General features: G+C 40.0%; 1 protein-coding gene across 1 annotated transcript; it reads left to right on the top strand.

Moving 5' to 3' along the window:
- Positions 1-69,107: 69,107 nt before the first annotated feature.
- SMLR1 (small leucine rich protein 1) lies at positions 69,108-243,581 on the top strand. The gene is given in 6 exon segments (XM_070376450.1): positions 69,108-69,187; positions 69,306-69,406; positions 234,298-234,410; positions 235,184-235,303; positions 235,305-235,455; positions 242,754-243,581. Coding segments are annotated over 6 exon segments (651 nt in total). The 3' UTR covers positions 242,840-243,581.
- Positions 243,582-243,793: the final 212 nt, after the last annotated feature.

A 243,793-nucleotide genomic window follows, 5' to 3' on the forward strand; every position in this document is an offset into this window, starting at 1 on the left:
TCTATTATGTAGTTAGAATTGAAGAAGATACTCTAAAAATCATCACTTCATTAATAAATTCTTTAATCCCATATTCTTTGTCAATCTCTTTTAACAGTGATTTCCCTTTAATATCTATTCACATTGTTTCTCTCTTTTGAGTGTCAAAGATGAGCGCTTGCATGGGGACTTTGACAGGCACAACATCAATTATTTCTTACACTGATTTGGTAGCTAAACAATAAAAGTGAAATGTACCCTTTAGATGAAAATTTGCCCTGAATTTTTTGTGGACAGTTCGGTATTACATCCTTATTTTTTTCTATGAAAAAAGTAAACAGATATTTTTATGCCATAGACTATACAGATCTTGGTCCTATAAAACTTTTGCTCTAAATAACTAAAACCCAGAATTGAATAAAAGGATTTTACATGTTGTATATCACTGTATTATTAAAACATATCTGAAGAAAGCCAAGATTGTATCTGTATGAGATGAAACTAAATAAACCTACAAAGTTACTGTATATTTATACATAAACCTGCCCTAAGGATATTTATAAATCCACAAAGTAGTAACACAGATATGTTACCTTTATTGACTTCTTCATGTTAGTTTTAAAACAAGGCAGTTAAATCTTTTTTGATACTTGAATATTCCAAGGAAGTTTTACTCTTTTTTTCATTCAAAGATTTTTTTCAGTTCTTTAGATTTGAAGAATGAGTCTAGCCATCCCAAAGATTACCTAATTAATTTCTTTTAGTTATGTGAAGTGCAGTCATTGCTCCAAAAACAATCTATAAAGCCTCACAGCTTTTATTCTTCAAGTAATTTTCCTCTTGTTACCTCTTTTACTAATAACAGAATTCCTTCTAGACTATGTCACTTCTTCCCCAGGGCTATCATTATCTCATTTGTCAAAAACTCATAATGTTGAATGGAATAATTTGATAAAGGAAAACCACATGACATCAAAGCAAAAGTCAATCCGTCATCTTCCTAGAACAAGAATAGATCTGTTCTTGAGTGATAACTCACGATCCAGGACAATAAGCAATTTCAAATAATTACATTTAAAGGGTAGTGCTATCTACTGGACATTTTCCAGAGGAGTAACAACTAGTACTTGTACATATGAACTAACAATAAATGTTTATACAGTTTTGAATGACTTTACGTAGATCTTACACAAATAAAAAATTTAGAAAAAATAAATCCCTGTTTGGGAAAAGTGTGCAACCACTTTGAATCATCAAAAAGAAGGTGGAAAAGGTAAGGAGCATTTGAGGATATAATCTTATGTGATAAAACACCATAGCTTTAATTTATCCCCTTCCATTTAAGTCCCTCTTCATAACTTTAAAAAGGATTAATTTTATTTTTGTTCAAAAAGACATGTCAAAACATTTTTAATTTTCAGAAATATCTTAATCATCCCTAGTGTTTCCTACAAAGAATTAATTTTAAAATTCAGTCTGTATAAACCTTCCATTATATTTATGGGTTACCATTACTAAATATAGAGATACCAACTCTTCATAAACTCTTCATAATACATGGTAGAAGTTGTTAAAAGCAGTTTTTAAATGTGTCCCAATTTAAATTTGGTCTAGTTTCAATTTTCATTTTTGGCAGTTTTTAACAAAGTTTCATACTAAGCAAGAAGTAAGATTCTTACAAATATATGAATTGCTTAGGAACATTTCTTTTCAGCTTCATTGTCTAGGAACAGATTTGCATGCAAATATGCTTAGCTAAACTTGAACTATAGAATGGAGAGAATATAATTTGGGAAGGAAAAAAAGTATGTGAGATGCCTCCAGATATGCAAAAGTAATCCTATTTAGTCAGAAATACTTGTATTGTAGCATCAATTGTAGCACAAACTAATTCCTTCCTTTTTTTAAAATGAGAAGGAACAGATATTTCAGTAGATAAAATAGCACACATACTAAAGGGGACCTAAATTTATGTAGCAACCTAAATTTATTCCTTAGCATTCTATCTTGAAGACACAGAGTTTTTTTAATAACTCTAAAACAGGGAGGGAAAGTAACAAAAGTAAACAATGTATGTGTCTATATACACATATGTTTACACATATATTTTTATATATTTTAATATCATAAAATTATATGTCAATATATACATACACACACACACACACACACACATATATATATATACATATACACTTTTATAGTCAGGGTAGGGCAGGGAATATAAGAGATAGAGCATTTTTGTTTTCCAGGAGGAAAACAAAAAAGATATTATGGTTGTATTTTTAAGTTATATCAGGATAATACATGTGTAGCCAGCGGCAGGTTGGTAAACAGGTATGGAATTCTCAGGAATGCTACATTGTAGAGATAGAGGAGGAGGAAGCCTCAAGGTGACAGAGGAGTAGCCAAAGAAATAGGAGAACAAACACACAAGCATAGGCTGCAGAAACCTAGAGGCAACAGTATTTAAAGAAGATGGGAGTGGCCCAGGAGGTAAATGTTCCAGAAAATGTTATCATGACTCAGAATTTTCAAGTGCATTTAACAATAAGGAAGTGACTGGTGACCTTAACAAGACACACTGCAGACAAAACCTCGGAGAGGAAAGCTGGATTTTAGCAGATTGAGATGTGGTGGGTGGAGGGGTAAAATGGTGGGAGTAGTAGTAAATGTGGTCAGTTCTTGTGATTTATTAATAGGCGTGAAGGGAAGGAAGCAGAAAATGAGACATCTGAAAATTTGCTTTCTTTTCAGATGAAAGATGTTTCAGATGTTGATGATTAGAAACACCTTTATTTTTTTAACCTGTATACATGATATTCATGTAGATTTTAGAATAATTTAATCTTAAATGTAAATCTTAAATGTAAATTGAAATCTTGCCCAATATGAGCATCCTTTCTATAAAGGTCACTTTAGAAGATCATCCAGACTCTGCTTGGACACGTCCTGTGATAGGGAATGCACTACTTCGTAAAGGCTCCGGTTGCATCACTACACATCTCTGCCACTTCAAAAGTACCTTGTTAAGGATTCTTCATATCCGCAAATCAATCAATGTAATACACCACATTAACAAATTGAAAAATAAAAACCATATGATTATCTCAATAGATGCAGAGAAAGCCTTTGACAAAATTCAACATCCATTTATGATAAAAACTCTCCAGAAAGCAGGAATAGAAGGAACATACTTCAACATAATAAAAGCTATATATGACAAACCCACAGCAAACAATACCCTCAATGGTGAAAAATTGAAAGCATTTCCTCTAAAGTCAGGAACAAGACAAGGGTGCCCACTTTCACCATTACTATTCAACATAGTTTTGGAAGTTTTGGCCACAGCAATCAGAGCAGAAAAAGAAACAAAAGGAATCCAAATTGGAAAAGAAGAAGTAAAACTCTCACTATTTGCAGATGACATGATCCTCTACATAGAAAACCCTAAAGACTCCACCAGAAAATTACTAGAACTAATCAATGACTATAGTAAAGTTGCAGGATATAAAATCAACACACAGAAATCCCTTGCATTCCTATACACTAATAATGAGAAAACAGAAAGAGAAATTAAGGAAACAATTCCATTCACCATTGCAATGGAAAGAATAAAATACTTAGGAATATATCTACCTAAAGAAACTAAAGACCTAAATATAGAAAACTATAAAACACTGGTGAAAGAAATCAAAGAGGACACTAATAGATGGAGAAATATACCATGTTCATGGATTGGAAGAATCAGTATAGTGAAAATGAGTATACTACCCAAAGCAATGTATAGATTCAATGCAATCCCTATCAAGCTACCAACAGTATTCTTCACAGAGCTAGAACAAATAATTTCACAATTTGTATGGAAATACAAAAAACCTCGATTAGCCAAAGCTATCTTGAGAAAGAAGAATGGAACTGGAGGAATCAACCTACCTGACTTCAGGCTCTACTACAAAGCCACAGTTATCAAGACAGTATGGTACTGGCACAAAGACAGAAATATAGATCAATGGAACAAAATAGAAAGCCCAGAGATAAGTCCACGCACATATGGACACCTTATCTTTGACAAAGGAGGCAAGAATATACAATGGATTAAAGACAATCTCTTTAACAAGTGGTGCTGGGAAATCTGGTCAACCACTTGTAAAAGAATGAAACTAGAACACTTTCTAACACCATACACAAAAATAAACTCAAAATGGATTAAAGATCTAAACATAAGACCAGAAACTACAAAACTCCTAGAGGAGAACATAGGCAAAACACTCTCTGACATACATCACAGCAGGATCCTCTATGACCCACCTCCCAGAATATTGGAAATAAAAGCAAAAATAAACAAATGGGACCTAATTAACCTTAAAAGCTTCTGCACATCAAAGAAAACTATTAGCAAGGTGAAAAGACAGCCTTCAGAATGGGAGAAAATAATAGCAAATGAAGCAACTGACAAACAACTAATCTCAAAAATATACAAGCAACTCCTACAGCTCAACTCCAGAAAAATAAATGACCCAATCAAAAAATGGGCCAAAGAACTAAATAGACATTTCTCCAAAGAAGACATACAGATGGCTAACAAACACATGAAAAGATGCTCAACATCACTCATTATCAGAGAAATGCAAATCAAAACCACTATGAGGTACCATTTCACACCAGTCAAAATGGCTGCAATCCAAAAGTCTACAAGCAATAAATGCTGGAGAGGGTGTGGAGAAAAGGGAACCCTCTTACACTGTTGGTGGGAATGCAAACTAGTACAGCCACAATGGAGAACAGTGTGGAGATTCCTTAAAAAACTGGAAATAGAACTGCCTTATGATCCAGCAGTCCCACTGCTGGGCATACACACTGAGGAAACCAGAATTGAAAGAGACACATGTACCCCAATGTTCATCGCAGCACTGTTTATAATAGCCAGGACATGGAAGCAACCTAGATGTCCATCAGCAGATGAATGGATAAGAAAGCTGTGGTACATATACACAATGGAGTATTACTCAGCCATTAAAAAGCATACATTTGAATCAGTTCTAATGAGGTGGATGAAACTGGAGCCTATTATACAGAGTGAAGTAAGCCAGAAGGAAAAACACCAACACAGTATACTAACACATATATATGGAATTTAGAAAGATGGTAACAAGAACCCTGTGTACAAGACAGCAAAAGAGACACTGATGTATAGAACAGTCTTATGGACTCTGTTGGAGAGGGAGAGGGTGGGAAGATTTGGGAGAATGGCATTGAAACATGTATAATATCATGTATGAAACGAGTTGCCAGTCCAGGTTCGATGCACGATAATGGATGCTTGGGGCTGGTGCACTGGGATGACCCAGAGGGATGGTATGGGGGAGGGAGGGGGAGGAGGGTTCAGGATGGGGAGCACATGTATACCTGTGGCAGATTCATTTTGATATTTGGCAAAACTAATACAATTTTGTAAAGTTTAAAAATAAAATAAAATTTAAAATAAAAAAAATTTTAAAAACAAAACAAAAACAAAAGTACCTTGTTAAAATGGCCCCACTGATACAATGGACACGAACCTGAGCAAACTCCGGGAGATGGTGAGGGACAGGGAAGCCTGGCACGTGGTGGTCCATGAGGTGGCAAAGAGTTGAACACGACGTGGAAACTGAACAAGTAAAACGACACAAACGTGCTCTGCTCTGAAATGGAGAAGGCTCAGCCTTTTGGCACCACGTGTAAATATACTATTGCGTGTCTTTAGTTTTTCCAGTCTGTCAACCCTTCCCATCATCCAGGTTGTTCTCCTGTGGGTGAATTCTAGTTTATGAATTTCCACTTAAAAGAGTAGTGCAGCCAATTAAATCATTAAAAGCAACTTTTCAACTGTCCCCTTGTCGATGCTGAATATAGCAAGACTGTTACCGTCTACGATCTGAGTTTCTGTTAACACAGCTGTACTCTTTGCCCTTTGTCCTGTCAAGCATGACACTGCATTCACTGATTCTCCTGCAAAAGAACATTCAGATGATCTTCTTGAGAGAGCTGATTGTCATCTGTACAACGACCTAGTTATCATCCTTTCCAAAATGCCACAGCCAAGCTGGCTTTTAATAGCATTTTCATCATGACACTAAGTGGTCAGCTAGTCCATCAAAATCTTGCTTCCTAAGGGCTAAAGCCTAATCGTGTCCTTTTCATTGGTACCCTGTACTGTCACTTAACCTGTCATTAAAATACAGTGCACAGGCATTAAATATTTTTTTCAATGTGCTTCTCATTAAATACTTTATGACCTTTTGTAAAAATATAGCTTAGAATTTAAATGTTAATGCCTTTTGAGTTGAGCACCATTTTTCCAGGAAAGCATCATGATGTTTAATGGGAAGTGCTATAGTAAATTCTGTGAAAGCCTGCATGTTTCTCTAGGAGCCCATATCTCAGATCATTTTCATTCCTGTATTCATTCAGCAAATATGCAATGAGTGCCTGCATGCACTGGGGAGGCATATGCTGGGCCCTAGGGAGAGAGCAAGCAACAAAACCCACAAGATTTCTGCCCCCACAGGGTGTACACTCCATGGAGAGATGGACATTATTACCCAAGTTAACACACAAACAGTGCTGTTTTACAGACTAGGATGGATGCTGAGCAAGGCATTGTGAACCATGAAACTGGAGCAGGGTGATGCCTAATTTAGTTTGATAAGTCAGAAAAGTGACATTAGGCTCACCTATAAGGATGATTCGGAGAAGGCAATGGCACCCCACTCCAGTACTCTTGCCTGCAAAATCCATGGACGGAGGAGCCTGGTAGGCTGCAGTCCATGGGGTCACTAAGAGTCAGACATGACTGAGCGACTTCACTTTCACTTTTCTCTTTCATGCTTTGGAGCAGGAAATGGCAACCCACTCCAGTATTCTTGCCTGGAGAATCCCAGGGACGGTGGAGCCTGGTGGGCTGCCGTCTATGGGGTCGCACAGAGTCGGACACGACTGAAGCGACTTAACATAGCATAGCATAGCATAAGGATGATTATGCATTTGGTTTGGCTTTCTTTCCCTTGTTTGTTTGTTTATTTCCAGAGAAAGTGGGGGAGAGCATCTCAGGCAGAAAGAACATATACATTCTATGTGAAGTTCTAGGAACTGTTTTTTGTTGTTGTTCTTTGTTTTCCTTCCAGTTTTACTGAGATATAATTAACATATAACACTGATGTACAGAATAATGATCTGAATTCTATATACCATGAAATGATTACCACCATAAGTTTAGTGAATATCTGTTATCTCATGTGATACAGTATTTAAAAGTTAGATTTTTTTCTTTTGATGAGAACACTTGGGATTTATTCCTTTAACTTTCATATATAACAGACAACAATGTTAATTATGTTTATCATATTGTACATTACATCTCTAGTACTTATTTACCTTGTAACTGGAAGTTTGTACCTTTTGACCACCTTCGTCCTATTCCCTCCCACCCCTCCCCACTCTGGTAACCATAAATCTGATCTCTTTTCCTATGAGTTTGTTTAAAGTTCCTGGAACTGATTTAAGCCCTGATTTTTCCCTGTGCATAAAGACATATGAGACATCATGGTTTGATCTGTGCAAATGTAAGACATAGCTATAAATAAGTGAATAAAATTTGCAGGTGTTAAAAAATGGATTCTTTGGCATGCACATAAACACAGCCTCCTCAGTCGTATGTATAAAAGGAAGAAAATTTCTGAAGATGCCAGTTCATTCAAGGATGATGAGAACCCTATATCAATGTTTTTTCATTTGCTAGAAACTGGCACATTTTTTTTTTCATTCAAGATAACTTCTTCAAAGAGAATGAAATGCTCTGAGTCAAGGGTCCCCTCCAGGTTAGAGTGCACGCGCGCATGCATGCCAAGTCGCTTCAGTCGTGTCTGACTCTGCAACACTGTGGGCTGTAGCCCCCCAGGCTCTTTTGTCCATGGGGGTTTCTCCAGGCAAGAATACTGGAGGGGGTTGCCATGCCCTCCTCCAGGGGATCTTCCCAAACCAGGGATCAAACCCATGTCTCTTATGCCTCCTGCAATGGCAGGTGGGTTCTTTAGATTAAAAAAAAAAAAAAAAAACCAGCATTATTGAGGTATATTAGACAAATAAAACTGTAAAATATTTGAAACATGCATTGTGGTGGTTTGATACACAACTACATTGTGAAAGAAGTCCCTTTATCTAGTTAATTAATAGATTCATCACCTAACATTTTTATACATACACACAAAACATACAGATGAGAACATTTAAGTTCTACTCTTTTTGAAAGTTTTGATTATACTACACAGTTGTCAACTATATTCACCATGTTTTACATTAGATCCTCAGACCTTATCATCAAAAAGACACGAGATAAGTGTTGGTGCGAATGTGGAGAAAGAGGAATATTTTTTTGTGTGTGGGAATGTAAATTCCCACTGTGAAAGGCAATATGGAGGTCCCTCAAAAAATTAGAAATATGGGAATTCCCTGGAAGTCCAGTGGTTAGAACTCGGCAATTTTACTGTGTGGACCTGAGTTCAATCCCTGGCCAGGCAACTAAGATCCCATAAACCACATGATGTAGCAAAAAAAAAGAGGAAAAAGTTACAAATAGAACTACCATAAGATCTAGGAATTCCACTTCTGGGTATATACCCAAAAAATTTTGAAAGCAGAATATCAGAGAGATATACGTGCTTTCCTGTTCATTGCACCATTATTCATAATTGCCGAGGTATGGAAACAACATAAGCACCCATAAGTGGATGAATGGATAAAGATGTGGTATATGTTTACAATGTCATATTTGCCCATGGAAAGAAAGAAACCTTTGCCCGTAAGAAAGAAACCTTGTCATTTGTGACAACCTAGATGGACCTCTAATACTGTGGCCACCTGATGCAAACAGCCGACTCGTTGGAAAAGACCCTGCTGCCGGGAAAGATTGAGGGCAGGAGGAGAAGGGGACGACAGAGGATTAGATGGTTGTATGGCATCACCGACTCAAAGGACATGGGTTTGGGTGAACTCCGGGAGTTGATGATGGACAGGGAGGCCTGGCGTGCTGTGGTTCATGCAGTCGCAAAGAGTTGGACACGACTGAGTGACTGAACTGAACTGAACTGAAGATGGACCTTAATGCCATTATGCTAAATGAAATAAGCCAGGGAGACAAAGATAAATAGTACATGATATCATTTATATATGAAATCTATTTTAAAAAACAAACAAATATGAAACTGACAGAAACAGAGTAAAGAATAGTTTTCAGGGGCTAGAGCATGGGGAAACAGAAAAGTTTAGTAAAATGGTACTAACTTTCAGGGTACCCTTCCAAGGTGGGAGATCCCTAAAGATGCCTTAGAATTTGTGAGCAATCAAAACAGAATAACATTTGCAGTTTTTCTAAGGAAATATGTCCATTATATTTTCAATTCTTCCTTCATTGGTGGTTAAGGTTATGCTGAGCTATATACATTCCATTCGGAGAAGGCAATGGCACCCCACTCCAGTACTCTTGCCTGGAAGCTCCCATGGATGGAAGAGCCTGGTAGGCTGCAGTCCACGGGGTTGCAAAGAGTTGGACACAACTGAGCGACTTCACTTTCACTTTTCACTTTCATGCATTGGAGAAGGAAATGGCAACCCACTCCAGTGTTCTCGCCTGGAGAATCCCAGGGACGGGGGAGCCTGGTGGGCTGCCATCTATGGGGTCACACAGAGTCGGACACGACTGAAGTGACTTAGCAGCAGCAGCAGCATACATTCCATTCTGTCAACATGAAAAAAAGAGATTTTTGAGGAAGGCAATAAAAATAGAAAGCTAATTTCATAAAAAACTGAGAGTTTTTCGTCTGTATTTTCATGGTTAATTTCATCTAAAAACACCACTCTATTTCAAATAATACCTAATAGCCTACCTTTCAGAGAGCATCTCAGGAAAGATTTGCTAAATAGATATTCTCTGACAAAAGTCTGAATATTTTCAGATCTGTCTTTAAGACCCACCAATGTGAACTGGTGTCAGAGTGTTAGGGTGACTAGTTGTCTGTTTGCCCAAGACACGTCTGGTTTTAGCAAAAGGAACCCTACATGCCAGGAAACACCCCCAGTCCTGGACAACCTCGCTCAGTCAGTCACTCAGGTTTTGTTCAGATATGCCAAAATAGACAAAATGAAAAAAAAATACAAAATACTATTTATCACAGACACAGAAAATAATTAACTAAAGACATGCTGACTATTTGCAGGAGCAGGGGAAGTAGGCTTATTAAAAGGAAAGTTTCTAAGGGAAGAGAGTTATAAGAGAAGCTCAAGGATATATCATACAACACAGAGAACAGAGCCCATGTTTTGTAATAACTGTAAATAGAAATGTATAAAAATTTTACATTTTTTTTAAAGACAAGAGATTTACATAAAACTGGCATTCATAGGTCATCAAGACCCAGTACTGTGTGACCATTTGGGAAGTAGAGCTCATGCACTCACATGCGCACACACATCCTTACCTCCACCCCATCATATGGGCACTTATGCTACCTGTGACCAAAATCCTGCAGGACTGCTATCAGCAATAGTGTAAATAAGTGGGAAACTCTTTCAACATGCAAATTTTTCATAAGCCTTTAGCCAAATTTGGGAGATAAAACTCACCTTTTCACCTCTTTGCATAGCACACTTGAATAAAACAAACCTATGTTTCGTACATTGGTTTTCAGTTCAGTTCAGTCAGTTTGGTCACTCAGTCGTGTCCGACTCTTTGCGACCCCATGAACTGCAGTATGCCAGGCCTCCCTGTCCATCACCAACTCCCGGAGTTTACCCAAACTCACGTCCATCGAGTCGGTGATGCCATCCAGCCATCTCATCCTCTGTCATCCCCTTATCCTCCCGCCCCCAATCCCTCTCAGCGTCAGAGTCTTTTCCAATGAGTCAACTCTTCTCATGAAGTGGCCAAAGTATTGGAGTTTCACCTTCAGCATCAGTCCTTCCAATGAACACCCAGGACTGATCTCTTTTAGGATGGACTGGTTGGATCTCCTTGCAGTCCAAGGGACTCTCAAGAGTCTTCTCCAACACCACAGTTTAAAAGCATCCATTCTTCGGTGCTCAGCTTTCTTCATAGTCCGACATCAGTTTTATCTGGTAACATTTCATCCTTATTGTATCAAAAAGCCACATAGCCTCTTAATATAGGATCAGAATCTGAGTATTGTTAGGCTCTGCTTCCTTCCAGTCCTGGGTTTCCAAGAACTTTCGGGGGATGCATTTATTTATTATTCTAATGAGTGGCTGTGAAACAGCTACCTTCCTTGTCCTGCCTTTGGGAGTTGATTATACTCTAATTTCTATGCCAAGAATGCTCTGGATATCCTGATACAGCATTTTGCCAAGGCAGTTATTCCCCCTGTCAGCTTACATGAATACAAACCTTCTGATTGAGAGTTTGACCAGCTTTTATGTATGGAGAAGTGGTTGAGAACAGGTAAAAGTGATTAGTGGAAAATGTCTGCTAAAACAAGATATTTTAATTGGGTCACTGAGCTTGGATGATAACCAGAAGTTTGTCCTTTTCTTTATAGACAAATGAATATGACAGAACAAATATGGTGATGCCAGGATGGTTTCAGGTTTCAGCTCTCAGGGTGAATCAACAGCATCATTCCAAGAGGGCAGTTGTTCTTGATCCTCTGTAATCTACACACACCCCCACTTTGTTCTTTTTTCTGTCTTCCCCAGGACATACTGTGGCTTATCTAGTGATGAAGTGAACAAGACTGGAGAAGGCTGGAGCTAGAAGTCTAATGAGACACAAATGATCAAGCAAAGGGTAGTTGGTAATTCAGAGGATAGGTTGATAGATACCTGAATGTGTAGATAAGCCCCAAACTAAAAGGTCCATCTATAGGAAATGTTCAGGAGGTAAGGGAGATACTACACATGGCCAAGATGTGTAATCTATTGGTTCTTAAGGTGGAGGCAATACATGAAGGTGTTGCAAGGCAGGTGGTTGGCATTGGAATCCCAGCATGAAAAATCCAGCACTTGTTGGCAGAAAATCCAGACAAACACAGTCACTAGGCAACCAGGTTGGAATTCTATCTCAAAGTAACAACAAAAGAGATCAGTTACTAGGAAACCAGTGTACCTAAGTCAGAGAGGGATCAACTGTCTCCGATGGAACAACAGAGATTATATTCTCTACTCTCATTTCTATGTTGTATGGCCAAGGAAGAAGATGTGTAAACCAAAATCCTTGACACGAAAAAGAAACCCATAAGGGTCTCCATAAAAGAAAATTCATTAAGAAAACAAAAATCCATTTATTAGCTCTTCTTGTTTAGCTAATTACATGAGTCAAATGTTTAACTGGTACATATTGTAAACTTGCAAAATAGTTAAGAAATGCAACCCTTTATCTCTGAGTAGCAACTATTCATTATGAAAATGGCCTCACTTCTAATTGGTTGCCATGCATTATCTGCTGATGTGCAGAGCTCAACACCATGCAATTTTGATCTCAGGTCTATGTAATCAGTCTTCCTGGTTGTCAAAGCAAAATCTCCAGAGATTTATTCCAGCAATCTAAGAAGAGATGTGAATCCTATATGACACAGTTGAATATTTTATAGAAAATTCTCTCTGGATTTTTTTCACATGTGTCTAGTTTCATATGAAACCATTTACAGGTTATAAATACAAAACTAAGAGCAAAAATCAATAGTAGAATAAAGAAAAAGAAATTTATTATAAATCTATAGTAGAGGCGTTGAGTATATATGTACCTTACAGAGCAGGGAAATGGTCTATGGTGCATATATAGTACTAGAGAGAGGAATATTGGTTATAGCAAATGCTATCACTTTGGGTTTTCTTCTCAATTTCACTCTTTGCCATTGGTTCTTGAACTTGGGCTCTGGACCAGAAACATCAGCATTACCTGGGAATTTCTTAGAAATACAAATTTGGGAGGCGGCACCTAGTGGTAAAGAATCTGCCTCCCAATCCAGAAGACCTAAGAGATGTGAGTTCGATCCCTGGGTCAGGAAGATCCCCTGGAGGAGGGCATGGCAACCCACTCCGGTATGCTTGCCTAGAGAATCCCATGGACAGAGGAGCCTGGCAGGCTATAGTCTATGAGTCACAAAGAGTTGGACACGACTGAAGCAACTTAATGTTCATGCACCCAGATCTACAACCAAAAACTCTGGAAGCAGGGCTAAGTAATCTGTTTACCAGGACCTCCAGGTGATTTGATGGAAATTTAAGCTTGAGAATTACCATTCTATACCAGGTTACAAATCTACATCTGTTTCCAAATACCAGATGAGAGGATACTTAGATAGCACAACCAAAACATGTTGAAAATCAAGTCGTTCATCTCTTTGGCATACTGGTTCCCCTTTTCTGCATTTTCTACCCTAGCTAATCAGACCTGTCCCGTAACTCAGTTTATTTGTCATCTATTGCTGAGTAACAGATTCCCCAACTTTAGCAGCTTGAGATAATAAATAATTATTATTCAACACCACTTCTGAGGGTCAGGATTCTGAGAATGGATTAACTTCATGGTTCAGGCTCAGGATCTCTCATAAGGTTGTGGTCAAGCTGGGACCATAGTCATATGATGGCTAATTTGGGTTGGAGAATTGACTTCTGAGCTCATTCACACAGCCCTTGTCAAAAGGCTTCAGTTTCTCAGAATGTGGGCTTATACATAGGACTAGTCATTAGAAGTCAGCTGCTTTCTCAGAGCAAATACCTGAGAGTGAGCAATGGAGACAGAAGCCACAGTTACTTTATAACCTGATACTAAAAGTCACACACCATCACTTTTTGCATATTGTATTGGCCAAAAAGACCAACCCTGGTGCAATCTGAGATGGGACTACAAGAGGGAGTAATTCCAGGAGGTGTGGACCATAGGAAGTCATCTTGAAGACTGGCTGCCACACCTGCAAGAAATATCAGAATATTTTCAACTCTCTTACTCTCACTGCCATATACAGCTATAGTCGACTCATCACTTATACATTTAATATCTTCCACGCTGTCTCCTTCTTTGTAGTCCAGCTACCCCTGCCCTATTTACCTTTTTTTTGCCATTTTGCATATCATCCCTAAGTTTCTAATCCTGAAAGAGCTCATTTGCTGTTCCTTCTACTCCAAAACTCAAACCAAATGCTATCTTTTCTGGTATCTTCATCAAAATGAATTGTGCTCATCACATACTACTTCTATTGTACTGACAACACAGAATTAGTTGCAATTCTATTTAGTTTTTTTCAGAGTCTTGATCTCAAAAATAGATTTTAATCTCCCCAGGGTTAAGGGTTTTATTTTAGTCATCTTTGTATTATCAATAAAATGTACCATCAGGGTCTGTTGAATCATAGCATACAATTTCAACAGGCCCTCACATACAGGAATTGATTCACTCTATTTTTAACAATCCAAAGGGGAGATATTATGTATGAATTTGAAATAATCATGACTATTCTGCTCAAGAGTAATCATTCCTACCAGATTCCAACTGGAAAAACTGCTTGTCATGTCTAGGCTATTTTGACATTTGAAAGAGTTTTCCTAAGGATAAATGGAAGAGTGTCCTTCTAAGCAACACAGAACCCAGAATCGTGTGTGGAGACAGCAGTGGTGAATGGCTTATGAACAAGCTAAATATGGTGATGGGTGTTGTTTAGTTGTTGAGCCGTATCCAACGCTTTGCAACCCCATGGATTGTAGCCTGCTATGTTCCTCTGTCCATGGAATTTCCCAGGCAAGAATATTGGAGTGGGTTGCCATTTCCTTCTCCAGGGCATCTTCCCAACCCAGGGATCAAACCCAAGTCTCTTGCTTGGCAGATGGATTCTTTACCACTGAGCCACCAGGAAAGATCCCGAATAGGGTGATAGAACCTCCTAAAGGGTTTTATCAAGGGGAGTACCTGATCGTATTTGTATTTTGGGAAATAAACTCGGAGATAGTTAATTGCAGACTATTCACCTGAACTGGAGGGGTGTGGGAGACTAGAGAATGAGTTATAAGGGAGATATGGGAGTCAAGCAAGGGGGTGATGGTGGTAGACTTGTCAATGGTAATGGCAGAGAGATGGAGAGAAGAGAGTCATTTAGGGATAGAACTTGCCAGACTTGCTGATTGACTAAATGATTGATTGTGAAGAAAGAGAGAAAGAGGCCTAGAATGACATCCAGGCGGGGTTTTAAATCTGTGAATCTGGCCTTATGTAGCATCACTCAGTGGAAAAAACACCTCAGAACATCACCTTTACACAACATGGCACCAGCATCATTGTTATATTTGGAAGACAACTCCTTCTGGGGGAGGCCACAGGAGTTATCAGGAAATTACACTGACTTTTTCCACAAATGAATAGGCTCAAAATTAGATTCTTATAGCAACTGACTAAAAGGAAAGCTATTAAATTGTCAGGCAAGAGCTCACCATGGTTTTTATGGATTACCATGATTCATCTTTCCAGGGGAAGGATCCTAGCAAGAATCATCTCTGCTGCTTCTCAGGAGTTCCTGCAGGATCCATCATATACTAGAGCATTAGAACATAAAGAATGATTCATAATAATAGCATCAAGATTTGATTGGACATCTACACATAAAAGGTGCATTCTTGATATAGCATTATCAAGTCTGTGATGTGGTTTTACTAAATCAACTTGATTTCTGTTTGTGTTATTAATGTCCTTTTCATGTAGGTTTAGGGATTACAGAGATACAGAATATAGCTATGTGTGAAACAAAATCCTTCTAACTAAACATGGTCAACTGACACCAATTACAACAGTCTCACACAGTAACATGCTTATGTGTTATTAAGGAAATGGTGTTCTTATATGACATATTATATTTGAGAGCTACTTAATAATGGGGAAGTAGTCAGTAGAATATAACATGTCTTACATAGTATTTTTTAAACATTTGAAGTTGAATACATTTAGATGGAGCAAGAATATTTCAGCCCACAGTCACAAATGTTTCTCATTTTTTCATCACCCAACTCACTTTTTTCTTTTCTATTCCTACCTGGCTTCAGAGTCAGGAATGTTGAAAGAGAACAACCAGGAGGGCTGGAATGGATGTCCTTGAGTGTAGTTAATATAGATCACTGAGCCAGTTTGAAAGGAGGCAGAAACATTTGGAACAGCTACACTGCAATTCATGGGGATCACCTTGTCTAGGAGCTGCAAGCTGTGTTGATCCCTCGTCATTCTGATTCCCTTCGGTGGTTCTTAAGATAAAGTCTGGGAACTTGCCTCATGGTCCAGTGGTTAAGACTGCACCTTTAAATGCAGGGGGTGCAGGTTCAATCCCTGGTCATGGATCTAATATGCCACATGCCTCTTGGCCAAAAAAACAAAACATAAAACAGAAGCAAAATTGTAACAAATTCAATAAAGACTTTAAAAAATGATGTTCCTCACACACACACACACATGTGTGTGTGTATATATGTATATGTGTATATAGTCTGAAATCCCTAAGGCAGCTTCCAAGGCCCTCTGTAGTCTGGTCCCTGCCCACACTGTCAACCTCTGTGCTGGCCCTCACTCTCCCTCCAGCCGCAGACTCTCATAGGCCCAGCAGCAGTGGCGGCCTGGAATCCCACCTGGCTTTTCCTCCAGGCCCTAGACACTTATTTTCCAGCTCCCAGGAGTGTGGCTTGCTAACATCCATGCCTCAGTCCCACCCTGGGTGTTGCCCTCTGCAAACTTGCCTAAGGACCCATCCTCCACTTTGTAGACAGAAGTCCACAACGGGTACAGGGGTGTAATGTGAGGCAGCTCTGAAGGGTAACCCCAACTCCAGAGCCTGTCTCACCTCTTTATAAGTGTGGTTCCAATAAACAGCTGATCGTAGATCTCCATCTCAGAGTCTTTTCCCAGGGAACCCAATTCAAGACACAGGTGCCATGCATGCCTTCCCAGAAGACTGTCACTGCTCTGTCCTCTGTCTGGAATGTTCTTTAGCCATATCCCCCCTTTCTAACTCTGAGTGTCTCACCTACAACTGTTTCTTAGCTATGGGATCATTTCCTCAAGAATGCCTTTCCTGAACACCTATCTAATTCAAGTCCTGCTGTTACATACTTGCATGGAAACTATTTCTCTTCTATCAGAGGACTTCTTTAAGTCAGAAAGAGAAAGATAAATACCATGAAATTGGTATCTATGATTGGTATTTATGATACATGGAATTTAAAATATGACACAAATGAATTTATCTATGAAACAGAAACAGACATAAGAGGACAGACTTTTGGTTGCCGTGGAGGCAGACGGGGTAAGGATGGATTGAGAGTTTGGGATTAGCAGATGCAAACTATTATATATAGGATGGATAAACAACAACGCCCTACTGTATAGCACAGGGAACTATATTCAATGTCCTAGGATAAACCATAATGGAAAAGAATACGAAAAAGAATATATATGCATATATATAATTAAATCTCTTTGCTGTACAGCAGAAATTAACACATTAAAAATTAATTATACTTCAATAAAATAATTTAAAAAAAATAAGAGGACTTCTGTCTACAATTATATGGGCTGTACTTTGCATGTTTGATTCATGTCTCACCTACCTAACAGAAAATTCATGTGAGTAGGGGCGCTTCTTGTTCTTGCTCACCATTGCTGTTCCGGGACAGAGCACTGAATTTGGCTCAGATTTGGAATTCATCAAACATACATTAATTAATTAATTACTGATTTGGTGAATGAATGTCTGCTGCCATCAGAGTTTTTTATCTGAAGGACAACCATATGATAAACTGTGATCATTGTTTCTCTCAAGGTTACCTTGGGCTTTTTCTTGTTGTTCTTATGCTGGGTCTTTGTTGCCGCATGTGGGCTTCTCTCTAGTTGCAGAGAGCAGGGGTTCTCTAGCTGCGGTCCTCAGGCTTCTCATTGCAGTGACTTCTCTTGTACAGCACAGGCTCTAGGCGTGTGGGCTTCAGTAACTGCTGTGCTCAGTAGTTGCGGCTCCCAGGCTCCAGAGCACAGGCTGGTGCACAGGCTTAGTTGTGGTGCACAGGCTTAGTTGCTCCACAGCATGCAAGATCTTCCCAGACCAGGGATTGAACCTGTGTACCCTGCATTGGCAGGCAGATTCTTAACCACTGGACCTACCAGGGGAGCCCTGCAGATTGTTTTCTTAATTCATTATGTCTAAAGCTAATCTTAGAAAAAAGCTGAAATTGAAAACAAGAGGGAAGTGTTTCCTCTACCCCACCTCCAGCACCATGCTTCACAGTAGGAATTTCAAATAGTTAATGGACAATAATAACCCAAGAGTTCAGGATTTGAATCAGAGTCAGTATTTTATCATGATCTTTTGAAGAGTTTATAGTGAAATATTGAGTGGAAAATGATTTCCAAATTAAAGAGGACAAAAGCTCTCTTTGCTTCTATATTCAGAGGCTTTTGTTCTAGAAATTATTTTTAGTGTTGGTAAATTATGCTAATTAAGACAACTAGGCTAAAAAGCAGTATATTTGGAACCAAGAGAACATATTTTACTAATTTTTTTTATTTCCCAAGTAGATTTAAAATTAGATTAAAAAAAAAAAGATTATCTGATTATTTAGCTGAAAGCCATGCTAGGGTCAAGGTGGTTGGAGAGAAAGGAGAAATCCATCCCAGCCAACTGAGCACATTCATAAGCAAGTTACCCAAGGCCACAGTTGTGGGGGTCAGGGTACACTGAGTGTTTCTAAACTTTGGTTACCAGCTCTGAGCAAAAGCAAAGCAGACCCTGGCAGTCAGAGGCAGGCCTGGCATTGCCATTTAGGCCTTAGTGCTGCTAGACACTCGCCTGGCACTCAGGGCCAAGGGGCAAGGTTCTCCTGCTGGACTTAAATAGTTTAATGAAAGCCTCATCAGTCACTACACTGTGACTTTGATGGATCATGACACAGTCACGACTACCTCCAAACGATATCTGAACGCTAACATAAACAAGAACGTTGTCCAAACACTGTCACCAAAATCACGAACATTCCCTATCCTGGCTGACAGGAGAGCTGCTGCTTTACTAATTATAGCTTAAGCTTGGCTTCATTCCCCCTGTTACTTAGATGAGATTTCATAAAGATAATAACGTTAGGCCTGTTTTAAATCCCTTGTACTGAGTGGCCACACAGCTCCCTGTGGTATGTGTCTGCCCTTGTTGCAATGAGTCAATAAACTCCACTTTGTTTAACTAAAGACATATTCCTGGGGGTCTTTGGAAGCCAGTGAAAGCTCCCAATGATGTAGAAGTAATAGGTAGAGAGCTATATAAGAATAGTCAAACAGCCTGTATTAAATATTTAACTTGCAATACACATATTTATTTCCATGTCTTCACTCTTAGAGTTAACCCAATAATTCATAACGGAGTAAGCTTTTGGGGCACAACTGTAACGAATCAAGTCTTCTCTGACCAGTGGATTTATATCTCTCAGAAGAAAAATGATAAATGACAGAAAGTCAAGAAATATGATGAATAGGGCACTGTAAACAGCAATTTTCAAGACCACACAGAAGACCTGGTGACGAACAGTCGCCTTGTTTAGTGCAGTCCCCTAAAACCCCCACCCCAAGATGTTGAGGTGTTCGATGGGCAGGAACTAAGCTGCCTGGGGAGGAACATAGACCATGCCCCTGCTGGGCGGCTGCTCCCTCTTTCTGTCTTGTGAGGGGACTTCCTACCTGGGAGCTTGTTCTCCGGGGATGCTTGGCCCAAAATGGCCACAATAAAGTGCTTCCATCCCACTGGCTTGGTTACAAGATCCTCATATAGGGGTGGAGAGCCATAACCCCACTTCCCTTCCCAACATCTGGATTTGTTACTATTTTGCACTTGTAACACCTGCCAGTAAACATTGTCTACATGAAGTGGGAAGAAAAGGAGCAGAAGCAGACTGGTGTACAAGGTGAGACAACCCTTGTACAAGGGTACAAGGTGAGACCTGAGAATTGGGGCAGAGGTGCTGGGAAAGAAGTAACTATACAGGTGATGTAATTTGCAAAGCTTTGAACAACATCCTGCTTCACAGTGTGTGCCTTTACATGAACAGCATATGTTTTCTTCTCTATTGCAGAATGTGTTATTCACTTGTTTAACTTTCATCTGATTTAGTTTAATGGTACATGGACTTTTTTAAGTCTTTTCATCTCTTTAAGGCACTATCACCCAAGTCTAAGGTTTAAGTCTTAATTTGTCCCCCCACCCTCCAAATTTCAGAATTACCTATGTTGAATATTCCTATGTGAAGTATCTTAAATCATCAGAAAATCCAATCTATGATGTTCTATTTAATCTGAGACTATCAGAGCACTGCAGCAAAGGTATCCCATGCTTCAGAGAAACTCAGAATCTGAGAGGTACCAAGTCTAATCAAATAGATATAGTGAAGATTATACTACTCTAGTTTGTAAACTCCAAATGGCAGTCAGTTGTTTATTATTTTTACTTTTCACAAAGGCAGAATAAAATGCTAAATAAAAACATAAATTAAGAGGCAGTTACTTTGGAAGTTAAGAGCACCAACTAAATTCAGACAGACTTGGGTTTGAAACTTGGTTCTATTGCTTTTCTCTGGGTGACCTTAAGGAAATTACCTGACCTCTCAAAAAAATTTTTTTCTCAGTAAAATGAGAAAGAATAATAGTATCCACACAATAGAATTCTTATTGAGTTAAATGTCCTGATGCCTATAAAATATTCAGGTCGGTGCCTGGTACATAGTAAGTGTTATGATTACTACCTTGTTTTTAATAACCTGTAGTCAACCAAGTACAGAAATCCTCGTGCTGGAATAAAGTATGAAGTCTCATATTGTTTTAGCTTTGTAGAGAAACAGATATTTTAAAATATATTTAAATATATTTTAATATTAGGTCTGAACTCTGATTAGAGAGTTTAATGAATCCAACACTTACCCAATAAATATCATGCCCTTGTTTGGTGTTGGGCACAGTATCTGGGCATGTGAAGGGGTAGAAGAGAGAAAGCCAAATAGATATGATTCAGACACAGATGTGTTCAAAATCAGCAATTAAACATGGCTGACTTTGATAAGTGTTATAATCAATTTCCAATAATATTATCCTAGTAAAAGGGCAATTTATTGATGAATCAGACAGTCTGGGAAGCATCGTGGAGTGATTTTGAAACAAGCAAGGGATTTCCTCAAGCAGAGACTGGGATTGCGAGTCTAGAAGATAAAGCTGGGTGGACAGAAGAATATAAACAAAGAATCAGAGGTGGGAAGTGGCAGAGGATGTGGAAGGAATTGGGTATAGAATGGTGTATGTGCTGGGTAGGTGGCGACTGACTGAGGAACTCATGAAGCCTCCAACATGGAGGCCCCTTGTTTGCCCTGTTAAAGAGTTCTTGTCTTATTCAGCTCAGACCACCACAACAAAATAACACAGACCTAATGAACTAAACAACAGGAATTTATTTCCCACAGGATGATGGGAATTCCAAGATCAAGTGCTGATCAACTCAATTCCCTGGTGAGGGCCTTATTGCTGGCCTCAGTTCAGTTCAGTTCAGTTGCCCAGTTGTGTCTGACTCTTTACGACCCCATGGACCACAGCATGCCAGGCCCCTCTGTCCACCACCAACTCCTGGAGTCTGCCCAAACTCATGCCCATTGAGTCAGTGATGCCATGCAGATGGCCAACTTCTTGCTTTGTCCTTATATGGCAGAGAGAGAGAGAATATTTTGATATTTCTTCCTCTTTTTAAAAGGGCACTAATCCCATGACAAAGACCCCAACCTCACCATTTCATCTAAATCATTTTATTTCCCAAAGTCCCCACCTCCAAATACCATCACATTAGGGGTTGGGAATTCAACATGTAAACTTTGAGGGAGGGGGATGCAAACATTCAGTACATAACAGATCTTAACTTGTACTCAGAGAGAACTGACATTTTCTGAAAAGCAAACTCAATCAATAGATTGATGCTTTAGAAGTTAAATCTTCTGTGCATAGGTAAATAAATTGGAAAGCAATATTGAAACAAATTAAAATATTGCTGCAATAGTCCAATCTAGAGGTGCAATATTTCATTTCATCTCACCCACAACAATATCGTTGTTAGATATATCATTTTTATGTGCCTCTAAGGAAAAGACAAAACTGCCTTTGAACTATGATGCAATATTTTCTTGTGTAGAATTTTCACTTTATATTTCTTGAAAGAACTACTTAACAGATTTTCAGGTATCATTTTTTGTGTCACTTTGCATATACATAGAAGGAAAATATGAGAAAAATACATTAGCTAAGATTTTTTAAAACTAATTCACATTCACAGTCCATTTCTTCCGAATCACTGTTTCATTCAGATGTTATGGTATGTAGTATTTCAAAGTTTATCAATGCATATACAAATATGGTGATGATTTTGTTTAAGTAATCACATTTTATAGTCTCTCTTGTCACTTTTTTCTTTCATTTAGCATACTATGGACATTTTTCCAGGTAATTAACTATAGTTCTATGCCATCCTCTTAACTCATTCAAAAACTGTACTGAGCATCTAGACCTTCTACTAGGAACTAGAGAACTGCTGGTGAGCAGAAGCACATGGAGTGTAACTCTCTCAGAGACCATGATCAGTTTAAACAATTCCCTAGTGACAAACATTTTGCTTATTTTCATATTTGCTCTCTTTTTTCTATCATAATCAATACAATAATAAATATCCTTGTGAGATTATCTATAAGTTCCTAGAAGCGTAATGTCTGGGTCAAGGAGCTTATGCAAATTTAAGGTTTTGATACATATTGTCACTGTATCCTTCAGAAAGTAACACCAGTTTATATTCCTATCAACAGTCTCATTATGTGCCTATTTCCCCACAACTCTTCCACCACTGGGTTTTATCACTTTTTCAGTTTGACTAATCAAGAAAGTAAAAAGTGAAACTGAAAGTATTAGTCATGTCCATCTCTGTGACCTCATGGACTGTAGCCCCCCCAGGTTCCTCTGTCCTTGGGATTTCCCAGGCAAGAATACTGGAGTGAGTTGCCATTTCCTTCTCCAGGGGACCTTCCCAATCCAGGGATTGAATCTGGGTCTCCTGCATTGCAGGCGGATTCTTTAGCACCTGAGCCACCAGGGAACCAAGGAGGTAAATATTGATATTTTATTGTTTTAAGTTGCATATCTTAATTACTGGCATGGTTGAATATATTTTGATGTTTATTAACCATGTATATGTAATATTTATTATTTATAGATATATATATACTTTATGTTTATAGCTATATGTGTATATAGTGTGTGTGTATGTGTGTGTATGTATACCCACACTTACACATAATGGTTTTTATCCTTGGCCCACTTTTCTATTGATATATTGTATTCAAATGATTTTAAAATAATTGTTTCCCTCTCAGAACTACAGAGCTACTATCTTAGAAATGTACAGAAATTCAAAAACACAATCCCTACTTGTAATTGGCACTTAATAGCAGCATGCTGCTACTGCTGCTGCTAAGTCGCTTCAGTCGTGTCCGACTCTGTGCGACCCCATAGACGTCTGGCAGCCCACCAGGCTCCCCCGTCCCTGGGATTCTCCAGGCAAGAGCACTGGAGTGGGTTGCCATTTCCTATAGTCCTCCATAATAAAGTTTGATTTATTAACTCATCTGTGAAAATGTCTATGTGATATTATATTCAGAGCAGAATGCTACTATTATTTTTAACTATTCGAATAAACTTTAATAAATCTAAAGACATCTTATGCAAACAGCAAAACAGGATGTTCAGTTTCCATAGAAACAGAAGCTAATATTATTAAAAAGGAAGAAGCCAGGCTTGGAACCTTTCCCCTCGGGGATCCTCATTTGCAACCAATTTCTTGAATAAATCATACATGTGAATTATACCACCTGAAACTAGTTAACATTACTGATGCTTAATAAAGACTTCACTAGGCATCTGATCATTGTGAGAGGAAGGTTGATATAAATTGCATTGCCTAATAACTAATTCAGATTTTTATTTTAAGTTGTAATGTAAAAGTAAAACCCATTTCATTTGATTTCCTAAGGAGAGCTGTTCATTTCCATGCTGAAACTGAAATAAGAACAATAGTGTAGGTGTAGGATTTCTTTTTCAACTTTGAAAATTCTAATTATAAAACAAACTTTCTCTTGAATCAATTTGCCTATTGGCTTGGTATCTCAATGGAAAAGATTCCTTAAGAAAATCGCCTTAAAGAAAACAAATGTTTGATGCAAAAGTGCAAAAACACTTTTTGGAAGAATATGAAATAATTATATGACTCAGACCATCAAAGTTTATAATTACCATTTGGAAATAAAATCATCCATCCGAAAGAGACTCCCTTTAAGTTTAAATCACCCAGAATGATGTGTCATATATGTTATCAAGCTTTACAGTCTGCAATTCAGTTTTTCATCTGAAAGTTCCTTTGAAAGCTGTCACCTATTCCGTATATTCTATGTCATATTTGCCTATGAAAATCTCCACTTACTACTGGCAGTAACTCGGTGTAAATTTATGTTCTGCTTTCATAAGGTAGAATGCAAATTTATTCATGCTGCTAAGTCGCTTCAGTCGTGTCCGACTCTGTGCGACTCCATGGACTGCAGCCTACCAGGATTCTCCGTCCATGGGATTCTCCAGGCAAGAACACTGGAGTGGGTTGCCATTTCCTTCTCCAATGCATGAAAGTGAAAAGTGAAAGTGAAGTCGCTCAGTCGTGTCTGACGCTTAGGGACCCCATGGACTGCAGCCTACCAGGCTCCTCCATCCATGGGATTTTCCGGGCAACAGTACTAGAGTGGGGTGCCATTGCCTTCTCCAATTTATTCATAAGAGGAGGTAATTTACTGTCCAAGAAATGATAGGCTATCACAAAAAGATTACGAACTTGAAATAATTTTTGTGCTAGTGATAATCACACCATCACTTGAAAAAAAAAACATAAATATATGGCCTTCACAACTACATTACTGACAATAGTAGTATCACTGTATAGATAAGGAAATCAGGCTTGCCCAAGCCTGACAGCTAAAAAATGTAAGAGCTGGAACTCAAATTCATATCCTGAGTCTCTAAATCACAGTAAGTTTCCATGGAATCACACTCCCATCTATGAGTAGAAAGTCCTTTTAGCAATTACCTTTTTACAGAAATGGAGTTAGCAACGATGTCCTTCATATGCAGATTGAGAACTCACCGTGGATGCAGCATATTCTGTAGGCTGCTGCCGCTGTTTCGTCATCCTTGCTTCTTCTCACTTGGTTGGTGGTAGAGGTGGAGATGGCCATGGTGCCGTGAAGATCAGATCTTCAAAACCCTGCTTGATCAGACCTCTAACCTCACTGCACTCCACTCTCCCCTGTGTTCACTACACTCTAGAATGATTGGTTTCTTTCCCTTTGGATATTTTTCTATACCAGACACAAGGGAATTAATATAAAGAGATATCTGAACGTGTTCCTTCTTTCAAGATTACAATGGAGTTAACAGATTGGTCTTTGACATGAGATTGCTTGGGTTAAAATCTTGAATTTGCCATTAACCAGTTCTGCGACTTCAGGTCAAATTAAATGAATTTAACCACTAACCTCTCTGTGCCTGTTTCCTTATCTGTAAACTGCTAGGGCCTACCATGTGGGCTTATTGTAAGGATTACACAAGATAGTTCATGCAAAGCTGTATCTGGCAATAAGAAGGACTGTCTAAATGATCACTTAAAAATACATTATTTTTTAACAGTCAAAACACCTAATATAACTAGTCAGTATAAAATTAACCAATATGGGGAGAAATCAGAGTGTCTGTTCAGGGAAGGACTTGAGTTAGTCTCTGCCAGAGGGGTTGGACTTGGCAAAGAGGAAGGAAAGGGCAAGTTCAAGAAAGGGGGGCAGTCTGAGAAGGGATAAAAAGGTGAGGGTAGCAGTAGGAATGCACACAGGGTGATGGGGAGGATGAACTGGGCTGATGAATGCCACAGACTCTGGCAAACAGATTGTATGGAATAAGGCTACAGGAGAAGACAGGACCAGGCCAAAGAAGATTTTGAATTCCAAGGTAAGAATTTGAGAATTAATTCAGTAGTTTTACTAGGGAAGACACATAAATTCAGGAAATTGGCCTAATAGAGAAATAAGCTTGTGCTGTGCTGTGCTTTGTCGTTCAGTCATGTCCAACTCTCTGCAACCTCATGGACGATAGCCCACCAGGCTCCTCTGTCCTTGGGGATTCTCCAGGCAAGAATACTGAAGTGAGTTTCCACGCCCTTCTCCAGGGGATCTTCCCAACCCAGGGATCGAACCCAGGTTTCCCGCATTGCAGGCCGATTCTTTACCATCCAAGCCACTCTTCCTGAATGCCTTCAAGAAAAACTGTTCAGAGCACTCTTGGAAGAGTTCCTATTTAGTGGCTGTCAATGTACCTGGAGTTGTCTATACACTGCCTTGTTTCATTTCAGCAGCAACTCTGCAGGATACATATAGTTTCCACATTTTCTGCAGAAGACTGGGGAAGGTTAAGAAAACGTCTGAGACAACAGGGCTGTAGCAGAACCAGGACCTAAATTTAGTTCTTTGTGTGTGTAGATCCCATTCCTTCTACTATTCTATTCTGGTTAAATGGATCTTTTTAAAATTTTGGTCTCCTTTACTTTGTTTTATTTTTTGGCTTTTGTTTTTTTAATGAATGGCCAATGAGAAAAGCAACAGAAGCTAAGAGAAATAAGCAAGGTCATAAAAGGAACATTCTCCACATCACTTAATGGATGAACAGAAGCCTTTATGGGAACAGTTAGAAAGTAACATTTCTCTGGCTATTAAATAGCCATTTGATAGTTATTAACATAATAGAAATGTTATGAGATTGTTAGATAGGAAGTTTAGTCACAAACAACAAAATTTTTCCTGGCTAGTTTAAGCAGGAAATAATTAAATTGTATTAAGTCACTCACTATTTCTGCTTTATTGACTATGCCAAAGCCTTTGACTGTATGGGTCACAATAAACTGTGGAAAATTCTGAAAGAGATAGAAATACCAGATCACCTGACCTGCCTCTTGAGAAACCTATATGCAGGTCAGGAAGCAACAGTTAGAACTGGACATGGAACAACAGACTGGTTCCAAATAGGAAAAGGAGTCCGTCAAGGCTGTATATTGTCACCCTGCTTATTTAACTTCTATGCAGAATACATCATGAGAAACGCTGTGCTGGAAGAAGCACAAGTTGGAATCAAGATTGCTGGGAGAAATATCAATAACCTCAGATATGCAGATGACACCACCCTTATGGCAGAAAGTAAAGAGGAACTAAAAAGCCTCTTGATGAAAGTGAAAGAGGAGAGTGAAAAAGTTGGCTTAAAGCTCAACATTCAGAAAACGAAGATCATGGCATCTGGTCCCATCACCTCATGGGAAATAGATGGGGAAACAGTGGAAACAATGTCAGACTTTATTTTGGGGGGTTCCAAAATCACCGCAGATGGTGACTGCAGCCATGAAATTAGAAGACGCTTACTTCTTGGAAGGAAAGTTATGACCAACCTAGATAGCATATTGAAAAACAGAGACATTACTTTGCCAACAAAGGTCTGTCTAGTCAAGGCTATGGTTTTTCCAGTGGTCATGTATGGATGTGAGATTTGGAAGGTGAAGAAAGCTGAGCACTGAAGAATTGATGGTTGTGAACTGTGGTGTTGGAGAAGACTCTTGAGAGTCCCTTGGACTGCAAGGAGATCCAACCAGTCCATCCTAAAAAAGATCAGTCCTAGGGGTTCATTGGAAGGACTGATGCTAAAGCTGAAACTCCAGTAATTTGGCCACCTCATGCGAACAGTTGACTCACTGGAAAAGACTGATGCTGGGAGGGATTGGGGGCAGGAAGAGAAGGGGACGACAGAGGATGAGATGGCTGGATCCATCACCAACTCGATGGACATGAGTTTGAATGAACTCTGGGAGTTGGTGATGGACAGGGAGGCCCGGAGTGCTGTGATTCATGGGGTCTCAAAGAGTCGGACAGGACTGAGAGACTGAACTGAACTGAACTGAACTGAAGTCACTCACAGAAACCCCAGGTGGGCTAAAGTGCCAAGCATCTGGATACCCAACCACGCGTGCAGAAGCAAACATGAACTAGCTCCCTCCTTATGCACAGACAGTGCTTGGGACTGGGTACCAGGTGAACCCCATGCCTTCCACAGCACACTAACCAGACATGTTTCCTGCATGGGAAAGTCTTTTCACACTGCTGACTTCCAAATCCCAGCCTTGATGAGTGTGGTCTGATTAGTGGAGCTTAACTCCCATGCCTGTACCAAGCTGCAAAGGAATCTAGGTTTGGGAGTTTTTTTTTTTTTTTTTTTAATCTTTAGCAGCCAAAACTCATAAAGTGAGAAATTACCAAAGTATAGGTTTGGGGGCAGTCACAAATAATAAATGTCCATTCTTATTAGGCAAAGGTGTTTTGGAAAGTTAAGAATCCATCTGTATGTGTCTAGCACTCTTCAGGGAAAAGTTGTGCTGATGGACATGAGTATTTAATTCTGCTTGACAGATTCAATGTTTTATTCAAGAAAGAGAAGGGTGACTCATCAAATGTAATGAAAATATCCATGAAGGCTATTGAGCTCCCTTGGGTATGATTCATACCCACCAAGAAATCATTGATGACCATTAAATTTCCCAAGTAAATTTATCTACTGGAAAAAGGTTGAGCTTACTAACTACAAAGAAGAATATTCTGGTCTCTTCCACAGTTATGTTTTATTGTGGGTGTTAAATTCAGTTGTTGGCAAAGTCCAGGCATTGCACTTGGCACTGGAAATCCAATGGTATTTTAATCCCATCTTTGCCCTTGAGGAGCTCACAAGCTGGTGAAGAAAACAAGTATGTGAACGAATAGTTATGGAATGATGTGATAAATGCAAACCAGGTAAAATGATAGGAGCAGTTGAACGGGACACTGACACCCAGCCTCTCCCACATAAAGGGAAAAGTCATGAGGAACACAGCCCAAGTAAAGGCTTTCCAAGGAATAGTCAACCAGATGAAGAGGGGCAGGGAGAGGGACATGCCAGGCTGAGGAAAGGCACAAAGGGAAGGAGCACAAACTAATTCATCCATGCAACAAATATTTACTGAGTGACCGCAATGTGTGCCAAGCGCAGAGACAGAGTGTAGGAGACGGGATGGGGGAGGGGCATGGAGAGGGCAGGACAGGAAATAGCAACGAGGCTGAGAGGGTGGATGGAATTCACCAAACACCGGTGTGAACACCAAGTTAAGAAGCTTAGTATGGATGGATGGATTCAGCTTCTAAAGTGTCTTCTTCATAAGCCTAAACAGATGACTTCCCACCTCACACTGTGACTTAAGTCATTGTGCTCACTGTAGCAGACAGCTCACTTAACCTGTGTGACTTGGGTGGGTATTGCTATCTGTGTTTTCTTTCTGTCTTTTGGCATCAGGTTTGGTCTCTATGAGAGTGTGAGAATGAAGAAGGCAAAGCCCCACCTGCTAGTGCACTTAATAATAGTAGATATCAAAGATAGGCATTTGAAAAAGGTTTCTTGGAGAAGAAAAGTCTCCTGGGACCATCCTGAGACACACCTGAGAAACTGTGATTTGACTTCTGAAAACAGTAGCATGTACAATAATTAAGCATGGGTATTTGTATAAATATAATGGGAGAGTAAGAGGACAGAAGCAAATTTGATATAAACCTATGCATTCTTAAGAGAGGGAGAGGGAGAAAAGCACACAGGTACAACCTTTAAAAAAGGAAGGAAGTCACATATTTGTGTATTTTAAACACTTTGTCTAGATACAACCTGCCATCATAAAACACATCACCTGCCAGCTGCACTCAACAGGGAACACGGTCCCATTACACAATGCCTGAGATTTTATATGCTCTGGCCTGTCATGCAGAGCTCAGAAAAGACTCTTCTTGCTGGATCTATATTTCCATATTAAAACCTTATGGCTTTGGAAAAAGTAAGAGACAGAGAAGAAAGAGAAGATATATATCAGGAATGTTAAGTGAAGAATAGATCCACTGTGTAGTCACAACAAGGTAGATTATCTCTGTAGTTTCTAAGGGCAGGGCCAAAAGCAGGGTCTCGTATATAAAATCCTTTACACTTGAATGGCTTGTGAAGAGTTGCTCTAAACTCAGTGGGAAATAAAAGAATGATGTCAGTGCTTACGGGCACAGACTACTAGAAGCTGAGAGAGGGAAAGAATTGAGGGGTAGGGCTTCCTGGTGACTCAAAGAATCCACAATCTGCCGGCCAAGTCAGGAGATGCAGTTTCAATCCCTGGTCTGAGAAGATCCCACATGCCACGGAGCAACTAAGGCTGAGCGCCACAACTATTGATGGCCACAATTACTGAGGCCTGAGTGCCTAGAGCCTGCCATAAGAGAAGCCACGACAGTGAGAACCTGTGAACTGCAACAAAGAGAAACTTCGTTTGCCCCAACTAGAGAAGAAGCCCATCCAGTAACAGAGATCCAGCATAGCCAAAAATAAATAAATAAATAAGAATCATGAGGCAAGCTGGCAAGCACTCAGTGTCACCTGTGGTCACCTGGAGTCTGACTCGCGGCATTTCCTGTCCTGATGCTCCATTGTCACTTTGGCTCAGGAGTGCCTGAGTTCTCACCAGAAGGATTCACAGGAGGCTGGTTTATAAGTCAGGTTTCTCATGTGTCACTTGACCATGAGGCTCATCTTATTAAATGATGACAGCCTTGTCCTCTGCACTTCACAATTTCCCAGAGAGGTAATTTTAGCCATGAATCGAAATCAGTTATTATTGGGGCCTTAAAGATGATGAGGTCAGGAAAAAAGCAACTCTAAGATCTTCTAGCATCAGTTCTCAAAATTTTAATGCCATAACACATATCATGTCTGACAGTATTATGCACAAAGAAATCTTCTGAATGCAGCCAGACATCAACACAAAATAGGTCCTCAACAAGATGATGTGTTTATAAAGCAGAAATTTCTAGGTGTCCATGAGCTATTCTCTACAATCATTGACAGTAAAGGAAGTCTATTCAGATATGGCTAAACTACATTTCCTTGCAGAGAGTGTGACCATGTGGCTGAATTCCCACCAGTGGAATGTAGGGAGATGATCTGGGCCTCTTCAGGGACAGAGAGTGAGCATGCACCCTAAAGCCCCTAAAGCACCTTCTTCCAACTGCCTAGGGTCCAGTGATCCAATTCTGACAACTAACAATGTGCTGATGTCTCCCAGGAAGGGTAGAGCCTTAATATGAAAGGAACAGGAGTTTCTATATCCCCTGAGGGATAGAACTGCCGGCACTCTGGAATGCTGGCTTGAGATGATGCCTGAGGGAGAAATAAACCTCTCTCCTTAAGGCCTGAATCTTGGAGTCTATTAGAAAAGCTTTTTTGGGGGGGTGTTAGTTCTAAAAGGTCTTGTAGATCTTCATAGAACCGTTCAACTTCAGCTTCTTCAGCATTACTGGTTGGGGCATAGACTTGGATTACTGTGATATTGAATGGTTTGCCTTGGAAACGAACAGAGATCATTCTGTGGTTTTTGAGATTGCATCCAAGTACTGCATTTTGGACTCTTTTGTTGACCATGATGGCTACTTCATTTCTTCTGAGAGATTCCTGCCCGCAGTAGTAGATATAATGGTCATCTAATTAAATTCACCCATTCCAGTCCATTTTAGTTCGCTGATTCCTAGAATGTCGACATTCACTCTTGCCATCTCCTGTTTGACCACTTCCAATTTGCCTTGATTCGTGGACCTGACATTCCGGGTTCCTATGCAATATTGCTCTTTACAGCATCAGACCTTGCTTCTATCACCAGTCACATCCACAGATGGGTATTGTTTTTGCTTTGGCTCCATCCCTTCATTCTTTCTGGAGTTATTTCTCCACTAATCTCCAGTAGCATATTGGGCACCTACTGACCAGGGGAGTTCCTCTTTCAGTATCCTATCATTTGGCCTTTTCATACTGTTCATGGGATTCTCAAGGCAAGAATACTGAAGTGGTTTACCATTCCCTTCTCCAGTGGATCACATTCTGTCAGACCTCTCCACCATGACCCGCCCGTCTTGGGTGGCCCCACGGGCATGGCTTAGTTTCATTGAGTTAGACAAGGCTGTGGTCCTAGTGTGATTAGATTGACTAGTTTTCTGTGATTATGGTTTCAGTATGTCTGCCCTCCTTTTCATTATAGGGGACTGGAATGCAAAAGTAGAAAGTCAAGAAACACCTGGAGCAACAGGGAAATTTGGCCTTGGAATACAGAATGAAGCAGGGCAAAGACAGAGTTTTGCCAAGAAAATGCACTGGTCATAGCAAACACCCCCTTTCAATAACACAAGAGAAGACTCTACACATGGACATCACCAGGTGGTCAACACCGAAATCAGATTGATCATATTCTTTGCAGCTAAAGATGAAGAAGCTCTATACCGTCAACAAAAACAAGACTAGGAGCTGACTGTGGCTCAGATCATGAACTCCTTATTGCCAAATTCAGATGTAAATTGAAGAAAGTAGGGAAAACCACTAGACCATTCAGGTATGACCTAAATCAAATCCTTTATGATTATACAGTGGAAGTGAGAAATAGATTTAAGGGACTAGATCTGATAGATAGAGTGTCTGATGAACTATGGACAGAGGTTCATGACATTGTACAGGAGACAGGTATCAAGACCATCCTCATGGAAAAGAAATGCAAAAAAGCAAAATGGCTGTCTGGGGAGGCCTTAAAAATAGTTGTGAAAAGAAGAGAAGTGAAAAGCAAAGGAGAAAAGGAAAGATATAAGCATCTGAATGCAGAGTTCCAAAGACTAGCAAGACGAGATAAGAAAGCCTTCCTCAGCAATCAATGCAAAGAAATAGAGGAAAACAACAGAATGGGAATGACTAGAGATCTCTTCAAGAACATTAGAGATACCAAGGGAATATTTCATGCAAAGATGGGCTCAATAAAGGACAGAAATGGCTATGGACCTAACAGAAGCAGTAGATATTAAGAAGAGGTGGCAAGAATACACAGAAGAACTATACAAAAAAGATCTTCACGAACAAGATAATCATGATGGTGTGATCACTGACCTAGAGCCAGACATCCTGGAATGTGAAGTCAAGTGGGCCTTAGAAAGCATCACTACAAACAAAGCTAGTGGAGGTGATTGAATTCCAGTGGAGGTGATGGAATTCCAGTTGAGCTATTTCAAATCCTGAAAGATAATGCTGTGAAGGTGCTGCACTCAATATGTCAGCAAATTTGGAAAACTCAGCAGTGGCCACAGGCCTGGAAAAGGTCAGTTTTCATTCCAATCCCAAAGAAAGGCAATGCCAAAGAATGCTCAAACTATCGCATAATTGCACTCATCTCACATGCTAGTAAAGTAATGCTCAAAATTCTCCAAGCCAGGCTTCAGCAGTACATGAACCGTGAACTTCCAGATGTTCAAGCTGGTTTTAGAAAAGGCAGAGGAACCAGAGATCAAATTGCCAACATCCGCTGGATCATGGAAAAAGCAAGAGAGTTCCAGAAAAACATAAATTTCTGCTTTATTGACTGTGCCAAAGTCTTTGACTGTGTGGATCACAATCACCTGTGGAAAATTCTGAAAGAGATGGGAATACCAGACCATCTTACCTGCCTTTAGAAACCTATATGCAGGGCAGGAAGCAACAGTTAGAACTGGACATGGAACAACAGACTGATTCCAAATAGGAAAAGGAGTCCGTCAAGGCTGCATATTGTCACCCTGCTTATTTAACTTCTATGCAGACTACATCATGAGAAACGCTGGGCTGGATGAAGTATGAGCTGGAATCAAGATTACCGGAAGAAATATCAATAACCTCAGATATGCAGATGACACCACCCTTATGGCAGAAAGTGAAAAAGAACTAAAGAGCCTCTTGATGAAAGTGAAAGAGGAGAGTGAAAAAGTTGGCTTAAAGCTCAACATTCAGAAAACGATGATCATGGCATCTGGTCCCATCACTTCATGGGAAATAGATGGGGAAACAGTGGAAACAGTGTCAGACTTTATTTTTCTGGGCTCAAAATCACTGCAGATGGTGATTGCAGCCATGAAATTAAAAGACACTTACTCCTTGGAAGAAAAGTTATGACCAACCTAGATAGCATATTGAAAAGCAGAGACATTACTTTGCCCACAAAGGTCCGCCTAGTCAAGGCTATGGTTTTTCCTGTGGTCATGTATGGATGTTAGAGTTGGACTGTGAAGAAAGCTGAGCACCAAAGAATTGACACTTTTGAACTGTGGTGTTTGAGAACGCTCTTGAGAGTCCCTTGGACTGCAAGGAGATCCAACCAGTCCATTCTGAAGGAGATCAGCCCTGGGATTTCTTTGGAAGGAATGATGCTAAAGCTGAAACTCCAGTACTTTGGCCACCTCATGCGAAGAGTTGACTCATTGGAAAAGACTCTGATGCTGGGAGGGATTGGGGGCGGGAGGCAAAGGGGACAACAGAGGATGAGATGGCTGGATGGCATCACTGACTCGATGGACGTGAGTCTGAGTGAACTCTGGGAGATGGTGATGGACATGGAGGCCTATTGTGCTGCAATTCTTGGGGTCGCAAAGAGTTGGACACGACTGAGTGACTGAACTGAACTGAAAAAAGCTTTTCCTCTAACTGCTAATATGATCAATAAAACCAAGCTTTCAAAAAGTCTTGTTTTTGAGAAATAACTAAACTCTTAAGGCTAAATGGTACTGTTATTCATAAAGTTCACATGCCTTGCTCTGGCACTGCCTCTCTGCCCATCACCATTCCTCAGCTTTCCTGGGTTTTTGGCCCCAAGTCATTGGAGCCACCCTGGACACCATGCTTCTCTTCCTCCCAACAGGTACAACTCTCACCTCAGACTAGTACTTCACCACAGAGTCCTGGAACCAAGGCACCATAATGCTTGGTTTCCTAAGCTGTCTCCCTGCTCCCACTTCTATCCTGCTTGTGCAGTCTGTCCTCCACACAGAAGCCAGAGAAGCCCTTTCAGAACACAAATAGGATGGCGTCCTTCCTTTCTCAGCTGAGAAGTCCTAAGTCTGAAACTCTTGGGAAAATCATTAGGGAATTAATCAGTGATAGATTGCTAGGTATGTAAGCACTTAAAGTGCGAGTTAGATTTTAACTGAAGAAAAAAAAATTTAATGGACTGATATGCGATTATAACACATTTTCTCTTATATTACAAGTCCATTCTGATGGCTGCCAAATAATTTTTTTTCCCCAAAATGCTCCCCACATACTTTAGGATAATGTCCAAACTGTTTAGCCAAAAGTTCTGATATGGCCTTAATCTTCCTTTTCTTTCTTGAAGCTGACTACTCCCTTACACAAGACTTTTGCTGCATGTTGCTGTAAGCAGGAGAAAGAAAGGAAGGAAAGAAAGAAGAAAGGAAGGGAAGGATGGTGGGAGGGAAGAAGAGAGCAGATGAAAGAAAGAATCAGTAAAGAGAGAAATAGATCTATTTAATCTGGCATGAAAATATATTCAAGACGTATTCTTAAATTTAAAAATCTTGTGGAATGATATATTTAGTATGATTCAAAGATATGAAAATCTTATCTTAGACTATGTGTACATATATGAATGCTATTGCATAGAGAAAAATAGTAAATGCAATTTCACAAAACTGTTACATTTGGGGAGAGGACTGGGATTGATAGGGGCTGGGAAAAAAGGAGGGCTACTCTTCAGATTCCAGACTCATTCAACATGTATTAAGAAGCTCTTTCTGTTTTAGGCTCTGGACTTAAATCCATATTACAAGCAGTTAATCAAATCTGCATGGAAAAGCTGCTATTAAAAATAAACACTTTCCTCAATAAAGTGAAGAAAATATTTTTTAAATGACCAAGTTTCTGTAAAATTTGAAGTTCAATACAATACGTGTTGATTTTAGATCCCTTCTTAAACAGATGTTTTTATTCCCACAAAATGTAATTTAAATTTGTTTAGCAATTAGTGTATAGCTGTCATATTAGGATTAATGTTTTCTCTCTCATTTCCTCTGCCCTGAAAACAAGTGCTTTTAAAAGTCTGGTGCCTGTTGATGAACAGCAATGGGCCTTAATTACATCACCTACAAAATGAGACTAGTAACACAGGAGTGCTATTGTAAGGATTACGTGAGGGAAATTGTAGAAGTTGTTTGACAGCTGGAACGGAGCGGGGAGTCGAGAAATGATGGGTGCTACCACTCTCCACTGACCTAGTGTCTGAACTGGACAAGGATATTCTTTCCTCCAGGTGCACGGATTTATAAAATCTAGAGGGAATCATTTGGCTATTTTCAAAGAATACTTTAAAGTTTTGGAGAAAGCTATTACTGTCAGAGTATTCAGAAAGAGAAATGCAGAAAGAATTTTATATTGGAAAATATCTAAATAAGTCAGGAGCTAAGTATAAAACACCACTTTTGTTTTGCTTCTTTGTGTTACTGAATCTCCAAGACCTACCTGGAAGCTTGGAACAAACTTCCAAGAGAAAGAGAAATCAAATTTAATCTTCGTATCTATAACAGACTACAGTTAAATACTATATATATATGCACAAGATTTGTTTTAGAACTGGCAGCAATTCTGCTCTGCACAATAGCACCGCACTTTTAAAAATACTTTGATCGTGGATGATTATTGAGGCTTCCTTGTCTTAAGATGAAGCAACCTAGAAGGAAAATCTTTATTATCATATGCTCAAAGTAAATTCAAATCAGGACTACCATGTTTTATGGAAGGTTATAAGAAGAAAGTTCCACAAAAAATGTTGTGAAGTTGAGATTTGGTTTCAAATTTTGAATCATTAGGGGATATGTCTATAAAAAGAAGAAGTCCTAATGCAATGCACTTTACCAAGATGCCTGCCTGCCTGCCAAGTTTCTTCAGTCGTGTCCGACTCTTTTCGACTCTATGAGCTGTAGTCCGCCAAGCTCTTCTGTCCATGGAGATTCTCCAGGCAAGAATACTGGAGTGGATTGCCGTGGCCTCCTCCAGGGGATCTTTCCAGCCTAGGGAGCGAATCTGCATCTCTTATGTCTCCCGCATTGACTGGCAGGCTCTTCACCACTAGCACCACCTGGAAAGCACTGACTGAGATGAAGATCAGGTTTAATATTTTTCAAAATATTAAATACAGACCACATGCCCAACACTGTGCTAGGGTCACTGAAATTCAAAGGAAGCATATAATTCCCTGCTCTTTGAAAGACTATAATCTAATCAGGAAGACAAGTCACACTCACATGACATAAAGAATTATACAATGTAAAATTCAGTGCAAAAACCATGATGCATGCACTTAATCCTACAGAGAGCTGGAAAGAGGACAAGATCGGAACTATGAATATCTGCATTAAATGACTTTATTCTTCATATTAAGATAGGATTAACTCCTTTAAAATAAATCCATTGTAACATCTATTTTTGAATGATTGCCAGCTTTTCTGGCAAGCAGTTTGAGTACCACATTCTGAACTCCTGGTGTACTGAGTCACTCTGTTCCTTTAAGATGCTTTCCCTCCCCATTCCAAATGGTACAGCTTGAACATCTTTTATTTGTTTAAATATCTATGTCAGAGATATTTATATATGGTTTGAGATGTTTCTGTTTAATACTGCTGCTGCTGCTGCTAAGGCACTTCAGTCGTGTCCGACTCTGTGCGACCCCAGAGACAGCAGCCCACCAGGCTCCCCAGTCCCTAGGATTCTCCAGGCAAGAACACTGGAGTGGGTTGCCATTTCCTTCTCCAATGCATGCAAGTGAAAAGTGAAAGTGAAGTCCCTCAGTCGTGTCCGACTCTTAGCAACCCCATGGACTGCAGCCTACCAGGCTCCTCCGTCCATGGGATCTTCCAGGCAAGAGTACTGGAGTAGGGTGCCATTGCCTTCTCCGTTTAATACTAATAAATATTAATAATAATTTATCAGATTTTCAACAAGTCAGCAAAATATGTCGTCTGATAACCAATATCTGATGCAGGTGGGTTTCCAGGTCTTATTTCACAGCTGATATAGAAAATATGCCTTCTTTTACTAACTGAGAGTCATTGTGTTGGAGAAAGAGTATAGGCTTTTAAACTATGAAAAAACTTATGTTTGAATCTTTCTGATGTATCTGACCTTGAGCAAATCACTTATTTTCTCTGACATTTTCCTTTTCTTTAATAAATGATGCTTGGGACAACTAGTTACTTACATGCAAAAGAATACATTTAGACTCTATTCCACACCATTAAAAAAAATAGCTTAAAATGGGTCACAGACCTAAATGCATAAGCAAAAGCTATCAATTTCTTAGAATGAAACACAGGAGTAAATCCTTGTGACCTTGGGTTAGGTAATGGCTCTTAGATATGACACCAAAAACATAAATGGCAAAAAAAAAAAAATAGACAAATTGTACCTTATCAAAATGTAAAACTTTTGTGCATTAAAGGATACCATCAAGAAAGTGAAAAGGCAACCCACAGAATGGGAGAAAATATTTACAAATCATATATATATATATATATATATATATATATATATATATATATCTGACAAAGGACTTGTGTCCAAAATATGTAAAGAAATCTTAAATCTCCACAATGGGAAGACAAATAACCCATTCTTTTTGGAGTGAAGGGTTTGAACAGACATTTTTACTAAGACATGCAAATGGCCAACATACACATGAAAAGATCCTCAACATCATTAGTCATCTGGAAAATGTAAATCAAAACCATAATGACATACCACTTCACATTTAGCAGGATGACTAAAATTTAAAAGCATAATAACAAGCATTGGCGAGGATATAGAGGAACAAGAACCTTCAAACATCACTTTGGAAAAACAGGTTGGCAGTTCTTCAAAATGCTAAACCCAGAGTTACCGTATGGCCCAGTAGCTTCACTTCTATGTACAGTACACATCCAAGAGAAATGAAAACACCTCCACACAAAAACTTGTTACATGAATGTTCACAGCAGCATTATTCACAATAGTGGAAAAGTGAATGAAATCAGACTAAATGGCCACCAACTGATGAATGGATAAACAAGTGCTGAGTCACTTCAGTCATGTCCAACTCTTCATGACCCCATGGACTGTAACCTGCCAGGCACCTCTGTCCACGGGATTCTCCAGGCAAGAATACTGGAGCGGATTGCTGGGCCCTGTTCCAGGGGATCTTCCTGACCGAGGGATGGAATCCTCATCTCATATGTCTCCTGCGTTGGCAGGCAGGTTCTTTACAACTAGCACTACCCGGGAGGGAATTGGATAAACAAAATGTGGTATAATCTTCACAATGGAATATTTTTTGGCAATTTAAAATAGAAGTACATGCATGCATCATGAATGAACCTTGAAAACACTATGCTGTATGAAAAAAAAAAAGCCAGTTTAAAGGATCACATATCGTGTGAACACATGGTGTGAAATGTCCAGCACAGGCAAATCCATACAGACAGGCAGTAGATCGGTAGTTGTTAGAAGCTAGGGGGAAGAAGGAACTGAGAGTGACCACCAATGCATATGAAGTTACTTTTTGAAGCAATAAAAATACTCTAAACTTAGATTGTGAGCATGGTTGCAAAACTCTATGGATATACTAAAACTTATTGAACTATACACGTTAAAAGGGGGATTTTATGATATGTGAAATATATTTCAGTAAAGCTGTAAAAAATCAAGTAAATAAAAGAAACAAAGTTGTACATAGATGATTGTTACAAAACAATGTAACAATGTATGTGGTAGTCACTGTGTATTTGCCAAGTATTTCCTATTCATTGTCTTCTGTAGTATTCAGTTCAGTTCAGTCGCTCAGTCCTGTCCGACTCTTTGCAACCCCATGAATCGCAGCACGCCAGGCCTCCCTGTCCATCACCAACTCCCGGAGTTCACCCAGACTCACGTCCATCGAGTCAGTGATGCCATCCAGCCATCTCATCCTCTGTCATCCCCTTCTCCTCCTGCCCCCAATCCCTCCCAGCATCAGGGTCTTTTCCAATGAGTCAACTCTTCACATGAGGTGGCCAAAGTATTGGAGTTTCAGCTTTAGCATCATTCCTTCCAAAGAAATCCCAGGGCTGATCTCCTTTAGAATGGACTGGTTGGATCTCCTTGCAGTCCAAGGGACTCTCAAGAGTCTTCTCCAACATCACAGTTCAAAAGTATCAATTCTTCAGCACTCAGCTTTCGTCACAGTCCAACTCTCGCATCCATACATGACCACTGGAAAAACCATAGCCTTGACTAGACGGATCTTTGTTGGCAAAGTCACCCTGAATTGCTAGTTGGGTATGGTCATGTGACTAGTTCTGGCTAATGAGTTGTGAACTATAAAAAACTGTAAAATGTCCAAGCATTTAATTGTCAGCAAGAGAAATAAGCTCATTTCCTTTGCCTTGATATCTAGCAATATTTGAAATGGCAGCTGCTCAGTCAGACCAGCTGAGTAAGTGTGAAGCCTACAGCTAATCTGTGAAGGACAGGTAGAGTCAGGAAGGAATAACTTTTGTTGCTTTAAGTCATTAAGATTCTGATGTTGCTGGTTGTGCATGCTAGGTCGCTTCAGTCATGTCTGACTCCGTGAGACCCTATGGACTTGTAGCCCACCAAGCTCCTCTGTCCATAGGATTCTCCAGGCAAGAGTACTGAGTGGATTGCCATGCCCTCCACCATGTTGCTTGTTACCACAGATTAATTCTGCTTTTCCTGGTCGAGATGTAGGTTCTTAGAAGCAAGTTCTTAATCTAATAAGCAGCATAAAATATTTTGCATTGGCTTAGGAGATAGTTAGCAGAAGGTAAGAAAAGTTATACTGGATATGCAGTGGTGAGACATTAAGTAAAATTTTCCCTTGACAACTTGGAAATCATATTATGTGTACCTAATGATCTTGCATCCCAAGGGGAAGACTGCCCTAGTGTTGCTTTGGGCTGCATTTGAAAAAGTATTATAAGAGAGAGAAGAGCTCAGAACAGAACTGGTCAGTTTAGAAGCATAAATAAAAGAAAATAAAATTCAGTAAATATAGGGATTTGTTTAAAACTCAACATTAAAAAAACAAAGATCATGGCATCCGGTCCTATCACTTCATGGCAAATAGATGGGGAAACAATGGAAACAGTGACAGACTTTATTTTCTTGGGCTCCAAAATCACTGCAGATGGTGACTGCAGCCAAGAAATTAAAAGATGCTTGTTCCTTGGAAGAAAAGCTATGACCAACCTAGACAGCATATTAAAAAGCAGAGACATTACTTTGCCAACAAAGGTCTGTCTAGTCAAAGCTATGGTTTTTCCAGTAGTCATGTGTCAGGAAGCATTTAACCAGAGGCTTCCTGTGTGCTGTTTTGGATCTGCCAGGAATTAAGGAATTAATTATTTGAATAAATATTCAAATAATTTGAATATTCAGGAATTAAGAGGAGAGGCAAGCCTCTCCTGGGGGCTGAGGAATCCAGGTGTTTTCTTGGTTAGTTTTTCTATACGGTGATAAGTACCCTCTTCCTTTTTATGAACCATATGGTAAAAGTGATTATTTACAACCCTCTCTCTTTCATATGGATGACCTCATGTTTCCTTGATAACTTGTAAGTTTTGATTTTATCTCTGCTGAAAATAGCTGCCTTGTAAGACCGTATAAATACTCACATAATGTTGAATAAAACACCTTTGCTCCATCAGAGCTGTGGTCCCTGTGTCTTGCTTTCTGTGTCTCTCTCTGTCTGTCTCTCTCTCTTTCAGGCTGATCCCCTGGAGTCCAAAGGCTCTCTGAGTTCACTTTCCTGCTCAGGCTTCTAAGACCCTCTTGAGAAGGTGCTCTGTGCCTTCACCCCATCAAGAGGGTGCCTGAGGCCTCCGTGAACAGAGTAAGCCCTGTGTCAGGGACTTTATTGGCTTTCTGTGTAAACCAAGGAATATCAGCCTCTTTCTCTCTCCTTTACTTTCTTATTGCTCGACTCCAGACCACCAGGTTCCGGTCCATTAAAGGACCTCAGCAGTCATGTATGGATGTGAGAGTTGGACTATAAAGAAAGCTGAGCACTGAAGAATTGATGCTTTTCAACTGTGGTGTTGGAAAAGACTTGAGAGTTCCATTGACTGCATGGTGATCAAACCAGTCAATTCCAAGGGAAATCAGTCCTGAATATTCATTGGAAGGACTGATATTGAAGCTGAAACTCCAATACTTTGGCCACCTGATGTGAAGAACTGACTCATTGGAAAAAACCCTGATGCTGGGAAAGACTGTAGGCAGGAGGAAAAGAGGATGACAAGGGATAGATGGTTGGATGGCATCACTGACTCAATGGACATGATTTTGAGCAAGCTCCAGGAGTTGGTGACGGACAGAGAAGCCTGCCATGCTGTAGTCCATGGGGTTGCAAAGAGTCAGATTTGACTGAGTTACTGAACTAAACTGAATGGAGGGATTTGTAGGATTGGAAGAACTGAATATGTCTTAGCCTCAAGCAGTAAAAAATGAAATTGGGAAATGCTTTGAGCTGAAAGGTCAGTTTAGATCCAATTTTGTGTCAAGAATAAAATAAAATCAAAAATAAAATCAAAGTTCAAAATCTCTGAATAGATTGAGTTGTTGTTCAGATTAAGATGAGACTCACTTAATCTTTCGAAATGAACAAAATGGCTTAAGAGAGGCTTCGTAGAGGGCTCCATGGTAAAGAATCTGCCTGCCAATGCAGGCAACATGAGTTCGATCCTTGAGTCAGGAAGATCTCCTGGAGAAGGAAATGGTAACCCACTCCAGTATTCTTGCCTGGGAAACCCTGTGGATAGAGGAGCCTGGCAGGCTACAGTCCGTGAGGTCACAAACAGTTGGCTGAGCACTGAGCACTCAGCACAAATGGCTTAATAAAAAAAACTTGAAGATGTGGTGCTTCCTTGTGTATGACAGGTTCAAGTTACCTGTATTTAAGGAGAGAGAGAGTGACAGTGAGTAAGGAGACATGTTTAAAAGCAGGAAAACAACAACAACAACAAAAAGGAAATCTAATATATATGTCTAGAGAAGAATTGTGTGTTTTCATGGAACTGATTGGAATAAAATATAAATATATTTTTTGAAAGAAAGTCACTGCCAAAGAAGTCACCAGTCTGTGATCATTTAAAAGTTAAAGCAACGTTCAGTTCCTAACCTTCACAGAAAAACAAACTACAAAATCTACACTACCCCTCCTTTCAAAAGAAGAGGTATTCATTATGGTCACTTGAAATGTGGCCAAAGAGAACTTTTTTTCAAGGAAGAATTTCCAAGACTGTAGAGAAACATGGAAAAGGAGCCCATCCTAGTACTAAATGGGACCTAAGCCTAATCAGAAACATTTGCCATCATGGTAGAGGGTTCATCTACATCTGTACAGAGATTGTTCACAATTGCAGTGAAATGACCGGGAGTCTCCCCATCTTCCCCCTCCTAAGAGGATGTGTATGCAGCTGTTAATCTCTTCTACCTTGGCTTCATGAAGGGCGGATAACTTTTGTTTTAGTACTTAGGACTCCAAGTCAGAAGGAAGCACTTCTTAACTTGATGCTGACCACTACAAATCACCCAGAGATGTTTACATTACCAACAGATATGACTACTAGCTGTAGAAAATCTATAAATTGCTGCCTTTTCAAATTCTTCTTCCAGGTGACCTTTGAAAAAGATAAATAGCATTTTTGTGTGAATCCGAAGGAAGGATCAATTTCACTTCCTAAGACAACTAAAATTCAGTCCTGAGCCTGAAAAAATTAAAATATTAAGATGCTCAACTCCCATATTCTTCTCAACTTAAAAAAAAATGTTCTTATTTTCAGCTTTTACATTACAGAATGTAATCACATAATCAGAGTTCTCTAGTTTATTGTTATTGTTTTAAGGTAATAAATATACCCAAAGCAAGTGACTACTTTCATCCAATAATTTTTCATGCCCAACAAGTTGCTGAGGCGAAACTGATGAGTCAGTTACTAGAATAAGAAGAAAAACTACTTTTCTGCTGGTGGAACAAGCTGAAAGTAAAACTAAAAGAAATAAACTAGAACTCAGGGAGCAGATCCCTGCCTGTGAGAAGAATAATGGAAACTTCTTTGGAAGGTCCTTAAGAGATTTAACATCTCTGCATGGTACACAACAGTAAGAGGAAAAAAAATCAGTTTGAAAACGCATGCATACACAGTACATCTTTAGGTGAGTTCTAGATCCTGAAGCTTCATCAGTTTGCAACTGCTACCATTCAAATTCTTTGTTTAGAACAATTCAGAGTGAGTTTTCCCACTACTCATAAAGAGATTTCAAAGTAATTGAAATTTAAATAGAAAATTTGCTAGTTATTTTGACACTTTAGCTGGAGTTGTTGTTTTAGAAACTGGACTTTTTAAGAAATTTTTAAGATTTTAAGCCAGAAACAATGGAGTGAATGATGAGGAGCACTGAAGGTTATAAAAAGAACTCATTATTTGACGTTCTCAGTAGTTTGGAATTTTCATGATATGTACATATAAATATATAGATAGGTAGACAGATATGAAACTGTCAAGCAACAGCAGCATTAATAAAAATATTAATATTTTCCATGTTCAGATAATAGCCATGTGAACCAGATTGACTCAAACATTTTGTCTGCATGATATCTCACATCCAACTATTTAAATGTGGCTGGATAATTAATACATATTTCCCTTTTTCCCCAAATACTTGGAATCTTTCCATGCCTGAGGTTTGCTTTGTTCATTAGTATGTTATGATTACTGTCAACACCTGAGGAGAAAAGTGTGACAGAAAGTTTACCATGAAATGGTGCTGCTGTTACCTGCCTAGGATGATTCCCACTCTAGTCCCACCTGTATGGCTGTCATTCCGTAATCTTGGCTTTGCCAGAACTGAGGTGGAGACTTAGTCTTACCAACAAAAGAAACACTTCTTGGTCTGAGTCATGGAGTCATAAATATCATCACATAAAAACATTGTCTTTAGTAATGTTCATCGAAAATATGCCTAGATCTGTAAAATTCCTGTTAATCTGATTTCACCTTCAGGGGAAAAAGACTCAGAATGTAAATTAGCTAATGTCCTTCCTACAGAAGTCAAGATAATTTTCAGAATTTCACTACATGTACACTCAAGAACACAACAGAAAAAGAGACACATTTTTTCCTAGTCCTTACAACAGTGAGACACGAATTATTCATTTGTGGAAAGCCAGAAGTTCCTTTTAAATAACAGTGAATCGGTTTTGAACTTGAAACAGATATTGGCACCCTGGATGATTCATTATTCTTAACCCCTGTTGTAGCACCAGCCCACTGGGTCTCAGATTAAATTTCAGAAAACAGGAAGCAGCTCTAACTTCTGAGGAGAAAATGTCACTGGAATGCCATTTCATATCACTGATAGTGGCTTCTTTAGAAAATTAAGCTTCATTCCATGTCAGCAAACACGATGACCATTGACCAACCTCTGAGTTGCTTCAGCCCGCCCAATAATAAGCAGAGTGCCTCACTCTAAATCAAGTATAAGAACTGAAAAACAAGATAAGGAAAAGGACTCAAGTAGATCACTTTATAAATATTCTCACAATTATTATTCTTCAAAGATCACGGCATCTCCAAAAATCTGTTATGCATATGGACATGAGTTTACCCTTTAAGTTTAAAATAGGAAATATCAACCTTGCTAATTTGAATGTTTGGTTAGAATTATCAAGCACTATCAGAAATTTAGCTTTACAGAAGCTAAATCAGAGTAGGAAGACCTTGGGCTCACCTCCTCCCACGAATACACCAGAGCTACAACTAAATATAGAACAACTCTTTCTGAGAACAACCTAAACACCAGTCAAGGATATAAAGAAAAAATACACCAAGACTGTTAGCAGGAGTAGAGAAGTATTCTGCTAAGGAGCCACCCCCTAGCAGATGACCCACACCCCCAGAAACTGACCCACACTTCAAGCAGCTGACCCAGAGGAGGAGGGGAATATAACAAGCTCAGAGATTTTTCATAAGAAGTAGGGACCTCAAGCCCACATTGTATTTCCCAGTCCTGGGCCCCAATCTTAGGAAGATGAATCCCCTTGGCTGGTATTGAAAACCAGTGTGGCTTATCAGAGGGCTGTAGCAAACAGAGACTCCACACTTAAAAGGTGTGCACACAGACTGTGTCACTCCCAGTTCCAGCACAGAGGAAGCAAAGTACCTAGTTCTCTCACTAGTCGGCAAGACAGCCCAGTGCACCCTTAGCCCACACAAGGCTGCAGCTCCAGACCGTGGGGCTAAGGAAGTGATTTCCCTAAAGCCATCTGCTGATTTTTTCAGCAGAAACTTGCAGGCCGGAAGGGAGAGAGTCGTGATATATATTTAAAGTACTGAAAGCAAGAAACCCACGACCAAGAATACTTTATCCAGCAAGTTTATCATTGAGAATTGAAGGAAAGATAAAAGTTCTCCCAGACAAGCACAAACTCACCACTTAACCAGCCTTATAAGAAATGTCAAAAAGCCTTCTTTGAGCAAAAAAGAAAAGGCCATAAAAAGATATGAGAAAAATATATTAAGGAAAAAAATCTCACTAGTAAAGGCAAATATACAGTAAAGTTAGTGGATCAACCATTTAAATCATTATGCATAAAATAAATAAGATACAAGTATGTATTATACAGCACAGGAAATATTTTATAATAACTTTAGGTGAAGAAAAATCTACAAAAATGTTAAATTAGTGTATTGTACAACTGAAACTAATATAATATTGTAGATCAGCTATATACTTTAATTAAAAGACTACATCTCAGATTAAGTTCAGTTCAGTTCAGTCACTCAGTCATGTCCGACTCTGCGACCCCATGAATCACAGCACGCCAGGCCTCCCTGTCCATCACTAACTCCCGGAGTTCACTCAGACTCATGTCCATTGAGTCAGTGATGCCATTCAGACATCTCATTCTCTGTCGTCCCCTTCTCCTCCTGCCCCCAATCCCTCCCAGCATCAGGGTCTTTTCCAATGAGTGAACTCTTCACATGAGGTGCCCAAAGTACTGGAGTTTCAGCTTTAGCATCATTTCTTCCAAAGAAATCCCAGGGCTGATCTCCTTCTGAATGGACTGGTTGGATCTCCTTGCAATCCAAGGGACTCTCAAGAGTCTTCTCCAACACCACAGTTCAAAAGTGTCAATTCTTTGGTGCTCAGCTTTCTTCACAGTCCAACTCTCACATTCATACATGACCACTGGAAAAACCATAGCCTTGACTAGACGGACCTTTGTGGGCAAAGTAAAGTCTCTGCTTTTCAATATGCTCTCTAGGTTGGTCATAACTCTTCTTCCAAGGAGTAAGCATCTTTTAATTTCATGGCTGCAATCACCATCTGCAGTGATTTTGGAGCCCCAAAAAATAAAGTCTGACACTGTTTCCACTGTTTCCCCATCTATTTGCCATGAAGTAATGGGACTTCATGAAAATGAAGATGTCATGATCTTCGTTTTCTGAATGTTGAGTTTTAAGCCTACTTTTTCACTCTCCTCTTTCACTTTCATCAAGAGGCTTTTGAGTTCCTCTTCACTTTCTGCCATAAGGGTGGTGTCATCTGCATATCTGAGGTTATTGATATTTCTTCCAGCAATCTTGATTCCAGCTTGTGCTTCTTCCAGCCCAGTGTTTCTCATGATGTACTCTGCATAGAAGTTAAATAAGCAGGGTGATGGTATACAGCCTTGACGTACTCCTTTTCCTATTTGGAACCAGTCTATTGTTCCATGTCCAGTTCTAACTGTTGCTTCCTGACCTGCATATATTTATGACATGCTGCTGCTGCTGCTGCTAAGTCGCTTCAGTCGTGTCCGACTCTGTGCGACCCCATAGACGGCAGCCCACCAGGCTCCCCCATCCCTGGGATTCTCCAGGCAAGGACACTGGAGTGGGTTGCCATTTCCTTCTCCAATATTTGTGACATAGTCTCCACTAAAAATATATAAAAGTTTATATAATATAAAATCTCAAGTATGTAAAAATGTATGCATAGAAATATACTGAAAATATATCTACCACAAGTTATGGTTATTACTCAGGGCATTATGGGAGACTTTTCCCTGTCTTTGTACATCCTTATATTTTTCAAGTTAATATGCATGCATTACTTTAAACCTTATTTTAATATGTACATCTTAAATGCTCACTTTAATTTGAAAAATCACTATTACACCTGTGACATTTGCAAAAGGAATGGCAGAAAATAAATATATTTCTTAAAAAACTATAGTTGAATTTAAGAACATTTGGAGAAGTATATGTTTATTGTGCCTGAATTAACCACAGTAGAAGGTGACAACATCTGGAAATATGGATCTATTATCACATCATGTATCATAATGTCAATACCTTACTTACTGTGTATCCCTCTGTTTTCAGACTTGGTGGCCACTCTGTAGTTGGTAATCATTAAAAGGTGTATGTGACAGATAAAAAATAAAAAGAACTGACCCTACTTTCCTTGGTAACTCCATCACTTGCTCTGGTTTCAAGATTCCACTAAGGCCTCCTGTGAGGTGGGAGGAAGATGTTGAGAATATCCATGAAGTTTACTTCCTGGAAACCATGACTGGAGGGAGCAATTGAAAACTCTACTGACACATTCCAGTTGATCAATAAGTATATGACTTCTGTGATTTTGCTTCAAGTTCAATCTTATAATAAACCATCTCAAAATTATCAAAGTATAAGGTCAGACATACACACATTTTAATTACTCTTACTTGGACTGCAGTCAAAAGATATTACTGAGAAAATATTTTCAAAAGAAAATATAATGTACACTGCTTTAAATTAGCAAAACTTCTATGAAAGGGTTTCATTGCTGTTCTTCAGTAGCTAAGTCATGTCCAACTCTTTGTGACCCCATGGACGGCAGCACACCAGGTCTCCCTGTCAATCACTAACTCCTGGAACTTGCTCAGACTCATGTCCATTGAGTCGGTAAAGGCATCCAGCCATCTCAGCCTCTGCTGCCCTCTTCTCCTCCTGCCTTCAGTCTTTCCCAGCACAGGGTCTTTTCCAATGAGTCAACTCTTTGCATCAGGTAGCCAAAGTATTGAAGGGGTTTGAAGGCAAACATCTCTGAAAAACTTTTCCCAAGTTTTTTTGTGGTGGGCTGGCCTACCTGTGAGTCAGCACCCAGCACATGCACGCCTACTCCCCACTCCAGCAACCCTGACCTGCTAGGCTTATATTCACAATCTTGTGTCTCCTGCCTGTTCAGATACTAGGTGACTCAGAAATAAATAAAATAACATATTAACATAAGGCAGATTGTAATAGTGCCTGGAAGGAAAGCAGCCTGTTCTAAGACTAATAGGGTTGAAGGGACTGATTTTGATGGAGAAGAACATGAAATGTGAATCCAGCTCTAAGGGATAATAGCCCATAATGATCAAGGTTTAACTGCAATGCTTTATTTGACTGTTGTCTTTGATTTGATAGTAGTAGTATTATTAATAATTTGTTCTAGCTTATGTCCTCAACCATCTTCTGTGTGAAAATTCTTAGTCCATCTGAATAAAAGGAGTCTCTTAGAAATGGTTTAAAGAACACTCTTCTGTTACCTTTTTAATATACTTTAATCAAAGGAAATCTTCCCATCATGTGGAAATTTCCCTGATCACACACTGTAGTTAACCTAAGATTTCATCACATCCATAGGACAGAGGAGCCTGGCAGGCTGCAGTCCATGGGGCTGCAAAAGAGTCAGACATGACTTAGTGACTAAACAACAACAAATACTTAAGGGCAAGAAGAATTGACTAGCATCTTAAACAAGAGTGGTCTTCTGGGAAATTTCCTTTTGTTTGTGTTTTCTGAGAAACTGAAATTGCTAGAAACCCCTCAGCTGAATTACCATAATCTGGGACTTGGAAGACTTGGTTTTGAAACCTCTTTTACTCAAGTTGTGAGTGGACTAAAGTCTTGTTCATACATCCTGATCTGTGAGACTGAGATATTAAGTGATAGATGCATGAATAATCTTTCCTTGGAATCAAATGATGCTGGAAATATTATTGTATAAGAATTTTCCCCTTCTCTTAAGAAATAAAGAAAGGAAGAAAAAGAAAAGCAAAGAAGGAAATGAAACCATGGTCAAACAATCCCCAAATAAAGCTGAAGTCTTAAGCTGAAATGGATGGTTTTGAGTCTGACACTCTTAGGCATTTGTTCCCCCTGATGTCTCAGCAAATTGTACAAATTTATAAACATTTGAATTTACTCCAGTGAGTCAAATTGGTATTTTGTAAATTATACTTGATTTACAAATGTGTGTGTCTATTTATTAATATTGCAATTTTAAATATATTCCTTTGGCCCCAGTCAACTCACTATAAAAATCCTTGTTATCCAAGAAGTTACTTTTTACAGAAATGTCTTAAATACATTGTTATTTTAATTAACATTATGAATTAAAATTCTAAAAAGTATTGGGTACTAGATCCCTTAGTACTGTAATTATTGCTTTAACATATAATTTAGCCATGCTTTCTTAGTATAGATAATTAAGGCTTCTACTCTAACATATAGTAAAATCTCTATCTTTAAAGTGTAATTATGTTCATAAATGATAGTAATAAATTCTTAATATAACCAAACACTGATAACCAAACAAAAGCTGATTTTGAATAGCTTAACATGCTAAAAATTGTGGAATAGCACTTTTAACTTAATATTGTCTTGGTTAAATCATACACATATTTCTTGTTTTGTACGCATGAAACCAAGAAGGACTATGTGGGGCCTTCCTGGTAACAGAAACCACCCCCCGCCCGCCACCAATGTCCCTCACCTCAAAAAGCCTTAGCCTCTTAGAACGTCCTCAAGTTCCCAAGAACAAATTTAATCAGAGAAGTGATAAAATAAAGAAAAACAGTCAAACAAGACAAAATAATAAAAATAGATTAGTTATAAAGCAAAGTCAAGGACCTTCAGTTCCTCCTCAGGGGCTAAAGCCATATCCCTGAGCTGCTTTTCACACATTAAAGCTCCCACCAGGTGGAAGATGCTAACTGCATGCTGATCACCAACACACAGACCCCAGACTGATTGGAGGCAGAAAATTGATCACTGATATTCCCAAATACCACCCTATTATCTCATCATGGACTGATCAGAAAGTCTATGAGCTGATCAGTCACCCTGCCACTTTTTCCCTCACTATCTTTAAAATTCTTTCCCAAAATCTATTGAGGGGTTTGGGGCATATGAGCATTAGCTGGCCATTCTCCTTACTTGGCCCTGCAATAAATGCCTTAATTTCATCCACCACAACTTGGTGTCAGTAGATTAGCTGTGTTGAATGTAGAATTCAAGCAGACCCAAATTTGGTCTGGTACTATGAGCAAGAGATTTTAAATGCATAAGGAATACATTTTCCTTCATGCACTGTTTGACCCAGTGTTCTTTCTGTTACAGAAGTTTCATGTCTTCTATCAGCATGGCTCTTATATCTGATGTCTTTGCTTAATACTCTAAAAGAACGTATTGTTGTACTGAGACAAAAAATAAAAGTAGATTTAGCCTAATAAGGCAGACATGAAACTTTGTTACATTAAAAAAATCCATGTGTCCAAAAAAGAAGTCTTTTTAATTACTTGCACAGTGATTATTTTATTTATTCACATTTATTTATCCACTCTTTACTGCAGTTGTCTGTTGGATAGGGCTATCTGGCTCAATACCACTCACAAGCAACATCAGAAGTAGAGTCTTTAATTAGGACTTTAAAAAGCAACACAAGACAACAATTTGAAAAACACAGAACTCACATTATAATATGACCAATGTTAGTAAATACAACACACAAAAGTATGTATACAAATGACAGGTAACGAAGTGAGGATGGTGGTGTGGTTTTTATTAACTAGCAATTCTGTCTTTCTGCTGCTGCTGCTGCTGCTAAGTTGCTTCAGTCGTGTCCGACTCTGTGTGACCCCATAGATGGCAGCCCACCAGGCTCCCCCGTCCCTGGGATTCTCCAGGCAAGAATACTGGAGTGGGTTGCCATTTCCTTCTCCAATGCATGAAGGTGAAAAGTGAAAGTGAAGTGGCTCAGTCGTATCCAACTCTTCGAGACCCCATGGACTGCAGCCTACCAGGCTCCTCTGTCCATGGGATTTTTCCAGGCAAGAGTACTGGAGTGGGGTGCCATTGCCTTCTCCTCTGTCTTTCTAGAACCTTCTAAAATACATCCTCATCTCTTTCCTTTTTTTGCCATTCTCCTCCTACTGCATCCCTGATCTTCCTCTCCAGTCCACACACATTAGTTAGTATTCATACTGGATTGATTATTTCCCAAGTTGTCATTTATCATACTATTAAATGCAAAGTGTTCTCAGTCTGCTTCAAAATGGTCAAACTGTGGTCTTCATCAGACATACTCAACAGTGGTAGGTGTTTGCTGAGCAGTGTCCACACAAGTGCTCAAAACAAGGCACCCTTCCAATTCTGCAAATATATTTTTTCTAAGAACACCAGACATACTTCAACTGGCACTCTGCATTTCTTTAAGAATATTATGAGCATCTCTGTCTTTAAGGAGGAAAAATAGGAAGAATCACCTTATGGCAGAATTCTTAATTTTATCTCTGATTCCTATGCCTCATTATCAAATATACCCACTCTATCCTCCCCCTCAAGCCTATCTTGTGAGTAACTGCTCTCATCCAGTCATTGCCCCCTTCAGTTCAATTCAGTTCAATTCAGTCTCTCTGTAATGTCCAACTCTTTGCAACCCATGGACTGCAGCACGCCAGGCCTCCCTGTCCATCACCAATTCCCAGGGCTTGCTCAAACTGATGTCCATCAAGTCCATGATGCCATCCAACTATCTCATCCTCTATTGTCCCCTTCTCCTCCTGCCTTCAATCTTTCCCAGCATCAGGGTCTTTTCAAATTGTCAGTTCTTCGCATCAAGTAGCCAAAGTATTGGATCTTCAGCTTTAGCATCAGTCCTTCCAATGAACATTCAGGACTGATTTCCTTTAGGATGGACTGGTCTGATCTCCTTACAGTCCAAGGGACTCTCAAGAGTCTTCTCCAACACCACAGTTCAAAAGCATCAATTCTTCAGCATTCAGCTTTCTTTATAGTCCAACTCTCACATCCATACATGACTACTGGAAAAACCATAGCTTTGACAAAGTATGTTGCAAAGTAATGTCTCTGCTTTTTAATATGCTGTCTAGGTTGGTCATAGCTTTTCTTCCAAAGAACAAGCATCTTTTAATTTCATAATTGCAGTCACCATCTGCAGTGATTTTGGAGCCCCCAAAAATAAAGTCTCTTACTGTTTCCCCATCTATTTGCCATGAAGTGATGGGACCAGGTGCCATGATCTTAGTTTTTTGAATGTTGAATTTTAAGCCAGCTTATTTCTGAAGCTGGGCACCAGTTAGAAAGATTAGTCAGTTTGTTAAATTCATCAAGCTATATACTTGATTGGTGTAGGTTTTAAGCTTATTCTTCAATGAAAAGTTGAAAAAAAAAAAAAAAAAACCCTAGTGTTCTGTCAGGATTTTCCTGGTTACCAGCTTCACAGATATCACAGAAGATGGTTTCCAGGTCATTAGTAGGTTACTTTCACCAGACATTTGGTGAGACAGGTGAGACACATAATTCGTTTTAAAAGAATACATAGTATATGGGCTTTCCTGGTGGCTCAGATGGTAAAGAATCTGCTTGCAATGCAGGAGACTCAGGTTCAATCCCTGAGTCGGAAAGATCCCCTGGAGAAGGAAACAGCAACCCAATCTAGTATTCTTGCCTGGAGAATCCCATGGACAGAGGACCCTGTTGGGCTTCAGTCCATGGAATCACAAAGAGTCAGACACGACTGAGCAACTAACACACGCAGTATGTGCAGTTGACCCTTGAATAATTTCAGGGGTTAGCACCCCAATCACATATAACTACAGTAGGCCTGTATCCCTGTTGTGCATCTGGGATTCAACCAACCACAGATCACACAATACTTCATTTTTAAAAAAAATTTGCTGTAAGTTGACCTGTATACTTCAAACTCATTTTATTCAAGGATCAACTGTATATATGTGTGTGTGCATGTGTATACTTTTCCATATTTATATTTACTTTGATTAAATTAATTTGTGGCAGATTAAAGGGAAATTTTGTATAATCTGCCATAAATTAATTTAATCAAAGTAAACAAACAATGTTACCAATATATTTGCATAAAGCTTTGGAAAATGCAAGTGCTCTTATCCAGACATGGCTTTCACTTGATTCTGGCTTTCTTGGCTGACAGCATTCATTTTAGTTGGTCTCTGTAATAGAGAGCAGGCCTTGACGTGTTATATAACAACTTAACTAACAGCCACCATGCCCAATGGAGCAAACCAGCCTGTTGCCTAGTGACTATTATCCAAGACAATCAGGATAAACAGCAAATAGCACAGATATTTTTGAACAAGCGTTTGTTGACCCAGATACAATATTTATATGACTTACTAGTTTCTCAGACAGAATTGGTCCCTATCATACCCTGTAGGACAGAAATTTGTTATTCCTTAATTATTCATTGCTTATTCCTAGAAACTTTTTTTTAATGAAGAAACCTTTGAAAAGGAGTAATAATAAGTTCCCAAGAGGAAGCTGAAATGTCCCTCAAGCTTTATTTTTTAATTCACATCTAATGAATATCTTTGCTGCAAAAGAGTTTGTAAACTCTCTAGATTTTATAACATGCTTCCTATCTTCTGGAGTGTTTACTTGTGACATTTATTCAATGGTTAGAAGTATCATAAGTCAGGGCGAAAGCAGAGTATAAATTTTGTGGTCTGCTCAGGTCATTTTGCTGGGGATTCTGTACATTGGAAATGTCACCCTACACATTGCCAAGGCTCAGTGAAGGCTCACTGCCTTAGGGGCCCTTCACAGAACAAAGTTTTCCAGGGTCTCTCCACAGGGACCTTGTGAGCTGATTTGTGAATGACTGCACAACTCTGTTGTAATTTGTTAACATGTTGTGTTGTCATTGCTGGTTTATACCTTAGTTTCCCCAAAGATTATGAGCTACTTGTCAGAGGGATATGGCCCATTCATTTTTGGAGCATCTTGACTGGAATACAATGTATATTATATGGAATTTGAAGGACTAAAATAAGGCCTTTATTGTGCTTGAAGATAGTCTGATAAGGAAACTGTTACGGTCTGAATGTGTTTGCATGCTAAGTCCCTTCATTCATTTCTAACTCTTTGTAATCCTCTTGACCAGAGCATGCCAGGCTCCTCTCTATGGGATTCTCCAGGCAAGAATACTGGAATGAATTGCCATTCTCTTCTCTAGAGGATCTCCCGGACCCAGGGGTCAAACCCCAGTCTCTTACATCTCCTGCGTTGGCAGGCAGGTTCTTTACCACTACAGCCACCTGGGAAGCCCAATGTTTGTGTTCCCCCACAATTCACATGTTGAAGTTCTAACCCTCTGTGTGATATGATAGCATTTGGAGATGGGGCCTTAAGGAGGCAATTAGGTTTAGATGAGGTTCTGAGGATGGTGCCCCATGATGAGATTGTCTTTATAAGAGAAAGAAACTGGAGCTTTTCTTTCTCTCTCTACCATTCAAGGCCATAGCAAGATGGTGGCAGTCAGTAGGCCAGGAAAAGAGACCTCTCTAGCACCCCACCATGCTGGCACTCTGGTCTCACGCGTCCAACCTCAAGAACCAAGAAAAACACATTTTGGCTGTCTAGGCTACAGAGTCTATGGTGTTTTGTGATGACAACCTGGGAAAATTAAGAAAAAACTTGTTTTTAAAAGTTCAGGTCAAATTATTTGTTTAAACACTTTGATACTGTGTCATTTACTATAGCTACCTCTGATCAATGGGATTTCAGAGCAAGAGTATGAAATTTTATATTTTCCTTTATATACTTGGGTACCACTTAGCTTTCTAAAAAGCCATAAACTTGTCTTTACTTCTATAGTTTAAAATATAATTGAAAGTATAGGAGTTCTGCCTCCTTAGTGCACTAAGCAATGCATCAGTCTCATTCTCCGAAAGTCCTAGTTTGAACAAGGGGGCAGTTCCTTGGGCTTCCCAGATGGCTCAGTGGGTAAAGAATCCTCCTGCAAAGCAGGAGACGTAAGAGATGCAGGTTCGATCGATGGGTGGAGAAGATCTCCTGGATGATTCACTCCATTATTCTTGCCTAGAGAATCCCATGGACAGAGGAACCTGGTGGGCTATACAGTCCATGGAGTGACAAAGAGTTGGATATGACTGAAGCGACTTAGCATCAGTTCAGTTCAGTTCAGTCGCTCAGTCATGTCTGACTCTTTGTGACCCCATAATCGCAGCACCAGGCCTCCCTGTCCATCACCAACTCCTGGAGTTCACTCAAACTCACCTCCATCGAGTCAGTGATGCCATCCAGCCATATCATCCTCTGTTGTCCCCTCTTCCTCCTGCCCCCAATCCCTCCCAGCATCAGAGTCTTTTTCAACGAGTCAACTCATCCCATGAGGTGGCCAAAGTATTGGAGTTTCAGCTTTAGCATCATTCCATCCAAAGAAATCCCAGGGCTGATCTCCTTTAGAAAGAACTGGTTGGATCTCCTGGCAGTCCAAGGGACTCTCAAGAGTCTTCTCCAACACCACAGTTCAAAAGCATCAATTCTTCGGCGCTCAGCTTTCTTCACAGTCCAACTCTCACATCCATACATGACCACTGGAAAAACCATAGCCTTGACTAAACGGACCTTTGTTGGCAAAGTAATGTCTCTGCTTTTCAATATGCTATCTAGGTTGGTCATAATTTTCCTTCCAAAGAGTAAACGTCTTTTAATTTCATGGCTGAAATCACCATGTGCGGTGATTTTGGAGCCCCCCAAAATAAAGTCTGACACTGTTTCCACTGTTTCTCTATCTATTTCCCATGAAGTGATGGGACCGGATGCCATGATCTTCGTTTTCTGAATGTTGAGCTTTAAGCCAACTTTTTCACTCTCCTCTTTCACTTTCATCAAGAGGCTTTTTAGTTCCTCTTCACCTTCTGCCATAATGGTGGTGTCAGCTGCATATCTGAGGTTATTGATATTTCTCCTGGCAATCTTGATTCCAGCTTGTGCTTCTTCCAGCCCAGTGTTTCTCATGATGTACTCTGCATAGAAGTTAAATAAGCAGGGTGACAATATACAGCCTTGCTGCTGCTGCTGCTGCTGCTGCTAAGTTGCTTCAGTCGTGTCCAACTCTGTGTGACCCCATAGACGGCAGCCCACCAGGCTCCCCAGTCCCTGGGATTCTCCAGGCAAGAACACTGGAGTGGGTTGCCATTTCCTTCTCTAATGCATAGAAGTGAAAAGTGAAAGTGAAGTCGCTCAGTCGTGTCTGACTCCTAACGACCCCATGGACTACAGCCTACCAGGCTCCTCTGTCCATGGGATTTTTCCAGGCAAGAGTACTGGAGTGGGGTGCCATTGCCTTTTCCAATACAGCCTTGACGTACCTCTTTTCCTATTTGGAACCAGTCTATTGTTCCATGTCCAGTTCTAACTGTTGCTTCCTGACCTGCATATAGGTTTCTCAAGAGGCAGGTCAGGTGGTCTAGTATTCCCATCTCTTTCAGAATTTCCCACAGTTTATTGTGATCCACACAGTCAAAGGCTTTGGCACAGTCAATAAAGCAGAAATAGATGTTTTTCTGGAACTCTCTTGCTTTTTCCATGATCCAGTGGATGTTGGCAATTTGGTCTCTGGTTCCTCTGCCTTTTCTAAAACCAGCTTGAACATTGGAAGTTCACGGTTCATGTATTGCTGAAGCCTGGCTTGGAGAATTTTGAGCATTACTTTACTAGCGTGTGAGATGAGTGCAATTGTGCTGTAGTTTGAACATTCTTTGGCATTGCCTTTCTTTGGGATTGGAATGAAAACTGACCTTTCCCAGTCCTGTGGCCACTGCTGAGTTTTCCAAATTTGCTGGCATATTGAGTGCAGCACTTTAAGAGCATCATGTTTCAGGATTTGAAATAGCTCAACTGGAATTGCATCACCTCCACTAGCTTTGTTCGTACTGGTGCTTTCTAAGGCCCACTTGACTTCACATTCCAGGATGTCTGGCTCTAGATGAGTGATCACACCATCGTGATTATCTTGGTCATGAAGATCTTTTTTGTACAGTTCTTTTGTGTATTCTTGCCACCTCTTCTTAATATCTACTACTTCTGTTAGGTCCATACCATTTCTGTCCTTTATCGAACCCATCTTTGCATGCAATGTTCCCATGGTATCTCTAATTTTCTTGAAGAGATCTCTGGTCTTTCCCCTTCTGTTGTTTTCCTCTATTTCTTTGCATTGATCGCTGAGGAAGGCTTTCTTATCTCTTCTTGCTAGTTTTTGGAACTCTGCATTCAGATGCTTATATCTTTCCTTTTCGCTTCTCTACTTTCACAGCTATTTGTAAGGCCTCCCCAGACAGCCATTTTGCTTTTTTGCATTTCTTTTCCATGGGGATGGTCTTGATCCCTGTCTTCTGTACAATGTCACGAACTTCTGTCTATAGTTCATCAGGCATTCTATCTATCAGATCTAGTCCCTTAAATCTATTTCTCACTTCCACTGTATAATCATAAGGGATTTGATTTAGGTCATACCTGAATGGTCTAGTGGTTTTCCCTACTTTCTTCAATTTACATCTGAATTTGGCAATAAGGAGCTCATGATCTGAGCCACAGTCAGCTCCTGGTCTTGTTTTTGTTGACTGTATAGAGCTTCTCCATCTTTGGCTGCAGAGAATATAATCAGTTTGATTTCAGTGTTGACCATCTGGTGATGTCCATGTGTAGAGTCTTCTCTTGTGTTGTTGGAAGAGGGTGTGCTGTGACCAGTGTGTTATCTTGGCAAAACTCTATTAGTCTTTGTCCTGCTTCATTGCGTATCCCAAGGCCAAATTTGCCTGTTACTCCAGGTGTTTCTTGACTTCCTACTTTTGCATTCCAGTCCCCTATAATGAAAAGGACATCTTTTTTTGGTGTTAGTTCTAAAAGGTCTTGTAGATCTTCATAGAACCGTTCAACTTCAGCTTCTTCAGTGTTACTGGTTGGGGCATAAACTTGGATTACTGTGATATTGAATGCTTTGCCTTGGAAATGAACAGAGATCATTCTGTCGTTTCTGAGATTGCATCCAAGTACTGCATTTCAGACTCTTTTGTTGACCATGATGGCTACTCCATTTCTTCTGAGAGATTCCTGCCCACAGTAGTAGATATAATGGTCATCTGAGTTAAATTCAGCCATTCCAGTCCATTTTAGTTCGTTGATTCCTAGAATGTCGACATTCACTCTTGCCATCTCCTGTTTGACCACTTCCAATTTGCCTTGATTCATGGACCTAACATTCCAGGTTCCTATGCAATATTGCTCTTTACAGAATTGGACCTTGCTTCTATCACCAGTCACATCCACAGATGGGTATTGTTTTTGCTTTGGCTCCATCCCTTCATTCTTTCTGGAGTTATTTCTCCACTGATTTCCAATAGCATATTGGGCCCCTACTGACCTGGGAAGTTCCTCTTTCAGTATCCTATCATTTGGCCTTTTCATACTGTTCATGGGGTTCTCAAAGCAAGAATACTGAAGTGGTTTGCCATTCCCTTCTCCAGTAGACCACATTCTGTCAGACCTCTCCACCATGATCCGCCTGTCTTGGGTTGGCCCCACAGGGTATGGCTTAGTTTCATTGAGTTAGACAAGGCTGTGGTCCTAGTGTGATTAGATTGACTAGTTTTCTGTGAGTATGGTTTCAGTGTGTCTGTCTGCTGATGCCCTCTTGCAACACCTACCATCTTGGGTTTCTCTTACCTTGGACGTGGGGTATCTCTTCACGGCTGCTCCAGCAAAGCGCAGCCGCTGCTGCTTACCTTGGACAAGGGGTATCTCCTCACCTCCGCCCCTCCTGACCTTGAACGTGGAGTAGCTCCTCTTGGGCCTCCTGCGCCTGTGCAGCCACTGCTCCTTGGACCTGGGGTAGCTCCTCCCAGCCACTGCCTCTGACCTTGGACACAGGGTATCTCCTCTCGGCGGCCACCCCAGACCTCAGACGTGGGGTAGCTCCCTTGGCCGCCGCCCCTCGGGCATGGGGTCTTCCCGGCTTCTGCTCCTGACCTCGGACGTCGGGTAGCTCCTCTCGGCCACGCTTGTGTGCCGTCGCAGTAGGAGAGTATTGCTAACCTATAACTCTGTAGAAATTAACATAATTATGCAATCACTAAGTTATACAAAAGTTACAATATCAAAGAGAGCAAGAGAATAATCTAAAATAAAATTATTTCAAAAAGGAAGAGCTTGAAATAAAAGTGTTCAGGAAACAAACTGTGTGTCTGGAAGTTGATAAGCTCCATCTATAATACAATATCAGAAGCCAAGGAGCCTGGGACACACCAGTCATTCAACATCTCTTTCACTCAAGAAAAGACTGGTGTGGGATGTGGAGCTGGTGAATGAGTGTGCAAATCAAAAGAGAAAATAGAAGCATTTTCTAAGGTAAGGGGTAAAAGGAGGGGGGTGATTTGAGAGGGGAAAAAATCATTTTCCAGGAGTTTAAATGAGCTGAAGAACAGGCTATGACCTTCAAGAAAGACTTTCAAAAATAGATTTTTTGCCTCAGAAAATAATCAGAGCAAACCTTCTGTGTTTTCTCATTTTAAATTTAGACTCGATAAGTAAGCAACAGATGTATTTACGCTTGTATTGTCTGCAAGTGGATGGTGATTGAATTTTGATGCTGAATTGGACCAAATATCCCAAATGAAATTTTTCACATCAGCTATAAAATTGTAACATTTCACAAAGCCACACATATTCTGTTTTCACCTTGTACAGTTTTCCCACAAGTAAAGATTGTTTATTTCAAGGAGGGTAAATGTATTTCATTTGCAACCTTCATGTGTCCCAGGAGAAAAAGAGTTGCATGTCAGATACATTTGATTTAGGATCATTCCTACCTTTCTAAAGTGAAGGTGCACTCTAAATATTGATTCTTTTTTCATAAAAAATTCCCTATGTATCACCCTTCCTGAAGGAAGAGAAATAAGAAAGATTACAGCTGTCTTGTCTTTGTAGACCAGATACAACAAAAAATTGCTGGTGTTGATTGAGGTGAACCAAACTCAGGATCAGAATGCCTTTCTCTATTACAAGTGGATGCAATAAAAAATACCTTCTGACTCCTAAAGTTACCTGTTTAGATTCTTTCTCCTTTTTTATCCTTTCCTCCTCTGAGTCCTGTTAGCCACTAGCTACCTTTTCTCTGTATATGACATCATACACACATTTACTCACACATAGTATTTAGGAAAAATATCTAATTGAAGCTTTATTGTGGTTTCTTATAATTGGTGGTAAGTCATCAGCAAATAATGTGTCCCTGTGATGGTTAAAGTAATAAATTGGCTGCATGAATTTAAGGTATAAATCAACTAGCAGTTTGGGGCATTTGAGGAAGATCTTATGGACTTGTAGCAACTGTTGCTGTTTACTCGTGACCCGTGCATGCGTGCTCAGTCGCATCTGAGCCTTTGTGACTTGATGGACTGTAGCCTGCAAGGCTCCTCTGTCCATGGGATTTCCCAGGCAAGAATACTGAACTAGGTTGCCATTTTCTTCTCCAGGAGATCTTCCCGACCCAGGGATTGAACCCACGTCTCCTGCATTCCAGGCAGATTTTTCACCACTGAGCCATCAGGGAAGTCATGTCCGGTAGGGAAGCAAAATTTGCCACCCTCCAATGTATCTCTTTGGCATGAGAAAAGATGCAGAAGAATGCAGGATGTTTTTTATCTCCCCCTTAACTATCTAATCGAAGTTAGGTTGAGGGCCTATTCCAGGAAAGAGAACTATCACTAGAGATACCTATAGTATAATATGAAGTAGGTGTCTTAGACAGAGAGGAACCTAGCAAAGTCTGTTTGTCACAATTCCTCTCTGGGTCCCCCTGATTCTGCATGCCCCAGCAAATGTTTACCAAACATTTACTGTTTATTCATCTTCCTGTGAATTGCCTTCCTTCACGTTAAAGTCCCAGACCCCAGTCTAGAATGACATTAGAAACCTCATTTTGTATGTCTTTGCTATCTCTCATGTTCAGATTCTTCATATGTATGTTACTAGGCTTGATTTTCTCCTGTTAAATTATCAGTTTAATTCTTAAACCAGCCAGAAGAACCTAAAAAATAGATGAAAGTTGTTTGTTTGTTTTTCTCCTTCACTCAATCAAATTTCCCTGGCCATGAGACTCTGTACTGTTCACCTTCCTAACTGCCCCTCACTGGGTAGCCAGCTGCAAGTTTCAAAATATAAAAGGAAGAGCCTGCCTCCACTCAGATATAGGTAAAAAGAGGATAATCGTTCCTGACTTAAGTCTCTTCATCACTACATATGGCACACGTAGGCGGTGTAAAGATCAAATGTTCAAAATTATAACAAACATTATGCAAATGTGATGTACAGTAATATTGTCATAAAATGTCCAGTAATTCTCCATGCTCCCACAACAGCTTGATAAAGCTATCCTGCTGACCAAAGACAGTTGATCTGCAGGCTGTACATTTATATTCACTACAAACTTCCTTCTGTGCTGTGTTCAGTCACTCAGTCCTGTCTGATTTTTTCAAAATCATGTCTTGTTACCACACATATCACTAGGGATTTCACTGGCTTTCCTATTTTAAGTCCCCAAATTAAAACAATTTCTTTTAAGGATGTGATTCAATTCTGGAGACTTACCTATAAAACAGTGTTAGGTTATTCACCAATACAGCATGATGTATGATTGGAGAGTTTCAATGTAATCATAAAGTGGATCCTTGCCCTTTCTACTTGCCCTTCAGTCCTTTGAGTGTTCTGTTCCAAGGCTGATCACCTGAATCAATTAGAAGTAAGCTGTATTCAGATAATTAATAAATAACTGTGTTTATTATTAAACAAAAAATTATTTCTTTAACCAAAATAATTGTATGAGTTTATACACACAAGTACAAATATATACAGGTAAACATACTTGTATATATTTGTATATATTGTACAAGTATATATTATATACTTGCACATATAGTAAACTCTGCCAGTGCAGGAGACGCTGGAGACATGGGTTCAGTCCCTTGGTCAGGAAGATCCCTTGGAAAAGGGAATGGCTACCCACTCCAGTATTCTTGCCTGGAGAAGTCCATGAACAGAGGAGCCTGGTGGGCTATAGTCCATGGGGTTGCAAAGAGTGGGACACAACTGAAGCAACTTAGCACACACAGATTACCAAAACAGGCTAAGCAAATCCTCATGTGCAAGTGGCCTGAATAAAACCAGAAGTTCTTCCTTTAAATTGGAAAAAGAAACACGTTAGGAAATACACTGAAATCAAAAGAATAAGTTACCAATATACTTGATTTCTTTGTCTCAGGTGCAATATTGTGTTTGATCTTTAGTAGAGATATACAGGAAAAAAGAGCTCAAGTAATTTATGAGGGTTAATTAGAACTCTCTGGAATAAGTGTCAATTTGGTTAGCAAAGTATTTCTCAGTGATATAACCTCCAGAAATTGGACTAGCAGTCTTATAAATTCTGTGACCTATGTGGTCATGGTAAAGGGGAATGTTAAGACTTCCTCCAACTGCACAGTGGGTCTCTGATCACAGAATGGGTGAAATGAGAAAATATAAGCCCAAACTGTGTGAAGTCACGTCGACCAAATTGGTGGAAATTTTTTCACAGCCATGATATTATTTTGATGGTTCCACTGGAATTGTGATTAATTTGGAAAACAGCACCACATGCATTTTGCTTAGCATGAGTTGTATTTTCAAATTGTCGTCTTATTCTGTTGGTGAAATTGTTTGGAAAGCCCCAAACACTGCTTCTCTCTATAACTGTGCTTGGCATGGTGATAATTAAAAGGAATCGATGGAAACACTGAAGCAGAAAAAGTAAGTTATATTCTCTGACCTAATCCTAGTCATTGAAGCATATTAAAAATGAAGTCAGAATTTCTATCTTCTGTATATGCCTGGCCTTTTTTTTGGTTAATTTTTTATTGGGAAATAAAACACCTCTGCCAAAAAATGCAAAACAGCAGCTTTGATTTATCACAAAGGAAGCACTCTAATAATCTGGTGAAGAAATAGAATATTACATGTCATTCAGAGCCCATGCATAATCCCTCTTACTCACTGTTCCTTCTTTTTCTTCCCCTCAAAGGTAACCACTAACTTGATATTTAACTTAACTATTTGCTTCCTTTTCAAACTATGATTTTACTACTTAAGCAAAAACCCCTAAACATTAGTTCAGTTTTCCCTGCTTTTGAGCGTCCTGTAAGTGAAATTATACAAGATGTCTCCTTTTGCATCTGGATTCTTTTGTTCAACATTTCCATACAACTGCATTTAGCTATAGTTTTTTTAATCTCATTGCTTTTTAGTATTTTGCCCTATGATTGTATCATGATCTATCTTTCCATTTAACTGCTGAAGAACTTTATAAACTATACTCCTAGGACTGTTCTTATAGATGTATCTTGCTATACATAAGCACACATTTCTAGAAGTGGAATTGTTGGTTCCAGGGTATGTCTATCTTCAACCATAATTCTTTCAAAATGTCTTCCAAAGTGGCTGTTCCAATTTTCCAATTTATACCCCCAAGAACAGTATATGGGAGCCCCGACACCTCCATGTTCTCACGTCACAGTTGATGTTTTCATATTTGCAGGAGTTCTTAAAGTGTTCTGAGGTTGATCAAAAGGTACCAACTTCCAATTATAAGATCTGGGAATGTAATGAACAGCATTGTGACTGTAATTAACAATACCATACCACATATTCAAGAGTTGTTGAAAAAGTAGATGTTAAAAGTCCTCATCACAAGGGAAAAATAATTTATAATTATGCAAAGTGAAAGTTGTGGTAATCACTTCACAGTATACACATATATCAACTCATGGTGTACAACATTACATGTTAAATGTTAATTATATCTCAGTAAATCGGGGGTGGGGGATGTTCTGGATTACAGTGCTTTGTTATTTATACATGTTGCCAGTAATCATAACCCAATTTGTGGCTGCTTTTTTTACTCACTTAATAGTGCATTTGAGAAACTCAAGGTCTTAATTTTTTTAATTAATTAATTTATTTTTGGTTGCACTAAGTCTTCTTTGCTGCTGACAGGCTTTCTCTAGTTGTGGTGAGTGGGGGCTCTGCTTGGTGGTGGTGCACAGGCTTCTCATTGCAGTAGCTTCTCATTGTGGAGCACAGGCTCTAGGCTCAGGGACTTCATTACTTATAGCTTTGGGCTCTAGAATGTGGGCTCAGTACTTGTGGTGCATGGAATTAGTTGCTCTACCACTTGTGAAATCTTCCTGGACCAGGGATCAAATTCATGTCTCTTGCATTGGCAGGCAGATTCTTGTCCACTGGACCACCAGGGAAGTGCTTACCTTTTTGTAGTAAAGTTTGATCAATCATCTCCTTTATGGTTAGTGTTCATGTGTGTGTGTGTACTGTTTAAAAATTCTATTCCTACCCATCAATAATGAAGATTTAGCCTCATCTTATCTTTTAGAAGATTTATTGCCTGCTTTTCATATTTAGATCTACAGTATACACAAAAGTGATTTGTGTGTGTGATTTGAAATAGAGTCAAATTTCTCTTTTTCTCATGTTGGTATAAATTTCTCCCAGCACCATTTATTGAAAAGACCATTCATTCTCCACTCCTCTACAATGTCACCTGTATTTGTTTCCTCTCTTTTTTCTCTAGGATAGCATAAATAACCACAGTTGTCTCCTAAGCTATTGGCTATTGGCATTCCATGCTACAAATTCATTGCTTTGAACAAGAAATGGGGAAGTTTAGGTTTAAAAAAGCAAGTGAATTTGCACATATGCCCATCCCCAAATTTCCTTGTATATACTTCTAGAGCATTTGCACAGAACTCTGCATGCCTGGCATTTTATGTAATAGGCTCTGCTCCTACTAAGTATCATGTATGTTCACTGTAGGGCAATGAATGAAATTTCCTGTTGTCAGAAACTGAGCACAGCGGGGTTGGACTTGCTGAGCAACAGGGTTCTGACGTGACTTTTTTACTTTATAAAATTCATGCCTCTAAAATGCCTTATGACATTTGGAAATCTTGTGTCTATCTTAACATGCACCATATGCCCAACACCACTGCTGACAGATAAGAATAGAAGCTATTATGTATTGAAGCATTGTGTATTGAATCTAGGGTAAAATTGGTATAGAACTCTCTCAGGTAGAGGTATGGTTTGAGTGATATTTGCCCTTAGAAGAGTAAAAGACTACAGATGTTTTATTGTGTTCAACATAAAAGAAGCAGAAAGAAGAACACAGAGAACTCATTATAAAAAGTCTGAAATAATCTTTCTTTTAATTTTACCTACTTGACCTTCTAAAACTTCTCAGTTCACTTACTCCATCTTATACTATTAGTATTTCATTGTTTTAATCTTGAAAACAAATTCAGGGAAGGATTTTGGAGATATATTTCCTTCCTCTCATGCTTCTAACTCTGTGTTCTGTTGTGATTAATTTGGAGAATAATAGCCTTTAGGTACTTGCCTTTTTAAGTTTAAAATTTTTCTTTTTTCCTTCAGCATTTCCAGGCTCTTTTGGAATGCTTTTATCTCTAGAAGTCAAAATATAATATCTTTTGATCAGTTGGTTTAATTTAATGCTCCCCAAATTATTCTGTTATATTGAAAATTGTGATTCATTTATAAGAATCCACTTAATTTTCAACTAAGGCAATACCAAGAAGAAAGAGAAAATGAGGTAGAAATGCTCAAATGATGAACTGGGAAGAGAAAACATTTTGCAAATTTGAGTGTGGGCCATGAGATTGTGCTACTAAGTCATATTGGAATTGTAAACTCTATCACTAAATAGTCTGAAGAGTCTGCTGATATTTATTTTGTATTGGTATATATGTGCTTGTGTGCATATATAGGAAATATTACTGACTATGTAACAATTTAGTAATATAAAAATCTATTGCATGTAATTTTTTCCAAACAACATATTATCACTCATTAAGTATCTGCTGCTGCTGCTGCTGAGTCGCTTCAATTGTGTCCAACTCTGCAACCCCATAGATGGCAGCCCACCAGGCTCCCCCGTCCCTGGGATTCTCCAGGCAAGAACACTGGAGTGGGTTGCCATTTCCTTCTCCAATGCATGAAAGTGAAAAGTGAAAGTGAAGTCGCTCAGTCATGTCTGACTCTTAGCGACCCCATGGACTGCAGCCAACCAGGCCCCTCCGTCCATGGGATTTTCCAGGCAAGAGTACTGGAGTGGGGTGCCGCTGCCTAGTTTGTAATTTATATTATTAACAAGATTTGAAGTCTTCCAGTCTTTGAACTAAAAGCCCCTAATGGTTTAATCCTATTTGATAAGTATGACAACCCACATTAGATCTTGTTAATCGGCTGAACCCCAATACAAAATAAAAAGTTTAAAAAAAGACAACAAGTGGTCAAAACGTCAGATTCCATCTAGTTTGAGATATGCATAAGTCACACTTCCTCAGTGGCTTCCCAGATCTATTTTAGGATGCTTTCTTAACAATACCAACTTCATTTTGATTTTCCTTTCATAGCACGGAAGTATACTGACTCCTGTAAGAAGGTGTAAGGATCATTCTATCTCCTTTATCAGTGTCTTTCAATAAAAATCCTTATTTTAATTTGCTGCTCAGCCTGAGTCCACAGATATATAATAAGCTATTTAGTACAACAGCATCTTTATTTTAGAACTCTAAAAACATATATCATCTTTGTGCCTTGCAGTGACATTAGATGGGGTGTATGTATAGGCCTAGAGCACAGGCAACTCTGGAGTCGGCCTACTTACACCTTCTTACAGGAGTCAGTATACTTCTGTGCTATGAAAGGAAAATCAAAATGGAGTTGGTATTGTTAAGAGAGCGTCCTAAAATAGATCTGGGAAGCCACTGAGGAAGTGTGACTTATGCATATCTCAAACTAGATGGAATCTGACCTTTTGACCACTTGTTGTCTTTTTTTAAACTTTTTATTTTGTATTGGGGTTCAGCCGATTAACAATGTTGTGATAGTTTCAGGTGAACAGCTAAGGGATTCAGCCATATATGTAAATGTATCCATTCTCCTCCAACGCCCCTCCCATCCAGGCTGCCACATAACAGTGAGTAGTTCCACGTGCTATACAGTAGGTCCTTGCTGGTTATCCATTTTAAATATAGCAGGACCATTTGTTGTCTTAATGCAGGCATCCATATCATCTGTATAATGTTCCAAAAACAGGATTCTCATTGGACCCCTACCTTACCCTTAAAGGACAAACGTTTTCTTTGATGCATGAGTCAATCATAATTCTTGCCAGACAACTTTGACAAACTTGTGACTTTTGCCTGTACAAGCCCCTGACATTTTCTCTTCCCCCAAACACTCTCATTTTTACCCAAATCTGTGCCTCCCAAATTGCAATTCCTAAGTTACCCAAATAAAGCTCTTTGTTCTTTGAAGCTTCCATATAGATTACTGCTCAGCAAAACTCACAAATTAACTTAGGACTCCAAGGCAAATAAACAGACAGAAGACTCAAGTCCCTTTACCAGAATGATTTCATAAGCCAGAATAATAGCTACCATTTTTGAGTGATCCAAATGGTGCCAGATACTTTACATCTGTTATTTCTAATCCTTACATAAAATGTGGAAAGTTCAGTTCAGCTCAGTCGCTCAGTTGTGTCTGACTCTTTGCGACCTCATGAACTGCAGCACGCCAGGCCTTCCTGTCCATCACTGTTGGGAGGTACAGTGCAGAATAGCTTTGAAGGAGAAGGTCCTCGGGGAAATGGCGAAGGGCAGAAGTACCCAGGCATTGTGTACTGATAGCTGAAAAACCTTTCCTGCTTTTGGCTATGCTCGGCGCCAAGGTTTAATGATTAAACATTAAAGACGTTGCTTGAGAAAATGGGTCATGGAACAAACACATGGGTCGTTAAGAACGCGCTGGTCTTTGAAGTATCTTTTACTGATTATGTCTTAGCCCTGTACGTGCTCTGCTTGCCGTTTCTCCAAGCTCTTTGTTCCTTGCTCCTATAAAAAGGCTCGACTGCAGAAATAGACTTATCAGTCCTTGCAGAGACTGTCCAAGTGTTGTTCTTTCAGGCTCACCGTTTCCAAGTCCTGGGAAGAAAATTCCCACAAGTGGCGCCCAAACAGGGACTTGATAGAAAGACTGAACAAAGCGGTGAGCTCTGCAGAAAGAGGTAAGCAAATGAGACAACATAGCAGTAAGATTCCTTTCATTTCTGTAATACATCACTTTCTGAAACAAAATGGTGTTAATGTTTCAAGAGATAAGTTAAATGACTGCTATCATATTTTACTGGAACATAATCCATCGTTCCCATAGGAGGGGACACTCGATCTAGACATATGGAAAAGGGTTAAAAATAATGTTTTGCGAACATATTGGCAAGGAGTCCATATTCCCCCTCAATGGTGGGTTACATGGTCACTTATATGGGCTATCATAAAACAAATTAAAGGACACAATGTTGATTTGGAAGTGGAAACTATTCAGTCTTAACATGAATATGAGCTTGAAGAACAAGATATGCAAGGTGCTTAGAAATATAAAAATGTTATGCTCAATCAAAAAAAAAAACAGCTTGAAGACGTATATATAAAAGATATATCAAAACCAAAACCACTTAGAACAGAGGTCATTTCATTCAACAGACAGCCCAAATCTGAGGTTTTTCCTTCTGCTCCACCTATAACAACAGTTACTAACCTCACTAGTACTAACCATTTCATTCCTCCTCGGGAGATGCCTACTTGCGCTTTCGCTTTCCCAATACAGTTTGATCAACCTGCCCAAGGCCAGAATGCTTGGGCTAGTTTAGATTTCGGAATGTTATCTAGCTTTAAAAAAACATACACTTTGTATGGACCTACTTCTTCTTACTATGTAAAATTCCTCAGATGGGCTGATCATTAGATGCCATATGATTTTTTTCAAGTAACAAAGATGGTTCTAAATCCTCAACAATTACTTCAGTGGTAAATATGGGTTAATGATAAAGCCCGACAAATAATGATTGACCAACAATCTCATGGTAACCCTGCCAATTTAACCTATAATATACTCACTGGAATAGGAGCCATGGCAAATATGACTGCACAATTAGCTAATATTACCCCTCAGATGTTACATTTCATTAAAAAAATTTCTTACAGAACATAGACAAAAATTGATAGTATTACCTCTGATGGTTCATTTGTCAAGATTACCCAGGGACATGAAAAAAAAATATGCCCAATTTATAAAAAAATTAAAAGATGCCATCAAAAAATCTATCAAAGATAAAACCTTACAAAATATTATTTTCAAACAACTTCCCTTTAAAAATGCTAATAAAAAATATCAATCTATACCTAGACCAATTCGAAAAACCAATTCTCCTATAAAATATTTAAAAGCTTATAGAGATATCAAATCTATGTCCCATAGAACAAAACTAGTGACACTAAAAACTTTTAATGTACAAAAGGCTGCCAATGCTAAATGTTTTAACTGCAAAAAAGTCGGCCATATGAAAAAACAATGCCACATGCCAATACAAACAACTAAAAATAATACCACTTCTAAAAAAAAAAATAAAAAGCCCCCAAGAGTTTGCCCAAAATATAAAAAGAGATTCCATTAGTTAAATAAACATCGTTCCAAATTTGATAAAGATAAAAATACATTGACATCAGAGACACAACAAAAACAACAGGAAAACTAATAAAAGGGCTATCCTCTAGCCCCACTACAATCACCAACTCCCAGAGTCCACCCAAATCCATGTCCATTGAGTCGGTGATGCCATCCAACCATCTCATCATCTGTCTTCCCCTTCTCCTCCTGCCCTCAATCTTTCCCAGCATCAGGATCTTTTCCAATGAGTCAGCTCTTCACATTAGGTGGCCAAAGTATTGGAGTTTCAGCTTCAACATCAGTCCTTCCAATGAACACCCAGGACTGAAATCCTTTCAGATGGACTGGTTGGATCTCCTTGCAGTCCAAGGGACTTTCAGGAGTCTTCTCTAAAACCACAGTTCAAAAGCATCAATTCTTCAGCGCTCAGCTTTCTTTATAGTCCAAATCTCACTTCCACACATGACCACTGGAAAAATCATAGCCTTGACTAGATGGATCTTTGTTGGCAAAATAATGTCTCTGCTTTTTAATATGCTGTCTAGGTTGGTCATAAATTTCTTTCCAAGGAGTAAGCGTCTTCTAATTTCATGGCTGCAATCACCATCTGCAGTGATTTTGGAGCCCAGAAAAATATAGTCTGACACTTTCCACTGTTTCCCCATCTATTTGCCATGAAGTGATGGGACCAGATGCCATGATCTTAGTTTGCTGAATGTTGAGCTTTAAGTTACCTCTCTTTTAAATATACAGAAACAATCTGATGTTTCACTATTGGCCTAATGTGGTGCTAGTCCTAAAGAACCGCTTGCCAATGCAGTAGATTTAAGAGATGTGGGTTCGATTCCTGGGTCTGGAAGCTCCCCTGGACAAGGGCATGGCAACCCACTCCAGTATTCTTGCCTGGAGAATCCCATGGACAGAGGCACCTGGGCGGGCTACAGTCAAAGAGTCAGTCACGACTGAAGTGACTCAGCACACAAGTTCCAGAAGCAGCTTATCTGACCCCAAAGTCTACTCCATTTCTGAAGTACAATATACTCAAATCACTGGGAAACACAAGGCAAAAGAAAGATGTGAGCATAAATCATTTTATCAGAATGCAAAAGGAATACCTTTTTCTCATATCTAATTCAGATTTTAATATGTTATTTATTTCTGCTGCTGCTGCTAAGTCACATCAGTCGTGTCCAACTCTGTGCGACCCCAGAGACAGCAGCCCACCAGGCTCCCCTGTCCCTGGGATTCTCCAGGCAAGAACACTGGAGTGGGTTGCCATTTCCTTCTCCAATGCATGAAAGTGAAAAGTGAAAGTGAAGTCGCTCAGTTGTGTCCGACTCTTCTCGACCCCATGGACTGCAGCCTACCAGGCTCCTCTGTCCATGGGATTTTCCAGGCAAAAGTACTGGAGTGGGGTGCCGTTGCCTTCTCTGTTAATTTATTTCTAATCACCCAATATTGAGACTGATCTAATTGATGAACACAGATTATGCTTCTAGCAGCAAAACACCTACAAGATAGAAATAATGTAGATTTTGAACTGACCACATGGTTCTATATCTTAATTCTACCATTTACTACATGTGCAGGTGTGGGCAGTTGGTAGAACACCTCTAGGTCCATAGAATGGGGATTTGTACACACACTACACAAGCCAGCTGATCTGAACTAGAAAAGGCATCTTGATGACCACCATATGGTAGACTCTCAATAGGGACAGGTATTTTTTATGAAGTCAGTTTCTAATGCATTAAAATTTTTGGTAAACATTAGTTGAACCTGAAGAGTTAATACAGATCCCAACACATACCCATCACGGTTAGAGTCATTTAAAAAATAACAGTCCATTATGCCAGTTCCTAGAGATCATGACCATGACTATCACTGATCTATCATTGATTTTGCCTTGTTCTGGGGTTTCATCACAATGGACTCTGTGTGTACAGTAAGGATTGTGACAGCCGCTTTCTTTCTGAGCCTTGTTGACTCCATCTCTGCATCCAGAAGGAGAGAGGGAGGCTGTTACAGCTGCAGCCAACTCCTGCTTCAGGAAACTGAACTTTAGATTCATCTGTGGATAATCCTAAGGCTAGTCATTTAAATGATCACATGCTTTTCCCTAAATGGCATCAATTTCAGTGGGTCTTTTGAGAAGATGGTCTCATTTATTTATCATCTTATTTCAGAGTCATCAGACAGGTGGAACCCTCCATATTAAGGCTGAATTTAGGCCATTTAGCCCAGAAAATTCTTTGGCACAATTCATCAGAGCTTGACTACTCAGTCTCTCTAGGTATTTCCTATGCTTGTAAAATGGGATAAAAATATTTGACTATATCACAGCTTACATCTCCCCAGCCCATTGGAACCCTACCCCGTGTGTTAGCCCTGAAGCCTTCTCTCTCTTTCACTCTCTAACCAGGGTCCTCCCTATCTTAGAAGATCAAAGGATTTGGGGGTTTCATGGTGGAAGAACAGGCGGTGAATGTGGGGAAAGAGGGTGAACAAGGGCTAAACGTGGAATGAATTGCTGGAGGAGATTTCAGGAGCTGAAAGGACAGATATTAAAGAGAAAAACAGAAGAAACTATGACTGAAAAACAGATTTTTAAGAAATATTTTTCATCTGTTTATCCCTTCACAGCGTCCGGGAAAATCAAGTAAAAGACTAATTGCTTTGAAATGATTGTTGATTGCATGGACTGTGCTTTTTTGCCTATGACATCATTCTGGCAGTGACCTTTGTGGATCATGGATTTATAGGTTCTAAACTTGCTAGTCCAGCTGCTGTGCATAGAAAACACTGTGTAACTAAAGTTTACAAAAACCAGCTGTTGTAGCTTTCAGCCGCCTCTTTAGATCTACTCTTCCTTCTCTTTGAGCTCTTCCTTATAAAGAATGTACATAGTATGAACTACATCAGTAGATTTCCACACTTTCTGGCTTCTGTTTGTGTTCAACAATTGGAAACACTGTCAGGAAATAGGAGAATGGAAAGAAAATGAGGGCAAGGTACTTATTACTCTGACTCCTTCCTTATACGACCATCTTGGGTTGGTTGGATCCTTGGCTGAAAGGTCCCCTCAAGAGTACCTACTGTATATGCCTCCCTCTTCTTGAGTTTTTCATAACACCTCTGCCCCTTCATCCCTTCAAGCCTACAAGTCATAACAGCGCCACTGTCCCAGTCCCAGGTAACTTCACCATCCCTTGGTTCCCTAGATCCCAGCCACAGCTTTGTATTTTGTTTATTAAATTCCCCTCAAATTATCTTCATCTGGATGTGCTGTCGGCTTCTTTCTGGCACCCTGATCAACACACCAGCTACTCAACTTTGTTCTATAATCTCACATCAAAATCTGTAGAAAACGAACATGATGAGTAACAAAATCAAGAGTTTTGCTATTCAACGTCTTTAAATCCTTAGAAACCAGAATTAGCTAATTCAGGAACGTAGGAATTTTGCTTGGGAGAGACCAAGACATTCAATTCAATGCAGTAATAAGTGACTTCCCTGGTGGACTAGTGGTTAAAAGTCCGTACTTCCACCACAGGGGGCACAGGTTCAATCCCTGTTTGGGGAACTAAAATCCCACATGCCCACTTGGCCAAAAAATAAATAAAATTTAAAACAAACAGTCCAATTCTAGTTGCATCACCTCCTTTACCCCATCTTGTCTGCTACTGAAAGTATTTTTCTGCCTATTTGGTTTTCTCATCAACACCTTGAGTTCCCACTATTTCTACTTCAGTAACTGTTGAGGAGCTAAGACCTGCTGGTCAGCCCTTCTCTGCCAGTTGAGGGTTTTGACTGGTGTCATGGACACTATATTTATAAACTACAAAGGTGTAAGAAGCCACTGGATGGAAAAGGGGGATTTTCCCTTTTTGATTGGCTCTGTTCCCTTTTAGAAGCACCAGGCTCCAAGTATGGCACAAAGCACAACACAGACGTTCCTCTATGGAAACAGTTTTCTACAGATAGTTACAGTGCACTCTATTAAACTGGGAAATCAGCCTCGGACTTTATGAAGGAGGATGTATTGGCTAAGGCATATATGCTGTGCTGTGCTTAGTCACTCAGTCATGTCCAACTCTTTGCAACGCCATGGACTGTAGCCTGCAGGCTCCTCTGTCCATGGAATTCTCCAGGCAAGAACACTAGAGTGGGTTGCCATGCCCTGCTCCAGAGGGTCTTCCCAACTCAGGGATCAAACCCAAGTCTCCCACATTGCAGGTGACTTCTTTACCAGTTGAGCTGCTAGGGAAGCCCTGATTAAGGCATATGCTGGGCCCTATTTCCACTGCCTATTCATTTTGTTTCTGAATTAGCTCCTTGAAGCCTGGGACAGTCTCAGTCATCTTTGAATTTATGATATAGAACCACACCTGACCCACAGATGGGACTAAATATTTCATTGAATAGCTGAGTGGGTGAATGAACAAACTGTTGAATGAATACATAGTAAATGAATACTATGACCCTCCTCATGACTCTCCCTCTTTAGAAGCCAGGAGCAAAGTTGTGTTTTGTTCTGTACTTGAAAGCCTTTTACTTTCAGAACAGATTACCTCTTTGTACAAACCTCTTCATGCATAAATTTTGTCATGTGCTAATAAGAAACCACTTTATTTTATATACAAGAATTATTTAACAATTTATATGTGCTTTCAATGTCAATTCTCTACTAACCAAAGGAACTAGATATTTGTTTCTTTATCAGACTGGATAAATAGTATTTCCTGAAAAGTTTTGAGATGTTGGTTCTCACTTTTTTCCCAGCATAATATCACCATCTCTACCTCAAAAACAGCTCTCTGAAAATAGGTAGACAGAGGGGAAAAAATTCACAAGAAACTCGAATACCACTCTCTGGCTTTGAAATATACCTATTTGTTATTAGCCAAGTATAATGAGCATCTCAATTCAAGATATAATGCACATGATTAATAATAAGAGGTCACATGTATCTGGTGTTTAAAAAGTGCTGGCACTGTTCTAAGCCCTGTATATACTTTAAGTCATTTAAAATTTACAATAACTATATAAGCTAGAGAGAAACTGAGGTGTTAGGTGTTAAGTAACATACTAAAGGGCAGAAGGCAAACAAGCAAGATTTTAACACATGCCCTCTTGGCCTTCCAAGCTGTCCCTGGAACCATCACATAATACTGCATGGCATGGAAAAGAACAGCAATCCTTTGCCCTATCAAATCAATGATTTCCAAACCTAGAGACCTGCCTCCAGACACAGAGATCCTAAATGGAGACCAGACATCTAAGACTCTTGAAAGACTACTAACACAGTAAGCTTAGAGTTCGGGCTTTAATAAATACAGCTTCCAAAAGCACTAAAAAATAAAGGCTTTTTATCTAAGGAAAATCTTCAATGGCTCTTGGGTCCCATTGTGCAGTAACTCAGGCTTCCAGTAGGCTCATTTCTTCAGCATGAGACTGTTACATGACCTTTAAGGGGTGGGAATGTCACAGAATACAAATCAGATTCCCTGGGCCGTTGAGCACACATGGCGATGCTCAAAGGAGATGCCAGCTGAGCCCACACAAGGAGCAATTTGGAGAGCTGGGGCCATGCTGAGATGGCATTTCAGTGAAAAGACTCCCCAGAAACTCTAAAAAAATAAAAGGTAAAGAGTCAAAATGCAGTCTGTCTTCTTCCCTGTATACGTCTCTGCATTTTCTCATTTTTTATATGGACACCAGATATTGGATTTCAAACTCTCTCTAATCCAGTTGGACTTCATTTTAACTTAACTAATTAGATCTGCAAAGATCCTATGTCCAAAGTCACATTCTGAGGTTCCAAGGGAACATTACATGATACAGGGACACTATACATGCTTTCCCCCCACTAAAAGTATTGATAGTAGCTATCCTTTGTTTGCCACAGGCTTCTTGATGGCTCAGTGGTAAAGAATCCAGTAAAGAATCCACCTATCAATGCAGAAGACATGGGGTCAATCCCTAAGTCAGAAAGATCCCCTGGAGAAGGGCATGACAACCCATTCCAGTATTCTGCCTGGGAAATCTCATGGAGAGAGGAGCCTGGCAGGATAGTCACAGGGTCACAAAAGAGACACGACTTAGTGACTAAACAACAATAACACAACAACAACATCCTTTGTTTACCACAGAAAACAAAAGGAGGGGTTCTGATCTGAATTTTATATTGGAAACTTGCCAACAAAGGTCCATCTAGTCAAGGCTATGGTTTTTCCTGTGGTCATGTATGGATGTGAGAGTTGGACTGTGAAGAAGGCTGAGCACCAAAGAATTGATGCTTTCGAACTGTGGTGTTGGAGAAGACTCTTGAGAGTCCCTTGGACTGCAAGGAGATCCAATCAGTCTATTCTGAAGGAAATCAGCCCTGGGATTTCTTTGGAAGGAATGATGCTAAAGCTGAAACTCCAGTACTTTGGCCACCTCATGCAAAGAGTTGACTCATTGGAAGAGACTCTGATGCTGGGAGGGATTGGGGGCAGGAGGAGAAGGGGACAACAGAGGATGAGATGGCTGGATGGCATCACTGACTCGATGGACGTGAGTCTGAGTGAACTCCGGGAGTTGGTGATGGACAGGGAGGCCTGGCGTGCTGCAATTCATGGGGTCGCAAAGAGTCAGACACGACTGAGTGACTGATCTGATCTGAAGAACATAAATATATGCTTCATCTGCTTATAGGGGAGTATAACATGGAGAATGTCATGGAGCCTTTTGAACTATCATTTGTCCTTGAGATAAAAAATAGAAAGTAGCTCTGTATGCAAATATGGAGATAGTAATGTTGGTCTTTTCAGTTCAGTTCAGTCGCTCAGCCCTGTCCAACTCTTCATGACCCCATGGACTGCAGCATGCCAGGCCTTCCTGTCCATCACCAACTCCCGGAGTTTATTCAAACTCATATCCATCAAGTCAGTGATGCCATCCAACCATCTCATCCTCTGCTGTCCCCTTCTCCTCCCGCCTTCAATCTTTCCCTGCATCAGGGTGTTTTCAAATGAGTCAGCTCTTCACATCTGGTGGCCAAAGTATTGGAATTTCAGTTTCAACATCAGTCCTTCCAATGAACCCATAGGACTGATCTCCTTTAGGATGGACGAGTTGGATCTCCTCGCAGTCCAAGGGACTCTCAAGAGTCTTCTCCAACACCACAATCCAAAAGCATCAATTCTTCAGCGCTCAGCTTTCTTTTTGTCCAACTTTCACATCCATACACGACTTCTGGAAAACCATAGCCTTGACTAGATGGACCTTTGTTGGCAAAGTAATGTCTCTGCTTTTTAATGTGCTGTCTAGGTTGGTCATAACTTTCCTTCCAAGGAGTAAACGTCTTTTAATTTCATGGCTGCAGTCACCATCTGCAGTGATTTTGGAGCCCCCAAAATAAACTCTGCCATTGTTTCCACTGTTTCCCCATCTATTTGCCATGAAGTGATGGGACTGGATGCCATGATCTTAGTTTTCTGAATGTTGAGCTTTAAGCCAACCTTTTCACTCTCCTCTTTCACTTTCATCAAGAGGCTCTTTAGTTCTTCTTCCCTTTCTGCCATAAGGGTGGTGTCATCTGCATGTCTGAGGTTATTGAGATTTCTCCCGCCAATCTTGATTCCCACTTGTGCTTCATCCAGCCCAGTGTTTCTCATAATGTGCTCTGCATATAAGTTAAATAAGCAGGGTCACAAGATATAGCCTTGACGTACTTTTTTTCCTATTTGAAACCAGTCTGTTTTTCCATGTCCAGTTCTAACTGTTGCTTCTTGATCTGTATACAGATTTCTCAAGAGGCAGGTCAGGTGGTCTGGTATTCCCATCTCTTTCAGAATTTTCCACAGTTTCTTGTGATCCACACAGTCAAAGGCTTTGGCATAGTCAATAAAGCAGAAATAGATGTTTTTCTAGAATTTTCTTGCTTTTTCCATGATCCAGCAGATGTTAGCAATTGATCTCTGGTTCCTCTGCCTTTTCTAAAACCAGCTTGAACATCTGGAAGTTCACAGTTCACATATTGTTGAAGCCTGGCTTGGAGAATTTTGAGCAGCACTTTACTAGCATGTGAGATGACTACAATTTTGTGGTTGGTCTTTTGGTTTCTAGCAAAATCCTGGGTTCAGTGGTCACCTAATGTTCTTCAGTTGAAGCAGCTGGTTCTATTGAGAATAAATGCTGCACCAGCTAAATATACGATGGAATACATCTGGGGCATCCCCATTCAGCTCTATAATGATTCATGGCTCTAATTTTTGTCTCCCAATAGTGAGGGTGTGATTGTGTATTGCTTCATTTGGTTTTCCAATGAGTACCTTTAGACTCTTCACATACCTATAATGGCAGGTGACTTTGTTGATTTCTGTAGGTAGTCTACTTACTCAGTTAAACTGGACTACCATTGAGTCAAAGGCTCATTTAATTAGCTGGCGTAATAAATCAAACACAAGTAATTTGGCTGTTCTCAATGCCACAGCACTTTTTAAAGGTCACTGCCAAGGTGTATACAATTAGCAGCTTGTCTCCCTGAAGGGATAGTCTGGCCAGACTAAATTGTTTCATGTGGGAGAAGTAATTTGGCAACGACCTGCAGTGTACTTATAATAAACAGCTTAGCTGTTATCCTCCATTTTTTGCAGCCTAAATTATTTTCTCTCTTCTTTCTTTTATCTTTTTCTTTTTTTGGTTCTTAAATCAGCTTTTTGATTCAAAGAAACTTGTCTTTTTATCTCATTTACTTTAGTTACATACTTGAAAATCACCCAATACTCTTATCTTCTTTGCTATATTCATCAGTTTGTTGTATTTTTTTAAATTCCACATATGTGATATTGGGCTTCCCTGGTAGCTCAGTGGTAAAGAATCTGCCTGCATTGCAGGAGACATAGGAGACTCAGTTTCAATCCCTGCGTAGAGAAGATCCCCTAGAGGAGGAAATGGCAATCCACTCCAGTATTCTCACATGGAAAATTCCATGGACAGAGGAGTCTGGTGGGCTAAAGTCCATGGGGTCACAAGGAGTCAGACACAGGTGAGCATAAGCATGGCATGGCATATGTGATATCATACAGTATTTGTCTACAAATGTAGAGAACAAACTAAGGTTACCAGCAAGGGGGTGGGTGCAAGGGGCAATGTAAGAGTAGAGGATGTATGAGGTACAACCTATTAGGTTGGTATGAGGGATGCATGTATTATGTATGTGTAAGGAAGGTATGTATGAGGGATGTATTTACAAGCAAGGTATGTATGTATTATTAAGTATAAGAGAGGTAATGTATTAGGTATGTATGAGGGATGAATGAGGTACAATCTATTAGGTATATAATAAATTACAAGGATATATTGTACAGCACTGGAATATAACAAATATTTTATAATAACTATAAATGGAGTGCATAATCTTTAAAAATTGTGAATCGCTATATTATCCCTGGGATTCCTTGCTAGCTCAGTTGACAAAGAATTCACCTGCAATGCAGGAGACCCTGGTTTGATTCCTGGGTCAGGAAGATCCCCTGGAGAAGGGATAGGCTACCCACTCCAGTATTCTTGGGCTTCCCTTGTGGCTCAGCTGGTAAAGAATCCGCCAGCAGTGTGGAAAACCTGGGTTCGACCCCTGGGTTGGGAAGATCCCCTGGAGAAGGGAACAGCTACCCACTCCAGTATTCTGGCCTGGAGAATTCCATGGACTATATAGCCCTTGGGGTGACAATGAGTCACACGACTTAGTGACTTTCACTCACTCTCTCATATTATATATCTATAATTTATATATTATTGTATAGCAAATATAATTCAATTTAAAAAGCTATATTTTCAAGTGTTTTTTAAAAATAAGAATTGTTTGGGTTGTAGTTTCATGTTTATTTTTCTACCATGAGAGTTTTCATATACAAATTGATTTCTGAAGAAATCAAATTTAAATCCAAAATATATATAGTAGTCCATGAAACATTTTGCCTTAAATATGCCATTCCATGACACTGTCTCTCTAATTCTGCTTTCACTGACTGTCTCTGACCTTTTTACGTCATCTCATTTTGGCCCCTTGTCTTCTTTTCTCCCTTGACTGGGTTCCATCCTCAGTCTTCTCATAGTTTCTATGCTTTCTCTGAGGGACATTATTCAATCCCAGGAAATCAACCACTATTGATTCACTGATGACTCACAAACCAATTCTAAGACCTAACATCTCTGTTGTGAAATGGATCTATCCTTTATGTACAAACAGCCCACGTACAAAGAACTAAACTGGATGTTGTTGTTGCTGTTCAGTCGCTAAGTCGTGTCCAACTCTTTGCAACCCCAGGCCTCCCTGTCCTTCACTATCTCCAAAAGTCTGCTCAAATTCATATCCATTGAGTTGGTGATGCCATCCAACCATCTCATCCTCTGCCAACCCCTTCTCTTCCTGCCCTCAATATTTCCCAGCACTGGGGTCTTTTCCAATGAGTCAGTTCTTTGTATCAGGTGGCCAACGTATTGAAGCTTCAGCTTCAGTATCAGTCCTTCCAAGAAATATTCAGGGTTGATTTCCTTTAAGATTGACTGGTTTGATCTCCTTGCAGTCCAAGGAACTCTCAAGAATCTTCTCCAGTACCACAATTAGAAAGTATCAATTCTTCAGCACTCGGCCTTCTTTATGGATCAGTTCTCACATCCATACGTGACTACTGGAAAAGCCATAGCTTTGACTGTATGAAACTCTGTCAGCAAAGTGATGTCTCTGCTTTTTAATATACAGTCTAGGTTTGTCATAGCTTTTCTTCCAAGGAGCAAACATTTTAATTTCATGGCTGCAGTCACCGTCCCCAGTGATTTTGGAGCCCAAGAAAATAAAATGTGTCACTTTTTCCATTGTTTCCCCCATCTACTTGCCATGAAGTGATAGGACCAGATGCCATGACCTTAGTTTTTTGAATGTTGAAATTTAAGCCAGCTTTTTCACTCTCCTCTTTCACCCTCATCAAGAAGTTCTATAGCTCCTCTTCACTTTCTGCCATTAGAGATGTACTCAGGTACTAGAACATAATTCATGGAAAGCGTTTACTAAAAGTACTCAGAGGAGTATTCTGTGGTTGGAGTTATTGGAAAGAGCCAAGGTAAGCAATACAGTGTTAAAATAAGATTAAGAAACTAATGTGACTTTTGCAAGTAGTATAGGAAAAAAGGACATCTCAGGCGATGAAAATAATAGTGTAGCAGAGCAGAAATGAGAGGGAGAAGGTGTAAATAGACCATCCTGGCTGGAACAAAGAGCTCATGCTAAGGAATTAGGAGGTAAAACTAAAAAGATAGTGAAGGCCAGATGATACAGGGGATTGAAGGCCAGGGTGAAGAGTTTGAGTGTCATCTGTAGAAGGTTCTGGAAGTCCTAGTGTGAAATGATGAACATGCTGTGTAGGGCAGATCAGCCGGGTGGTAAGATAGAAGATGAATTGGGCTAAGAGAAAATAATTAGAGGGCAGTTGTAGCAATTAAGGTGTGAAATGAGGAAGATGTAACAGGGAATGAAGAAAGAATAAATCTAAGAGGTAAGTCCAAGGGAGAATAAAGAGGACTTCCTGACAGATTTAATGTAGGAGATTTACAAGCAGGAGAAAACCTAGAGGTGTGAAGAAGAGGAAAGTGCAGAAACCAGGAGTAATGCATTATCAGTCCTGTCACCAAATGGCCATTCAAACTTGGTTAAATGTCTTAGGCCTCCTGAGTGTCCGTAAAACGAGGGAATTAAACTAAACAACTTGTAAGATTTCTTTTCACCCCAACTTTAAAGTTCAGTGGTGCCCAAGAGCAGGTTTATGTTTATTATGACCTTTTCTGCATCTCTGCTCACTTAACTGTAAACTTATATTTTTCTCAGTGGGGTATGTAGATTTGTTAACTCTGAAAAGAAGTTCTGGGTTCATGATTTATTTCAAAAACATACCCATAAACAGCTTCCTGTGCCCCATATTCATTTTTTATTCAAAAATTCTGGCATTTTTTGATGAGTTAGGGGAGGATGAGAGGAGTATATTCTCCAAATGTGTGTTTGGTGATTAATCTACTTTGCAAGCAAATTCTTAATGTAAATCTTCAAGATTCCTGTGTATATCAAAAGTGGCTAAAGAATAATGATTAAAATATTTTAACTGCCATACTTTCAATACCTAAACAAACGGTGCCCTTTAGAGGTTATACCCACAGTCCAAAGTCTCTATTATGACTCTTGCAAATTGTCTTGACCCTTGAAAACTATCTCTTCACTGGATCACCTCAAAGAGAAGGAGGGCAGGACATATCTCCTTTTCATTCCTCTATATGTCATTGTGAGAAAAGAAAGAAGTTCATCCTCGATCTTTGCTCATTTTTTACATCCTCTTACATGTTTTGATGTTTTTTCTTTTTGTTCTTGAGATATAATTGGCATAGAGCACTGTACAAATTTACAGTATATAGCATAGTAACTTGAGTCACATATATCATAAAATGGTTAGCACAATAAGTTTAGTGAACTTGTTTAACATCTAGAAAATAGGGTTCATTTAGAGGAACAGGGCCTCCTAAGTGGCACAGTGGTAAGGAACAAGCCTTCCAATGCAGGAGACGAAAAAGATATGGGTTTGATACCTAGGTCGGGGAGATTCTCTGGAGAAGGAAATGGCAACCCACTCCAGTATTCTTCACTGGAAAATTCTATGGACAAAGGAGTCTGATGGGATACAGTCCATGGGATTGCAAAAAGTCAGACACAGTTGAGCACACACAGCACAGAGGAACTTACTAAGATAATGAGAAGTGGTTGGTATAGAAAAATGTATCTTTTTCCTCTTTAGAATTCCCAATACATTTCTACTTTGCTTATTTTGTACTCTATTTTTAAATTCTTGGGTATTTTTTAACTTTTTCTTTCTCTTTTAACTTTTGTTTTGTTATTATTATATATATTTATTTTTAGGCCATGCCACACAGCTTGTGGGATCCTAGCTCCCTGATCAGAAATCAAACCCATGCCCTCTACATTGGAAGCACAAGAGTCTTAACTGCTGACCACGAGGGAAGTCCCGGGAATTTTAAAATTATATTTCAAACTCAATTAAAACAATATCTCAAAATCATATTCTTAATGTTTCTAACAGATAAGTAAACAAAAACTGTTTTTAAGAAATATTTTTAAAGATCAGTATGCAGTATATCCACGGGGTCACAAAGAATAGGACACAACTTAGTGACTAAACCACCACCACCATGCATTATATGAAACAGTCTCTGAAAATATTCTGAAACAGACAGAGGGTTACTTTTTGCTACATCTGGCAACTTGAGTGTTTGGGAATTGATCAGAGAGCAAGCACTGGGAAATGTTTTCTTGAGGAATGAGAGGAAAGAGGAAAATCCGAACCCTTTCTTCTGACTCCTAAATTTTGGCAGTTTAACAAAGTTCTCTCATTACCTTACCATTCTTTCTCAATTTTCCATTTCTTTTTCAACTTGTATAATGACATAGAATTATATGTAGCTTTATTTCTTTACATTTATAATTTGATTGCATATATTTTCTCTGTAGTTATAAATAAAACTGGTGATGTATTTGAATTGTGTCAGGTACTGACTTCTGTTAAATGCCTAAAAGCCACCAGCATTTAACTTACATTACGATTGCTAATACCCACTCCAGTGTTCTTACCTGGAGAATCCCAGGGACGGGGGAGCCTGGTGGGCTGCTGTCTATGGGGTCGCACAGAGTCGGACACGACTGAAGTGACTTAGGAGCAGCAGCAGCAGCAGCAAGATTGCTAATGGAACACATGGAGGAGCAGTAGCTCTTCAGCTTCTACCATGAATTTGCATACTCCTTTTCTTTATTTTCAGTCACTATTTTGGAAAGTTGGATAAATATTCACAGATGACAGTATTGAGACTTCAAAAAAGGATGTCTCAAGTTCAATCTGAAGTTGTTGACATAGCTGAAGTATAATTGGTCTCTTTATGTTCTTGAAATATCAGCAAAATCTGTTGCCCACTAAAAGGCTTAGAGGGAGCAAAGGATTTGTTCTGGTTGTTTATTGTGGGGATTGTGGAAAGTCTAAGCATTCCACCTGTTGCATGAGGTGTGCTACACAGCTGCATAGAAACTGAGCTCTTCCTGCAGCATATTGAGTTCAGAAAGGGATGTGACTGCAAGTAGATGATCCGGACTAACACAGGGGACAGAATGGATGAGGGTTTGACCTGATCTCGTGTAAGTCTTGATAGATATGGGACCTATGCTGACATCTACATGAGTGAACAAAATATTTCTCTGGCTAGATTCTCACTGCCTTGCAAACATATTTTCATTTCCAAGTACTTCTTAAGTCAAAAGATATGAATTCTATGAAAGTTAAGTATGTAATTATGTTTGCTTATCTCTCCTAAGAAAAGAATATCATAAAAATGTTCTGTATATAGGAAGTGCTCTTACAAGGTTGACACTTTCTTACCAATTTTATTTTAATCTCAACTGCTAAAGTTGGGGGATCATAAATAGAACTTTCAAACTCTCTCACATGGTTCTATACACCATATAGCTGATTTTGATCATATTTTTACCCCATCTCTTATTTCTGCTTCATGTTCCCGGACACACAGCATGCTTCTTCTATTCTGGTGCAATTTTCCTCTGATTCATTTCTATGTTTCATACAATCTGACATCCATTTTTGTCAGTCTTCGGATACTGTTTTTCCTACTGCAGCCAAGGGCAGTCTTTGAGTCAATCTCCAGGTGTCTTCTCTCTCGTTGCCTTTTAAACCTTCCCCACCTAATCAGACCCTTGACAGTAACATTTTTTTTTCTTAATCTGATGAGCATCAGCTCTGTGGATATCCTACACTCATAGTACTTACAATGGCTTATTACATCTTGGAAGAAAAGATCTTGTGTATTTTCTTTGTTTATTCCTTATTTACCCTGAACTAGAGTTTCAAAAACCCTAACTAGCCAAACCTAACTTTTGATTATTTTGTTAATTAAATATTTCTTTGTGTTACTATCTATGTGTAGGGGGCTTCCCAGGTGCTGATAGTGATAAAGAACTTGCCCACCAGTGCAGGAGACATTAAGAGACAAAGATTCAATCCCTGAGTTGGGAATATTCTCCCTGGAGGAGGAAATGGCAACCCACTCCATATTCTTGTCTGGAGGATCCCATGGACATAGGAACCTGGCAGGCTATAGTCCATAGGGTTGTAAAGAGTCGGGCACAACTAAAGTGACTTAGCACGTCTATGTGTAAATATACTCAACCATCTTTTATTTAGTTCAGTTCAGTTCAGTCGCTCAGTCATGTCCAACTCTGCAACACCCTGGACTGCAGCACACCAGGCTTCTCTGTCCATCACCAACTCCCAGAGCTTACTCAAACTCATGTCCTTTGAGTTAGTGATGACATCCAACCATCTCATCCTCTGTCATCCCCTTTTCCTCCCACCTTCAATCTTTCCTAGCTTCAGGCTCTTTTCAAATGAGTCAGCTCTTTGCATCAGGTGGCCAAAGTATTGGAGTTTCAGCTTCAACATCAGTCCTTCCAATGGATATTCAGGACTGATTTGCCTTAGGACGGACTGGTTGAATCTCCTTGCAGTCCAAGAGACTCTCAAGAGTCTTCTCCAACACCATAGTTCAAAGGCATAAATTCTTCAGCACTCAGCTTTCTTTATAGTCCAACTCTCACATCATGACTACTGGAAAAACCATAGCCTTGAGTAGACAAACCTTTGTTAGAAAAGTAATGTCTCTGCTTTTTAATATGCTGACTAGTTGAATTCAGAGTTCCAAAGAATACCAAGGAGAGATAAGAAAGCCTTCTTCAGTGATCAATGCAAAGAAATAGAGGAAGACAATAGAATGGGAAAGACTAGAGATCTCTTCAAGAAAATTGGAGATACCAAGGGAATATTTCATGCAACGATGGGCTCAATAAAGGACAGAAATGGTAGGGACCTAACAGAAGTAGAAGATATTAAGAAGAGGTCGCAAGAATACAAAAGATCTTCATGACGCAGATAATCATGATGGTGTAATCACTCACCTAGAGCCAGACATCCTGGAATGCGAAGTCAAGTGAGCCTTAGAAAGCATCACTATGAACAAAGCTAGTAGAGGTGATGGAATTCCAGTTGAGCTATTTCAAATCCTGAAAGATGATGCTGTGAAAGTGATGCACTCAATATGCCAGCAAATTTGGAAAACTCAGCAGTGGCCACAGGACTGGAAGGGTTAGTTTTCATGCCAATCCCAAAGAAAGGCAATGCCAAAGAATACTCAAACTACCACACAATTGCATTCGTCTCACACACTAGTAAAGTAATGTTCAAAATTCTCCAAGCCAGGCTTCAGCTATACGTGAACCATGAACTTCCAGATGTTCAAGCTGGTTTTAGAAAAGGCAGATCAAATTGCCAACACTGGCTGGATCATCAAAAAAGCAAGAGAGTTCCAGAAAAACATCTATTTCTGCTTTATTAACTATGCCAAAGCCTTTGACTGTGTGGTTCACAATAAACTGTGGAAAATTCTGAGACATGGGAATACCAGACCACCTGACCTGCCTCTTGAGAAACCTGTATGCAGGTCAGGAAGCAACAGTTAGAACAGGGCATGGAAAAACAGACTGGTTCCAAATAGGAAAAGGAGTACCTCAAGGCTATATATTGTCATCCTGCTTATTTAACTTATATGCAGAGCACATGAAAAACGTTGGGCTGGATGAAGCACAAGAGGAAATCAAGATTGGCGGGAGAAATCTCAATAACCTCAGACATGCAGATGACACCACCCTTATGGCAGAAAGGGAAGAAGAACTAAAGAGCCTCTTGATGAAAGTGAAAGAGGAGAATTAAAAGTTGGCTTAAAGCTCAACATTCAGAAAACTAAGATCATGGCATCTGGTCCCATCAGTTCATGGTAAATAGATGGGGAAACAGTGGCTGACTTTATTTTTCTGGGCTCCAAAATCACTGCAGATGGTGACTGCAGCCATGAAATTAAAAGACACTTACTCCTTGGAAGGAAAGTTATGACAAAACCTAGATAGCACATTAAAAGCAGAGACATTGTCCACAAAGGTCCATCTAGTCAAGGCTACGTTTTTTCTAATGGTCATGTATGGATGTGAGAGTTGGACTGTGAAGAAAGCTGAGCACTGAAGAATTGATGCTTTTGAACTGTGGTGTTGGAGAAGACTCTTGAGAGTCCCTTGGACTGCAAGGAGATCCAACCAGTACATCCTAAAGGAGATCATTCCTGGGTGTTCATTAGTAGGACTGATTTTGAAGCTGAAACTCCAATACTTTGGCCACCAGATGTAAGAGGTGACTCATTGGAAAAGACCCTGATGCTGGGAAAGATTGACGGCAGGAGGAAAAGGGGATGACAGATGATGAGATGGTTGGATAGCATCACCGACTCAATGGACATGGGTTTAGGTGGACTCCAGGAGTTGGTGATGGACAGGGAGGCCTGGTGTGCTGTGGTTTATGGGGTTGCAAAGAGTCGGACACGACTGAGTGACTGAACTGAACTGAACTAGTTTGGTCATAACTTTCCTTCTAAGGAGTAAGTGTCTTTTAATCTCATGACTGCAGTCACCATCTGCAGTGATCTTGGAGCCCCCAAAAATAAAGTCTGACACTGTTTCCACTGTTCCCCATCTATTTCCCATGAAGTGATGGGACCAGATGCCATGATCTTTGTTTTCTGAATGTTGAGCTTTAAGCCAACTTTTTCACTCTCCTCTTTCACTTTCATCAAGACACTTTTGAGTTCCTCTTCACTTTCTGCCATAAGGGTGGTGTCATCTGCATATCTGAGGTTATTGATATTTCTCCTGGCAATCTTGATTCCAGCTTTTGCTTCTTCCAGCCCAGCATTTCTCATGATGTACTCTGCATAGAAGTTAAATAAGCAGGGTGACAATATACAGCCTTGACGTACTCCTTTTCCTATTTGGAACCAGTCTGTTGTTCCATGTCCAGTTCTAACTTTTGCTTTCTGACCTGCATACAGATTTCTCAAGAGGCAGGTTAGGTGGTCTGGCATTCCCATCTCTTTCTGAATTTTCCACAGTTTTACTTTTCCACATCTTTTAGTTACTGATTTTCATAAAATACGCACTGGATTTTTATGTCCTATTTTTTCACTACCCCCAAAAGAATTTTCTCTTGAACAACTTACTGTGTTTTCAAATCCTGATTAGGTATGGATAATTTCAAGGCTTATTCTAGTAATGGATATTCTATATTTAATATATTTAATAAACCATCTGATCATTTCACCTGTTCCATGAGATATGTTACAGGGCAGCACATAAGCCCTGTAAAGCCACATAAGCTATTTCAGCAGAAGCTTGAGCATGAAGCATGGTTTGATCACAGAAAGATGACCATCAGGAGTAACGTAAGGGACAGAATAAATGAGAGTGTGCACTGATATTATGATATAAAAATATAGGTCACATATCATTACATAAATATATACATGAATGATTTTTTAAGTTATCTAAAATACAACTTTCCAGAAAGTTATTCAGTCACTAAGTCATGTCTAATTCTTTGCAACCCCATGGACTGTAGCAAACCGGCCTTCCCTGTCCTTCACTATCTCCTGGAGTTGGCTCAAATTCTTTTCTAGAAAGAATGGATGGTAAATTATAAAGCATTTTAAGAGCAGAGGGTTTGAAAGAATGATGTTTACATAGCTTCTTTTTAATTCAGTTTAGAACATATGTGCCTTAACTGATCATTTGGTGCAGGATAAATAAGCCAAGAAAATTCTTTGAGAGATGGAAATACCAGACCACCTGACCTGCCTCTTGAGAAACCTATACGCAGGTCAGGAAGCAACAGTTAGAACTGGACATGGAACAACAGATTGGTTCCAAATAGGAAAAGGAGTATATCAAGGCTGTATATTGTCACCCTGCTTATTTAACTTCTATGCAGAGTACATCATGAGAAATGCTGGGCTGGAAGAAGCACAAGCTGGAATCAAGATTGCCGGGAGAAATATCAATAACCTCAGATATGCAGATGACACCACCCTTATGGCAGAAAGGGAAGAGGAACTCAAAAGTGTCTTGATGAAAGTGAAAGAGGAGAGTGAAAAAGTTGACTTAAAGTTCAACATTCAGAAAACAAAGATCATGGCATCTGGTCCCATCACTTCATTGCAAATAGATGGGGAAACAGGGTCAGACTTTATTTTTTTGGGCTCCAAAATCACTGCAGATGGTGATTGCAGCCATGAAATTAAAAGATGCTTACTCCTTAGAAGGAAAGTTATGACCAACCTAGATAGCATTTTAAAAAGCAGACACATTATTTGCCAACAAAGGTCCGTCTAGTCAAGGTTCTGGTTTTTCCAGTGGTCATGTATGGATGTGAGAGTTGTACTGTGAAGAAAGCTGAGCGCTGAAGAATTGATGCTTTTGAACTGTGGTATTGAGAAGACTCTTGAGAGTCCCTTGGACTGCAAGGAGATCCAACCAGTCCATCCTAAAGGATTTCAGTCCTGGGTGTTCATTGGAAGGACTGATGCTGAAGCTGAAACTCCAATACTTTGGCCACCTGATGCAAAGAGTTGACTCATTGGAGAAGACCCTGATGCTGGGAGGGATTGGGGGCAGGAGGAGAAGGGGACAGCAGAGGATGAGATGGCTGGATGGCATCGCCGACTCCATGATTTTGGGTAAACTCCGGGAGTTGTGATGGACAGGGAGGCCTGGCATGCTACAGTTCATGGGGTCGCAAAGAGCTGGACATGACTGAGTGACTGAACTGAACTGAACAGTAAGCAAGAACTATTGATAATAAAAATTCTAATTTGACTTCCTTACTTCACACTAATATTTGAAGGCTGTCACAACAACCATTTGTAAATCAGTCTTGTGTCCCCAACTCTGTCCACCTGTCCAGCTGAGTTCATACAGCCTGAGTGACTTCCTGAATATTTCTGCAAAACTGTGCTTCATGAGAATAGCCAGTTTACTGACATCTTCTATTACATTACTGTTGCATTACATTACACTCCCTTCAAATGCTTTATTTTTTTCTTTGGGTTATTTCAATGGCATACGTTGTACACAAGCACTTTTTAATTCTTGGGTAGACAATAAGTGTGCAATGTTTTAAATGTTACGAATTCACAAAAATAAACTTTTACAAACAAATCTTTAGAATGAAGAGGTGACAAATTTTGGATAAGTTTCTAACTTTTCTTATAAATATCATCTGCATATTCTTCTTAATGTATTTATGTAACTTTGTAAACAAAGACAGTGCCCCTCCTCATCCCCAGGAACATCTCATTGAATTCACTGTCCAGGCTGATACTAGCTTCCGATCCCATGAGAGTGGATTTTTTCTACCCCACACTGTTGCCTTTAAAATTCTGAAAGAAGAGTTAAAATGATGACCTTGCATAAGTGTATTTCAGAAGTGAATACCACCTACTTCTAATAGAAGCTTTGTTTTCCTAAAGCCTTTACAGTTGGTAAAATATTGATTTAATAGAATATAACCTTCATGGGGTTGCTCCATAACTAACTTATTTACCACTTATATTCAAGGCCCAGAACAATCCTGGGACGTAAGAGTATTTAGTACATTATATGATGAGTAAATTGAACAAATTAATTCTAGCAGGGTGGCGAGGGCAGGGAAGAGTTATGAGTTACTGAAAAGAAGAAGCTTGAGAGATGGGGTCATGAAATTTCACTCACACTACAAGTTAGATGTGGTATAAATATCAATTTTGTTTTCTTGTTCTTTCTTTTCCCTATACTTATTTGGATATTTCCTCTCCACATGATAGCTAGCAGGAAAAAAATGAGTTAAATATAAAATGGGAATTATATTTAGATAAAGACAAAATTTAACCTCTGTTTTCAAACTCAGGGACATGATCCATTTATTGGTCATGATTTTTAGCAAGTTATCACTACAATACATTAAAAACAAAAAAGAACAGAATAAAATAGAAAAGAACAGAATAACAGAGTCAGCATTATTTGATGAAATGTACTGTAGTGTGTGTGCGTGCACACAAGTGAGCCTCTGTGTGTACGTATGTGTGTGTGGTATGTGCAAAATCCATTTCCTACTGTGAAATCACAGAAAGAATTGAAAACACAGATATTTGGAGCATTTATTTGGTTGTGTTTAGTCTTTCTTGGATGAAAACACCCAGCATTTTTCCCCTTTGCCTTATGCTTTGCCCTCAGGTGGTTGGGGTGAAGATGCAGAGGGAACATTGTGAGCATGGGACTGCAGGCTTGGTAGTGGGTGTAGTAAGTATGGATCTAGAAGAACTTGAATGATCCCATCTCTCTTGACCACACCTGCCTCTCAAGTCTACTGCTTTGCTGCAAAATTCCAAGAACCCAATAGTATCTCTTTTTCTCTTATTCCCACTGAAAAAATGTGATGAATCTCCCTCATCTTCCTCTCCCTCTATCCTAGGGAGAAGCACATAGAAGTACTTTATTGATTTTCTAAATGTTACCCTGTCAACATGCAGTAAAGCAAGAGTGGCAACATTTCTTCAGGAGAAATTGAGGGTGAGAATATCCATCACCAGGCAGACAGAGTTCTTGCCTTGTCCCAGGGTCAGGGACATAATGGATTGGGAATGGAGGGAACCAAGAGCCCAGAGCATATTCAATAATCATCTAAGAAGCCACTTCAAACTCTACAAACCATTGAGGAGCTGAGCTATTCTGCAAGGAGAGGAGGGAAGAGATCAAACTAAAATGATTCTGATATCCATCCCTTTTCCATCATCTTCACCATCATTTGAGAGCAAAATAAATTCCAGTTCTTATTCTAGTCCCTAAACTTGCCTTTCTCCCAGGAAAAGACAATTTCCACATTAAATTAATAAATAAAAGTGATTTTTGTTTTAATTTCATTGTGTGAACCACTTTTTGTTTCTAGGATCTACTCATCTCTGCAGAGCTAGGAGGCCATCTCCGGAAGTTCAGACAGCCAGCGGTAAACGTGAATACCTTTCTATCCCCAAAGAGACTAAATATACAAATGGACAATGGGTAGATCATGTGTAAAAATAGAATTCTAACCTACAACCTACAACACCCTTCTCAGGAAGTCAGCCCCTTATCTATGGTAATCAGTGCAGGAACCCAGTCTGCTAGAAGTCAGATTTGCAGAAATCACATTATTTACATGGGTAACAATCCAGGAAGCCAAAGATTAACTTCTGTAACAATTGTCCCCAAATGACCAAACTTGATTAATTACTGACAGCTTCCCTAATTTTTACCCCTGTTTCCAGTTTAGGATCAACCAGAGAAAGTCAAGGATGCATGCCTAACCAATGACATCAGATGCTCTACTTCCAGTTAGCCTACCTACAGCTTGCTTAGGCCAATAGCATCCAGTCGGGCACACTTGAAGCCCCTGCTTCCCCCCACTGTAAAGCTTCCTATTCTTCTGCCTGCCTTGGAGTCTCTGCCAAAAGGCAAAGGATAATAGTTGGCCCCATGCTATAGCAAGCTCTGAATAAACAGGCTTTGTTTTTCCCATTGGTTGGTCTTCATTTATTTTCATACCTCAATCCACAATCTTTTGATTATTGTTATATCATTAATGACTTTCTTCTTTGAATTATGATTTATTTCTGAAAGGTATTGGGTTTTGTATTTGAATTTTACACTAGTTCATTAAGTGGGTTAGACTAGATCTTAAATTAAGAACCATTATCTATTTCTTCTGTAAGATCCTTGGGTAGAATGCTCAGGTCATCAAAGAGGAAAAACATTTCCCCACAGCTGCACTCCCATGGAGAAATGTTGTATATCATTTTGCAATCATTTTATAAATAGCCTACCCTTCAGCCCTTTGTACAACCAAGATTATAGCTTAGAACTTCTATCCAGTGAAACTTTATGACATAGCTTCCTATTGTTTTATCTTGTTCTGATGCATTACATTTCAAAAATATTTTGTTTGGCTCTCTTATGAATAGTCCTACATATGGATTAACTTAGAGTTGACATACTTAGATATAAGTATTATTTAGGTTAGGATATAATACTTATTTTGCAAATCATTTTAGACTTACAAAAGTGATATATTTGTACAGGTAGAAAGAAATTACAGTATAAATCTAATATGGTCTGTTAATGTTGCAGAATTCAACTTAAATACTGAAATTAACAGACCCTTTTATCTTACGGTTAAAGCCCTTTAGATTTACACTTGAATAAATGTGCCACATTTGAAAATGGCCAAGGTTATTATTGTCTTCTTCTCCTTGGAATCTGGAATATTTCTTATCTTTATTTTTGGATACCTCTTATATGTGTTGCATTGAGAAGATATTAAAATAAAAGTTGCAAGAGTTTCTGAATGAAAGAATTAATGTATGAGGCAATGTTTTTGAGGACAGTAAGATCAGGAAATAGTGAAAGAATTAGATATTACTTTGTTAAATGACGGAAAAAGAACAACCAATGTCAGATAATATCACCCAAAAGCAGTAAGTCAGCCACATCAGACCCACTGCAAGCTGAACCCCAGAACAATGTGCTATTGAGGATTTTCCTTGATCTATTGCAAGCATTTCATCATCTGATGGAGGAAACAGGGGAAATAATTGTGAAAAAACTGATAAGTAAATTGATGAGATCATTATAATCATAAATTAAAGCACCCAATGAAAAGCTATAAAGCCAACTAGCACCCAGATCAGTGCATAAGAGAACATGCACCACACAGCATCCCTGCAAGAACTGTAGCCTGGAGAAAAGTCTTAATTACAGGTAGCTCAGCCCCTGTCTTGGCTTAACTGGAGAGAGAGAGGGAGAGAGAGAGGAAAGAGAGAATCAGAAGGCTGACAGAATATTTAACCTTGAGCAAACGTAAAAATACTTAAATTCACTGGCGCCTTGGAGATGTGTCATTAGCTTATGCTGAAGATATTGTAAGAAATAGCTTTCAGAGCCTTGGCCCTATACTGCGATAAAGATGCTGCTGGGAACGTTAGTCCCAGAATTACTAAATGTCCTCTTTGTGCAGACCCATGGGAGAAATCCCTTTTTCCTCTCAACACCAGGAATAGTTGTGCTTCTTCTGAACAACTGGTCCTTCTAATCCTGTGGACACTAAGTGTTATGATTGATTGCATCTCCCTTTTTCTGGGTTGGCACCAAAAGGCTTAGATCCAAATTTATGACCTTCCTCTGGCAAGTGGACAGAATCATATACCATGTGCTTTGTATATCAAATTCGTCTTATTTTTCTCCCTCTGATTTTCTCTGTCCTGTTTTTCTCACCCACTTATTTTTCTTTTATTTTGGTTAATCTTATGGTAATGCATGTATATTATAAATGACCTGAAATTCTACCTAGAGTATAGTGGGGTCTAAGTGACCATCTAGGTTTTGGAATACAACCAATTAAAGTTGAATAGATCATTACTTGCCACTGTTCCAAAGTTTCGTTCTCTGCATATACTGTTCTTTTTCCTAAAAAGCCTTTCCATGAAAATTACTCATTGCTTCTGCTCCAGCTGAGAGGCTGAACCCTCTGTGAAAACTTCACTGACCACTGCACCTATGAGGAAGAAGTGATCACTTTCTCCTTTGGATCACACTGAATTATGACATTTCTTTGCATGTCTTCCCTCCTCCCTAGAAATTACCCTTCTTAATGAGACAGACTCTGTCATATTGATTTCCATAGCTCTAGTGTCAAGAGCCATTAGTACACACTGGAAAGAAGAAGGGAAAGGAGGAAGAGAAGAAGGAGGCAGGGAGAGAGAAAAGGAGATATTGAGAAACTAGAGAAAAACTAATTTAACTCAATAGAGAGGAATATTTGGGACTTCCTTGGCAGTCCACTGGTTAAGACTTTGCTTTCCAGTGCTAGGGGTGCAGGTTCAATTCCTGGTTGGGGAGCTAAGTTCTCACATGCCTCATAGCCAGAAAACATAAAGCAGAAATAATATTACAATAAATTCAATACAGATTTTAAAAATGGTCCACCCACATTAAAAAAAATCTTTAAAAAAATGGAGGAATATTTGAAGGTAGTTCTAGTACTATTAATGATCAAAGATGGACATTCAAAAAAATAGATTTTTTTAATTTTCATTTTTTTATTCCCTGTTTTGTTTTTGTTTATTCAATCAGTCACTTGTTTCTTGCTGGCATTCTGCATTCCTTCCTAATGTGTACCAACAACTTGGGTCAAATTAACCCATTCTGGAAAAGCCAGCTAAAGTACTACACGAGAAGTGTTGTGAAGCAGGAGAGCCCTGTGGCTCCACAGATGAGAGGAGAGAACTGTTTCTCTCATTTCTGTCCGGCTCAAAGGGCCCAGCTGGTGCTGTCCCTGGGGACATCTGGGTTGAACATGGCTCCATTTCCACCTTCTCTTTCCCAAATGGCGTGCCTGGTGCAGCACTACAGTGTTGCCCGGTGCTTTATGATCAACAGAACAATGCCTGAAAAATGAGGGAGAAGGCTGGGAATAAAGATCTGGCGATAAAGGCCCCTCTGGTCAGAAGCCTCACAATCCACACTCAGAAATTCTAGGTTTTACCTGAGAGACTTTGAGGAATCTCCTCACTTCACTCCGTCATGTCCAACTCTTTTGCAACCCCATGGACTGTAGCCCGCCAGGCTCCTCTGTCCATAGAATTCTCCAGGCAAGGATGCTAGAGTGGGTTACCATTTCCCACTCCATCTGAGAAGACAAGTGGCTTAATCAAAAACCAAGCCTTGATGATGCCTTTGGTGACTGTGTGGGAAGGTCTCTGGAGCTGGGGAGGCTGGGGAAGAGCTGCACACAGACAATCACTGCTCTCCAGACAGAGACTTCACCTCTGAGTTATTAAATCTGGAAGAATTCTTTTAATGGATTGATTTTGTGTTGAATCGTGGTTTGTTGCCTGAGGCCAGGGAAACCTTTCTTTTTCCAGATTAGGTAAACTGTGACAGCTGAGACTTTTTGGAAACAGTTCCAGAAAGTTTCCTCATGAAATTTGGAAGATAGCTCATCTCTTCTGTAGAGCCATGCTTCAGTTCAGCTCAGTTCAGTTCAGTCACTCAGTCATGTCCGACTGTTTGCAACCCTATGAATCGCAGCAAGCCAGGCCTCCCTGTCCATCAACAACTCCCAGAGTGTGCCCAAATTCATGTGCGTTAAGTCGGTGATGCCATCCAACCATCTCATCCTCTGTCATTCCCCTCTCCTCCTGCCCCAAATCCCTCGCAGCATCAGGATCTTTTCCAATGAGTCAACTCTTCGCATCAGGTGGCCAAAGTATTGGCGTTTCAGCCTCAGCATCAGTCCTTCCAATGAACACCCAGGACTGACCTCCTTTAGGATGGACTGGTTAGATCTCCTTGCAGTTCAAGGGACTCGCAAGAGTCTTCTCCAGCACCACAGTTCAAAAGCATCAATTCTTCAGCGCTCAGCTGTCTTCACAGCCCAACTCTCACATCCATACATGACCACTGGAAAAACCATAGCCTTGACTAGACGGACCTTTGTTGGCAAAGTAATATCTCTGCTTTTGCATATGCTATCTAGTTTGGTCATAACTTTTCTTCCAAGGAGTAAGCATCTTTTAATTTCATGGCTGCAATCACCATCTGCAGTGATTTTGGAGCCCCCAAAAGTCTGACACTATTTCCCCATCTATTTCCCATGAAGTGATGGGACCAGATGCCATGATCTTTGTTTTCTGAATGTTGAGCTTTAAGCCAACTTTTTCACTCTCCTCTTTCACTTTCATCAAGACACTTTTGAGTTCCTCTTCACTTTCTGCCATAAGGGTGGTGTCATCTGCATATCTGAGGTTATTGATATTTCTCCCAGCAATCTTGATTCCAGCTTGTGCTTCTTCCAGCCCAGCATTTCTCATGATGTACTCTGCATAGAAGTTAAATAAGCAGGGTGACAATATACAGCCTTGATGTACTCCTTTTCCTATTTGGAATCAGTCTGTTGTTCCATGTCCAGTTCTAACTGTTGCTTCCTGACCTGCATATAGGTTTCTCAAGAGGCAGGTCAGGTGGTCTGGTATTCCCATCTCTTTCAGAATTTTCCACAGTTTATTGTGATCCATACAGTCAAAGGCTTTGGCATGGTCAATAAAGCAGAAATAGATGCTTTTCTGGAACTCTCTTGCTTTTTCGATGATCCAGCAGATGTTGGCAATTTGATCTCTGGTTCTTCTGCCTTTTCTAAAACCAACTTGAACATTGGAAGTTCACAGTTCACGTACTGCTGAAGCCTGGCTTGGAGAATTTTGAGCACTACTTTACTAGCATGTGAGATGAGTGCAATTGTGTGGTAGTTTGAGGATTCTTTGGCATTGCCTTTCTTTGGGATTGGAATGAAAACTGACCTTTTCCAGTCCTGTGGCCATTGCTGAGTTTTCCAAAATTGCTGGCATATTGAGTGCAGCACTTTCACAGCATCATCTTTCAGGATATAAAATAGCTCAACTGGAATCCCATCACCTCCACTAGCTTTGTTCGTAGCGATGCTTTCTAAGGCCCACTTGACTTCACATTCCAGGATGTCTGACTCTAGGTGAGTGATTACACTATTGTGATTATCTGGGTCATGAAGATCTTTTTTGTACAGTTTTTCTGTGTATTCCTGCCACCTCTTAATATCTTCTGCTTCTGTTAGGTCCATACCATTTCTGTCCTTTATCAAGCCCATCTTTGCATGAAATGTTCCCTTGGTATCTCTGATTTTCTTGAAGAGACCTCTAGTTTTTCCCATTCTGTTGTTTTCCTCTATTTCTTTGCATTGATCACTGAGGAAACCTTTCTTATCTCTTCTTGCTATTCTTTGGAGCTCTGCATTCAGATGCTTTTATCTTTCCTTTTCTCCTTTGCTTTTTACTTCTCTTCTTTTCACAGATATTTATAAGGCCTCCTCAGACAGCCATTTTGCTTTTTTGCATTTATTTTCCATGGGGATGATCTTGCTCCCTGTCTCCTGTACAATGGCACCAACCTCCATCCATAGTTCATCAGGCACTCTGTCTATCAGATCTAGTCCCTTAAATCTATTTCTCACTTCCACTGTATAATCATAAGGGATTTGATTTAGGTCATACCTGAATGGTGTAGTGGTTTTCCTTACTTTCTTCAATTTAAGTCTGAATTGGCAATAAGGAGTTCATGATCTGAGCCACAGTCAGCTCTCAGTCTTGTTTTTGCTGACTGTATAGAGCTTCTCCATATTTGGCTGCAGAGAATATAATCAATTTATTTTGGTGTTGACCATCTGGTGATGTCCATGTGTAGAGTCTTCTCCTGTGTTGTTGGAAGAGGGTGTTCGCTATGACCAGTGTGTTCTCTTGGCAGAACTCTATTAGCCTTTGCCCTGCTTCATTCTGTACTCCAAGGCCAAATTTGCCTGTTACTCCAGGTGTTTCTTGACTTCCTATTTTTGCATTCCAGTCCCCTATAATGAAAAGGACATCTTTTTTGGGTGTTAGTTCTAAAAGGTTTGTAGGTCTTCATAAAACTATTCAACTTTAGCTTCTTCAGCATTACTGGTTGGGGCATAGGCTTGGATTACCATGATATTGAATGGTTTGCCTTGAAAAAGAACAGAGATCATTCTGTTGTTTTTGAGATTGCATCCAAGTACTGCATTTTGGACTCTTTTGTTGACCATGATGGCTACTCCATTTCTTCTAAGGGATTCCTGCCCACAGTAGTAGATATAATGGTCATCTGAGTTAAATTCACCCATTCCAGTCCATTTTAGTTCGCTGATTCCTAGAATGTCAACGTTCACTCTTGCCATCTCCTGTTTGACCACTTCCAATTTGCCTTGATTCATGGACCTAACATTCCAGGTTCCTATGCAATATTGCTCTTTACAGCATCGGACCTTGCTGCTATCACCAGTCACATCCAGAACTGGGTATTGTTTTTTCTTTGGTTCCATCCCTTCATTCTTTCTGGAGTTATTTCTCCACTGATGTCCAGTAGTATATTGGGTAGTTACTGACCTGGGGAGTTCCTCTTTCAGAATCCTATCATTTTGCCTTTTCATACTGTTCATGGGGTTCTCAAGGCAAGAGTACTGAAGTGGCTTGCCATTCCCTTCTCTAGTGGACCACATTCTGTCATGCTTAGGAGCCATGCTTAGGAGGCCACAAAGCAGCAGGTGGAGAAGGCAAAGGGTCTTGGAGGACAGTGCAGTGTGACAGGCTTCCCAGGTGGCGTTAGGGGTAAAGAACCCACCCGCCAATGCAGGAGACATAAGAGATGTGGGTTCAATCCCTGGGTTGGGAAGATCCCCTGGAGAAGGGCATGGCAACACACCCCAGTATTCTTGCCTCGAGAATCCCATGGACAGAGGAGCCTGGTGGGCTGCAGTTCACAGGGTCACACAGTTGGACACGACTGAAGCAGGTGTAGTGTGACAGCCCAGGGAGCAGCCAGAAGGACCATTGTGAAGTGTGTAATTTTCCTCTCTCCTTTCATCATTTCTCCTACAGAACATATACCCTCAAATATGAAAGCTTTGATCCCCTTCATTTGTGTATCTCTGCCTGAACTGTCCTTGTGTCCTTCTGTGGTTATCAGAATTCTGAGATACTCTGGAAAGATTCCCACCCCCAAAGTACACACCCTTTATGACCCCTTAAATTTGGGTGGGGTTGTAAATAAAATGAATTTAACTTTCATGATCACATTTCATTATGTAGGAGAAAAAACCTGAAGGTCCAAAAAAAGCTGACCTTGAGTTAATGGACAAGGAGATTATCCTAGGTGGGCCTGACCTATTGCTGAACCCTGAAAAGGGATTGGGATCTTTCTGAAGCAGGAGATTGAAAGGTACAGAATTTGTCTACCAGTTTTGAAGAGACAAACTGCCATGTTATGGAGAGGGTCACATAGCAGAAATTTCAGGTCACCTTTAACAGCTGAAAATAGCTCCTGGTTGACAGCCAGCAAGAAAAGAGAGCCCTTAATCCCATAACCACAATTTATTCTGCCAACAACCACATCAGCTTGGAATAAGACCTCAGCCTCAGATGAGAACACACCAAGTTGAAACCTAGATTTCAGCCAGTGAGCCCCTAAGCAGAGAACCTCGCCATGCCAGGCCTGAGCTTCTGACCTACTGTGATATAATAAAGCACTGTGATATAATAAAGAGGTGTTGCTTTAAACCGTTCAGTTTGCAATAATTTATTATACAGTAATATAAAAATGGCTTCCCTGGTGACTCAGTGGTAAAGAATTAGCCTGCCAAGCAAGAGACTTAGGTTCAATCCCTAGGTCAGAAAGATCCCCTGGAGAAGGCGATGGAAACCCATTCCATCGCCTTGGGAAATCTCATGGACAGAGAAGTCTCGTGGTCTATAGTCTAGGAGGTTGCAAAGAGTGGAACATGACTTAAGCGACTAACAACAACAAATATAAAAGTAAGGCACTTTCTACATACCATCTCCTACGTTCTTTCACTGAATAACACCTGTTCATCTGCGGACTCTGCTAGGGAGTCATCTCATCCATGAGCTAGTTCTCACCCCTCTCCTTCCATCACCCCAACCCTTCTCCAATCAGACCAGGTAAGATGCCTCTGCTTTGTTCTAAAGCAATGGTTCTAAGAGTCCCCAAGAAAATTTCAATGGGTCCACAAAGACAAAAATATTTCCATACTAATGCTCCGGCAATATTGCTTTTTTCACTGTATGGACGTTGGCACCCACAATCCAAAGCAGTGGTGAGTAAAACCGCTAGAAACCAGCATGAATTAAAACAGCGACACCAAAGTGTCCTAATAGTCACTATAGTCTTCACGCCTGTGTATTCACAATGGAAAGCATTCATTTTATTAAACTTCAGGTCTCAAGTACAATCTTTTAAATTCTGGGTGACAAAATGGGATGCACACAAAAAGCACTCCTGCTAGAACATGGAAACACATCTTACCGTATGTAAAATAGACAGCCAGTGGGAATTTGCGGTATGACTCGGGGCCTCAAACTGGGGCTCGTGACAACCCAGAGAGGTGAGACGGGAGGGAGGTGGGTGGGATGTTCAAGTGGAACGGGACATGGGCAAACCTATGGCTGATTCATACTGATGGAAGAAACCAGCACAATACTGTAAAGCAATGATCCTTCAATGAAAAATATTCAAAAATACACTCCTGCTGCATATTGAAGTTTAAAAGTTGTCCTAAAGACTTGCGTGATGTCAGTTGCAAGCTGAACCAACTGGCTTTTTCATGGAACACCATTTTTATTTGAAAAGATAATTGACAAACTATGGTTATTCAGACTTGGATACTCGGCAAACATTTTCTCAAAATGAACCAAGAAAGACTGTCACTACATGGCAAAAAACTGCAGTATATGTTGCCAAACATAAGTTTAAACATTTAAGCGAAAATTAGTATTTTGGTAAACACATATCTACCACTGTGAATCTAACACTTTCCCAATTGTTAAAGATATTTCTAATCTGTGATTAGATTAGATCAGTGATAATATTAAAGATTTGTTTTAATTATTGTGTAGTAAAATGTATAAAGATTTGAAAATTCTGCACACCTCAGTGAAACAGTATTTTCTAAACAACCAATGCTCTGTGTCACAGAATCATACATGAAAAAAAGATGAATTCAAAATGCAAAGTAAACCAATGGAGTTCAATGCAAAACAGTACAAATGCTCACTAATAATTTTCAGATTCCACGTTGCAACTAACTTTTAAGAAACTACTATTTGTTGAATTTTGATGTACATTCAAAGAAGAATATACACAATTATCTGAATGCTGCTGCTGCTAAGTCACTTCAGTCGTGTCCGACTCTGTGTGACCCCATAGATGGCAGCCCACCAGGCTTCCCTGTCCCTGGGATTCTCCAGGCAAGAACACTGGAGTGGGTTGCCATTTCCTTCTCCAATGCATGAAATTGAAAAGTGAAAGTGAAGTCGTTCAGTCATGTCTGACTCTTAGCGACCCCATGGACTGCAGCCTACCAGGCTCCTCCATCCATGGGATTTTCCAGGCAAGAGCACTGGAGTGGGGTGCCATTGCCTTCTCCAATTATCTGAATACACTTTTAAAATACTCTTCTACTCTTCCTTCTTCTCTCTCATATCTGCAAGAAGCCAGATTTTCTTTATATACTTCAAGCAAAACAAGGTACAACAATATACTGAATGCAGACATGGATACAGGAATCCAACTATATTCTATTAATCCAAATGCTAACATTCTTTCCAAAAACATAAAATAATGTCTCTCTTTTTAAAATTTATTTATTTTAATTAGAGGCTAATTACTTCACAATATTGTATTGGTTTTGCCATACATCAACATGAATCCTCCATGGGTGTACACATGTTCCCAATCCTGAACCCCCCTCCCACCTCCCTCCCCATACCATCCCTCTGGGTCTTACCACTAATTTTTTTGTTGTTTTGGGAAATACAGAAATTTTTCATAAAATATATTTCTAACATTAACATACAATGGGTTTATTATTTTTAGTTAATTAACCAATACACATATTTAAATTTTTCTGTTTTAATATCTAACTGATAGATTGACAGATATAGAAATCAAAGCTCTGTGGAGTTCTCTTTTTTTTTTAATTTAATTTTATTTAACTTTACAATATTGTATTGGTTTTGCTATATATCAAAATGAATCTGCCACAGGTATACATGTGTTCCCCATCCTGAACCCTCCTCCCTCCTCCCTCCCCATACCATCCCTCTGGGTCGTCCCAGTGCACCAGCCCCAAGCATCCAGTATCCTGCATCGAACCTGGACTGGCGACTCGTTTCATATATGATATTATACATATTTCAATGCAATTCTCCCAAATCATCCCACCCTCTCCCTCTCCAACAGAGTCCAAAAGACTGTTCTATACATCAGTGTCTCTTTTGCTATCGTATACAGGGTTATTGTTACCATCTTTCGAAATTCCATATATATGCATTAGTATACTGTATTGGTGTTTTTCCTTCTGGCTTACTTCACTCTGTATAATAGGCTCCAGTTTCATCCACCTCATTAGAACTGATTCAAATGTATTCTTTTTAATGGCTGAATAATACTCCATTGTGTATATGTACCACAGCTTTCTTATCCATTCATCTGCTGATGGACATCTAGGTTGCTTCCATGTCCTGGCTATTATAAACAGTGCTGCAATGAACACTGGGGTACACGTGTCTCTTTCAATTCTGGTTTCCTCAGTGTGTATGCCCAGCAGTGGGATTGCTGGGTCATAAGGCAGTTCTATTTCCAGTTTTTTAAGGAATCTCCACACTGTTCTCCATAGTGGCTGTACTAGTTTGCATTCCCACCAACAGTGTAAGAGGGTTCCCTTTTCTCCACACCCTCTCCAGCATTTATTGCTTGTAGACTTTAGGATCTCAGCCATTCTGACTGGCATGAAATGGTACCTCATAGTGGTTTTGATTTGCATTTCTCTGATAATGAGTGATGTTGAGCATCTTTTCATGTGTTTGTTAGCTATCTGTATGTCTTCTTTGGAGAAATGTCTCTTTAGTTCTTTGGCCCATTTTTTGATTGGATCGTTTATTTTTCTGGAATTGAGCTGCAGGAGTTGCTTGTATATTTTTGAGATCAGTTGTTTGTCAGCTGCTTCATTTACTATTATTTTTCTCCCATTCTGAAGGCTGTCTTTTCACCTTGCTAATAGTTTCCTTTGTTGTGCAGAAGCTTTTAAGTTTAATTAGGTCCCATTTGTTTATTTTTCTTTTATTTCCAATATTCTGGGAGGCGGGTCATAGAGGATCCTGCTGTGATTTATGTCAGAGAGTGTTTTGCCTATGTTCTCCTCTAGGAGTTTTATAGTTTCTGGTCTTAGGTTTAGATCTTTAATCCATTTTGAGTTTATTTTTGTGTATGGTGTTAGAAAGTGTTTTAGTTTCATTCTTTTACAAGTGGTTGACCAGTTTTCCCAGCACTACTTGTTAAAGAGATTGTCTTTAATCCATTGTATATTCTTGCCTCCTTTGTCAAAGATAAGGCATCCATATGTGCGTGGATTTATCTCTGGGCTTTCTATTTTGTTCCATTGATCTATATTTCTGTCTCATTTATTTTTAAGAGTGTAAATATAATTCTTAGACCAAAAGTTTTGAGAACTGTAGTCCTGTATGTCCAGTTTGGGATCTATATTACAGTGAGATTATTCTTCTGCTTGTCACATCTATTTGGAGTGTGTACATCTGATGGGTACTGCGACAATTGATGTGTCATTGTATCCCAGACACCAGCTACATTATTTAGGGTATAGTAGGTGCTTAAGAAGGGGCTTCCCTGGTTGCTCAGCAGTAAAAAAATCCACCTGCCAATGCAAGAGATTCAGGTTTGATCTCTGGATTAGGGAGATCCCCTGGAGGAGGGAATGCCAACCCACTCCAGTATTCTTGTCTGGGAAATCCCATGAACAGAGGAGCTTGTCGGGCTACAGTCCATGGGGTTGCAAAGGAGTCAGACACAACTGAGCAAGTAGACAACAAAGGTGCTTAAGAAATACTTGCATCAAGCTTCACGGTCAGTGCGGTACAGTCTCTTCCCCAAAGAACTAAAAGTATCATTGGACAGTTGGGCAATGCACTCAAAATGCGAAAATTGTATATTCTACCTTTTATTAAAGTGCCAGATGAGTTATAAGGACAGAAGCAAAAACATTTAGAAACTTGTGAAGATAAAGTACCCCAAATTGTTTTATATTTAACAAACTCCATAAAATGAGTACATCTGAAAATTCTAAGAGGTCAATCAAACATTTCAAGAAATATATACAACAAAGTGAAAGTTGTTCAGTTGTGTCCAGCTTTTTTCGACAACTATAGTCCATTGACTTCTCCAGGCCGAATGCCGAAGTGGGTAGCCTTTCTCCTCTCCAGGGGATCTTCCCAACCCAGGGTTCGAACCCAGGTCTGCTGAATTGCAGGCAGATTCTTTACCAACTGAGCTATCAGGGAAGCCCAATATACAACAAAGTTCCAATTAATTAAAAGAATTTGGATGGTCTTGAATGGTTTCTGTACTTATCTGTTATTTTGAATTGTGAGGGACAAAACTTAACCACCTTGAAAAGCATTCTGGAATACTAGAAATACACAATCATAATAAAATTAACAATAAAATTCTGTTGTGTATAAATACATCAATATAAAGGAGAAAACAGACCATAATTTGAAGTTACCTGTAAATCCTGAGCTAGAAATGGAAAACACACACACACACACACACACACATACACACGAGTGTTGCTAGGAGATAACTGAAACCAATCATCTATTTTTATAGTTGAAAGCATTTTATCCCCTTAATGTGTTTTCGTTCATTTTTGTGATGGCTTTAAAAGACATTATTTCACATTAGAGGTGCAATTGGGATCTGTACCTGAACTGAAAAGTCTTCTGTAGGGGGTAGAGAGTTTTGCTAAAAGATGCCAGCTAAAGGAGCCTTTTGCCCGCTGAGAGGTTATTTTTATCAGTGATAACTATCTGGTCCCTAAGCTCAGCAGCCTGAACCAGCACATGGGCCCCAAGAACTCCAACAGGTGTTTCCCAGGCCACTGGCCAAAAGCCACAGTGGGGTCACACTCAGAAACAAGAGAATGGCAATTTGGCTCCACCAGCTGGCTTTCTGGAATGCACCACCTCAAATCCCCACCCTTCTGATGCAGAGAAAATACCTAGGCCACCCTGCACCTGCCGCCTCTCCCAGCTGCTGCTCACTGGCTCCCTGTTCCCCCACCTACACCCAGAGAATCCTGGGACTGCCCTGCTGCCCTCACTGTCTCCCAGGGAGCCCACATTAAGAGGGCCCACTTAAAATGCTTCCCTCTCAGTCTCTCTGTTTGATCTGGTCAGCTCTATTTGGATTGTCCCAGGTTGAAGTTAGAAAGCAGCTCTCCCTGGTGTGTTCACTGCCACAGAAAATCTTCAGACCTACTTGTTTGCTGCTCATGTGTCTTTGCTATTTTTTTAAATAGCTCTACTCCGTTAAGGATTCTGGCACTTAAACACGGAATGTCAGGCCTCAAAACAGGCCAGCAGCATAAGACAGTGCTCTTAAATAGGGGACTTGGTTAGAGCTGGTGGACTCCTGAGATGCCCCATTGCTATAGATGGAATTGGATCCCTGCCACCCAAATACAAAATTTGAAGCTCTAAACCCCAATGTGATTGCCTTTGGAGTTAGGGCCTGTACAGAGGTAATTATGGTTAAGTGAGGTCATAAAAATGGGGCCTTAATTTTATAAGACTTGTATCCTTAGAAGAAGGAGCAGAGACACCAGGAGTGGGTGTGCATAGAGATGGGGCCATGTGAGGACACAGAAGGCAGCCGTCTGTAAGCCAAGGGGAGAGGCCTCACTAGAAACCCACCCTACTGGCATTTGATCATAGACTCCCAGGCTCCATAACTGTGAGAAAGTTAACTTCTGGTGTTTAAACCACCCAATCTGTGACATTCTGATATGGCAGCCCTAGCAAATGAATGCAGTCACTGAAATAACTGTGCCAAAAGAAGAACCAAGACAACAGGAAGGGCTATTACAATGGAAAACAGAATTTAACACATTTCTGGAAGACTAAAATTTATGAAAAGCTTGGAGATAAATTAGGAGTTTGGGATTAGCATATACTTACTACTGTGTATAAGACAGAAGAGCAACAAGGGCCTAATAACATACAGCACAGGGAACTATATTCAATATCTTATAATAACTGATAATGAAAAAGAATATATATGTATAACTGTAACTGAATCACTTCACAGTATACCTGAAACTAACATAACATTGTAAATAACTATACTTCAATTTTAAATAACTGTTAATTAAAAAAACATGAAAAGATTTTTTTAGAAAAAGCTAATCAACAGATGGAAGAAAGAGAGAGGGCCATAGCCCAAGCACAATTATGATGAAGCAGCAGTCAAGAGGGAATCCGCTGATCTGATCCTTGAAGGATGAAAGTGAAAAGTGATGTTTTTATTGTCTTCCCTCACCTCTGCACCCAACGCAAAGACAGTCTGCATCTGTCCCTAAAAGTTGAATAAAACACTGGGGGACTAAGCCTTCTTGCTTGGGGATATTGGTGACCCAGAATTAAAGCATCCCACACATGAGAGTCTGTAGTCTAAATGCTTCTTACCTATGAACCCATGCACTGTTTAATACAACTTTTAAACTGTTAGTCCACAGTTCCAGTCCTGTACCACAGTTTCTAGGCAGAATTCATATTAATAAGAGAGAATTTGGTGTAGAAAATCTTAACCAATAGCAGAGGAAACTCAAACATAGTCGGTTTTTCTGACTTAAAACAATGGGATACCCAGAGGTCAACAGACACTGACTCTGCAGCATGAAAGAAAAAGAAGAAACAAAAAGTGACACTGGAGGAAACAGAAGTGGTCCAGGAAAAAGAAAAAAACTTAAAAAAAAACCTCAAATATATATCCTTAAGGTAAGATGAATAACAAAACAAGAACAACATGTTATGAAAAAGAAAAAAAAAAAAAAAACCTCTGTATTAGTCATCTGTTGCTGCATAACCAATGACAACAAACTTAGAAGCTTAAACAATACCCGTTTATTATCCAGCAGTTTTTGTGGGTCAAGAATCTGGCCACAGTACAATTGGGCCCTCTGTTTAGGATCTGACAAGGCTGTCATCAAGATGTTGACTGGATCATATACTCATCTGGAGGTTAAACTGGGGAAGAATTCACTTTTAAGTTCACTCAGATTGTTGGCAGAATTCATTTCCTTTTAGTTGTAGGCCTGAAGGCCCTGGTTTTTTGGTAGCTGTCAACCAGCTCATCCTCAGTTCCCAGAGGCTGCTCACAGGTGCTTGGGTCTCTCTGTAGTTCTTTGCAAAGAGGACTTCTCCAATATGGCCATTTAGTTCATCAAGCTAGTAAAGAGAGTCTGTAGAGTTGCCTACCAGCAAAATAGAATATTATTACTATTATATTATATTATTAATACAAAGTATAACTTTAAAAGTTTCACCAGTTATATTTTAATAATTCAATATAATGTTTGAAAACAATTTTTAAATCCCAGAAGGTAGAAAACATAAGAAAAAGAAGAAATGGAGGAGGTTCAACATCCAAAGAACAAAGATGTAGAAATCATTAGAAGTTTTCTTTGGGGGAATATGACAATGAGAGGGAAAGAGTGTAGGAAGAGGAAGGACATGAATAACCTGGTAAAATTTAGAATATGTTTTGCTTTTGTCTGTTTGAGTTCTAAGAGCCTAGAACATGGCTAGTTACTAACCGTGTGACCTTATTTTTCCTCTGGAAGCCTCAGCTAACTCATCTATAAAACCAAGATGATAGTAACCTCTCATCACATCACTTGTGAGGATGAAAGGAAATAATGCAAGTAAAGCAGTTAGCACAGAGCCTGGGACAGAATAAACACGACTGACCTTAGTATTCTATGTAGTGTCTCTGCACACCCTACACTTTAAAGACCCTTCAGTAAGTGCCCTATCACACCTTTGCATGTTCTCACATTTGCACTGCCTTTTCTCCCAAACACTGGAGATTCAAAGGTTTCTTCAGTTCTCAGGGGTTATAACGCTTACCCTGACCACTGTTGTGAAAATAAGACCACAGATTTGGAAAGTTTTGAAACACGATTTTTGCTACTACTAAGAGATCTGCATACATGAAGAATTCACTAGCCAGATTTCTGTACTTGAGTTTTTCACACCTCATTTTAACCACCAGCTTGAGATCCTCACCCTTCCACCCCCTCCACACAGAGAAGTCCATTTAGAGATTGTTTGTGGACCTAAAAGGGAGGAAGACCCATGTACGGATCTATAAAAATACACATCTCGTGTATATTTGAACAGTGATTCAAATATACGCTTTGAAAACTAGGGCAGTAAAAATAAACAGAGGTAAACTGTACATCTGAAAGGAGAGGGAGACATACATTTGAAAAGAAATTGAATTGGTATTTTTGCTAGCAGCAATTCTAACTTGCAGAATACCTACATATATTCTTTTGAATATAGAAGTATTAATTTCCCTCATCACTTTCGGCATGTCCACCCCCTCGTTTTTACTTTATCATCAAGTTCTTCACTCACTCAGAATACTGGTTCCCTGCTGGTGGTATCCACTTGCAGCTCTACCATAATTCTCAGACTAGTCTGACCCACTGATAGAGAACACAGCCCTGGTGTGGAGACTCCTCACCACGCTGTGCTGTTGTGTCTTCTAAAGATGAGTTCACAGTTCTCTTGTTTCACTCCTTTACATGAGTGTTGTACATTTTTTAACTTATCTTTTTAATTAATACATGTATATTTTTTAAATAGTACTGGAAAAAAAAAAATCTCCCTGACCTCTCCTTAAGGGTTGAAATCACTGCTAACAATTTCTGACGTACCCTGAAAAAAAATTGTATTGCATTATACCTTTTGTTAGCACAAGACAAACAGTTATGACACTCCAAATGGTTAGAACATTCTGACATTTTATTAAGGTAAAAACTGCCATTTAATTATAGAAATTGTATCTGAAATTTCCAGTGCTTAGTGCACAAAGTGGAAGAGATATTCAAGTGTGGATCTTAAATCCTTCAGGATACCAGTCCAGCCTAAAACTAAAGGTGTCTCCATTCATAGTTATGGAGAAACACTAGCCATTTTCCATTTTGGTTAGAAAAATCAAAATAGAACTTTTAGGAATTTTAGGGAGCTCTGGGAATGAAACATCACTCAAGCAGTCTGAGATTATTTACGGTATCAAAAACCTTGAGGAAATACTTCCCTAGGTGACCCCCACTAGGATATAAATAGCCCTGTAATAAAATAATCACAACAGAAACACATAAAGGCATCAAGTCAAAAGTGCTGAAATTCATCCCTATTTTTCTAGGCAGTTGCAATACTTTGGTATGTACTTAAATCTAATATAAGCTTAGCTATATTTATATTTTTAAACAAAGACAACAACACCTCTCCTATTGACATCCTACAGTTATTATAGGACTAAATAAGATAAGTTTAAAAGTTATTTCAAAGCCAAATACCATTATTGTTCTTGTTGCTATGATTATAATTACATTTTCCACTTTAATGGTCTTTTTTCATTTCCACAATTGAATTTTTTCCTAAGAAAAAGAAAAATGTTAGTATACCACAAAAAGCCTTTTCACATCAGTGGATAATCCCATTCCAAGAGAGACTAAAAACAAAAACAAAAACAAAAAAATACTACAAACAGAACTTATTTTTACCTGACTTCTAGTTGATAAATATATATACAAATCAGGTCAGCTGTTTGTAAACACTTGATGTTAGTGAATGCTCAAAATGTTCAGTCACACTTATAAAAACCTAGTGATCACCGATTAATAGCCGATTGCTATAAAAGAATGCATTGGTTCTTAAATAATAACATGTTTTAAATGGATTTTTTATGAGACAGTAAATTCAGTATTTATCCCATCAATTCACACTCAACATGTTTTACCGAATGGCAGGAACAGGTTACACCATAACACATAGAAATAAGGTAATCCAATAAAGCAGTTTGTATCCTCAGCCTTGTCAAAATCATTAAATAGTGCCCAAAGCAAAGATTTCTAACGTTAAGGTCTGGCAACTTGTCCGTTTCATCATGATTAATAAACCAGCACATGTCTTCATTCAAATTCTGAGTCATATGTTGGGTAGAATGAGGTAACATTGTAGAATTCTTTTCAATTTACCAGATTCTCTCTCCCCTATCTTTCTTCATTTTACAGTAATTTACCATAAGAACATCTATCAAGTAATGAACAGCATGCCACCAGAAGTACGCTTCTGGAATGGAAATGCAACAGTATCATTTGAATAGTTGTACAGTCAACTCAGTTTCTTTGCCTTTGGGAGACAATGTAGATACACGGATGGGTAAAAAGCACTGTGATTTCAAAGCCTCGTGTTAATAAACTGATTCATCTGTGTTAACAAACTGATTCATTGTCACCACCATCTTGTTTAAGAAAAATAAAAAAGAATTTCAACAAGCAAGTTAACGTTTCTATGCTCTACTCAAAACAATAACCAGAAAATGTCTTAGCCTCTAGAATTTCCTAAATATCCAAGCAAAAAAGTTCTGGCTCATAATTCCTCCATTCCGTTTCATTGGAAAAGCATTAGCTAAAGCAGTTGACATATTAGACAACGGAGGAATCTTAACCAATCAACCAAATACAAGTTTCTACAATCAAGGAAGCCCAAGAGAAGAAGAGCCAGCATTCAAGTATCCTTAAAACTTGTCAAAATTCACCCTTGAGAAAGTGATGCAGCCTTGACTTTGAGACTAGGTATATGCTAAGGGGCAGAGAAGGCAATGGCACCCCACTCCAGTACTGTTGCCTGGAAAATCCCATGGATGGAGGAGCCTCGTAGGCTGCAGTCCATGGGGTCACTAAGAGTCGGACATGACTGAGTGACTTCACTTTCATGTTCCACTTTCATGCCTTGGAGAAGGAAATGGCAACCCACTCCAGTGTTCTTGCCTGGAGAATCCCAGGGACGGGGGAGCCTGGTGGGCTGCCGTCTATGGGGTCGGACAGAGTCGGACACGACTGAAGCGACTTAGCAGCAGCAGCAGCAGCATATGCTAAGGGGAGACCTCAGATGTGTCATTCTCTGAAAAAAGAGCATGGAGAAAGGGAGTGTGAAGCCATATCGGTCCATGGGAATTAGAAGATAGAGGATGATATTTTCTATGCTCTTTCCCCTTACACACATCATACATACACACACTCACACACATACACATGATCCAAGGTTGGATGTGCAGAGGGAACAAAAAAGGCCCCAGTATGAGAACCATTCCCATGGCACAAGTTACCATCTTGTGCCCTCTTTCCCACCCCATAAGCAGAAGCTCACTGAGGCTGGATTTTCCAACTGACCACCCAACCCAACAACAGACTAAACTAGATGTCCTGTCACATACCTGGGGGATGGGGGGATAAAACCATGGGGTGGGGGAAGGGTGCAAGTAGACCAGGGTGGAAGGAAGAGGGGAAAATACCACAATTTTGGCACCTCCATCCCCATTAAATGAGCATGGACTTCAGAGTATCTTCTAACACCTGAAGACCCTATGAAATTACAAAAAGGCATCCTCTTGACAGAACAAGAACAAAAACTGCTCCTGTCTGTTTTCTACACGTGGGTAAAGAACTGGCCCAACAAGTGCCAAAGAAAAGGTCGGGGGAGCGGAGCTTGTGGAGGCACCTCACGTCTGGGTGGATTAGGTTTTTCTTTTTTCTCATTCTCTCTAGCTGATGAGGAGATTTGGGATTGCAGCAGGTTTCTGCCTTGGACCCAGAATCCACCTAGGGTGTTCATGGAGGTAGACACTTCCTTCTTCATGGAAAAAGTGGAGGCAAATTCACTATCCCCTTTTTCCAGCTGGGACCTTGTAAGTGTCAGACAAACCAAGGGAAGGCAAGACAAGGGAGAAATTCGGTACTTGGGCTCTTTATCCTATGATGCTGCCATTTCACAAGCACGTCTTCAGAGAAAAAGCATGGGTGGGGAGCTGGATGTGGACCCAGCCCACAGGAGGGGAACTTTCATGACAAGAATGCTTTACATGGTAATGGATCTAACTTTGTAAGGAATAGGGTGAAAGAATTTGGAGCAAAAGAGAGCCAGGTTTAACCAGAATGAAAGAAATGAGATGAATACACGTGACTCTCTCCTCTGTTTTTCTAATGTAGCATGAAAATATGGTTATTTCTCTAGGATTCAGGAACCCTGACGTCAAGGTTCTGTGTGTGTGTGTGTGTCTGTGTGTCTGTGTGTGTGTGTCTGCGTGTGTGTGCATGAACCACACGACAGCCATGGACCAAGGAGAATGTTCACGCCTGCTGAAATAAGTCAGTGTTTTGGCCTCTTCCAGCAACCACATGAACAAATATGTTCTGAAAGTATTATTGAAATCCATAGCCCCAAGGAGTGTAGGCTTGTGTGGCAAAAGTAATTACAGAACTAATTCCACTGTGTAATTTAAAATGCCTTCAGCCTGGTAACCTATTGACATGGCAAGAAATGCTATGAGTGAAAACAAAAGCAAATGTCTTGCTTTCTTGAAATTACTTGGATCAAAATTCTTCCTTCCTCTTTTAAATCACAGGATTTTGCCCATGATGATCAATATAATAGAAAAAAGACAGAGAGCCTGTGCTGTATCTATACTCAGGATCAATGCAAAATAGGTGTCCAGACTAAAAGGGACAATTAAACAGATACTCTTCCTCAGAGACTACCTTAGATCAGTGGTTCCAAACTGCCTGTGCCTCAGATCACCTGGGGAGCTTTTAAAACTACAGATGCCCATTCTACAGTGCACTCCTGCCCTACCCAGATATCCTGATTCAAATGATGGGCTGAGAACAACACAAGGAATTATATTCGATATCTTGTAATAACCTATAATGGAAAGGAATCTGAAAAAGAATATATATATGAATATATATATAATCACTTTGCTGTACACCTGAAACTAACAACATTTAACTTCCATCTTAAAAATAAAAGTAAAGCAAAAGCAAGTAAAGACACACACACAAAAAAAATTATCATCCCATTCTGTAAAAGGGAATAATTTGTGGAAAACCCTAAGACATGCTTCTGACCCTATGTTGTCAGCATTTTTTCCTTTTTAAAAAAAATTAATTGATATTGAAGTATATTTGTTTTACAGTATTGTGTTTCAGGTGTACAGCAGAGTGAATCAGTTATACATATACATATAACCACTCTTTTTTATATTCCCTTCCCACCTAGGTCACCACAAACCACTGAGTAGAATTTCATGTACTATATAATGCTGCTACTGCTACTGCTAAGTCACTTCAGTCGTGTCCGACTCTGTGCGAACCCATAGACGGCAGCCCACCAGGCTCCCCCGTCCCTGGGATTCTCCAGGCAAGGACACTGGAGTGGGTTGCCATTTCCTTCTCCAATGCATGAAAGTGAAAAGTGAAAGCGAAGTTGTTCAGTCCTGTCCGACTCCTAACGACCCCACAGACGGCAGCCCACCAGGCTCCCCCGTCCCTGGGATTCTCCAGGCAAGAACACTGGAGTGGGTTACAATAGGTACTTATTAGTTATCTATTTTGTACATAGTATCAATAGTGTGTGGTTTTCCAGGTAGCTCAGCAGTAAAGAATCCACCTGCCAATGCAAGAGATATGGTTTGATCCTAGGTTGGGAAGATCCCCTGGAGAAGGAAATGCAACCCACTCCAGTATTCTTGTCTGGAAAATCCCATGGACAGAGGAGCCTGGCAGGCTATAGTCCATGGGGTCACAAAGAGTTGGACACAACTGAGCGACTGAGCATGGATTCATGCATCAATAGTGTATGTATATGTCAACCCCAATCTCCCATTTCATCCCATAGCCCCTTCTCTCCTTGGTAACTATATCGTGCATGAAATTATGGACATAGACATCCAATGCCCCTCTTCTTAACTAAATAGTAATTAAACTCAGGTACCCGCCCCTTCTTCCCACAGCAGGGGCCTCATGTCAATTCCAGGGTTGGTTCTGGATGGCCTATGGGTAATCCCACTCCCTGTGCATCCAGAATGCAAATGGGACTTTCAGTTGGTGAGAAATGAGAGATTTATGAGGAAGCTCCTAAGAAAAGTGCCTTGACTCTTGAGAGAGTCACGGGACAGATGACCTGTTCCTCCTTTCTGGGATTTCTGAAGGAAACACAGGGGACTGTGTCCTGCAGCCATCTTGCACAAATTATCCATGAGAAATTAACAGTAATATGTTAATTTTACCATATACCATGAGAGGCATATCTGAGTCACTGAGACAGAATCATGGAGTTTAGAGCCAGAAAACAACATGGAAAAGTTAAGTGAGGTGGTTCAGAATTCAGAGCAAGTTAATATCAGGGTCTGAAGCCTGGTCGCCTGCCCCTAGGCCAGTTCTCCTCCTCTGCACCTCGTGGGTTCCTCAGCTCAGCTTCTATTCAGCACTTACGCTGCACCCCTTGGTCAGGCCCACTGCTCTCCTGAGAACTCCTAATTGGTGTTTCCACCATCTGCTAAGAAACACGGCCTTTAACAAACAGCCAGAAAGCCTTTGACGAAGTGTTACACTGAGTCTCACTTTATCCATCAGCAGAAGAGATCAAAGGCCGTAGTGGATGCACAGAGAATACAACTGGCTCATCAGTCTTGTTAAGCATTCAAACACTTCATGAATTTTCAAGGAAATTAAGAACTGGATCGTGCCCTCAGTCTGTGCATGTTATTGTTGTTTATATCGCCAGAAGCTGTTTATCCACACAAATCAGGAGATTCAAGCCAACAAATACAGCCATGGGAAAAGATCAAAACACATGGAGATGGGAAAGTTGCAAAGCATGCCCTGTTATACTTGAATCGATTGCAAAGTTGTTTGGAGTTAGGAAGGCAATGAGACAGGATCTTTATAGAAGGAACTGTAAAACAGGGAGCAAAGCTGGCTGCAGGAGACAAAGCACATGTTTTAATTGTGTGCAAACTATGTGGGCAAGTAGGAGGGCACACTTGGATTACCATATGGAAAACGTCCAACTCCCGAAATAAGAATAATGAACACTTGCTGCTGCTAAGTCACTTCAGTCGTGTTCAACTCTCTGAGACCCCATAGACGGCAGCCCACCAGGCTCCCCTGTCCCTGGGATTCTCCAGGCAAGAACACTGGAGTGGGTTGCCATTTCCTTCTCCAATGCATGAAAGTGAAAAGTGAAAGTGAAGTCGCTCAGTCGTGTCCAACTCTTCACAGCCCCATGGACTGCAGGCTGCCAGGCTCCTCTGTCCATAGGATTTTCCAGTCAAGAGTACTGGAGTGGGGTGCCACTGCCTTCTCCAAATGAACACTTATATGGTGCTTATTATGTGCTAGCCTTTGGACTTGATAACAATCTACAACGTTCAGATGATCATCTCTATTTAAGGTACATTTTTAAAGTGTACCTTACACATACGCAAATCACACACATATATATATCCCTATATATATTTTATATATAATATAGACATATGCATCAGATCAGATCAGATCAGATCAGTCGCTCAGTCGTGTCCAACTCTTTGCAACCCCATGAACTGCAGCATGCCAGGCCTCCCTGTCCATCACCAACTCCTGGAGTTCACTCAGACTCACGTCCATTGAGTCAGTGATGCCATCCAGCCATCTCATCTTCTGTCATCCCCTTCTCCTTCTGCCCCCAATCCCTCCCAGCATCAGAGTCTTTTCCAATGAGTCAACTCTTTGCATGAGGTGGCCAAAGTATTGGAGTTTCAGCTTTAGCATCATTCCTTCCAAAGAAATCCCAGGGCTGATCTCTTTCAGAATGGACTGGTTGGATCTCCTTGCAGTCCAAGGGACTCTCAAGAGTCTTCTCCAACACCACAGTTCAAAAGCATCAATTCTTTGGTGCTCAGCCTTCATATATACCTATATAGGGCTTTGCTGGTAGCTAACCTGGTAAAGAATCCACCTGCAATGCAGGAGACCCTCCTTCGATTCCTGGGTCGGAAAGATCCCATGGAGAAGGGATAGACTACCCACTCCAGTATTCTTGGGCTTCCCTTGTAGCTCAGATGTTAAAGAATCCTCCTGCAATGCAGGAGACTTGGGTTCAATCCCTGGGTTGGGAAGATCCCCTGGAGGAGGACATGGCAACCTACTCCAGTATTCTTGACTGGAGAATCCCCATGAACAGAGGAGCCTGGTGGACTACAGTCCATGGGGTTACAAAGAGTCAGACATGACTGAGTGACTAAGCACAGCACAACATATACCTATATATGTACACACAAATACACATATTTATCCATAAGTATTTATGCTAAATTTGAAATCCTATTGTTATTTCCATGTTAAATAGATACAAAGAAGTTAAGTAACTTGCCTGAGGACACATAGCTAGTGAGTTGCAGAGCGGGCTCTAAGTCTGTGGTCCTGATCATGACACTGTAAGGATACTTCTCACACTGGCACACAATGGAGACCCTTCCTAAACTGGCCCAGATGCCCTGTTTATCCTCACCCCTGGGCTTCTCACTCAGCATGGCACACTGAATTTTGGTCTTTCACAATTGTCTACACTTATTCTGCTTGTCGTTTTCCTGGGATAAATATCTTCTCCAAGCTTGCCTGGCCAGTTCCTTTTCATCTTTCAGGACCCTTTAAAAAAGTCTCTTTTTCTGGGTAGTCTCTCCCAGTTCCACCAGTGGAGCCTCCACATGGGTTCCTGCAGCCTGGCCATTCCTCCTCCAGTTCCAGTTCAGTTCTTCAGTTGTGTCTGACTCTTTGCGACCCCATGAATCACAGCACGCCAGGCCTCCCTGTCCATCACCCACTCCCGGAGTTCACTCAAACCCTAGTCCATTGAGTAGGTGATGCCATACAACCATCTCAGCCTCTGTCTTCCCCTTCTCCTCCTGCCCTCAATCTTTCCCAGCATCAGGGTCTTTTCAAATGAGTCAGCTCTTCACATCAGGTGGCCAAAGTATTGGAGTTTCAGCTTCAGCATCAGTCCTTCCAGTGAATATTCAGAACTGATTTCCTTTAGAATGGACTGGTTGGATCTCCTTGCAGTCTAAGGGACTCTCAAAGTCTTCTCCAACACCACAGTTCAAAACCATCAATTCTTCGGCGCTCAGCTTTCTTTATATTCCAACTCTCACATCCATACATGACCACTAGAAAAACCATAGACTTGACTAGACGGGCCTTTGTTGACAAAGTAATGTCTCTGCTTTTCAATATGCTGTCTAGGTTGGTCATAACTTTCCTTCCAAGGAGTAACTGTCTTTTAATTTCATGGCTGCAATCACCATCTGCAGTGATTCTGGAGCCCAGAAAAATAAACCACAGCCTTGTCTAATACAATGAAACTAAGCCATGCTGTGTGGAGCCAACCAAGATGGACGGGTCATGGTGGAGAGATCTGACAGAATGTGGTCCACTGGAGAAGGGAAAGGCAAACCACTTCAGTATTCTTGCCTTGAGAACCCCGTGAACAATACGAAAAGGCAAAAAGATATGACACTGGAAGATGAACTCCCCAGGTCGGTAGGTGCGTAATATGCTACTGGAGATCAATGGAGAAATAATTTCAAAAAGAATGAAGGGGTGGAACCAAAGCAAAAACAATACCCAGTTGTGGATGGGACTGGTGATAGAAGCAAGGTCCAATGCTGTAAAGAGCAATATTGCATAGGAACCTGGAATGTTAGGTCCATGAATCGAGGCAAATTGGAAGTGGTCAAACAGGAGATGGCAAGAGTGAACATCGACATTCTAGGAATCAGCAAACTAAGATGGAGTGGAATGCGTGAATTTAACTCAGATAACCATTATATCTACTACTGTGAGCAGGAATCCCTTAGAAGAAATGGAGTAGCCATTATAGTCAACAAAAGAGTCCAAAATGCAGTACTTGGATGCAATCTCAAAAACGACAGAATGATCTCTGTTTGTTTCCAAGGCAAACCATTCAATATCAGGGTAATCCAAGTCTATGCCCCAACCAGTAACGCTGAAGAAGCTGAAGTTGAACAGTTCTATGAAGACCTACAAGACCTTCTAGAACTAACACCCAAAAAGGATGTCCTTTTCATTATAGGGGACTGGAATGCAAAAGTAGGAAGTCAAGAAACACCTGGAGTAACAGGCAAATTTGGCCTTGGGATACGGAATGAAGCAGGGCAAAGGCAAAGTTCTGTCTCTGCCAAGAGAACGCACTGGTCATAGCAAACACCCTCTTCCAAGAGCACAAGAGAAGACGCTATACATGGGCATCACCAGATGGTCAACACCGAAATCAGATTGATTATATTCTTTGCAGCCAAAGATGGAGAAGCTCTATACAGTCAGCAAAAACAAGACCAGGAGCTGACTGTGACTCAGATCATGAACTCCTTATTGCCATTCCTCCGGGACAGCCCTTATCTTGAAGTGCTGATTTCTTTCTTGGTAAGTCTGTCCCTCAGACCTGATTCTGAGTTATCTGATGGAAAAACAATATCCATCTCTGCATTCCCAAAACCTAACTAAGTCTCCAAAAGAGAGTAGGTACCTAATAACTGATGAGTGAAAGAGTGAATGAATGGTACAAATATCACTAATAGTTGTGTGGAATTCTTCACCAATGACTAGAAGACCAGGTTTTAGGCTGTAGGGGAAGCATACTTTATACTAGGTTCTACTCTGCATAAGGGAAGCAATTTCAAATGTATCTTGGTTGCCCAGTCAGTTCATTTGTTAGCACATGGGACTCTTAATTTCAAATACAGTTTGGAAGTAGATAGGATGTAAATTATAGCTCCAAAAATATTCACAGATAGAGATGAGTATATTGAACTGACTACACATTAAAAACCAGAAAACAAACAAAAAAAAAACACACAAAAAACCCCACCTTGCAAGTGATCTATGCATGGGCAGAGTCCAGAATCTCAATGTGTCAGATGGGATGCTGGAGGTGTGGGTGCAACCTCTGAATGTCCCTCCACACCTGCAGCTGTAGTTCCAGCCTGGAGCAGCCTCCCCAACCTTAGCTCCTCTCTCTAAAAGCCATAGTGTATGCGACACCTGCCTGTGAGCATCCAAACCAGTGGGAGACTAATGGTCAGGGCTGAGAAAGCTTAAAGACTCAGCTCACTGGGGAGCTGATAATGAGGACTCTGCACTTGAGTTATTTTAGTGCCTGTTATTGTCCCACACTTGACTGACAACAAAAAAATCAACTCAGTGTCCTAAGGAAGATGAAAATAACTTTTACAGCTTTTTCCTGTTGTAAGTTACTTTGGTCTATATGACTTCTGAACTTCCATTTGACTTTGAAAGCATTTGATTCTTAAATTTATGTCTTTTTATCTTTACGTATTGTATGTATTAGAGTATAGTTGATTCACATTGTTGTGTAAGTTTCAAGTATACAACAAAGTGATTCAGTTATACATGTATTGACTCTTTTCTAGATTCTTTTCCCTTATAGGTTATTACAGACTATTGAACAGAGTTCCTTCTGCATTACACTAGGTCCTTGTTTATTATCTATTTTATATACAGCAGCATGTATATATTAATTCCAAACTCCTAATTAAGAAATAAATTAAGAGTCTTGGACTCTAAGATTTAAGTAATATTACAGTGTTCTGTTTTGATCTTTAAATTTAAATGTAGAGGACACATCACAGTTATAAATTGCTTTGACATACCTAATGGAGCAAGAATCCCTGAATCCTGCTGCCTAACAGTATCAGATGCAACATGTGAATGTTAAAGAAAAAGTGACTTCATTTCACTTAACCCATTACGTCTTGCTTTCCCAAGAATTCATCAGCAGGTAAAATATCTTATAATTTGCCTAGAAGGTGTTATCTATGTAAATGATATGTCCTCCTTAGACACCTGGCAGCTTCAACGAACGATCCCGGTGGCCAGGCTGTTTAAGCAGGTGGCTGCTTTAGACTGATGTTAACTGCACAGAATAACTGACAGCAAGTAAACTCTCAAATTCCCTAATATTTGTCCTTATCACTCGATGCCCTTTTTTTCCTTTAAAGTTCTGTCATCTAAAGTCATCACCTTTCTCTTTAAACTAGTATTTTTTCTTTAATCTTAGCATTTTACACACAATGATATATGTTTTCAGTCTGATGGATGTAAGGCACTCAATCAGACATAGACACCAATAAAACACTCAAGAATTTCCAAAATAAGCAAAATGTAATACCCAATCCAGGAGCTACAAGCCACTCAGAGAAACCCAATTTTGAGAACTGCTATTGGATGAAATTTTACATTTTGTGCCAGGAAGTTTTCAAATGGAAACATTTTTCTTCTGTGGGTTCCATTAGGCAGCTGTTCATGTGACGAGAAGGCTATTTAGAAAACCGATGTGAAGCTTTAATTAAAGCCCGTCTGCTGTTTCCCTGTGTCTGACTATTAAACACAGTTTGTGTTATTAACATAATACTTGGAAATGTAATTGCCTTCAGGTTCTGTTTGTAGGGATGCAAGCCTGCTGCTTCTCTACATTTTCTTTTTTATCCTTTTCCAATCTGTCTCAGATTAAAAGGAAGAATATTCAAATTCACAAATCAATAAGGAAATCAATGATTATCGCATAAAGGATGTTCTGAGGCTCAAACAGATGATGAATGAGTTCAGGGAAAAGTTAAACTGGAGGCTCACCTTGTCCCATAATTATAACGACATTTGGCTGTGTGGATGGATGGCTGTGGATCAGTGCCGTGTTGCCCAAAGTGTACCCTGAGGAATTTCATCTCCATAAGTGCTCAGGAAAACAAAAAGGATCTGTTGATGAAACAAGTCTAGTTACATCCTTTCTCTGCTTGACCTGTATAAATGAAAGAATGTATGTTAGCATTTAAATGTTCTGAGGAGTCCTGCATTATTTCAATCAGCGTAATGTATAATCTTGTGTTTCCAAACTTTTGACCATAAAACACTTTGCCTCTCACCTATTGTAACTCCAGAGAACAATGTCACCAAAGACACAACTGGAAAAAGGCTGAATCAAAGTGTTAAATGAAAAAAAATTAGAGATTCCCTGGTGGTCCAGTGGCTAAGACTCCACACTCCTAATGCAGGGGGCCCTGGTTCAATCCCTGATCAGGGAACTAGATCCCACATGCCACAGCTAAAGATCCCACATGCTGCAGTGAAGATCAAAGGTCCCACGTGCTGCAATTAAGACCTAGGACAGCCAAATAAATAAATTGAAAACAGAAAAAAAATTTTTAAAGAATGCTTTTAAGACCTAGAAAAATGTAGTTATAGAATACTTCTATGAAGGATTTTTGATGGAAGAAAAAAAATCACAAAGAAAAAGATCACTTATATTTGATGATATAAAATTAACATTTCCATACATCAAAATTTTTTAAACAAAAGCAAATGATTAACTAGACATGAGTATTGGTGAAATTTGATGTGCTTGCTCAGTCACTTCAGTTGTGTCTGATTCTTTGTGACTCATAGACCATAGCCCACCAAGCTTCCCTGTCCATGGGATTTTTCTGGCAAGAATACTAGAGTGGGTAGCCATTCCCTTCTCCAGTGGATCTTCCTGACCTGGGGATCGAGCCAGGGTCTCCTGCATTGCAGGCAGATCCTTTATCATCTGAGCCATCAGGGAAGACTCAATTATATATATACCACTGCTGCTGCTACTGCTGCTAAGTCGCTTCAGTCGTGTGTGACTCGGTGCAACCCCATAGACAGCAGCCCACCAGGCTCCCCCGTCCCTGGGATTCTCCAGGCAAGAACACTGGAGTGGGTTGCCATTTCCTTCTCCAAGACTGAAAGCAAATATATCAACATACAAATAGCGATTTTCTCTGGAAGGCATGTCAGGCAATTTTTCTAAATTCTCTCCAGCAAAAAGAAACAATGATCAGTGCTGCCAAGTAGAGAGCTGACTCAACCTTTATTAATCATCCTAAAATTATTTCTAATTAGCACACTAATAACAAACAAGTCATAGTAAAGTAGTGTAGCGACCCATCAAATAGTTTTTACCTTACTAATTCTATTTATATCCTTAACTATCTTGAACTTGGATTTCGCAGGTGGCTCAGTGGTTAAAAATCCACCTGCAATGCAGGAGACACAGTTCAGTCCTTGAGTCGGGAAGATCTCCTGGAGAAGGAAATAACAACCCACTCCAGTATTCTTGCCTGGAGGATCCCATCGATAGAAGAGCCTGAAGGGTTACAGTCCATAGGGTCACAAAAAATTCAGAGACAAGTTAGCAACTGAACACAACATTCTGAACTTAGATATGAAAACATTAAGATGTTTTGGGCAAAAGAGACTATAAGCTAGCCCATATACTTTCAACCACAAAGATAGAATAATACTAGTTAACTTTTAGATATTACAGTGGTTTTCTGCTGAGAAAAAAAATGAAACAATTCAACTCCTAATTAAAGCACTTTTTTTCAAAGGAAGGACTTAGAGTATTTTTAACCTTTTTTAGGGTTTGCTCTTCTCAGACATACAAAGAAAAGATAACTTTTAATTCATAGAACAATTTCAAAGAAGAGCTGAAAACTGATAGCTTTGGGGGAACTTGAATTTCTGAGAAGAAGTGGAGCTATCTGCTTCTGAATCACTCTAGACCTCTACATGCACATTTCACTAAAACTTCCCCAATGCTCTGATCTAGCCACTCACTGCTGAGTGTCAATAATTACATTCACTGCCAGAAAACCTGAAAACTGTAACAACCATATTAGAAAGACAGATATTGACCCACTAGAAATATGTACTAAGATTAGGGCACATCTGGAAGTAACCTAAGTGTTTATCAACAGATGAATGGCTAAAGAAGATATGGTACATATACACAATGGAATAGTACTCAGCCATAAAAAAACAGTGAAAGTTTGTCATTTCCAGCAACTTGGAGGGTGTTATGCTAAGTGAAATAACTCAGACAGAGAAAGACCAATGCTGTGTGATATTACTTACATGTGGAATCTAAAAAATAAAAATAGTGAATATAACAAAACAGAAATAGACTCACAGATACAGAGAACAAGATTGTGATTACCAGTGGAGAAAGGGAAAAAGGGGAGGGGCAAGATAGGGGTAGGGAGTTAAGAGATACAAACTCTTATGTATAAAAGTAAGCTACAAAGATATACTGCACATCACAGGGCTTACATACAATACTCTATAATAACTATATGTGAACAATAACCTGTAAAAATTGTGAATCACTGTGTTGCATACCTGGAACTTATATAATATTGTACATTAACTATACCTCAATCAAAACAAAACAACAACAACAAAAACCTCAGAAAGATGAGGTTGGGAGAGCTTCTAGGTTGGTGAACATATACAGATGTAGAGACGGTGGTTTGTTCAGAGAGAAATGGACAATGCCTGACCTTTCTCCATGACTTTCCCTATGCATCTGGCCATTCTTGAGTTATATCCTTTTATAATAAACTGGTAATCTACTTTAAAAGAAAGACTAGAGCTCATTCTCATTTTCAGGTACAAAATTCATATTCATACTTCATCATTGCTTTCCCGGAATAACTTTTCTTAAAGATGGAAATATTCTTTCAGAGCCTTTTTGCAACACATAATGTAATCCCAATGCTGACTGCCCATTTGCCACACTTGTCATTAACCTGAAAATCAGTTGACAATTGTGTTTACATAGAATTCTTATTACAACCTAGTCATTTTTCAAAGTGATGAGTTTTCCAATCTCATTCTAAGGTTATAAAACAGTTTCAGCCTATTTTAAATTTAGATCATGTCAACAGATAAGATAAAGGATGGTTATTTACATCACAAAAGGATTCTTCTATTTACCAAAGGATTCATTGCAAGAACATTCCTGTAAAGGATGAGCTCTTCTATTACATTTAGGATGCTTCAGTTTAGAACAATTTAATCTGCCTGTAGCTTCTCAATACTGAAGGTGAAACATGAATATACTTTGTCTGTTTCATTACAACAGAACTTTCCAGAGCAAAAAGGCATTCAACTATGATTCAATAAATTGGAAAAAGAGAAAGGAGGCCCAGTCAAGGGGAAATATAGAGAAGAATAAGCAGGAAGGACAGAATAAGTTAAGAAGCATGAAGTTAAAGTCTGAAAAATGTTAATTCTCAAATATCCCATTGAACAGTGAAACATTAGACCCACTCCATGGCTTGTTCATATTACATGTGTCTACAATTAATCTCTCCCAGAAAGGCTTCTGAGCTAAGAGGCTCAGCCTAGTTGTTAGTCCCTTCCTAGCAATGAGCCCCAAACACAGTAGACTTCAATAAATATTTGCTGAATGAAGGACTTAATAAATGACACCAAACAACACATTTAACTAACTTACACTGAACTGACCCCACGTTTTGGTAACATAGGGATTCACCTGGGAATATAGTAATGGGTTAGGGATGTCACAGGGATTAAAATCTGTCTTTGTTTAACTTCTCATATGAACAAAATGAAGCATCAAATCACAGCTATTGGCAAAGTGATTATTAATTATTCTCCTGACAAAGTAATGAAACAGCTACCTAGGATCCATAGTAGTTAAGGCTAATCTAGTTAGCATCCATGACTAGCAATACTACATCTTTACAGATTCCATCCAAATCCCTGATCAGAAGCCAGGGTTGTAGTCACATCCCCCTAGCTCCACACCAACCCTATGACCAGATCAGGACCAGAAGTCCTGCCTCGAGGGGGAGGGTCTCGCCTGCTCACCTGTCCGCTTTCCCTGCAGACAGTGCCCCTGACTCTCCCTTCTATCACTTGCCTGCTTGCTTTTCTGAGACCAGCAATAAGCTGCCACTTTCAGCTCAAGGGTCTTCTGTTTAAACTGGGGAGAAGCTGCAGTTGATGCAGAGAACCTGGAAAGAGACCGACGAGATTTATGTTCTCACGTCCAGAAGTCGCTGTCCTACCCTAAGCCTGGAAGCTAGTTACCACAGGTATTGTGGCACTCCCATCTTCTGATGACATAACCAAATCTCCATTATTATTGGTAACGGAGGACAGGGAGTCAGTGGATAACAAAAATTCATGGATAATCCCAATCCCAATTTTAGCCAGTGGTTACTACCTCATTGCCTCCAAATCCTTGGTCAGAGCAACCCAGCAAAAAGCCAAATTACAGAGCTACTTCATGGCAATGTCAGCTTATTTTTACTCTTCCAACAAGCCCTCCAGCTTTCTATTTTATTCCCTCATTCACCTACCACTAATTCGGTTTTCCAGGTAGGTACTTACTAGGCAAATCTGTGGGATTCTTGAGTATGGACAAAAGAGAAGGAACCATAAAGCTGTTCTTGAGAAAGGAACACTGTCTCTGTATTTCAGCCCAGCCTTTATAGCATTGGGTATCCTAAGTTGACTTGGGTCTCTCTCTTCAATGGACTTCCCTGCTGTGCTTTACTGCTAGTTGTACACTGTTCACCAGCTGAGAAGGCAGGAGGCCACCTGTGGCTGCCAGCCTCCAAAAGGGCCCCCAACAATTCCATTAATACATTGCCTATAATGAGCAGACAGCAGTAACAAAACTTGAAAGGAACCTTGAGTAATCTGTGCTTTTAATAGCTGCAAATGGGCCATTTCTTTAAGAGAAAATTTGCCATGGCCAGTTTTTGTTTTGTTTTTGCTTCTGGAGGATGATTACCAAGAATGACAGGTCCTACTTATTATCTCTGAAGTTATTATTTGCCCCAGCCATTTGTTCTGGCAACACAGAATCACTCACAGTGCTGTCCCAGTCATCTCCAGCATGGAGATAATGAATTATTCCCTGGGCCCTTGTCTCCATGTCAGTCATCAGACTTCTTTATTCTTTTGTGTTTGGCTCATCGTTCATCTCTCCAGTCACAGCTGCCAGTTCAGTCTGAGCCCTTATTACCCCTCTCTGCTGATTTCCACAGCTTTCTAACTAATTCTCATTCATCTTGCCCCCTTTTTGTCTCCATATCACATCGTATCATCCCAGTCCTTAAAAACTGCAGTGCTAAAGATACAGAAATAGTTTTGTAAATTTGGAAAAAATATTTCTGTCATAATATTCATTGAAAAAGGCTTGAATAAGTGCTGAAGCCTCTATCCTCAAAATCCACCTCAAATCTGAGTTTTCTTGTCACCCCAACTTTGCCGTACTCTAGACCAAGTCACCTTGACAATGTCAAAATTTTTGTTATTATTCTCTGTACATAGGCAACAAAGATCACACATGGATTTTCTACAAACAATTGGTATTATTTTTAAACTACTGCACGCTCAATAAACACTAACAATCATAGTTTGACATTTAAACCCTCAAAAATCCAGACTTAACTCTCAGTTTTTCCATCAGAGTACGTTTCAGGCCTCTTCAACATCACCTCAGAGTTGGCTGCCTCGGGAAGCAATAGTAGCCCAGCATCATGGAAACTGACCATCTATGCTAAGATGTCCCAGGAAGAAAATATCCCAAGAAACCTGCCTGGCCACCCTGAAACTGCATTCCTCAAGCACCATGCCTTAGCTATGGAAATGCACAACACTGGCTGTCAGCAGTGGCTAAGAGCTGAGAGAAACACCAGTCACAGGCTGATTCTCATAAAAGCTTACAGGAAAAACCCATACGGTCAGCACACACAGCAAAACCAGCAACATTTGGTGAACTGATCACAATGCAGGTGACCAAGGGTGAGGGTCATGTCAGATCTATGGAGGCGTAACTACCCCTCACCATCCTATCCCAGGCCCAGCCTATAAACACACAGACACCCCGCACTGGGACCAGATCATCACCCTTGGTGTTGTATGCATGCATGCTAAGTCACTTCAGTCGTATCCTACTCTTTGTGACCCTATGGACTGTGGTCTGCTAGGCTCCTCTGTCCATTGGATTCTCCAGGTAAGAATACTGGAGTGGGCTGTTGTTTCCTCCTCCAGGGGATCTTCCTGACCCAGGGATCAAACCTGCATCTCTATGTCTCCTGCATTGACAGGCGGGTTCTTTACTACTAGTGCCACCTGGGAAGCCCCCTGGTGTTGTATGATGTCAACACAATTACTAACAGAGAGTGGACCCAATGAATATCTACCAACAAATCTAGGCTTGCATAGGTTATTCCCACCTGGTGCCATGTCACTCCTGAGCCTCGGAGGTCCCAGCTACTCCGTGGGTCAACTTAACCAGCCCTCAGCCCAGCCCCAGGGCTGATTCAACCAGAAACGCCAGAGAGACTGACAGGGACAGAGAATGTTCAGCTCAAAGAAAATACTTAGAAGTTTAAGAAATTGGAGATATAGTGAATTCTGTACATAGGTGGAGATTAGGATAAAGGCAAGAAAAACTATAGCAACCAAGGGATTAAAAGGAGGGAAAATATGACAACCACAAAGTGCTGATTTGTCCTAAGAATGATGTGATGAAAGGGACATTGGGAACACTTCATGCCGCGGCAGGCCAGTTTGCTAACTTGGAGGTTAGTCACTCATGGTCTCATAGAGGAGAGGGAAGATCCAATCAAGGGTTCCTTGTCTTGTCTGACAGTAAAAACAAGAATACAACAGCCACAGGAAACAAAGAATGGCTCCTGAGATTGCTGTCCAGGCACTGTGAGCTAAAAAAGCAATTGCCCTGGCTCTGCTGGACTCCAGTGGGAGTTTCTGGTCAAAACTATTGTGCTTTTGAATATTTAAAGACATGGTTTCACCTTAAAATTTGGTGATAAGTGTAGTGAGCTTTATCATTGTTTCCCCAATGAACAATGTGGTAAGAAGTACTTGCATGGTTGCTCAGTCATGTCCAACTCTTTGTGACCCTGTAGACTGTAGCCCACTAGGCTCCTTGGTCCATGGGTTTTTTCAGGCAAGAATACTGGAGTGGGTTGCCACTTCCTCCTCTAAGGGATCTTCCCCAACCAGGGATTGAATCCACGTCTCCTGTGTCTCCTGCATTGGCAGGTGTATACTTTACCACTAGGAAGCCCCATAGCAAGAAGAATAATTTCTTAAATAGATTATATGCTTTATGCAGGAGGCTCTTCTTTAACAAAAAGCCCCATGGAAATAAACTTACTTCTCATAGCTGGGAAGGGGAGTTCAGAAGTGGTATATGGTGTTGCAATGAAGCCCCCAGCTTCCAGAGGCTGAGTGGAGGGTTCAAATCCCAGCTACACAACTTACCTGAGATGTGACTTTGTATAAGTCATTCAGCCTCTACAATGCCAAATTCCTTCGGTATAAAACTATCACAATAATGATTTTAGTTACAGTGTTGGTATTTATAAAATTCTCATGTGAAATAAGAAAGAAAAATAAACTTATAAACTAATCCATACAATTCACAAAGTTCAGCACCCTGGCACATCCTAAGCACACAATAAATACTGCCAGTTACCATCATTTTTGTCTAATTAACTAAGAGCTTACTGACCCCAGGAAGATCCTACAAGGTCAAGGTTAAAGGAGTTGAAGGGATCTTCTCTCTAGTCCAAACCTGGCTCCTCAATTACTGATTCCCATAATTTTCCAAAGCAAGAAAATGAACAGGTTAATGCAAAGTCCATTTTTCTCAAGAAATAATTGTCTATCTTTTGCTTTCTCTTTGTAAAGGGTTAGACACGGGTTACCTCCTCATCTGAGTTCCCTGCGGTGCTGGCGCTTACTTTTTGGTGCCACCTAGTGGCCCAGTTTGATGGTGCAGTGATGCTTCCCTGTCACCCCCAATTTAGTAGAAGCTGAGGTCTAGTTTAGCCTTTAACAGTTTTTCAATTTTTATCAAATTAACGAGTAGTACTTTGGGTTGAGCAAAGAAGCAAAAGTTACCAGTGGCTTCATGTCATTGCTGTTCAGTCTCTAGTTCAGTTCAATTCAGTTCAGTCGCTCAGTGTGTCCAACTCTTTGCGACCCCATGAATAGCAGCACGCCAGGCCTCCTGTCCATCACCAACTCCCAGAGTTCACCCAGACTCACATCCATCGAGTCAGTGATGCCATCCAGCCATCTCATCCTCTGTCGTCCCCTTCTCCTCCTGCCCCCAATCCCTCCCAGCATCAGAGTCTTTTCCAATGAGTCAACTCTTTGCATGAGGTGCCCAAAGTACTGGAGTTTCAGCTTTAGCATCATTCCTTCCAAAGAAATCCCAGGGCTGATCTCCTTAAGAATGGACTGGTTGGATCTCCTTGCAGTCCAAGGGACTCTCAAGAGTCTTCTCCAACACCACAGTTCAAAAGCATCAATTCTTCGGCGCTCAGCCTTCTTCACAGTGCAACTCTCACATCCATACATGACCAATGGAAAAACCATAGCCTTGACTAGACGGACCTTTGTTGGCAAGTAATATCTCTGCTTTTCAATATGCTATCTAGGCTGGTCATAACTTTCCTTCCAAGGAGTAAGCGTCTTTTAATTTCATGGCTGCAGTCACCATCTGCAGTGATTTTGGAGCCCCCAAAAATAAGGTCTGCCACTGTTTCCACTGTTTCCCCATCTATTTCCCAGGAAGTGATGGGACCAGATGACATGATTTTTGTTTTCTGAATGTTGAGCTTTAAGCCAACTTTTTCATTCTCCACTTTCACCTTCATCAAGAGGCTTTTTAGTTCCTCTTCACTTTCTGCCATAAGGGTGGTGTCATCTGCATGTTTGAGGTTATTGATATTTCTCCCGGCAATCTTGATTCCAGCTTGTGCTTCTTCCAGCCCAGCGTTTCTCATGATGTAGTCTGCATAGAAGTTAAATAAGCAGGGTGACAATATACAGCCTTGACGTACTCCTTTTCCTATTTGGAACCAGTCTGTTGTTCCATGTCCAGTTCTAACTGTTGCTTCCTGACCTGCATACAAATTTCTCAAGAGGCAGATCAAGTGGTCTGGTATTCCCATCTCTTTCAGAATTTTCCATAGTTTATTGTGATCCACACAGTCAAAGTCGTGTCCAACTCTTGCGACCCCGTGGAGTGCAGCCCGTCTGGCTCCACTATCCAGGTGATTTCCTAGGCAACAATACTCGAGTGGGTTGCCATTTCCTTTTCCAAGTGAATCTTCCTGACCGGGGGATAGAATTCACATCTCGTGCATTGGCAGACAGGTTCTTTACTGCTGAGCCACCAGGAAGCCCCAGTGGTTCCACAGAACACTGGAGAAAAAGAAAACCACTAGTGAAGAAAGACAGGATTGGAGTTGGTGAGCTTCAGCCACTCTTTTGGTGCCTTCAAAGCACTTTGTAATTTCTAAGTTTTAAGAAATGCATGTCCAGCCTTCTAGACATGCCGGAGCCATTTTTGTGATAGGCGAGCACGTGACACAGGCTTTTGTGTTAATGTTGAATGGCCAAGCTATTAACAGTACTTGGCTGGAAATTAAGACAAAAGCTAGATATAGCTCTCAAAGAAAAAACTCTTTTTTTTTAGAGTATGAATATGAAATTTTAGCCCCCAAATTGTGATTTTATTACTAACATTTTTAGGATTCAAATTTTTTAAACTCAAGAACACAATTTTTTAATATTGCCGTTTGTCAGCTATCTGCGCTACAGTTGCAGTGCTGTAGTGAACAATCACTTTGGCTTATCTAATATTTTTAACCCTTTAATAAACAGCAGAATGTAACACAGGAAAATTATTTTCAGAAGCATATTCTGTATAAGGGACTTTTTACCTTTGGATTCATAGACCTGGAAAACCTAAAAAAAAAAAAAAAAAAACCCTTCAATGTCAATTACTAAAAGTGATTGGCAGTTTAAACTCTAGAGAAATCAATTCACTGACTTTTTAGTATTTTTTGTTTAAATTTCTATACTCTGTAGAATGAAAAGTGTAAGAAATTGTCTTCTTCAGGCATTTTTTGGTAAAGTCTATGTTTTAAGGTTTGATTCATGAGCATATTATATGCTCTAGGTACATACACAGGCTTTCCCAATACTTTCTCCTTTTCTTCACACTCTTTAAATTTACTCTGTCTGGATGAGTCATCCTAGATGTTGTTGTACATAATTTTGGAGTGTTTGTTCCTCCTTGCAAAATTTTGAGGTGACAATATTGACATTCTCCTTTTTAAAATTCTTCCTCTCAGAATGAAAACTTCCCAAGAGGATTGTTTTTTTTAAAATATGCAGGCCTCAACTGAATTAAATGACTAAAAATTCAGTATATTATCTAAAAATTATACTTTTAAAATAAGAATTGCAGCATAAGAAACAAAGCATTGAAGAGTAGAATCATGATATAATCTAAATTCTTTATTCCATCTTGGGTTATTATTGAAAATTCTACAAGTGGTTTTTTATTCAGAAGGTAAATAATAACCTTTTAGAAGTTATTTAGCTAATGAATCCAGTTAATTCATATCAACTATCTAGTTCCCTATTTATTTAACCCCTTTCAAGTCCATAACAACAATTTTTTGTACATAAAGCTAACAACTCTAGCAATCACCATTAATTTAAAGCATTTTATTCTTGTAATAATATTTCAATCAACTGATAGAATTTAAACATATGACTGATGAGGAAACTTTCACTTCAACTTACATCGGGAATGCTTACTTTGTGTGAAAAGTGAATATTCAGATATTGACAATGAATCCAAATGACAAAATTTGTTCACACTACTGATGTTGACATATTAATTAGATACAATGAAAACTATGTGATGACAATTTGCTGATCAAAAGTTCAAGGATGCTGCAAATGACACTGAAAGGAAGATTTAGCTACTTAGCTTTCCAAAGGTCAAAGTCAAAGCAGAGTTATAAACGGGCCAAATCCAAGCCCCAAACTCAGCTTTAATGCAACTGTTATTTTTCGTAGTCTTAGAGTGTGCTCCAGGAAAAAGTGTCAGGAATGGAGCTGACCTTGGACTAGTTACACAAACTCTCAGATCTCAGTTTCCCCGTGAATAAAACTGGGACAATAAAAGGGAAAGATTGAATAAGGCTCTAGGATGAAACACTTAGCATGGGGCCTGTCCTACAGTATGCATAAATCCTGTGTGTGCTATGCTTAGTTACTCAGTCCTGTTCAACTCTTTGTGACCCCATAGACTGTAGTCCACCAGATTCCTCTGTCCATGGGGATTCTCCAGGCAAGAATACTGGAGTGGGTTGCCATGCCCCGCTACAGAGGATCTTCCCAACCGAGGGATCGAACCCAGGTCTCCCGCATTGCAGACAGATTGTTTACCTTCTGAGCCACCAGGGAACCCCAAATCCTCGTTACTGTAATCTTTGTAGTTAATCATGCTCACCATCATTAATATTAGGATCATAATATCTACTTTGAGAGTTATGAAATCAGAGGTTAACTACAAATAACACTTGATGAATTTTATGTTCATTTTATAAAAGGTATTTGATATTACTGAGGCACACACCGAACTTTGAAAAATGCTATAAATTAAAACATAATTGTGAATTCAGAGCAAAGGCAACTAACAGGTGTATACTCAGCTGAAATGAACATCATTTCTTTTTAATGACCCAGTGTCACCTCCTTCCTCTGTATAGAGAATTCTGCACCTTAAGAGTCCCAGATAAAGTAGGTCCTTTCTCTTTTTATGGAAGCTGAAAACACTAGCAAGCTGTGTTCACAGAGTTCCTGGAAGCCAATCAGATGCATCTGGAGATAGTGATGTAATGAAACCGGAACAGGAAATCTAGCTGAGGGCCATGGAAGAAGCATCAGCATCCATTCTCCCGGGGCAGCAGTGTTGTCACTTCAAGCTCCGGTGACCAGTGTCCAGCAGCAGTGGCTTCACTTGTCCTTGCCAGGGTGAAACTGTGACAAGACTTTGCTGTGGCTCTGATGTGCAGCCTCCTTGATCGTGGCTGTTTTCCAAACCTTGTGCTCCAAACTTCTCAACAATTCTATGAGGGTACCTAGTATTCTTTCCATAAATTGCTATTTTGCTTAAAATAAACAGAGTCTGTTTCTGTTGACTTCCAACTCAGACTGATTCAGAAATTGGTGATGGACAATGGGGTACTGGAGGCAGTAGACTCCCAAATGTGGTGCTGGCTGAGTGGAGGTAGGGAGTGCACTCATGTGAAGAAGGTGTTGTTAGGTGTTATGTAGTCAAAGGGGTGTGGAGGTCGTTGTTATTTGTCTGCTTGGCATCTAATCCCTCCATGACATTTCCTAATAGAGTTCTAATTGAGTCCAGATTTTTAGTTCAGCCCAAGCATATTTGGGGCTTCCCAGTTGACGCAGTGGTAAAGAATCCACCTACCAATGCAGGAGACAAGAGAAGAGGATTCGATACCTGGGTCAAGAAGATCCCCTGGAGTAGGCAATGGCAACCCACTGCAGTATTCTTGCCTGGAAAATCCCATACAGAAGAGGAGCCTGGTGGGCTACATCCAGGGGGTTGCAAGAGTCAGACACGACTGAGCACAGCACAGCAATAGCAAGAATATTTGAACCAGTCTCAGTGAATGCACATCAAGCTGATCAGTGGATGGTTCATGAACCCAGAGCATAGCATTTCCCCTGGAAAGTGCTGCTATTAGTCCAGGGATGGGCACCTGTCCTAAGTGGACCAGTCAAGTGAAGGGAAAGTCTGTATAACCCATGTGGGACAGGTTCATTCTCCTTCCTAACCACCCACCTACTCCTCCTTCAATCCACCATATTCCTTCAGTTAAGAACTATGTCTTGTAGCTTTGAGAGAAGCCCACTTATAAACCTATGGAGGAAGATTGAATGGAGGAAAGAGCAGAGAAGTTGATCCAGAGCCATGATCATACTGTCTCTGAGGCTTACATCATCTCTAGTCTTCCTGTTACTTGAGATAATATGTTTTCTTATTGTCTAAGACAGTTCAGATTGAAGTGCCTCTTAGTTTCAATCAAAAGTGTCCTGATGCAGAAAACCACAAAATTCTGTAAAGCAATTATCCTTCAATTAAAAAAAAATAAATTAAGTGGAAAAAAAAGTTTCCTGATGCACCAACCACGTAGAAATTCAAGGATTTCAGCAGGAACTTCTTTGCCTCAAAGTCGGACATGACTGAGCAAGCGAAAAACTGGATAAGAGAGGGTTAAGCCAGTACAAAGGGCACCCAGCTGCTCAACCTGAGCTGTGATCCAGAGGTCAGCTGAAGCAAGCCCTTGGGTAGTTCAGTGACAAACAGGTTTTATGGACATAATTTCTTTTTTGTTGTTGAAATTTTAAAAAATTTTTTCTTTTTAAAAAATTTATTTTAATTGGAGGATAGTTACAAAATTGTGATTTTTTTTTTTGCCATACATCAACATGAATCGACCACAGGTATAGACGTGTTCCCCCCATCCTAAACCCCTCTCCCAGCCCTTCCCCACCCTATCGCTCTGGGTTCTCCCAGAGCACCGGTTTTGTGTGCCCTGCTTCTTTCATCGAACCTGAACTGTTCATCTATTTGACATATGGCAATGTACATGTTTCAGTGCTATTCTCTCAAATCATCCCACCCTCATGCTCTCCCACTGAGTCCCAAAGTCTGTTCCTTACATCTGTGTCTCCTTTGCTTCCCTGCATACAGGATCATCAGTAGCGTCTTTTCATATTTCTGCTGTCGTAACTTTATACGTGGGAAAAGGCATTGCTTCTCCATGCTCAGTACTGCTGTAAAACTGACTTTTAAAATGAATCTGTATTTGTCAAAAAGAATCAATTTTTGATAAAATATATTACTTAAATAATAATATAAGTTGTAGTAGTTTCCAAGGGATGCTGTAACAAAGTACTACAAATTGGGTGGCGTAAAACAAGTGAAATTTGATCTTTTATGATCTTGACAACCAGAAGTCCAAACTCAAGGTGTCAGCAGGGCTGTGATGTTTTCATGGGCTCTAGAGGAAGATTCCTCCTTGCCTCTGCCAGCTTCTGATGGTTACCAGAATCCTTGGCTTGTAGATGCATCACTCCAACCTCTGTCTCCATCTTCACATAACCTTCTCCTCTCCACGTGTCTGTGTCCATATCTTGATCTTATTATAAGGACATCACATGCACAGTTTCTGGGGGTTAGGCTGTCTTTAGACCAGACATTTGGGCAGCATTTCTCTGAGAACGCAGCCCTATTCAAGTCATCAATGTCTTTAACTGGAACCTAATTCTGTTATCTCAAGCTAAAATCCACCATCCTTGTACTCTGATGAGACTTCCATTGATCTGGGCACTACTTCCCAGTTCCTGGTTTTAGCCTCTCATTTCTTCAGTCCTCCAGCATCCCTCCCCACAGGGAAACAAAGACCTTTGACTCTGAGACTTAAATTAATTATAGAAAGTAATTATTACTTGCCATCCCTCAAAGAGCCTGATCTGCAATTGATTACATGGCAAAAAGAGGCAAGGTAGATTTTTAAAAGACTAATCTTCTATTGGAAGTGAGGATTAAAATGGTCACTATTTAAAATTGAGCAAGAAACTCCAGGGAGGAAAAAAATAAATCTTTTAAAAAGTTTCATGAAATCTTGAGGATCTCTGAGTATTAGGAAATTTTCCTGTCTCATTTGTTGAAGTAATAAAGCATAAAGAAATGGTAAATCTGATTAGCCATGCTTGTCTAATATCAGTCTACAGTCTAAAGGGAGAGAAAGAATATCCAAAACTTCAATCACTGTTGTTTTCTGTGTTTAATAGTTTTTTAAAAGAGTTCTCCAAGGCTATTCAGCAAACAATGGTGGTCAGGTACTCACAAAAATTATTCAGAAACCCATGGGCCAGTGACTAAGGCATGCATTTTTTAGTATTGTTGAAAGTCATTATCTCTTCACAGTGTTAAGTTCAGATGCTTCTTGGTTGTTTGTGAACCACCCTGGTTTTCATAGACCAATGGGGGAATGCAGAAACTGTTTCCATGGTGATGAGACATTCCTCCTAGCAACTATCCCTCCCCCACCTCCCACCTTTCTCCACCATCAGGAGTTTAGATAGGATTTCTACAAAGAACCAGGATGGTTATGCAGCAAGAATTCTGTGATTTTTCCAAGTGCAGCTACTGTAGGGCTCTAAGTAGTGGGTGAATCTTCCCTCCCCACCTGTGGAGATGGTTACAGAGCCATCAAAATCCAATCAAAATCTTCTGACATTCAAAATCATTCCATCAATAACATTTTATTTAACATCTCAGGATATGAGAGACCCTTCCCTAGATCAGGGGTTGCCAACTATAGCCAGAGGCCAAATCCAGCCTGCCATGTGTGTTTAGAACTAAAGTTGTATTGGAGGCAGCCACTCATTTGGCTGTTTTCAAGTCCTAGTGGCAGGTGAGTAGTGGACAGGAGTGACAAAGACAAGATGGCCCATAGGCCTAAAAAACATTTTCTATCTGCCCTCCCCAGGAAAGGTTTGTTAATTCTTACCCTAGATGATGTGGAGCCAAAATCTAGTAAGGAAGATCGCAAAGCACAGAAATGAGTACAACGTGCTACAGTCAAGATAAATGACTAAACAAAAGCTGTTAAGAATTTCTGTGTACCACCAAGGATGTGAGTGTTCTGAGAAAAATCCCTAGCAGAAGTGAGACTGAAAAGATATACAATTTGGGGGTGGGAGGGAAAAGGCATGATAGATAAGGAGTGGAGAGCAAGCAGAGGATGGTAAAGAGATGCCAGCCAGTATCCAGGGAAAACAATGGACACTGGACAGGACCATGCATACAGGAAGGGCTGCTCCCACCTGAAGCATAAGTTCACAATGGCAGGAGAGAGCTTGTGAAAAGCAGGAGGTGAAGCCAAAAGTATACAGGCTCCTTAAAGTCAAACGAAGGAACTGGTTTTATTCTGTAAGGAATAAGGACCCACTAAACTGAAAACTGATCTGATGGAAGCTTTATTAAATACAAATTCAAGGCAGGGAGGGTTTGGAGGGAAGCTCTAGAGGGAGGGGATATATGTATACTTATAGCTGATTCACATGGTTGTATAGCAGAAACTAACGCAGCATTGTAAAGCAACTACTCTCCAATTAAGAATAAATTTTTTAAAAAGCAAATTCAAAAAATCAGATGAGTATTCAAAAATGCTCACAGATAGAGGAAATAGAGGGAGAGAAGACCTACTTAATATTTGTCATCTATATCGTGCTTATTCTGAGTCAGACACTATTCTAAGTGCTTCACAGATATTAACTCACTTACTCCTCCTGTCACCCTACGAGATAAGCACAGTCATGACTGCCACTCTATAAATGAGAAATCTGTGGCTAACTTGCTCAAAGTCCTGCACTGAAATCTTCAGAGTCAGGATCTGAATCCAGGATATCTGGTTTCCAGAGTCAGACTTCTGTAATCAGTGACAATATTTTTCTCTGGATTATATTGGCCTTCTACAGCTATTACTAAATTACAGAAAAAGCTGGTTTATCTGGTGGAAAGCTACAGTGTCTCTTGAGTTCCAGATTTGGACATTCTTTGTAAATAGCTGTCTGGATGGATTATAATAAAGAAGATGCTACCAGTGAAATAGAAAACCAACTAAATGACACAAGACTGTGATCCTCATGACCACTCTAGAAGGCACTTGTATACATAAATCATAAAGACCATATTAATTGGATGCAGTGCCAGTGCCCCGTTTTTTTGCCTGTGACTCAACAAAGATCTTTTCAGTTTATAAAAGCAGTTTGGGTTTGTATTTACAACTTCTCTAATGGTTACCTGCATGTCCATTGCTGGCAATGGACTTTGTCATTAAAACCTGACTCCTAGGCTAAGGGAGCTACACTGTGGTTTATTCTTTACTTACTTGGATAAACTAACTTGTAATAGAAATATACTTTGGTTAATTCTGAACTGTGTCTGAACTGTTAATTCTGAACTGTGTAAGAATGAGATGACAAGCATTTAATTAGACTTGCTGCAATGGCATATACGAGGTGCTCCACAATTATATTCAATGAGTAAATGATGAATGAAACAGGAGGGGAAAAAGGAAATAATAGGTACAAAGATCACTGGGGTGGAGGAAGTGGGAAATCAATGGCATTCAAAGTCTAATACAAAAATATTGAAGGAAACGTCAGAGATCCTTCTTGGTTCCTTGCTGCTGCTGCTGCTGCTGCTGCTGCTGCTAAGTCGCTTCAGTCGTGTCCAACTCTGTGCAACCCTGATGGCCAAAAGAATGATGGAAATGATGCAAAAACTAGAACAGAAAGTCAGCTCTAGGGGTGAAGTGGTAAATTCAATCTGAGATAAACAGGTGATGGATTTGATGAGATGGCAGAGCATCCAAGTGGCAACGCCAGCAAGCCCTTGGAGGTGTAACACCTGAAGCCAGGAGAAAGCCCAACTCGGAACAAAGCTTGGTGGTTGGGCAGCACAGAAGTAATGGAGCAAACAGGATATCTCTCTCACACGGATGGGAAAAAATGAAGTGATCTTCACTCGTGACATGCACAATAAATAAAACAAAGAAAACCATTAGATGATGGCAAGGTGCAAAATTGGCTTAGTGAGAAGAACATGGAGTGAAAAGAGCTGGCTCTATAGGAAATTGAGAAACAGAGGAGAATATCTATCATTTAGTGTCTCCTGCAAGCCAGGGTTCTGACACTGCCTTCAGCGGTCACAGTGAGGTGGAAATGAGTGGTGGTGTAACTCCTCTTGAAAGCAGGCGAGCCAGAGTTAGAGGGGAGAGATGACTTACAGAAGGACTCAAGCCAGGATGTAAGCCAGAGTCTGCCACCCCAAAGCCCTCACTTGCTGCCAAAGGGTCCTTGTGTGTGTTTCCCAGTTTCCTCCGACACTCAGCATCGTCTGGTACTCCACTTTGCATGATCCTCCAGACTGTTATGCATCACTAGTAACCACTTCATGAGCCACTCCCTTCATGGGCTGTGATCACTAAAATGCTAATTTCTGACCAGTTGGGGGAAATTTGGAGGGAAGCTAAAGCCTTCCTAGCCTTTGAAAATCCACATGATGATTTTTCCCTACTGTGCTAATGTCTGGCTTATGCACTGTTGGCTCCCCACTGAGGGATGGTCTCAGACACTGAGGATTCATCCAGAGCTTTGCCTCTGGAAAACGGTGAGTCCCAGGAATCTCTCTCCAGACCCTCAGTGTTTAGTATAAAGACCTACTTTATGTGGAACAACAAAGATATTATATAATGCATTAGTTTGCTTTATAAACAACACTAAATGCAATAAAGACCAAAAAGGAATGAGCTTTCTCATAATCAGAAATCTCTCTTCATTGGCCTTGTTTATATCAACCCTCTCCAGTGGGTTGCCTAGAGAATCCCAGTGGACAGAGCAGCCTGGCAGGCTACAGTCCATGGGGTCACAAAGAGTCAGACATGACTGAGTGTCTAAGCACGCGCATGCACACACACACACACACACACATCCAGCATAGCAACAAAATTTCTGTTTAAATTCCATATTAAAAGTACTTTGTAATTACATGAATTCTCTGAAATGTATCTATTCTAACTCTTCCCTTTTTCTCTCAGCTCAGACAACCGATCTCACACACTCTTGGAACAAATTCCCTCTTAGATATTCTGATTCTGTAGTGGGGTCCCATTGACTCATTCTATATCTCAAATAACAAGATTTTTTCACACAAATATCATGATAGACAAAGCCAAGGGAATAATGAAGGAAAACCTTATTCGGGGGTGAGACTAAAAGTCTAGATGCCTAGCAATGGCTAAATACAAGTCCTGTGTCCACAGACACTCATGTTAATATTATGTAGCTTATTCCCTCTACTAGCAAATGGAACTGAAGATCAGGAAATGTTTCAAGCAAGCACTCAAGGCTTCAGATGCAGAACGGGTCTCTGATGTCTCTTAAAATGTCACCCCTTTGCAAGTGTGGGCAAAGGGATTGCACTCTGCAAAATTGCAAAACACATCTGGGTTGGCATTTCTTGAACCTAATTACCCTCCATATGAAACATCTAGCAAAAAGTGAAAACCTTTTCTATCCTGTTAGGAGATATGATTCTGGTATATCTAAGACATGACTGCAACCACAGAGCTAAAAGCCTCTCAGTACAACACTTAAGAATATTAATGTATTTCTCTTTTTTTACTGTGATAACATTCACATTATATAAAACATACTCTTTTAACCATATTTAACTGTAGAGTTCAGTGGCAGTAAGTACATTCCCACTGCTGTGCAACTCTCACCATTATCTACCTCCTGAATTTTTCACCTTCCTAAAGTGAAACTCTGTCTCCTTTGGTGAGATGCCCTGTCTTCTGCAAAAGCCCTTGCTGGGTAATGGCAGCTGCTCTAAATGAAGTGGACTGATGGGGACGGAGGTGGAGACACCAGGCTGAGTGGGAACATCATAAAAACAGGTGTGAGTCTATGGCAGGACTCACGTATCTCTGCCAGAAACTCACCTACCATATCAGGGCTTCAAATCAATGTTAATTTTGGATTACATACTCAAGTTGCTAGTCTTTTCTCCCCCTTTGAAAAAAGGGTTAGTAACTCAGTAGCACGTGGCACCCTTTCTTTCTTTAATGATTGCTTCACATCCTAAACCCAGAATTCACTGGAAACTCCTCTACTCTTCTTAGAAGACAATTCAAAACGCCCTCCTTGGGGATCTGTCTCTGACACCCCAGGGAAGTTGCACTCTACTTCCATCTAGGTTCCTGTAGCACTGTAGAGTCTCCTATCATTCTCACTGCTCTGTCAGCCTAGATGAACTTGTTTTCACTTCTGAACACTCTAAACTTGTCTTCACTTCTAAACAGTGAGCTCCTTGGGGCCAGCACCTGTATCCTCATTACCCAGGACAGTGTACAGGTAGTGAGCATGTCCTCAGATGTTCTCCAAGCCCCAAGGACCAATAACCACTCTATCCTCCTGTATGGGCTTAACCAGTGTCCCCCCACAACCTCAGAATGTGACCTTACTTGGAAATAGGGTCTTTGTGTGATGAATCATAAGTCACTTCAGTTGGGTCCAACTCTGCAACTCTATGCACTGTAGCCCGCCAGGTTCCTCTGTCCATGGGATTCTCCAGGCAAGAACACTGGAGTGGGTTGCCATGCCATCCTCCAGGGGACCTTTCCAACCCAGGGGCTGAACCCACTTCTCTTATGTCTCCTGTATTGGCAGGCAGGTTCTTAAGGGTCTTTGTAGATGTACTTAATGGATGGTGTGAGATGGGACATTATTGGGGTATGGTGGGCCCTGAATCCAACAGTGTGCCCACATAAGAGACAGAAAAGGACAAACAGAGGGACACATGGGAAAGAAGACCCCATGAAGACAGGCAGATTCTGGAGTGATGTGGCCACAAGCCAAGGAACACCAGGAGCCACCAGAAGCTGGGAGGAGGGTAAGGATTCTCCCCAGAGCCTTCAGAGGGAGTGTGACCCTGGAAACACTTTGATTCTGGACTTCTGTTCTCCAGGACTGTGAGGGGACATATTTCTGTTGTGTTAAAACACCAAGTTGGTGGCAATTTGTTACAGCAGCTCTAAGAAACTTATATTTTCTTTCTCTAGACTGGCTTCCCACCAGTCTGTATGGTTTCAGATTCTGGGTGGCTATGCTGAAACCTCAAGACTCTGCTCTCCCCAACCTCACCCCCAGGCTCTTCCAGTGCTGAGCACAAATCTAAGCTGGACAACAAGGTTCCTTCTCTGGGAGCTAGGGGAATAATAAGAAACGGTCTTTCCAACACTCATATCTCAGTCAAATTTCTGCCCAAAAGTCATCACCTCAAGGACACATTCCCCAATATCCTGTCTAGAATTCTTCTCATGACTCTAGATACATTGTTCATGTCATTTTTCTTTGTAGCCCTGATTTCTACCTGACACTGTTTTATTTATGTACTTCTTTCTTGTTTTTGTTCGTCTGACCTCCCTCATAAGAGTGTAGCCCCCAGGAAAGTAAAGACAAGGTCTTCTTGGTTTACTGCTGTATTTCTAGCCCTTGGACTCAGCTTTACACACAGGGAGACACATGAGGCTGATCTGAACAGAGAAATCCACGTGAGAGATGAAGAGTCCAAGTCTCCTGTCCCTCAGAGCCCCAGTCCCTGTTTTAGTCCTTCCTGAGGCCAGATCTTATTTCTGTCTTTGCCTTCTGGTGAACACTCTGACAAAATGTGCCCTTTCAAACTTAAATTGTTGGTTTGTGTTTCTTTTATCTACACAAGAAACCAAAGAGATGTAGCAACTACACAATGATACTTGATAAGAACTCCAGCACCTCAGAGGAGTAAATAACAGAATGGAAAACAGAATGAATTAATGTATAAATTAACTAATTAAATAAAAACTGACTAACAAGGTTAGTCTTAAGAGTAATTAAGGTAATTTGAAAATTGTAGGTTGTATTCACTACCTTCCAAATTTATCTTACCACCAAATAGAGTGTCTGAAGACTCCATCACTAGGGATTTTAGAAACTCTCCAGTCAAATATATATATATATATATATATATATATATATATATATATATATATATACACACACACACAAACACACACATCTGGAAAGAGCAAAACTTTAGCTAGTGATTATTTTAACAGATCTCAGAGAGCTAGACTTTCCTAAACGATGTATAAACTAGTCACCTTGTTGAAGGACAAAGGGAGAAATCACAGACATGGGAAATGGCAGGAGAGCAAAGATGAATTTCAACCACTTTTCTAGCTTGAGCTGGTCTTATACTCCTGGGGGATTATTAATTTTATATCCATGGAAGACTGACTGTATTGATGGCCCAATGAATGGCCACTCTGGATCATGCTTTTACATGGTGATTCTACAACTCCAGGTTGGGTCTGCTTCTACACTGAAGGTTGGATCTCTTTCTCCACTGCTTGAATCTGAGCTGTCCTGTGATTTGTTTTGGCCAAAATAAAAAAATAGCAGAAGTAACATCGAACCTGGATCTCAAGAGGTCCATTTGATTCCACTGTTTCTTGGAAACCTACTACTTTCAGGAAAACAAGCTCAGCCTACTCTGCTGAGAAATGAGACCCATGACTCTGTACTCCCTACCCCACCCTTTCAACTATAGCTGAGCAGCAGACATGTCAATGAATCCATCCTGGACCAGCCAGCTCCCAATTGAACTCCTAGCTTTTCACAGATACATGATAGAGTCCAGCCAAGGTAAGGCCACACTAACCATACTCAAGAGTAATCAAATGCTCATTGTTCTCATATGTGGAATTTTGGAGTAGCTTGTCACACTGTAATAGCTGAGTGACAAAATATCAGTCTACTCTGGAAATCCCATATCTGAAAATATGCTATTTTCCAAAACCATCTGAAGTTTTAGATTTTGGTACCATCTTCTCTAAAAGAATTTATACTTGGCAATTGAGTTTCCCAGGTTGGTCTCCCAACTTCTACTTACTCTTCCACAGCACATCACCACCAGGTGTGACAATATTTTTCTTGCTGGGATTTCAGGAATGCATTTCCCTTTACTGTAGATTTGGCACTGTGCCTAACACACTACTGGACGTGTGAGCGAGCTCCCCATCCAGTTTCCTTGATTCCTTTTGAATTAGAACAAACTTGTCAGGTGCCTAGTCCATAGACTTTCAGATAAATAATCCTGCCTCTGTAGCTCAGGTACATCTCAGGGGCTTGCTATAGGAGACCATTCAGAGCATACCTCTTCTCATCATCAAAGAAAAATGAGATAACAAGTACACAGGAAACGGGAAAATAAATGCAGTACACGAGTCTCTGAAGGTATAGGATTGATGGAGATTGTCTTCATTGTATCTCAGGACTGTATATGCCCCACTCAATATCACCAATTACTTTTACCAAAAGAAAAATTCTGTCCCCAAATATATTAGATCCCCTTTTGGAGGATGTACATTTCTTCTCCCCTTGTCACCTCCTAATAAGATTAATGAAATAAGATAATATATTCAAAGGACATAGCATAATGCCTAGCACAGGATTAAAAGCTTGGTGAATTATGTTGTCATCATTTTTATAAGACAGAAATAGTCATGCATCAAACTTCTGGTATCTTAAGGATAAATCAGTACAGGAAAAAAAAAAAAAAAACCCAGTCCATCCCACACTAACCCTTGCCCTCAGCTCATTGTAGAAGCAGGTTAGCAGCCCACTTCATAGGCAGTAGGTTGTCAGAAAACACAAAGGGCTGGACAGTCCTGGAAAATGAGCAAAATGTAGAGACATTTTCTCAAATCCATGGAAACTAGAGACTTATGTAAACCTCATTATACAATTGCCATTGCTACAGATCATATACTATTTTCAGCTTTGTTTTGCTTTTACATGTTAAAAGAAGCCATCTTGCACCTGCCAAAATATGAATTGAACAGCCACACACCTGCCACCTTCACCTGAGCTCATGTACCCTGGCAGGTCTGTGTCCATTCTGTAGACTCACAATCCTTTTCCAGGGCTATGCTCACACTGCTGGGTGAGTGATGCTGTGATAGTGACACCTCCCCCCTGGACCCGATTTCAACTAGGGCATGAAAAATGGAAAACCATCATTCACATGTCACTGAATCTCCACAGGGGAGAGGGTCAGAATGTGGCAGTTCTAATGGTATAGAGTGAAATTACTTTTACTTCCTAGATCTTCATGAATAGAAACTGCAATTGTATCTCTATTTTGACAATAGGATCAAAGATGAGCTGGGAAATGGTAGATGTGTGCCTGGACTTTTGGTTATTAGAGATCTTAAATTATAACCCACTCTGTACCCCAGCCCCCAAATACCAAGTAACTTAAGTCTAAGGATCTTTTTGCAGGTCTCTCCATCTGACTCTTGAAGTAGCCAGTTTATCCTTCACTTTCAGGGGATGGGTTTTGACAGCAGCGTGTTGCAATTGGTTCACAGTCAATGGTAGTGACTCTCTTTCCAACTCTGCATACAGTGTGCTCTGTGGGCATGTTGGTGACTTTAAATCCACCATGATGGGAATGCTTATACCACAGAAAATGACCAAAGCTACAAACCAGATCTTTTTTTTTTCTTTTTTTAAAGATAGCTGGCTGTTAAACCTTTATTATCAGCATAGCACTGGTTTAAGAAAGGTGTGTGGAAGCAATCATGAGGGTACCAGATGCTTAAACGGAAGAGGGAATTGATAATGTTAGAAATGGGAAGTGGCAGGGGGAAAGGATTCAGGAAAAGGGGCCCAGGGCAAATACTATCACCTACTTCACCATTTCTCTGGAACTTGGTAATGCCCCACCCCAGACTATAGGACACCCCCATCCTACACTTGCCTGGCACATATATTCGTGTATACTCACCTTCAACCTGAAATTCCTTATTAACCATCACCAAAGGCACTCATAAAAGTCATAGATTGTACTCTGAAGCTGTACAGATAAAACTTGTATTTCACACATTAAATACTCTTTCCAGAAAGTAGTACCATATACTTGCAAACTGCTCTGAAATTTTTATTTAAAAATTTTTTACAAAGATATATCAGTACTTAATTTTTATTTCTGTTCCTGTAAAGTATAAGAAAACTATTCATGTTTGTGTCAAGCTGCTAGTTTTTAAGTAGAAACCTAATGCCTGCCTGTATTTTGTTTGGCTGCTGAATTAATTAAATCCTTGAGACAGTGAAAAGCAATAAACTGCTCATAACAAATCGGTTACTTCATGCTTTTCACTACTTGAACTGTGAAGGGCAACCTAATCTCTACTTGAGATGACAGGTATGACTTCTAAATTATTTATTTTTCTTCCTTTGTTTACTAGAAAGAAAAGCTTTTATGGCACTGCAAAAAATGTAGGAAATGAGAACCACAGGAAATTATATGTCTGAGATGTTAATATTGGTACAAAGTTGGGCTCTCAATCAAATCTTATTTACAGACCTAAAAGAGTCAAACTGGATACATGGTACACATTTATTCTGAAAATCTTTGGGTCAGATTTCAAATAAGCTATGGGAGAAGCAAATACTAAATAAACTTTGGACTATTGAAATATTTATCTGGCATACCCATGGAAACTTCTGCAGAGTCTTCCAACCAAAGCCCACAGACTCCTGTGCTCAGTAACAGTTTTGTCTGCTCTGGTTCCTGCCATCTTAAATTAAAAAACCAACAAAAAGAACAGCTCCCTTGAGCTGTTTTGAGGAATCTCAGGTTCCGTCCTGTTTCCCTGCTCTCTTTCACTCTTCATTCCACTCCAGTCAGGCCTCCGTGCCTTTACTCCACTGAAACCACTCTTGTCAAGGTCACTGAGAGTCTCAGGGTCCCTTGTCCCTGACCATCTGACCAAGTTTCTTAACAGGAGTAGTACTTGGGACAACATCTTCATCTAAAGCACTTTATTCTCTTAGTTTTAAGGATTCCTTTACTCCTACCTCACTACCTTCTCCTTCCCACACTCTGCTGGCTCCTCCTCTTGGCGAGGCTCATACTCGCCAACATGTTAACGTGGCTGAGCAATTCTGCCTCCTCCTCTACTCATCTCCATCTCCATCTCTTCCAGGCTGACGTCCCTAGAGACCAATATCTTTCAATGATATCTACATACAGGTGACTTCCCGCTGGGCAGCTCCAACCCTGGCTCCCACGTTTCCATACTGTGCTGGGCCTGCAAATTATGTAGTCAGCCCTGTGCTCAATGCAGGCTCGCTGAACTCACCAATGAGAGAAGGAATAACAATGCTTTTGAACTGTGGTGTTGGAGAAGACTCTTGAGAGTACCTTGGACTGCAAGGAGATCTAACCAGTCCATCCTAAAGGAGATCAGTCCTGGCTGTTCATTGGAACAACTGATGTTGAAGCTGAAACTCCAATACTTTGGCCACCTGATGCGAAGAGCTGACTCATTTGAAAAGACCCTGATGTTGGGAAAGATTGAAGGCAGGAGGAGAAGGGGACAACAGAGGATGAGATGGTTGGATGGCATCACCAACTCAATGGACATGAGTTTGGGTAAACTCTGGGAGTTGGTGATGGACAGGGAGGCTGGGTGCTGCAGTCGCAGCATGGGGTTGCAGAGTCAGACATGACTGAGCGACTGAACTGAAGTGAATGTCTTTATGCAGCATTTTATGTCTATAACTTTCACAGGGGAACATTTGTTAACTTCACAGATTTCTCTAATATGCATATTAACAAGGAGATAGAGACGTTTAGCAGAAAATCACAATCATTTCCCAGGGAAAATTCCATTGTATTAAACCAGCAATTCAAATACCAGTGTATAATTCCATATACTATTTTAACCTTTAGAATTTTGTCACAAACCATTACTATGCTTCTCAGAAAATAGAAGGCAGGTAAACTAACTAGTGATAATAACTGGGATTGATCTTTCTTTACAATTTACCTTTTGGTTCCAATGAGTGCTTTTAGTATTCTTCCCTTAATTCATCTGTCCTTAAAATGGACATAAGTAATTCATCCTATTTCAAGATATAATAAAAACTGTAGATTTCATGCCACTGATTCCTCAGGAGTCTTCTGAAGCTTTAGGTTTGAGTCTATGGACAATGGCCTACTGTTAAAGCCACCCATCAACCATCACCTGCCTTTATCAAACTTCCTTACTAATTTCACACTCTTCTTTATAGTAAATGTTAGAAATTCTGATTTGAATAACAGATTTTGCTTTGTAGTTGTAATTTTCCTCCATCTTTACGCTTACTATGATGATTCAATAGTACCCCTTTCTCTATGGCCCTTTTTAAGATTATTATTATTACTATTAATAATAGTATTACTATTGCTGTCTCCTTTCTTCCTGTGTCCGTGAACTATAGGCCAGGGAAAGACTTGAGTTAGTAAGACTTTTAGTTTCTAGTCTTGACTATGTTATTAATCAGTCATGTAAGCTTAATATATAGAATTATAAGTATTTTTAAATGAAGACATAGATATGCATGGGGTTACATGAACTTGCCCAATAGAAAACACTAAAGGAACAAAGTAAACTGAGGGCATTGTTATTTTCATCCTCATTCTAGAAATCAATTCACTGTGGCTTTCATTTTCAAACTTTTTAAGTAATAAAGTCTGTAGCATTCCTAAATCTCATTTTCCAAGTTTACCAAATAAGAGGGTTTCAGACTTTTCTCCTCTCAAGATCTATCTACAAAAATCTCCTGTGAGATCTCTTCCATTGCCAACTGTGGACATTAGCCCTTGGATTTAAGGTATCTGCATGATTACTAATTAAGAATCCTCCCTTTTTTCCAGGAAGTCATCCAAAGCTGATAAGAGTCCTCAGACAGTGCATTCTGTTTGAAGACTTCATAAGACTGAAATTGCAGATGAGCTGGGTACACGATCGAATAAGTGTGTTAAAGAGTGCCCATGGATGCATCTGATAAAACTTGTATTTCACACATTAAATAATCTTTCCAGCTAACCTCTAGCTCAATCTGCCCCCTTCCCTCAGTATGTATTATGCTCCTCCAATACATCAGACTCCCTTATTCCCTCTTCTGTTCTCACCTCTCTGGTATTCGGAAGGAAAACTGATGCTCTGGCTTTGAGGAGATGCACAGAAAGTACAACATTTAACCGGGATGAGACCAAGCTACCTCTAGGAAAATTCTACCAGCCCCTTACCTCCCTTTTCCCCACTGCTTTTTCCCTTCTAGAGTAAAGCCCTCCCCATCCCTTGGAGCCCAGTGAATGTTATGCTGCCTTTGGCTGCCCTCTGAGCCCCCTGCCCGTTGTATTAAAGTGCCATTCTTTCCATACTCCTCACCACTGAAAACTCCAGATTACATCCCCTGAATCTTAGATAGATGGTAGAAGAAAAGGAGTTTAATTATATTGATCCACATCCTTCATTTATCATTCAGCTTGCATTTCTAGGGCTATCTCATGACTGAGATCTCATTCAATGCATTTATTTCACATATGTCAGATATTGAATGGTTTAATGACACAGGAAGATGAGTGTAAGTGATATTTGCAAGCTACCTAAGGAGATATATGGAGTTATCTAATTTCCAAGTGTTGCCAACTCAAATGATTTTCAGTTGGTAAAATATTAAACTGTGTTGTATGTAGGTTATAGAAAAAGGAGAGAGGAGCTAATGGTGAAAAAGAGAAATTTACCTAAATCTTACCCTTTAGGCTACTCTCGTATCTATAAAGATCCAGGGAGGATGGAGGGAAAGTGTTGATAAACCAATTTCCTTCCCCAACAGAGGGATCAGAGGTTCATAAAAAATCTGCCTGCCAATGCAGGAGACGCGAGAGACACAGGTTCGATCCCTGGGTTGGGAAGATCCCCTGGAGTAGGAAACGCAACCTGCTCCAGTATTCTTGCCTAGAGAATCCCATGGACAGAGAAGCCTGGCAAGCTACAGTGCATGGGGTCACAAAGAGTCAGACATGACTGATTGACTGAGCACAGCATAGCACACAAAATTCCCTTTACGCCAATAACCACTTTGCTACTTTAACTGAGAGACAGCCCCAGAGTCAATGATAGGAGTAAGATGGCCTAGATAACTGATTTAGAGGAATTCTTTGTACCACAGCAACTGGATCATTCTCATTTTTGTGTCCTCAGCAGGACCTAGACAGTGCATTATGTATAAAATCGATCACTGGCGAATTGGTTCTCTACTGGAGGAACTAGTTAGGTGTAATTGACTCTTCTATAGTCTGATTCCCATAGTGCAGTCCATCAGAGTCTCAGGTGCAATGCTTCTACCCCTCAATTGAAAGGAGACAATTTTCATTACAGGAGGATGTGTAGAACTCTGCCTTCCAGTGTATTAGGTTCTGTCCTGGACCAGCTACCGATCACTGGGAGAAACAGCATCACCTCTAATCAAAATGCATACAAACCACAGCACCTGGGACTCTTGATTATGGCCCCAGAGTAAGTTCAGCATCTCTCCAGGTCCCCTTTCTTTTTATTCTGCAGCCCCCACATATATCCAAGTTGGTACCGTAAAAATAAAAAAATTAGTCATTTCCACAAATACATTTCCACTGATGTGGAAGTTACTTGCAACTCAGTCATGACTATGAACATGATGCATTTTCTATAAGTTATATTTGATTACAACACTAAGCCCCTTTCACATTTTCTCAGTCTCATGATGTATTGATTATCTATCACTATTTTTTTTTCAAGGTGATATTGGCTTACGCCCAATTAAGAATGTAATATCTCCTCTTTTAGAGAATAATCTATAGAGCAGCAGTAATAACATACCAAAATGGTCAGAAAAGAAGTGCTTTTTCAAGAACAAAATAGAAAAAAGAAAAGGTGTGCTGGTTAAGAGCAAGTGTTATGTTTATGTTTAAATGTTTGTATCAGCACTTGCCACTATCTGTCAACAAACTGATTATCTGAAAAATCTGAACAAAGAGGCTAAGAAAATGCAATAGTGATGATGCTAAATATAGCTATCTTTGTATTTTAGACAATACCATTTAGACCACATTCATGTGTATTTTCATTTATTCATGAGGTGCCAGATTCTACTAAAGTAGCAGTGAGCTATTCAGTCAGCTGAAAACAAGAATTTACATATCATATTAAGCAAAATAAGGTATTGACCTTTTTGTTGCTTTTTATAATGACCTCCTTGTACTTTTAAATAGAAAATGACTTTAACAGAAAAAAATGTCTTTAGTCAAAGTAAAAAGTTCACAGGTTATTTTGGTAATCTTGGAGAGGAAATGTTATCCTAAGATATGATAAATAAATATTCTGATTGTGGATTTTGACTCTGAACTTTTTATCACGTGGCATCACCTGAGTAACAGGCTGCCAAATTTGAGAAGAGAAACAACTGGAGTAATTTCTGACACTTCAGTAATCTCAAGAGTAATGGGAATACCCACATGATTGCAGCAGAACCCCCAAATCATCAAGGCCAGGTTATGAGGTTTCTAGCTTCTTTTTCCTTTGCAGCATCTTGATAACGCAAACATTCTGAACTTCAGAATCTGAACTCTTAATTCACCATCTAAACAAATGAAACCATTTACTGTGAAACTTAGGAAAGTCCAAACACTCACTTTGCTTTGGGTCTTCCATCTAAATATACTCTCTTTTAACAGTGTGCTTTTGTAAATGTGGATTAAGCATCTATAAATTATAATATCAAGGTTTTGCTATCAAAATAGAAAATGGATTAAGGTTTTAAAATCTACTACTGCTAGGAATAAATAGACTCTAAAAAATATTTTTAAAGATCCGCCCATCCCTCCCTTTCAAAGCTCTCTGCTGCTGCTGCTAAGTCACTTCAGTTGCGTCCGACTCTGTGAGACCCCATAGACAGCAGCCCACCAGGCTCCCCTGTCCCTGGGATTCTCCAGGCAAGAACGCTGGAGTGGGTTGCCATTTCCTTCTCCAATGCATGAAAGTGAAAAGTGAAAGTGAAGTCACTCAGTCGTGTCTGACTCTTTGCAACCCCACGGATTGCAGCCCACCAGGCTCCTCCGCCCATGGGATTTTCCAGGCAAGAGTACTGGAGTGAGGTGCCATTGCCTTCTCCATCAAAGCTCTCTAACCAGTAATAACTATTACAACACAAAATTGTAACAAAATTACAACACAAAAGCTTAAGAGGAAATTTTGAGATAGGTGGCATATCAGCTACAGAAATAATAAGGCTAGGTAAACTATGGCCATGTACAAACTAGAACAATCAATCAATCAGCAAACGACTGAGTATCTGTGAACAAAATACTGCTCTCAGTGCCGTGAGGCCATTCAATTTTAAATGCTGGCAAAAAAAACTTAATCAGTCAATCTAAGAAAGAAATGGAAAATTTTACTTGAGTCAGATTGAAGATTATAACCCAGGAACAGCCTCTCAGAACGCTCTGAGAACTGTTCCACTCATTAGAGGTCAAAGCACAGTTATATAAGGTTTTGAGACTGAGGGCTGTACTTTAAATGACGTATTATTGACAATTTCACAATCCAGATCTATGCAAGCAAAGCAAGTAATGAGTCATGGATCATCATGATCCCTCACAAGATAAAGAAGGAAGGTTATCGCCTAAGGAGTTGTCTGGTTGGTGCTGGAAGAATGTTGCTTTTCATAGTTGAGCAGGTATTTCTGCCGATGGCGAGGTTTGTTCCATGCATAAAGCAAACACATAATGCACAGTAGAGGGCAGAGAGGAAGCCAAAGGGCAGAAAAAATATTTTCTGTTTAAATTTCTTTTGACTTGCCTTAGAATATGAATTTTTATTTCATCAATACAATTCGTAGCTGAATTAAGCCCTCCAAGGCCTTTAAATTCTATATTGGTGATAAGAGATTCAATTTATAAAATAAATTCAGAAAACAGAGAAGCTATATTGATGCTTGCTTAGTTTCATCAGACCTAGATATCTCACCTAATCAATAAGGGTAATAATGCTTATTCCAGGGATCATTGAGAGAATTATGTCAGATAAATATCTCTAAAACGCCCAGGGCAGAACTTGTCACTTAATCGACTTTCGTTAAATGACAGTAGTGGTGACGAGTGCTGCTGTCCCTCTTCTTGCTGCTGCTGATGTTAATGAAGAGATCCTACTGCAGAGGGCAGTCAGGAAACTTCTGCTTTATACATGATTGGATTTAAAGGACAGCTTACATTTGAATTCCAAATAAATGGGAAGATTCACGTGTCCTAAGGCCCTTTGTGAAAAGACAGTGAGGGCTGAGAACCTAGGAAATACCAACTGTGACCTCCTTCTAGGTTTGCCCTTCAGAGAGACCACACTCCCATGGTTTGGGGAGATTGATCAGGGACTCAGGATCAGGTGGGAGCTGCCTGTTGAATCTCTTCACAACCACAGAGTTCTTCATGTTATCTCAGAAATTGAAAGGCCTGAAAGAAGAAAAACAAGACAGATTTTTTCCTAATGAACACCTCTCAGAACTTGACTCTTCCACATTCTTCTAGAGTTAAGCCCAACATAGTACTAGTGTGAGGAGTGGATGGTGAAGCAGACTGGGCCTCTGTTTTTCCCAGTCTTTCCCTGTTTTTCTGTTTTCCATTTCCTTGTTTCACTCAGAAATCTCTCTCCTCCCTGTACTCCCATCCCCAGACTTTTGAACTCAAAACTGACTTCTCTTTATCCTGGTCCTGAGTATTGGATGCCCCAGAAAGAATATTTTGAGGTGTGGCTTTCAATTATATAGGGGAGGAATAAAACTGTTTACTCCACACTCTTAGGTTCATTGTCTAGGGCCCTGCAAATTAGATAACATATGACAAATTAATAAAAGGGAGACAAATTTTATTTGATATTAATTTTTACATGATGTGGGGGGTCTTCCTAGAAAAGAAGTGAAAACCCAAAGTGGATAGGGCTGAGATCTTATATATTAATACCTTTTTTAACAAAGAGGGGATTTTAGGTTTCAAGGGACTTCACCATGGAAAAATAAATATATGGGGGAAATGAATGGAAGATGAAGGTTTATGAAACCATGGGTGATCATTAGTTAAATCCATTTCACCTGTCTTTATTAATCAAGGTCATTTTAACTTTTGCTACAAAAGCTTCCATGTCCTCCAAGAGGCATATAACCTAAACAAGGAAGATGTTTGTCCGAGTTCTTTTCTAGGAACTAGAAGTGAGCTGTGTTTAGTCTAGGCTGAGCTGGTTAGTACTACAAAAGACTACAGAACCTCCAACCGGGCATGCAAAAGTGTCTGCTTGGTGCCCTTTTGACATCAGAGGGCACTAAGTGCTCTATTTTTGAATGTGCCAATGCTTGCAGCTTAGTTATGCCTGCGCTGAAGGACAGTTACCACCTGTTTTTCCAATCACCATTCCCCACGCCCGCCATGTGCTCCTGAGGCCTCAGACCACCCTACTTCTTTCTTCTTTATCCCATAAATACCTGGAACCCTTGGTCTTCAGAGAGGTAGATCTGAGACTTGTTTTCCCATCTCCTCTCTTGGCTGCCTTGTGAATAAAACTTCTCTTCGCTGCAGGCCTTGGCAACTCAATATTCTGGCTTGCTGTGCAATGGGCAAAGTCAACCTGGCTTGGTAACACTGTGAGCCAAGATTATTTGTGTAGGTCCATCTTGGTGCCAACTTTCCCTCTTCTTCATGGCCATACAACTTTCCTGGGAGAGGGGATATATGGCAGTTCTTATTTCTCAGGAGTTTCTACTTTTAGTCAGATAAGGGAAGTTCCAGGAAGGCTTATTTCTGCATCTGTTGAATCTCAAATGTCTTTAGCTCAAAGTAACACATGCCAAAGTGGTTTATTTGGGGGTGGTGTATTCTGACCCTCTTCAAATTACAATGTGTGAGCAGGTCAGTATTAAAACTTTCAAACTTAACTGCCTGATTTTGGCTCACCCAGTTCCTACTCCATGTCCCACATGAAGAGAGCAGTAAGATTGTCACAAAGGCAATATTTTACTGTTGAGTGGTTATTTTAAGGTCTATGGGAGCTTCTACAAGGCACCTCTACTAATACAATCTGAACTACAGAAAGCACATAAAATCATCTAAACTGACTCTGTTAAGGTTTCAAGGTTATGTGTGTATATAACCACGTAGGCATGTGGCATAAATTGTGATGAAACTTTAGAGAATATGAGTGCAGAATATTTATTTTGTCTGTCAAAGCCATGATCTCATTTCTTTTTCTCATGATCTTTAATGGAACTATGATTCAAAATTTATTTGTTTAAGAATATTCCTGATGCAGAGAGAGAAATGAAATCATTAGGGTAGGCATCAAACATAACCTTCAGAATTTCTCACCCATGCCTTACTTCTAGAAAAAGCAGAAACCAAACTTTTTTTGTCATATAAAAGATCACATATAAATTCTCAGTAATTTTTGGTTCAAGTGAAAGTGCTGCTTTTTCAAAACAAACTGCCTTTTGTGATTTAAAATCTTGATGACAATTTCACGCCTAAGTCTCTGTATGTCACTGGTAGCGTATGTATCTTTCTGTATTATTTTATTATTTTTATTATTATTGTATTATTATTGTATTATTATTATTCTGTAACATTTCTCTAGTACTCCGTTACTTTAATACCCTGGGTTAGGCTCAAACTGCAAGTTACTATGACAACGGAGATAACCGTGGCTGCTGATACCAGTGGACTCCTCTGTAAATCACACTTTAAAGGGTAATTTTTCTAACAAAATACTGTTTAAATTGCTTCAAAGTTAAGGCAATTATGTTTCAGATGCTAAACATCAGAGTAAAGAGAAAAGCAAATTTACTAACTCTAGACCAGGATTACAACAATGCAAACTATAGACAGATGCAGTTTTAGTGGGTGGGGCTCCTTACTCCACACACTGCTGTTGGTTCTGAGCAGAGTAATGCAGGCATCTCATTTCATAGGTTTACTGAGTAGTAAAACCTTTCATGCTGGCCTTCCCTTATTTCAACTTATTGTCATACTGTGATTTTTTCAAGGTGTTGTCACAGAAATGGTTTCTTTGATACAACTGAGGTGGACATAACTTATTTTCTGCTATTAATTTCATCCATTAAATCTCATAGTACTTAAATGGTCATCTATGGTTCCAATTTATTCTATATATGTATGTAATTGAGTGGTCTCCTGTGAGATTGCAGACAAACAGGGTTGCAGTCATCTCATGGCTCAAATGCGCCAGAAGACCTGAATCTAAGATTGTTCCCATCATTCCTGACAGACCTCAGTTCTTTTCCTGTGGGGTTCCTCCAGGAGACAGCTCACACTACAGAGGCAGGCTTCCCCCAGAGCAAGTGATCCAAAGGAAAGAGAAAGTATTCAAAAGGAGGAAAATTAAGTTCTACTTCTTGAAAAAAGGACCATCAAAGAATTTATGCACATTCATTTAAAACCACCACATCAGAGTTAAGTAAATGTTAACTAGTATTGCTCTTCTGATACTTTTACAAATCTAGTATGGCTCAGTAATACTTTAAGACTTTGGTTTGGTTTTGCTTTTCTCTTATATCTTCCCTTTTCTCTTTCTGCCATTCAGTAAGTAGCTGGTTGACCCCTCGTTGCCTCTAGGGACTTATGTGGCTTCAGGAAACAGGAACTGGCTCACCAATCTGCTTAGGTCCCCTCAGTGACCAACAGAGTCACAATCTGGGCCTCAAAACAGTTTTACTGCCATTTGTTTCCAGAATCATTGCTTTATAATTCCTTAGATGTTCTACTCTGCTTTTGAAGGTGGGGCAGGGGGGAGGTATGTGGGAAACAAAGCTGCTGCTGCTAAGTCACTTCAGTCGTGTCCGACTCTGTGCAACCCCATAGATGGCAGCCCACCAGGCTCCCCCATCCCTGGGATTCTCCAGGCAAGAACACTGGAGTGGGTTGCCATTTCCTTCTCCAGTGCAGGAAAGTGAAAAGTGAAAGTGAAGTCGCTCAGTCATATCCGACTGAGGAAGGAAGCCAAATAGTAATATATATTATGTACAGAAGTTTAATTTTTCTCAGTGATTGCCCGTTAAAAGAAACAATAAATATAAGAAATATTGTTTTCTAGCATGTTACCAACTAGAAATTGCTATTCTCCTTTTTAACTCTGACTATTGATTCACCAGAACACCTGTTTTGATTTAAGTTAGAGCTTGCTGTATTAAAAATAGAGGTTGGAAAGAGATGTTACAAATATAGAAGGGGGATATGCACATGTTAAACATACAGCTAGAGTTCTGATTAATAAGTGTTAAACAAAATGACTTTTATTCTAACAAGCTGTTATGCATGTTTCAGTAAAATAGCAATTAATCATGACTCAATGCTATTTAAAGATGTGTGTTGTTATTGCTGTACTTTACTTTAAAGGGATAATCCTCAGTCTTATTCCTCACATACACACACCTACCTCCATACCCACATATACACACATACAAGGATTGCAAAGATTTTTTTCTCTTGTTTCCTTTTAACTATAAAAGCAAATGTTTTCAGGGTCAAAAATGTTTAAATTTCATTAAAGTTTTTTTAAAAAAGAGGAAAAGTCATGCAATCATCCAGAGATAAATACTTCTACATTTTTCCTATTCTAGTTGAAATGATATAATATATTCAATTTTGTATCCTGATTAACATCAAAGCATAAGTTGTCTCCCTTCATTAAGAACTCTTCAGATATATATTACTAAATCAGGAAAGTTAATGAGGCCTGAAACAAAATAATTTCTTGACTTATACTCATTTAGTCAGAAACTCAAATGATTTTGAATACTCTGATTCTGAGAGCATGTAGTCAATTGCATTCAGTCCTGTTTCACTCATCAAATATTTATTGGATGCCTGACATGTAGTGATAATAAGAAAAGAGTTTATAAGATGCTTCTCTTGCCCTCAAGAAACTAAAAATTTAGTTGAAAAGGCAAAATTGTAATACATTAAACAGTTAAATAATAATACAAAACAGTATATAATGAGGAATTCAGAAGCATTGCACAGACCATAGGGTTCAGAGATAAAAAGACTTCAGAGTAATTTAAGTAGAGGACAAAAGTGTGTGGCTGTCAACTCATAAACATACAATTACAGGCATAATCAGAAACCAGCTTCTCAGGCTATTCGCCCTTCTAGGGCCATTCTGAAAATCCATTATTCCCCAGTTCCCTGAAGAGGCAAGCAGGCACTGGGAAACAAGAAACCACACACTGTTCAACCCAGGATGGCAGAGATGGTGGCCATGGCCCATCACCATCTAATCTTTCTACCCCACATACAAGTTATACATGCAAAACTGAATTATGAACAGTAAAATCATGCATTCATGATGGAAAATATGCAAAAAAGATATGCAACTATTACGGATTTCCATTTAAATGTCAACGGCTCCCAAGGTTAATGCAGATCAGTTTCTCTTAATTACTAATTTAAACATGTGAGTCTATTTTCACCTCAGAACAGTTTTAGATCTTTCTTTTAAAAATATAGAAAATGTATTTGAATGTGTTTAAAACAGCATAAAGGAAATTTTTAAAATTCTTTGTGGAATAAAAAATATAAATACATTAAACTACAAGATGAATTTTTCAGGAGGAGAACTGAAAACTGGCTTGAATGAGCATTATATTTGACTGTTAACTATTATAGTTATTGTCACAGTCATTATACAATTAAACTAAAACTACATCACATGTAATATGAGAATCAATGGAATCAGAAAAATATACACTTAACGTGTCATCTTTTTGTCTTTAGTTTCTAAGCACCTCTGAGATACTGGAGTCAAATATTGGGTCAAGGACACAATAAGAAATCCCTGTGCAACATGCGTAAGATTTTCCTTATCTTATGCATGTCCACATCCTTTACAAACTGTAATTTTCATGATGCTAAAGGATTTCATACTGTGATTTTTAGAAACAAGGCAGGACCTTAGCAAAGGAAAATTTATGCACTTTTGTAATGTCTGGAAATGTAGCAGGAACATATCAGTAATGAATCTTGTTTCAAATCTTTGAGTAATTATTACTAATTTCCTTTTCACTGTATTATCACCCAAAAGACATATCACAGGAATAATAAAATCACTCAGAGATTCAGTAGCCAAAAAACCAACTATAAATTGGATTTCATTTAGGCATTTATCTATTTTTAATGTTATAAATGCTCAATCTTTTTGTATTAGAAAGACTACTGGAACAGACATCTGAATGGACAGGGAAAGAGGTTCAGGACTGGCATTAAGCCATTAGTTCTGAAATAAGCAACAGCCCCAGGCAGCAGTCTCATCAGAGGGAGGCCCACAGCCATGGGGAGGCAGCCAGAGTGGGTGGGCTGCCCCTGCCCTTCCCCATCCACTCAGAAGCTGAAACTTCTCCATCTAATAGAATATAAAGTAGGGGAGACAGGGTGACACCAGGGATGCAGAGTTCCCACAGTGCTGAACTAAAGATAGAAACAGAAAGTTTGGTATTAGTATACTCACATTTTTCTCTATTTTATTTGCTCAGAGTACCAAGTTGAAAGGAAAAAAAAATTCCAGGGAAAAAAATTCCCATATCAGCACCCTGGAACTAGAAGAATATGCCCAAAGCTGGAAATTTAATTATTTCTTAAGGATTATGTTTGTGCTTCTGAAGAGAAAATAACAAATGTATGAAAAGAGCAAAGGCACAATGAAGGAATTTCTTTTGAAACTGATAAAACACTGAATGTGAAGATTAAAGGAATTTACTGAGACACAAACTCAACTCAATGATAGTCTGACATCCTGAGTAAAACTTTCAATTACTGCCATGTAATTAGACTAGATTGCTTGTGATCCTCCATATTTGCCACCTACATTCTGCTGTTGCTTTGCTATAGTGTTCAAGCCTTCATCTTGGACAGTGGTAGATTCCAAGCCCTCACTGGAATCACTGGCATCACTATTCTGGCTCACCAGGGTGTCACTACAAAATTCCTTTCTTTAATCAATAGGTGAAGCATTGCAGTCATTAAGACTAATCCACGGAGGTCATCATTTTCTAGAAAAATGATTCATAAACTTCATCTCACCGGCGTGATACACTCAATCACCTCAGTCATGTCTAACTCTGAGACACCATGGACTGTGGCCCACCAGGCTCCTCTGTCCATGGGATTTTTCAGGCAAGAATACTGGAGCAGGTTGCCATTTTCTACCCCAGGGGGTCTTCCCAACCCAGGGATTGAACCCATGTCTCTTTCATCCCCTGCCTTGGCAGGCAGATTCTTTACCATTGCAATACCTGGGAAGCCCCTGGGCCAACTGGGAAGCCTATGACTTGGAAAACCCAACCCAGCCAGAGGTCACAGGCAAAAGCAATGCCTGTCTTAGAAACACAGCATATTAAGCTGTTCAGGTGAGGATCAGTGAGCATATGCCCTCTGAACAGGAGGGACAGGTGCCTTATGTGTCAGTTGAATAATATTCTTGTTGCATGTATAGTGTCATGGTATGTAAATCCCTGATGAATGACTTTGGGATTTAAAGCTAGTTCTTTAGTTTCAACGTCAGAATGTAAATGAGAGCTAATGGACCAAGATTGAAAAATAAAGGGGAAAAAAAAAATCTACCTGAAGATCAAGTGACAATCATCCATTGTTTACAAATATACAAAAAAAGACAGACTTAAAATGTCTCACCAACAAGATCAGTTGACAAAAGACATTGGAGCAATGTCTGTGAAATTTGTGAGGAAAGGAATATGAACCAAGAATGTCCAGAAAGTCAGTCTCAGGTACGAAAATGCCCCCAAACCCTCTATGGACTTCGCTTGGAAAAAACAACTTCATAGAGTACTCCAACCAAGATGAATCAAAAATTTAAAAACTTAATAATAGTCTACCTTTATAAAAGGTCTCTTGAGACTTAACTTTTTTAGGTAGAATTCCAAACTTGGAAATGCAACTGGATATGTGTTGTTAGAAGTATTCAATAGCCTGGGGACATGTCCTTCCCATAATTCTAGAAAACATGTTTCTTGAACCCCATTCTTCACCCCAGAGTTCAGCTGGAATCCTTTGGCATATCTAAAGTGAAAGTGAGAGTTGCTCAGTCATGTCTGACTCTTTGTGACCTCATGGATTGTAGCCCACTAGGCTCCTCTGTCCATGGAATTCTCCAGGCCAGAATACTGGAATGGTAGCCGTTCCCTTCTCCAGGGGATCTTCCCAATCCAGGGATTGATCCAAGGTCTCCCACAATGCAGGCAGATTCTTCACCAGCTGAGCCACCAGGGAAGTCCTTGGCATATCTAATGATCATTTAAAAGACTACTTGGCTGGTGATCTTCCTGGTGGTCCAGTGGTTAAGACTCCAGGCTTTCCCTGCAGGAGGCACGGATTTGATCCCTTGTTGGGGAACCAGAGATCCTGCATGCCACCAGGTGTGGCAAAAAAAAATTACTTGGCAAAGTTGGGGTCTGGCATTGCTGCAGCTGCTAAGTTGCTTCAGTCGTGTCCGACTCTGTGCAATCCCATAGACGCAGCCCATCAGGCTCCCCCGTCCCTGGGATTCTCCAGGCAAGAACACTGGAGTGGGTTGCCATTTCTGGCATTGCTAACAGTGGCTAAATTATCTCCTGCAGTTATGACACAGACTGGGAGAAACCTGAAAGGGAAGTTTCTTTTCTCCAAGCTCTATCTCCTTACCCCTCAATATATACAATCAGAATTTCCTGGAAATAAGTGGGAACCATTTAATTGCCAAGTAACCTGAAAACCTCTCAATATTTTAATTCATTTTTAATGACCCGAATGATTAACTTTTGCTATGAAAGATAAACATATCATCTGTCTTTAGCTCCACTGCACAGCATCTTCAACCCAAGTTTTGTGATATTCCTCCTCTCATTATGCCGTAAAAATTACTATTTATTGTGTCCTTGTATTTTTTCAGTTACCTGTACCTTTATTAACATTAGCCCCACCCATGATTTACATAACAACCCATTATTCATTGCTATTGTGTACTCTTAAATATAAACAAATATGCAAAAAAATTATAAGTAAACTATTGACAGTGGTTATGCCAGGGTGGGATTCAATATCACTTTTATCTTCTTCTTTTCTTTATTTTCCAAATGTTCAGTAATGTTACTAATTACTTTCATAATCAAAAAGAGATGTTTTAAAATCAATTTGTGTGTCATATGATCTTTTATTTCTGAATATAAGCAAAACTGTGTTCTTGTTGTTCAGTCGCTAAGTCGTGTCTGACTCATTCAATCCCCATGTACTGCAGCGTGCCAGGCTTCCCTGTCCTCCACTATCTCCCTGAGTTTGTGCAATCTTGTCCATTGAATTGGTGATGCCACCCAACAATCTCATCCTCTGTTGTCCCCTTCACTTTCTGCCTTCAATCTCTCCCAGCATCAGGGTCTTTTCCAAAGAGTTGGCTCTTCCTATCACATGGCCAAAGCATTGAAGCTTCAGCTTCAGCATCAGTCCTTCTAATGAATATTCAGGACTGATTTCCTTTAGGATTAACTGGGCCCCAAAACACAAAAATAATATTAAAAGCTACTATCTCTGGGTGATGGATTAGGGTAGTCTTTCCCTATTTTCAAGCATTTTTTTCTATAATGATTTTTTTGTAAGAGAACAGGCTATCCTTATAAAAACTCAAGAGTACAGAACAGCTTTGAGGAACATGTATACACCCATACCATAAAATATTTATTGTGCTTTACTTCTATTTCACACTCAGAATTTAATAGACTGCAAGACACTCTACAGAGAAGCCACCTGGTGCCCAACGAGCTGTAATCAAATAGGCAGAAGCAGAGAGGTGACATATCGGTACTGCTTTGGCACGCTGCATGCGTCACAGGAGAGCAAGCACTGCTTTAATAACTAGTCATTTGAATTTCTGATAGATATTATGGCAGAATTTAAATCCTGTTAATTTGCTTTGGCAGCTTGACAAGCAGCTCATTTACAATCCTTTGAGGGAATTGCAAATTTCCCATGCTTCGATTTGGGGTGAGGTGGCATTATTCATACAAGAGCGTGTGGTGGAATTCAGGGCTGAACATTACTCAGAATATATTTTGAACCCATCAGAAGCCTAAGTCATGATTTTTAACATTTGAAAGAAATGGTACAGGAAAAAAAAAAAAACAGTTACAAGCTTGAAAAATTCAACACTTATAACTTCTTTTATCTAAAATTTTATCATTGGAATAATGTCACAGAAGTATAGGATAAATGCTAAGTTATACTGACCCCTCCCAAAAATGTGCCAAAATTCTTTTTGACTAATGTCTTTAGTGATGTACTTTCTTTAAAAACCTATATTTTTTCCATTTTAAAACTTAAATGCCACAAACAAACATTTTCCTTTTCCTCATTTTTACCTCCATCCAAGTCCTAAGTTCAATGCCATGAACATTTGGAATGCTAAATGAATTCTGATTCTCAGGGGGGCAGAGGTGGAGCCCAGGCCAAGTTAAAGTAAAATAAAGTTACAAAAAGTTTCAAATGTGACTTTGACAACAGTGAAGCCTTCTCATTCAAAGAAGAGATTTAAGGCTTCCAGGCTTTGTCTTAGAATCTCCTTCACACAGGCCAAATATCAAAAGAGCTTTGGGTTAATATTTATAAAGCATGTGTATTCCTCTCAAGAGGAAAAATTTCAAAGCAATAGTCATTTTAGATCTTTTCCCTTTTCAAAATGCAAATTTTATCTTTTTCCTGGCTTTTATGTCCATGGATGGTCAGTACTTGATTCTTTTCTTAAAAATCAATAAAGCACAAGTTCATAGGATCACAAAAGTAGGCAGTAAATTTAGAATGATCAGATTTCAACCTCTAAGTTTTTGGATCAGAAGAATATCAACCCATTAAACCTAAAATCAGCAGAAGAATTAACTCAGTACCTACATATATGTTGGAACAAGATATTAGCTCTCTAATGAGAGTGTTTTCAATTTGATCATCACTCTCTCTGATTTCTAGGGACCTCTTGATGTAGTGAACTGTCTGCATATGCCGTACATTATTCAAAATCGACAACTGACTTAGGGGAAGAAATATGGATTGGTTCATTACTTCTGTTCATTTCCTCTTCTGAGTCTCTGATCTCAGTGGACTTTCATCTAACCCAGAAAGATAAAGCTGAAGAAAGTACTGACCTTTAGCTTCTTAATAAGTAACTGAAAAGCAAAGGCAGATGCAATTAAATAGTACATATTCATTGTTTAAGCATCAATATTCTCACTTGATCAAAAATGTAAAGTTTAACTTCCATCAACCAGCTTTGAAATTTGTTGTAGGTTGAAACATGCCTTTTACTTGATTTTATTTTACCTTGGTCTTTGGGGTCCTTGATTTAACAGAAGCAGTTAACCAATCACCACCTCATTTCTTTGATGCAGTAAATGCCCTTGTCTGAAGACTCAGCCCTGTTTTCTCTAATTCCTGAGACTTGTAATGTCCTTGCCATCAGATATCTTTTCATCTTCTCACTGAACATCAGTCTCAACTGCAGAGTTCAAAACTGTGTAATACGGAAGAGTCTATTAGTTGATATTTTTGTGGACACTCAATGCTTCAGCAACCCAGATCTGTGAAATGATTTCCCCAATATCCCCCAGCAGCTGCAGATAGAGGGATGAATGCAGTCTCTCTAATGGGGACGGCAATGATGTAGATTTGTGATGTATAGATCCATATGTGCTGTGATTGTGCTTAGTCATTCAGTCGTGTCTGACTCTTTGTGACTCTATGAACTGTAGCCCACCAGGATCCTCTGTCCTTGGGATTCTCCAAGCAAGAATACTAGAGTAGGTTCAGTTCAGTTGCTCAGTCATGTCCGACTCTTTGCGACCCCATGAACTGCAGCATGCCAGGCTTCCCTGTCCATTACCAACTCCCAAAGCTTACTCAAACTCATGTCCATCAAGTCGGTGATCCCATCCAACCATCTCATCCTCTGTTGTTCCCTTCTCCTCCTGCATTCAATCTTTTCCAGCATCAGGGTCTTTTCTAGTGAGTCAGTTCTTCACATCATGTGGCCAAAGTATTGGACTTTCAGCTTCAGCATCGGTCCTTCCAATGAATATTCAGGACTGATTTCCTTTAGGATGGACTGGTTGGATCTCCTTGCAGTCCAAGGGACTCTCAAGAGTCTTCTCCAACACCACAGTTCAAAAGCATCAATTCTTTGGCCCTGAGCTTTCTTTATAGTCTAACTCTCACATCCATACATGACTACTGAAAAAAATATAGCTTTGACTGGATGGACATTTGTTGGCAAAGTAATGTCTCTGCTTTTGAACATGCTGCCAAGGTTGGTCATAACTTTTCTTTCAAGGAGCAAGCATCTTTTAATTCCATGGCTGCAGTCAACATCTGCAGTATTTGGGAGCCCAAGAAAAGAAAGTCTGTCCCTGTTTCCATTGTTTCCCCATCTATTTGCCATAAAGTGATGGGACCGGATGCCATGATCTTAGTTTTCTGAATGTTGAGTTTTAAGCCAACTTTTTCACCCTCCTCTTTCACTTTCATCAAGAGGCTCTTTAGTTCTTTTTCGCTTTCTGCCATAAGGGTGGTGTCATCTGCATATCTGAGGTTATTGATATTTCTCCCGGCAATCTTGATTCCAGTTTGTGCTTCCTCCAGCCCAGCATTTCTCATAATGTACTCTGCATAGAAGTTAAATAAGCAGGGTGACAATATACAGCCTTGACATACTTCTTTTCCTATTTGGAACCAGTCTGTTGTTCCATGTACAGTTCTAACTGTTGCTTCTTGACCTGCGTACGGATTTCTCAAGAAGCAGGTCAGATGGTCTGGTATTCCTGTCTCTTTAAGAATTTTAAGAATGACTACCTGCAGTAGGTAGCTATTCCCTTTTCCTGGGGATCTTCCCAACCTAGGGATTGAACACAGGTCTCCTGCATTGCAGGTGGATTCTTTACCATCTGAGCCACCAGGGAAGCCCATAGATCTGTATAGATCTGTGATATAAAAACAAAAACAAAACAAGTACTATTTGGAGGTTAAAAAAAAAAAGCCTCTACACAAATGCAAACAGAGCTCTAATAAAATCAAGAGTTTCTATTTATTAAGCTGGCTTTGCTCTAACCTCTTTGATAGGTTGAATGGATGCACTGTAATCCATGCATCAACCTTCTAAGAGAATATCTCTTCTCATCTCCATTACACACATGAGAGCAAGGCACTGAACAGTTAGATCATCTGTCCAAAGTCACACAGCTAAAAAAGCAGCACCGGGAACCTGGATTCCAATCCAGCTCTGGCCCAGACCCTATGCTCTGAACCTCTGAGTACAAAATATGTTCATGACTTGCTTTACACAAATATTTTTTAAAATGCAAAGTCATGTATTGTCAGTGTTTCCCAAATCCCGAATGAAAACACATATCTGGTTAAGTGATTTTTTTATTTCTGGATTTGCTTGATAATAATGATTTTATATATGTATATACATATATATATATATACATACATAATAATATACATATATGTATATATTTAAAACTTTATTTTTTTCCTTTTAGGCCATGCACCCCAGCATGTGGGATGGAACCCATGCCCCCTGCAATGGAAGCACAGAGTCTTAAGCACTGGACCAAGAGAGAAATCCCCTTATATATATATTTTTTCCCCTTATATTCTTAAAAGGCACAAAAACTAAGTTGTTCAGTTACATGATCCTTGACTTGAATCATTTTAACTTGAAATGAATCACGTTACATAAAAAGTTAAATGTTTCATTGCCAGAGCCCAAAGAAAGGCATAAATTTATACATTGAAATGTATGTCAGCAATATAGCCTTAAATTTTGTTTGTGGATGACTTTCCTTCCTCTTTTTGAGAAAAATAGGTCAAGCATGTCATTGGCAGGCTTGTATAAGTTTAAAGCATCTCAATGCATTTGTCCCCTTTCCATTAGACCCCATTAAGGGCTAACCTCCTCACTGTCCATTATTTTCTTTGCCCTTGGCTTAGTCACTTAATGGCTCTGATCTTCAGTACCTGTAGGGTTGTGAAACAGCTTTGAGATAATGGGTGTGAAGGGCTTAGATCATACCTGCGTGTAATAAACCTCAGTTATTATCAATGTCATTTTCATTATTAATAATGCTTTTCTCTACATGATGTGTTAGATCTGTCTGCTCACTGTACCTCCCTCTTTGCTTTTCCTGGTATCTGCCTCTCCCACTCCCCTCCTCTGAGGGGTTCTTCCCAGTTCCTTGGGTTTGGAGGGCCTGTCAGTCACATTGCTCACCCATGCTGGCTACAGGGGTGGGCTATGACTCATGGTGATCCAGTTAAAGACTTACGTGGGATTCCCAAACAGGAGCTGAAGCCAAGTTCTTTTAGTTTAAATTAAACGTTCTAAGAATGTAACTACAAAGCTGTCTAGGGTCATATTCTTGTGACATACCTGCAAAGAAGCCAGAGAGAAACTGAAGTCATTCGGGGGCAGCTAAGCAAAGGCAAAATATACCTGCGTCCAGTTTGACTCTCTTCCTGCCGGGTACCATAATCACTAATGGCCCATTATGTTCAGTTTTCAGAAACTTGCAATTGAAAGACTTCTGGCTAAAAATGCTATTCATGATGTTACTCATTCTTTCTTGCATGTATTCATTATATGTTAATTAGATGTCTACCACATGTTGGATTTAAATAGAAAATTATATATCCTGTCCTTGATATTTACAGTTGGAAAGTTTTCAGAGGAGAATTATAGTTCAGGAATTGTTTGAATTTTTTTAAGGTCTTGGACTTTAGGGATGATTTATAGTTTTCTGAAGCAGAACTCTGTGCCTCATTCATTCCGAAAGTAGAACCCTGATGGTTAGGCTACCCTATCTCTCATTTTTTAAAAATCTGAGTCCAAAAGGAATATATATTGTTTCTAGAACACAGAAAGTACAGAAAAACACACATAAGAAATAAAAACGATCCATAGACCAACTACCAAGAAGTAACTTCTGTTCACATATTGGTACATTTGTTTCTAATAAGAAAATGCTCATTTTGTGAACTAATTTTTGGGTCTGTACATTGGAATCATTTTGATCCATCAAGATATTCTGTTCATTTAATTCTCTCTTCTGTCACATCAAAATTAGATGGCTGTTTAGAGTATAATAAAGATGCTTCAATGGGATAATAAGAGCAGCAGTTAGCCATGACTTCTTATTAAAAGACCAAGTCCTGCCTAACTGACAACTTTCCACGGTCAATTGGTTGTCTTCAGCAGGGGATAATTAGAAAAGCTGCCTGCAGCTGTCGCTTGGGCTGTGAAGCCTGAACTAGATGATACATGTGAGAATTTGTCCATCCTGGGAGACAAAAGAGGAGGCAACAGAATCCTGGTACATCTAAGATTTGAGGCTTAATGAGAGCTCCAGCCTTCTCTCCCCACATACAAAGAACACCAGCGGACCTATGAGTCTGCCCATAAAAGAGCTCCATCAGAAACTGAACCATTAGTTTTCTCATAGAATTTAAGGTCACCCATTCCTGGCTAGGTATTTTGACTGTACAACTCATTGCAGGGGAAAAGTGTGAGTGTTTCCCTCCAGCTTAGGGGGGAGTGGAATCTGTGACACCACATTCACCCAGACCCTTCTCAGAAGGGAACTTGCTTCTTCAGAAGCACCTAAGGTGGGTACAACCAGCCCATTTCAGGTTAGGGCCAGTTAGCAGACAGAGCTCACGATTTCCCCTTTCACATGGCATCCTCAGGTTCTCATGCCAATGCCGAGTATCTCTGATAACGAAATGAACAAGCTCTGCAGATGGGTCCCTGGGTTCAAGTTCATGAAACTGCTCCTAATTCAATGAACTTCTCTCTGTTAATATTAAAAGAACTCGTACTTTAAAGTTTTTATTATAGTTCCAGCATATAACAAGTGCTCAAGCAATGTTAACTCTTCTCATTATTTTTCCAGCAACTATCACCATGGTAGTTACATGTTTAGAAGTATCTATTACAAAGAATTGAAAGTTTTTAAAGCAAAATAAAAAATAAAAATGACAAGAAAAATAAGGATTTTCCTCCCTAGATAGTTTAAGAACTATTCTTATAATCCTATGGATAATATGCACTTCCTTAAAGAAATTATGGCTAAAGTTCTGTCTGAATTATCGCAAACTCTGAAGTGATGGTTTCTTAATTATTGATTCTGAACCTCTTTCTTAATGCTTATCTTTCACACTCATAGTCTTCTGATCATGAAAATCTTCTGACTCTGGTAATGGAAGTATCTTCTTCCAGACTAACCCTCCTACAAACTACAGTTGTATATAACAGACAAAATGTAAAAAGCAACCACTGCATTTTCACTGAAGAGCGACCTAAAGGAGGCAGAATTGGGAAGGCATGCAACTCTTAAAAGAGGCAACTAAAGTGAGTAAGACATTTATTCAGCTTCTTCTGGGGGACACAGTCCAATCCTGAGCATAGAGTGTAGTTTCCAGTTGTTGTTTAGTTGCTAAGTTGTGTCTGACTCTTTGCGACCCCATTGACTGTAGCCCACCAGGCTCTTCAGTCCACGGAATTCTCCAGGCAAGAATATTGGAGCGGGTTGCCATTTCCTTCTCCAGGGGATCTTCCCGACCCAGGGATCGCAGGGAACTTGCATCTCCTGCATTGACAGGCAGATTCTTTACACACTGAGCCACCAGGGAAGTCCATTTAATCTCCAGTAGAGAGCCTTAATCTTATTAGCCTGAGTCTCTGTGGACTATCACAGTAGCTGGAAATTGAAAGACATTTCAGAAAGGAGTCAGAGTAGTGCATTAACTACCCCAAAATTTGTGCATTAAATACCCCCAAGTTCTCCCTTAACCTTTGAATCACACTTGTACAGGTTAAGGTGTTAGGGACTCAAGAGGAAAGTGAAAGCTGGAAAGTTGAAAGACTTGTGCTTAGATCCCAGTAGTCACTAACCATAGGAGATACAGTGTGGAATTCAAGATCCATCAAATTAGAAGGATTTGTTAAATGTTTTTAGCTTCAATTAGAACATTAAAAAAACTAAGATCATGGCATCCAGTCTCATCACTTCATGGCAAATAGATGGGGAAACAATGGAAACAGTGACAGATTTTATTTTCTTGGGCTCCAAAATCACTACAGATGGTGACTGCAACCATGAAATTAAAAGACACTTGCTCCTTGGAAGAAAAGCTATGACAAACCTAGACAGCATGTTATAAAGCAGAGACATTACTTTTCTGTCAAAGGTCCATCTAGTCAAAGCTATGGTTTTTCCAGTAGTCATGTAGGGATGTGAAAGTTGGACTATAAAGAAAACTGAAGGCCAAAGAATTGATGCTTTTGAACTGTGGTGTTGGAGAAGACTCTTGAGAGTCCCTTGGACTGCAAGGAGATCCAACCAGTCTATCCTAAAGGAAATCAGTCCTGAATATTCATTGGAAGGACTGATGCTGAAGCTGAAACTCCAATACTCTGGCCACCTGATGTGAAGAACTGACTCATTGGAAAAGACTCTGATTCTAGAAAAGATTGAATGCAGGAGGAGAAGGGGATGACAGAGGATGAGATGGTTGGATGGCATCACTGACTCACTGGACATGAGTGTGAGCAGACTTCGGGAGTTGGTGAAGGACAGGGAAGCCTGGTGTGCTGCAGTTCATGGGGTTGAAAAGAGTCGGACACAAATGAGGGACTGAACTGAATGAACTGAGAACTTCAGAAGGGCCATGCCTCAGGAGCAAAGAGCTCTTCTCAATCTCTAAAATGAAAGAAACCAGATGCAAAAGACTACATATTTTACGATTCTGTTTATATGAGTGATTAAAGAAAGTAAATTTATAGAGACAGAAAGCAGATCAGTAGTTGCCTAGGGCTAGGGGTGAGAATGAGGATTAATTGCAAGCAGGCACAAGGGAGATTTTTGGAGTGACGGAAATGTTCTAAAACTGAATTGTGAATAAACAAAATGTGGTATGTATACACAATGGAATATTATTCAGCCTTAAAAAGAAAGGAAACTCTGACACATGGTATAACATAGATAAAACCTGAGGGCATTAATAGTAAGTGAATTAAGCCAGTCACAAAAGGGCAAATACTGTATGATTCCACTTATATGAGGTACATATAGTAGTCAAATTCACAGAGGTAGAAAATAGAATGGTGGTTTTCTGTGGCTGGGAAGAAAGCAGAATGGGTAATTACTGTTTAACAGGCATAGATTTTCAGCTTAGTAAGATATAAAGGAGTTATGGAGATTGTGGTAATAGTTGCTCAATAATATGAATCACCTAATGCCAATGAACTATACATTTAAAAATGAGTAAGATGGTAAATTTATTTTATGTGTATTTTATAATTTAAAAACATTTTGTTGTGGCTATATTTGCTCAATTCTATAAATTTACCAAAAATTATTGAATTATACACTGACAATGGGTGAATTTTATGATATGTAAATGGTATTTCATTTAAGCTGTTTAAAAAGATCCTGAAAGAAAAAGAAAGACCTTATCCTCAGACTAAGAGATGTGCTTTAGACAAAACTAAAACAAATCTACTTTGAGAAGGGCCAAAACCAAGTTTTCCCAGGCTCAAGGTGACCTTCAAGCAATACAATTACCTGTTAGAACAAAACTATGCACTCTTCAGAAGAAGATAAGAGAATTCAGATTGCCCATAATTTATCACTACAGTATCAAGCTTGCAATTAAAACACACTACACATCAGAAAAGTAGAAAAATGTGCCCTACAGTCAAGAGAAAAATTAGTTAATAAAAACAAGGCAGTAGATGGTCCAGATGTTGGAAAGAGACTTTGAAATGACTAAAAATATTTAAGGCATCTACAGGAAAAGATTAGTAGGATAGATGAGAAGATAGGAAATTTTAGGAGCTATGTAGAATTTTTAGAAAATTTGAGAAAGAAAAGAACCAAATGGAAATACTAGAACTAAAAAATATAATATTTGAAACAAATTCATTGGCTAGCTCTAAAAGAAGTTTGACCATTACAGAGAAAATAATTGGTGAACTTGAACACAGCTCAATGAAAGTCATCCACACAGAAGCATAGAAAAAGAAAATATTCTTTAAAATAGAATATGAAATATCTATGAAATAGTATCAAGCACTCTAAGACACATGTCACTGGAGTCCCAGAAGGAAAGGAGAGAAAGAATTGAGCAGAAAATTAAAGCTAAAGAAATAAAGACCAAAGTCTTTCAAAATTTGATCTCAACCCACAGATCCAGGCAGCTCAGTAAAATCTAAGCAAGATTAAAAAGAAAACCACACCTGGTAATAGCAAAGGAAACTTCTAAAAATAAAAGATGAAAAGAAAATTCTTAAAAGTAACCACAGTTTAAAAAGACTCATCTCATAAAGGGAACAACAACAATTACTGTGGCTTTTATCAGAAAGAATAGAATCCAGAAGACAATGGAACCACAGCTTTTAAATACTGAAAGGGGAAAAGAAAACCCTCTCAATGAAACATTCTATATCTAGCAAAAACATCTTTCAAAAATGGAGATGAAATAAACCTATCTTCAAATAAAAAGCTGTTAGAATATGGTGCCAGGAGATCTTCACTACAAGAGATGATAAATTTTCTCAAGCAGAAGAAAAATGATGCTAGATACAATTTGGATCTATAGTTAAGAAAGAAAAGCACTGGAAATGGTAAATATCTGAATACACTATTTTTCTTTCTTTTCTTACATTCTTCAAATGTCAATTGACTAAAGCAAAAATGACAATAAGTTATTTTTTTATTTTTTTAATTTTATTTTATTTTTAAACTTTACAAATTGTATTAGTTTTGCCAAATATCAAAATGAATCTGCCACAGGTATACATGTGTTCCCCATTCTGTGATTTCTTTCATGTCTAGAGGTTAAAAATATGAAAATAATACAAAAGTTGGGAGAAAGAGTGCAATTACACTTGTGAGTTCTTACATTATATGAAAAGTGGTATACTAATTCAAATTAGAATGTGATAGTTAAAGATGTGTAATATGTGAACCATGAACTTCCTGATGTTCAAGCTGGTTTTAGAAAAGGCAGAGGAACCAGAGATCAAATTGCCAACATCCGCTGGATCATGGAAAAAGCAAGAGAGTTCCAGAAAAACATCTATTTCTGCTTTATTGACTATGCCAAAGCCTTTGACTGTGTGGATCACAATAAACTATGGAAAATTCTGAAAGAGATGGGAATACCAGAACACCTGATCTGCCTCTTGAGAAATTTGTATGCAGGTCAGGAAGCAACAGTTAGAACTGGACATGGAACAACAGACTGGTTCCAAATAGGAAAGGGAGTACGTCAAGGCTGTATATTGTCACCCTGTTTATTTAACTTATATGCAGAGTACATCATGAGAAACGCTGGACTGGAAGAAACACAAGCTGGAATCAAGATTGCCAGGAGAAATATCAGTAACCTCAGATATGCAGATGACACCACCCTTATGGCAGAAAGTGAAGAGGAACTAAAAAGCCTCTTGATGAAAGTGAAAGTGGAGAGTGAAAAAGTTGGCTTAAAGCTCAGCATTCAGAAAACAAAAATTATGTCATCTGGTCCCATCACTTCATGGGAAATAATGGGGAAACAGTGGAAACAGTGTCAGACTTTATTTTTGGGGGCTCCAAAATCACTGCAGATGGTGACTGCAGCCATGAAATTAAAAGACGCTTACTCCTTGGAAGGAAAGTTATGACCAACCTAGATAGCATATTCAAAAGCAGAGACATTACTTTGCCAACAAAGGTCCGTCTAGTCAAGGCTATGGTTTTTCCAGTGGTCATGTATGGATGTGAGAGTTGGACTGGGTAGAAGGCTGAGTGCCGAAGAATTAATGCTTTTGAACTGTGGTGTTGGAGAAGACTCTTGAGAGTCCCTTGGACTGCAAGGAGATCCAACCAGTCCATTCTGAAGGAGATCAGCCCTGGGATTTCTTTGGAAGGAATGATGCTAAAGCTGAAACTCCAGTACTTTGGCCACTTCATGTGAAGAGTTGACTCATTGGAAAAGACTCTAATGCTGGGAAGGACTGGGGGCAAGAGGAGAAGGGGATGACAGAGGATGAGATGGCTGGATGGCATCACTGACTCAATGGACATGAGTCTGAGTGAACTCCGGGAGCTGGTGATAGACAGGGAGGCCTGGCGTGCTTCGATTCATGGGGTTGCAGAGTCGGACACGACTGAGCGACTGATCTGATCTGATCTGATCTGATTATCTCAAAAGAATTCTTTATCATGGATTAATAACTACATAAATTTAATAATATTTCCATTAAAATTACTTAAGAACCATCATGTGAAAGTTACTTAAAAATCACACAACTCATTGTAAAACACTAGAAAAAATTTGATTCCTTAGAGGAAAATCTTGTATATTGAAAATATAAAATTACAATAGATTAAATATTATATTTAAAAATTACAATAAAATTAAACATTTTGAATAGACAAATAAGATTTTTTCTAAGGAGTCAAATATTTTCTAAGTCATTTCTCTCTTATGACTCAGAGAAGATTCATAATAAATCAGGGTGATGTATTTGATTGAAAGATTTAGGCAAAAAAATACTACAGGCTTTAAAATTTTATTATAATTCTATATTTCCTCATTTCTAGCTTTATAATACAGAATAAATTTAAAATATTACTGTTTTAAAATGCAATATGCAAGTTTGGGCTAGAGAGCAAAATTCTTCATGGAGAAACTACCCTTAATAACTGTAATATTTTACAGTTTTATAATAAAAATAGAAAATAATTATTGAATGTCTATTCTTTCAATAAGAGTTAAGTACAGAGTTGACGACCACTCTGACTGTCAAGGACTTCCTCATCTAAAATAATACAAAAATGATAAAAAGTACACAAACAACTATAAGACAGAATGCAAAAAAGAATCCAACAGAAAATTATCAAGTTCAAAGATAATGAAATCATCTTAAGTTGCAGAGATTAAGAAAATCTTTGGTGCTTTTGCAATGGATCTTGAAGGATGAAGAAGATTTTCTTAGTGAAGAGTGATGAGCTGAAACAATATTGACAGAGGCACAAAAGTGGGAAACTATGGGGAATGTGGAGGGACAATCCAAAATTCAGATCATCTCTATCACAAGGGACTAATAGAGGAGCCGTCAGTAATAACGTGGACAGACAAATTCAGGCATTCTCTGAAGGGACATGTATGTAACCCCAAGAATTGAGACCCACAGTCTGTAGCTTCTAGGAAGTCATTTTCCACATGCTGGAGGGTCTTGCATAATCAAACTATATTCCTGGGAAAGATGAATGTGGTTGATGGGCTAGAGGCAAGAGAGAATACAACCAGAGTCCCATAAAAACATCCTGCTTATTTGGAGGATCACAGCATACCAAAAATTAAACAAAATGACACTGGAACAGAAGTCAGAGCTAATTCCTAGAAAGAGCCTGTCAAGGGACTCGTAAACCTAATATTGTATATTGAATCCTTGCAGGGTTGCAGTTGTGCATTAGGCCCTGGGTAGTATATACCAATGTGTGGCATCTGGCTATCAAAGAGTAAATCAAAACCCACACAGAACACCAAAAGATAAGCTAGAACACAGTAGATGCTCCATAGTTTTTCCGCCTTTCAGGGCATGATCTAGTACTACCTGGCCAGTTGCAGCTGAGCAGGGCAGACTGGGAGCAGCTGGAATTTGGAAATAGATATGTCTACTAGAATGGAAAAGTAATGAAAGGACAGACTCCACTTCAGATGAAAGAGGACGTTCCACTTGGCAAGCAAGCAGAATGTGGAGTCCAGAAAGCATAGCCGCCAATTAGAGGGAGAAATCCAGCCCAAGTCATCTTACCATGAGGGGACCCAACATTCAGGAACACTATGTATGACCCTACCTTTGGACAGAGCAGAAATAGGGGAAACCAGAACAGCTGATAATCACAGATTCAAGCAAAGAAGTAGACTGTAAGGACACCTACATTTTGCCGTCATTCAGAAAAGCCCTTCCTAGGCTCCGGGTCAGGGGCAAGACATGTATATAAAGGGGGCAGCAGATGGCTATATAGTGAGACCTTTGATGTCCCACATTGTACATACTCTCAGAGTCTAGTCAGATAAACAACAGCTTCTGGGGCACAGAGCAAAGGACTGAAAGCCAATTCCCAAAACTGGCCTATAAATTTGAGAATCTATATTAGGACCTACCCATCAAGCCAACTAACAGAATTAGGGGCCAAAGTCAATACCAGTCTTAGATATTCTGAGCTGAACCCCCCATAATTCTGGTTAGGATATGTCTGAGAGAGTAGGACAATGTTGAGACTGAAGGGACAGTAAGTCACATTCATAAGGACAAGAAGAGAGTGGTCAAGGCTGCGGGCCAGGCCTCCCCTGAATTGATTGCACGATGCATGGCATCAACCTCGGGGGAGGAATCCAAGGTTCTGACTTAAAGGATCAGAAGGAAGCATCATGGGACAGACAATATTGGAGCAGGCTCTTTTCTGATGAGTAAGATCTTCTCAAGATGGAGAACTGGAAAGGCTTGTCTGGCTGTGGGAACAGCACAAGCAAACAGAGTGACTGGAATGTCAGTGATTCGGAGGGTAGTAGACAGGGTGAGGTCAGGGGACCTGGGTTACTGAGACCCCCAAACCAGCCCAAGTGACTAGGATTTCATTCTATAGGTGCCGGTGGATTAAAGATTTTGAGGAAAGAAGTGGCAGGGTATGATTTTGGACAACAAGCCTGACCGTTGCATCCACCTCTCCATCTTCTCAATTTGGGAGTTTCAATCTCAGAGATAATGACGGTGCCCTCCCTGTTCCAATATTGGATCAAATGGGATCGTTGGCCCTTCTGGCCCAGCCTGTGTCCCACACTACCTACTCATTCTCATCAGGAGTCTCTGTTCTCGTTTCTTACTGTGGTCTCCCCAGTCATCGTTTCCCCATCTCCTTTGTCTCAGATTCTTCACTACAGCCCACCAGGCCAACATCTTCCTAGGCCTGGTTCTGGGCACTGAGCCCTGTGCGTGCGTGCCCCCGCCCTTATGCAGTTCTCCATTCTGCATATTTGTGTGCGATGCTCCAGGCTCAGCCTTACCCACACCTGCCCACTTTGTGCTGTAGGGCACAGTCCCCCAAAAAAGGAGAAGGAGGGAATAGGAATTTGGGAGAAAATAAGCAAAAATAAACAAACACACAATGGGCATTATTTTTCCATATGTTTCTGACTGAGCACAGAAAGTCATTCAGGAAAAAACTGAGACCCATAGTTTGGAATATTGTAAAATTCCCTGTTGTTTCTTTTCAAAGATAATTCAGTATAAAACTAGGAGGAAAAATGTTTGCCATTTATCCTTAAAATTGGGAGGAAAGAGGGAAAACATTTCACAGGTAAAAAGATACTTGAAAGGAATCACAAAAATGTTTTTAAGCTTAAGAACTAAAATTATCATTTGAATTTATATAATAGCATTTGGGTTTAAAGCAGCAGAACCTACCTAAATCTGGCTATCTTAAGCAAAAGGGCAATTTAATGGAAAGATTGAGGGCTCATAGAATTATAACAAAGCTGGAAAATTGGGTCTAGAAAACAAAAAGTTAACCAGGGCTGCTGGGGGGAGCAATAGGAGTCCCAGTTACAAGCCGCCACCACCAGTATGGAGCTGAATGAATCAATTCCATCTCCAGATTCTTGGGTTGTATTTTCAAGGCTGAAATTTCCAGAGAGAGTGCCTAACTGTCTAGACTAAGTCACATGCAATTCCCTAGCAATGAGATGCAGGAAAAGAACAACTCTGACTGCTTTAGATCCCAGTGGGGAAGGTAACTTCTATCTAGACTACATATAATTGAGGACTTTCCAAAATATAGACTAAGGAGCAAACAGTGAAGAGTATTAAATACTTAACAGTGAAAAAAATTACAAAAGTCCACTACAGTCTATACTTCAGATCCACAAATATTTTCCTGCCTAACAAAAACCAACAAACCCCTCATGGAACTGAGAACATTCTCAGTTCCCACTCAAAGGGAAATTCCCAAATTAAGAGTCTACTGCAACCCATCTCTTAGTCTAGTATCTCTAGTTGGTATACACTTTTCCCCATATCTGTAACCTGTGGTCAAAATATAGATATAATCATAAATAACTCACCCTATAAAGTAGATCAAAGAGAGGAGAAAGAAGATATATCAGTTAAAATATTTATGTACACTTGACAGAGTAGAAAGTCAAATATAGTTAAGGTTATAGTCCTTATTCCTGCATATAGGCACAAAGCTATCGCTGCTAGTCAGTGTTCACTGTTAACAGAAGCAGCCACTCACCCATTTTTTTAACTTGTCTTCTCCATGACAGATTCCATGTTCCCCTTGCTTCGGTCAGCACCAGTGGTTGGAGTTCTTTGCTTTGTGGAGTTACCCGCAATGTATTGAACTTCACTGCTGAGCCCCTGGAGGTGCTGTGTGCATGAGGTTGCATTAATGAGGGAGATAGAGAAATGAGGAGGCTCCCAGAGGTCACATGGGCTCCAAGCTCCTAGCCACCATGGAGATCAATGATAGCCAAATCCTCTTTCTCAATTCTACACACAGTAACTGCCTTTTATCCTAATAAACCAAGGACCTGATGACCTCAAAATGGCCATATGGCAATGTGGTACCCAATTCACTGACATCATTGTTGTATCCAAATTGGAAGTATTCTTACCCTGGAGTTAAGGCATTTAGACCAGTCACACCCAGCATGCAGAATGAGAAGTGAAACAAAGAAAATTGCAAGTAGGTTATTAGGTGTAATTATCCTTTAGTTCACAGACTCTAATATCAGTAGTCACTATTAACAGTCTCTTTGGGTCAGATCATTTATATTATCATGCTGACCCTCCTAACAATTACGGAAATACTGCTCCTTTTGTCTCTAAAAATTAAGTGGGGCTACTTGGCTTCTGCCACCTTGGAATCCTCCAGTCAACACTGAAATCATGTAGTTCATTTATACGGTGTGGTCTCCTACTAGAATCCTCAGTCTTCAGAAAATTGCCCGTTCCATAAATAGTGTTTCCTTTACCACGTGCCTGTCTGAAGACCTTGTTGAAGGGAGTAGATTGTAAGATAATTTAGAATGTAGCTGGACAGGATGCTTACGAAGGATCACTCCATATTTCCCTTGTATAAAACAATATATTCATTTATACATCTACACCAAAAAGTGTTTTCATCTGACCCAATATTTTATGGACTATAGTTGAAATCGGTTTGGGGTTAATCAACCTAACAAATTATTGGAACTCCATATAGCTACTCATGTTTTTTCTAAATGCAAAATATATGTTGAATATATCTGTATTCAAATTCTACTAGAAAAAATGATTGTATTCGTCCCTATTTATCAAGCGCCACCACTCATCCCCACACATACTCCACAGATATTTTCCCATAAAATTAGCAAAGCCCTCAAATTCTTATGGTATGTAAACCTTCTCATCCAAGGAGTGACTTTGTGATTTCCACTCAAGTCAGTGTTCTTGCCTGGAGAATCCCAGGGATGGGGGAGCCTGGTGAGCTGCCATCTATGGAGTCACACAGAGTCAGACATGACTGAAGTGACTTAGCAGTAGCAGCAGCAGCATAGTGAAATTTAACTCTAGTAATAGTTTTAAGCAACCAGTCAATCCTAAAAGAAATCAACCTTGAATGTTCATTGGAAGAACTGATGCTGAAGCTGAAGCTCCAAACTTTGGCCACCGATATGAAGACCCGACTCACTGGAAAAGACTCTGATGCTGGGAAAGATTGAGGGCAAGAGGAGAAGGAGGTGACAGAGGATGAGATGATTGGAAGGCATCACCAACTTAATGGGCTTCCCTGGTGGCTCAGATGGTAAAGAATCTGCCTGCAATGTGGGAGACCTGAGTTCAATCCCTGGGTTGGGAAGATCTCTTGGAGAAGGAAATGGCAACCCATTCCAGTATTTTTGCCTGGAGAATTCTGTGGACAGGAGAGCTTGGGGGGCTACAGTCCATGGGGTTTCAAAGAGTCAGACATGGCTGAGTGACTAACACCAACTTAATGGACATGAGTTTGAACAAATTCTGGGAGATGGTGGACAGGGAAGTCTGGTGTGTTTCAGTTCATGGGGTCTCAAAAAGGTGAACACTACTTAGCAACTGAACAACAACAATTTCTCTGAGCAAAGCCAAGTGTAAGGCAAGTGTGAAATTTAGAGAATAGGTGTCTTCTTTCAAGAAGACCTTTTTCCTCAGGCAAAAAAATAAAAGAATCTTGAGGCAAGAGAAGAACAACCTCATCAGAGAAGGAAGGGGAGGCTCTGCCCTTATGAGCAGAAGCTCCATGTAGTGTGGGGATTTCGGTTACTCAGACATAGGTCCTCTCCTGGACCCCATCCCACTCCCTGGCAGTCTACTCTTTTTTGATTAATGACTACCTTTCCATGGAAGTGAAAATTTTATCCAATGATATAGTTTGAAACCCTTTACGATCAAAATCTGCTTCTGAGTTTTGGCTATTGCAGTCTGTCAGGGCAAAATAATAAATTCTTTCATCATGGTTATAGAAGGTCCCTGAATTTCATTCCATGGCTCAAACTGAGAATTTAGGGATTTAAGGTCATCGCTCTCTGGCTTTAAGCCATTCAGTGTTACCAGAAGCAGCCATCCATCAATATTTCATATTTTTCATACTTCATTGATGGTGGTGACAATGTGGTCTTCCAGAACCCTCTCTTCAATGAATCCCTGATTATAGATGTCCAGAAGCAATCATTTCTTTCACTATCTTATTACTGAAGGCCAAGGACTGCTAGATTACTAACCCAGAAAAATAACAGAATGTTGAATGCTCTCCATGCTATCTAGATTGAAAACTTGTCTCTAGTTCTCCACGTAGCCTTGAAGATCTGTTACCTAGAACTCCAATTCCGGATACAAATTTCTGAACAGTTTGGTTAAGAGATTGTGTAGATTCTAATTCTAGCTCTGCTATTTATTTATTAGCCAAGCAGATTCAAGCAACCTTCCTGCAATTCAATTTTCCTCATCTGGAAATCAGGATAATAGTACCTATCTCAGTGAGGATGGGATGTTAATACATGTGAACACTTAGAGTGTGCTCAATTATTGTTAGCTTACCGTTATAAAAAATGATAATTAATATTACTACTCTATTTATTATCGGCCAAAATTCTTGTCCATAAGTGAAAGAAACCACATCTGGACAGCTTAAGCAAAACAGAGAAATTATTGGACTATCTGGTGTCACAGAATTAATAGGAGATGGGAGGCCCAGGGCTGGGAAATATGAGGGAGCAGGAGAGGGCTAAGGGCTGGGATGCCATAGTCACAGCACAGATGGGGGCAGCAGGATGTCTGGCCCACACACCCACTGCTACGGTAAAAGACAGACTCCAGCCAACTCCAGGCACTTCTGTAAGGACTAAAGTTCCAGGAGAAAGCATTCATTTCACTAAGCCTGTGTCATCTGCTCCTGGACACGAACTGCCACCAAGACGGCATAATGGGCATTTCTCCAAATGTTAGTTTGGGTGCTCCTTGGAAAAAAGGAGTTAAATCTCAAAAAGCCAAAGGATAATAAACATTGAATTCATTTGGTAGTCTTAGTGTCACAAAATGCAAATGATTGGTGATCCATGAGTATGACAACATGTGACCAACGTGAAGTTTCCTCTCATTCCACTCTGCAATTCAAGTGCCAAGGAAAGGAGGCTTTCGGCTTTTCTGAATATTTGAGGTGTCAGCTAACACTATCCTTACCAAGATATATCCCCAGAGAGACAAAAATGTGGCAGCAGCTTGTTCAGCCCTGTCTGACATTGTCTCCTCCTCTCCTGGTCTCTTCTCAGGTGAGGAACTCGTGCTTCTTCTCCCAGAAGTTCCAGAAGAAGGAGAGACAGCTCCAGCAGAGGGAGAGATGCCTCAGGGAGGAGTGACTTAGCTCATCTTTGGGGGATGGGTCATTTTGAAGAAGGAGGAAAAGATAAGGGCAGTCTAGCCATCAAGATGAGGATGAGCAAGGCTGGGCCAGCAGGACTTGTCTGTCTCTCCAGAAGTTTCATCGTGAGGATAATGAGAGGGAGAGTTTGAATAAAATGTTAAGGCTGGTGTGTGGAGTCCCTTAGTTGCCAAGCTGATTGAAATTTAACCTGAAAACTTCTTTAAAAATGGGGGCAGACTCACAGCCTTGGTGACAGCGACATTTTAAAACTTGAAGCCTAAGCTGATGTTTCTGCAGCATGGGTTAGAGAAGGAAGAGCCAGAGGCAAGAGAACAAGTTAGGGGTGCTCTAGGCCATTCCTTCTCGCTTCCTTCTTGGGTTTGATGGGAGGTCATTTAGGAAGAAACTTTGGGTATTTGTAGCAAACAAAACTGGGGTTTTTGTTATCACTTCAGAGAGCAAAGGAAGCCAACAAAAATTATTAGGTGAGATCTGGATTAATGAGCTAATTGATATATCTTAGCAAGGCCAATTCAGATAACAGTAGTGGTGGTGATGGTATAACAATGGTAGTGATGCTGGTGGTAAAAGTTAAGAAGTCAATGTGGCCAAACAGCCTATTGATAAATTATCTGTCTGTTTTCACCTGTGGAATGGTTGGTTCCCATTCCCACATGCCCACATTTTATTTATTTATTTTCTTTTTCTTTTTTTTTTTTTAATTTTATTTTATTTTTAAACTTTACATAATTGTATTAGTTTTGCCAAATATCAAAATGAATCCGCCACAGGTATACATGTGTTCCCCATCCTGAACCCTCCTCCCTCCTCCCTCCCCATACCATCCCTCTGGGTCGTCCCAGTGCACTAGCCCCAAGCATCCAGTATCGTGCATCGAACCTGGACTGGCAACTCGTTTCTTACATGATATTTTACATGTTTCAATGTCATTCTCCCAAATTTTCATCTTTTTGTCTATTTTTTATTTTATTTTATTGGAGTATAGTTTAAGGGAATGACAGAAGAGATGGTTGGATGGCATCACCGACTCAATGGACATGAATCTGAGCAAGTTCCAGGAGTTGGTGATGGACAGGGAAGCTTGGTGTGTGGCAGTCCATGGGGTCGCAAAGAGTCGAACACAACTGAGTGATTGAACTGAACTGATTGATAGTTGCTTTACAGTGTTGTGTTAGTTTCTGCTGTCCAACAAAGTGAATCAGCTTTATGTACCCCTCTTTCTCAGATTTACTTCCCATTTAGGTCACCACAGAGCACTGAGTAGAGATTCCTGTGCTATATGTCAATTATCTTTAGTAATCTATCTTATACATAGCAGTGTTATGTGTGTCAATCCCAGTCTCCCAGTCCATCTCACCTCCTCCCTTCCCATCTTGGTATCTATATATTTGTTCTCTATGTCTATGTCTCTATTTCTGTTTTGCAGATAAACTCACCTACACCATTTTTCTAGTTTCCACATATATGACACAGACCCACACTTTAGAATGTGGTCTGTCCTTGGAGTTTTGACATGGGGGGATCTTAATAGTCCTTTGTGTTTTATTCATAACCTTTCTGAATAAAATGGAGACTTGTCAAAAGGGGTATTCTGCCAGGAGGGCAATTCTTAAATCGACTGTTGTTTTTATATCCTAGGTCTACCAAGCATTAAACAAGACCATCAGAAAGGGAGGAAATGGATGCAATAGGGACATGGCCCCAGTCACATGATGTTGCTGGTTTCCAAGGTAGGTGCAGGGACCCAGCTCTGAAAGGTTCACATGATCATTCCCATTTCCAATTCAGTCACTCTCAAAAGGCTGATAGGGCTCAAGGGTGACCAGCTGCCCCAGTTTGCTCCAGGAGTTCCCAAGATTCAGGACTATTAATGTAAAACCAGGAGAGTTCTAGGTAAACCAAGGCAAGATGGTCCCCCACATCTTGGAAGGCTGTCTTCCTTCACAGACAGAGCAAGCTTCTACTAGAGCTGTCCGTTTTCAAATGAAGTAATGCAATGGCCACTCTGTGGTGTACAACAGAGACTATTCCCATTTTCCTGCATTGCATAAGCTCTAGAGGTTCTTCTACAATACAGGGGGAGGAGAGGAGCCTGACATTTGGTTCATGTTGGACATTTTTTGCTAACCTTGGCAGGTGGAACTTTCAGTCAAGTTAGAAAAATAAGAAATATGACATTTCTTGAATAGCTGATGATGTATAGCAGTTCCTGTCTCTTCAAATAATATTAACTATTTCTTGAACATTTACTATGTGTTAGGTGCAATGCTAAGTATTTACATGCATTATCTCAACTAATTCTCACAATGGATAATATGGGCTGAGTACTGTAAACATTTCAGTTTACAGTTTAAAAAAAAATGAGGCTCAGGAAGGCTAAATAATTACTCAAGTCCATGCTGCCAGACGGAGAAGGCAATGGCACCCCACTCCAGTATTCTTGCCTGGAGAATCCCAGGGACAGGGGAGCCTGATGGGCTGCCATCTCTGGGGTCACACAGAGTCGGATACGACTGAAGCGACTTAGCAGCCGCAGCAGCAGCACGCTGCCAGAGGGAACTTGATGGATTTTCAATGTCTACAGTCTTAATTATTCACTAAACTGTACTGTCTTACTTAGAGAGTAAAATACATGTTAACAGGTATAAAATTTGTACAAAATATACACAAGGATATTTTGTACCTAATAATAACTCATCATATTCATTATTATGTAAAATATTTAATGACTAGAAAAGCATCTGTGACCTTATAGAATAATCCCTGACTTCGCTGAAGGGGATTCTCCTACTGAGGCTTTTTATCTGTGGCATAAACTCATTTTTTTTCCTTCTTTGGAGATTCAGTATCAACACACACAGAAAGAATGACATTTCTTTGGATGGTGAAGGTTACATTCTAAAGTATCTTTTAAAAAATATTTTTTTTGCAACACCTCCATAAAAGAACTGATCACTTCATCAAAACCCTGGCATCTTAATCTCTTCTCTCTTCTTCACAATCAGCTCCTTCACAGAACATTCAAACTCAAAGAAGACTATATCCATTGAATTTGCCCATAGACCTAATTGTAATCTCTTTGAGAACAGAATCATTTCTCATTAGACCTTAACTACCAGTGCAAGATTGGCTGATCAGCTGTAAAGGCTGCACACATTTTATGAGAATCACCTCCAAAATAAAGACAATGGCAGTTGCTGGAGTTCTGCAATGTTCTCTGCTCAATGGTGTTTTTTAGAGACTGTGAACCACAACAGAACTTCAAGACTTACAGCCTCAATTTTGGCTGAGTAAGGGCTCCAGAACAGTAAGTAGCTAGTTGAAGTGACACAGGAGAAGCCTTCAAACCCAAATATTTCTACCTGCCCCTGAGGCTTAGAAAGCTCGCAAGTTTGAGGGAAGTTTCAGAGGTCCTCAGGATGGCCCTCATCCAGCACTCAGTTCTGGGTTCTCCGCACAAATGGAGCCGCACTGGGCAATGCAGAAGTTGGGAGTACAGTTACAGCCAACAGCTGAGCGAGGCTAGGATACTAGTGCCAACTCCCCCCTACCCAACATGGAACTCCTTCAAAGGCCAGCCTTTGCTCAAGGACCCCCCTGATCAGCCAGGCCCAAACCTTCTTAGAGCTGCATGATCGAGTCATCCTACCTAATCCCTCTTCCTCGCTCCTTTCACAAGTGTGAAAGCAGCACGGACCAGTAAAATATAACATGAGCCACATGTATAATTTCCAATTTTTAAGTAATCGTACTGTTACCTGAATTTCCAGCCACTCAGCCTGCCCTATGGATTTTAGACTTGCTAATTCCTAAAATTCCATGAGCCAATTCCTCAAAACGAAATCTCTATTTGTATGTATATAAATCTTATTAGTTTCATTTCTCTAGAGGGCCCTACCTAATACCTAAAATTATCAAACTAATTTGTTAATATCTCAAACCCACACTTTTTAAAAGTACATCCCAAATTTGCTGTTTTGGGCTTTGTTAAAGTATGATTCTGCTGAGATAGAAAAGAAAGCATGACCTAGTTAAACTCAGGCAAAACTAATCTTGCAAGTTGATCAAAAAATTGCTTCGCAAAAATGCTCTTGTTAAAGTGTCTTGGGACTACCTTAGGAAGAATTTAAAAGGTCCCAATATAAATCAGGTCATAAAATTGGTTTTCCAACATTACACACCAAAAAAGTCTGTCATTTGCTTTATTAGAGAGGAAATTTTAACATGACATTTTTTAAAAAGCTAAGTTGTTTCATTTTCCTTGTTTCACATTACTTTTCACTACACCCACACTCTCTTATGCAAAACATTTTTAAAACTAGTAAACTCAACTTAATCTCCCTTTTACTTCACAGCTGACTCTGTTAAATCTATGGTATCTCAATCATAACCAATTACTGGGATACACAACCCAGAGAAAAATATTAACATTTTTATTAAAATATTTTTAATATTTTAAAAATATTTTAAAAACTTGCTTTTATTTTAAAAGCAAATATTTTTGTATAAAAAGCCTTAATGTCTGATAAAAGACTGTTATCCAAAATATGCAAAGAACTTTGAAAACTCAACAATAAAAAAAAATCCAATTTAAAAATGGACAAAAAGGCTGAATAGACACCTCACCAAAGAAACTACACAGATTGCAAATAAGCATATGAAAAGATGCTCCATATCAAATTTCACCAGGGAAATGCATGTTTTTTAAATAATGAAAACCACTGTATACCTATTAGAATGTCCAAAGTCTAGAACACTAACACCACCAAGTGCCAGCAAGGATGCGGAGCAATAGGACCTCTCACTCATTGCTGCTGAGTGTACAGAATGGTACAGTCGCTCTGGAAGATACTTTGGTAATTTCTTATGTAATTAACATACTCTTACTGTTCAATCCAGCAATCACGCTCCTTGGCATTTACCCAAATTAATTGAAAACATATATCCACACAAAAATGAATATTCATAACAGCTTTATTCATAATTGTCCAAACTTGGAAGCAACCAAAATGCCTTTCACTAGGTGAATGGAAAAAGAAATGGTGGCCCATACTGACAATGGAATATCATTCTGTGCCTAAAAGAAATGAGCTACAAAACCATGAAAAGACATAGAAGAAACGCAAATGCATATTATTAAGTAGAAAAAGGCACGCTGAAAAGACTTCATACTGTATGATTCCAACTATATGATGACGTCTGAAAAAGGCAAAACTACGAAGATGAAAAACGATTAATGGTTGTCAGGGGTTAGAAGGGAAGGAAGGATGAATAGACAGAGCACAGAAGATTTTTAGTGCAGTGAGACAGTTCTTTATAATACTACACTATGGATATATGTCATTATATATTTGCATAACGTGTCCGAAAATATCTCCACAGAAACATCCAGAATGTTTGACCACACATGTGGGCACCATGGTCCAGCAAGGCGGACACATTAAATGACCGTCACATCTACTACTAACCTGGGTCTTGAGCAATCTCATCTCTTTCTTTTATTGAAGTTCTCTCAGCTCTTCAGAAGGGATGAAGCTACTCTTTATGAGGCCAACTGTGAAGTACCTTTGATAATATAATGTTGAGATCCTAATATTATATCCCAAGTACTAAAAGAAGGGAATATATTTATTCTACTATTTTAGTAGATCCATAAGCAGGAACAATGACAAAAATATAAGTTGAGCAATTTGAAAAAAATGGTATCATCTGAATTTAGGGTATTCAGGAATTCAATTTTTTGAAATCCTGCTAAATAAAAATTTTCTCACTGTGAATCTGAATACAGAAAACACCATTTAGAATTACTAGATTCTAAATGCTCAAATCTTTCTACTTGATGTTAGAAAAGAATTTTAAATGTTTGTCAGCCTTTGCTATGTTATTGGAGAAGGCAATGGCAACCTACTCCAGTACTCTTGCCCGGAAAATCCCATGGATGGAGGAGCCTGGTAGGCTGCAGTCCCTAGGGTTGCTGCCAGTCGGACACGACTGAGCAGCTTCGCTTTCACTTTTCACTTCCATGCATTGGAGAAGGAAATGGCAGCCCACTCCACTGTTCTTACCTGGAGATCCCCAGGGACGGGGGAGCCTGGTGGGCTGCTGTCTATGGGGTCGCACAGAGTTGGACACGACTGAAGCAACTTAGCAGCAGCTATGTTATTATCCAATATTACATCTTAAGTTTGTTCTGTGTGTCTACGAAAACCCAGCTCTGTTCACACCTCCTGTGGTCCATATTGATAGAAGCCATTATCTCTTGACTTTGGGCTTTGCTGCATTATCTTGCTGGCCACATCAAGAATCAAGGCTCTGGCCACTCTATACAAAAGCTACATCTCAGGGTTGAGTTTGAAACCTCAATAAAATGAGGTTACATCTCCCCTAAGACAAAAACTAGGCTCCCTTCCACTTCCTATGAAAGTGGCAGATTCCTCAAGTTCAGTGTTCCTCTCCTAGAAGGCAATGCGCTGCACGTACAAGCATCCACCCAGGACCACGTGTGCCACTCCTTGTGCGACTCTGGGGCATGAAGCTGTGGCTAACGCTTTTGCTCTAATAAAAAAAATTTTATCTCTGACCCAGGATTCTCATGTCCTCTGCCTTTTGAGAAGGTAGCCATGAGCAAGAAAAAAGCTGACTTGTTAGCTTGTAAATAGGATAAAATCTTAGACCACTCACAGTTCTTGACAGTACTATTGTGAGTGAGTAAGTGAGTGAAATCGTTCAGTCATGTCCGACTCTTTGCGACCCTGTGGACTGTAGCCAACAAGGGTCCTCCGTCCATGGGATTCTCCAGACAAGAATACTGGAGTGGGTTGCCATTTCCTTCTCCAGGGGATCTTCCCAACCCAGGGATCAAACCCGGTCTCCCGCATTGAAGGCAGATGCTTTAACCTCTGAGCCACCAGGGAAGCCCCACTGAAGAAGTGCTAACAATTACATATCTCCCCTCCCCCAAAATAGATTCCATACTGACTGAAGCAGCTACTAAGCTGTTAAATGGAGGAAAGTATTAAAAGAAGAATCAGAAAAGAACTGGGACTGTGGCTAGAAGGGTTGGCCAAAGTTGTACACTGCCGTGGAAATTCTGAGGAGACTCATTGGTAAAGACAAGCTCCATGACTGTGGTTAAGGTCAGGCCTGCCTTCCTCTTTCAGGAAGAGTACCAAAACCCATATTTTGTGCCTCTTACGAATATTTTGTTAATTTACTCATTCAATGATTGTTTATTGAAAGGTCTGGACAAGATTAAATGTTCTTATTCTTTTATTTTTTTAATTTTACAATGTAATTTGGAGGTTCATCCACACCAGTGCAGAGAGGTGTTCTCATTCTCTTTTTCATTCATCCTTTTTATGAGAAATTTTTTTTAGATACTTCCATTTGCCCAGGTTAGTTAATATTCTAGCTTCTATTCTAGTTATTTTACACTCTAAATAAAGTTATTTCACACTCTAAATGAAATTATCTTTCTCCTGTTCTGCATATTTCATATGTTCACAGGCACCTTTCAGGATCTCCTGCATTCCACTCCAGTTACACCTTTATTCTCTGTCTCCTTGTCTACAATACTAGTATCATATTTGTGAATTAGTATTGTATTTGTATAATTGTAAGGGATTTGATTTAGATCATACCTGAATGGTCTAGTGGTTTTCCCCACTTTCTTCAATTTAAGTCTGAATTTTGCAGAAAGGAGTTCATGATTTAAGTCACAGTCAACTCCTGAACTTGTTTTTGCTGACTGTATAGAGATTCTCCATCTTTGGCTGCAAAACATATAATCAATCTGATTTCAGCATTGACCATCTGGTGATGTCCATGTGTAGAGTCTTCTCTTGTGTTGTTGGAAGAGGGTGTTTGCTATGACCAGTGCATTTTCTTGGCAAAACTCTGTTAGCCTTTGCCCTGCTTCATTTTGTATTCCAAGACCAAATTTGCCTGTTACTCCAGGTGTCTCTTGACTTCCTACTTTTGCATTCCAGTTCCCTATGATGAAAAGGACATATTTTTTGGGTGTTAGCTCTAGAGAGTCTTGTAGGTCTTCATAGAACCATTCAACTTCAGCTTCTTCAACATTAGTGATTGGGGCATAGACTTGGATTACTGTGATACTGAATGGTTTGCCTTGGAAACAAACAGAGATCATTCTGTCATTTTTGAGACTGCACCCAAATACTGCATTTTGGACTCTTTTGTTGACTATGAAGGCTACTCCACTTCTTCTAAGAGATTCTTGCCCACAGTAGTAGATATTATGGTCATCTGAATTAAATTCACCCATTTCAGTTCCTTTTAGTCCACTGATTCCTAAAATGTCGATGTTTACTCTTGCCATCTCCTGTTAGACCACTTCCAATTTGCCTTGATTCATGGACCTAACATTCCAGGTTCCTGTGCAGTATTGTTCTTTACAGCATCGGACTTTACTTCCATTACCAGTCACATCCACAACTGGGTGTTGTTTTAACTTTGGCTCTGTCTCTTCATTCTTTCTGGAGTTATTTCTCCACTCTTCTCCAGTACCATATTGGGCACCTACCGACCTGGGAAGTTCATCTTCCAGCGTCATATCTTTTTGCCTTTTCTTACTGTTCATGGGGTTATGAAGGCAAGAATGCTGATGTGGTTTGCCATTCTCCCAGGTTTTGTCAGAACTCTCCACCATGACCCATCCATCTTGGGTGGCCCTACATGGCATGGCTCATAGAATCATTGAGTTAGACAAGGTTGTGGTCCATGTGATCAGTTTGGTTAATTTTCTGTGATTGTGGTTTTCATTCTGTCTGCCCTCTGATGGAGAAGGATAAGAGGTTTATGGAAGCTTCCTGATGGGAGGTACTGACTGTGGGGGAAACTGGGTCTTGCTCTGATGGGCAGAGCTATGCTCAGTAAATCTTTAATCCAATTTTGTGTTGATGGGTGGGGCTGTGTTCTCTCCCTATTGCTTGACCTGCGATCAAACTATGGTGGAGGTAATGAAGATAATGGTGACCTCCTTCAAAAGGTCCCTTGCATGCAGTGCTGCACTCAGTGCCCCCGACCCTGCAGCAGGCCACCGCTGACCCACACCTCTGCCAGAGACTCCTGGATACTCACAGACAAGTCTGGGTCAATCTCTTGTGTGGTCACTGCTCCTTTCTCCTGGATCTTGGTGAGTACAAGGTTTTGTTTATGTCCTCCATGAGTCTGTTTTCCCAGGCCTGTGTAACTTCTGTAATCAAATCCCACTGGCCTCCAAAGTCAAATTCCCTGGGGGTTCTCAATCCCTTTGCCAGATTCCCAGATTGGGAAATCTGTTGTTCATCCTAGAACTTTCTTAACAATGCCAGAATTTATTTGGTATTGTTCTACAGTTTGTGGGTCATTTGCTTGGTGGGTCTATGGCAGGGTTAATGGCATCCTCCAAGAGGGCTTTGGCCACACCCAGGTCTGCTGCACTGAGAGCCCCTGCCCCTGTGGCAGGCCACTGCTGACCCATAGCTCCACAGGAGATATTCAAACACTCAAAGGCAGGTCTGGCTCAGACTCTGTGGGGTCTCCTAGCACAGGAGATTAGATCTTATAGACAGAGTGCTTCAAGAACTATGAATGGAGGTTCATGACATTGTACAGGTGGCAGTGATCAAGACCATTCCCAAGAAAAGAAATGCAAAAAGGCAAAATGGTTGTCTGAGGAGGCCTTACAAATAGCTGAGAAAAGAAGAGAAGTGAAAGGCAAACAAGAAAAGGAAAGACATACCCATTTGAATGCAGAGTTCCAAAGAATAGCAAGCAGAGATAAGAAAGCCTTCCTCAGTGATCAATGCAAAGAAATAGAGGAAAATAATAGAATGGGAAAGACTAGAGATCTCTTCAAGAAAATTAGAGATACCAAGGGAACATTTCAAGCAAAGATGGGCACAATGAAGGACAGAAATGGTATGAACCTAATAGAAGCAGAAGATATTAAGAAGAGGTGGCAAGAATACACAGAAGAACTGTACAAAAAAGATCTTCATGACCCAGATAATCACAATGGAGTGATCATTCACTTAGAGCCAGACATCCTGGAATGTGAAGTCAAGTGGGCTTTAGGAAGCATCACAATGAACAAAGTTAGTGGAGGTGATGGAATTCCAGTGGAGCTATTTCAAATCCTAAAAGATAGTGCTGTGAAAGGGCTTCACTCAATTTGCCAGCAAATTTGGGGAACTCAGCAGTGGCCACAGGACTGGAAAGGGTCAGTTTTCACTCCAATCCCAAAGAAAGACAATGCCAAAGAATGCTCAAACTACTGCACAATTGCACTCATTTCACACACTAGCAAAGTAATGCTCAAAATCTTCCAAGCCAGGCTTCAACAGTATGTGAACTGTGAAATTCCAGATGTTCAAGCTGCATTTAGGAAAGGCAGAGGAAGCAGAGATCAAATTTCCAACATCGATTGGATCATCAAAAAACAAGAGAGTTCCAGAAAAACATCTATTTCTGCTATATCGACTATGCCAAAGCGTTTGTGTGGGCCACAACAAACTGTGGAAAATTGTTCAAGAGATGGAAACACCAGACCACCTGACCTGCCTCCTGAGAAATCTGTACACAGGTCAAGAAGCAACAGTGAGAACTGGATGGAACAGCAGATTGGTTCCAAATTGGGAAAGGAGTACATCAAGTCTGTATACTGTCACCCTGCTTATTTAACTTATATGCAGAGTACATCATGAGAAATGCTGGGCTGGATGAAGCACAGACTGCCAGGAGAAATATCAATAACCTCAGATATGAAGATGACACCACCCTTATGGCAGAAAGTGAAGAAGAACTAAAGAGCCTCTTGATGAAAGGGAAAGAGGAGAGTGAAAAAGTTGGCTTAAAGCTCAACATTCAGAAAACAAAGATCATGGCATCTAATCCCATCACTTCATGGCAAATAGATGGGGAAACAGTGTCAGACTTTATTTTTGGGGGCTCTAAAATCACTGCAGATGGTGACTGCAGCCATGAAATTAAAAGACGCTTACTCCTTGGAAGGAAAGTTATGACCAAACTAGGTAGCATATTAAAACGCAGAGACATTACTTTGCCAACAAAGGTCCATCCAGTCAAAGCTATGGTTTTTCCAGTAGTCATGTATGGATGTGAGAGTTGGACTATAAAGAAAGCTGAGGGCCGAAGAATTGATGCTTTTGAACTGTGGTGTCGAAGAAGACTCTTGAGAGTCCCTTGGACTGCAAGGAGATCCAACCAGTCTATCCTAAAGAAAATCAGTCCTGAATATTTGTTGGGAGGACTGATGCTGAAGTTGAAACTCCAATACTTTGGGCACCTGATGTGCAGAACTGACTCATTGGAAAAGACCCTGAAGCCTGGAAAGACTGAATGCAGGAGGAGAAGGGATGACTGAGGATGAGATGGTTGGATGGCATCACTGACTCGATGGACATGAGTTTGAGTAAGCTCTGGGAGTTGGTGATGGACAGGGAAACCTGGCATGCTGCAGTCCATGGGGTTGCAAACAGTTGGACACAACGGAACGACTAACTGACTTACTAATTGTATTTGGAAAATACAACTATTTCATTGTCTGCCCAGTCCTAGACTTCCCCTGATCAGAAAGCTGCCCACATCTGGGTGAGACTCATATTTATACAGAACTCAGTTGTTCAACAGATATTTATTGAGCAACTTCGATCTGCCATGGATTATTATAAGAGCTAGAAATCAGCAGTGAACAAGACAGAAAATAGCCTATTCTAGTCAGGTTTTGGAATTAGATGGTCAGGAAGTAAGCAATAAATTCATGTTCTTATATATGGCAAAAATAAAATAGGATAATTAGATAGGGCATACAAAGGCAAAAGGTATTTTATACTAGATGCTTATAGAAAGTGTCTCTGAGGTGACATTATATCTGGCACTTGGAAGCTCAAAGAAAAACCAGACATATGTGTCCCCAGGGATAAAACATTCTAGGAAGAGGAAATCAAAGGACAAGGATATGGCTGGCCTATCTCAAGGACAGATAAAGTCAGAATGGCGAGAGAAAGGGAGAGAAATATGAGGTCGACAAGATCTCCTCCCTATACTCTGGAGTTAAGACCCAAGAGAATCTAAGACTATGACCAAAATCATAGGGGTACTATGAACAAAATCATTAACTGCCCAACATTTTGTGTTCCCCTAGACCTATCTTGGGTTTCCCTGGTGGCACAGAGGTTAAAGCATCTGCCTGGAATGTGGGAGACCTGGGTTCGATCCCTCAGTCGCGAAGATCCCCTAGAGAAGGAAATGGCAGCCCACTCCAGTACTCTTGCCTGGAGACCTATCTTAGAATTGTTATGTCACCAGAAAGCATTGTCCCAGGATGACTTTGTGCCAGTTTCTTAGTAGTGGATATTCACCAACTTTACAAAGAATTGTAAGACATACTATATCACTTTTGTTTTTTCCATCTTGTCATGTCATGACCAACATAGTAATATGTCCAGAAGTACAAATAACAAAGAAAGCATAGGAATTAATTCTATGGACACCAGATAATGGTGTTAGGGAATTAATATTGGTATTGATGATTAAATTACATCAGAAGAATGCTAAAACAGAATATATGACCCCTGGAGCCCTAGGATAGAAGTTATAGTAGGAGATGAGAGAGAAACCGTCCTCCAGGGAACCAGCATCAGATCCTGCAAGAACATTGGGGTGCATGTTGATATACAGAAGAAACCAACAATCTTGTGAAGCAATTATCCTCCAATTAAAAATAAACCAATTTTTTAAAAAGAATTCTGAGAAAAAAAATACAAAATTTCCAACCTAAGAAAAAAAAGAATATTAGGGATTTAACTCAGGAAAGGGTGTTATTTAGAGAACAAGACGGGTAGAGGGCAAACTTAGTCACTCCCTCTTTCTCTTGGATCAGTCTTTTCACTGGAAAAGAGAACGGAGTGTCAAATATTTTTGTTGAAGACATTAAAGCTTACTTTGAGTCTTACACAGCTAAATTAGCTGAAGAAGATAAGAAGCATTTTTACTATATTTAGTTGCTGTTAAGCATTATCTTAGGGCTTCCCTGGTGGCGCAGTGGTAAAGAACTCACTTGACAGTCCAGGAGAGGTGGATTCTGTCTCTAGGTTGGCAAGATCCTCTGGAGTAGCAAATGGCAACCCACTCCAGTATTCTTGCCTGGGAAATCCCATGCACAGAGGAGCCTGGTGGGCTCCTGTTCGTGGGGTCACAGAGTCAGACACAACTCAGCGACTAAACAACAAACATTATCTTAACTGGCAAGCAAATTTTAAGACTAGAATAATTTACCCCATAATTCTATCCTTTTAATAAAATTTAATTCAATAAAAAATTTACTTGTTTCATTTCCATTTCCAGTCTTTTTACCTAGACACACTTATAGGTAATACTGTAATAATAGTTTTATAGATACAATCTCATAACTTTTAACATTGGGGGTTTTTTGAGGGGAGGAGAAAGTTGGCTCCGTTTCTGGTCATCTGAGATGAAATAGACTAGACTGTCTGGATGGAACACAACTCTGGCTTTTAAATTTTCACAACGGAATGACAACTCTGCCTCTTGTTCACCTTTTCTCTAAGCATGTGGTTCTCACTTTTATCAGCAACATAGACTTCATGCAGAACAAGAGCTTGTCAGAGAAACTGACAGCATCTAAAAGCTCTTATATCTAATATAGCCAACAGGACAGAGTCGAATAGGCAAGCACACCGCCTGTTTTTTCCCCCAAGCTCTACCTTTGTATTGTTAGATCAGTAGAAAGCGCAATCCAGAATCACACTCTCTCAGCTCTTCATTTCACACTATATTCTTTATAAAGAGTTAATATTGGAAGATTTCAGGCAAGAAGTGCGTTTGTCCCTTTTTTACTGTGAACTAGATTTACCTATGAAAAGAGACTCACACTGTAAATGTGTCCTGAGATTTGGTTCCAGAAAAATGTTGCTTTCCGCAGAGCTTTTTCACATGTTTCCTGTTTTGAAAAATTAAGCCATTAAATGAGGATGATATGACCCAATGACCTTGTGATTTGGCTCAGCTGCTTGGAAAGTCAGCCACATTGTGACCCATTATAGCAAATATTTCACCTCAGATTATCTGTTAACATTTCTTCCTGATCTTTATAAATAGTTCTAGTTTTCATCATTAATTTTGTACTGCTAACTTTTACAAGTCATGTTAAATCCTCTATAATTCTGTTTAATGCCTACCAAGGGAGTGGCACATACTCAAAGTCTACTAAAGTAACCCTCATATTCCAGAGAATCAGAATATTTCTCACCAAAGGATCCAAGCCTTCAGCAACTTCATTACAACTTTCTTTTTTTTTTCTTTTTAATGTTTTTAAAATTCTTTATTGAATTTGTTACAGTATTACTTCTGTTTTATGTTCTGGTTTTTTGGCCACAAGGCATGTGGGACCTTAACTCCCTGACCAGAGATTAAACATGCACCCTCTGCATTGGAAGGCATAGTCTTAACCACTGGACTGCTAGGGAAGCCCCTTCATTGCAACTTTCTAACTAGAGAAAGAAGGACATTCTTGCAGAAATATTACTTAAACAAATATGGTGAAAATATATTCCCTGTAGCAGTGAATGCATGCCTGATCCTAGAGAAAGATTGGTGGGAAACAGTGAAGCAGGAAGCTAGAGAGACATCAGGGTCAATCTGTAGAACACTTTGAACATCAAGTTTATGAGTTTAATTTCCTGTAATTTTTGAACAGGAAAGAAACTGATGAAATTATCTGGATGGTTTTGACCAAGATAGCACCATTAATATATCTACATCTTTCTGGAGGAGAGACCATTTGTTGTATGGGATGTTGATAGTTCATTTTTAGACATTAAATTTTAAGCCCTGGTAGACTGTCTTGGTGGAAATGCCCAACCAGTGCTGAGATAGGCATCTGGAACTTGCTTCTGATATTAGAGAGACAGATTTGGGAACTATCTGCATAGAGGAGCATTAGAGAAACAACGAGGAGAGATGAATGCTAATGCTCTGGGCTCATTCTCCTTCAATGAACATTTAAAATAACCCCAAAGAGCTGTGAAATCCAAAAAGAAGATCAGGCTCTGCTAAATTAGAGGGCATGGGGAGACAATAGGGCACTTGAATGCCCTCAAAATGACACCTTCCTCTCAGCCCAACAAATAGGCTAAATTTAGAACAGTCATTTGTCGCTTCATTACTAGGACTGAAGAGGTCATGAACAGTTTTTTTTACAAAAGGGTAATAAATAATGAAGCTGAGATGCTGACCAAGAAGAAAATGTACGTTATCTATAAACTGAGAAAACAAATTCTTTAGAGAAGAATAAAAAAGTAATACTGCCAACTCAGCTAGGAGAAAATGAATAGGAGGCAGTGCCTCAAGGTTGTTCAGTGACACACTTAAATTGCAAGTATTACCCAATGTCAAGAGAAATAAGTTCACGCTGTTAAAATCGGCCCTGTTAAAATCACTTGAGAGAATAGGAGGAAAGAGAAAAATAAAGATAACACTGGCACCTTCATAGCAAAGATAAGACCTTTGTGAAGTGGGACCCAGGCATCATAAATGAGCAATGTAAGTTAAATTCAAAAATAGCCTGTTTCTAATGGTATGTTGTCAGAACTGGTTAGCCTGAAGTGGGCTAGGTGTAAAAGAGAATGTTGCAGAAAGGGAAGCTCAGTGTGACCTATGGAAAGATGAGCATTCACATGAAAGGATGAAGCTATAGGGGATAAACTGTAGACTTAAGGGACACAATGATAGGTCAAAGAGTTTGGGCTCCACCCTGAAGGTAATGGGATTCAGTGGAAACTTATAAGGAAGGGGAATAACAGATTCCTGTTTGTGTTGGACAAGGGAACTCAAGGGCAGATACATACAGCCACCTGGGGTGAGCCAGAGACCAGCAGAGGGAGACCAGCTAGAGGTCTTGCAATAAGGTGGACAGGTGCTGCTGAGGATTTGCCCTAGGAAACTGGGGAACAAGCGTGGTGTAGGAAGAAGGGTTGTTCTTACTGTTGTTAATCATTAAGTCATATCCCACTCTTCTGCCACCCCAAGAACTGTAGCCACCAGGCTCCTCTGTCCATGGAATTTTTCAGGCAAGAATACTGGAATGGGTTGCCATTTCCTCCTCCAGGGGATCTTCCAATCCAAGGACTGAACCCACTTCTCCTGCATTGGCAGGAGGATTCTTTCTCACCGAGCCTCCAGAGGAAGCCTGGGAAGAAGGGTTACTGATCACTATTCTTTAGTAGAGTCATGGACTTTAGGAGAAAGGGTGTATACAACCAACCCCACTTAGCTAAATAACTCTAAATAAACTCCAGGGTTATTGTGGAGCTCAAGAAAGGATGCTGATGCATGAACTGTTGTCCTCAATTTCATCTTCCTTTGGGGAGTTTTTCTTTTGATTCTAATGTTCCCAATACACAGGTCCAAAGGATGTGGAGTCTGATTATATTGGACAAAGCTCTTCCCATACTTCCTCTTAGCACTGCCAAGAAATGCTATGATGATGGAAATTCAAAACTGAAATCTTGGACTTCCCTGGTGGCACAGTAGTTAAGAATCCACCTGCGAATGCAGGAAACATGGGTTCAGTCCATGATCCAGGAAGACCCCATATGCTGTGGGGACAACAAATCCTGTGTGCAACTGGGCCCACACGCCCTAGAGCCCATATTCCTCGACAAGAGAAACCACCACAATGAGAAGCCCACACACCCCAACTAGAGAAAGCCCACACACAGCAATGAAAACTGAGTACAGCCAAAAATAAATGAAGAAATAAAATTAAAAAAATTTTTTTTAAAGGTTCAAAGTGGAAATCTTAAGGGAGACACCAGGTCTAAGCTCAGTCCCTAAAATAAGCCTTTGGGTGAGATTACAACTGTGTAGGAAACCTTAGCACTTGGATGCATATGATCTGAGTTAAGTTCAAATTCTAACTCACCTAAATATTTTTATGACCTTAGTCAGGTCCTCAGATGCTTTAAATCAGTAATATGTGAAGCAAAGTGAGGTTGAGACAACTTAGACATAGTATTTGAGAAGCAACTGACACTACATGGGCATGCGTATAGGTTAGTAGTTTAAGTTGGCTGCTGGCAAAAGAGATCCTACTCCAGCAGATGAAACACACAAAGATTTATCCTACAGAAAAGATGCCCAGTAAAAGGCCGGTGTGACAACTCCAGAAGTCTTTAGGGGCCCCGATACCTCCTATTTTCAATCCTCCAAGTCACTACATAGTCAAGACGGCTGCTGGGCACAATGGAGGAAGAATTCAACTCTCCCTTTTGGAAGACTGTTTAGGTGTAACTTTCATTTACTCTTCTTTGACCAGAAATTAGTCACAGAGTCCCCCCTACTTAACTGCAAAGTAAGCTGGAAAATCTATTTTTTTCAGTTGGGCACATTGCCCTGAGTTCTTTTACGAAAAAGGAAGAACTGACATTTGACAAGTACTGTCTGTAACAAATTTTATTAATGATTAGCCCCCTTCTCTTCCAATATAAAAACATTCAACATGGAATTTAATATCATATACTTAACTTTTATTGATCAGTGGCATACTAAATGGGCAAACAAAACATAGTTCTGCATCTTTTAAGAAATTATTAATACATCATTCAAAGTGTCCACTATTCCTTGACTTAGGCAATAAATTAGTGCCAGACCCCCAGAAAAAAAAAAATCTGTCTCTTCTGATTAAAGAGATATTCTGGTTTGTTTTCTGTTTTATCATATAAGAGCTATACCTTTTTATTTTTTCGTATTTTGCTTTGGCTTACCATTTTGCACTTCATTTCAACACAAATCTTAGTCTAAATTTCCAATACAATCATCATCAATTATTTTCTTAATTGGTTCTTGTACTTTTGCTCATTTAAAATTCATAGAAAATTTGCTCTTCAGATTCTTTTGAACGTTTAAAAATGTTGAGGTAACAAACCCAAAGATTAGCACTAGTTCAGAGTTCCTTTGAATTGTTCTTCAGCTCCAGTACTTAAATAATTAATAGACAGTTGAAAAACTTAGTTTCCAAAGCACTTTATGAAAAGAATTACTGTTAAGCTAATGCCAATGCTCTCTCAAGATCTAAGAATACAATAGCTTTCATTCATTTCAAATATGATGCTACTGAGTAGGGAAAACAAACTAGCGTGAAAATCCATCACAATTTTCCAGAACTGGAATTCTGGTTGCAGTCAAATACTTTTAAGGAACTAAATCTGATGTAACAAGAAATAAGAATTACTATGTGACAACATTTAGAAAAAAATGGACATTTGAGAGAGGGGAAAAAATCACAAGAGGACTGGAAAAAATTGTAAAATAAAAAGCAGAATATGACCTATGATGCTATTTAGAAGGCAAAATGCAGAAAAGCTAACAGATGAAGATTACTCAGTGGCCATGGCTTTAAGATAACAAAAAGCAAAATAGTAGGATCCATCTGGTTAGGGCAAGTGGAGACATTTCTTTTTTACACAGCTGCCCACTGTCAGAGAGAATATATTAAGAGATGAAGAGATGAGACCAAAAAGTGAGTTCTGATCATTTTCAACTAGAAAGAAAGCCAATTTTGAAAAATGAATTCACTATCCTTTCTCTTCAACTCAACGTCTAACTTGATTTCCCCTAATGCACTCAAACTCCCTATCTTCTCCAAATTAACCTGTTTCCTCTCAGGCCCATGCTGTGAAAATCTTCACTGTGCCGTGTACATCCCTGCCTTATGTGTCTTGCCTCAACATCTTCCTCCTTGGGAAAGTCTCACGTAGCTGTATCTTAACCACCCTCTCAGGACCAGCTAAAAAACTGTATTTTCAACAGTTTCTGCCCTCATTATAATCTTTTCTTTCAATTCTCCTGCAATTGGGTCTGCCACACAATAAAGTCTATGCACAGATTAATAGCTTTTGAAGTTCTTTTACATATGTTTGTCTTTTACTAAAAGAGAGGTCACCTGGTATGGAAACGACATTCCATGTTCTGATGACATAACAGTGCCTGAGGCAAAACTGAGCACAGATGGTGGCAACTGTAGAGAGAACCCAGGGCTTTCTGCATGCATCTTTTTCTTCCTCTCTCTTTGCATACAATTATTAACTCTCCTAGTAACATTCTATAATTGGTACTTGCCCATCTTTTGATTTTCTTGGTGGTTCTCCTCCTTGAGAACCAAAACATAAGGGAAAGAGAGAGGTGAGTTTAGAGGCTTAAATCTCAAAGACTGATTTGGCTTGGCTCTAAAGTACTTTGCCCTTTGACACCCTCTGAAGTATATTCTGGAGAAATAATTCCAGAAAGAATGAAGGGATGGAGCCAAAGCAAAAACAATACCCAGTTGCGGATGTGACTGGTGATAGAAGCAAGGCCCAGTGCTGTAAAGAGCAATATTGCATAGGAAACTGGAGTGTTAGGTCCATGAATCAAGGCAAATTGGAAGTGGTCAAACAGGAGATGGCAAGAGTGAATGTCGACATTCTAGGAATCAGTGAACTAAAATGGACTGGAATGGGTGAATTCAACTCAGATGACCATTATATCTACTACTGTGGGCAGGAAAACCTTAGAAGAAATAGAGTAGCCATCATGGTCAACAAATGAGTCCAAAATGCAGTACTTGGATGCAATCTCAAAAATGACAGAATGATCTCTGTTCATTTCCAAGGCAAACCATTCAATATCACGGTGATCCAAGCCTATGCCCCAAGCAATAACACTGAAGAAGCTGAAGTTGAACGGTTCAATGAAGACCTACACGACCTTTTAGAACTAACACCCAAAAAAGATGTCCTTTTCATTATAGGGGACTGGAATGCAAAAGCAGGAATTCAAGAAACACCTGGAATAACAGGCAAATTTGGCCTTGGAGTACAGAATGAAGCAGGGCAATGGCTAATAGAGTTTTGTCAAGAGAACACACTGGTCATAGCAAACACCCTCTTCCAACAACACAAGAGAAGACTTTACACATGGACATCACCAGATGGTCAACACCGAAATAAGATTGATTATATTTTTGCAGCCAAAGATGGAGAAGCTCTATACAGTCAACAAAAACAAGAGCGGAACTGACTATGGCTCAGATCATGAACTCCTTATTGCCAAATTCAGACTTAAATTGAAGAAAGTAGGGAAAACCACTAGACTATTCAGGTATGACCTAAATAAAATTCCTTATCATTATACAGTGGAAGTGAGAAATAAATTTAAGGGACTAGATCTGATAGATAGAGTGTCTGATGAACTATGGATGGAGGTTCATGACATTGTACAGGAGACAGGGATCAAGACCATCCCCATGGAAAAGAAATGCAAAAAAGCAAAATGGCTGTCTGAGGAGACCTTACAAATAGCTGTGAAAAGAAGAGAAGTGAAAAGCAAAGGAGAAAAGGAAAGATATACCCATTTGAATGCAGAGTTCCAAAGAATAGCAAGGAGAGATAAGAAAGCCTTCCTCAGTGATCAATGCAAAGAAATAGAGGAAAGTAACAGAATGGGAAAGACTAGAGATCTCCTCAAGACAATTAGAGATACCAAGGGAACATTTCATCCAAAGATGGGCTCGATAAAGGACAGAAATGGTATGGAACTAACAGAAGCAGAAGATATTAAGAAGAGGTGCCAAGAATACACAGAAGAACTGTATAAAAAAGATCTTGACAACCCAGATAATCACGATGGTGTGATCACTCACCTAGAGCCAGACATCCTGGAATGTGAAGTTAAGTGGGCCTCAGAAAGCATCACTACGAACAAAGCTAGTGGAGTTGATGGAATACCAGTTGAGCTATTTCACATTCTAAAAGATGGTGCTGTGAAAGTGCTGCACTCAATATGCCAGCAAATTTGGAAAACTCAGCAGTGACCACAGGACTGGAAAAGGTCAATTTTCACTCCAATCCCAAAGAAAGGCAATGCCAAAGAATGCTCAAACCACCGCACAATTGCACTCATCTCACACGCTAGTAAAGTAATGCTCAACATTCTCCAAGCCAGGCTTCAACAATACGTGAACCATGAACTTCCAGATGTTCAAGCTGGTTTTAGAAAAGGTAGAGGAATCAGATATCAAATTGCCAACATCTGCTGGATCATGGAAAAAGCAAGAGAGTTCCAGAAAAACATCTATTTCTGCTTTATTGATCGTGCCAAAGTCTTTGACTGTGTAGTTGACAATAAACTGTGGACAATTCTGAAAGAGATGGGATTACCAGACCACCTGAACTGCCTCTTGAGAAACCTATATGCAGGTCAGGAAGCAACAGTTAGAACTGGACATGGAACAACAGACTGGTTTCAAATAGGAAAAGGAGTACGTCAAGGCTGTATATTGTCACCCTGCTTATTTAACTTATATGCAAAGTACATTATGAGAAACGCTGGGCTGGAAGAAGCACAAGCTGGAATCAAGATTTCTGGGAGAAATATCAAAAACCTCAGATATGCAGATGACACCACCCATATGGCAGAAAGTGAAGAGGAACTAAAAAGCCTCTTGATGAAAGTGAAAGAGGAGAGTGAAAAAGCTGGCTTTTTAAAGCTCAACATTCAGAAAACTAAGATCATGGCATCTGGTGTCATCACTTCATGGGAAATAGATGGGGAAACAGTGGAAACAGTGTCAGACTTTATTTTTGGGGGCTCCAGAATCACTGCAGATGGTGATTGCAGCCATGAAATTAAAAGATGCTTACTCCTTGGAAGAAAAGTTATGACCAAACTAGATAGCATATTCAAAAGCAGAGATATTACTTTGCCAACAAAGGTCCGTCTAGTCAAGGCTATGGTTTTTCCAGTGGTCATGTATGGATGTGAGAGTTGGACTGTGAAGAGAGCTGAGCACCGAAGAATTGATGCTTTTGAACTGTGGTGCTGGAGAAGACTCTTGTGAGTCCCTTGAACTGCAAGGAGATCCAACCAGTCCATCCTAAAGGAGATCAGTGCTGGATGTTCATTGGAAGGACTGATGCTGAGGCTGAAACGCCAATACTTTGGCTACCTGATGTGAAGAGTTGACTCATTGGAAAAGATCCTGATGCTGGGAGGGATTTGGGGCAGGAGAAGGGGACAACAGAGGATGAGATGGCTGGATGGCATCACCAACTCGATGCACATGAGTTTGGGTGAACTCCAGGAGTTGATGATGGACAGGGAGGCCTGGCGTGCTGTGATTCATGGGGTTGCAAAGAGTCAGACACGACTGAGTGACTGAACTGAACTGAAGGATCTTCTGGCTCATGCTATGGGATTCTAACAGTTTCACTGCTGTTGTATTTGGTATTTGCGAGGCAGTCAGGTATCCATTGTATTCTATGTCATTTTTCCCTTTATGTGTGTATGTGTGTGCTAAGTTGCTTCAGTCGTGTTCGACTCTTTGTGACATTATGGACTGTAACCCACGAGACCTCTCTGTCCATGGGCTTCTCCAGGCAAGAACACTGGAGTGGGTTGCCATGCTCTCCTCCAGGGGATCTTCCCGACCCGGATCAAACACCTCTCTCATTATGTTTCCTGAATTGGCAGGTGGGTTCTTTACCACTAGGCCACCTGAGAAACTTTTTCCTTTATATCATTCCACCAATATTGATTGAGCACCTACAACATCTCCAGGGAATCACCCTCCATACTAGGGATATAGCACTGATTCACATAATCAAGCCCCTGTAGTGGGGTGAATAGTGGACCTCCAAAAGATAAGTCCACCTGGAACCTATACATAAAATCTTATTTGGTAAAGGAGTCTTTGCAACATAGTTCAGTGAAGGCTTTTGAGATAAGATCATTCTGAGTTAGGATAGGTCAAAAGTCCTATAAGAAGTCTTTAGAAGAGAAGGGGAAGCAGAGACAGACACAGAGGAGAAGCACAGCAGAGCAGGTCATGAGAAGATGGAGGCAGAGGTTGAGTTATGTATGCATGCAATGCCAGGATTGTCAGCAGTCACCAGAAGCTGGGGGAGGCAAGGAAGGATTCTCCCTGAGAGATTGCAGAGGGAATCCAGCACTGACAGCACCTTGAGTTTAGATTTCTGGCTGCCAGAACCATAAGAGAATATATTTCTGTTGTTTTAAGCCAACAAGTCTGTAATCATTTGTTTTAGCAGCCCTAGACAACGAATGCATCCTCACACGGCACTTCTCATCATAGTGAAGAGACAAAATAAACCACGGGAGACTGCAATCTAGTGAAAGGTAAGCCCATAAAGAAAACGAAACAGGACAAAGTGAAAGATGTCATCCAGAGCCACCTAAGATTAGAGAGTGAAGAAGACGATTCAGTCTCTTCTAGTACTTCCTGGGAAAGAATATTTGGAAAAATTTATGATGTCCAAATTAATTATTTGTTAAGTAATTTTTCCATGTGCCTTTTTAAAGTGTATTTTCTTCTGGTCCTTTTAAGGTATAAGTGAGATGTTAGCTTTTCCAGGTATCTGGCCTAGGGCGTCATTAACACATGTCTAGTGACCTGGAATGGACAGTACAGATTACTGTGAGTGGTGGCCATAGCATCTAGTTTAAGACTAAAATAAAACTGTAAAATAAAACAGTTATTCTGGAAATAGAGAACAAATGTCATCGCAGTTAAACATCATCCACATTATACTTCTTCATATAATAAGCAATTGTGTACCCATTGTTTACATGGTATTATGCAAATGTTGGGGGTACAAAAAATATGATAGACATGACCTTGCACTAATGGCGTCTGCGTCTATGGGGAAATACTGACATTAAATAAGTAATTTCAAGTAAAAAGTATTAGTCGCTTAATTGTGTCCAACTCTTTGTGACCACATGGACTGTAGCCCACCAGGCTCCTCTGTCCATAGAATTTTCCAGGCAAGAATACTGGGGTGTGCCATTCCCTTCTCCAGGGGATCTTCCTGACCCAAGGATCGAACCCAAGTCTCCTACATTGCAGGCAGATTCTTTGGTGGCTCAGATGGTAAAGAATCTGAGGTGGGGATCATATGGAGATGCAGACAGTAAAGTTCTCCCTGGCTCATGTATTTCCTTTATTTGTCAGATATTTTCTAAGGACCCACTACATGCCAGGCACTGTTTTAGTCACTTGGGGGGAAAAAATCAATGAATAAAGCAGACCAAGATCCCTATTCTCATATGGATACACCTACCAAGGGAGATAGGCCATAACAGACCCAATAAAATGAATCTTAGTATTTTATGATAGGTAAATACCATGGGAAAAGAAAGATATTGAGAAGGGTAAGTAATATTCAGGGGTGAGAGGTAGGAGACAAGCTTCCCATTTATATAGGAAGGTCAGGGAGAGTATTGTTGAGAAGGTGACATTTGAGCAAAGACTTGAAGGAAATGATGAAATTAGCCCAGCATACACGTGAGCAAAGAGAATTCCAGCCAATACAAAGGCCCAACAGCAGAGTGTACCAGGCTTGTCCAAGAGATACCAAGGAGACCAGTGTGGTTAAAATGGAGGGAATGAGGTAAGAGCAGTTGGAGGTAAGATCAGAGATGTAATGCGGGACCAGATCCTAAATAGGACCTTGCCAGCTATCGTGACACTTACCTCTCTCATAATGGATGGAGTGCCACCATGAGAAGTGCTATTTCTTTATCTTCATATGGTCTCAGTGACTTCACACTTCAACTTGAATGTGCCTCCTAACTTGATTATCAGAGATATAGCTGTTGCCTACAGAAAGTTTATAATTATTTCCACCTAACAACCACACAGATTCTTCTCCTTTCCCCTGGTGCTACCCACATACAACCTAGGAAAATTGAATCTCAATGAATAGAAGGGCTTGCCAGAACTCTGACAGGAAAATGGCGTTAATGCATTTATTCCAGGTGAAAGAATAAAGCCCATTCATCAATCAAAGGGAGCTAATTTGAAAATGTTACCTAGCCCACCATTATTCTGGGAAGGAGTGGGAGTGAAGATGAATGGTCTTCCAATTGACAAGCAGGTGGGGGAACATCTGAGCACCAAGTCACATAGCCCAGTGCTTTTCATCCTGTCAAGTGTATAAGGTAAAACTGGGCTAACGGAATATTTTTCACTTTGAACGGGATTATGAGGAAAATGTAAACTTAAATATGAAGAAAAGAGAATTTCTCCTTGTTTGGAAAGCCATTCAATAGCATGTTGTTTAGTTGCTAAGTCATGTCTGACTCTTTTGTGACCCCATGGACAGTAGCCATCAGGCTCCTCTGTCCATGAGATTTCTCAGGAAGAATCCTGGAGTGGGTTGCCATTTCCTTCTCCAGGGAATCTTCCTGACCTAGGGATCGAACCTGTGTCTAATGCATTGCAGGGGACTTCTTTATCACTGAGCCACCAGTCAAAAGAAAGGCACAACAAGAAAACAAAGGGACCCACAAGAAAACCAGCCTCTGATGCTGTTCTTCAGATGAAAGTTCTGAGAGAGACGGGACTGCCGTACTTGCCCAGAGGAGAGCCATTAGATAAGCAAGGAGATCCAACCAGTCAATCCTAAAGGAAACCAGTCCTGAATACTCATTGGAAGGACTGATGCTGAAGCTGAAGCTCCAATACTTTGATCATCTGATGCGAAGAACTGACTCATTGGAAAAGACCCTGATGCTGGGAAAGATTGAGGGCAGGAGGAGAAGGGGACAACAGAGGATGAGATGGCTGGATGGCATCACTGACTCGATGGACGTGAGTTTGAGTAAGCTCCAGGAGTTGGTGATGGACAGGGAAGCCTGGCGTACTGTAGTCCATGGGGCCACAAAGAGTTGGACATGATGGATCAACTGAACTGAACTGAATGAAGGAAAAGAATTATACACAAGTTCTAGTCTCCATTCAAAGTACACACCTTGAACCAGAAACTCACGAAGCAATTTTCTTCTTCAAATAGAATAATGATCGATACTCTCTACAATGACATGACTGAAAACCAGGAGAACACCTGATAGGAACCGGAAATACAGAAGTACACCTCAGGTGAGTAGCCTCTTACACCCAGGTATTGTGACCCAGTATTGGCTGCCTAGCCTACACTACATTCTTAGAGCAGGCTTAACTATCTTAAGACACTCTTTTGCTTCCAGTTATAAATAAATAAGTCCTGGGGATATAATATATAGCATAATGACTTTAGTTACTAACACTGTATTGTATGTCTAAATGTTGCTAAGATGGTAAATCTTCAAAGTTCTGATCATGCAAAAATATGTGCCTATGTGTGGTCGTAGATGTTAGCTAGATTTATTGTGGTGATCATTTCACAACACATACAAATATTAAATTATTATACACCTGAAACCAATATAATGTTATATATTAGTTATATCTAAATTTTAAAAAAAAGATATTTGTATTTTTAGCAAAACTCCCTATAAATTCTTAACCTTATGGGGGCTGGGCAGTGGAGAGAGGTACTGTGTTTTGCTCTTATCTGAACTATAACTCCTATAACTGTGAACAATAAAAAAAAATCCCCCAAAATACAGACTTTTCTAAACAAAAGTCCTAGAGATTGTCTTAGACAATACTCTCATTTCATTGAGGAAACCAAGCTCACTAGACAGAGTATATGAAAGAGTCCCATGTCTCTGTCAGCCGGCTGGTGTTTTTAAGGGGTGAATTTTGAAGAAGTCAAAGGGCTAGAAACGCTGCATAATTTGCTTCTCCTTGTGTTAAAGTGAATTCAGTTCCAAGAGAGTAATTGCACTCCAGAACTCCAGGAGGTATCATTCATCCTATAGCCAACAGCATAGCTCCTCCTGGAATTCTGCAGTGCAGAGTCTCAGTAGAGCTACTCAGTGGTCCTTCCCAGAAATTTCCTTAGGTATAGTCTTGGGTTAGGTAAAAAGATGCATTGATGTTCAGTAGACTTTAAAATGAACTGCTTTTACTTCAAACTCTTTCAGAAGTTGGTTAAGTGCAAAGTTTGATTAAAGCAAAATAAGAGTTATTCAGAAGACATTATCTCTGCAGGGGAGGGAAAAAACCCTTCCTCCCTTACTAGGTTCTCTGGCTGGGGCCCTGGAAATTAAATTGACAAAAGACAGATTAATAAGAGAAAGATAGTTTATTAATATGTGCAGCACACATACACTCAGGAAAAACTAACAAGTAACTCAAAGGGGTGTTTAGAATTTGGGGCTTATATAACATCTTAACAAAGAAAAATGCCTTTGTAGAGAAGTGACAAGATAGAGAAAAGGGGTTTAGCTTTGAGGGGGCAGAAACTATGGGAAGGTAAGAATATGAGGGGAACTGATGGAAGATGAGGGTTATTTTACTAAGGTTCATTATGAAGTTTCCTCTGGCTTCTTCTCTGGCCTGATAGGAGTATAGAGTTGTCTTCCATGACTAAGAACCTAAGCATGTTCCTCCTCTTCCTGGTATGAGAGAGTGAGATACCTCTACAAGTGCAAGTTCATGTCCTGCTTTCAGGTAAATGAGAGGAGAGTTTTTGGAAATCTGTTTCTCAGTTGTCTTCAGCTCAAAATAATCTTTATATCAATGTGACATGTTTGAGGGTGACACATTCTGATTCCCCTCTTTTTCTAGCTGAATAGTTGACAACCATGGTGAATAGGAGATCGTGGTCTCCACAGGCAGAAATTATCTCTTCTTCTTTTCCTACTTCCAACATCCCTATTCAAGCTGCCCTTAGCCAGGTCTATTACTATAGGTTCTTCAACATGATCCATAGTTGCCTCCTTAGCCTCATCTCCAAGCACTTCTTGCTTTGCTTTTCCTATTTTATTAACACCAAACTGTAGTTCCCTATAACTACCTTTCTGTTTTCTACCTCTAAACTTGGCTCATATTGTTTCCTTAGCTTGGAACACCCTCCCCCTCATTCATCACTTGGCCAACTCTCATGCATCTTTCAGGACTAAGATCAGATCTCACCCATCAGAAGTCTTCTCAGGCATCTTCTCTTCAATCCACTGGCTATGGGAATTGACCCTCCTTTAAGCAAAAGTACGCCATGCACTAAAATTTCTTCTTTCCTCCCACTAAATTAGTGGGTTGCCATTTCCTTCTCCAGCCACTAAATTATACGCTCCTTCAAATCATAGTTACTGAAATTACATTGATTAGCCAATACACTGTGTCTTTATATCCTGCTCCTGGTCAAGCTTCTGTGCCCAAGAAATAGAGGACTTAGTCCTTAGATAACACTCACCATTGGCTGCAGTCTCTACCATGGAACATCCCCAAGTAGGTTATAATTACATCATCTGATCATCTCCTATGGGCAATGAGTTGCATATTCTGACTCATTCCCTGATCCCCTAAAATCTTTAACCTTGAAATTCCATGGCCAGTCAGAGAATCCATTTTGGGCAGTGAGTAAGCCAATTATTTAAAGTACCCAAGGGGTAAATTTGGCCTTGCTTATAGGTGTGGTCAGCCATTTCTCACCTGTCTGGGTGATTTTCAGTATGATAACTGCCTTGGAGACTAAAAGACCATTGTTAGAGATAAGTCCCTGACAGTTATAATATTTTGATCATCAATGGTCAACGGATTCAGGGAGCATTAGTTCATGCTGCCCTAATTTGTACAAGTCTGGTTGTTATCAGAAAAGAAACATGTATTAAATTCCACTGGTTTTGCATGGTTTCAAATACTGCTTGGACAGTCAGATCGACAATAGTTCTTGAATCATTCTCACATAGAAGGATGCTTGCTGAACAGGAAAGAAGGCTCTATGAGTTAAGTCTGAAGAAACACTGAAAGTTTTGTGTCTATAACTGAAACTTGTTTGTCGTGGTTAACTAGAATAAGCTATCCAAAATTACTTGGAAAACTTTAAAATCATATATGAATATAATAATTAAATTTTTTCTCTCCAGTTCCCTTTTCTGGATGCTTGGTATGATAGAAAAATCATCTATCTTCTTTATTTCTTTACTATATTAGACAATGATTGGCATAGAGAAGGCATTCAAAATACATTTGTGGAATAAGTGAAATGACGAAAAAGTAAAAAAGATAAATAAAAACAATTGAATTACCTTCCCAAGTAACACCGACAAAGCGATGATCACAATGTTTCTCAGTATACTTATCTTTATCATGAAGGGTTGAACTAATGTAATGAACAGTGAGGTTAGGTGCTCACCACTCAAAAGCCAATAAAGAGGCAAGGTTTGTGGAAAGAAAAGCTTGCTTTCTGTTGGATGCTGGCAACTGGGGTGGAAAGATGAAATCCTGTTCGAAGCCTGACTCCCCCATCCACCACAATCAGGGGACAAGAATTTTTATAGGCAGAGGGAGGATGAAATATGTAGAAATGACACAATCTACTCTGTTCAGTTCAGTCAGTCAGTCATATATGACTCTTGGCTGCCCCATGGACTGCAGCACGCCAGACTTCCCTGTCGATCACCAACTCCTGGAGCCTACTCAAACTCATGTCAATCAAGTCAGTGATGCCATCCAACCATCTCATCCTCTGTCATCCCCTTCTCCTCCTGCCTTCAATCTTTCCCAGCACCAGGGTCTTTTCCAATGAGTCAGTTCTTTGCATTAGGTGGCCAAAGTTGCGGGGAGCCGGTGAGGCATTCGGCTCATGACAAAGGTCATGAGGAAGGAGGCTCGGCATACGCAAAGGAGGGATCGAGCCTCAGGAGTCCCCCCGGATATTCTCGAGCATTTTCCCCCAAAAAACCAGAGTCTGCCTACTTTATTGCTTTGTGCTCTCACCTCTGACTTTACTGGGGGCTGTCCCCTACCACCATCTCGCTCTCTCTCTGTCAAAGAGTTAACTTACAGCTCCAATTAATAAAGTTCCTGGGCAATTAGGAGTGTTTAAATCCAAACCCCTCAGATGGCTCTCTAACTCGCCTGACAAGTTTACCCGGACCCCTGCAGCTATGCATATGATTGTTTACAGTCTCCTAGCCTCCAGAGGCAAGCTTAAGATATTCAAATAGCTTAGAGCCTCTCAGAGAGTTAAAAACTGTCAGAATAAACTAGTAAAGGATTTCATTGATGAGTCAATGCTTGTTGCCAAGTTTTCACATCCCCTGAATTGTATCCTTGAATGTGTATTAATTAATAGTTGGTATATAGTAAAAAAAAAGTAGTGGCCTTGGTGTTAGTAACTTTAGACCCTTAAGGTAATAAATTCTTTCCTTTGTTGTAAACCCATTACACATCCGCCCTATAGGAATGCAATTTTATCTTTGGAAGATGGTGCCAAACCTTAAAATAATTACTCTTAGAGAAAATAAGTCTTTGTTGATAAGTCCTTGTCAAGAGTCATAAAATGTTTAGTAGGCCTTCTGGCCAGAAGATGATGTAAATCACCTAAACCATTGTATACGATAAATTTGCAGGAAAGAAACCTTGGTTTTTGATAAGAATCAAAGACTGCTGACTTTGCATCCCCTATTATCCTCTATGTGTAACTTAGGGTATAAAAGCCCCTGTTAAAAATAAAGCTACGGGCCTTGCTCACCAACGCTTGGTCTCCCCATGTCATTCTTCCCTTGAACTTCCAGCTGAGTCTCCATCTGGAGCGCGGAACCCACCACGCTTACTAATTATGCCTGGGCTTCTAAGACCCACTCGAGAAGGTGTCTAGGGTGAGGCACCTTCCGCTATTCGAGAGGGCACCTGCGGCCTACGTAAGTGGTGCAAACTTCTTGTCTTGAAGTTTTATTGGTCTCCCGCGTAAACCAAGCTACTCAGCCTCTTTTCTCCACTGAATTTTCCTACTGAGCTATCCTCATTCTATTATTCTTTACATCTCTAATTAGCATATAAATAGCCGCCTAGGCCGTCTCTCCTTCGAATACCCTGGATCAGCTGGGGCTGGTCCCCAGCACAAAGTATTGGAGTTTCAGCTTCAGCATCAGTCCTTCCAAAGAACACCCAGGACTGATCTCCTTTAGGATGGACTGGTTGGTTCTCCTTGCAGTCCAAGAGACTCTCAAGCGTCTTCTCCAACACCACAGTTCAAGAGCATCAATTCTTCGGCACCCAGCTTTCTTTATAGTCCAACTCTCACATCCATATGTGACTACTGGAAAAACCATAGCTTTGACTAGACAGACCTTTGTCAGCAAAGGAATGTCTCTGCTTTTTAATATGCTGTCTAGGTTGGTCATAGTTTTCTTGCAAGGAGCAAGCATCTTTTAATTTCATGGCTACAGTCACCATCTGCAGTGATTTTGAAGACCAAGAAAATAAAGCCTCTCATTTTTTCCACTGTTCTCCATCTATTTGCCATGAAGTGATGGGACCAGATGCCATGATCTTTGTTTTCTGAATGTTGAGCTTTAAGCCAACTTTTTCACTCTCCTCTTTTCACTTTCATCAAGAGGCTTTTTAGTTCTTCACTTTCTGCCATAAGGGTAGTGTCATCTGCATATCTGAGGTTATTGATATTTCTCCCGGCAATCTTGATTCCACCTTGTGCTTCCTCCAGCCCAGCGTTTCTCATGATGTATTCTGCATATAAGTTAAATAAGCAGGGTGACAATATACAGCCTTGACATACACCTTTTCCTATTTGGAACCAGTCTGTTGTTCCATGTCCAGTTCTAACTGTTGCTTCTTGACCTGATACAGATTTCTGAAGAGGCAGGTCAAGTGATCTGGTATTCCCATCTCTTGAAGAATTTTCCACAGTTTGTTGTGATCCACCCAGTCAAAGGCTTTGGTGTAGTCAATAAAACAGAAGTATATTTTTTTTCTGGAACTCTCTTGCTTTTTCGATGATCCAGCGGATGTTGGCAATTTGATCTCTGGTTCCTCTGTCTTTTCTAAATCCAGCTTGAACATCTGGAAGTTCAGTGTTCGTGTACTGTTGAAGCCTGACTTGGAGAATTTTGAACATTACTTCGCTAGTGTGTGAGATGAGTGCAATTTGGCGGTAGTTTGAACATTCTTTGGCATTGCTTTCTTTGGGATTGGAATAAAACTGACCTTTTCCAGTCCTGTGGCCACTACTTAGTTTTCCAAATTTGCTGGCATATTGAGTGCAGCATTTTCACTGCATCATCTTTTAGGATTTGAAATAGCTAAACCAGAATTTCATCACCTCCATTAGCTTTGTTTGTAGTGATACTTCCTAAGGCCTACTTGACTTCGCATTCCAGAGTGTCTGGCTCTAGGTGAGTGATCATACCATCGTGGTTATCTGGGTCATGAAGATTTATTTTGTATAGTTCTTCTGTGTATTCCTGCTGCTGCTGCTAAGTCACTTCAGTCGTGTCCGACTCTGCCACCCCATAGACAGCAGCCCACCAGGCTCCCCCGTCCCTGGGATTCTCCAGGCAAGGACATTGGAGTGGTTTCCCATGTCCTTCTCCAGTGCATGAAAGTGAAAAGTGAAAGTGAAGTTGCTCAGTCATGTCCGACTCTTAGTGTCCGCATGGACTGCAGCCCACCAGGCTCCTCCATCCATGGGATTTTCCAGCAAGAGTACTGGAGTGGGGTACCACTGCCTTCTCTGTGTATTCCTGCTACCTCTTCTTAATATCTTATAATATCTTAATATCTTATCTTATTATCTTATTAATATCTTAATATATTCTGTTGGGTCTATACCATTTCTGTTCTTCATCGTGCCTATCTTTGCATAAAATGTTTCCTTGGTATCTCTAATTTTCTTGAAGAGATCTCTAGTCTTTCCCATTCTATTGTTTTCCTCTATTTCTTTGCATTGATCACTGAGGAAGGCTTTCTTATCTCTCTTTGCTATTCTTTGGAACTCCACGTTCAAATGGGTATATATTTCCTTTTCTCCTTTGCCTTTCGCTTCTCTTCTTTTCTCAGCTATTTGTAAGGCCTCCTTAGACGACCATTTTGCCTTTTTGCATTTCTTTTTCTTGGGGATGGTCTTGATCACTGCCTCCTGTACAATATCACAAACCTCCATCCATAGTTCTTCAGGCACTCTGTCTATCAGATCTAATCCCTTGAATCTATTTGTCACTTCCACTGTATAGTCATAAGGGATTTTATTTAGGTCATACCTGAATGGTCTAGTGGTTTTCCCTACTTTCTTCAATTTAAGTCTGAATTTGGCAATAAGGAGTTCATGATTTGAGCCACAGTCAGCTCCCGCTCTTGTTTTTGCTGACTGTATAGAGCTTCTCCATCTTTGGCTGCAAAAAATATAATCAATCTGATTTTGGCATTGGCCATCTGGTGATGTCCATGTGTTGAGTCTTCTCTTGTGTTTTTGGAAGAGAGTGTTTGCCATGACCAGTGCATTCTCTTGGCTTAAAGCTCTGTTAGGCTTTGCCCTGCTTCATTTTGTACCTCATGGCCAAATTTGCCTGTTACTCCAGGTATCTCTTGACTTCCTACTTTTGCACTCCAGTCCCCTATGATGAAAAGGACATCTTTTTTGGGTGTTTTGAAGTTGGTCATTTGATGGTTAGACCAACGTCATCTTGATTGTTTCAGGTACAGTTAATCTTCAGTTCCAGGGTATTTGTTCCCATTTCTTTGAGGTCAATTCTCAGAACTGTGGCAGCTTATGTCTTGACTAGTCTCGTTATGATGTAGTTAATTTCTTCCACCTGGTGGAGGCTTCAGTCTCTGCACGACAGCTCAAAGGATATGGCTCAGAATATTATGTATAACCCTTGAAGAGGAACTAAAGATCTTTGACTATGCTTAATGACTAAACTATTATTAGTCTTGTTGGACTGTTTTCCTTTGCTTCTACATTTCCTCACTTGTCTAATTAAACTTATTCTTTGGTTAAAGTTTTTCCACAGACATAAAACAGACAGAGGAAGTGGGGGATGGGGGGAGGGTATACAGGATCCTGCTCCATTTCAGTAGATTATCTTGAAAGCTCTCTTCAGTTTTGTGACCCTGGACTTAGTTTCTATGTTAACCATCTACCTTTTATTTATATTTGTAATTTTTATATCCCTTTCTTTTTGCAACTTGCTTTCAGAAAATGCTAACCTATATTTACCTATATTTCCAAATGATTTTTCATTGGGAACATTTAAGGTAGGTTGCTTCCTAAAAGCATGTAGACAATTACAGCTCTTTCATCCATAAATTGAATTTCCACCATACTATAAGTGAGTTTCTTCCAAAGAGGTAATCTTGTTCAACAGATACAGATTCGTGGCAACTTCAACCAGTGGAGATGGCATTGTCTGACTCTAAAGACAGATCCCATCCCATTCTCATATATACTCTGCTTCAAGTCTATTTCCATTCAACAAATTTTTCTTTAGAACTGATTGTGTGTCAGGCACTGCACAAAGCACTGTCCCCTTAGTCCACAGCCTGTATTTGGTTTGTATTATATATGCAATTATAAAAACTAATTTCCTGCATGTAAATGAATATCTGGATAGTCTGAGAGACTAAGCTTTAAAGTTCTTTTTGTCAAATATATAATTACCTTGAAGCAGCCTCAGAAGACTTAATAGGCTAATAGCCCAAGTCACAGGGGAACAGAGGCTCCCTGCAGTGTCCCCTAATCTAACCAGATTACCAACAGCAATGCCTGTCTTCCCTACACATTATGTGGACTGTGTCCCAGACAGGGTATGGGACAAAAGAATATCAAAACACAGCCTTGCCTTTAAGGATTTTATGACACTGTAAAGAATTCTTTGTTTAGTCAAAACTCAGATCTGTTGAAAGCAAACCACACAACATGACAAAGGTAAAGTATTCACATAGCTTTGCTCTGCAAGGAGAAGACACACAATGGCTATCAAGATCAAGCTGGGGGACATCCCTTCCGGAGTGGTTAAGACTCTGAGCTCCCAATGCAGGGGGCATAGATAATGCCTGGTGGGGGAACTAAGATCTTGTATGCCACATGGTATAGTCAAACACACACACACACACACACACACACACAAAGAACAAGTTGGAACAAGACAGAAGAGAAATTGGCAAATGAGCTAGAGAGCTGATTCTACAATTAATGAAAGATCAACCTGCCTCAAGGAAATTCTTGCTTAGTTCAGTTCAGTTCAGTAACACAGTCATGTCCAACTCTTTGCAACCCCATGCACTGCAGCATGCCAGGCCTCCCTGTCCCTCACCAACTCCTGGAGTTTATTCAAACTCATGGATGGTGATGCCATCCAACCATCTCATCCTCTGTCATCCCCTTCTCCTCCCGCCTTCAATCTTTCCCAGCATCAGAGTCCTTTCCAATGTGTAAGTTCTTCGCATCAGGTGGCTAAAGTATTGGACTTTCAGTTTTAACATCAGTCCTTCCAATGAATATTCAGGACTGATTTCCTTTAGAATGGACTGGTTGGATTTCCTTGCAGTCCAAGGGACTCTCAAGAGTCTTCTCCAACACCAATTCTTGCTTCAGTTCAGTTCAGTTCAGTTCAGTCCCTCAGTCATGTCCAAGTCTTTGCAACCACATGAATCACAGCACGCCAGTCCTCCCTGTCCATCACTAACTTCCGGAGTTCACCCAAACTCACGTGCATCAAGTCGGTGATGCCATCCAGCCATCTCATCCTCTGTCATCCCCTTCTCCTCCTGCCCTCAGTCCCTCCCAGCATCAGGGTCTTTTCCAATGAGTCAACTCTTCGCATGAGGTGGCCAAAGTATTGGAGTTTTAGCCTCAGCATCAGTCCTTCCAATGAACACCCAGCACTGATCTCCTTTAGGATGGACTGCTTGGATCTCCTTGCAGTCCAAGAGACTCTCAAGGGTCTTCTCCAACACCAGAGTTCAAAAGCATCAATTCTTTGGCACTCAGCCTTCTTCACAGTCCAACTCTCACATCCATACATGACCACTAGAAAAACCATAGCCTTGACTAGATGGACCTTTTTTGGCAAAGTAATATCTCTGCTTTTTAATATGCTATCTAGGTTGGTCATCCCTAATGTCCACACCCTGTCGGTCACCATTCCATGAGTTATGAATTTTTACACTTACATGTGACATTCAGTGACACCATAAAATAGCATAAGGAGCTTGTGATAAATTCCCTTAATTGAATCTGAAACAGAAACTGACTAATCCTTATGACTCTTTCAGAAGAAAATGTTTGTGCTGTCACATTTTTAATGTCAATATTTAATGTCTTCCTTTAAAATTTTTTTTCTTATACGGAAAAATTCTTGCTACTTATTTGGTATATCATTGATGAAGAAAGAAAATGTAATTAGGGGAAGTTTAAAGAAAAGTGATCAGAGAAAGAAAAAGTGTCAAATATTGATATTAAAGAACAGTCTACCATCTGGTTTTTCATTAAAAAGTCTAGTTCTGGTAATTGTAAAGCTAGATGACAACAGTTACAGTTGTATAACAGTCAAGTCTCATTAGTTTGGAATTCAGCAAGCTGGAGAAATAAAATCAATTTTCAGCACTGGTGTGAATAATCCAGGATGTCATTTTATCTGCACTGTAACAGAGAACCCAATAAGCCCTTCTTCAGCTGAGAAATCTTTGAATAAGACAAGTTCATAGTGAGAAGAATTAAATTATTTTGTTGTTTACGCTCTCCTCTTCTTGACAAACCATGATCATTATTCATTGAACTTTCTTTTTCTAGTCATGGCATTGACGCTACACTTATAAAAGTACAGAGTTCTAAATATCTGTCATGCAAACACTCAGAGCTCTTTCCTGTTGGCTGTTAAATGCTTTTGGCTTTCAAGAAGGCATTATTGAACACATCAGAAATATGCAGCTAAGGTATTAAGGGAATGTAAAAATATTTTCAGGGGGAAGAGGGAGGAGAAAAAAGGAGAATGAGAAATAGAAGGGAAAAAAGGAAGAATATAGTGTTTTACATAAGCATTAAAATAATCTGGATGTAAAACACTTCTTTCTCCTGGATTTTAACACATCAACCTTTCTAACTCACTTTAAATTTCCAAATTCAACTGAAAACAAATAAAAACCAGAAGGCACTCAAGTAATGTGTAGTCACCTTAGAAGTACTTTTACTCACCCGCTTTTTTCGGGGAAGGCTTTTTTGAAACCAGAAATTTTACTGTAGCAACGGGTAATGAAAGAGAGATTTAAATGCTATTCCTGATTCTCTTGGGCCTCCCAGTTGGCTCAGTGGTAAAGAATTTGCCTGTCAGTGTAGGAGATTTGGGTTCAGTCCCTGGGTCGGGAAGATCCCCTGGAGAAGGAAATGGCAGCCCACTCTAATATTCTTGCCTGGGAAATTCCAAGGACAGAGGAGCCTGGTGGGCTACAGTCCAAGGGGTTGCAAAGAGTTGGACATGGTTGAGCAACTGAACATGTACCCTCCCTGATTCTCTTCCCAGGGGCCTGACCTTCACCTTTTGTTGATTCCAGTTTTTACATTTATCATTAAACTTCTGAGACAGCCTTGAACTAGCCTCCCCTGCTCCAATCTGTTCTCTGCTCACAATCACCCTTCATGCAGCTGCCAGAGTCATCTTTCTGTCACATATACGTATTCATGCTGCTACCATCTCAAACAGATAGGATAAAATCCAGCCTCTTAGCGGGGCTAACAAGGACCTCAGAAATCTAATACTACCAATCTTTCCATCTTCTTTGCCACCTCTCCCCTTGTCCCACCCTTTCTCCACCCTGTGTATTCATTGTTCCCTGAACCCACACCTTTTCTTTCCTGTGGGCAGTGTCTACTTTCTGGATCCCCTCTTTCCCTGACTCCTACATTTCCATGGGAATATCAGAGTCACCTGACACTCAGGGTCCTTTCAAACCTTAGAGTTCTTTGGGGTCACTATTTTCAAGCTTATAGGACACAGCAGCCCCTTGTTTTAAAATGCAGGTTTTAGTATTATTCAAGTAAGGCCAAGCAAACAGGAGATGATTGCTATTGAAAAGATGGCTTGTTATTCAACAGTTCCCAAGAGGAGGAGGCAGACCATGTCACAGAGGGCCACCTGGGGAAGCACCAGGGTCAGTGAAATGAGGGGAAAATGTTGGCAAGAGCCTTTATTGTGGTTTCTGCCAGAAAGGCAAGACAAGGCAAGGTAAGCAGGCTTAGGATTGGTTAGTTTGAACAATTTCAGCAGGCTCTGTGATACAGGGGCTGTCTCTAGTTGTCTAGTACCTGGCCCTGGAGTGATCAGGGCAGAGGAATATTGGCCCTTAGTATGAACACCCAATAGCAGAGGTGGAGGGTTGTGTGGTCTATGGATTGGTGAGTTTGCATACAAAAGGCATGTTCTCTGGTAGTGAGGCTGTATCCTAACTCTAGGAAGTGGCCACTCAGGGAAGAGCAGCCTTTTCAGCATCAGCAGGCTCCAAGAGGTCAAAGCATTAAAATTACAGAAAATAAAAAAGCATAATTAATACCCTATGGCACCCCACTCCAGTACTCTTGCCTGGAAAATCCCATGGACAGAGGAGCCTGGTGGGCTGCAGTCCATGGGGTCGCAAAGAGTCGGGCATGACTGAGCGACTTCACTTTCACTTTTCCCTTTCATGCATTGGAGAAGGAAACGGCAACCCACTCCAGTGTTCTTGCCTGGAGAATCCCAGGGACCGGGGAGCCTGGTGGGCTGCTGTCTCTGGGGTCACACAGAGTCGGACACGACTGAAGCGACTTAGCAGCAGCCCTACTTTAGTTTGTGTAGTACCTTTATAACATTTTATATTTAAATTGCTTGCTCTTCAAGAACAGAGGTCTCACTTTTAGAGTTTGACTGCACAAAGATCTAAATGTAAACCAGCAAAAACGTGAAGGCAGATTGTTCTTGACAAAAAAAAAAAACAAAAAAACAGAGATGAATATTTTAAATAGTCTCCTCATGCTGAACTGGCCAGAGTTTTCAAATCACAGCCTTTAAGGTGATGATTTTGCACTGGGAATATTTGCATATGAGGTCTATGCAGTCAGCCATTGGCAGGCAGCACCTGCAGAGTCCCAAGACCCATAAGCCCTTCTTGAGATACGACTTCTATAGGCCTATGGACCAGGCCCTCCATCACCTGTATGAGCTGAGTGGTACATTATATTTATTCTATTTCTTTAATACAAACGAAAGCAATTACAATAGCCAACACAAAATGCTTCCCTTAAATTGTTTACTTAACCCCCCAGATGAATATCCATTAGCCCAGACTCAGTTTTAACAAGAATATTGTGATAAAACAGGAGAGAGGATGAGACAGAGGTTCCTCTTTTGCTGTGATGATATTTCTACTTTGAGAACTAAAAGGAAAAATAGGCAAAAAAAATAAATAAATAATAACTGCCGAATAAGTCTCTTAATTGAAGCCTATTAAATAAAAACCCCAGACAGCCCCACATGGGGCCCTGATTGGAAGAGAGCACTTAACAACAAATGAGGTCTGTGGACTTGAGGACACAAGTGGGCTACCAAAACATGATGTTAACCATAGATAAAGACAGAAAGGGGAAAATAGATATCAGCAGGGGAAAAGAAGACAGAATCAGGACCTGTAGGTGGGAAAAGAAAGGAACCTATGCATTAATGAATGAGGTCATTTGTTTAAGAGCAATATTCACTGTGATTTGCAACTAGAAAAATGTAGTCAAGCTTAAGTGAAATTCATTACTTCCATCAAGTAAAACCTGGAACAGAAATATTCAACTAGTCTTTCCTGCCAATGAAAACATCTTCTTGTTAGGTATGCTGCTGCTAAGTCACTTCAGTCGTGTCCGATTCTGTGCGACCCCATAGACGGCAGCCCACCAGGCTCCCCCGTCCCTGGGATTCTCCAGCCAAGAACACTGGAGTGGGTTGCCATTTCCTCCAATGCATGAAAGTGAAAAGTGAAAGAGAAGTCGCTCAGTCGTGTCCGATTCTGTGCGACCCCATGGACTGCAGCCTACCAGGCTCCTCCGCTCATGGGATTTGCCAGGCAAGAGTACTGGAGTGGGTTGCCATTGCCTTCTCCGCTTGTTAGGTATAGTGGAACAATTTAACATTTGTCTTAAGTGAGACAATGTATGTAAATGCATCTGATGCCCTGGAGATAAAATGGGGCTATTCAATAAGTGTTCCTGTTCCATTCCCTTCCCTGCGAGCAATCTGAGAAGCAGCTCCAAGGCAGGGCATCACGTCCACGGTTGGTAGCAAGTGTATCACTCATCCCTTCAAAATTAAATTTCATGGCTGGTGAGAAGTTCAAGACGTCAGAGTCATTAGGTCACTATGTGTGATCCCTCCCTACTGTTACTCTGGCACTTTCTGCTATTGTCCTTGGCTCTTCCTCCCTGACAGCTGACAGCTCGACATTTCTCTTCACGGCCAGAAGCTAAGCGAGTGCATGTTCATCCACTTGGCAAATGTGCTGTTTCCTTTGTGTCTTAGCCAACCAAAACATGCCATTAATGGAAGACATCAGCCAAAGTGTCCCGGCTCCCACAGGTCCCCTCACCCCTGCCTTAATATATGGTAAATATTTACCTCATTTTCTAGCTTTGATCTCATTTGGTTTTTTCTCACAGGAACAACTATGCAACTGAGATTTCTAGTGAAGATGTCCTAAATTTCTCCCTCCAGTGTAATTTCACAATTAGTATTCATGTGTCTTATACTCAGTGGAGGATATTAAGTTTGTGTTTATCTCCTGGAACTATAACAAATTATACAGAAATAAACTGTCCTAAAAGTAAAGAGGTCATCAAAGAGTCACCACATCAGGTTGTACAAATTTTGCCTTAAACAAGGATTTCTGACCCAGGTGACTGGGTTACAATCTAGCCTTTGCTCTGTTTGCCAAGCAGTGCCCAGAGGGGGAGATTTCCCCTAATTTATAAATAGATACCCTAGTGAAGAGAGTGATCCTGGACATGTCAATATTAATGTAAAAAAAAAGAATTGAGTAAACATATGAAGCTGGGTGTTATGTAGCCAAATAGATTATTCCAATAATAATATCAATGAATGTCCCCATTTTCTTCCAAATTATCCCTATGGAAATTCATTTTCCCTCCAACTTATTTGTGTATTAATATGAAAAAATAACCACATCTAATAAAAAATTTCTGGACTTAAAACACTGAAATGTATAAAGAGAAAAATTCATCAAAATCTGTTTTACTTTCTGAAGTATCATGCTTAAAGAGAGAAAGGCACTACCAAATTCTCCTCCTTAAGGACAAAATTAATCATGAGAAAAGATTAGAGACCTGAACCCAGTGCAAGTGCCAGTAAAAACAACAAGTAATACAAGGTTTTCATTCTTCTCTCACCCAGCTGACGTATGGAGAATCTGAAAAACGTATTTTGACAGAATATAATTTTAATGAGACAGGAAATATTTTTGCCCATAAAACATTTCCAAACATTAAACTCTAAAATGGCCTACCCAAATATAATAAATATTAAATGCAAAACACTCTACTTGGTAATAGGAAGGACAAAAAGATATTAAAGAATCCCCTACCCTCCAGGGACTAAAATCTTCAGTAAGATCTTAAAACCCTAATATTGCTGTCATAGAGGCATATGTGTGTCATGAAGGGAATGGGTGGGAAGGAGAAAGGATGGTCCCTGAGGGGTCAAAGAAAGGTTTTGTGACATTTGAGCTGGGACCTAAAGATGAGAGACTGAAGGAGGATTGACTTCTAAAGCACCAATGTTCTGCATTCACAAACACAGGGGAATGATGGCATTTGCATGGCATGCCAGGGTAAACTGAGGATGCAGATTCCTGCTGGGCAAGGGCTCTGTCCCCAGGGATGAAGAGATCTGTGACTCGGTACACCTGTAAGCCATTTTGGTCACACCAGGATACTGAGGAACATGACCTTGGCAAGTTCTGTCAGGTTTCAAAAGTAAATTGGTAGTTCTCAACTTTCTGTGACACATTATAATCACTTGAGAGTTTTAAAGAAAATGATGTCATTTAAGTCAGAACCTCTTAAGGAACAGCCTGAACATTGGAATGTTTAAGGAACTGTCAAATAAAGCTAATGGGAGACAGGTTGAAAACCACTCCTCTCTTAACAGAACAATAATTAAAAACTGGTAGATAGTTAGAATTAAATAGTATCTACTTTTGTTTCTGGCCACAAAGGAGTGACAGGGTCCAATATTACCCTCCTGTTGCAAACAACCAGAAAAATTGATAAAACACAGAAAAATATTTTCACACATTGGACAGTGGATGACTGTAATCTTTCAGTTTAGTTCAGTTCAGTCGCTCAGTCGAGTCCGACTCTTTGCGACCCCATGAATCGCAGCACGCCAGGCCTCCCGGTCCATCACCAACTCCCGGAGTTCACCCAGACTCATGTCCATCGAGTCAGTGATGCCATCCAGCCATCTCTTGCTCTGTCGTCCCCTTCTCCTCCTGCCCCCAATCCCTCCCAGCATCAGAGTCTTTTCCAATGAGTCAACTGTAATCTTTAGGAGTAGGGTAAAAAATAAGGTGAGTCCTATCACTATCCAAGTTTTCTGCTGAAAGACAATCTCTAGACTATAGGATGGGGAGGGTGAATACTACCTCAGACAATATGAAAATTTAAGTTAAAATGGATCACACACCCAAATGCAGTGTTTAGAACAACTGAACTAGAAAAAACATAGGAGAAAATCAATATTTATCTCAGGGTAAGCAAAGATTTCATCTTTAAAACACGAAAAGCAGAAAAGAACAAATTGATAAGTGGGACTTCATCAAAATTTCAAACTTAAGTCCCTTAAAAGACATTATTAAATTAAAAGATATATCCCAGATAGGGAGAAAATACTTGCAATACAAATGTCTGGCAAAGGACTTGTGTGTAGAATTTATAAAGAATTTAGTTAGAACTCATTAAGAGGGCAACACAATAATACTATATAGGCAAAAAATTTGAACAGTTTACAAAAGCAGCTGTATGAGTGGTTAATACACATGTGAAAAATTGCTCAACATCATTAGTCTGCAGGTGTATTAATCATGCTATTTATTCAATATTTTTTGTTTTAATATTTTAGGTCCTTGCTGACCCTAATGGCAATCATTTCCTGATCTGTTGACCTTACTATAGCTGACAAATAATAAAATCTGTATTTTAAAATACAGAGAAGTGCAAATTAAATGCATAATGAAATACCATTCTATATTCAATAGCACAGATAAAAATGCTTTAAGATGACAATACCTAGAGTTGATGAGAATGTGGAAAAATTAGAATCCTCCTTACTCATTGGAGTGAGATTGTGAAATAGCATAATCATTTCAGGAAGCTGTTTGATAGTACCTTATAAAGTTAAAGTTACATTTACCATTAGACCCAGAACTTCTGTTCTTAATTCTGAACTTACTCAAAAGAAATGAAAAGATATATCTACACAAAGACATGTACACAAATTTATTCATAATAATAAAACTTAGAAATCAAATGTCCATCAACAGGTGACTATATAAATAAATTATGGCAAATCCACAGTGATACAGAATGGATATGGAGTGAACTGCTGCTGCTGCTAAGTCACTTCGGTCGTGTCCAACTCTGTGCGACCCCATAGACTCCCACCAGGCTCCCACGTCCCTGGGATTCTCCAGGCAAGAACACTGGAGTGGGTTGCCATTTCCTTCTCCAATGCATGAAAGTGAAAAGTGAAAGTGAAGTCGCTCAATCATGTCCAACCCTCAGTGACCCCATGGACTGCAGCCTTCCAGGCTCTTCTGTCCATGGGATTTTCCAGGCAAGAGTACTGCAGTGGGGTGCCATTGCCTTCTCTATGGAGTGAACTACTAATTAGCAATAAGGGAGAATCAGTTACTGAAAAGTGAAATACTAGGGGTGAATTATGCTAAGCAAAAGCATACATACTATTCCATTTCTATGGAAACTCTAGAAGAGGTCGATTTAATCTACACTGACAGATGATCACAGGTTATTCGGTGTTGGGGTAGGTTGACAGGAAGGACCACAAGGGCAATTTGGAAGGCTGATAGAAATATTCTGTGTCTTGATGGTGGTGATGATCGTATGAATATGTGAATGTGTCAAAATACATTGAAATATAGACATATTCTTATATTCTTTCTTTAAAAAGATTTTTATGTGGATCATGTTTAGTCTTTATTGAATTTGTTACAATACTATTTCTGTTTTATATTTTCAATATTTTTGGCCTTGCATGTGGGGTCTAAGCTCCCTGAACAGGGATCAAACCCATATTCCCTGCACTGGAAAGAGAAGTCTTAAACACTAGACCACCAGGGAAGTCCCCTAAATTCTTATATTCTTAATATAGACTTTATTGTGTGTGAACTATACCTCAATAAACTGGATTTTTTAAAACAGTGTCCTTGAAATAGAATCAAATTTATGTCAGTCTTACTTATTATTTTACCCATAACGAGGTAATTGGTCTGATTTTTCTGAAGACATCATGAAAAGAAAAAAAATTATATTTGGAAGCAATTACTGAGACCAGATGGCTTCCTGCTCTTTCAGGAGTTAGACATGATTAACAGTATTGCTTTATATGTCTGTAAAGAGCCTTATCTCCGTGTACATTGCATTAGTATGTATCTATAAAATACCACTTTATAGCAGTAGCTGTACTTTACAAATCTCTTTTTACATGACTTAATGCTAACTCTGACATACAGGCTCTCTTACACGTCCCTCCCAATTCTGAAATTAGGAGGCTTTGGATCACCAGCTCCATAGCATGCCAGTTCAGGAATCCACTGTCTGGATGGCTATCTGCCCTGCATTCCCCAAGAGGAGGGCTGGGAACTCTGAGTAGCTGGATGGATGCCCATGAAAGACTGTCCCCATCTCTGCTTTTTTTTAGGGGCAGTGGGCAACATAAAATAGGCCTGCCAGATGGCTACAACTCATTACTGCCTGGCAGCAGGCTGGGGAAAATGAGAGTAAATTAATCAGCATTCAGGAGGAATGAATGGCAAAGGGGCGATGTGTATTGATGCTATTTTAACGCAAGTCAAATTAAACCTGTAGAAATGACAACATGCATTAATCTCCCTATTGCCTCCAGTAGCTGTGCAAATGAGCTCCTAGTTTCTTTATACAAACAGCTGTTATTTTCCTGTACCACCTTGGCCCAGAATTCTACTAATGACCTGATAGGTTAGCCTTAGTGATTAATACAGACTTGTGCATTATAAAGACTCAGCTGCTAAGGAAAGAGCTTCACTTATGTTGTAACAGTGATTCTCTAAACTGCAGCTCTCCAACAGAAAGCAGGGCTGGTGCAAAATGATAAATTTGTCAGTCAACTGCAAACTCCTAGACTTTAATGAACACTGGATTTACTGCTTGTATATCACTGAAGTCACAAGGAATTTTCTTCTAAAGGGAATCAGAAATAAATTTAAAAAAAAAGAAAGAAAATTTAGATTTATATATTAAAAGTTGGCTATAAAATCTGTGGAATGGCATTATGTTGGATTATCTTCTCTGGAATGTTTCTTTAAGTATAATACTATATTGCAGGAAAAGGATGACTCAAGTTAAAAAAAATACATAAGATTGATTGATGATATCTGGGTTAAACTTCATTCTTGCTTGGGTAAAGCTCATCTCTGACATAGTCTGCAGCATCACTTTCACCACCTCCCTCTAACTTATGAGGCCCAAATAGCCAGAGAGACCAAGGAGAAGGGGTCAGTATCCTGAAATGATGGCAAGAAGCATAAACTAGAGAATTTAGAGCAAGGTCCTTCAGTACTTGTCTCAAGCTTTATTCTTTAGGAACTTTCTCTTTTTACCAGCAGCAGACCCAGATAATGCAGGTCTATAGCATATATGTTTTGAAAGTCCCCAGAGAAAAGAATACAAAATTGCAAATACAAAATACTGGGTGAAAGTGAATATTTCATAGACTGGGAAATGAAATAAATTACAGATTTTAAAAAGCTAACAAACTTTGTTGTTTTTTTTTTTTAATATTCTGAAGCTTCTGTCAATCCTTCACTTTTTTTTTTGGCCTTCACTGGGAAGCTTCCTTTTCATCATATTTGAATTTTGGTATAATCCATCATTTTGAAACACACAAAAATAATCTGAAAATAAGGCTTTCCATGAGGAATTAAATGTGCTTTTAAATTGCCATTATACTGTGCTATATAATCATATAATCAAATTTCCTTATATTACATACTTTGAACTTTCATGAAGATATATTTTTGTTATTGGATATCTAAGGTTTCCTTAGATCCCAATTCAGTGCTCTCTTTTGACCCAAACTGCCACACTTTGTCAAGATAAGATCTATCATACACCCTAAAATGTAACGCAATGCTTTGGGATCTTTAAAATGTACAATATCACACAAAGATGCACTTACTGTTTGTAGTACTACTGCAAACACAGGAGCTCTGGCAAATTCTACTCTCCTCAATTAACACCAAAATGTAGCTGAATACATTGCACGAGAAATTTTTCATTTTGACAGAGCAGGAGTGAAATTCAATCTTGCACTTATAATTCTACATGCCTGAGGTTTGGAAGAATTTTCTACAACAGAATCTGACTCCTAACATTTCAAATCTGATTGCTCTCCCACTTCCCACACACTGATGAAGTTGAATGCATAAGACATGTTTAAATTGTGATACGACCTTTTGCCCCTGAAAATTTGGGTCACAAGGTGAATTATAGTACAGGCAGTGGTATGAGTATCCCTGAAAGTCATTGCTGCCCTAAGACAACTAGTTACAACTTAACTATATACAGAAATGGCTGCAAAACACACAAATATTCCCCTAAATCAAAATTAAATGTCCCTAACTCATCTTTCAGAGAAGGCAATGGCAACCCACTCCAGTACTCTTGTCTGGAAAATCCCATGGATGGAGGAGCCTGATTGGCTGCAGTCCATGGGGTCGCTAAGAGTCGGGCATGACTGAGCGACTTCACTTTCACTTTCACTTTCATGCATTGGAGAAGGAAATGGCAACCCACTCCAGTATTCTTGCCTGGAGAATCCCAGGGACAGTGGAGCCTGGTGGGCTGTCGTCTATGGGGTCACACAGAGTCGGACAGGAGTGAAGCGACTTAGCAACAGCAGCAGCAGCAACGCATCTTTTCCCTAGATCTGCCACCAAAATTTCCATGACTGCTCTAACACTTCCTGACACAAAGAGTGTGACAGACAGGAATTTGAAGTGGAAAGATATAAATTACAGTTAATATATCTTTCTTTTGCAAACTTGACAAAACATGCGACCACGTGTATATATTTTCAGTGTCCCTCCCTGGGTCTTGGAAGGATCCATGAAAATAAGGGGTGCTGAAATGTAAACTTCACTAGCTCTCAAATTAGCATAAATCAGTCTCTATTCTTATCACTTATTTTATAATTGTGTTGATTGACCAAAGCATAATGGATGAAGGGAAAGAAAAGCTGCATTGAACAGAACTTTCATCTCTTATGCCCCAAATTTATTCAAGCAACAAGTAATTTGGGGTGTCAAAGTGCCCTCTTTTCCCTGGAGACCCTGGGGTGCAAACATTCACCCTTAAACAATTCCCAGAGAGCCACTCACTCCTGTCATAGCCTGTTAGTGACCAGAAACATCAAATTGTTATCACCATCCCAGATATGATGGGATTATAGGGAATCTATTTCAAGGACCATTTTCCTGTGAACAAACTAACCGTAAAAAAAAGTTCATGAATGAAACAAGAACATTTCCCTATCAACAAAATAACTGTAAAGTAGGGTGGGCTGGGCTGATACTTGGAGAATTTAATGAATAAGACATTGTTGATGCTTCTTGAACTGCTGGGGTCAATCTTTACTAGTACAATCACAAAAACAAAAGCAAAAAAAAAAAAAACCAACATACTTTTTCAGAATAATTTGATTCCTATCTATTGTTCTGTACCTAAGAATACCAATCCTGTGTGATGATACTTGGGCTTTCCCAGTGGCTCAGCAGTAAAGAATCTGCCTGCAATGCAGAAAACGCAAGAGACACTGGTTCAATCCCTGGGTTGGAAAGGGTTCCCTGGAGGAGGCCATGACAACCCACTCCAATATCTTGCCTGGAGAATCCCATGGACAGAGGAGCCTGGCAGGCTACAGTCCATAGGGTCACAAAGAGTTGGACACTACTGAAGCAACTTAGAATACATGCACAAATGATGCTTAGGGGAAGGCTTTATGTTCAGAGCGCCTGGAAAAATCTCCTTACCTGGTGGCCAATACCCAGAAGCATATTCTGCAAGCCATAATCTCCTGAGATTCTTCTGGCAAAAAAAACCCTCAATGGTCCAGTAAGTCTGAAAAGACTCATACTGTATCCCTCTTGGAGATTCACAATGCACTCTATTGAATTAAAGTCTCTAAGAAACCTTGCAGTAATCTACTTACCCCAGTATTCTCTACATTTATCCGTTTCCAAGCAATGTCTAATAAAATGTGGTAGAATGAGTTTCACAGACCATCCCGTGGGCACATTTTCTTGAGCTACCGTCAGTGTTGTCCCACTTCCAGATCAGAGTTTCTCAAAAGTGTCGTGGTGGTGGTGGTTTAGTCACTAAGTCATGTCCGACTCTTGTGACCCCATGGACTGTAGCCTGCCAGGCTCCTCTGTCCATGGGATTTTTCAGGCCAGAATACTGGAGTGGATTGCCATTTCCTTCTCCAGGGAATCTTCCCAACCCAGGAATTGAACCCGGGTCTCCTGCACTGCAGGCAGATTCTTTACCGACTGAGCTATGAGGGAAGCCCCCAAAGTGTATCCTCTACCAGTTTCCCCCTTTCTCAGTGTGACCCAGCCACAATAGGTCTATTTCTGCACCTCCTTTCAAGCTGAAAACAGTCTTAACTCAGGGATTTTGTACTCAACGCTCCCTCTGCCTAGAACTCCATGCTTCTACGTATGCACACGGGCTCCATCTTTCATTTCATTCAAGCCTCTGCTCAAAAGCCTGCATTTCAGAGACATCTTCTATAATGGACTGAATTGAGTACCCCACCTAAACTCATATGTTGAAGCCATAGCCCCCAGTGAGTTTATTTGAAGATAGGGCCTTATAGAGAGGTAACTAAGGTTAAATGAGGTTGTAAGGGTGAGACTCTAATCCAATCCTTATAAGGAAAGGAAGAGACACATCGGTTGCCTGAGCTCAGAGAAGAGGCCATGTGAGGACAAAGCAAGAAGACAGCCAGCCATCTACAAGCCAATGAGAGATCTCAAGAGAAACCAGCCCCGCGGGCACCTCGGTTTTGGATGTCCAGTCTTCAGAACTGAAAAGATTAATTTCTGTTGTTTAAGCCACCCAGTCGGCCGGATTTTGTTACAGTAGCTCTAGAAGGCTAATACTCCTTCCCTGACCGCCCACCTAATTCTCTTCTCTCCTTGTCCTGCCTTCTCTCTCTCTTTTTTTTTTTCCTGCAGAGTGCTTATCATGACTTGACACTATATCTCTAGGAGGTTGAGAGGCAGTAGAGTATAGTGGATAAGTGTTTGGGGTCTGGGTTGAAATTTCAACCCTACCACTTCATAGTGGTGTGGTCATTGATGAGTTATGGAAGTTTCATGAGCTTTACAGAATTGATATTGCTTCAAAGGCATTGTTATAAGACTGTAATGAGATAGAACATGGGAGGGAATTCCCTGGTGGTCCTAATGGACCCCAGGCTTCCACTGCAGGGGGCCTGGGTTCAATCCCTTGTCTGGAAACTAAGATCCCACAAGCCATGCAGTGCAGCCAAAAAAGAGAAAAAGACAAAATACAAGTTAAAAAAAAGAGAACACAACTACTATTCTCTGGAACAACACACATGTTCAAAAATTGTTACCTACTTTGCTTATGGTCTGTCTACCCCACTGGAATGTATAAGGACAGGGAGTTTGTCTTACCCATGGTTATGCTCACAGTGCCTCCAAGGCACATATTAAGCCCTCAATAAATATTAGTTACATGAAATATAAATAAATGAAGTCCTATGGACCTTGTCTCAAAGTTCGCAAAGAATTTAAATTCTTTATTGTCACTTCCATGTCTATCTTTTTTGCTGAATGAACACCTTATAATCTGCTACTACCACATGATTTCAGAGTCCTTATTTTGTGTTGACTGTTGTACTGGTGCCAAGTGACACTACTTTAATTGACATGCACTAATGAGCCAAGTTCAGAAGGGCAGTTAACAAGGGGCAGAGGCTATAGGCTTTCCAACCCAAAAGACTCACATTGAAGTAGTCATGACTACATTTATAGTGAGTGATGCTTCATCAGCAAAACATCACCCATATAATCAAATCAGAGCACTTCATTTAAAGTGTGTCCGTTTCATTTGTATTTAATTTTTTTGTATTGGTTTTGCTGCTCTATGTAATTGGATTCTCTAGATATCAGCAATGGCACTTTGGCGTCCTCCACTGATGGACTTCAGAACCTTCACTGCCCTATGGCATGTCGTTGAAATGAGTCATCCTTTATGACTTATTCAGATGAATGCCGAATTCAAGTCAGAGGCCTGGGGGGTTTGGTATCACCTTCAGTAGGTCACAACTATGTAAAAAAGGCTTTGTCCATCTGTCACTAAGTCATCCTCTAGAAGTTTTATATCAACATCTGCGATCACTTGTGCCTGAAATTGTCAAGGAAATCAACAATGGGCTCATTTACTACTAAGGAAATAACAGGAGAATTTAACCCCTAATGTAACATGTCCCTCTGTTTTCACAGATATACATCTTCCAATGACATTAACGATTATTCCCACCACATGCTGAAAAGAATTTTAAATTGAAATGTAAGTAAAGAATTTGCTCTCGTTATGGTAGTTAATTGAACTACCATATTGAACTACCCATTGAACTGGGGTAGTTTATTGAACCCCACCCCAGATTCTGGTTAGTAAAATAGGCTGATTACCAGTGTTTCATCTCCATCCTTCTATCTGCTAGACCTACTTAGCATAACCCAAGCAACCAGAGTGAATTTGGAAAAGAGCCTTTATTGAAAAAAGTTCTTAAGCTCTAAAGGATGTTTAACAAATCCTAATATCTAATCTTCTAAAAGTTCCCAGTGATGTGGTATTTTTCATAAATGAAGAAAACTGTTAATACCAGCCACAACCAGGAATCAAAATTTTAAAAGCAATATCCTTTATAATAAAATATGAAATACTCAGGGAGAGGTCTGTCAGAAGTCTATTTACTGTTTACTGCTTAGGAAGCCAGCTAAGCATCCCAGAGACCCTCCCCATTCTACTGTTTTATAGATCAGGGTGAAGACTTTACAGCTGTGACAGAGACTCTGCATAGCCACATGAAACCCTTGGTGAGATAATTCCGGAAGCGGTGACAACAGCTTGTCCTTGGTAGAGTCTGCCAGCCACTCACTAAGGCAGGCACCAAGTGGCCATGGGGAAGGTTAGAACATGAAAAGAGAAATCACCCCAAGGAGTGGCTACCAATCTCCCTCCCCAAATTTTCCACATTCTCTAGGAGACTTTTCATTATTGAAGTGACTTTTTAGTTGCTTTTAGTTTAGTAGACCGGTATCTTCAATTTTTTTTTTTTTCCCACTAAAGCTTCAGTTGATGGCAACTCAACTCAGTGTATGAGCCAATGTCAACACAGTCTCCTACCCTTGCCCTTTTAGTCTTTTCTGAGAAACTTGGTAGTTACCACATAAGCCACATCACTGTCATTCAGGGGGCACCTTCTACTGCCAATGGAGGGCCACAGGAATGTGCGAGCAGAGGACAGCGGAGGGTGCCAGCTGCTAAAGCAGCAAGCACAAACTGATGCGCCAAGAGGAGAAGGACCGGGGACCGTACTGCCATCCATTCCATCATCGTGTCTTGTGGCCATTCTCTCCTTCTGTGTCCATCTCCACTCTCAGAGGGCAGGTACCATGATTTTTTCTTATACATCCAGCATCTAGTCAAGAGGTTGGGTTATAGCAGAATTAAGTATTTGTCAAATAACTGAACAAACCAGTGTACTGCTTGGAAAAGCATTCAGAGCAGGACATACTGGGAAGAGTTTTTATAAATGGAAAGAACTCTGTATGAAGGAAATTTCAGGGTTTCTAGACACAGGTATATTGACATGGTGATTTTTTTCTCTGAAATTTAGAGAATGTAGGAAAAGTTCTTTTCTACATCTGGGAATTTATTGGTAGTGTAAGGAAATGGCAGTATTCCCAGTATTCTTGCCTGGAGGATTCCATGGACAGAAGAGCCTGGCAGGCTACAGTGTAGGGGGTTGCAAAGAGTTGGACGTGAATGAACAACTAACACATACACACACACATATATATACACATATGTATAACAAACAGGTTTGCTTGAAGTCAGGTACTTTTCAAATCAAATAAACTGGCTACAAAGAAATTTAGGCCTCCTAGTGTCATTCCCAACCTCACCAAATAAACAGTCATCTCTGGAATGGCCTGGGAGAATCAACTCTCAATTCCACTATACTTTGAGTTACAGAGTAACCTGCCAGCAATCCTCTCAGAATTCATGGGGCTGTTTAAATAGAGCAAAGTCCACAAAAAGTTCCACCGAGATGTGCTGAGCAAAGGCCAGAGCCCCAGGAGAAAACAAGTGTAGCCTCTGAGCGAAGCTGACCTCACCTGGAGTGCAAACCCCACTGGCCCGGGGTAGGGGATCTGTGTGATTGGCAATGAGCCCTGTGCTGTCAGAGCTCCTGAGCAAGCTTCCAGGCTGGTTCCTGTTCTCTGGCATCTTCCTGCCTGTGACTTTGCTGCTGCTCCTTCTCATTGCCTACTTCAGGATCAAGCTGATGGAGGGTAAGTGAGAAGCCAGCCAGGGCAGGGGTTAGAGGTCCTTTCCCACGGCACACATCTGAACAAGTCCATGGACTATCCGTCTTTCTGGGAGGCCTGGAATCACATCTTTTTTGAGTGTGCAGGGACCCCTCAATAAATGCCCTCTTAAGATACCTTCACGGGTGAACATGGCAAGTTTGATCTCACCAGCAGTGTGGATGGTACACTAGGCCCTGAAGACTTGATGCAGGGATCCTTCACTGCAGCCCCTCAAAGACAGATGAACTGTGAATCAGCAATTTGGACACATGACTGCTTGTCTCTCTCAGGCCAATAGATTCACAAACAATACACGGTGTTACATGGTCTGCTGTGTCTGCCTGACAGGGGTGCATGTGTGTGTAAGTCCTTGTGAGTGTGTGTGCACACACTTCTTTCTCCATTAAACTTCTATTAAGGAAACATGCCATCATTGTGCTATCAGAGTGTTAGTAAATGTCAAGCTCTAATAGATATCTGATGGCTTGGTGTGACTTTACTATGAAACTGTGGTCTTAAGGTGGGGAGAAAAAAGAAACCTCAGGAAGCTTAAAGTGGTTGGGCCACAGGCTGCTGGGTCCTGGATTGAGACTATTTATTCTGCTGTAACTGAAAAGAATGAAACTGCATTATAGTTTGATTGACTAAGCGTTAATAATGTACCCAAATGTTAGACTAACATGAGAGGTTAATAGTTATTTTAGTAATATCAACAAAAACCAGTAATATTCCTTAAGTTGGATGATGTCGTGTTAACCAAAAATCAAATTTGAAGTACGTCTTCCTACCCTCCTTTGCTTCTCTCTGCTCCCATTTAGGATCTGCATATCCTTTTTTGGAGTCATTTCTGATTACATTTTCCAGTGTGAGCAGACAACCTTAAACTAGGCATGCCTTCATTTTTATGTGGATCCAATCCCCCTAATTCCAAATTTCCCTTTCTTATTAAAAAAAAAAAACCTCTGAGAACATATAGCTTTAAAAATTATAGTTCTTTCTGTAACTGTTTTCCTAAGGGCAAGCAGTTATATATCTTCTCTCCAGTTTGAGGGCAAAAGAGATCACTTGGCCCCAAATAAAATATCACCAGTTTGAATCTCTATTTAGCAGCTCCCACTTAAAAACTGTAAACAGATGGTCAAATGTCATGTCATCAATCTTGCAACCAGGGTTATGGCAAGTGTAATCATTCCTATTTTGTCCTGTGAAGAAAGGGACATTGACAGATTAACTAGTGTGTTCACAGAACCCCAGTCTTGCATCCTGAAACAGAAACTTATCTTGCTTGCCTCATACATCCTAGTCCATCAGGCAAGAGATGCATTTTAAGATGTGATGGAAAGCATGTGGTGGTATCATAATCATTAATCCCACATTTCAAGCCTTAGGAGGTAACAGTGCATGAAAATTTAATTAGTATGTAGAGAACATCAATTTTTTCACAAAGGAAGAAAGGAAATTCCCTAACATCCTGCACTCTTCAATCTATTTCCATTGCCTTGAGTAAGCTCTTGAGGTAGAGGTCCAATTCTTGAACTTTCCATCACCAAACCCTTCATCAGCCTCTACCAGGGACATGTCACCTCTCCGTGGGTGAAAGTTTTGATGATCTTACCTCCCCAGGGCCTGAGATTTCTAAACTGCTAGTTTCAGTGCCACTCAAAATACCATCACCCTGATCACGAACAAACTGCTTGCTAAAATAACCAACATTGCCAAAAACAGTCACTATGAAAAACAAATTGTGTCTCTCGAAAGTCTGAAAGTTTTGTATGGAGTTAGATGTAAATAAGGTCAGGAAAAGTGACCAGGTTCTGACCTTCAGCAACTGACATTCTCAAACAGGTAACTGAAGTATTGAAAATGTGCAGTGTGTCTAGGCGTCTCTCACTGAACTTTTTGGAGAAGGAAATGGCAACCCACTCCAGTACTCTTGCCTGGAGAATCCCATGGACAAAGGAGCCTGGTGGGCTACAGTCCATGGGGTCGCAAAGAGTCCAACATGACTGAGCAACTAACACAAACACACACACATATATATACACGCTTTGGTGGTTGGCAATAGAAAAAAAAGAAAGGATTTTGAGAAATCAGAGTAAGTTAAGGGTTAACAGGTGAAACTGTTAAGATCTCAGGCAAAAGGGTCAAACCAAATGGGAGTTTGACTTCAGCTCTGTAACAATGGTCACACTACCTAACCTTTTGTTGTTGTCTTTTAACATATGCAATTTATCTTACAGGTTGGGCATTTAAAAATAAAACATATTTGGTAACAATTAGTTGAAGAAAAATATAGCTAAAATTGAGGGCTTTAAAGAAAAATTGTTAAGTATGTACTCTAATCTTCAATAGATCATAACATATACATTTGTCAAAAGATTCCATTGAGGGAGCGGTGATTCTTGACTGGTCTGTCAAAGCATGAATAAATCAACTGTGTAAAAGCTCTCTTAACATATCAAACAATCTTTACAGAAAGTGATTAGAGTCCTCAGTCAGTCAGTTCAGTCACTCAGTCGTGCCTGACTCCGCAACCCCATGAACCAAAGCACGCCAGGCCTCCCTGTCCATCACCAACTCCCGGAGTTTACCCAAACTCACGTCTATTGAGTCAGTGATGCCATCTAACCATCTCATCCTCTGTCATCCCCTTCTCCTCCTGCCTTAAATCCTTCCCAACATCAGGGTCTTTTCAAATGAGTTAGCTCTTCACATCAGGTGGCCAAAATACTGGTTTCAGCTTCAACATCAGTCCTTCCAATGAACACCCAGGACTGATTTCCTTTAGGATGGACTGGTTGGATTTCTTTGCAGTCCAAGGGACTCTCAAGAGTCTTCTCCAACACCACATTTCAAAAGCATCAATTCTTCGGCGCTCAGCATTCTTTATAGTCCAACCCTCACATCCATACGTGACTACTGGTAAAACCATAGCCTTGACTAGACGGACCTTTGTTGACAAAGTAATGTCTCTGCTTTTTAATATGCTGTCTAGGTTGGTCATAACTTTCCATCCAAGGAGTAAGCGTCTTTTAATTTCATGGCTGCAATCACCATTTGCAGTGATTTTGGAGCCCAGAAAAATAGTCAGCCACTGTTTGCACTGTTTCCCCATCTATTTCCCATGATGTGATGGGACCAGATGCCATGATCTTCGTTTTCTGAATGTTGAGTTTTAAGCCAACTTTTTCACTCTCCTCTTTCGCTTTCATCAAGAGGCTCTTTAGTTCTTCTTCCCTTTCTGCCATAAAGGTGGTGTCATCTGCATATCTGAGGTTACTGATATTTCTCCTGGCAATCTTGATTCCAGCTTGTGCTTCATCCAGCCCAGCGTTTCTCATGATGTACTCTGCATAGAGTTAAATAAGCAGGGTGACAATATACAGCCTTGACATACTCCTTTTCTTATTTGAAACCAGTCTGTTGTTCCATGTCTAGTTTGAACTGTTGTTTCCTGACCTTTATGCAGGTTTCTCAAGAGGCAGGTCAGGTGGTCTGGTATTCCCATCTCTTTCAGAATTTTCCACAGTTCATTGTGATCCACACAGTCAAAGGCTTTGGCATAGTCAATAAAGCAGAAATAGATGTTTTTTCTGGAACTCTAGCTTTTTTGATGATCCAGAGAATGTTGGCAATTTGATCTCTGGTTCCTCTGCCTTTTCTTTTTTTTAATTTTATTTTATTTTTAAACTTTACATAATTGTATTAGTTTTGCCCTCTGCCATTTCTAAAACCAGCTTGAACATTTGTAAGTTCACGGTTCATGTATTGCTGAAGCCTGTCTTGGAGAATTTTGAGCATTACCTTACCAGCGTATGAGATGAGTGCAACTGTGTGGTAGTTTGAGCATTCTTTGGCATTGCCTTTCCATAAAATAATCCATTTACATTCACTGTCCCAGGGTGCTAGTGGTAAAGAACCCATCTGCCAATGTAGGAGACATAAGAGAAACTGGTTCAATCCCTGGGTTGAGAAGATCCCCTGGAGGAAGGCATGGCAACTCACTCCAGTATTATTGCCTGGAGAATTCCGTGGACAGAGGAGCCTGGTGGGCTATAGTCCATGGGGTCGCACAGAGTTGGACACAACTAAGGCTGCAGTCCCTGGGGTCGCCAAGAGTCGGACAGACTGAGCGACTTCACTTTCACTTTTCACTTTCACGCATTGGAGAAGGCAATGGCACCCCATTCCAGTGTTCTTGCCTGGAGAATCCCATGGACAGAGGAGCCTGGTGGGCTGCGGTCCATGGGGTCGCACAGAGTCGGACACAACTGAGCGACTTCACTTTCACTTTTCACTTTCAGGCATTGGAGAAGGAAATGGCAACCCACTGCAGTGTTCTTGCCTGGAGAATCCCAGGGACGGGGGAGCCTGGTGGGCTGCCGTCTATGGGGTTGCACAGAATCGGACACGACTGAAGAGACTTAGCAGAAGCAGCATCATCAGCAGCTGCAGCAACGTGACTTAAGATGCATGTCCAATTAAGTGGCATACTACCTAACCTCTTAAAGCTTCAGTTTCTTCACTTGTAAAGTAGAATTAATAGCAGGATGTAGCTGTAGGGTTGGTGTGGGGATTAAGTGAGGTAATACATGTAAGGTTTTTAACAGTGCCTTTTCTTAACAACGTTCAGTCATTATGACCCCTGCTGATTTATTAATATGAATTCTCAGAAGACAGCGTTTGTGTCATTATAATAACCATCATTAAAATATACCTGCACTAAAAATACTGGAGTGGGCTGTTATATCCTCCCCCAGGGGATCTTCCTGACCCAGGGATCGAACCCATGTCTCTCATATCTCCTGCATTGGCAGGCGGGTTCTTTACCACCAGCGCCACCTGGGAAGCCAATAGCCATATTAAACTTCAAGACAAATTTACCTTTACTTAAAAATAAATTCTAAAAATTTTACTTAAAATTAAGTAAGTTTCCCAAGGTCACTCACTTAGAAAATGGTAGAGACAGGTTATCTGGCTCCAGAAATAGTCCTCTCAGCTAAAACACCACCCCTGGAGTATTGAACACAGAGTAGGTGTTCAGTAAGTATCTGCTGAATGGAGGAATACTTTCAGCCCAGGCAAAGAAGCTTATCACCAACGTGGGAGAATTTAAAGGCAAGAATTTTACAAAAATTTTGAGGGGATGGATCAACCTCTTTAACAGGGTAATTATTGATGATGGTGATTCCTCAGCATGAAGATTTATCTCTGAATCAAGGAGACTACATTTCTTCACCTGTGGCCCAACAGAGACAATGTCATTGCCTGAAGAATAATCTTCAATTGCAAACTCCGATGTTCTATGTTCTCATGGCCACTTGCCTATTCTCACCTGTCTAATCTCTCTATGCTCTCCTAAAAGTTCCATTAAAACGAAATAATGGCCAAATTACAAGCTCTTTCAGTATTACGAGCTATTTCTCTTGCTCTCTGCATTGAGCCTGGCACAGACACTTGGTTTACAGGATAGATAGCTCATTGAGGAATGATGGATTTCCTTTTGGTCTCTCCCCGCTAGTTTTTCATGCTTCTAGTTCTCTTCTTTCAGTGTCATTATTCAGATCACCCATTCTCAGTTCTAGTTTGTATCCTGGCTCCTCATTCAAAGCATCTTTGGTAATGAAGAATGAGGGAAGCAATTACTCATATTGCAATGAGTCTATAACCTAAGGCATGGGCTATCTGAAGCAATACCTTTGAACCAGCAATAATCTATGTGGGAAGGCAGTGAAACTGAGTGGCTGAGAGTATGGCCTCTGGAGTCAAGACTGCTGCTGCTGCTGCTAAGTCGCTTCAGTCGTGTCCGACTCTGTGTGACCCCATAGATGGCAGCCTGCCAGGCTCCCCCGTCCCTGGGATTCTCCAGGCAAGAGTACTGGAGGGGGTTGCCATTGCCTTCTCCGGAGTCAAGACTGCCTGGGATCAAATCCTAAATCCATCAGTTTCTATGATCTTGGGCAAACTGCCTCATTTTGATTCTCTACACCTTCTTTTGTTCATCTGTGAATTAAGAGTAAGTGACTACAACATAAGAATTAAATAAGACCCACAAAGGTCTTTTCACAGTGTATGGCACCAAAGTGATCAACAAACATTAGCTGTTAAAACTTGAGGCTTGTGTAACCTAAGACCTGATAGCCTCCAACTCAAACGTACCCTCTCTCGACTAAGATGACAAGCAATGTGGAATCACAGAAAGTCAGAGAGAGTGCTCATGTCCTGGGGTACATGGCATATAAAGTGCCTGGCAAGGAATAAATTGCTAGGATTTGACCTGTGGGCCAAAAAGAATATTTTCAGGTTCAATGCTATAAACATGCATTATCTCCTATGAGATTATAAACTCCTTGTCTCTGGCTTCGATAATTTGATTAATTATAATTCTGAAAATAAACTTTTAAGAGTAACAATAGTTTCTGTTATGCGTGTTGGTGGTAGTCAGAAAGAAAGCTGTTTTTTTTTTTTTTTTTGATGTATCAGGAAGATCTCAAAGGATAACTGTCAGGATTTCAGGGCTAAAGATCAAATGTATTATTGCAAGAGAGGTAATGGGTGAAAGTACCAGAGCAGATAAGGATATACAGAAATATGCTACATCATAAAAGCCAAGGGGAAGAGCCTGATTAGCGTGGGGGTCATGGGAAGGGAGCTCATGTCAAATGCTACAGAGGGAGGAAACTGGGGATTAGAAAATGACACCAGTTTGTAATTACGATGTCACTGATAAGTTTTAATATTTCTGTAGCTTTAAGTGAAGTTATATTTTAAGGGATTAAGGAGTAAGTGAAAATTAGCATCTCAGTTTTCAGTCAAAGGTACCAAAAGGTAAAGCGGAGACAAATATGATTTATCTAAAGACTAAATGCTGAAACACATTTTTGGTGGGGAGGAGCAGGACAGAAACCCTCTCTTACTCATTTCCATATCCCTAGGCCTTACATTAGACAGGCTTAATAAATGTTTATTGAATGTGGAAATCTTAATACATTTAATCAACATTTAATCTACTGAATATAAATATACTTAACATGTAACGATCTTTATTACAGTGGTAATTTGCCCAGTCTAACCATGACCATTCTTTAGAAATAAGCATTTACATTTCTTTTGGGAGAGGCTGAGAAGCAAAGGAGAGATCCTGCAGTAGTAGTTGCTCTGACGGCCATGACTTCTGTAACCGCCAGGATAGAAGTGCTGGCCAATTACATCTTAGGAGCTGTAAGTGACCAGTGGCGCTCAGCTGCCTTTGAAGTATTAACTAGTATTTTTCCTTTCAGTTAATGAAGAACTGTCACAGACTCCTGATCACCAACACAGTCTCAACGCTGGCTCTTCCCCCTACCAGAGAAAGAAGCGGACATGACTGTCAGGGACTGATCAGTGGCCAAAGCACAGTGTATTTCCGCTGGTCAGAGAGTAACAGTCAATGGCTTAGCAATAAAGTAGGTGAATAAACCAGATCCACAGCGAGATAGAAAGAATATTAAGATGCTTGGTCCAAACTATATTGAAAAGTGGCAGCTATTGTCCAAGAAGACAGCTATGAGACTCAGCTTAATCAGCAGTTCTTCAGAGTCCCAAGATTGTGCTGGATGGGTCCATGGACTGGATACTTAAAAACTTTTGTAACAAACTTTTATAGAACCATGTCTACTCTGAAGGGCATTATTTTCAAACTAAAATTCTTCAACATCATTATTATGTCATTTCGTGGAAGCTGGCATTATTCTGACTTTGGAGGTGAAGAAACTCTGGTAGAGAGAAAATGAATAGCAAAAGATGAGTGCCTGTGGATTCCCACTGTGAGTTCCCACTTCCTCTTCTTGACATTCAGCAAGGCATAAATGTCACCTTTTCAGGCATTATTTCTGGCTGTTGGTTTGCTTCTCCCCCTTTTCCAGTTGCTTTTGCAAATCACATCATCGTTGTGAGAACCCACAATAAGAGCCTCTCTTCACTGGATATGGATCATCATGAAGGTAGCTTTCAGCATGACACCACTTGGAAATACTGGCCATTTGGTGAGAAAAGTAAAGAACACAATGTTCATGGAACTCATATGGAGAATAACTCAAGACCTTGTCTCGAAAACCAAACATCAGGGAGCATTTCTAAATATGCAAAGAAGTCAACATTTCCCTAGCAGTAACCACCAAGCTGAGCCCCTGTGCTATACAGCAGCTTCTCACTAGCTAGCTATTTTACATGTGGTAGTGTATAAATGTCAATGCTACTCTCTGTGATGATCTAGAGAGGTGGAATGGGGGTGGGATGGGGTGGGAGGCAGGCAAAAAATAAAGAGAGAGAGAAATTTCAC

The sequence above is a fragment of the Bos mutus genome, chromosome 9 (genome assembly GCF_027580195.1).
Source record: "Bos mutus isolate GX-2022 chromosome 9, NWIPB_WYAK_1.1, whole genome shotgun sequence".
In the NCBI taxonomy this organism is placed as follows: Eukaryota; Metazoa; Chordata; class Mammalia; order Artiodactyla; family Bovidae; genus Bos; species Bos mutus.